The following is a 224022-nucleotide window of genomic DNA, read 5'->3' on the forward strand; positions in this document are numbered from 1 at the left end:
ACTGACCATTGAAGAGCTCCAATATGCTTCCGAGCACACCATTAAGTGCCTGTTTAGCCCAAATATAAATTATATAAATGATTTTTTGGATCACCCATGTTTTTTATTCCTTAAGTGCTGGGGCAGATAAGCAAGGAATTAATGTATTTTCCAACAGACCTGAGTTAATTAAAGGTACAAGGTTATTTTAGGTTTTATTATTCCACATATTTACTTTACTGCATAATTAATGATCTGGCCCTAGATGTGGTGATTTGTAGTTTGTCTGTCTTACTTTCATATAGAAAATGGTGCTGAAGGGGTTTTTATTTTGCTCCTTTGATAGGAGTTGTGTCTTTGAGAATCATAAGGGACTAAAAAGCCAGGCCCACTAGGCACAACTTCAGAGGATGCTGTTTATGTTGTAGTTTAGGTGAAAGGCACCCTTGGCATGGGGTGCAGCCCGCACAACTGCACAGAGAGCCCCAGCTTTAAGGTTTGATGGGGCATGTGCCCCACATTGCTGGCATCGCTTGACTGTTCACCTCCCTCTTCTTATTCTTACCCCTTTCTGTTCTTTCCACAGCATCCAGAATGACCTGTTCAAAGCTTAAGTGAGACCGTGGCATTGTGTAGTTAAAGCCATCCAGTGACATCTTATTATATTGAGAACAAAACCAAAATCTCTCTCCTTGGCTTAGCTTAGGAGCCCTATAGGATCTGCCCTTGGCTTGCAACTCCTACCTTGTCACCTTTCTCTGTCCCTTGCTCCCTGAGCCCAGGCCCCAGTGGCCTCTTTTCTCTTCCTCATTTAGCCAAGCTTGCCCCCCTCCGACCCCCGTTCAGTGGCTTTGCACCTGTTGAGTCCTCTGTGCAGACAGCTCTCCCCCCAGCTCTTCATTCGCCACTTTCTTCCTGTCACTATGGTCTCAGCTTAAATGTCAGCCCCTGGAGAGCTCATCCTTGACCCCAGTTCTGGAGCATACCTGGTCACTCTTCGTATCATCTCTCTGTGTCGTTTTCTGCAGAACTCAGCACTATCTGAGAGCTGATATTTTCTTGTTTCTCTCAATTTACTTCCTTCTGCTCTGTCTGCTCCACTAGAACACAAGCACCATGAGCATTGGGTCATTATCTTTGTTGTTCTTCGCCATATATCTAATGCTTGGTCTGTGGTAAGTGCTCTAGAAATGTTCAGTGAATGCGTGAGCATCTACAGGTAGGCTCGTTGGGGTGGTTCCTGGGCCTGGCCTGCTGATTGACTGGGAGAGGCTGCCTACCAGCCTGAAAACCAACCGGAGCCTGTTGTGCCGGGAAAAGCAAATGGCCTAGAAGTTTAGAGGCCTGAGTTCTAGTTTCTCTCCTTATTGTTGCCATTCACCTCTCTCTCGGGGTCTCGGTTTCCGTCCCGTGAGGGCATTGGACTCGGGGCCCCTGAGGTCACCTTCTGGTAGTCTTTGTGACTCGGGTGCACTGCTCAGCAAGCACACAGTCAGAGGCCAGCCCCTCTGAGGAGCAGAGGTCTTGGGGCAGTCACAACACCTCCATGCTCCACTGGGACTTGACCACCTTGCCACGTGGGGGGACATGCCTGACTCTGTTTGTACCTAAAACTGAGAATAAAATAGAAAGCAATACTTCTTTTTTTAAATGGTTATTTATTTTTGAGAGAGACAGACAGACGGACTGACAGAACATGAGCGGGGGAGGGACAGAGAGAGGGGGAGACTCTGATTCCGAAGCAGGCTCCAGGCTCCATGGGGCTAGAACTCATGAACCATGAGATCATGGCCTGAGCTGAAGTTGGATCCTTAACCAACGGAGCCACCCAGGTGCCCCTAGAAAGCAATACGTTTGGAGGCAATGGGTGGCACTGGGAAAACGGTACAGGCCTTGGACAGGGCTGGATTTGCATCTTGGCTCCTTGATGACCTTGAACATTTTCCTCATTTCCCTGAGCTGTAGAGCAAATAGCTGTAAATAGAAAGGCTTATACCCTGCTTGCAGATTTGCAGCGAGGATTACATGAGGTAATGTAGGTGAAACTGAAGAGAGGCCAGCTCCCTTCCCATTATCTTTAAAAGCTTGAGCGTGTTCACAGGAATGGCTTGGTGCCTGGGTCATGGATGCCCTTCTCACGGAAGCCAGTAGGAGCTGCAGGCTGCAGCAAACGTGTGAGGTGGCTTAGCTTGGTAAAGGAAAACCAAAACAACCCCCCCCCCCCCCCCCCCCCCCCCCCAAAAAAAAAAAAAAAAAAAAAAAAAAAAACCCACCTCATTTGTGAGAAAATCAAAGCGGCTTGTTTACTTTGCACCAGAACTTCTGGAGCAGGAGCCTAGAGACAGGGCTCTGCAGAGCTGGAAAGGAGACGTGTTTATCACTCCTTCCCGGGCAAGCCACATTTGCATTCCTAGAAAGTGTTGATTACAGTGTTCCAAGAAAATGAATTTGCTTGGTGGGCTGGCCTACCGCAGCCCAGACACACACCACTTGCAGTTTTTGTTTGCGCGTGGAGGTAAAGAGCTGTTGTTTGGTGAGCTTCTACTCCGTGCCAGAGACGGGGCTGCTTATCTTACAGGCTCAACCACCTTCTCTCTCCCCTGCTTCCCTCTTTTCTAGAAGGTTGGGACCCTAAACCTCAACTTCCCAGTAGCCTACAGAAGGCCATGCCACACAGTTCTGGCCAGTAATGTGTAAGCGCAAATTTGTTGACGAGGACATCTCTTCCTAAGTAAAAATGACAAAGTTTCACAAAGAGAAGACACTTCATCTCCTTCCCACCTCTCTCTTCCCCTTGCTTGTGCTGTGGATGAGATGCTCGAAGGTGCGGCGGCCATCTTGTAACCGTGAGGCAAAGGGTGAGGATGGAAGCCACCAGGCTGAAGCTAGCCCTTCAGGATTACATTCGTCTCTCATTGGAAACACTGTCAATACGGCAGGACCTTTAAGTCCCAGGAGGAAAGATACAGTGCTGTTAATGAAACTACAACGTGCTTATAAAGCACATCCAGGTTCTCAAGATGTTAATAAGTGAAAGGCAATAACTAAAAAGTAGATCTTAAAATCGATGAGATTTGAACAGGTGTCTGAGCCCTGGCAGATCTGCCTCTAGACTTACTTGAGAACAACAGACTTCTCATTTTTTAAGGCAGGATTGTCAGACTGTCTGCTCCTTCTGGCAAAACATATTCCTGTTGACTCCTCACAGTCGCCTCCTGAGATGGGTATGAATACCTCTACTTGACTAACGAAGAACTTGAGGCACAGAAGGGCGTGGAGCCCAGAATCGCACACATTGGAAGCGAGAGCCCAGAATCGCACACTCAGAGGCCTCCACGTGTGCTGCACTAGGCTCTGCACTTGACCTGTACCGTTGCTTTTCCTGCTGTCTGTGAGGGCTTCGTGGTGCAGCTAAGAGGGATGATGGGCATCTCTGCAGCTATGCTCTTGCCCACCTCCCCTGCTCTGGAGGCCACCGCCCTGCCACTCACCGGGACACGGAATTTGTCCCTGGGAGCGGGGAGCTCAGTGGCCCCTGCCGCAGGTTTCTCCATCGCTGGGGCAATGTGTCTTCTCGTCCTGCTTCTCGCTTTTCTTCTCTCTGTGTCCTTCCCCATCCCCTCTGGAACAAGAGCACAGGACTGGAGAAAGCCCGACGTCCCTGGGGAAGAACAGCATATTCATGCTCTCTGGGGCTCGCTGCTGATTTCCTGGATGCCCACAGGCTTCCAGGGTGCCTGCCAGGAGTCTGCATGTGGTGGAGCAAGAAGTTTGCGGAAGATGACTCTCTGGTCAAGAACCTGTTGCACATCAGCCCGTCAGCTTTCCTTTGCCTTGGAACCCGGCCTTCGAGGACCGCCTCCTGGGGACCAAGGGATGGGGGAATAGGGAGAGCTTAGGGCTCTCATCCAGACCTCCAGATGTCACAGACAGGCGGTGTTTGTGCCTATAGCTTAAGGCAGCATTCCCTCCTAACTCTGAGTTTTGCTTCCTGAAGCAAAAAGGAGGAGAAGCAATGGTTGAGAGGAAGTTAGTGTTAAGTAAGAAAGAACTGGCTTCTCCAGGTCTCTGTTGTCTGGTTGGGGAAAGCCACGGAGAATAATAGGGGCAGATGAAAGGGAGTATCGGTCAAACGAATACATTGCAACAGTAATTTTTAGTGTGTGGTTTAAGGAATCGCTTGCGTTTTTTTTTTTTAGTTTATTGTCAAGTTGGTTTCCATATAGCACCCAGTGCTCATCCCCACAAGTGCCCTCCTCCGTGCCCACCCCCCCTTCCCCTCCCCCCACCCCCATCAGCCCTCAGTTTGTTCTCGGCTTTCAAGGTAAGGAATCACTTGTAATGCCTAAGAAGCACGGTAGGAAGAGAATTTCTCCCTTGGGAATGACTCATGTAAAAGGGCCCCAATGCAGAAGCCGGGTGGCAGGCCCTGTAGCCATCCAGGGGTGGGGAGGAGAGCCATCGGCTCTGCCCAGTGGGCAGCCATTCCTGCTAGCCTTTCCTTGTCTCCTTTCTCTCTAGGGGCTGGAGGAAAGGGGAGAGTGGATGATGGGGTGGGGCTTTGCACCACGTCCTCTGGCTTCCATCGGAGGCAGGAGAGAAGTGGAAAAGTCCCATGGAGCTTTTCTTCTCCAACTTGAGGGAAACACATGCAAATGATCTTCTCCTGAGAAACACCAATTTGGGCAGTGGCCTCCACACCTTCCTCCCCACCCCCAAGGCCTGCTGGCTGGAGAGGTGACCTTGAAAACCCTTGTTTTTGTACAACCAAAACCTCAGTGCAGCTCCACCCTGACCTGGCGCCGCAAACCACCAAGTTCCCATAAGAAAGATTATTAAGGGCCTGTGTACCTCACAGGAAATCTTAAGATTGCAAACATATGTCCAAACTGCTGACTTCGCATAAAGGGATCACATCCCTAAGTCTGTGTTGGGAGGGTGGGGTTTTGTGTGGGAGTGGTGAGGACTTGCTATTTGAACGTGTGCCAGGCTGCATGGAACTTCTGGCCTCAGATGGATTAGGGCTGAAAGAGGTTTCTTCTGTAAATCACCCTTACGGTAATTCTTTCCCATTCTTCTTTCTGCAAGTGAGATTTTCATGCACATTCTTCAGGACCCCATGTGGAATTATTGGCTCTTTCTCTCTTTCTCAACTACGCAGGGCCTCTTCTTGCTTTGTTTCCATACCCACCGCCCTGCAAGGGGCTGGCTTCCTGGGCACCGAATTTGTTGAGTGCCCGCTGGTGCAGTCTTTGAAAATTAAACTTTTTATTTTGAGCTAACTGTAGCTTCCCATGCAGTTGTAGGAATTCATACACAGCGATTCCATACAAGAGTGCCACCAGAGTGTTGACATCGGTACATTAAGAAATTGAACATTGCCATTACAAGATCCCTGATGTTCGGGGCGCCTGGGTGGCTTAGTCGGTTAAGCGTCCGACTTTCGCTTAGGTCATGATCTTGCGGTTCGTGGGTTCGAGCCCCGCGTCGGGCTCTGTGCTGACTGCCAGCTCGGAGCCTGGAGCCTGTTTCAGTCTGTGACTCCCTCTCTCTCTGACCCTCCCCTGCTCATGCTGTCTCTCTCTCTCCTAGAAATAAATAAAACATTAAAAAAAAAACAAAAAAAAAAAACAAGATCCCTGATGTTGCCATTAAAGCCACACCCACATCCCTCTCTCGAGTCGCACCCTTCCCTTCCCCTTGGCAAACGCTAACCTGTTCTTACTTTCTGTGATTTGGTCATTTTCAAGAAAGCTAGGTAAATGGAATCATACAGTGTGTAACCTCTGGGGTTGGATTTTTTTTTTTTTTTTTTTTTTGGTCTTACCTTGCCTAATCTTCTGGAGTTATGTTGTATGTATCCAAGTTGTACCTATTAAGGTTCCTTTCTTGTGTTGCTGAGTAGTATACTATGGTATGGATACCCCACTATCACTTATTGGATGACACCTGGGCTGCTTCCACATTTTGGCTATTGCGAATAAAGCTGCTATGAACAGTTGTGCACAGGTTTTTGTGTGAACATAAATTTTCGTTTCTCTAGGATAAATGCCCAGGACTGCAAATGCTGGGTCATATGGTAGTTGCATATTTAATTTCTTTAAAAAAAAAAACCTGCCAAACTATTTTCCAGAGTGGTTGCACCATTTTTTTAAATTTAAAAAATTTTAAATCCAAGTTAGTTAACATATGGTATAATAATGATTTCGGAAATAGAATTTAGTGATTCATCCTTTATTTATAACACCCAGTGCTCATCCCAACAAGCGTTTTCCATAATGCCCTTTGCCCATTTAGCCCATCCCCCACCTAATGCCCCTCCAGGAACCCTCAGTTTGTTCTCTGTATTTAAGAGTCTCTTATGTTTTGTATCCCTCCTTGTTTTTATATTATTTTTGCTTCTCTTCCCTTATGTTCATGGGTTTTGTATCTTAAATTCCATATGTGAGTGATATTGTATGATATCTGTCTTTCTTGGACTGATTTATTTCGCTTGGGATAATACACTCTAGTTCCAACCACGTTGCAAAAGGCAAAATTTCATTCTTTTTTATTACCAAGTAAAACTCCATTTTATATATATATATATACATATACATACATATATATATATATATATATATATATATATACCACGTCTTCTTTATTCATTCATCAGTCGATGGGCATTTGGGCTCTTTCCACATTCTGGTTATGTTTGTTAGCGCTGCTATAAACATTGGGGTGCATATGCCCCTTCGAATCAGTATTTTTGTATCCTTTGGATAAATACCTAGTAGTGTAATTGTTGGATTGTAGGGTAGTTCTATTTTTATTTTTTTGAGGAACCTCCAAACTGTTTTCCAGAGAGGCTGCACTAGTTTATATTCCCACCAACAACGCAAAAAGGTTCCTCTCTCTCCAGTGCTTGCACCATTTTACCTGTGCACCAGAATTGCATGAATGGCCATTTATCTAATCCTTACCTGCACTGGATGTGGCCACTACTTTTCATTATAGTCATTCTGATAAGTGTGTATGCTATCTTTTATTTTTCTTCCAAAGTTTATTGTCAAGTTGGTTTCCATAACACCCAGTGCTCATCCCAACAAATGTCCTCCTCCATGCCCATCACCCTTTTTCTCCTCTCCGCCACCCCCATCTGCCCTCAGTTTGTTCTCAATAATCATGAGTCTCTTATGGTTTGCCTCCCTCCCTCTCCTTAACTCTTTTTTCCCCTTCTCCTTCCCCATGGTCCTCTGTTAAGTTTCTCCTGATCCACTTATAAGTAAAAACATAAGGTATCTGTCCTTCTCTGCCTGACTTATTTCCCTCAGCATAACACCCTCAAGTTCCATCCATGTTGCTACAAATGGCCAGATTTCATTCTTTTTTCATTGCCATGCAGTATTCCATTATATAGATAAACCACATCTTCTTGATCCATTCGTCAGGTGATAGACACTTAGGCTCTTTCCATGATTTGGCTGCTGTTGAAAGTGCTGCTGTGAACATTGGGGTACATGTGCCCCTATGCATCAGCACTCCTGTATCACTTGGGTAAATTCCTAGCAGTGCTATTGCTGGGTCATAGGGCAGTTCTATTGTTAATTTTTTGAGGAACCTCCACACTGTTTTCCAGAGGGGCTGCACCAGTTTACATTCCCACCAACAGTGTAGGAGGGTGCTTGTTTCTCCACATCCTCGCCACCATCTATAGACTTCTGATTCGTTCATTTTAGCCACTCTGACCAGTATGAGATGGTATCTCAGTGTGGTTTTGATTTGTACTTCCCTGATGACGAGGGATGCTGAGCATCGTTTCATGTGTCTGTTGGCCATCTGGATGTCCTCTTTGGAGAAGTGTCTGTTCATATCTTCTGCCCATTTCTTCACTGGGTTGTTTGTTTTTCGGGTGTGGAGTTTGGTGAGTTCCTTATAGATTCTGGATACTAGCCCTTTATCTGATACGTCATTTGCAACTATCTTTTTCCATTCAATCAGTTGCCTATTAGTTTTATGGATTGTTTCCCTTGCCATGCAAAAGCTTTTTATCTTGATGAGGTCCCAATAGTTCATTTTTGCTCTTGATTCCCTTGCCTTTGGGGATGTGTCAAGTAAGAAATTGCTGCAGTTGAGGTTAAGGAGGTTGTTTCCTGCTTTCTCCTCTAGGATTTTGATGGTTTCCTGTCTCACATTCAGGTCCTTTATCCATTTTGAGTTTATTTTTGTGTATACTGTGAGAAAGTGATCTAGTTTCATTCTCTTGCATGTTGCTGTCCAGTTCTCCCAGCACCATCTGTTAAAGAAGCTGTCTTTTTTCCATTGGATACTCTTTCCCTCTTTGTCAAAGATAAGTCAGCCATACACTTGTGGGTCCAATTCTGGGCTCTCTATTCTATTCCATTGGTCTATGTGTCTGTTTTTGTGCCAATACCATACTGTCTTGATGATTGCAGCTTTGTAGTAGAGGCTAAGTCTGGGATGGTGATGCCTCCCGTTTTAGTTTTCTTCTTCAATATTACTTTGGCTATTTGGGGTCTTTTGTGGTTCCATACAAATTTTAGGATAGTTTGTTCTAGCTTTGAGAAGAATGCTGGTGCAATTTTGATTGGGATTGCATTGAATGTGTAGATTGCTTTGGTAGTAATGACATTTTAAGAATATTTATTCTTCTGATCTATGAGTGTGGAATGTTTTTCCATTTCTTTGTGTCTTCTTCAATTTCCTTCAGAAGTTTTCTATAGTTTTCATCATACAGATCTCTTGTATCCTTGGTTAGGTTTATTCCGAGGTATTTTATGGTTTTTTGTGCAATTGTGAATGGGATCAGTTTCTTGATTTCTCTTTCTGTTGCTTCATTGTTGGTGTATAAAAATGCAACCGATTTCTGTACATTGATTTTGTACCCTGCAACTTGGCTGAATTCTTGGATCAGTTCTAGTAGGCTTCTGGTGGAGTCTGTCGGGTTTTCGATGTACAGTATCATGTCATCTGCGAAGAGTGAAAGTTTGACTTCTTCTTTGCCAATTCTGATGCCTTTTATTTTCTTTTGTTGTCTGATGGCTGATGCTAGGACTTCCAGCACTATGTGAAACAACAGTGGTGAGAGTGGACATCCCTGTCATGTTCCTGATCTCAGGAGGAAAGCTCTCAGTTTTTCCCCATTGAGGATGATGTTACCTGAGGGCTTCTCATAAATGGCTTTTATGATGTTTAAGTAAGTTCCTTCTATCCTGACTTTCTCGACAGTATTTATTAAGAAGGGAAGCTGTACTGTTCAAATGCTTTTTCTGCATCTATTGACAGGATCGTATGGTTTTTATCTTTTCTTTTGTTAATGTGATGTATCACGTTGATTAATTTGTGAATATTGAACCAGCCCTGTAACCCAGGAATGAATCCCGCTTGATCATGGTGGATAATTCTTTTATTGGTCTGTTGCATTTGATTTGCAAGTATCTTGTTGAGGATTTTTGCATCTGTATTCATCAAGCATATTGGCCTGTAGTTCTCTTTTTTTGCTGGGTCTTTGTCTGGCTTGGGAATCAAAGTGACGCTGGCTTCATAGAATGAGTCCAGAAGTTTTCCTTCCATTTCTGTTTTTTGGAATAGCTTGAGAAGAATGGGTATTAACTTTGATTTAAATGTCTGGGAGAATTCCCCAGGGAAGCCATCAGGTCCAGGGCTCTTATTTGTTGGGAGATTTTTGATAACTGATTCAATTTCTTCACTAGTGATGGATCTGTTCAGATTTTCTATCTCTTCCCGTGTGAATTTTGAGTGTGTGTTTAGGAATTTGTCCATTTCTTCTAAGTTGTCTAGTTTGTTGGCATATAATTTTTCATAGTATTCCCTGATAATTGCTTGTATTTCTGAGGGATTGGTTGTAATAAGTCCATTTTCATTCACAATTTTGTCTATTTGGATGCTCTCTCTTTTCTTTTTGAGAAAACTGGCTAGAGGTTTATCAATTTTTTTATTTTTTTCAAAAAACCAACTCTTGGTTTCATTGATGTATTCAACTGTTTTTATGGATTCTATATTGTTTATTTCTGCCTTGATTTTTATTATTTCTCTTCTCCTACTGGGTTTGGGGTGCTCTTGTTCCTCTCCTTCTAGTTCCTTTAGGTGCACTGTTAGATTTTATATTTGTGCTTTTTTTTAAATCTTGAAATAGGCCTGGAGTGCAATGTATTTTCCTCTTAGGACTGCCTTTGCTGCATCCCAAAGTTTGGGTTGTTGTATTTTCATTTTCATTTATTTTCATATACTTAATTTCTTCTCTAATTGCCTGATTGGCCCATTCATTTTTTGGTACGGTGTTCTTTAACCCTCATGTGTTTGGAGGTTTTCCATACTTTTTCCGGTGATTGATTTCAAGTTTCATATCAGTATGATCTGAAAGTGTGCATGGTATGATCTCGATTCTTTTATATTTATTGAGGGCTGCTTTATGACCCAGTATATGATCTATCTTGGAGAATGTGCCATGCACACTTGGGAAGAAAGTGAATTCCATAGACTCAGGATGTACAGTTCTAAATATACCTGTCAAATCCATCTGGTTCAATGTGTCATTCAAGTCCATTGTTTTTTAGTGATTTTCTGTCTAGTTGATCTATCCAGTGCTGTAAATGGAGTATTAAAGTCTTCTAATTCACCTATTCTCCTCTCTGCCTCTTCAGTCTGTGCATTGAGTGCCTCCATTTTATTATGCACCTCATTTATAGCATTTTTTTAATTCATCACAACTATTTTTAAGCTCCATAGTCTTTGTAGCAATAGCTTCTCTGATGTTTTCCATGCTTTTTTCAAGCCCAGTGATTAATTTTATGACTATTGTTCTAAATTCTTATTCAGTTATGTTGCTTATATCTGTTTTGAGCAGTTCTTTAGCTATCACTTCTTCCTGGGATTTCTTTAGAGGAGAGTTCTGTTTCATCATTTTGTCTAGGTTTCTGTCTCTTGTTAATTTTTAAATCTTGTTATGCATTCTGCACCTGTGAGTACTGCTATATTAAAGAAGGCTCATTGACTGTCCAGGGCCTGTCCATTCAGGAAGTGTTCTTTTAATGATGTCTCTTGGTCTTTCTTGTTGAGTCTTTGGCTATTTTATTTCCCTACTCGTAGTGGTATTTGGGACTCTCCACCATGTGTACTTTGGCTTGTTTCTTGAGGTAGGCCTGGAAAGGAAAACAAACAAACACACAGGGAACAAAGGCACACAAACACACAGACAAATCCATCCAACAAACAAGGAAATCGAAAAGGAAAAAGGAAAAGAAAAAGAAAAAAACCCAAAAGACAAAGGACAGTCTAAAAGTATAAAATCAGAATTCCCAGCTACAAATAAAGAGCAGGGTGTATGCAGTGCTGATGGAAGAACATATACAAAGAGATAAATGACAGGGTGGGGAGGAAGTGATATTGGAAGAGAAATGACCAGGCAAAGAGACTAAGAGGCTTAATTCAGAGAGAGAAAGAGGAGAATATGGTAGGAGGTGAGGAAAAAGAAATGAAGATAATGTTACCCAAAGAAACTATATAGTCTGATAACTCCAGAGAGAGAGAGATAGGAAGGTAACGGTGGAGGTGTAGAATATACATGTAGAGAATGGATTAAATGTGACTGTTTAAGCAAACTAATGACCTGAGGGCCCAGTCCAGCAGAGGGGAGGGATATGAATGAAACAAGGGAAAATATATCAGAATAGAAAGAATTGATCTAGAATCAATCAAGACAATGCATCCATGTTGTTCTTGCCTTGGGCTCTGGTAAAAAAAAAAAAAAAAAAAAAGCAGCTCTCTAGAGGGGATGGGCGTGGTTTGGTCTAGGCTGGTTTTAACCTTCACTGTGTCCTGCAGGCCGCTCCCTGAGGTCCTAACTTGGTAGTTGTGGGGAGAAAAATGGCAGCGCCCCAGTCCCTTCTCGAACCAAGCATTGCAAAACACTCTTTTGGGCCCAATCTCCCTGTGCCGGGGGAGTAGTGAAGTTGGGCTGTGCTCTATGTCCCATGTCCCCAGCCCCATCTCGTTTCCAGGTCTTAGTCTGCACACTTTATTGATACCGCCAGAAATGTAACCCCGCAGGCTGGGCCGCTTCCCATCTGGGGATCGAGCAGGGAGAGCAGTGGAGCAGTTTCTCCTGGCACCGCGGCACCCAGAGTCAGCGCCACAGCTAGAAATAGGATCACTCTCTGAATGCCCTGCGGTTAGTGATGGGATATTAGGACCCTCTCTGTCCCGGGCCGAGTTTTTCCTCTTTTCCAGGGACAGTTCTTTTTTTTTTTTTTTTTTTTTTTTAATGTTTTATTTATTTTTGAGAGAGAGAGAGAGAAACAGTGTGAGTAGGGGAGGGTCAGAGAGAGAGAGGGAGACACAGATTCCGAAACAGGTTCCAGGCTCTGAGCTGTCAGCACAGAGCCCGAAGCGGGACTCGAACCCATGAACCGTGAGATCATGACCTGAGCTGAAGTTGGACGCTTAACCACCTGAGCCACCCAGGCGCCCCTCCAGGGACAGTTCTATGAACAGTTTCAGCCGCTCTTCCTCTTCCCCTCCACTCTCCACGGCTCCTTGCAAAGGGGGTTCCCTCCCCTCAATGTCTCCGGATCCTGGCCCATTTTTATCTTCCCCAGTTCACAATCACGCACCTATGAGTTTGTCTTGTTAGTGGACTCTGTCTCTTTTACTCCCAGACTTCTGCAGTTCAATGCCCTATAGCTTCAGGCCTTCTCTGTTTGAGAGATGAGGGCGAGCGAAATGTATAGAGCTTCCTACTTCTCCGTCATCTCGCCTCCTAAGTGTGATGCTATCTTAATGCGACTTCAATCTGCGTCTTCTTAATCACTAGTGATGCTGCGTGCTTTTCCATGTGCTTAATCCTCTTTGCAGAAATGTTTGTTTGCATCTTTTGCGTCTTTCCCAACAGGGCTATTTGTTTTTTACTGTTGAGCTTTGAGAATTCTTATATATGGTAGATACTAGCTCTTTGTCAGATACGCGGTTTGCAAATATTTTCTTCCATTTGGGGGTTGTGTTTTTCATCCTCTTGATGGAGTCTTTTGCAGAACAAAATTTTTAAATCTTGATGAAGTCCAATGTATCAATTTTCCTTTTGAAAATCATGTATTTGGGGTCAAGCCTAAGCACTTTTTTTGTAACTCAAAATCCAAAAGATTTCCTGTGCTTTTTTTCTAAAAGGTTTATAGTTTTACATTTAAGTCTGTAATAGATTTTGAGTTAATTTTTGCATGCTGGGTAGGGCATAGAGCAAGGTATTTTTTTTTTCCTATAAATGTCCAGTGCTCTAGCATCATTTGTTAAAAAGGCGATCTTTCCTCCATTGAACTGCTTTTGTGCATTTGTCAAAAATCACTGGGGTGTACTTGTGCTGGACTATTTCTGTGTTTCCTTTCTGTTCCAGTGATATATACGTCTATCCCTTTCCTAGTACCATACAGTCTTGATTACTCTCACTATTCATTATGATATAATGTCTTGAAATTCAGTAAACTGATCCCTCTCCCTTTATTCTTCCATTTCAAACATTCTAGATTCTTCAACTTCCCATATAAGTTTTAAAATAATCTTGTCTACGTCTATAGAAATCTTGCTGGAGTTATGACTGTAATTGTTTTAAACCTGTATATAAATTTGGGTGTTAATTAACATCTTTACTGTGTTGAGTCTTCCAAACCATGCAAGCAGTGAGTCTCTTCATTTATTTAGATCTTTGCTTTATTTCAATAGTGTTTTATTGCTTTCAGCATGCAAGTCCTGCACATATATATTTTGTTATATTAAAACCCATGTATTTACCATTTTTTGAGTGATTATAGTAGATGGTAATGTATTTTTAATTTTGATGTCTACGTGTTCATTGCTAATATATAGAAATTTAATAGATTTTTGTGTGTTTAATGTGTATCTTCCAACACTGCCCAACACTTTTATTAATTCTAGTAGTTTTTTGTAGATTTTTTGGAATTTTCTACATAGAAAATCCTGTAGTATGCAATAGAGAGAGTTTTAGTTTTTCCTTTCCATTCCGTATGCCTTGTTCCTCCCTTTTAAAAATTTGTGTTAAAATATGCAAAATATACAACTTACTGTCTTAATCACTTTTAAGTCTGTAGTTCAGTGGTATTACATACATTCATACCGTTGTATAGCCACCACCACCGTCCATCCCCAGAATTCTTTTCTTTCTATAAAACTGGAACTCTATTACTATCAAATCATAACTCCCCATTGTCCTGGCAACCACCATTCTACTTTATGATTTTGATTACTTCAAGTACTACATTTATATGGAATCATATAGTATTTTTTTTTGTGATTGTCTTATTTCAGTTAGTATAATATCTTCACTCATGTTGTAGTATCTGAAGATTTTCCTTCCTTTTAAATACTGATACATTTTAATGCAAATAATATTCTACTGTATGTTTATAGCACATTTTGCTTATCTATTCATCTGTTGATGGACACTTGGGTTGCTTCTGCATTTTAGCTATTGCTAATAATGCAGCTATGAACATGGGTGTACAAATATCTCTTTGAGACACTGCTTTTAATTCTTGTGGATTATACCTAGAGATGGAATTGCTATGTCATATGGTAGTTCTATTTTTAATTTTTTGAGGAACCTCCGTATAGTTTTCCACAGAGGCTGCAACATTTTACATTCCCAACAACAGTGCACAGGGTTCCAATTTGTGCACATGCTCGTCAACACTTATTTTTCTGTTTTCTTGATGGCATCCATCCTAATGGGTGTGAGATGCTATCTCATTGTAGTTTTGACTTACATTTCCCTAGTGACTAGTGATGTTAGCATCTTTTCATATGCTTATTGGCCATCTGTGTGTCTTCTTTAGAGAAATGTCTACCCAAGTCTTCAGCTTATTTTTGCCTTCAGTTTCTTTTTGTTGTTAAGTTTTAGGAGTTCTGTATATATTTTGGATATTCACCCCTTGCGAGATGTATGATTTACAAATATTTTCTCCTATTCTGTGGATTATGGTTTCACCATGTGGATAGTATCTTTTGATGCACAAATTTTAAAATTTTTCATGAGGTCCAATTTGTCTATTTTTGTTCTTTTGTTACCTGTGCCTTTGATGTCATATCTGAGAAATCATTGCCAAGTCCATTGTTGTAAAGCTTTGGTCTGATGTTTTCTTCTAAGAGTTTTATCATTTTAGATTTTACATTTAGGTCTTGATCTATTTTGAGTTATTAATTTTTTATATGGTGTGAGGTAAGGGTGAAGCTTCATTCTTTTATTTCCTGTTCTTGAATAGAACTTCCAGTATTATGGTGATAGGAGTGGTGAGAGAGAGCGTCCTTATTCCTGATTTCAGGGAGAAGCATGCAGTGTTTCACAAGTATATTTTGTAGATGATTTTAACAGATTTATGAAGCTTCCCCCTCAATTGCTAAGCATCATTGGAGCCCTCCAGGCAATGCGATAACTTCTTTAAAACTTCCCTGGAGGGTAGTACCACTTTCCATTGAGAAACATCTGTTTAGATCAATCATGATTCACTCTCAGCAGCTAGGTACATTCTTACTTTGTCATATCTCAAGGAAGGAGGAGGACATGGCTGTTGAGTAGATAACCAATAGTGTCAGACATTGGAGGGGAAGAAGCATCTTCAAGTGGAACCGGAAGCATTATAATTGGATCCAAAGGGGCCCTGACATCTCTCTTAGGGCCTCTAAATCTAGTGAGACTTAGGTTTTCTGCTATCAGTTGCCTCCAAGGTAGCAATGGGGTGGGGGGGGGGAGAGACTTATTACCAACTCTGGCCATATGGTGAAAGCCTGCAATGGAGACACTTGTTCTTACATGTGCTTGCTTCTTTTTCTCTTTGGGCTCTTGTTTTAATAGTAAAACATCTTAGACCAGAAGGGACTTTAGAGATCATGAAAATTAATTTATAGATGAAGACACTGAAGCCCAGAATGGGGAACTTGCTCAAGGTGAGCCAGTAAGTGACCAAGCCAGGACCAGGTCAGCTGAGCGCTGCATATGGAGCTCCCAATCACCAGCTTTTCTTTTATTTCTGACCTCTCAGTGATATCTAATATCACTCATAGTAAGTGATATCGCTTACTATGAGACACAGAGTGCTAATTGACAGATCATTTTTTATTTTAATTGCTATAACAACTTTATGAAACAGATACTTTTAGTGCACCCATTTAGTAAGATCAGGAAATTGAGGCTTAGAAAGATTAAGGAAGTTGCCTAGGGCCTGATTCTACATTCAGCATGATTACTACTATACCATACCACTTCCCCAGTAAGATAAGTCTTTGTTGTCTTTTGCTGTCATTTATTCTGGATGGATCAGGAAGACATTCTCCAAAGGCCAGGCAGTTCCTCTTAGGTAGTGCCCACAATGTTGGTGTCTCCCTACCGGTTGGAGGAAATGTAGAGGGAAGATGAATAAATTTATTCTAGTTTTCTGTGACTGAGAAGGGGTAAGAGATGAAAAGCATGATTCAGCCATATTATTTTGCTTTTTCTAAGAAGAAAACTCCTTATTAAAACAACAGTGTAACTATTAGGCTATGTCTTAATTATAACCTAGGGTTTACAATTCTTACGAAAAGATATGATTAGGACAAAATTAAAATATGGCAGTGAGTATAAGTTTTCCCACTCAAGTACTGTTTTCAATTACTCCTTATTTAAGCTTTGGCTTTCTTTACTCTTTTATATTTTCACAGTGATTCCAGGGTTTCCTCTGTAAAGTGATTTTGCCTGTGTAAACCTTCTAGGAACCCAAGCCAGCCATTGGTAGACACATCCCTAAGGAGGCAATTCTCTGGGCAGTTCTATTCTGCCTGTGTTGAGAGTCAGTCATGACTAACCTCTGTATTCTCTTGTCTGCTTGTTCATCCATCCATCCATCCATCCATGCAACTATTCACTTATTCCAGAATTATTTGTTAAATGCCTACTTATAATGACCCTACTATGTTTTACGTGCCACACAGTGTTCAACAAAAAGTTCATGTGGCTTGTCTAGTTTCTTGATTATGTGTTTTTCCCTCCAATAGAGTATAAACCCTTCAAGCAGAGACAAGAGAGAGCCTTATTGCTCTTTCTGTGCCAAGGGCCTAACAGAAGAAGGTATTCAATCAATGCTTGTAGAATCATATTATCTATCCAATAGTGCCTGCCTTCTCTTCTAGCCTTCCTAAACAGATTTGTTTTTTCCTCTTTTATGTTTCATAGGTCATTCAAAAAGCACAGAGAGACAATAATTTCATCGGAGTCTGAAAGAGAATGCTAAGAGAGAAAAATAAGCCAGGCAAGTGTCTGTAGGAATAATCAGAGAGCATCACTATCATGACTGTGGTAATGTGGACTGAGTCATCCCAGCCTCTGAGCAGAGTCTGACTGCTTCGTTATATGTGTAATCTTTATCACCCTTTGGGTGTCTCTTTTCTCTTTGGTATTCCACATATGGATCTGATGTCCCTCCTGCCTTAGAGATGGGGAAACTGAACCCCAGAATGGCCTAGAGGCTTGAGCCGTCTCCTGTGGGATGTCAGGAACTGAGATGTAGGGATAAAACTATCATTTTTAGATTTTTTTAAAAATATTTTTATTTATTTCTAGGAGAGAGAGAGGGAGAGAGACAGCGTGAGCAGGGGAGGGTCAGAGAGAGAGGGAGACACAGACTCTGAAAGAGGCTCCAGGCTCTGAGCTGGCAGTCAACACAGAGCCCGACGCGGGGCTCGAACCCACGAACCGCGAGATCATGACCTAAGCGAAAGTCGGACGCTTAACCAACTAAGCCACTCAGGCGCCCCTCATTTTTAGATTTTTAATAGTTTCAGTCAAATCCAGACATCCTCACTACCATTTTCTATTTACTGATTGTGAGCTCTCATTAACTGCCAAGAACTTTATATGCATTATCCTTTCTCTGAAATTTTTCTTTGGATAAAATTTCAAACCCACAAAAAGTAGTAAGAATGAACAATGAAACATCAAGTTTCACTAATTGCTTTAATTCTTACACCTACTTTCTTATACCTAGTTTCACATTTTTGCTTTATCTCCTCCCTCCTTCCCTCTCCCTCCCTCCTTCTTTCTCTATTTTTGAATCATTTGAGCTACATGCAGACATTGTGACACTTCATTCCTAAATATTCCAACATATATCTTCTCAGAACAAGAACGCTTTTCTACATTACTAAAATAAAATCATTACACTAAGGAAATTTAATATTAAAACAATTCCATTATCTACTATATAGTCATTATTCAAATTTTCTGATTTTCCTAATAGTAGTGCTCCCTCCCTCCCTCCCTTCTCTCCTCCCCTACCTCCATCCTTCCTTCTTTCCAAAACCTGAAAAAGGATCACACATTGCATTTATATTTCATACTTTGGTTTTCTCCTTTAATCTAGAATACTTCCTCAGCCTTTTCCCCCCCTTTCATGCCATTGACAGTTTTGAAGAATCCACGCTAGTTATTTTGCAAAATGTTCCTCAGTTTTGGGTTTGTTTGATGTTTCCTCATGGAAAGATTTGGGGTATATTTTGTTGCCACAAATGATTACATAAGTGATGCTGTGTGCTTCTCAGCAAGTCACATCAGGGGGCATAAAATGTCACTTTGTCTTGTCTTTGGTGATGTTGTGATCACTTGGTTAAGATAGTGTTAGCACGATTTCTATACAGTGGAGATACCATTTTCCTTTGTAATTGATAAGTAATCTGTAGGGTAATACTCTGAGGTTGTGTGACTATCCCCCACCCCTCTTTCACCCAGTGGTTTTAGTATTCATGAATGATAATTGTACGTATCTTTTCAAACTCACATAATAACCTGTGGTAACGCTGTGAGGGAGATACTATTACCCATATTTTTTACAATGAGAAAACTGAGTCTCAGAGAGATAAAGAAACTTGCTCAAGTCCCCGCAGCTAGTTAGGGATGGAGCTGAGCTTTCAACTTGGGTCTGTCTTGGCCTCTTCTGTTACTACTTACTACACTGCACTGTCTGGAGGGAGAGATCTCATCTCTTTTGCTCCAGGCAAGACAAGAAAAAGTGATATTTAAGATTACATAAAACACAATTTGTTTCAACTTGAGTCTCTTCTTTCTTATTCCCTAAGCACTTTTTTTCTTGCTGAAGTCTGATGCCTCTCAATTCACCTTTTGCTATTACCTGAGATGTGGTAAATAAATGATGTTTTTGTCCAATGGTCCCTAGACTATAGGGTTCAGCTTTGGTTGATTCCAGGGTGTCCTGGGCCCTGAATGCTGGCCAGCACCTCTCTGTGATGGATTCAGTTACATATGGCACTGGTCCATTCAGTTGTGAGAAAGATCCCTGCAGAAATCCATAGAGATGATTACAGTGACCTTTTCTCTGGGGTGTTTCCTAAAGGGGGTTTTGTGGGGTCCTGCAGATAGAAGTCGGGAATAAATTTTTCTATCAGCGCCAAGTTTGTGAGTCAAGATTTGGAGTCAAAAATTGTAACATATTCAGACTGGAAGAGATCACCTAGCCCAATTCGTCCTTTGTAGGTGGAGAAATGGAGCCCTCGATTGAAGAGTAGACTGCCCGAGGTCATAGCTAGCAATCCACAGATCCAGGGCTGGAGGGAGGGACTCCATGAATAGTAAGTTACAAAGCTAAGGTTATGTTCTTGCCTCACGCTTGGCCTGGGGCCACCGAACCAACCAGCTTGCCCTTGATCTTTCTGCTGCCCGTTTCCATCTGCTCCCTTCTTGGATTCATTCTTTGGAAGGCATTTGCTCATTCTTTCCTTCCTTCCTTGGTTTGTCCATTCCTAACCAAGGTTTATCATCTGCCTGCTGTGTGCCAGATCCCTGGGCACAGGAGTACAACGCGAAGAGAGACAGCGCCAGCCTCGAAGGAGGTCACAGTTTAGATAAGGGTGAAATACAACTCAACATGCTATTATGCATCAGATTGTTATTATATACTCTATTATGTACTCTAATATACTCTATAATGTAGTACTCTATTATGTACTAGAGTAACACTGCTTATCTGCTGGTCTTGGGACCCAGAAAAGGGAAGGATGCCTTGAAATGATGTTAACATGGGAGAGGGGAGGGGGGAGTTTGCTGGAGAAGGTAGGACCTCCAAGGGAAAGGGAAGAAAGTGTGGGAAGGAATGGAAGGGCAGGGCAGAGCTTGGAAGATGTGTGATTCTGGAAGGCACCTAGAAACACACCCTATCACAGACTCAGCAGTAATTGGGTGGCTGCAACTGCGGCGGCCATCAGAAACCTGCCACCGTTCATTGGCTCAGCTCTGTTCAAAGGTTTAGACAAGAGCTCTGCGGGGCGCCTGGGTGGCTTAGTCGGTTAAGCCTCGGACTTTCGCTTAGGTCATGGTCTCCCGGTTCGTGGGTTCGAGCCTCGCGTCGGGCTCTGTGCTGACTGCCAGCTTAGAGCCTGGAGCCTGTTTCGGAGTCTGTGACTCCCTCTCTCTCTGACCCTCCCCTGCTCACGCTGTCTCTCTCTCCTAGAAATAAATTAAAAAACATTAAAAAAAAAAAAAAAAGCTCTGCTTGGAGTCATCCAGGGCTGCCTAGTGTCTTTGGGCCATTTGTGTTGTAGGCTGGGGGGAGGGAGCTGCGGAAGGGAGGGGTGAGGCCGCTGAGGAGCAGGGACACAGTGGCCCCGAGGGCGCTAATTGCAGCCCCAGCTGCGCCAGATCCTGTGCTCCTCTGCTTGCTGCTCAGTATACTGCATAATGGACACTTAGTTATGGAATCTCAACTAAGCCCGGATCTCAGTCCGCACAAGGGAATAATCACAAGTTGGGAGGAAGGAGTTTGCTGTGCTGATTAGACCAAGGCCTACATAGGCAGGGAAAAAGTTCTGCCTGCTTTTTTTCTGCTCCAGCCGCTGACCAGCTGCATAATTCGGGCCAATTAGGAAACAGCTGCATACCTATCAGCGAGTTGATGTAATGACTTCATATAGCATGGCCTTGGGCGGTGCTGGACCTCTCAGAGCCCTTCTTCTGTTAACAATAGTCAGCAGAAGCAGTGACAATCATGAGGCATTTTACTTTGTAAGGATGCTTTAAATTCTTTACATGGGCTACCTATTTAATCCACAGAGTAACCTAAACAATCAGGTGTTACTAAGGTGCCCGTTTTGCACAGGGAGAAACCAAAGCTCAGAGAGGGTAGGTAACTAGCCAAGGCCACACAGCTAATAAATGGTGCAACTAGGACTGAATCAGGCAGAGTGACTCCTGAGCCCACACCCACACCCGCTCAGCCACATTGATTCTTAGTCTCAGGAAGATGTGCTTCAGGGAGGAGTTCCTGTGCTTGTTACACTGTGGCGTCACATTGTTCATTCACTTTGCTGTTATTCACTAGCCGATGCAGAGAAGGGCTGTTTTGTTCTCCGCTGGGCCCCCAGAGCCTATACTGTCCCTCGCCCACTGGTGAGGTCTAATATATATTTGGGGCTGACTGACTAGCAATGGATTAGAGCCTATTTTATATTTTGCCAATTATACTAGCAGGAAAAGCCAACGAAGACAGGCCTTTCTTAGGATCTGGATTTCTCAGGGTGTGAGCTCTCTGGGCTCTGTGGAGCAGGCTCTGGGGAGATTTACCAGAGTTGTTCTTTTCTTTCTTTTTTTTTCTTTTTTTTTTAATGTTTATATTTTTATTTTTGAGAGAGAAACAGAGCATGAACAGGGGAGGGGCAGAGAGAGAGAAGGAGACACAGAATCTGAAGCAGGCTCCAGGCTCTGAGCTGTCAGCACAGAGCCCAACGTGGGGCTCGAACTCCCCAATCATGAGATCATGATCTGAGCCGAAGTCGGACGCTTAACCAACAGAACCACCCAGGCATCCCAGAGCTGTTCCTTTCTTTGCTCTTGCTCTCATTTCCTGTAGCACCCACTCATGCTTTGATTGATATATTCAGCAGGTATTTAATGCACATATTTATGACATGCCAGATACTGTCCCAGGCAGAGCAATGACTAAGACAGATAAAACCTCCTCCCCACGTGGAACTTGCAATGCAATGGAGCAGACAAATGATAAGCAATAAAGAAGTCACATAACAGCATATGCACAATGGAATGGATGCTCAGGAAGGGGCATATGATGTGTCAGGAAGAGAGGGAGACTTTTAGATAGGTGGACAGTAAAAGCTTCACTAAGAAGATGATGTTTGACAAAATAGTGGAAGGAAGGAGGTGAACCAGGCAAATACTGAAGGAAGGACGTTTCCAGGAGCAAGTGCAAATGTCCTGGGGCAAAGTCTTGCTGGATGTTAGAGGAACGATGGGGAGGTCAGAGGTTAAGGAAACGAGTGAGAGGAAAGTAATGGGAGATAGTTGAAGAAACAACCACAGCCAGGCTGTGCAAGGTTGTCTAGGTCTAAGTAATGACCCTGGCCTTTATTCTGAGTGAGGTGGGAAACCACTGGAGGATTTTGGCAGACAAAGGACATATCTGACTTGCCTGGTATTCCTTAATGTTACCTATATGTATATCTATCTCCCTCTCTATATCCCAAGGTTGGGATCGTGCGTATATTCCTGATGCAGAGCACAGTGCCTGGTATATGGCAGATGTTTCAGTACATTGCTATCAAATAAATAAACACATGAAAACATAAAACAGGATGAAACAACCTAAATCAGGGTGCAAACAGAGGCCCAGGAGAAGGACTGATACATTTTGACTGAGGAAAGAGGGATGTTTTATGGGGCAGGTACCTTTTCATCTAGGTCCGGAAGAATGGGAGGCTTTCCCTAGGTTGAGAGAAAGGAAAAAGTATATTAGGCTGAGCAAGGGACAGGAGCAAAGGTTTGGAGGTGTGAGCATGCCTGGCAAATTGAGAAAGTAGACAAATGATTCTGGAGCACAGGGTGAGAGGAGGCTCATAGAAGGACGGGAGGCCAGAATCGTAGACTTGGGCCAGATCCTGCAAGGAGTTGCATGTCCAGCTAACAAGCTTGGATTTTGGACTGCAAGCAATGGGAAGCCCATGCAGGATTTTACAGGTGTGCATATCCACCTTGGAAGGTGGGATTCAGCCCATTAGGTTTTGGCTATTAACTCAGTCATGGCTCATAGCCAAAGCAGGCAGCAGGCCAAGCCAAGAATGGTGCCGGGGCAGGCAGTACCAACGATGTCGCACTGCAGACTGCGCAGGCTAAAGATGTGGAAATACTGTCACGTGCAGAAGCAAAGAATCCATCTGTGGGGCCCCCTGACATTGCACAGCTGTGTTCCATAGGTGTCTGTGTCCAGCTCAGGACCGGCCATGATTTCATTATGCTGCTTATCCACTTTGTCTTCCCTTATGGAAGATCGATCAGCTACGAGGCTCCTGAGGTTATTTAATTCTTCCCCTGTGCTGGAGAACGCGGTTGGAGTCTACCTGACCTGCTCTGCCCGGTGCATGGTGTGTTGCTCCACTGCTGTCTAGTTCCAAAGTAAGGGGTCAGTCATCTCAATTTAGGCGTTTCTTCTAGAAGGAAGAGCTGAGGCTTCTACTTCTCACCCAGGAGGAGCATGCAAAGCCCCCATCTGATAGGTGAGGCATTGAACTATTCTGACCTCTCACTATTGCGGCACAGGTATAGCTGCTGGTAGGCAAATGGCCTTCTGGGAAGCCCTTTTATTTTTATTTTTTAATTAAAAAATTTTTAATGTTTATTTATTTTTGAGAGAGAGAGACAGAATCTGAAGCAGGCTCCAGGCTCTCAGCTGTTAACACAGAGCCGGACACGGGGCTGGAACTCATGAACTATGAGATGATGACCTGAGCCAAAGTCAGACGCTTAACCAACTGAGCCACCCAGGTGCCCCTGGGAATCCCTTTTAAAATGGAGATGGAAGTCCAGTGGAGTTGAGAGTTGTCAACCATTCCTTTGAGGAAACGGGCTTGTTCCCAAGCTGGAGGCCAAGGCTCCCCCTTCCTGCCCCAACTCTGCACTATCAGGGTGTCCCACTCTGTCACTTTTCACCCCAACTAAGTTTCTCTAGGTTAACTGCAAAGATTCCTTGCTCCCCAGTAACTGATGGTTACCATCAGTAACCATCCTTGGATAGCAAACTTAGGTTTCTAGAACCCACAAACACAGGAGCAAAAGAGCACATAGCTTTCAAGGTTGGGAGTGGGGGAGCTGGGACAGAGGCGAGAATGGTGTGGCTCGGAGAAATCCAGTATCAAACTTTCAGGGAATTTGGCGTGGGGGAATGGAGGGAGAAACTTCTACCAGTTTCTTTTCCATTGCATTGAGTGGAAGAAAATCAGTCATCCTCTGCTGAGAAACAGCTGGTTTGCCGCGTAAAAGGGAGCTGGGCCCCAGAGACGTGATGAACCTGCCATGTGCAGAAAACCCGAGAAGGAGCAGAAATGTATGTGAAATGACAGACTCAGATGAGTCCAATCAGAGTCCAGGTTGCCAGCTGTGGCCTCCTTCTCAGTGCAGTTAGGAGTAACCACTCTCTATCTCGGGGTCACCTGGTAGACCAGCCTCATTATGTACAGCTGGCCTTTCCTTATTAGTCCCTTCCAGGTAACCAGTACACTGAACTCTCATTATGGAGTCAGACTATGATACAGCCGAAGGTGTGCATGTGAGTTGGATCGAGAATGGGTCTCTCACTATACTCCAGGCCCAGAAAAAAAGGATTTTTTGGTTTCTAATCTTCTGTAAGGGTTAATGGAAGACTGTCAAGATCTATTACAGGCTTTTAAAATGCTCGTAACATTCCGACCTAAGAGTTGGACATCTAGGAATGTCTCCAAAGAGATTAGAGATACCACAAATATTTAAAATAAGAATATCTATTATCACAGGACTCTTTATAGTAGTAACAAACCATTAAAAATTGCTATTTCAGAGGTGGCTCTCTCCCCTTCTCTGTCTGCCTTTCCCTGTCTCATGCTTTTCCTCTCTATGAAAATAAATGAACATTAAAACATAAAAATATTAGGGGCGCCTGGGTGGCTTAGTCGGTTAAGTGTCCGACTTTCGCTTAGGTCATGATCTCGCGGTTCGTGGGTTCAAGCCCCGCGTCGGGCTCTGTGCTGACTGCCAGCTCAGAGCCTGGAGCCTGTTTCAATCTGTGACTCCCTCTCTCTCTGACCCTCCCCTGCTCATGCTGTCTCTCTCTCTCTCTCCTAGAAATAAATAAAACATTTAAAAAAATAAATTAAAAAAAATAAAAAATATTAAAAATTGCTATTTCAGAATACTTTCTGACATCAGAACATATTTCCAATTTTTAAAACTTTCAGAAATTATGAAATATTATACATAAAATTACAGCATATAAAATAAATATCTGTATACATTCCAGCCACATTTAACAAATGTTGACATTTTGCCATATTTACTTAAGAACTTTTTAAGAAATAAAAGGTTACAGATATAGTTGAAGTCTCTTAGACTCCTCCTTTCATTACTTCCCCAGATGTGACCCTTTTTCTGAAATTGGTACATACTTTACGATCCAGAAATTATGATTTTACTATATATCTCCATAAAAATATAAAGCATATGTTTTATAATTTATAAAAATTACGATATCCTATAAATCCCATAATGTGCAATTTCACTCACCACAATTGCTAAGATTTACCCATTTTGATAATACAGATGAGATGTTTTTAAAAATTTTTTTATAGTTTATTTATTTTTGAGACATGAGAGACAGAGCATGAGTAGGAGAGGGGCAGGGAGACAGACAGAATCTGAAACAGGCTTCCGGCTCTGAGCTGTTAGCACAGAGCCCGACACCGGGCTCGAACCCACAAATGGTGAGATTGTGACCTGAGCCAAAGTCGGCTGCTTAACTCACTGAGCCACTCAGGCACCCCCAGATAATATGGTTTTTATTCCTTTATGTAGTGTTCCAACTACACAAATATATTTAATCAACTGTTTTCATTGAGTTATATCAGTTCCAAGGGTTATCTCTAAGGGAACATACCCATCTAACTACCCCCCAGGTCAAGAAACAGCGTTGTCTATACCCCAGAAACTCCATGCCCACTTCCAACAACTATGAGCCTTCTTTCCTCTCCAAAAGTAGCCACTCTCATATTTCTATTAACATCATCTGGCGTGTTTTTGAACATTATATAAAAGGAAGCATGGTATTCTACATTCGCTAATCAGTTCGTTTGTTAATTATGTGGTTGGAATCTTCTCTTTTCTTACAGATGTTTTGGGTCTATTATCAGCTATTGAGAGAGATGTATCAAACTCACTGTGAGTGTGGGTTTGTTGTATCTTCTTTTAATTGTCAGTTTTTGCTTTAAATATTTTAAGCTATGTTATCGCATGTATATGGATTTAGAATTGTGGTAGCTTTCTGGTGAATTGACTCCTTTATAATTAAATAAATCTTTACCTAGTGATGTTTTTGCTGTAAAGTCTACTTTCTTTGCTATTAGAATAGCTATCCTACCTTTCATCTGCTTAGTGCTTCCATATCTTTTCCACTGTTTTATTTACTTCCCTTCTGTGTACTCATATTTAAAGAGTACTTGTAAGCAGTAGATAGTTCGATTTTAAAAATCCATTTTTACATCTTTAGTACAATTTTGTTTGCATTAACCTATTTATATTTAGTATTCTGCCCATTTACATGTAAGGAAATTACTGAGATACTTGGGTTCTTATCTACCATTTATTATATTGCTTTCTATTTGACCGACCTGTTTTATATTCCTTTTTTTCTCCTTGTATACTTTTTAAGCAAGTAAATATTGAGTACTTTATTTTTTCCCATCTATTAACTTGGTGGTTATACATTCTTTTACTGTTCGTATAGTAATTATGCTAAAAATGTACATCCTTGACTTACAGTCTAGCAGAAACTATCATTTTCACCACATCCCTAATAATGCTAGACCTTACAGCACTTTATCTTCATTCACTCTTTTACCTTTTATGTCATTGTCTTCATGCATTTTAATTCTATATCTGTTAAACTTCATGTTAATATTATTTTATTTCATAAAGTCAGTATTCATTTATGTTTTCCTACATTTTTACCTTTTCTGGTATTCTTCTTTCCTTTATACATTTTGGTGTTTTCATCTGGAATCATCTTTCTTTTGCTTGAATAAATTCCTTTTAGATTTCTTTTAAGGCAGGCCCAATGGTAACAAATTCTCCATTTTCATTTGTTGACAAATATCTTTATGTTGCCTTCGATTTGAGAACTAGTTTTGGTGTTGTGTAGATTTCTGGGTTAGCAGTTAACTTCATTTAGCACTTTCAGGCTAGCATTCCATTGTTTTGTGGCTTCCATCATCTCTGTAGGAAGTCAGATAGAGATCTTATTGTGCTCCTTTGAAGGTAATGTGTTTAACACTTTTAAGATTTTTCCCTCTTTTGTTTTTAGCAGTGCACCTACGAATGATTTTATTTATAGGATTCAAATATGTTCTTGAACCTGTGAATTGATATCCTTTATCAGTTCTTGGCCATTATCTTTTCAAAAACTATTTCTTCTTTTTCTTTCTTCACGGGACTACACTTTCAGGAATGTTAACTCTTCTGACCATAGCTCCTAGTGGTTTATCCTCCTTTGTACATTTTCCATTTAAAAAAACTATCTTGTTTGGATGTTTTATATTGATGTGTCTTTATGTTCATAATCTCAACCTTCTCTAAACTGCTGTTAAAAAGTCCATTGAGTTCATGTCAGATATTGAGTTCATAACTTCAGATATTATAGTTTTTAGTTCTAGAATTCCTATGTGATTCTATTAAAAAATAGATTCTAGTTCTTAGGTGAAATTCTTTATCCTTTCATTTATTTTTACCATCTTCCCTTCGGTTTCCTTAAAGACACTCATCATATTTATTTTACGTTCTTTGTTGGTTAACTCTGGTATCTGAGTAACTGTAGGTCTGTTTCTCTCATTTGTTTTATTCATGGTTTCTGGTGCTATGTTGCTACTTCTTGGCATGCTTTATAATTTTTTATTGAACTCTGGACTGTTACATATAACACTGTTTAGAGACCCCAGAAGCTGTTACCAATATTAGGAAGAATTCGCCCTTTCTTCTCTTAGGAAAGGGCAGAGTGGGAGCTGATCCACCCAGGGACTGGCCGGATCACCAGTCAAGGCTGTTGCTGTGGTTTGGTAACGCTCTGTCTACCCCTGGTTTGCTCCTGGCCCTGGGGCTTAGACCTCCAAGGTTTCCAACTGAGTCTCTAGAATGTTCACTGGGGCTCTTTTCCCAAATTTTAATCTTTGTCTCTAGTACCATGAAACTGCCAGAAATTCTCTGTCCGGAATTTTAGCCTCCTGCCCTGGGCAGTTATAGAATTTGGCACATGTATCGTGCGTGGCAAAAAATCAGACATATTTTGGGGATGCTCAGGTCTCCAATTTTTGTAACTTAAACTCCATGAGACTTCTGAAGCAGTGACCGGCCACCTGGGAAAAATATTCTCAGCCTTTTCCTGTCCATGGAATTGACAAAGGCCCCTCTAGAAGCAGCAGCTGCAGGTCAGCCACTTCCCTCCCTGGAATCGTATCCTGTGTAGTCCTCACTGGTCCACAGGCTCTATGATGCCTTTAAACAAGAGGTTTGCATTTTATCTGCTTTTCTAATTGCACTCTGTGGGGTGTTGGTCTGCCACAGCTTTCCATCCTACCCGTAGTGAAAATCCTCTAGGCCCCATTACCATATACATGTTTCTGAATGCTACACATTTTGTTTTGAAAAATTATAGAGATAATTTGGGGTTCTGGGTGTTGTTATCTTCCTCCAGAGGGGATGCAGGCTTGCTTCTGGCTGTTAGCTAGTCTGGGGGTAGGTCATTCTGATTCCATCAGAAATTTTGATTCCATCAGAAACTGACATGATTCCATCAGAACATCAGGAGGAGCTGGGCCTCCCTGACCCTTTGCGGTCCTCTCTGAATTTCTGGGGTGTTTACCAAGCCCCCTCTTTCCTAGTGGACTTGGACTACATTCTGGTTATACTTGATCCCACAAGACTGCTGAAAGCTCATTCATTGCACAACCCCTCTGTCACTGCTTTTGCTTACAGACTTGCTATTGTTTTGAGGGAGTAAAGAGGCTCCAAATTCTGGGTTCCTTTCTCCTGATTTCCTTCCTCTTTCAGATGATTGCACACAAAATTTCTCTGCCTTGATCATCATTCACAAGCCTTCACATTTTGTTATATGCTGTCCAGCTTTTCTAGTTCCCAGTGGGAAAGTTGGTCCAAGCCCAACCCAATCAATCAGTAATGAAAATGCAACTCTCAGTGATATATATTTTTTTTAAGTGAAAAAGAAAAGCAATTTGCAAAACAGTATGCGCTGTATGGTGCTAACTTGGTTAAAAATAAAAGTATGTCATTAGGTATGTATATGTATAGAAAGACCAGAGGGATGTAGGTCAAGTCATTAAAGGTGGTTCTCTCCAGATGATTGGTTTATAAATGATTTCATATTGTCTGCTTTTCTGTATGTTCCAAATTTTCTATGATAAATGAGCTCTTTCATATTTTAAAAAATTGCTATTTTAGAGAAAGACAGTAGAAAGACAGCCAGAAAACAGTAGGCAGAGGAAAGAGAGCATTAAAAGAAAAAAATGACACCCCAGAATCATGGAGGAAGGAAGGTGGGGCTCCAGAGAAATTGCACGATAGCATTTTGAAGCTGAGGGAGACTTAGCTCATCTTATTTAAACCCTTTATTGTACAGGTGAGGAAAGTGAGGCCCATGAGGCAGCACGGCCGGCCATCTAGTTGGAGACAGCACTGGTCAGGAGCTGGGTCTGCCCGAGCGGTGCAAACTCTTTCCAGAGGACCTTGTCAAGTAAACATGGGTTGCTTAAGTCCCCACTGCCCGGGACTCCAGCCTGAAAGTTAGGAAGTCAGCCTGGCTCAGCTGGATCTCCTCAGGCAGAGGAATCACTAAGGCTATCAGTGGGAGGCTCTGTTACCTTTCCTTTGGCTTTGGTTTTGTTGGGGAGGGGCTAGCTTCACAGGGGATGGCCCTGTCTACAAGACACATTTCTGAGCTTTGTATTTAGAAGCTTCCTGAATCTTCCCAGATCTCCCTGCCCCACATACTTCTCTGGCTTCTTGTACACCTTCTCTAGACTCCCACAGCCCTATTCTGGCCATTCCATGCTGAGTAGTGGCCTTACTGTCCTCAAAAATATTTGCATCCCCCTTGCTCAGATGGCCCCATACCAAGAGCCTTTTTCCTAGTCCCCCTTTCTTACCCTTATTCCACTTGCCTTTCCAGGTGTAGCTCCTATCATGAACTTCTGCGGCTAGTGGAGCCTGGGCCTCTCATTTGGAAAGGATTCTCTAGAATTTCTTTTGCTAATTGTCAGGTCTCCTTATTGAGACTGTTTCCAGAAGCTTCTGGAAGTTTCTGGAAGGTGGGGACCAATTCTCCAAACCCTGGCATCCCTCCTCGCACAAAAGGCAGTGTCTTGCACGAGGTGGACACTCAGTGAATACTTGTGGAGCAAGGGGTGAGCAGTTTGAAAGAAATGTGTTTGTGAGGCTGGGGCAAATCTAGAAGGAACTGACAAAGAATTTCGATAAGCAGCCAGGAAAGGGGCAGGCAGTACAGAGCTCATTATTGGAGCCTGGAAAAGGCTTTCTGTTGGCTTTTCTTTCTTCCCTTGATTCTGGTGTCGGCTTCAGAAAGACACGAGAGGACCCAGAGTCAAGAGGGAACAGATATTGAAAGGAGAAAAACGAGTTCTACTGTTTGAGGTAAAGATGATTTAAAGAGGAAGCAATGTAATAGAGGTCCAAGTTTGGACAGGTGGGGAGGCCACCTGGAAAGGGATGTGCTCCTGCAGTTTGAGCACAGTTTCTCAGGGGCGGAGTGGGCTGGCCTCCTGACCAAAGAACTGGAATATGAGTCTGGGCAGTGAAGAAACAATGTGAATTTTGGTGTCAAATGATAAGCCAATGTGTTTGGGGCTTCAGGGATATTTCCAGTTCTTTTGCAGAGGGAAACTTACTGAGGGAACTATTATATCATCTGAAGCCAGAATCTCTGTTTTGATGGCTTCCATTAGGTACTTGAGCAGAGGTGTGTAATTGAATGGGGAGTCTAGGAGATTTATAAACCAAGGATGTCTGAGTGAGAGACTTGAAGTTCATAAATTTTGGGGTCTCTTCTTTGGAGCACTGAAGCTTGGTGGGGGAGGGGATTTGTAGTCTATCATATTAGAACTAGCTGACGTAACAATCAAATGTGAGACCGTAGCACAGGAATGGAGCAAGAGAGGGAATCTTGTCTTTACCTTGGCTGGGGGATTTGGACAGATGCTTAGAGGCTAGGCTCAAAGGAGTTAACTTTCAGAAAACTAGTCATGCAACATAAACTAATTCAAAGAATTTCTGGGGATGCAGAAGAGCATTCAGTCCTCATGGTATTTGCAAACAAATGAGGTCCCTGTGGGTTTTGGAAGTAGCTTTTGGAGGTTACCCAAAGGGTTCCATTTTGGCGATATGTTTGGGGAGGGTGAAGGAATAGGCAGTAGGGCAGAATGAACTTTACTTATCATAGAAGTAGCATAATCTAAAGGGGGCTGATGATTTGATCCCAGCTCAAATGATCCAGTGGCTAGTCCAGTGCTACTGCTGATGATGCCAGTGCTCTAGCCGGTGACTAAAATAGCTTGGAATGTCTGCTGAAATCAGCATCCTGCGGAGACCTTCCCCACATCCGGTGGCTTCAAGCTCACAGTGTGCGTGTTCATGTGTAGTGGGTGTTGGGGAAGGTACTGTAATCGTCAAGTTTGACTAGAACTCCCTTGCCCTTCCCTTCCCTGGGTCCTAACTTCCCCTTCCCCCTCCTGCCCATGCTCCTTTTTGTTTAGATGCCCTGCTGGTTTCTCTTTCTGGAGGTGGCTGGTGCAGACCCAGGGAAGCAGTGTCTCTGGTGGCTTTTGTCTTCTCCAGGGGAAGAGTGGGTGGGGCTGGGCTCTTTGCTTGAAGAGGAAAAGGATGAGGGTGTGCTGGGGAAACAGGTGATACAGAAGTGGTGAAGTGGTATGGAAGATGGAGGAGTTAAATGTTAAGGGGTGGGTAGAAAATGTACCAAGATATTTTGAGGGCTAAATTTGTTCTGGAAGTTAAATGCATAGAATGTGATGAATCAGAACAAGAGCCACTTAAGACTTTTAAAGCCGTTGGGTTGCCCAGGCGATACGCAGACGTTTTGTGGATGATTTGTTATTAGCAGTAAACATTTACATAGCACTTCACCTCCTCAAATATTCATCCATAAAACCTGGAGTGTTAGTGATGGCCAGGAAACCAAGAGCCAGGGAGGACAAGTGATTTGCTCAAGGTCACAAAAGTAGTTTGCTGCAGAGCTGACAAGAGAACCCTGGTCTCCATGCATCTCACTGCTACCTGCAAGGGACTTTCACTTTGGTTGGTTTGCCTTTGAACACATGGTGAGGAACATCAAAGCTGAGTGGTACAGCCTTCAGATACAGAACCAGGGAGGTGGGAAGGGGAGTGATCCACAATGACCAACCAAGAGGTTATACTTGACGTTCCAGCTTTAAAACCTCCTGTCTGGACCCCTGGACCCCTGGAGCCTCATGTCTTGCATTTGTCTGCTCATCTACTAGTATCCTCTCTCTTGGAGAATGGCCCCATTGACCACCCAGTTGCCTGAGCAATTTGGGCTTTTCCTTTTGCTCATTCCCCACCCACACTGCGTTTAATCAATCACCAAGACCTTTGATTCCATGTGCTTAATATTTTTTGAATCTACCTATTTCTCTCCATCCCCATCCTGGCCACCTGTCTACCATATCAGCCTACTGATTAGCCCCCTGAACATCCACTATTTTATTCCTTCCTATCCATTCCTCTATTTCCCAAAACTTTTCCAGGTCTGTCTCCTGCTGAAAACTCTGCTAAGGCTCCCAACAGCCTCAGGATAACGCCCAGAAACTTTAATACAAAACCCCTGCTATCTCTCCATCTCCGGAGACTCATCTACTGCTCTGCTTCACTTTCTATCCCAAGTTCCAGAATGAACTTGTGTTCCCTGAGTTTGTCCTGCTGGGGGTATTTTGGCAAGAGAGCCAGGAGGAGACAGACAAAGATCACAGAAAAGGGTAAGGGGAGAGAAAGAAGAAGGCTTAGAACCTGGGTCTGGGCTGTACCAAACCATTCGCCTGCATTGAAATACTGCCTCTTTATGGGATATTCTCAACCTATGGAGCATTGCCGTCAGACTCAAAGGTGGGTAGGATCTATCAAAGCAAGACTGCAAACTCAAAGCCTTCTCCTTCCAGACAGTATGTCCTCATTTGTGAGCAGAGCACAGTCATTCTTAAGAGGCTTGACGTTTCTTATTAAGTGACAGTGAGCTAGTCACTTAAAGTAATGAGGCTGTGAGTCTTGGTTTCTTCCTTTATGAAATGGGGATGACAGCTGTCCTACTGTGTAGATGTCTTTTTTCTTTGGCTGTACAGCATACAAAGTACCTTCTTGTTTTGGGAAATCCTCTACTGTGTGAGCCTTTGTGGGAGGGAAGGTATACCCCCCACTGGGAAAGTGAAAAAGCCATACTCTGTGACCAGCCCTCGGCAGCGAGAGAGAGAGATGCTCCTGACCAGGTGTTTGTACCTTGAGAATAATGTGAAGACTGAGGCACAGCTGAGAATCATTCTGGTAGAGGCAGTGGAGTAGCAATGACACTGACCGTGGAGGTGGCCTTGGAGGGCCCAGAGTAGGCTCTTCATGCAAGGTGAACTTGATGCCTTTCTTCTGTGTCTTCTAGTCAATGCTGGGAGCTGCATGATCTCCTGTCAGTGAATTCCATTCATGTTCACCAGGCCAGTCAATTTCTGTGGATGGAACTGCAGCTTCACTCAAAACCTCACCTACTTTGCTGCATGGCCACGAGAAAGCAGGACTGTGGTTGGGACTTCACAGGAGGTAGAGTTCATCTTAGTTGTTGGGGAAGGTGGTGAGGATCTGGGTCTGAGATAATAGGGTCTACTGCACCCATGCTTTAAAAAAAGCTTGAAGTTACAGTGGTCAAAACCATATTAAATACCAGGCATTTCATTGTGGGGATGAGATATTGTGAATAAGCTTTGTAAAGGACAAGGAACATCTAAGACATTCTCCTCATCTTACCAATAGAGAGCCCTCCCACTCCTCCTCCACGATGTCTTAAATTTAGCTTAAAAACATAATTGTTCAAGAAAGATGGAGAAAGGCATAAGTCCATTTCGGTAGACTGTTAGCATGGAGGAGCAGACATTTGTTTTCTGCACCCAATATCGCAGAATGAAGAGTCCAGTTTTGGCGGCCTCTGGTGTCATTTTCTCTGGCTGGAAGGACTCTCTTATAAGCTGTGACTCCAGGCTTCCTCTGGCTGTGGAAACCTTAGAAGCTGCCTGCTAAGGTCTGGGCTTCACTTGAAGGGAACAAACCGCCCCCCCCCCCCCCCCCCCCCCCCCCCAGTTAGCCTGATCCCCAACCTCCCCTCCACATCCTGCCCAGAGAGGATCCTTGAGCTCACGTCTGTTCATTCCGCTGCTCCTCGGTTCTCAGAAAGCAGGCGCCAGGGCAGTGGGAGGCCAGGCTCTAGGCAATTTTTCACGTCAACTGGTCTGAGCTGGATGTGAAAGATGTGGCGGCTTCATACCCCCGTTGCCCAAAAGCTGCTGTTTCCTCCACTTTGGAAAACACTCCAAAGCTCAAGAGTCTGGCACATGTCCCTGGGGTCAGAGAGGATGTGCTATTGAGCCCCCACCACGGGACCCATCCCCCTTAACTGCCATCTCTGGGAAGGAGGCACTTGGACGCCACAGTGCTTAATTATAGCATTTAATTTTCCCCCTTACATTTGAAAGAGCAAGTTGTCAGGCAGGCTTATGTGAAGGCAGAACCATTACCATCATGAAGAACTAAATGCAATAACGGAGTGGACCCAGACCAAGGCTGCTGCGGAGAGGAGTTTGCATGCTCTCTCTCTGCCTCTGCGGGGAAATACCACCAATTACTGGCCTGTTGCTGGGGTGGGTGCTTACTCAGGGCAATGTGCTGTCCCTCCTTCATGCTTTCTCTTCCAGTTCTGGAGTCTTCGGGTTCTTTAGGGGCCAAGGGTCAGGTGGAGCTATGAGGAGCCAGGGTCTGAGCTGGGGCTCTGGAGTTATGGAGCAGCACACAGCCAGGGGTCGTGGTTTCCTCACCTGTAAAATGAGAGGAGGAGGTTCAATGATTGCCAAGCTCATTTCCAACTAGCTTTTCTTCCGTGGCTCTGTATTTCCCCCAAGCCTTGGTGGTGTCAGAGACTTGGCTGAGAGGTTCAGGGGTTTGGGCCAAAGTCATTGTCTTGCTGATAATCCATTTCAGTGGGTAAAAGCTGCTGTCCCCTGTTGATCACTGGACAAATGTCCCACTGCCTCAGGAGGAATGCCTCCCTGGAACTTCATGGGTTTGTCTTGGTAAGAAACAAGGAAAGCTGGAGGGGCAGGTCCCTGATTGTCCTACCTGGAAATTAACTGGCCACCTACTATTATCTCAAATCAGATTGATGGGAGGATGGGGGCAAAGTCACATTGACCGTGGATCCCAGACACCAGATCATCAAAATGCAAGGCACCAAAGGAAGTCAATTTGATGGCTTAAAAAAAGAAGTAACAGCAGAAATAAAAACCCTATAAGCTGTTCCAAAAACATGTCATTTTAACTGAAGGAGTTTATTTGATTGAATTTAAAGGAAGTTAATATAAAAGTTCATATGTTTCCTTCCAAGCAAAAAGCCAGATGATATGAAGCATGTTGTTGGTGTCAGACAGATAGTAGATGTGAAGGGGAAGGAAGTCATGCCCATATTTGCCTGAGATCTGATAGCTCATTTTTAAAATTCATCCATCCTCTCAAACTGCATTAATCACCTCCACCCCTGACCCTCTACCATCCTTGTAGGTTGGTACCATTCTTTATGTAGGTTGAGAAAAAGCCAAAGAAAAAGCATTGCTTCTGTTGCCCATTTAACACCTGTTGAATGGCCTGTGAATCAGACCATGGACTTGCAGGGAAAGGTGTACCTGTTGAGATTTTCCAGTTTAGTCACCTCTTGTTAATGCTTGTACCTCACGGTCCACCATCCCTGCCAAGAGGCAGTGAGCTGAGGTCTGTCGCCATCTACTTCTGCAAGCAGCCCCTTTTACCTTGGTCAGACAACCTTTCCTTGCAGAGAGTAGGAATCTGCCTCCTTGTCACATCCTTCTAAAGGTCATGGAACACCTTTGTCCATCCAATTGCTCCAGAAGTCACGCTCACTCTTCTTGTCTCATCTGGACATCAGGTTGTATAATACTCCTCATAGGAGCCTCTAAAATCCCTGTCTACCTCACCACCCCATGTTGGTGCCCATTTTTGGCATCTCTCACCAGGACCATGACAGTAGTCTTCTTCCCCCTGGGCTCTGGCCTTCACTGTTACCAGTGGTCCTTGGGCAAGATTGTGGTGGAGAGAGCATGGGTTTTGGAATCAGACAGAGACCTGTGTTTAAATCTGGGCTTTGCCACTTAGCTGGGTAGCCTCAGCCAAGTTAATTTTTCTATGCCTTATTTCTGGATCTATAAAATGAAAATAATATTGATTTCAGATTATTCTTATGGAGTTTGAATGGGATAACATTTTTTAAAATGCCCACTAGGAAGCCATAAGTAACCACCCAAAAAACATCAGGTACTTTTCCCTTACCCTCTTTCTCACACCCTTTTGAAATTTGTCAAGTGGCAGTTTTAAGTCACTTCATTGCATTGGTTGACATTATCTAAACTTTTCCAGTTTGACACCAAAACGAACCATGGGTAATGTACATGAGGCAGGATAGAACATTCATTCATCCTTCTACCCATCCACCCTATATTTCTGGAGCAACTGTGAGAGCTCAGGCACTCTAACATGCATGGAAAAACACTGAAACCAAAGACAAGAAGTTTATAGCCTCGTGGGGCAGGCAATCTAACATAACATCAGAAGTACTGGAAAGTGGTGAGCCCAGATGGTGTCCCAGAGCACAAGGGAAGAGCTCCTAGCCAGGAACTAGGGTGGTACAGGGAAGGTGTCCTGGAGGTGGGGCTGTCTGGCTTTTGAGGGATGATATGAGTCAGAGAGACTTGAGGCCTTTAAGAATAACCAGTCCTGCCTTGTGTGTTATGCCAAGGAATTTAGATTTGATTTTAAAACCAGTGGGTGGCCTTAAACAGAGGACTGACATAGATTTTTGTTCTAGAAATATCCCTTTGCCTGCATGTCAGAGAATGGGTTGGGAGGATGTAAGACTGGACACAGAAGGACAAGTTGGGGAGTCACAGCAATGGTTCAGCTTGACAAGGACAGGGCTCTGATCAAGGCAGTGTCAGAGGCCATGGAGGGAGAGACCAATGTCTGCGAGGCCATGAAGGTGGAATTGCTCATTCTTGGTGACCATTTAAACGTGGGGCTTATGGAAGAGAAAAGACTCAGAAAGACTCCAGAAGGCAGAGGCTTCTGAATCTGGGTGGCAAATGATGTCATTCACCATGGTGAGCAACTTGAGATGTAGGATCAAAGAATCAGAGAGGGGTAAGGCTGAGTGTGGGATTTCAAAGAATCAGTGAGATTTGGGGGACACTTCTATTTAATGGTTGGCAGGGGAGCACGGACTGGAGAGGATTAAAAACCATCAGTGAGTGGTGTCCCAGAGATCAAGGAAAGGTCAAGCTTCAAGAAGTAGAGGTACATAGTATCAAAGGCTGCAGAAAGATTAGGGCTGAAACATGTTAAATGATCATAGTAAGGTCACCAGTGATATTGGCAAAAACCGTTTCCCTGGACAGTCTGAGCCAACGGTTGTGTAGTAAATAGGGGTGAGTGAGTGGGGAAATTTTCAGTCTATTCTACCAAGAAGCTTGACTCTCAGGAGAAAGTTGTGCATGGGGTTGCACACAGGGGAGCTCACTCGGTTGGGGGCAGAGGCAGGAGGCTTGAGTATATCGATGTTCTTGGGGAAGAACCAGAAGAAATTAGAGTGAGCAGTTGGCTGCTGGCTGGCTGCAATGAGGGGGAAGGGGGGGTAAAGAATGCTCATGGCACGTTGTGTGGGCATTAAAGGAGAAGGAATTGTTACATAAGGTCAGAAGAGTCTGAAATGGGCAGAAGAGTTTAAAGAATGGAGTAGCTTCCTTCACAGGCTGTGGTCCCAAGGGACGTGGCATCCTCACGGTTCCAGAGAAGTCTCCCAATTGAAGCAGAACGCCCAGGTTGAAAGGGGCTTTGGACAAAGGCCTAACATAGCTGAGGTGGTAGCAGAGATGACAGCGGTGTTCATGGTAGGCCCCACTACCAGATTAGGCTCCTGTTTTTCCTTTGGTTTCACTTTCCATCTTGAAGAAAGTGAAAGACAGGCCATCATTACTCCAGTTTGTTGAGATGGGTTTTTAAAAATTTTTTTTAATGTTTTTTTTTTTTTTTTTTTATTTCTGAGAGAGAGAGAGAGAGAGAGAGAGAGACAGTGTGAGCAGGGGAGGGTCAGAGAGAGAGGGAGACACAGAATCCGAAGCAGGCTCCAGGCTCTGAGCTGGCTGCCAGTACAGAGCCTGATGTGGGGCTCAAACCCATGAACCATAAGATCGTGACCTGAGCCGAAGTCAGAGGCTTAACCAACTGAGCCCCCCAGGCGCCCCTGTTGAGATGTTTTTGGACTGCGATTGTGTTATCCAACACATTGGCTGAACACAGAGTAAAACCTGCTCTCATGGACCTTACCATCTTGGTGCAGGATCTTTTTGGTGCAGAATGGAAAGACTTTGAAGTAACTGTTCAAACCAATGTATGGTGCAGTCCAGGGGAAAGATGGAAATAAGGTCAGAATGCAGAGGAGATGACATGCATCTGAACCGAATCCTAAGACAATGGGGAACACTTGAGATTCCTGAAAGACTTGGCGGAGGCAAGTAGGAAGGGCTGGAGAGAGGGAAACTGCTCAGGAGATTGTGGGGCTGGGGAGTGGCAATAGGAAAGGTGAGAAAGGCTTTTCTGACAAAGGGTCTGCAGGGCTCAGGCCCTACTTGGCTTTCCATTCTAATGTTTTTTTTTGTTTTTGTTTTTGTTTTGTTTTATTTCTGAGAGAGAGACAGCACGAGCAGGGGAGGGTCAGAGAGAGAGGAGACACAGAATCTGATACGGGCTCCAGGCTCTGAGCTATCAGCACAGAGCCTGACGCGGGGCTCGAACTCACAAACCATGAGATCATTACCTGAGCCAAAGTCAGACGCTTTACCAACTGAGCCACCCGGGCCCCCCTTGGCCTTCCATTCTAAAGGCTCTCATCTGTATTGATTGCTTATATGATTCTAATTGATTTCTAATTCCAAGAAAGAATTCTTATTTTTTTGTTTTGCTTTGTTTAAAGTAATGCAGGCATGAAATAAGGTGGTGAAAGCATGGAAATGGATCAGAAATAGAGCAAGAGCACCAAATCAGCAGATGGAAAGAAACCATTCCACTCCCAGAAGAAATAGTCCAGCAGCACAGATGCTGGCCCCCTGTCCAAACCCAACACGGAGATACTGGAGAAGCCAGGGGGAGGTTAAGTGGGTCCAAGAAATTCTGGGGGAGACATCAGAAAATGGGGGAGATGTCAGTTGGGGGAGAAGTTGGAAATGATGGTTAGAAAGGAGGTAGGTCAGACGCCACCGATAGAAGGGAAGGAGACTTTTCATGAGTCACATTATCTCTCCATTGTTGTCCTGCCTGGATCAGTGCTTTCTGCTTTGCCACAAGGTGTGAAAATGGCACACCCCACCCAGTGCCAGCCAGAAGAGGGAGGCTACCATTAGGACAGAGATATGCCAGATTTCGGCGGGTGTGAAGTTATAAGGTAAAGGTGGTTGTTAAATCCGTCCTGAGAGTGGCCTTCTATCCTCCTCAGTTATGGAGGGGGTGGGCTAGGCAATCAGCCAAGGGAAGAAGCAATTCTTGAAAAGTGCCCAGCTGGGGGATTCCTCTGGGAGAAGAGTCTCCTGGCTGGGTTGGGAAGGAGCAATCTGAGTCCAGACTGTTCTGCTGGAGGCTCTGACCCCTGAGGCAAGGCTTTCCTCCCTCCAGTGTACATGGAGAAACACAAACTAGAACCAGGATCCCACTTCTTCCCTGAATTTTTATCACTTGCCTAAATAGTTAGTTGATAGTCTTAAACAAATACTAACTCCCAGAGAAAATTATCAGATGTCCAAAGAGAGTAATCACTAGAGCAAAAGGTTTAACACACTGGATATACTATGCTAGAATGAGCGGAATTAGTACAGCAAGTGAACACAAAATTAAAATAAACATTTATCTTCAAGGAAATCTAAGAGGATGTTGTAAGTCTGAAGTAGAAACAAGCAGTTAGGAAGAACTGGACAATTTATTTAGAATGCTGGACAATATAGGCACAAATATAAAAACTAATAAATCACCATAAGACATAGCAATGGTGAAAATTAAGAATGTCAAAACTTTCAGAGAGAAAAAAACTACAAAAAACAAGAATCAAATTGACATCCATCTTCTCAATAGGAACACTAGTTTTAAGAAAACAGAATAACATTTTCAAAGTATTAAAAGGAATTTGGAATATAGAGGTCTAGCCATAGCAATCAATACTATAACAATAGAAGGTGCTAACATGGTTGGGTAGATGCTGAGAGGCTGTTCTCTGACCAAAGTGCCATTGAAATTGGAAATTACTAGTAAAGATGTAGCCTAAAAAACTCCCATCTATCTGGAAATAATTCCTATTTAAAGATGAATCCATATAAAAAATACAAAATAATGATGAACAGTAATTAAAGCACTGTGAGTTGAAATCTGAGAGACATAACTAAAGCAATACTTAGAGGAAAATGTGTAGCTTTAAAAAACGCATTTATTACTCAACCAAAAAGACTGAAAACATATGAGTCAAGCATTCAATTCAGGTATTTAGGAAAAAAGCAACAGTTAAAAGGTACAAATAATATAAAAAATAATAAAGTTGAAGACATAAATAAATGAAATAGAGAAGAGTAACAACAAAAATGTTTAACAAATCTAAAGCTCATTCTCTGTAAAGCAATTCTCTGGCAAAAATAACTAAAAATAAATGATATATAAACAAAATGAAGGCTTAGCAAGGGAAAATAACTGCCTAAGCAACTGATTAAAAATATCAAGAGAATATTGTGAATTAGAAAGTCAACATTTAGAAAACCTAAATGAGTTGGGGCCCCTGTGTGGCTCAGTTGGTTAAGCGTCTGACTTCGGCACAGGTCATGATCTTACGGTTCGTGGGTTCAAGCCTTCCATCCGGCTCTGTGCTGCCAGTTCAGAGCCGGGAGCCTGCTTCAGATTCTGTGTCTCCCTCTCTCTCTCTCTGCCCCTCCCCCATCATTCTCTCTCTCTCTCTCTCTCTCTCTCTCTTAAAAATAACATTAAAAAAATAAAATACCTAAATGAATTGGATTTGTGAATTATACACACACACAACATATATATACATATATATAACATGTATATATATACACACACACATACATACATACATGCTTACATTTACATAAGAAATGCCAAATTTGAAATATAGCCACCGAAGAATTGTGAACCATTCCTATCACCTATAAGAAAATAATTCACAGGGGCGCCTGGGTGGCTTAGTTGGTTGAGTGTCCGACTTTCGCTTAGGTCATGATCTCGCGGTTCGTGGGTTTGAGCCCCGCGTCGGGCTCTGTGCTGACTGTCAGCTCAGAGCCTGGAGCCTGTTTCAGAGTCTGTGTCTCCCTCTCTCTGTGACCCTCCCCTGCTCACGCTGTCTCTCTCTCTCTCTCTCTCTCTCTCTCCTAGAAATAAAACATTAAAAAATTAAAAAAAAAAAAGAAAGAATTCACAGCTTTATAGACAAAGAACCAAGAATGTCTCTTATACAAGTTGTTTCAGAAAATTGAACAAAGGAGAACTCGATCTGATTTATTTTTATGATGCTAGTATGTACCCTTGGCTCTGAGGTCAGGTAAGTACAATAAAATTAAAGAAAGTTATGGTCCTATGTCATTTGGAGTTAATTAAACATTAACTCACTCAATCCAAGAATGTATTTAAAAATGATGTATCATTTAAAAATGATAAGTATGTTTATTCCAAAAATGCAAGGATGACTAAAAATCATAAAGGCCCTAAACGGCCATAAAGCTAGAAGTAGAACTTGTTTAATTTGATAAAGGCTATATACCAAGAATTTTCTGCAGACATATATATGAACAGAGAAACTTAATTATTTGGAAATCTGGAACAAAACAAGATGCCTACAAAAACATTGTTACCATTCAGTTTACTACTGGAGATCTTGGCTAATGTGACAATACATGAAAAGTGAATAAAAGGAATAAAGATAGAGACAAAAAGTCATTTGCAGATGTTCTGATAAATTACCTGGGAAACTCAAAAGAATCAAGAGTCAAACCATTAGAACTAATAAGAGATGTCAGCAGAGTTATTGGATATGAGTCCATCTTATAAAAATCAATAGTGTCCTTTTATAACCAACTGGAATATTGGGTAGGAAAAGATATTTTCAGAGGCAACAAAAATTATGAAATACCTAGGAAAGTGTCTAACAAAGAATTTGAAGACAAAAATTTTTAATTTTGTTAAAGATCATTATAAGACTTAGATATCTAGAGAGGTATACCATGTTCATGACTTAATATGAAAATGTAAACTCTCTGCAAATGAATCCATAAATTAAATGAAATTACAGCAAGAATGAAGACAGAATTTGGGGACTAGCTTAACAAATGTTTCTAAAATGTGTGTGAAATAATTGTATATATTATTAAGAAGAATAGTTCAAATTTCTTACTTCTACCACATACAAAAATAAACTAAATGAATTGTAGACTTTATGGATCCATGGGAGGCCAAGGATTGTAGAGCTAAATGTGAAAGGTAAAATTATGGTATTAATATGATGAAAAAATTTTGTGTGTCTGTGTATGTGTGTGACTTAAGGTAGAAAAAGAATTTTAAGCGATACTTAACTAGCACAGATTATAAGGGAAAAACTTGGGGGATGTAACCACATTAAGAGTTTCTGTTCAGTAAATGATACCATAGATGAAGGTGACAGATTGGTGATAGACCTGAAGAAGTTTGCAAGTTTTAAAATGAAAAGGAATCAGAGAACTAACACAAATCAAGAAGGAAATGATAGGAAACTTTTTATTTTTAGAAAATTAAATGAATTCGCAGGAGGCTAACAAATATATGAAGAGATGCCCAACCTCACTAGTGATTAAGGACAAGCAAAACAAAACAAGATACCACTTTCCATCCATCAGATTAGCAACCATTGGGACGTGAGGTACTAACAAGTATTGGAGAGGACATGGGGACTGAGGACTCTCAAGACTGCTGGTAGGAGTGTAAGGCTGAACATCCTGGAGAGCTATCCATTGTCCACGTCCTGGCATGGCTTTGCGAAATTATTCCATAATTTGGAAATCCTACTCTTGGGTATATGACCCAGAGAAACTCATAAATGATTCTAGGAGAAAAGATGAATAAGGATGCCCACTGAGGCATTGTTTATATATCAGAGAGCTATCTAATCAACACATCCTACATGAAGGGAATGGGGAACTAATTAATAAGAGTAATATTATTAGCTTTTTTTTTTTTAGCAGTTACAATATGCCAAGCATATTTCAAAGCTCTTCAGATAAACCAAAAACTCATTTAATCCTCATAATCCGAACATGTAGATGCTCTTAGTATCTCATTTTATATGTTAGGAACCTGAGTCACAGAGCAGTTAGGCAGTTTGCCCAAGATTACACAGCTAGCAAGCGGAAGAGCCAGCAAGTGGAACACCCTGTTGTAGTCAGAAACCAGGAACTAGATTAAGGACGAGATTGTAAAAAAATACAGATATTTCAGTGGGTTCCTATAGGTGGGAGCAAGGATGGGGAGGATGAAAGGAAAAGTGAGGGGTCTTGCACACAACAATGATGACCATCTGTTTTGACATGGAGGGCATGATGAACTCCGTACTTGAGGCCCAGATGTTAAAACTAAGGACAATGTAGCTGAGAAAGAAGGCAGACAGGGAAGTGTCCCAGAGAGGCTCCTACACCAGCCCTACTCATTAGAGCACAAGCAAGAAGAGATAGTAGGGAAATGAAGATTTTGCCAATTACCATTCACTTTGTACTTTACCCACATGTGCAAAATTAAAAGCAGGCCAACGTTCTCTCTGCTATCTTAAAAGTCTTCTGGGCCACCTTTCCTCGCTATTTCTTGGATATACTAATTTTACCTAACCCGAGGCGCCTGGGGGCTTCAGTTAGCTAAGCATCCGACTTCGGCTCACGTCATGATCTCGCGGTTTGTGGGTTCGAGCCCTGTGTTGGGCTTCATGCTGACAGCTCAGAGCCTGGAGCCTGCTTCAGATTCTGTGTCTCCCTCTCTCTCTGACCCTCCCCTGCTCATGCTGTCTCTCTCTCTCTCTCAGAAATAGAACATTAAAAAATTAAAAAATAAAACAAACTAATTTTAACATAACCCTAAGCAACATGAAATTAGGGAATAAAAGCTATTGAAAATGTCTCTATCCATACACACACACACACGCACACACACACCTGGCACTATTTAGTTTCCTACAGTTTCATGGGCATTTTTTCCCTCTCACAGTGGGGGATGGCTGATATATCAAGTTATGAAAGGAGCTTCCCAGAAAATTCAGCTGATGGCAGGAATTGTGTCCAGACACTGATGTGTAGAAGCAGGTGTTCAGGTATGATGAGGTGGTGTGTATAGGGACTGGCTGGGGGTATATGTGGGGGGATCGTGAACATGGATAAATTTCCATCTTTTTTTTTTTTTTTTTTTTTTTTTTATAACTCACATTCCAGCTGAGATTTCTACAGGGGTTGAAGGTTTATATGAAGCCAGGATGAAGAGTCAGGGTTGACCCTTAGGGAAAACACCCCAATTCAGTGCTAGATTGCTGTGGCTGGAGGAATTACTCACTCTTGGGCAGGGCAAAAGTGTCTCAGATAGAGCGTCTTTTTTTTTTTTTTTTCTCACAAGTGTTTATTCATTTTTGAGAGAGAGAGAGCGCGTGAGCATGTGCACGAGTGGGGGAGGGGCAGAAAGAGAAGGAGAGAGAGAGAACCCTAAGCAGGCTCCTAGCTGATAGCACAGAGCCCAACGCAGGGCTCAAACTTACAAACCATGAGATCATGGCCTGAGCTAAAGTCAGATGCTTAACTGATGGAGCCATCCAGGTGCCCTGGTAGAGCATCTACCTACCTCTAAAAAAACAAGTCATGATTTGATGGGGATGGGCAAGATCCAATTGTGCACTGAATTCATCTCAAAGTCCTGGAGAAATACTTGGCTTTTCCTGTCACATACCTCTAGCACATTTGTCTTTGACACTCACTTGCTTTTAAACATCTTAATACGCTTACCACAGGAACATGGGGTAACTTTCAAGTTCATGCCTTTGAAAGGCAAAAGCTCTCCACCTTTTCAATGTTAGCAGCCCCAGGTAAGCCAGGGGCTGACCTACTGTGACAAAATTCTGGTTTCAGCCATAAGAACCCAGGTAGCTGCTTTCTCTTTTTGAGCTGCTATTATCAGAGTACAGGAGATCTCTATTAATAGACTAAAGAGTTCATGCTGCTGGTGATGTTTCTAAAAGAAGGCAGTAGTGCAGCCAACCCAGGCTTAGCTGCCCCATTTTGCATTGAGAAGTTTCCGCTGGGTGCGTGGCCATAATTAGGTTATGGGGCTGCTAATATGATTGTACTGCCCGGAAATGCAAAATCCACGAGTCAATTAAACATCAAGGTGGAGTTCTTTCCAGCTGATCAATTGCAGCTCCTCCCCAACAGTGTTGAGGCCTGGGTGATGGGAGGGATGGATTTGCCAGACAAGGCTGCTCCTTCTCTCCACCAGTGCCCGAGCTGAGACTCCAGGTTCCTGCTCTGGGCAGCCTGCCTCGCTGGTGGGGGTCCAGTGGATGGGGAAGGTTCAACTATCTCAGCTTGATTCAATTCAGCAAACATTTACTCAACTCGTACTGTGTGCTCAAAGTATATAAGAGCAAGGGTCTTCCTTCTTTTAAATTATTATTAAATATTCTTGTTCTAACAATTCAAATGATAAGCTAGAAGGTCACTCTCTTCCCCTCCAACCCTGCCTTCCAGGAGTATCCAATGTTGAACTTGTGTTATATGCTTCTATAAGTTTTCTGTGCTTCTATAAACATGTTCACAGGTGCAGAAATGTCACCAAAAAATGGCACAACATTTTTTCTGCAACTTTCTTGTTTAACCATATAACACAAAGTTTCTAGATTAATATACATATAAACCTAGCTCATTTCTTATCAATAGCTGCATACAATTATGGACTATGGGGATGGCATAATTTCTTTAATTGTTGCTCTTCTGACGTGTATTCAAGTTATTTCTAGCTTTTTGCTCAGGTACCCTTTCTGGGAGTATAGTGTGCCAAAAAAAACAGGGGCTTCAGGAGTAGACAGACCCAGGTTTGAATCTCAGCATTGCCATTTACTGTGTGACCTTATGGACATTCTACAAGCTCCTCCATGCTCTATGTCTTGCACTGAAAAATGGGGATAGCAAACAGCTTGAATGAGATGTGATGATCCACGTGTTGTAAGAAGGGCCTGACACACGTGAGTGTCCAGTTCAGAAGTCTTCCTTTATTTTGGCACATTTCTCACTGCCATAATTAGAAGACGGAGCTCCACACAGTCGGGGACTCTAAGGAGGAAGTCATTGGAGAAATGCAGATCCAGGTGATGCCAACTGTACAGTATCTGCAGATAAAGATGCCGTCTCCTGTGACATGTGGAGCCTCGGGACATCCCTGGGAGGCCCCAGAAAGGAGGTGGGTCTCCTGCCTCTGCTCTATGAGCTGCACACCTTTGAGGGTTCTGTTTCCACAGGTAAGCACATTGTGTTCAGAGAAGTGGAGGGGTCTTATGCAAGGTCCTCATGCAAGGACCCTCTCTGATTTAGTCACGATGCCAGACACTGGGTGCTCTGCCATGCCACTGCCACCACCTGTGTGAATGACTGGAGCCACTGGCAGTTCTCCTTAAGGGCTGTCATTCTTTATCTAGATGGCTTAGCTCTTAGTATAACTTGCAAGTGCCGTTAAGCTAGTCTTGTACCATCAGCTCTACTTGTTGAAGAACTTAGAACACATGGAACCTGGGTGTCAGCCCCCTGCCTCCTACAAATCAGGCCTCAAGGTGGAATATTCACACCCACATTCATAGATTGACTTCCCCAGGCTGCAATATGTTGACATGGTTTTATCTTGAGTCTCTTCATTCCAGGGGTCAGGGGCCAGTCAGATAGTCCCAAAGTCTTTTCGCTATTTCTCTCTGGAGGCTCCAGAGCCACCAGACAAATGCATCTCTGATGGCCTCCTTTAATATCCCAGCAATCCCTGGGTGTTTATGCAGATTAGGCCCCTCCAACAATTTGCACAAGCTTATCTATGTCCTCAGAATTTTCTAGATCAGTAACTCAAATAGTGCTGCGTATACTGGCTTCAGGAGTTGGTTTACAGTGAAATGAGACAAATAACAGAGTGGAGAGTTTTCAGAAAGCTACACGTATTCAAAGGACTGCTCTTTACCCTTTGAGATTGAGGAATTACCTTCTTGGCATTAAAATGTCCTTTTCAAAATGGTGGCCCTTTCTTTCTTGACAAATGGAAACATTTAATTTGCAGTGATATTTTAATTTTTCTCGTTTTGCTGTTCAAGGACTCTGCCCATATTTCCACTGGATGTTAATGTTTTTTATATTGCTTTGTAATTTATTCTACATTTTAAAAACATTAAGCCCTAAAACTATTCACAAAAATATCACAACTTGTCACGTCAGTTTATGTATCATGTTCTCCATGTGTCGTTTACATTTTTATGCACTTCCATGCAATTCTTTTTGCAATTTGGATAATAAGAGCAGTGGAAAAACAAATCCACACTTTATCTCAAATCTGTACAATCTTTTTTCAGTTCAACGTCACTGAAGTCTTAAATTTATTAGTTTCCCCCTAATTGTTTTTATGTCCTGATTTAAAAGATTTAAAAAATAGGTAATCCCACATGGAGTCCCAAACTTTTAGAGTTTTCATTACCTGTAAAATCTGACAGTGGCGAACACTGTTCTAGGCAATTTCTCTCCCTTCCCGCCTCTCCCGGGTACCACTGGCCTCAATGGAATATGCTCATCATTCATGTAAGCTTGAGAGATGTCCCTGACACAGCTGGCGTCAAGGTCTATCATGCTGAGAAAAATGTATTTTCTCATAATTTCCTTAGTTCTCCAACAACCTTTGATTCACCCTTCCAAGCTTACAGCTTGGTGTCTTTCCTGATTGACTTGTTTGCATAAAAGTCCATTGTTAGCCCATGGTTACCATATTCGTTCTCCATTTCCAGTTACAACTTACATTTTTCAGTAGGCTCTCAGTATGCTGTGACTTCCCTTTACTAAGACTCCTGTTACCATTGACTCAAGAGTGATTCACATGCGAAACAAAGATGGGGGTGACTCTCTGGGATCTGACATTAATCTGATAGTGATAAAAATGCCTTCCATATCACCCATGTGGATAAACTTGCTCTCATCTACCCATTTATGGTCATGCATGGAGTTGCTGCTTTAATTTTGAAGCATTCATTGTTTTCAGTGGGAATTAGTGATCTCAAACAGGGCCAGGGACTGAGAGGCCGGCTGTGCCACAAGTGTAATTGAGGCATCTTGGTAGTATTGGGAGAGCACTGGGTGTTTGGTCCAGTAGGCTCTTGTCCTGTGATGTCTGCGTGACCTGGAGCAAGTCATCACTCCTCTGTGCCCCACCTTCCTCTGGAAAACAAATAGGTTGGTCTCTATGTGGAGTGTCCATACAAACCACTGAGGTACAAAATGCAGATACTAGATCTTGTGCTGATACTTAGTCTTTAAAAATTACCTGGATAGCGACGAGTGCTCTATGTCAGACACTCACACATCTAGTATGGTGGATAGAGACTATCCTATGTCAGGCACTCATGTTCCCGGAACTGTACTGAGAGAAGGGGCAGGTTCATTATGCAGAGGTGCTGGGAGGGGCTTCCTCACTGGTGTGTGGGCTCTCACCATACTGTAATGTTTTGCAATCTACCAGGGCTTATTACCATGTATTCGATAGTGTGAACCAAATTAACCCTCATAAAATGGGTGAGTGACTTAAAGATTTCTGTAAAGAAATGTATGGATTAAAGATAACAGTAATTTTGCAAGGGCAACAACAAGAAAAGCAACAGAAGCCACCGTTCTGCACCTGGAACAGTCCATCAGTATCATGAGGAGCTAAAACAACGAAAGATCTAATTGGATCAGGTAAGAAGTTAACTTAAAACCCCCAAATTCTCTAGGCTCTTAGTACATGGACTTTTTCTCACCAGTGATACACTCTGTGTGGCGTATCCATTGTGCCCTTGGGAGTTACCTTTCTAAGCTCGGAAGATCAGTAGAAGCATGGATTGATGTATCAAAAGTTTGATATTTGAGATATTTAAATTGATGTATCTTAAAGTATAATACTAAAATTTTTTCTTTAAAAATGATGTGAATTCTACCACTTTGCTCTCACTAAAAATATAATGAACAGTACTTTAATGAGAATAAAAATTTGCACAATTAACTACATTTAAATATATTGGGAATATCTGTAAAGTTTTATGGCATTTTTTCCAAAAGTCTGTTTTTTGTTTGCTCTGTAATAAACATATTAGTACAGAAGTATATCCATGTGACTTATATATAATGAAATACATATTTTGGGGTGTGCTGTAGTATTTTATTGCTACCCAGTAAAAGAAGAGTCAAGATGTGGATTTGGAGATTGTGGAGAAATCTTCTGACCATGTTGTTTTCCCTAGGATTTCCTTCAGAAGCCAGGTCGCAATTATAGGAAGAAGTGTTTGGGAGATATGTCAAGATCCAACATCCAGTATTAATTTTTAAAAGATCATTCATAATTCATGGAGACCAACAAATAACTTCCACCTTTTTATCATGGTAGACCGTAGAAACATTAACAGAGGGATATAGTCTTTGCTATTTCAAATGCCCCTCATTGCTGAACTGCAGTATATAAATGCTGCATACTTCGTAGGCAGTAGGAGAATGAATCATTAAGTGAGAAGTTACTGCTTATAGTAAGTTTCAGTTATTTTTTTCAGTTATTTCAGTTATTATCAAAATAACAGTATTTTGAGAAACAAAGTGTCTCATGGTCCCCTCCATGTTTTGCGATTTTGACTAGTAAGGTTTTGACTCGTGAACCCCCTGTTTGTCTCCACTGGAAATATGGGATTTGGGCATGAATGGAGGTGAGGAGCTGGAGGAAGAAACTGTGGTGACCAAGAGGGGTTCTGCAGAGAGGGAGAGGAGAGTCTCAGAGGAAACCCCACCCCACGCCCAGAGAACGGGGAGCAATGTTCTCTGTCAGGTGCTCTGCCTGGACTATCAAATCAACTTCTAGAAGCTTCACTTTAACCGCTGTTTCAATGACTCTTTTTCTCAGGTCGGCAGCTTCCTGTCTGGAGGCGATGAGGCTTCTGTCAACTCCCCAAACTCTCAACCCATGAGCAAGAGCTTGTCAGCTCAAGGGGCATAATCTGTCTTTGAGAAGAAGTGCTTCTTTGTAGCTTTTCTTCCAGGTCTTTGAATCACTTTCTGCAGGTCTCCCACTCTCCATCCACACAGCTTGTCACTTGCTCTGAACACCCCTCTCTCTCCAGAGTCATCGTCTGCCTTCACAGATGACCTTCCAAGAAGCTTCATTTCTTCTTCTTGACAAAGTTCAGCCCCTCCATTTACTGTCTCCTGAACATTCTGATCGGCACTTGTAATCAAGGCTTGAAGTTCCCTGTCCTCTTTTTCAGCAAAGCTGGTACAGAATGGAGTTTTCTCCCTGCCCTGGGTGTTTAGGTGCGCACTTGACTCTGCTGCATCAGTCAGTCTCTTCCTGGTCCAAGAGGAGGGGACCAGTCATCTGTATGCTCTTCGCTTCCTGCTCCCAAGTCCTCACTGGCGTCTCCTCTCCAAGGGAAGCCCCCGGCGCTTTTATCTTTAAAGAATGTTTCTGCAGGGACTCACTCCGTCTGCGTTTCCACACAGGTCCTATAGATCACTAAGGAGAGCTCGAGTGTTCTTCAGCTGCCTGTAACAATTTTATGTGTGTTTTAACTTCTTATTCTGATGGATTTAGCTTCTTTCAGAACTCAGAAATTTTTTGCAGAGTCGGACATCCGCCCTTCTTGATCTGAGCATCGAGGCTCCTCTTTTGCCAGCTGGTTTGCTATGAAGTGTGTGACCGGCCAAATCACAGGAGGGGGCGTGCCTGGGACTCCGGGTTTTTCTCATCACGGGGGGAAACTTGAGATCTTTACATTTGGCTAGAACAGGTGCCCAACTGCTAATGATGTGTTCCTGGTCTCTCTGTACAGAAAATCTTTCTGCCTGTAACCAAGAAACACATGGACTCCCAGGGCACCCTCCACTACTGTCGCTGGTCCCCAGAGAGCAGGATATCCTCGTCAGGGACTTCTTTCACGAAGTGCCGCATGTGATGTTTCCAGAGTTTACCCACAGCATGAAGTTCCACCACAGGGCTGCAAGCTGCCATGGAGGGAGTGGCCTGTGGCCTCCAGGGCCAGCTGCACGCCTGTCCAGACCACAGCTGCACCAAGCATGTAGGGTAGAACATGCCGGCACAGAGTGAGGAAGGGAGTGGAGAGGACGAAACAATGAAGGACTCACACATCCTCAACCCTGCCAGGGGCTCCTCTTTCTTCTACTTGAACTTCTTTAGTGGCCCTTGAGGAACCAACCACTGCATCCGCTATACTCGCTGCCCCCTCCACCTGGAAAGACTTTGCTCTCACTGCCCATGTGGCAAGCGCATGTCCATCCATACCACTGGGACTCATCACAGGTGTGTTCCCAGAAGAAAGGCCTGGCACAGAGTGGGTGTTCGGTGCTCCACATGTTTGCAGAGTGAATACGTGAAGGAGGGAAAAAGTCCTCTTTGACCATCCCTCAAGATTCACGCACAAAGCTCTGTTCGTTCACCATAATGTTCCATTTGAAGAGTTTAAAGTTCCTATGGGTGTAAAATATCTGCATAATGTCACGGAAAATATTTAACATGTTTCAACATTGAGTGAACTTAAACCATTGCTCAAAATTCACCCTTTGAACAACACAGAAGACCTCACAATTGTTTGAAAAAATTATCTGATAGGGATTATTTTCTGTAACTACATTTCAGGAAACTTGGAAACAAGTCACAAAAATCAAAGTGAAAACAACTGTGGATATTTTTAAACTTTTTTTTGAGTGAGAAAATCACCACAAAACCCAAACTGCACAATGATTTAGAAAATACTAACAATGAAAACACTTTCTATCAAAACCTGTGGCATAGAGCCAGTATTATGCAAAGAGGAAGATTCATAGCATTTAACGCTTAAACCAAAAGTGTGGACGTGAATTGGACAATTAAGCATCTAGCTAAGAAAGTTAGAAATGGGAGAAACACAAGGAAAGCAGAACAATGTAAATAATATTGAAACAAATGTTTTGGAATTTGGAAAATCTGAAGACTTGATAAAATCATCAAAAAGCTAATTATAGGACACCTATTATTCTTTTTAAAACAAAGAGGGCAGAAATACAAAATTGAAAATTAAAAAAGAAATCCCCAAAGACATAGAGGAAAATGACTTTTCAGAGCCTACCTTCCAGAACACTGTACAGGGAGATGGAGAGACAGGGAGCCGATGGCAGATCTGGCCTATGCTCCTGAGCGACTTTTTTTTTTTTTTAATTTTTTTAATGTTTTATTTATTTTTGAGAGAGAGAGAGAGAGACAGCATGAGCAGGGGAGGGTCAGAGAGAGAGGGAGACACAGAATTCGAAACAGGCTCCAGGCTCTGAGCTAGCTGTTAGCACAGAGCCTGACGTGGGGCTCGAACCCACCAGCCATGAGATCATGACCTGAGCCAAAGTCAGATGCTTAACCGACTGAGCCACCCAGGCGCCCCCTGAGCGACCTTTAGCTCCAGACCTGTTGACCCCCCACGTGAGCAGCCCAGACCCTTCAGCTGTGCCTAGTTGGTTTCCTGGGGAGGGAAGATAGGCAATTCCCACCCAGACCACAAGGCTGGCATCCGGGGCCGGGCCTGGGACAGAGTCTAAGCAAACCAGGCTGGTGTCGCTTCTGAGACGCACTCTTTACTGGAGGATTGGAGGCTTTGCTTTGGCCTCATTTGTAATTTTCTGTGCCTATATCTAAACAGCATACTGACAGCTTTTGGATTTAAAGGCCTCTATAGGTTGAATTATTATGCAGACTGAAGGGAAGTACAGACCTTCCTTCTGGGACCCCACAGGTAGGTCTGTGTGTGTGTGTGTGTGTGTGTGTGTGTGTGTGTGTGAGAGAGATGAATGAATGAATGAGTGGACCAAGGACAAAGCCATTGTTTGATGACTTTGAAGAGGACAAATAACCCTGTGGACTCTGCAGGTGATCCTCTGGGTAGAGCTTAAAAGCCTGGGGAAAAAGCCACAGCTCCAAGAGGCATTCTAGGTCCAAGATAGCATTACATTTTATAAGCTATTAATTCTCAAATTCAGCATGTCCAAAAAAAGACTTCTTAATGACTCCCAGACCTGTTTCACCACACCACCTCCTCCGCCCCACTAACCAGCCCCATCGTATACCTAGAGTTGCTCAAGCTGGAACCCTAGGGGTTATCCTTGATCCCCTTTCTCCCCTCCTGACTCATATTCCATCTACATGAGTCTGGTCAAGACTATTTCCAAAGCGCTTCCCAGATTGACACGGTGCTCTCTCGCTCCACTACTTCCACACAGGTCAAAGCCACCATAAATTCTTGCCCACAGGAAAGTGCGGCAGTAGTCTCTTACATGGGATTCGTGTTTCTGCTCATATTCCCTTTGGGTGTTCTCTGTGGACCATTTGGAGGTGTCTTTCTAAGTGCAGACTGACCCCATCACCCTTAAGATGGAAAGCCTTAAGGCTTTCCAAGGGCTGTCCATCATATCGGTGATGAAGCTCAGATCCCTTTCCCTGGCCTGTAAGGCACCACAGAACTAGGCCCCTGCGCTCCTCTTCAGTGCCAGCCTTTGTCATTCTCCTCACTCACACAGTGTGCTCCAGCCACAATAGCCTTTTTTCCGATCTCCAAGTTTATTCCTACGTTAGAAACCTGAATTAGCATCTTTTCCCATGATGCATGCCCCCCAAATCTTCTTACAACTGAATCTTTTCTCAAGGCATATTTTCAACTTAAACAGATTTTTGAACTCAATTCAACGTGCACCCCCCCCTTCACTCTATCATATCTCCCTGTTACAGTTTCAATATATTGTGTACAGGGTGGTCTAAAAGTCTTCACTCACTTTCATACGTCTATCAACAGTGAGCACTTCATTGTCCTATTCTTTCTCAGCCTAGAACCCGGATAAGGATTTGGGTTAATTTCCTTTCTTATCAGATGTGCTATGGAGCTCTTTTTCCAGCTATCCTAGATCAAGGAAAGTACGGTTCCCAGATGTTGGCAAACATCCCTACCCTGCCTGCAGTACCTTCCTGTACTTCATGTCTCTACACCCGGCCATCTTCCTCCCTTACATCTTCTCCATTCTGGCTCTATCACTTTGCTATTTGTACTGTTTTGGCCTGTGGGCCTCTAAGGGGATGGAGACATGGGGGAGAACACCTGGTTCACATAAATAAACCTGGCAGCCTCAGAGGTAGCCTCACTAGGGCAAAATCCTAGGGCGGCAAGCAGGTTTCCTCCAACATCAGCCACCTTTAGTCTTTTTGCAAAATCCGATTCTCCAGTCATGCTATCAGTTCCCTCTAGACATTTTTTTGTGATCAGTGAATGTTGAGAGAAAGTCTTGGTCAGAGGGGAAATTTAGTGGTCAACTCTCCATGAGTGAGAAGGGAAAGGCATGACAGTTATGCCAGCTGGCACAATTCTGATTGACGGGGCGAAACTGTGCAGCCTGCGGGAACTCACGGGATGGGAGAGGAAGACAAGAAGAAAACCCAGGCAGTTCAGTGGTGGGTTTGCTTTCTTCCCAATGGCAGCAGGGAGGAGGGCCAACATGGTGGGCAGAAGGGATGTCGAAGTTGTCTTGCGCAGGCTCCCTTCTGGTGGTCTCAGCAACGGATCCTGCCCCATAGTGTGGCATTGGAAAGAAAGAAACACATGGTCTTCAAAAGCATGGCCATCGGTGGCTCCCGCTAGTTCCCTTTGGGGAAGGTCCGGGGATAAAGTGGAGGGAGGGCTTTATACCATCGAAAGGAATGGTTGTTGCAAAGGGGTGTTTTTAGTGAAGCAGAACACTAACAGTTATTTGGTGCCTCGGGGTGGAGAAAGTCCTCGTGTGGGTGCTGATCTCCCACTCCTGCTTTGAATCAGATTGGGAGTGTAAGTCATAACGCCAGAGATGCATCCATGTTTTCCCCTGTCTTCTCATTGTCACCACTACTGACACAAAACAAGTATTGAAAGAGGGAAATGCTCACCCCATCTGGTGCCTCGGGGGCAACCCAGCAGCCTCCTTCCCAGTCAGGTTGGGACTAGGTCGGAGTACGGAGCGGCCCTGAGTCGGTGCCATTACCCTGTGCTTTATTATTAGTCACCAAACTCAGGTAAAGTCACTTTGCTGATTTCAGTTGCTAATATAAAAGCTATACCAACTACTCTTCATTAAATGAGTTCATGTTTGTGAAGAGCTTAGTCCAGTACTTGGCACTCAGCTATTATTTAAAAAATAATTGTTCCCATTGCAGCTGTGGTGTTTCCGTGACTGAATGCTGATGGCCTGTATCAACAGATTCTTCTCAGGGTTGCTGGGGGTGGGGACTGGGGGGATCCGGGCTGGGCTGATTGGTTCTGTTTGTTTGCCAGATAGGTTTAACAGGCACAGAGGAGAGGAGGTGAAAAGTGGAGGTAACAGCTGGTGTATACAGATCTTGCCTCTGACCTAACATTCAACACTGATGCCTTCTGCAAATGACATGCTCTCCAGCCCAGTATCTGTCTTTAGCAATGATTTCAGTACCCAGGCATGTGCTATAGGATGCACGCAAGCTGCACTCTTGTCATTGAAGCAGGAACCTACTGGTTTGCAGGGCCAGAGCACACCCCAGGGTGGTGTTTACTGGGGTTGGTGCCCAGCTGGGAGAGCCATCTATCTCTTGGCCCCACCAATGGGGGTCCCATATAATTCCACTTGATTTTAAAACTAAATTGATAAGCCTTCCCTCCAGGCCTGCATCCTGGACCAGGATGGAGCGGGAGCCCAAGTCCCTCCTGGGGACGCACGGCACCCTTCTCACGATGCTCTCCCCCTCAGGCACACTCACTGCCCTCCTGAGCCTTGGCCGGTACATTCATGGAGTCCAAGAGTGATTCTCAACCATTGGCTTACTCACAAGAAGGGTGCAAGCCAAGGTCCCTATAGGGGTGAGCTTCTTTTGAAGGGTGCAAGCCAAGGTCCCTATAGGGGTGAGCTTCTTTTAGTTAGGTTGCCTGCCCTGAACAGGTAGCTTGTGAGGATCCACTCACTCGCTCACGGCTGGTATCCTCACTCCTTTGCTGTTTGCCCCCAGTCTGCTCTAAGAGTCCCGTCTCAACATGCCCCTGGGCCTCCTGCTTCTCTCAATAGCTTCTTTCTCCTGTTTATACAACCACCTCCACCTGCAGATGGATGCAAGCTAGCCCTCCTTCCCATTGCCTTAGCCCCCCTCCCGCCATCCTGACCCCCCATGCTGAGTCTCAGTCCCAAGGCACTGCCTCGGCTGCATGCTGTTCTGGGAAAATGCCCATCCTGATTTAACCCTCATTGGCTGCCCCAACACCAGGCTGCACAGGCCTCCTGAGGGAGTTGCTGGGAGCTGAGGCCCCGGGCTGGGGACTTGAGTAGCCCTCATAATGCAAGGAATATCAGTCAATCAGACTGCTATTGAAAGCGAGAGTCCCAGATGTGTGTAAGGCAGTCTTCTTCTGCAGCCTACCAATGGAAAGGGCAGGCTTTCCCCTGGGGTCCTGGGCAAATGCCAGGGTGTCCTTCGGATTAGTTCAACCTGTGACCAAGGGTCTTGGTAGGAATAGATGGACAGCGATTACTGTTAGACAATGTTTCTTTTCTCTCCTCTCTCCTCTTTTATTTTATGTAACTAGGGAGGGACTCCTCCCACCCCAGTGGGCTTTTAGTACAGCCTACTGGCTCTAGTTTTCCAGAATGGTGTCGATACAGTGTTTCTGAAATAAACATTCAGCCATTTTGACCAGCTTCCTTGGTAGGAAAAACAGTGTCACCTGTGTTTACAAAAACCAACCACAGAAACCCTTTCTGGAAAATGTAGAGTGAATTCCAAGGGGTTCGTGGTAATGAGCTAGAAAGGCTCCTTGTCCATTCCCAGCAGAATGTGTTGACCCACAATAAGCCTCCTGGAAAGCCCTTGTGAGCCAGAGAGAGAAATAGTGTAAAGGCAGAAAAGAGCCTGCACAGGAGGGAAGTGTGTGCAGAGCATTTGATGTTGCAGCAAGATAAAAGAGCAAGGTCTCATTTCTGTTTTCCAAAACAGGTACTTTGTGTCAGTACACCTAAATTACGAACCAGCCTATTGTCTTCCAGAACTAAAGATACTTGGTGTTATCGAGGTTGTTATTTCTTGACTTTAAAATATCTTAATTCTATTGGGAGCGTGAATTTATTCTGTTAGGGGGCATACCTAGTATGTATTTTTTCATTTTCTCTACAACTTTTTCATATCTTCTCCAAATCTGCCATGCTCTTTTATATCTCTGTGCCTTCATTTATGCTGTTCCCATTACCTGGAACACCACCTTCTCCTCAGTGCCCCTCCCAGTCTCAGGAACCAAAGTCCTCATTCTTCAAGATTCAACTCAGACGTGACTTTCTCCAGGGAGACTTCCCTGTCTCCCTAACCTCGCCCAACCCCCTAACCCTAAGGCTCTTCCCCACTGATCTCACATATTCCTTGCGTATATTTCCTTCTTCCTACCCTTATTTTGGTTAAACTTTATGTTAATGTGTCTCTCTTCCCTTCTAGACAGTAAGCTTTTTGGGAACAATGGATGCATTTCAGTCATGGTTGCATTACTCCCGGTGATCACAAGCCCCCCCCCCCACTCGATACTTAAATTGCTATTGTTTACCCCAGTACTGACCTCTTTACTTTGCCTCAGTCTAGATATCTCCCCTTTTTTGAGAAGAAACTACATGTCTGCAGGCGCACCTACCATAAAATGTTCTTATTTTTATGGAGTGGCTAATGCATAGGGTTGCTCAACACATCTAGTCTGTATTAAAAGTTCTTCAAACTTTCTGGTCTCAGAACCCCTTTATTAACTTAAAAATTAGTTAAGACACCAAAGAGTTTTGTTTTTGTGGGTTATTATCTATTGATAGTTACCATACTATAAGTTAAAACTGTAAAATTAAGAGACTTGAATAACTCATTTAAAAATAAGAATAAACCCATTATATGCTAACAAATGTTTTTGAAGTATAAAACTTAAAACAGTGGCATTCTTTCTTTTTTTTTTTTATCTCTAGGAGAGAGCATGAGCAGCGTGAGCAGGGGAGGGTCAGAGAGAGAGGGAGTCACAGACTGAAACAGGCTCCAGGCTCCGAGCTGGCAGTCAGCACAGAGCCGGACGTGGGGCTCGAACCCACGAACCACGAGATCATGCCCTAAGGGAAAGTCGGACGCTTAACCGACTAACCCACCCAGGCGCCCCTATAGTGGCATTATTTCATATCAGTTTCTCAACCTGGGCACTATTGAACTCTCGGGCCAGATCAGTCTTCGTGGTAGGAGGCTGTCCTGTGCATTGTCGATGTTTGGCAGTATCGCTAGCCTCTATCCACTTGAATGTTAGCTTTACTGCCCCCGCCCTACCCCAGTTACGACAACCAGAAGAATTTCCTAATTTCCCCTTTGGGTTGGGGTAGGACAACATTCCCCTGGGTGAGAACCACTGGTTTATATTTCTGCAAATCCTTGTAATGTCTTGACTTATAGCAGACAGTTGGATCCTTATACCTGCTTCAGCATCCAGTCCATTGCAATATGCTGTTTTGGTTGAAGTGTATGGTGAAATTTCCAGATACATAGCTGGAAAAGGGGTAAACATTTTAATAGCTTTTAAAGTAAGCGTGCATAGTCTTCTTTGATTCTGTGCCCAAACTCGGCAAGTGGTGATTTCTTAAAAGTTACTTGTAACAGGGAGTGTCAATCCATGTTAATGAACTTTTCCTACTCTTTTACATTAAAATATATTAGTTTACCTTAAACTTTAATAACTTTCTTTTTTTTTTTAGTGTTTATTTTTGAGAGAGACACAGAGTGTGAACAGGGGAGGTACAGAGAGAGAGGGAGACACAGAATCCTAAGCAGGCTCCAGGCTCTGAGCTGTCAACACAGAGCCTCATGGGGGGCTCGAACGCATGAGCTGTGAGATCATGACCTGAGCTGAAGTCGGACGCTTAACCAACTGAGCTACCCAGGCGCCCCAGTTTACCTTAAACTTTAAATGGATCTCTTACCCAAGTGAGATTTTGTAACATCATACATCAGTTATTTGGGAAACGTTTATGCAGGTCTTTTAAATGTTAACAGGTCTCATTGCACAATACAAAAGAAATTGCATTTGCTAATATTAATATTAATAGCAAAGTTTTAAGTTCTGGGATGCTATCAAGGTCACCATAACAGAAACAAGTTTTCCAAAAGCCTCATTTCCTCTTGAGAGCTCAAATTTTGTCACTGGAAAAAAATACTATTAACTGTCTTCCGAAGTGACGGCTTAGTTATTTGGAGGGGGTGGGGGGGGTGGAAAATGGCTACCAAATACTAAAGTCTACATATTCAGACTATAAATTGTTCTTTCCAACACTAAAATAATGCTTCATGTAAGAGATGGCTAAGTGGGGGAGGGGCAGATAGAGAAAGGGAGACACAGAATTCCAAACAGACTCCAGGCTCTGTCAGCACGGAGCCTGATGCAGGGCTCAAACTCAGGAATGGCGAGCTCATGACCTGAGCTGACACCAGATGCTTCGCCCGCTGAGCCACCCTGGCACTCCAGAAATGACTAGTCCAGGCTGCAACTCAATCACACATGTGCTTTTCCTCAGGACAACCATCTTACTCTGATACACAATTATATTGCTTTAGGTACACTTCCTTCATTGTCACAGAGAATATTTTAAGGGTACTCAGGAGTAGAGCTTTCATTAACTTGTTTAGTGCTTCATCCAGGACACTCCTAAATGAAAGTTGCTTTTTTTTTTTTTTTCCCCTCCAGGCCCCCAGCTGTGAAGGACATGGTGGCTGGCTCTGCCTGGATTGTGCAAAGCTAGCTTACCCACTTTGCCTTTTGCCCCACCAGCACAAGCATCCACATAGTGACAAAGGCAAATAACATCTTAGTTTCATTATGAAAATAATTTTGAGCTCATTGACTCTGAAAGGGTTTTTGGACCCAGGGATGAACAGAACCCATTGCTGGGCTACACCAGTGTTGTTTTACTTTATCAGAAAATGAAACTACTCCAAGAGCCAGTCTTGAGAGAAAAAGAGCTCTGTTTATATGATTAGCTCATGAATTGCCAAGGAAATGGTCATGGGTTCAAGGTTTCAGGCTGTTAGGGCCCTTGGAGGTGGTCTAATATAGCCCTTTTAGTTTCCAGACCAGCACGCTTAGGCCCAGAGAGGGGAAGTAACTCACTGAAGTCCCAGAGCTAGTTGTGACAGAGCCAGACTTAGAATCCAGGTCTCTGATTCCCACTCTGGTGCTCTTTCAGCCACACCCCACTGTCGACAAGCACTCTGTGTGGTGTCTAACACAAACCCACCCGAATAAAGATCCTTCTTCTAGTCGGGGTGAGCAATGTTTCATTACTGTTGGCCTATTTACTGTTGGTTTATGAGTTTGTTTTTGCCCAGCCAACATCCAGGAGGGCGCCTGTTTTCTCCAGTCGCCTGTCCTACAATTATTGTAATTGGCTGCCAGGTATATGCAGGTGCTTAGTTATGCCTTTGTGCTCTAACAGTCAGAACCCTATGGAGTTGGTTAACCAAGAGGCCATGTGGATTTTTCCACCCAATTAGGTCACCTCACAATATGATTACCTAAGGACTCCAGCTTCCACCTGCACCGTGGCTCACTTAAGGGAAGCCTCTGGAACATTTTCCACGGGAACTGCCTTAACTGGGTTGCCGTGATGTTGCTAATTTCCTTGATCCTAGTCATCACTTTGATCTATTGTGCCTCATGGCATTTCATGAGAGAACTGTGGCCATTTTTCTCTGTCTGGCAGTTGGGGAGCAGAGAAGGTAAGATATGTCTTCTCCACATAAATAAGCTGCAGAACACCACGTCAAAATTATTAATGACAGTGAAGTTGAAAACCTCTTCCCATTGACCTGCAATTTTCTTTAAGAAGAAAGTGCTGGGTCTGCTTGGCTTCCAGACAGCTGAGCTGAGGAAATGGTGACCCTTTCATCTTGGTTTCATTCACACACCGCGAAGGGAGTAGAACCTATTGGCAAATTTAAAGAGTCTGAAATAGAACTTGAAAATTATTTTCAGCCATTCTGTCTTTCTTTTTCCCCAACAGATAGATGCGAGAGTTAATGTCCCAAATGGTCTCTCAGAAACTGCCCTGGGCTGGGGTTCCCCTGGGCAAGGTGGCCTGGGGTCACATTTAGCACGTCTGATCCTTCTTTTGGTGACTAAGGGCACACATCTGAGGACTGTAACATGAATGGCAGCCGTGTGGCCTGGAAACTTCACAGACAAGTCCCTCCCATGGTCTCCCAGATCCCTCCAGCTTGGGAATGGGGTCTGCTGTCTTCCAGGTCTCGTCCCAGGACCTCAGCCTCCCTAGGCTGGGGATCATGAGGCAGGCCTCCCAGAATGGTGAAGTCCTGGATTACAAAACTGGCTGATCCTGGGGACCACAAAGGGCAGAGGAGAGTTGGCACCATAGCCTAGGTGGCTTCGAGCAGGTGCTGGTTCCCCTGGAGGCGGCTGTAGCAATACCTAAAGACCTGAAAAGCAAGCATCTCTGGTGGGAGGAGGGAGACCAGAAATGCCGATCACAAGATCATTGAGCAAGTGTCATATATAGGCAGAGTATATATGGCAGAGTATCAGTTCAGCAGAGTCAATAGGCAGAGTATCAGTTCAGCAGTCATTTCAAAGGAAAAACAAAACACCACAACAAGAAACCAACAAAAATTCCATACCTGCCTGTTCAGAGCATATGACTTGATAGGGGATAGAAGTAAAAAATACTCCTGGATGGTATAATATATTAATAAAGTCAAAGAGCATCTCCAAGACTCTGAAGGCCTCATCCCTCAGTGGTTGTTTATGGAGCTCCCACTGGGTAGAGGGCTTGGTGCCAGGTCCTGAAAGTGGTGGTTCATACAGGCCTGCGGGGTATCAGAAGGAGCAGGTAAGGAAGTGTGTTGAAAATATATAGACTCATAGGCAAGTCCTTGCAAAACCCAAGACATTAGGAGGCTACCACTACTGGTGTTGTAAAGAGGGGTAGGACATGGAAAGACCTTGCTTTCCATGGGTAGATCCCAGAGGCTACACTCTTACATGCCAATGTGACCTCAAAGTAGGGTTGGGGGTGATGTGTGAGTGTGAAGACCTAGGGGGCACTGAGTAAAAGGGCATCCTTAGAAGATGAACTCCACCCTTCCATAGACAGGGAGGGCTGCACTGAAACCAGTTCACTCAGAGGCTGTGCCTTATTCTCACAGTCTAGGAGTTGAGCTGGGTGTTGGGGTTTGGCCACTTTGGCTTATCTCCCTGTCTGTCCCCTGTGATTTGAGTCCTGATGTGGCCCAGTGGTTGGTACCCTTGTACTGCTGGCCACGTATTCCATTTTTCAGGCCCAGTGCCTAAGTCTGGGCTTTCAGCACCTGTCCCATGCCTGTGACGGGGTCTAATTCTAGCCTCCAGTGGAGCACTGTCTTGAGTGCTCAACATGTATTGTCTCATGTGTCTGTCACAGAAAATTTAGAACAGGTTCTTTTAGGTATCAAGTAGCAGTGATATACTCAGGCCACCTCGGGTAATGGGGGCTTATTGTAAGGATACATAAGGAAATAAGCCAACTTGGGCAACAATCTAGCTCTTAGACTCGTAGAGAACTGGACCGTGCTGGGCAAACACCAACTCTTAACCATGAGTTTGCTTTCTCTCTGCTTCTAGCCCTTGCCAGCTCTGTCATCTCTTATGACTGAATGCCTGCTGCCCCCAGGGTGCCTTTCGGCTTCTGTTTTGATCTCCTGTCAGTATCTCTAAGCTTCTTTGAACTCCAGATCTTTAGCAAGGCCATCTCATGGGCTGCTGTTAATCTTAAGGTGGCTGCTGTCAGCTCAGGCACTAATCCTATGTCCAAACATTTGTGGTCAGGGTGGTGGTGTCACAGGGTACAAAGCATGGTGACCCATGTGGAAGAACAGGCTGGGTTTTTTTTTTTTTTTTTTTTCACATCTGGATGTGTACTTGAGAGGGAACAGAGGTTTTAAGAAAAGCCTACTCAGTGGCACATGGGAGAGATGAGCTGAGAATGAGGGGCAAAGCCACACGGTGGGTCAAGGGCCCAGTGAGTGGTCAGTTGCTGTCAGAAGTTCTGTCTGACAATGCTAACCAAGTCCTGAGATGTATCCATACCCAAACCTCTCTGCTTGTGTGTTGGAAAGCTTTGTGGATATCTCTGCCATGTTATCAGAGGTCCTCAGAGGTTCCACCAAAAGCTCATAACAGACTCCTAAGATTTGGGGCTGGAAAGGATTGTCAGAGTCTCCAGGTTCAGCAACCTACCCCCTGCCTCACTGTCTCCAGCTCAGGATGCTCAGGCTTCCTGGACTCACATGCCTGCATCAAGTCTCCTCCCCCAACTCTGGTTCCTGATTCAACTAAGGGCTCGCTTACCAAGGCTTCTTGCTCTTGCTTTTCAAGGCCTTATATGGGGAAAGGTAGGAGGTGGCGGGAACCAGATAGAGGCGGGGCTGTCACCACATGGCTCCCTTCAAAGTCAGAATTACTCAGTTCAGAGGGGATTATTTAAAGGTTGATGGGAAATGAATCACCAATCTTAATGAAAGACCACATTCTGTGAAAGCACTGTAGAGGAGGGGTGAGGGGACCTGAAAGGGAGGGAAGCCCACCACAAAAGAAGTCATTCAGGCTAAGCTTTGAGGGAGGGAAGGAGAAGGGGGCAGAGAGGGAAGGGGCCATGGAGAGCTGCCCATTTGGACACTTCTCAAGTGGAAGATTAAGTTCCAGTAAATGGATGGCTCCCAGTCCTTCACAAAAACATTATGATTAACTAGCTCACACTTTGTGACAGGTGGGTAGGAAGTAGAAGATGGAGGTGGGCAAAGGTGCCTCCAAGCGTGTGGAGAGGGAGCATATACAGCAGAGGATGAGGACCCCCAGACAGGGTGGAAGGAGGGGTGAGCTCGTGGAGAGGCGGGGCACTGCCTTCCTTCTGCTTCTGCCCTCCCCCTCCTCCCCAAATTGGATGGACTCTTCTCCTCTGTCCTTGCCATGCTGAACAAAGAAACTACCATTGACTTGGCTACAAGAAGGCTTTCACGCATGCCAGGTGAGGGCTGTGGGGGCGAAAGCTTTAGGTCCAGCACTCCACCATGCCATTCCTTTCTCCTCAGTCATGTCGGAGCCACCGCTTCAATTTACAGAGAGCTGCTAGTGACATAACCCACTCTCTGGGCTCCAGGCTTACTGAGGCCATCCTGGCCCATCGCCTTAACCTCCCACTCGTCCCCTGGCAGTGGCAGGTTGAGGGGAGGGACGGTGGAGTCGAGCCTGCTAAATGGAATAGGGATAAGTCCTCCCACCTCACTTAGTTGCTCCTTGACAAACAGTCAGATAGGTGAGGGGAGGAAGGGGCAGACTGAATTTCCATTTTTGCAGTCAAGAGAACCTTAATCTCCAAGATGTCAAGTGACATGGCTGTTTCCTTCTTACGATGCTGTTGGGGACACAAGCGATGAGACTGGGCTATAAAATGTGGTGAAAAGGAGCCCAGACCTTTGACCACACAGCCCTAGTTTTAAATCCAGTCCTGTTTTGACACATGAAACGATGCTCAGCATCACTACTCATCACGGAAATACAAATCAAAACCACACTGAGATACCACCTCACGCTGGTCAGAGTGGCTAAAATGAACTAGTCAGAGGACTCTAGATGCTGGCGAGGATGTGAAGAAATGGGCACCCTCCTACACTGTTGGTGGGAATGTAAACTGGCACAGTCCCTCTGGAAAACAGTGTGGAGGTTCCTCAAAAAATTAACACTAGAACTCCCCTATGACCCAGCAATAGCACTGCTAGAAATTCACCCAAGGGATACAGGAGTGCTGATGCATAGGGGCACATGTACGCCAACGTTCATAGCAGCACTTTCAACAATAGCCAAATCATGGAAGCCTAAGTGTCCATCAACGGATGAATGGATCAAGAAGATGTGGTTTATCTATACAATGGAATACTACATGGCAATGAGAAAGAAGGAAATCTGGCCATTTGTAGCAACGTGGATGGAAATCGAGGGTGTTATGCTAAGTGAAATAAGTCAGGCAGAGGACAGATACTATATGTTTTCACTCATATATGGAACAGGAGAAACAGAGGACCATGGGGGAGGGGAAGAGGAAAAAATAGTTACAGAGAGGGAGGGAGGCAAACCATAAGAGACTTTTGAATATTGAGAACATACTGAGGGCTGATGGGGGTGGGGGAGGGGAAAAGGGGTGATGGGCATGGAGGAGGGCACTTGTTGATGAGCACTGGTTGTTATATGGAAATCAACTTGACAATAAACTATAAAAAAATAAAGGGGTGTCAGAAGAGCAAAAAAAAAAGATTTTCAAATATAATATGTTCAATGGGAAACAATTAAAACATGAAAACAACCAGTAAATAAAGTTTTATTATTCATTTTTCAGATCATATAATTGTTCTTTAAAATCTCTACACATTCTCGAGATTTTGATGGTTAGATCCTCAGTTTGACTTATGTTGTCAACAGATCCTAAAAGAAAAGTTCTGGGGATTCTGCTTCAAATTCAACAGCAGCTTAAAAGGAAAAGAAAGAACTATATTCTTTATCCAAAATCCTTTTAACTACAAGTTGATTAAAAAAGTTGGGGCCTTTATGAATGTTAAGAAAAATGAAAAACACCTACATACAACTGCAATGTGAAACACAAGATTACTATTAAATATATTTTACTCAGGGTTGCACACTGAAAAAATAAATAAATCCAGTTCTGTCTCTTCCTAGCTATGTGACATAGGGGAAGTTCCTTAACTTCTCTGAGCCTGTTTCCTCATCTGTAAAATGAGGATAATAAGTCCTATACCTCACAGAGGAAATGTGAAAATGTAGCAAGAAAATGTATACTAACTGTTTAGCCCAGCTCCTGCCATCAAGTAGGTGCTCAGAGAATGTTCCTTTCCTTCCTCTTTTGAATCACATTTCCCAATGACCACATCAAAGTATATGCTAGCTAAGCCATTACACCGCACACCACCCCCTCTGAGGGCATGGTGACCTTCCCTTGACTGTCCTTTCTCTGGCTTCACCATCCTCTGTGGCCCAAGCTACAATTTCTGCTGGGATGATGAATTTCTGTCTAATCTAGGGGATGGAGCTGTTAGATGAAATGTTTTAGGCATTTTTCTGGATCAAATACCTCTTTGAAAATCTAATGGAAGCTCTGGATCCCCCTCCCAGGAAAAAATTTAACACCCCCACACATCCACCTATGCCATTTTCTGTAGAGTATCAGAGGACTCCCAGAAATCTCTGAATCCACATGCAAAACTCCAGATGGAAAGTCAGGACATAAAGGCATATATTCAGCAATGTGAGTAATTTGTTGGTTAGCCCAATTGTTTGCCAATTCACAAAATCTTTCCCTTGTGAAATAGCCAGGATGATCCTTCTGAATCCACCCAATGGGGCAGAAATAAAGAGTCAAAGAATGTGAGTGGATGATCAGGAAGGTGACCCCGGAGGGAGAGTTATAGGGCTTAGTGGGCTTGGCATGGAGGAGAGAGAGCAGCGATGATCAAATGACAAGGGACTGAAACATTGATGTTGGCCGCCTTTCTCCCTGACTAAACACTGAATGAGAGAGGGAGAGAAAAAAAGGAATATTATCAGGAAGAATTGAAACCCTCTAGTAGGGAAAGTAGATGAACAACAGAAGTTGTGAGCTTTCCTAACTCGAAGGCTTTAGAAACAAAGGTCAGACGTGTATTTTCTTGGTGCAGCTCAGGTCCTAGCAGTGGTAAGGTTGGGGACTGACCATACCTGTCAGGAAACACTAACATCAGAGAAAGAGAGTGCTGGTGGGATTGTGCCCCCCACCACTTTTAGAGAACAGAGGAGTATTCTCTCTCTCTCTCTCTTTCTTGCAGAGGAGGTGTCTCATAAAGACGACATGCTATTTGTTGTCTTTGTTCCACCAGTATCTGAGTGTACTCTGCAGGGGCCGGCGTCTGAGTGCAGGCCGGCACTCTCAGAGCCATGGGAAGGAGACGCAGGCTATCTGGCTTTGATGGAGCCCAGAGCTGGGCCAGCATGGGGCTGTCAGACTCAGCTTCAGGCTCTGAATTCTGAACTCCTGTTGGGGAGAATGTCCTGATTTTGCTGAGCATATACACCTTTACTATAGTCACCTTGACCTTGAGCTCATCCTTGCTGCATCAAATTTAAAAAAAAAAAATGATTCAAAGCCACACATAGTAGAGAATTTGAAGAGTATAGAACAGCAATACACTAAAGAATAATATAGAAAACCAATACAGAAAAGAAGAAAATAAAAATCACCTGCAATCCCATCACCCAGAATTAAACACTTTCTTATTCACCTTCAGTTTGGACAGGCTTCCTGTTCTTCCTTAAGGAAATGGGCCTCTCTCCTTGTGTGGCAAATAATAAATTCGGTGTCTACTTTAGACTGCATTGGTGGTCTTTGTGGCCATCCTGTGGGTCTCACTCTGCTGATCCCTGTGGTCAGTGGAAAGTTAATCCCTTAGGAGGTCGTAATCTGAGCCCCTCCTCATGTGTGGTCATCACAAGAGGTTTTCCCATGCCTTGTGGACGAAGGTCAAAGCCTGGTTTATTTGCCAGATTGCTCAGAGGGTCTCCACTTGACAATGGTTGGCCTCATTTGGTTGCTACTCACCCACTTGCTTTTCTAGTTAAGGATTTTTCTTAACTTATATGCACATGTGGTACAAATAAGCATGGACATTGATTTTTGTGAAGGTGGGCTGAGGGCTGATGGCAGAGGCAAGCAGTCCAGCTTCCATCTTTCAGTCAGACACCTTCATTCCTTGGGCTGTTCTGGGAACAGTTATTTTGGAAATCAGAGCCTGGTTTGACTCACTAGAACACAAGAACTTCTGGGTTGAGTTATCACATATTTACCATTTGGAGTGAACAGCTCTGAACCTGGACTCTCAGCTGTCTTTCAATGCTTCTCTTGGATGGAATACCTGGGCCTTGTCCCCCTCCTCCCCTTGCTATTCTTCCCCCATGGCTGGGCAAAGCTTTTTTCTACCTACTAGGCATGACCTCAAGCCAACATTGAGAGAGCTCCGATTTCTTGGACCTCAGTGTTAGCCGGGAGGGTAGGTGTGGGGACTATGGTAAGGGCATCCCAGCCAACATAGTTAGCATGCCTTTCCAAGCACTCCACAACAGATCAGGTGTGCTCTCCCCAAAGTCACTTTTCACTGCAAATGCGGTCATGTTTTCTCCTGAGTAATTGGGAGTCAAGGCCTCTTGAACCTTACCTGCAAAGTTATGCAAACAATATGCAAAAGTTTGTGCCAAAAACTGGCAAAGGAAGACCTTTCGCAGGTGAAGTGCAGCTGACACTTAATACCTAGTGGGAGACAGTTTTGGGGGTGGGGGTGCAGGTGAGAGTCCCAAAGCCTAGGAGTGGAGGGGGAGGGGCTTGGTTGGTGTCTACAGCAGTAATGGAAGACCTCAGTCTCCCTTTCCCCTGCCATTCAGCTTAACAGTGGCCAGTGAAGGAGCGGGGAAAGTTGGGGGCTTCCTTTCTCTTTCTCACTATGGTGGGGCCCTCTTGAGAGAGGGGTTGGGGATACAATCAATTGGCATCCCCTTGGTCTATTCCAGGTGCCACATCTGATGCTGAGAAACGTTTGAGAAGGTTTGGCCTCCCATGCCATTACATTTACATGCAACTATACCACTTTTTAGGTTACCTTCCAATTGAAACATTTTTATTGTCCTTCTGGGACATTAAGCTGTATTTTACCTTTCTATGATCCCTCTCTATCATAATCCGTTTAAATCTTAAGCCTTAAAACTTAATGGTACTTCAGTGAGCATCTAGTCCAACACCTTATGCTTTATACATGAGAGGACAAAGCCACTAACAAGTGGCTTACTCCAGTTTACAGACCTAAGCTTAATCTGCCCTTCACCTCTCTGAGTGACATCATTGATTAAGTAGCAGGCTCTTGGCACTGTAGTTGCCATCTGAAATATGCTGGGAGAGCAAAATACTTTTCTTCTAAAGAGTCAAGAGTTACTTTATGAATGAGCACACATCTCTGTCATTCTTAGTTATCCATGTGAGCTTATGGACACCATCAGCTACTGATCATACTTTTCAAAAGATCAGAGAATTGGTCAGACTACTCTTAGGCTTGTAAATAACTTCTGGGATGTCCAAAACTACCTAGTTTTTCTGGTCATTCTACTCTATGCTCATAGACAATGTTATGTCGTTAGAAGTAATGGAGAGGAGGAGAAAGAAGGGAATGGCAGGATGGGGTGGAAGAGTAATAAACATTTATTGAGCACTGACTATATTCCTGACACTATGCTTAGTGCTTGACCCAATATTATCCCCATTTTACAGATTGAGGAAATTGAGGTTTAGAGAGGTTAAGTAATTTGCCCAAAGTCTCACATCTGGTTAGTAAGAGGACCCAGGATTCAAAGCTGGGGCTTCTTGATTTCAGAGCCCAAGCTCATTACCACCATGCTCATGGGGCAATGGTACAGGGAGAGAGCCAGGTTTTCAGGAAACTTAATGGCCATAGCAAAGAGTTATTAGTGCTTTTATATCCTGCTGTTGCTAATTTAATGAATAGCCTTGATGGGATTTTTAGCATCGCAGTGGAAGTGAAGGCAAGAAAGGAGTATGGATATCCACTGTGTTAGCCTTGTTGAGGACTTAATTCTTCTTGCTCACTTTCCTGGGGCTGACCGACTAGAATTCTTCCAACAGGTGTTGGCCTGAAGCAGTTGGGGCTTTACTTCTATGTTGGTAAAGACAGTTTTTGGGCTCAGATAAAAATTCATTTAGCTGTTTATCCATCTATCCAACAGGCATTTATTAAACACCTCCTGTGTCAGTTCTTGAGCCAATAAGTTAGCAAGGTCACTGACACAAAAAACCTAACTCAGATTCAAAGATGCATAATCTAACTTCAACAAAGCCTTTGGTAGATCATCTAGGATAATTTTTACAACTCTTTATCTTGCCAACGTCTCAGCTATTGCTTTGCCAGCAGGAACCTCTGCCATAAAGGAATGGGGGAGATGTTGGGATGCTTAGCACCTGAGCTAAAGTTTTGGGGAAGGATATGGAAGCCAAAGACTAACAAGAGGTTTTGGCGTTATTTGCGAATATACCTTCTCCCTGCTATTCCATTTCCTTGGGCACTTAAGCTAGGCTCATGATGTAAGGGTCAACTGTGCACTTAAAAATCCATCCCAGCATCCTCAGCTCAACCTCAGAACTAACTGCCAGTCACCACTTGCCTGTGCCAACGGAATTAACGGAAGCTGCCAACAGCCCTGCCCTGACCTCATTGGACAGAACTGCTTCCTTAATGGACATGATTTCCTCTTTCTTCTGAGATAGCCTCTCTACTCTCTTAAAGAGGGAAGTCTTCATGTGCAGGCCAAGTTTCAGACAGAGAGACAAGTTGGGCCATTCATTTATTCTCATTAGGAATCTCCTTACACGGTTCAGTACAGGTGTCGTGATTGCTCTTATGAAGAGCTGCTGGCAGGGGTAGAGGGAAGCCGGTTTGAGGGTGTGCAAAGGAATGAAAGTACTTGAGGAGGGCCAGTGGCTCCCTGACTGTAACCAATATCCAAAAAGCACTATAATTTTGGGTTGAATGGGTAGAAGCCAGTTTGTGAAATCACAGAAATGTCTTTGTTAGACCTGGCTAGTCCTTTTCTGAGATCTTGTGACGTAACTGCAGGCAGATGGACGAGGCATGGCAAGCATTAACTGCCACACATGTTGAGGGATCACCCTCCCTACTGGAGGTGGTGAGTGGTGGAAGTCCCTGGAGTGTATATAGAAAGAGTGGAATTAGCAGATGGCCCTAAGATTTGGGGTGTGATTTTTGTAAAATCAGAGACATCCGGGAGGAGGGAGACATTAACCCAAATCCTAACTTGCCCTGAAAGTGAGCATTTCTAGTTTCTGGCTTCAGAGTTAAGGTGATGGTTGAGAGGTGAACAATTTTACAAGTGCAGGTCTGTAGCACATGTTCTTGTCTTGGACTTTTAGAAGACTTCCTCTACACTGAAAAGGTTGTTAGCTAGGTTAGAATATCAAGGAAGGTTATAGTTGCTTTTTCTACATATTGCCAAGAAGCAGGGCTTTCACAAACTCTAGTGGAGGTTTGCTGCAGCACGAAGGAAAAGGCACTGTCTTTTTAAACGTTGGCCCTGCCAAGCTGTGTGCTCCACAGCAGGGCACTTAACATTTTTGGCTGTGCTCTAGAGAGTAACACCTATCTTGCAAGGTGCTTTTAATGATTAAGGAGAAGAATAACCAGGAAAAAAGATATGTAAAGAGCTGTCATCACCTTACAGTGGTGATGGTGACAATTGTTATACTCCTGGGATGTTGGTACACATCCTTGCCTAGAGCAATTGTATGTACAACATAATCCTTCTAGCTTCAGGACTCTCCTAGTAAGGTTAAAGGATACTGATATTACCCAGTGTTTAATAGAACTAGACCCACCACCTGCTGCTTTATCACAGAAGATACGGGGCTAAGGGAGCCTCTGTTAGCAACACTCGAGACCTTGGTTACAAATGAGTGGAATGCGCAAGGGGGAGGGGATCTTTAACAACCTTCGAGAGCAATATGAACGGCAAGTTATTTTTGTTCAGGAACACAAAGCAAACAACATTAGCGGTGGAAGGAATGCAAACCACATCTTGCCTATTTAAAGCAATAAAGGAAAGGAACAAAATTATACAGGCAAAGAGGTTCTTTTGTTTCCCCAGCCATGAATCCTGGTTTAAAAGTGCACACAAACCACAAAGATAGTCGATACCATCTCAACCCCTGGTGCGATGTGTTTCTTATTCTTCAGTGTCCTTCTTTCAGAGAGAAAAGATCCTACAGTAGAGCACTGTCACACTCCCTTCAGCTTGCTTTCTCATTTGAGCTTTATGTTTATATCTGTTGAGAAAACCTAAAGACATGATCTGTTTTCAGTAGTAGTTGATTCTTCCCAGGCTCACGGAGGGGGAGGATAAGTGTAATTCTTTAAAGCACTCACTCATTTACTCAGTATTTATTAAGATCTATCATATTCCAGCCTCTCTCTGCTGAGTAAGGAGGACAAAAATAAACTAGGGACCCTACTCTTAGGGAAGAAAAGACATTAATGCTGGTATGTGTATTTGATTTGCCGAGAGAGAGAACAGATTTTGGATTCAGAAAGAGGAGCAGTTCTTTGTAGTATATCTGATCTGCTGAAGGGAGACTACGTGTTTGCAGAGGAAATAGTGGGCGTGAGCTCTAGAGGTAGAGTTAAACTAGACAGCGGGTGGCCTAGGATAATGGGTTAAGGATTTGTGACTTTATTTTGAAGACATAAGGAGTAACCAAAATTTTTTTGAGCTGAGGAGTAGCACAGTCCTCTGGGTATAAATAGATCCTGAAACTTGGAAATCTCAATTTTGAGAATGAACCTAGAAGATAGCTTCTTCTGCACGGGTGGGTTGGAGGATGCCTTGAAAAGTTTCCATAGGGGCAGCACTTATAGCTTGCACTCCTGTTAAGGGTATATGCGCTGCTTCTCATTCTCCATTTGGCATGAAGAACAGTGCACATGCATGCAGGAGAGTTGAATTCTTTCAAGATAGACTGTCACTTAAGAAATGTAGATGACCTCGCTTCTAACTAAAAAATTATAAGAGAGAAATTCCACATGGCTGAGAGAGAGGAAGTGGCCACCCCAGTCTGGAGATATTTCTTTCTAAGAGGAAGAGCACTGAAGCAGAACATAACACCCTCCAGCAACCAAGAAGGATGAATGCACCTGCCATTGATGAGTGGCAAGGTGTTTGCAGTGCACCAAACTCTGGTGATCTTGGGTCACATCTGGATATTGCCACTAATTTGCTGTGTGACCTTGAACAAGTCACTTTTCTTCTCTGGGCCTGAGTCCCTTATCTATACACTGAGAAGTTAGGCTGGATGGTCTCTAAAATTCCATGAGCTCTGACATTCTGTGGGACTAAGGAAAGCTGCTGGTAGCCCCGGCATGGCAAGTCTGATGATCCCCCAGGTTTTCTTCTGTCTCATTGGTCCTGAGGGAGACAACTCAATAGGATGTACTCAGATCCCTGGCCAGGTCTCACAACCAGAGTTCAAGTTATGGCCTTGCTGTAGGTTAGCAGTGTGAACTTGGGCAAGTCACTTAACCTCTATGAGCCTCTGTTTCCTTTTCTAAAAAAAAAAATAGATAAATTAATGCATCAATGACCTCCAGCCAAAGAGTCTTCTTTTTGGCAATGGAGACAGACTCAAGCTATAGGATATTTATCTTTGACATCCAGATCTTACCCTTTCCTGAGTTTATGCTGATCCAGGATCAAGAGGGTGTCCAGAGAGTGGAGTGCATAGTTGGACTAAGGGTTAGTCTTGTTCTAGTTCTTTTGTTGCAAGGTGAATTACTGGCCCCTGTGACTTGATAATTCCTGCACAGTAGCACTGAAGACCCTGGGCAGAATATATCATTCAATGGCAATCATTACCCACAAAAGATTGATTTGTTCCTTGTGTCAGGTCTTAAAGCCAAGGGGCCTAGATTATAAAACTCAATGAAAACATGTACCAGAATCCACCTGGGTTTGTTTTAGAGAGCCAGGTGGCTTTCTCTTTTACTTAGCCACATGCTGCCCTGCTTTTCCTATAGTATTGACATAGAGATAGCAAGACATTTTTACTGTATTATAAATTTCTCTTTGACTACCTGAGACAAACTCTAGGGCCATATGATTATCCATACAGTGATCCAGCTCTGGCTAATGATGTTTAAACTGATCTGCTGGATTTCTAGAGCAGAATCTGCTATCATTTATGATGTCTGTGTATGGACAGAGACAAGTTTGGACTACCTTTCTCTGTTGTATGAATCCCTGCTGGGGGAACTGTAGCTCTCAGAGTATGCATGATGTACTCTGTGCTTACCTGTTTTGGAGGTTTCTGAGTATACTTCTCAGGGGAACTTGATCCAATGGGAGGGCGGTGATTTGAAGCACCTGAAAGTCTCTAACAGCTATCCTGGATACACAGGGTAAGTTAGTATGTTGGCAGGTGGGTGTAAGCCCAATGTCCACATGAGAAGTAATCCCCTAGTGGGGCACAGACTGTATTGAGAAATAAGCATCTTTTAGCATAACAGCAGCGAGCCAAGTTTTTTGTCCCTCAAAGCGGGGAGATTCCTTGAATGGATTCAGATAGTTCCTGCAAAGCAAGAATAGATTGACTCTTGTAGCTAGAAGAGCCTGATAGTAGTTTCTGTTATCAATGGGCTAGGTTTTCCTGATAGGGTTGTAATAACCTCAGCACAACCATCTTCTTGAAGTGAGGTAAGGTTCAGTTTTTTATAGAGTCAAGTCTGGATTATGCAAGAGAAAGTTAAGAACAAGAGGGACATGTAGAAGGCGATCTAAAGTGCTTAAAGAGGAGTTAATTAAATTTGTAAAAAGAAAATCAGTTAAATTCAGAGCAGCAGCTAAGGTTGGAGAAAACTACAAGAGTTACACTTTTTCTAAAGTAGCAGAAGACCTCAGAGAGTAAAAACTAACGGATGGATTGAAAGGGAGCTAAGAAAAGAGAGGGGTCAAAATACAGTAGAAAGCAGTAGATGAACCAGAACCTCAATGTCCCTTACGTAAACATTTCCCAAAACAGCCATATTTATGACTTTATTTAGTTGAATATAATTTTATATGTATGTATATATATTTTTTATTTTTAAATAAGTTATGGAAACAGCAGAACTTACCTACATCATAAAACCAATGTAGAAACTTGGGAAGTATGAATCATACATAAGAATTTGAACTAAGACCTTGCTCAAAGCAACACATTATGCTGACATATTTGTATATGGTAAATTTTTTAAGGACTCTGAATCAAGCCCAGGACTCTTTATGTTGGAACTAAAACCTTCTTTTGTCATCTCACAAAGGTGGTGAGAGAGAGAGAGAGAGAGAGAGAGGGAAGTATGCTTTTTAGTGTTGACAAAAAGGAACACGATTAAATAACTTCCTGTATAGACATTTTTGACTACTTATCTGGGCTCTAGATAGTGCTAGAACACACACTCAACTGAATGATACTTTTTATCAGCTATCTTTACAATTTCTTTTTTTTTTTTAATGTTTTATTTATTTCTAGGAGAGAGAGAGAGAGACAGCGTGAGCAGGGGAGGGTCAGAGAGAGAGGGAGTCACAGACTGACACAGGCTCCAGGCTCTGAGCTGGCAGTCAGCACAGAGCCCGACGCGGGGCTTAAACCCACGAACCGCGAGATCATGACCTAAGCGAAAGTCGGGCACTTAACCGACTAAGCCACCCAGGCGCCCCTATTTTTACAATTTCTGAAGAGTAGGAAAAATAGAGGGATAGAAATAAAAAAGTTAGAGGGAGCTAGCTTCCAATAAGTATGAAATTATCACTATGAGGCTAATGAGATTCCTTCTGCAAGAAAAGGTAAGAAGGTTAGGTGTAGAAAAATGGATTTTGACATACACACTTGAAAGAGAGTGACATTATACTGTTTTAGACAATAGCTTGGGCCCTTGACATTTTATCAAGCTGTATGATAAAAAGCCAGCACTTAATAATCCCTGAAGTATGGAAACAAAGGAGAAAGTCTGCGTCTCTTACATTAAACATAATGATCTTTCTCTTAGACATGACAAGCTCTTCATGAGGTTTTCTTCACTTTCTGTACCGTATCTGTACCATTTGGTTCATGTCAAAATTCTCCCAAGTGGCCATTGCGATTCCAAATTTTCTCTTATGTTAGAGAAATAAGGAGATGCCTTAACATGTTCAAGAATAAGAAAGCAGTGGGTGTTTGGCCCAAAAAAACTGCCATTTTAGATAAAGATGACCCCAAGAGAAACGGAATAGACTGTAAGGAGATTTTGTGTCTTGGAGCTTTGTCAAAGGCCAAAAGCTGATCACCACCAGTCAGGGGCCAGCCAACCAGCCAAAAGTCCTCCAGCTTCTAGGCAGGAGAGACTATTGTTAATAGTCTCTATTAATAGAGACTATTAACAAAAGCAGTTTCTTGGAACAACACAAAGACCAGATTGGGGAAGAAGCCTTTTTGAAATGGTGACCCAGGGTAAATCCTGTCCCAAAGGATTCTAATCTGAGGAGACCTCCTGAATTCCTCTGCCATGGAGACCAGCTCAAGGATTGACTTCTTGGCCCATGTTGTGCTCTTCCTGTTACTATCTCTCCTTGAAGACAAGCAACACTTAAGACATTAGACAGGCAGATATCAGAGCAGCTGTTGGAAGGCTACTCAACAATTTCACCAAGGAACAGTCCAAAGATGACCAGATAATGAAGTCCTGCAGCATCAAATTTCTAGGAAAACAAAATAAGCTCAAAGTAGAAAAGCCTCAAGGAAACACTGGAATTCTGAGCCTACCTACTTGCTAGGGGTCACATAGTTTCCCAAATAGGCAGAAAGAATACCATAAAGGAGTTAGGGGTCTCCTGGTTCAAGGAAGTGAGCGTTTCTGCTGACTCTCAGTAGAAATGTCATTTCTGCCAATATTCTCCAGTTAAAAACCACCAAGAGCACGCCTCTGGTTGAACAAAGTTGGGTTCATTGACTTGTCACAAGAAGGAAGAATGCACACCAATTAAGAGAGTGTTAGAAAGTACTTATGGGGTTTTGGCTTATGTCTGATGATTTTAGGAGTGTTTAGGAAAGTAAGCCTTTCTCTGAGTTGGCTATTATCAGTAAGGAGGTGTAATGCTATGATTGTGTATCTTGATAATTCTTACCTGGAAGGTGAGAAGAATGGAGCCAGGCTTGAGTTGTGGTTGGTAAAGAAGCAGTAGTCACTTGTGTTATCCAGGATGGGGAGTTGCTTGATATTTGTGATTTGAACAGTGGCCTGCTTTTTCATCTGGCCTTAGAGAAGATTATGAGGTAGTCTTGTTTTTTTGTCTCCCTTAGAGTCACAGGGTGAGACTGTGTCTGATGTTGGTGTTCTGTGGGATTATGTCTAATAGATCACCACGGCCAACTCCCAACAAACTGAGGCCTAGCTGTGGATATCAGACCTGTTCTTAAATGTGGGGGGACACGTTTCTCTTTTTGTACGAAATAATTCTTCAGTACAGCTGAAAGAATCAAAACAGAAAAGAGGTATAAAAGGATTTGTAAAAATGTGCAGCACAATGGGAATGAAGCAAATGATTCATTACCCTTTCCTTATCTGGGAGGCACTAATCCAGAAACCTTGGCCATGGAGAAAATGGCTGGGAAATGGAAAGCAAGCAGGCAACACTTCTGAGCACCTGAAGTAAAAGTGTGCAAATACTTAACGTTTTTTTTTCCTATTTACTCTGTTTTGCACGAATCCTAATGAGCATGTTATCATGTGCACAGAAGGGAGAAGGTGAAAGGAATACTCAGAAGCAGGAATAAAAAGATTAGCAAGTCCTGGCACATGGTTGGGCCTTGAAGACATTATGCTAAAATGAAAGAAGCCAGATGTCAAGGACCACAGAGTGTATGATTCTGTTTCTAGGGACATTTCCAGAATGGGCAAATCCAGAAAGACTGAAGGTAGATTAGTGGTTGCCAGGGAGGCTGGGACAATTGATGGGTATGGGATTCCCTTTTGGGGGTGAGGAAAATGTTTGGAATTAGAGGTAATGGTCTCACAACTTGGCGAATTTACTAAAGCTGCTTTAAGAGGGTAAATTTTAGGGTATCAACTATCTCAATTAAATATGTTTAAAAAACAAAGAGGGTGACGATAAGGCAAGGCACTAAGGAAAACTTGACTCCCAAAGCAAGACCATCACGAGCTGCAAACTCCGTCCACCTCCCGACCCATCGCCTCTGGGTTCTCTTCTGTGCAATCCCGCCCATGCATCCCAACACCCCTGCTGGCCGAGGTGCTGAGGGGTATAAAGGGGACAGAGGCCTGCTCCCTGCACTCTGGACAGAACACTTCTCAGGGCATCAGTGGGCTTTCACATTAATGACTCCCAAGCAAGTCATCATTATTTCCAAAACGCTTAGTTTAAAAACGCCAGAGGAGCGGATCAAACGTAACTTGAAAAAAAAAAATTCTTTCAAAACTGCCAACCTTTTAAAGAAGTCTTAAAACGTCTGGTGTCAAATTTCAGTTAGCTAGAAAGATAATGCGTGTGGAATGGCTCATTTCCCATAGAAGCCAGAGAATGAGATGCCACTGTATCTACGGAAAGGCAAACATGCCCGTATACCTCAACAGCCCAGAATAGTGGGTCAGTCAGAGTGTTTCAAATTCTCCGGTCCCCTCGGGGTCTAGGATGTCATGGTGACTGTGCCAAGTATATTAACTTTTGTGGTTTCTCCCAAAAGATTTGATGTGCCTCTTGCTCGGAAGGCCAAGGGTGCACTGAGCTATGGTGGAGGGAAAGAGGGCTCACGACAGAGGGCTGTGGTCAGGGCGGGGAGCGCTGAGGGGAGAAAGCTCTCCCCTTTCAGCGGCTCTCTGTGGTTTGTTCTCTCTTCTCAGTGTGTGAGACATACATGTGAGCCTCGCCTCCATTGTATGGCTGGGGAAACATTGCCGGTGTAGATGTCTCCAGTGGAGTTTTCTGGGTGGAAGAAATGGGGTAGGTGTGAAGTGAGCACCCATCGCAGGGTGGTTTCGGATGGTAGGAACTATGCATCGTCACCAGTCACTGCTTCTGGCGGACAACTGTACCCAGGGGTGGTTTAAGAGGGAGCCTCAGGGGCAGAGGGAGAGGAGAATGGAAACCCTCCTTCAGCTAAACACAAACCCGGCGAATTTGGACAAGCTCCTTAGCTCTAAATTGCTATTTCCATTCTCAGGCTACTTCAAGGGCCCCAAGCTTCCAATTTGCCACGGGCTTTTGGGACATGGTGCCCGCTCTTGAAAGCAAGCGTTTACGAGTTTTTAAAGGCCTAAGTTCAAACCTGCTACTGGAAAAGTTACATTTAAAGGGAAGACACCTGCTTTAAGTTAGTGGCTTTCCAATGGGGCCACACTTGGTGGAGTCCCGGGGTTGGTGACCGATGTCCTTGTGCGTGTGTGATGGGGTCAGAAGGCACAAAGCTTTCTTCACGGAAAAGCAAGCGGCAGTGATGGTAGTACCTGGGGAGTGTTTTGGCGATTGTGCTGTTAGAGACTGGATAGAGAGCCAAATCTGGGCTGTGCAGTCGGCTGTGCTTTTGGCAGGAACGCGAAGGGCAGGATGGAGTGACAAAAAAAAGCCAGGAGTCTGTGTGGTGACTCACCCATGCTCCCAGCCCTCCCCCATCTATTCCCCTGAATCCGCACAGGTTTAAAGAGCCCGCCTATGAGTCAGGCTCTCTCAGGGTGCACAGAGACCCTCTCAGGTTACTTTAAGTATTGGGGATTTATTGTAAGGATATTTCTGGAAACTGGGAGGCCGCAAAGCCTCAGGGTTCCATAAACACTGAAGGCAGATTGGCTTCTAGGAGCTGGGAACAGGACTCTGGACCTCAGGCAGCTCCAAGGGTCTGATTATCTCATCCTCTCTACAAGGGGGTAAAGTCCCTCCATCCTGGTGCTTGGCTCTCCATTCCTTCGTCTCTTTCTCTAACAACTCTGCTGCTCTGTGCCTACCGCATGTGGTTTCTGCTTCTTCATGGCCTCTGCTTACTTGTGGCTTCTCTCTGTGTCTTTTAGCTTCTAGTCACATGACCAGCTGCCTTTTCTCTTACCTTCAAACCTCTCCAGAGAATTCAATCAGATCATTGTCACCATGGTCCATGTTAGTAGCGACTTTCATGCTAGGCCACCTCCTGGGCCACTGGCCAATAAATGGGCTGTCCTTAAGTCTGATACCTATCCCTGGTCCTGTAAGCAATAGCTGGGGTAACATTATGCCTTTTCTCCTGTGCCGAAGGAGACTGTTGGGTGGTAGGCTGTGTGTGTGTGTGTGTGTGTGTGTGTGTGTGTGTGTGTGTGTGTAGTGGGGGCAGGGCAAGGGTTTGAATGGGGGAGTAGCAGGTCTCTGAAGACTTGGCCTGTCTGAACTTTTGTCCTGGCAATAAAAACTATGGAGCACTTGGGAGGGGGGTGCTTTGAAAAGATTCCAAAGGCCTCTGGGTGTGTGTGGGAGAGACACTGATGCCCACAGCACTGTTTTTCCGATTCAGATCTCTCCATCAGGTTGCTGAGAGTGGTAGGCTTGGAGGGTACTGCCTCATTCCTACTCTGTCTTCCTTTTTTTTGTTTGTTTCTGTAAATTAGAAAAGAAAGGGTGACTAGAAAGGTTTGCAGAGCTCTTTCTGGCTATAGGAGGTGATTTGCAGGTTGTCCTAAGAAATGGGCTCTACTGTGCCCCTGGATAGCAACACCACAGCTCATCTGAAACTTTGCCTTTTATTTACTGATTTAAAACGATTTTCTTAAACATTTATTCATTTTTGAGAGACAGAGAGAGTGCAAGAGGGGAAGGGGAGAGAGAGGGAGACACAGCGTCTGAAGCAGGCTCCAGGCTCTGAGCTGTTAGCACAGAGCTCACTGCGGGGCTCAAACCCACAAACAGTGAGATCATGACCTAAGCCAAATTTGGACACTTAACCAACTGAGCCACCCAGGCACCCTGAAGCTTTGCCTCTTATATACTAAACCTAATGCTTCTAAATCCTGAGGTAGTATTTTGAGCTTAGTAAGTGCTCAAATGTTTGATAAATGAATGAATGTATGTAAATGAAAACATGAATTTGCCATTAGCCCTTCAAGGGGAGACTGACTAAGAGAAAGCTGAGGTTCTGGCTTTGGTAGAACAAAGGCCTAGCTCTGAATCCTGGCTTTGTTACTTGCAAGCTGTGACACAACGGGACAAGTTACTTAACTTCTCTGAGCCTCCCTTTCCTCAACTATAAGGTTAGGATAATGCTCACGTCAAAGTTCTTTGGGAAGTCCAAGTGACTATATACTTCCTAGCACAGGGTCTGACATTGGGTGCTCAAGTGTCCAAGAGCTGGGGGTACTGGGTCCAGCTCAAGGGGCCTGGAGGGTAGAAGCAGGCCATTCACCACATGTGGACATGGATGCACAGGCGCACTGGGAAATCAATGGGCAAGTCCACGTGCCAGCTGCTTGTCTCACCTCCACCTCCCGGGGGATTAGCGAGGCTGCTGTGCTGTGACTCGGGTACCAGTTCTAACAGGGTTAGGCTACAAATCCAGCCTTTGACAACCAGCTAGAGAACACCAGCATCCAATATGAGGGTAATGCCACCAGAAGTGCCAACATCTTGCACGGAGCAAATGAAGACTTAGTCAGAGAACAAGTCTGTGGGGCAGGTTGGGGGCAAAAGCCCAAGAGCCAGGAGGCAGCTGGATCTGAGAACAGGAGGCCCTGGGGTGGGAGGCAGATGCCATGCTGGGAGGGCGGTCTCAGACCGGAGGAGGCCAGGAAGGCCTCTCCTTCGTGTCTATCCCTCACCCATATCAAAGATGCAGCAGCTCCTGGAATCCCAACATGTGCCAGCTCATTGCCACGCAGGTTTTCTAGTCTGAGTCTGTAATGCAATGCACACAGAGGCGGTAGGAAAGGGAGGTTCCAGGCAGGAAAGGCACTAAGTTCCCAGAGCAGCTCCAGCTGTGATGCCTTGCCGGATGTGACTGTTGCCTGTTTATGTTCTGGTAGAGAGACAAGGCTGTTGCAATTGCCAGTGTCCGTCACTCCCAGTCAAAATCACCCTCTTTATCCTCATTACCCAGAACTGCTCTGCTTCTTAATGCTGATATGCTGGGGTCTCTTCCACCCCAGCTTCTGGTCCTGGTGGTTGTCAGCCTTGTGACCTTGAGGCCTCACTGCATCAAGGACTTAGCCTTTCCATTTCCTCTCAAGACCCCCAAGAAGGCCCCTCATGCCATCACTTGCTTCTCCGTGACACATTTGTGCCAACCACTGCTGCGCTGCTTCCATTCCTTGGGCTCATTGTCTGCCCCTGTCTGCCGCTGGAAAAGAGCCGACCTTGACTCAGTGTTGCTGGATGTCTGCTCTGCTCCTAGCTGGCGTGGCACACAGCTGCCGTGTAGCAGGATTCTCGCACAGAGAGTCATGACACCGAGGCTTTTCTTTCCAGGACGCAACTTTTATTCGTGCCCGCTCTGCCCAAAGAACTGAGTGGCCCACATCACGTGGCATAGATTTCTTTAAAAATACATTTTCTATTTCTTTGTCTCCCATACGTGGTAACACACATAAACATAGTCTAATTAAGTTGTCTCAGTTTACAAGGTCATGGAGGGTGTAGGCACCTAGGTGCATATCTAGGTGACCTTGAAGTCTTCTCTTTTTCTCTCTCCTTAGGGAGGGGTCCCTACCACAGCTAAAGGTCACACAGCCTCCTGCATGTAGGCTGGCACGGGATTTCTGATCTGCACTTAGTACCCAATGCTGCTGCCTGCCCAGAACCCTTCCCGGGACCCCAGCCAGCTTTATGTGCGGGCCCACAAAAGCTGTCACAAGCCCTCCTCCCTCCCCCCACCCCCACCCGTCCACCTTAGCTTTCTTTCCTAGCAACTCATCTGTCTCCACCCCAACTCCCAGCAACCTCACTTTGTACTTCAAAGTCAAAATGAAGTTCCATTATGAGGGAAGACCTCACTCACTCTCTGGCCCCTCCAGCTCACTCTTCCTGGGCTTCTCCTCCCGTAACAATGACAATCAGCAATTTGGGATAAAGCTAATACTCACCCACAGCATTGAGTTCCATTCCTTCTCCGACCCTCAGTGAGCTTCTTCCTTGGATGCTCCTCTCATAGCCCTAGGCTTTTCTTCATCTGTCTCCCATTAGCATTGAAACATGCATGTTCCTGGCTCTTTTGATAAAATGACAAAGCCCTCATCCGACCCTAGGTCTCTATGAAACTATGGCCTTGTCGCTGTTTCTCTTTACAGTCAGTGCTCTTGAAAGTGTTGTCTGCATTTATTATCTCTAAGGCTTCCCCTCCCATTCACTTCTCGACCGACTGTCACTGTCTGCTTTCATAGATCACACTTCCACAAGTGCCGTGTGCAACCCCTTCAGCTGGAATCGCTGCTGACCTCTGGATCATAAACCCAATGGACACTACTTCTCAGGTCTCCCGGACCTGAGGTTCCTCAGTGGGCTGCCATTGATTGCTCCACCCCAGAGATACAGTCTTCTGTCTTGACTCTTTGTGGGTTTCCTTCTATCTTTCTAGCGAGTCTTTTTCATTCTCCTTCCTGAGACCCTCTCCCTCTGTTCATCCCACTTAAAGATTAGGGTTTTCCAGAGTTCTATGCCTACCTCTGCAACTCTGGAACATAACTTTTCCTTGGGTGAGCAGATTCTCTTCAAGAATTCAAATGCGATTGTGATGCCGATGACTACCCACTGGATGGAAGGCCCAGCAGGTGTCCCTCCTGAGGACCAGATGGGACAGCCACCTCCCGGAGAGGCATCTCCTCTTGCTCCCCCAAAACAGAATTCCTTCCCTTGCCCCTCCAATCTACTCCTCTCCTCTGCTCCTTTTTGTGATAAATATTATTTCCAATCACCCAACTGGCCAAGTTACCCATTATCTGAGACCCAGCCCTGACCAGTCCCAGTGGGTGCTTTCTCTGCTCCTCCTGCTTGCTTTTGATGGTTCATTCTCTTTTCTACCCTTCCCCACTCCCATCACCAAGTTCAGCTGATTCTACCTTCTTACTCCCTGTGGGGTTCATCTTCTTCATCTCCACTGCACAACTGTCCTCCAGACTCCCATAGTCTCTTGCTGGGATTTATGAGCAGCCTCTCTGCCTGCCTTTTCTGTCTTGGTGTGCAGACCACCCTCCCATCCATTCTCCACACAGCTGCCAGAATGAACTTCCTAAAATGTCAATCTGTTCATGACATCCTCCTGCCTGAAATTCTTCAGGGCTTCCCCAGTGCCTTCAGGATAAAGTCCAAACTCCTTAGCAGGGTGTCCAAGACCCTTCACATCCGGTAGTAATATGAGCATGACTAGTGTTCAGACTTGGACAGACTCAGGATAACTCGGAGAGACTTGGGTTCAAATCCTGACAGCATTTTGGCTATGTGACTTTGACTAAGTTACTTAACCTCTATAAGCCTCCATGTTCATATATATATAATGATGGTGCCTCCATGTTCATATATATATAATGATGGTGCCTCCATGTTCATATATATATAATGATGGTGCCTACTTCAGAGGGTGCTGTGAGGATAAAATGAAGTAATGTATGCATGTCTATGTTTATGTACTTGTCTTTTTATCTCTAATAAGTACCTTGCTCATTAAAGGCATACAGCACATGGAGCCTGGTATTTATTCCCCCTCTCTGCCTGGTGCCTGTCTGCTTTACACCCAATGCCCTCTGATCCTGAGCTCCTGAGCTGCTGTCCTCCCCAGAAGATGCTGTGCTTCCTTTTCACCTCTCCACCCAGTTTATACTGTCTGCAGTTCTGTGCCCGCCTCAGCGCCTTCCTCTCTTTGCTTGAATAACTCGTCATAATCATTAGGATTCCTTGCCGGAAGTTTCTCCTGAGCACACCAAGACTAGCTGCTGGGCCTAGATGTTTCCAAAGCAGTCATTTCAAGCTCTTGTCAAGGCCTGCACCTCATTGTCTTACAGTTACCTTCTCAAATGCTCTTCCCTTTGCAAGGTACCTCCTCCAGGGTAGGGATCATGTCTTACTTATCTTTACATCCCTAGTACCTACATAATACCTCAGGCACACCAGGCTGTTAGTAAACATTTGCTGAATGAACAAACTTAAATATGGAACTCTAGCCAGGTGGTATTCAAGCTCTTACTCTCATTATCGATTTGCTTATAACATGCTCATCCTTGTTTATTTTTGTGTTCCTCTTGGGAGCAGGTGTTGTCAGCCCATCAGATTGTAAGCTCCCTGAGGGCAGGGTCCCCGGCAGCAGGTGCCTGTAGAATTAGCTTATCAGTGACTTTCATCACATATTGCAGACTGCCTGGCCTCTGGGGGAAGGGAACTGTAGTCATGAGTAAACTGGGTTTTCATCTTACTTTGTGCAAATCAAACTTAGTAGTCATGGAGGGTCCTGGGCTGAGGCACTGCAGTGGCACTGGTCATGAAAGGTGGCATTGGGGGTGGGAGACAGGAGAAATTTGAGAGGGGAGGTGTAGCAAAGTCCTGGAAGAAATGCATGGTTTCCTCTTCCGGTTAGCTGGCAGAATTGTGGATATTTGCCCCCAGGGACTATTAAGCAAGGATTGACCTTTGCGGTGAAACTGGTTTTAGTTTTTGTTTCAAAATCTTTTTCCAGGCAACTCCGAATGTCCCTGAATGTCATTTCCCATCAGTTCATGAGTGAACCTGCCTGTTTGTAGTTAGAAAGACCCCTGGGGGTTTCTTCTGCCTGACGGTGTGGGTTGATCTTGCTTGCCAGCCCTTAGCATGGTAGAGTCCTACCATCTCCTGAGTTGTTAGAAATTACCAGAGTATTCATTACTTTTGATCTCTAATAGAAGTGGAGATAGATTGCAAGCAATCTTCAGACACCCCCGTCCCTCTACCCTGTCTGTTGTCCTGCAAGAGCCAGGGCATTATTATTCTCTCTAGCCATACTGGTGGGACAGGCTTGCCTCCCTCACTGCCCTACCCAGCAGTGTGTCAGGCTACTGATTCCTGGGGAGGGGAAGGTGCAGGCATCCACTGAGCTCCCCTCTCCCAGGAGAGCCCAGTGTCCCCAGGACACTCTTGTTTGTTATGCTCACTCTCTTCCACATCCTGTAAGTGTATGATGTACGTGGAGGACAAGGGGCTAAAGACTGATGAATTTTGTGCCTTAGATTCTCCTTTTAGACACACGTTTCCATGTCAGCTTTTAAAGCTGGCTTTCTGATAATCTGCTAAGAAATGGGGTTGGGCTTGGGTTAGGATGAATGTGTTTTGTCTACTAAGAATCTAAGAAATTTTATAGAGGGAAGGCCTCATTTGGGTACCTGGTCTTAAGAGTGACTTTAATAAAAATTCCTTTATCCTCTCTCCCAGCACAACACTGTGAGTTTCTAGAGCAGAGATTCAAATATTTTCTGGCCCTACTGGGAGCCAAGCACCTTGAAAGGAGCTTCAGCTACAAGTGATAGCTGTATAGGTTAGGCAGACATCAACACTTCTTGCTAGGAGTCAGGGTGTTTGTGAATGAGGGAGGTCGAAGCTGCTTTTCCAGAGGCTTCTAAAAAGGACAAACTTTCAGCTGTGTGGAGTGAGAGAAATGAGGACCCCTGTGGGGCAGTGGAGGACTAAAGCAGCTGGTCTACCTGAGGGTGGAAAATTTCTTTGAAGTCTGATTCTCTGCTTGGATTAGGTTCTGCTACTGGCAGGTTTATAAACAGGGAAGCAGGAAGTATCTGTGAGTTGGTTTGCATTTATATAGAAGGTCCACAGGTGCTTGAGGCCCCTTATTAGTACACATATGTTCTCTCTCTTCCTCCCCCATCTCTATTAGGGCAGGAGTTTTGCTCAGTGCTGTGCAGAGAAGTCATGAAGTGAAGCAGATTGAATGGGCTCCTGCCAGAAGCCTTCTCAGGCAGAGGCTTCCACAGCTGGGTCAATCAGAATAGCCAGTTGCGGGATGACTTCCCTGGGGCACTGATGGCAAGCCTCCTATTTTTTCCACTTTCTGTCTGACAAAGCATCTGGGGCTGTTTGCAGGTTTTAGGGTTGTTTGCAGGTTCGGCATAGCATGCAGCTCAATAGGTACTAGGCTTCAAGTCTGTCCGTTTAGCAGATGGTGGAGGTAAGAGGGACCTTCAGGAGCTGGGCCCACAAGGCTTCAGCCTTCGAGAAATCAGGCAAGACTTTTAAGGGAATCAACATCCTGTATTGTCTTTCTTTCCATAAGAGCTTATATTAGTAGGGTGAGCCTAGAGTGTGATTGATTATAGGAGAATCAATTTTCCTTAGAGTAGTGCTGGAAGTGAAGAGAAAGCTAAAGGAAAGGGGGTAGAGACCACTGTGGGGCTGCAGTGCTTTATTTACAAGGTTTCAAAATTATTAGTTCAAAAATTATTTTTTAAAAGCCACTTCCTAATCGTTCTCGAGAATAATGAAAGGCATTGAGACTAAAAATAAAAGAGGAAAGGATCAGTTTTTAGATGCATGCATGGATGCATGAATGCATTCATTTATTCATTCAACTAGCATGCATAAGCATCTTCTGCGTGTTCAGCACGGGGGCAGTCATTGAGAAGGAAGTGAACAGAAGGTGTAACCCTGACGTCTTGGATCTTACAATTGAGAAATCAAGAGGCACGGCCAGGAAATGGTTAAGCATCTGCAGCACAGAAGGAGGAAGTAGCTTGAGTTTCTTTATTCCACTTGGTTTGGACATGGAGTGCCCCTTGTACCTGGCTTTTCCTGCAGCAGATAATCTTATAGCTTTTATGTTCTGAAACATTCTATTCAAACACTTTTGATGGAGGTCTTTAAAAGGATAATCTCTTTTGCCTTATAAAGTAGAATTCACAGAACACAATTTAATCTCTTTGTAATGGTTTGGTTCTAACTTGACCTTTCCTTAAATGTCCCCCCAAATTTTCTAGTTGTTGGTGCTTCTTTCTTCCAAACCAATGGCAGTCATTTCTTGTCAAGTTCTAGCCACTACTGTACCCTAATTGGATGTAACCATTAGAATTGAACATTGACTGGAGAAATAAAAGAACTATTTTTGTTTAATGAGCAAGCTTAACTTTATATTCAACTTAAGGGTAATAAACTTTGGCTTGGTGGTTGGAGTGTTGCATAGACAATGCGATAACTACTCTCCTTACTTTTCTGAGAGTGTTTTTCTTCCCTTAAGCTGTGTTCTGCATAATCACAGTTGTTGGATGTAACTTTTGGCTAAGTAGGACAAAACTCTATAAGATGAGATGTCAAAGTCAGTGACACTGTCCATAATGCTGTGAATGTTTAAATGAAAAAAAAAAAAAAAGAAAGAAAGAAAAAGATTCCCTGTGAGCTGGAAGGCCACAGGAAAGTTTTCATGGAAATAAAACTTAATGAGACCTTAAGGACATGACAGGGCTTTAGTGAGTTGTGAAGAAGTGGCTACATTTTTCAGAAGGGGTAGACTGAACTCTCCAGTGGAGCCTCTTTATGATATAACTCTTCATGAGCTTATATGTGATGTTATGTCATCTACCCTGCCACCCCATGTAGAGATTTATTCTACAGAACCTTGGCTTGGGCCCATCTACATTCTGTAGGAAGCCATGTTGCATTTGCTGGCTGTGAGTGCCTCCTGGATTGTGAGCATGAATTGCAGGATGGAAACTTGTACCATGGCTTTCACTCAGATGACATAAAATGGTGCAGTATCCCTGAGCTTCTATGTGTCCTTCAATGGCAGAGGAGGAACAAGACTGGTTTCATCTCTTCCTTACACTGTCAAAGGCCCATCCTCTTCACTAGAATCCAAATTTTACTAATACTTCTAAAGATTACAAAGTTGCACTCAACATCAGGAGCCACCAATGGTTATTAGCTCATGTGGGCATCTGTTATTAATGAAAAACATTAGGGCCTTTTTTTTCAATTTACCAATCCTTGAAAGATCTGGAATAATAGGTAAAGGCAAGAAAAGCCATGCCAGTAGGCCCTGGTTAAGAGTCTACCATCTGATGCCAAATTCTACACTCACTTAAAATGAGAGAGGGGCGGGTTGAAGGCAATTGTTTAGTCAATTAATCAACAGTTTTTCAAAGGTAGAAAATTTTCAAATAAAACTTACAGTGGAGCATGAGAGTCCATTTACTCAACCAATAACCCTTTATTGAGAACATATCACGTCTCTTTGTTTAAGATGAAGGATTAAGCAAAATTGGCAATCTCACCCTTCCGTCCCAAATTCCCATATGCAATGATAAATATTTCCACAGAAATAACATATATTTTATTTAAAAATGTTTAATGTTTATTTTTGAGAGACAGTGTGTGAGTGGGGGAGGGGCAGAGAGAGATAGGGAGACTCAGAATCTGAAGCAGGCTCCAGACTCTGAGCTGTCAGCACAGAGCCTGATGCAGGGCTCGAACTCACAAGCTGTGAGATCATGGCCTGAGAGGAAATCAACAGCTTAACCGACTGAGACACCCAGGCGCCCAAAATGCCAATATTTTTAAAATACATTCAGCGCTAGAAAACAAGAAAAAACATTTTTGGTAAGTCAGAAACTGAGGAATCCCTGAAGAATGGGAAGTAGTCAAGATCTGATGAAGGAAGCCACAACTCCATATGCTATGTAGGATTCCTAAAAAATGGGGTCCTGGTCTCAAAATAGAAAATATGGGGCAGAAAGAAGCCTATAGTAAATGACAAGGCAAGTAGTTGGGGTTGCCAGGAAGATGATTCCCTCCACACCTCTACATTTGGCCCCTTTCGGACAGTGAGTAATAGAGATCACTTGGTTGTTTCGGTCAGAGAGGCAGAGTAGTGCTCCAGATGGCCAACATAACTCAGGAGAAGGATTTCTACTTCTGTACTCCCTACTGGCTCACTCTACAAACAGTAAGCATCTTCCCTCACATATGTTGGAAAAGCTAAAGTAAAACTTGCCCCATAGTACATCCTATTCTTTCCCTCTATTGACCAAGTTAACATGCATTTTCTGATACAAAAATGAGCATGTATGTAGGATTCACCAAAAATGTATGGAAAACCAATAACATGAAAAAGAAGTGCTGACTACAGTTAAAAAAAGTTCACACCCAAGGAAATGTTAGTAGTCGAAGCAGAATGGGACTTTTCTGGAGATTTTGGAATAAGTACTGCTGATGGGTTGGTAAAAAATCAGCCAAAGACCTTGGAAACTAAAAATGTTCACAAAATTTAAAAACCAACAGATGGGCAGGATCATCAAAGTGGACATAACTGAAGAGTAAATTAGTGAACTGGAAGGTAAAACTGAGGAGTTCTCTTATGCAGCCTAAGAGATCATGAGATTAAAATATGGAAAGAAAAGTTGAGATTTGGTGAGCATATTCAGATATTTTGGTATCTGTCTACAAGAAGTTTCAGAAGTTGAAGAAAATAGAAAAGAAACAATACAATAAAATTTACCAGAAGGTTTAAAATAATCAGTATAAAACATAAGTCTCAAGACTCAAAGATGACAAATGAGAAAATACCTGTAACTGGATACATCACAATAATAAGGTTAAAGGAAAACTATTTAGAAAAAAATAAAAGACAGAGTGGGGTGCCTGTATGGCTCAGTCAGGAGAGTATGTGACTTCTGTACGTGACTTCTGATCTTGAGATCAAAAGCCCCATGTTGGGCATGCAACTTAAAAAAATTTCTTTTTTTAAGAAAGAAGGAAAGATAAGGAAAAAAAAGAAAAGAAAAAAAAAAAAAGAAAAGGAAAAAACTTCCAGGGAAGGAAAAAAATCTAAAATGGAATAAAAAATGGAATGAGAACAACAGCAGACTTCTCAGTAGAAATGCTAGATGCAAAAGGCAGTGGAATTGTATGCACAAAACTGGGGAGGGTGGGGAAGATATTGAACTGGAATTGTATACCCAGGAAAATTATCATTTGATTGTGTATATCACTTCTGACCTAACCAGTTCAAACAGTTTACCATTTACTGGCTCCCTCTATAAAAATCATTACAGGTCATGAAAAATAGAAGTGGGATGGGAATAGGAGCCAAGGACTTACTTTTTGCTAATGGCACATACTCCTGTCTTAGACAAGGGCAGTTTCAGTTAGTTTGCATCTGGTGGAGGAAGAGGGAACGTATCTGTTCTCTTCACAGACAATTGACTAAATAGAAGCAAATGCCCCATCCAGAAGGTATGAGCTGAGCTGCCTGTGTACGTTCACTGTATTAATGGTATTAACGTGCCGATTGGGCAGGCCATGTTGGCAATCTCCTCTCAATCCTGATCCAAGCCCTTGCTTTTGTCTCTGAAGCCTGAAGACCTATGGCTACGGGTTGCCATCATCCCATTAAATGTTTTCTGTCTCTTACTTCTCAAATCCATCCCATTAAGTGTTCAGAGGGGATGAGGTTGGGGAAATGAACTCTCTCCCTAGACTGATGCTCTGGGTCGCAGTAAACATGCCTCTGTGACTTTGTTTGATTGGAAGCAGTACAATGGCAGGCTTAAATCACTCAGAACATCTGGTATACGTCCAGTTGAGCAGAGATAAGCATGGCCTGGGCCTCTGGGAACTTTGCCCAGCTCTCCCCAGTTTGGGACACTGCCAGCTCTCCTGGATGTAAGGGGAAGACCAGTCAGGAAGAAGCCCTGACAACCTTGGGATGGAAACTAAAAACAATTATTGGAGGAGGCTGTAGGTACCAGAAGTCTAAGTGAATCCACAAAATGCTGCTTCAGGAAGCCTCCTGGTGGGCATGAGAGGGGCATATGGGGCTGCCCCACAGGTCAGCAGAATTTGAGCCAAGGCACAACAGATTCTGACTGGGAAGTGGTCTGGATCCTCTCCACAGAGAAGGGTTTGGAAGGTTTTTCAAAAATTCATATGTTATTATAATCCCCACCCCCTCAAATTTATATCCCCTGCATAATTATGTTTAAGAAAAGCAAGTGGGGCTCATGTTCCTGATGTGAGTTTGTGCTTCTCTGGCATCTTCTCCCATTCGATGTTAGGCCTGGCCCTCTCTGGAGCCTAATCCTCTCTCCACCCACATGAGCCTTTGTCTGGTGATTCTCCCTGACTCTCCAGATTGAAGGGAGGCTAAGACGCAGCCATGCTCAATCACTGGTCTTCAGAAGAGCCCTAGGAACTTGGCTAATATATTTTTGTCCTTTTATTATAATCTTAGATTGTACAACTTAGTAGGGGACCCTTGAAATCACATGTCCTGTCCCCTAGCTCCAGGTGGTACTGAATTAAAAACATTTTTTTTTTTTAGTTTATTTACTTTGAGAGTGAGAGAGAGAGCAAGAGCAAGCAGGGGAGGGGCAGAGAGAGAGGGAGAGAGAGAATCCCATGCAGGCCCTGCACTGTCAGCACAGAGCCCAATGCGAGGCTTGAACTCACGAATTGTGAGATTATAACCTGAGCCGAAATCAAGAGTCAGATGCTTAACCGACTGACCCACCCAGGAGCCCTAAGCATGAATTTAAACTATTTTCCTCAGATAACTCTCTTCTCTGCTTAAAAAAAAAAAAACCTTAAAGAAGTAGCTATTTTAGTATCTCTTGGGAAGGCTTTCCTGTGTTTCACTTGCTATTTGCCAAGAAAGGTTAAGTCACTCCCCTGAAGACTCACTGGACTTCAGGACCAGCCTGAGAGTTGTTCTCATTCCTTAAAGAGCTTTGAGTGCACATGACCTCATGCCATCCTTGCCTAGGGAAAAAATTAAAAAAAGATTGCTTGATTCTTGAACCTGCTGTGGAGAGTTTTTATATGTTATATATTAGTGTCAGGTTAGACCCTCAGATGTTTTTATTCATGCTTCAGGCACTATATGCCACTTTAAAGCATCTGAATGGAACCAGAGAAAACTATGATAGCAGGGGCAGAGGGTAAGAAGTGTGATGAGGAAGGTGGTGGAGGAACAGGCAGCTGTTTATGGCTGCCTTGCAAAGAGCCTGGAGTCCCAGTCCACAGATGCATTTCACCAGCCTGCCCTTTCCATGTGCCTGGATAACCCTAGCTGACATGTTTCTCCATAAACTTGCAGCTGGACAGAACTTCCCTGCAAGTCTCCCTTGGACATAATGTTTTAAAACAAACGATTCCTACTAAGATACCATGAGCACTTGAACTCCTCAAGGTGGTATTTAAAACTTGTCTTTTTTTTTTTTTCCAAAGAAAAACAACTATGAATACAGGTAGGGTTGGGTATTTATTCTTAGGGTCTAACTGCCACTTGAAACACAAGCTTTCCTAATACTTTTTCCTGGGGACAGCATCTTTCCACTGAATGCCAGTCACAGTGTTCATAATAATAGCTTGAAAGAGTTGAAAGTGACCCACAAATTCAGCTTGTCCCAACTCCTCACATTACAGAGGAATAGATGAAAACCAGAACTACAAAGAGTTGTGAAGGCAGGGAAAAACCTTAGTCACCCTCTCCTTTTGCTCAGGGGTCTCTGTCTTGACAGCTCTCCACCCCAGGGCCTTCAGCAACTCGTGACAGAACAAGAGCTAGAATTTAGTCTCCTGATTCAAGTTCAGTACTTTATTTCTGTCCCTCCCCACGAGGAATTCCATGCTTTTTCTGCAGCCTGTAGGCCAGGCCACAACTTAGTGACGAGCAGAATGAAATAAGTGTAATGATTTTAAAAAGGGCAGGATGACTTTCCACAAATCCTGTTCTCACCAGTCTGTCACTGCTGCTTGACCTTCCACCATTAGAGATTCATTCTTTTGTAACTTGGAGGTGACATAGACTTCCAGATTCTCCTTTTGCAATGTAAATACCTCTGGGAAGGCACCAACAGCTGATAGCTAATAAACTTCAAGGGCTGTTTCCCCAAGAGCGTTAATTACCAACAGTGTGGTAATATGATGGAGGGGAAGCCGACACAGAGAAATTATGGAATTCATTGAAATTGGAGGACAAAGTTGGGGCTGATGTGATAATGGGTCCCCCCTATTGTAGACATTCCATAAATGCTACTATCTACCCATCCAACTAAATATAGAAGAACATGGCCCGGACACACCGGTGAGAAATTTCCTTGACAAAGCATGAACAAATAAGACAGTGCTGCCCACACCCATCTCCAATAAGAAGATGCTCAGCCTAGTGCTTTCCGTGTAATGGGCATCCCGGCTTGGTTGGAGCCAGGTCCCTGGCCCTCCCCCAAGGCTTCATTTGCAGGAGTTGACTGACCATCGTGGGCACTTCTGTTTATGGCTGAAGAATGGAGGAGTTTGTACTACTATTTTGTGTGTGGAAGACAGAAGAGGAAGAAACTGAGCAACAGAAGGGATGGTGTGTCATTGGCATTCGCCCCTGACACTGGGCTTTGTGCCCTTGCAGAACAATGGAAGAGTTTGGACCAGAAGCAGAAGGGGCTGCTTCTCTAAGAGGCTTGAAGAGACTTGGAGTGCAAGGAGTGGGCTTTGGGGCTCGCTGAGTCAGCTCCTGCTTCTGATGACATCTGGAAGTTGCTGGAAGTGCTGGAAGACTAGCCTTGGTACAGCTATCAGCATCCTCATGAGGGATGTTGTCAACTTGGGCAATGGCAAGGTTCCTAAAAGCAACCTCAAAGTCATTGGACATTGACTAAGGGAAGCCAGAGATGAAAAAGGAAGAGGAAGAGGAGGAGCAGGAAGAGGAGGAAGAGACTCAATGTGAGTACATGTGATGTGGTTCTACAGAGTCTCCTAGAAACCCTTGGGAGGGTCTTTATAAAAGGAAAGGGTGGTAAAGGGATTCCCTGTCAAAAGAGGGGCAAAGAGGGGCGCCTGGGTGGCTTGGCCAGTTAAGCATCTAACTTTGGCTCAGGTCATTATCTCACAGTTCGTGAGTTCGAGCCCTGCGTTGCGCTCTGTGCTGACAGCTGAGCCTGGAACCTGTTTCAGGTTCTGTGTCTCCCTCCCTCTCTCTGCCCCTCGCCTGGATTGCACTCTCTCCCTCTCAAAAGCAAATTAACACTTAAAAATTTAAAAAAAGAGGGGCCAAGAATGGGAAGTTTGGGTAATTGTTATTTAGTGTGAGGAACTGGAGTGGCCTGGTTATACTGGAGTTCCTCTTATATCATTTGAACCCTGCCTGAGATGCCAGTAGACACAAATAACCTCTGATCTAGGGCCAGTGAAAGGAGCCCTTGGCCCTGGTTAGAGAAAAGTCCAGTAGCTCACTGTTGCAATCTCCCTCTTTCTCATCCACCAAGATTTAGGTGATGATTCTATAAGACTGGAAAGTTTGTTCCAAACTCAGTCTGGGAAAGAGCAGTAAGGAAAACAATGTCATGGACTCCATTATTCAACTAGCAGAAAGAAGGAGGAAGCCCAATCTTGTATTAACTAGAGACAAAATGAGGCATAAGGAAGTGGACTTGGTTTGTTCAGAGCCTCTCAGAAGGCATAACCTGAAACTTCCAGGCCTTATGGACCCAGGGTTTATAGATCAGGAGGAAAAAATACAGATATATATTTTTTTTCCAAAAAAAATAAAAATAAATAAAGGCCATCTTTGCAGGTTGGAAAAGAGTGAGAGCATATATATATGAAGTTCTTTTGATATCGTTCTCTCCCTTCTCAATCCACCACCCACCTGCTAAAGTGCTGGATCTTTCCTTCCTTCTTGCAATTAATCCCACATTCATTCAGGATGCATTAACTAAGTCCTAATGTAGTTGTATGGCAGATTTGCCCACTGCATTGGCTGAATTTTCCAGAAGTTAAAAAAAAAAAGCAACATCCCCTATACCTGCAAATAAGGTATGCCACCCAGAATGACACCACTTAGGGCAGTTACTAAGCAGATGTGACAGTAAGAACTGCAGCAAGAATATAGGTTGATAGCTGCCATTTAGATGGAGGTACCCTGTCTAGAGCCATTGCCAGGTTGACAGATACTCTGGCCTCTGGAGGTGGCTTGTACTTGTATACTTTTTTAATACTTGTACTCGTGGCTGAGAGTAACATAGCAGCAGATGCAGTTTTGCTGAGTTAAGTCGGTCACATCCGGCCACATGATGTGACCATCATGCCCATTTATTGAGGTCTACGATGAGCCTGATTCTGGGTCAGTCACTTTACAACAAACCTGAAGTAGGTTTTACCAGGTCCACTTTCTTTCTTTTCTTCTTCTTCCTTTTTTTTTTTTTTTTTTTTTTGCAGATGGGAAATTTACGGCTGGATTGAAAACCAGGTATGTGAGACTCTGAGGTCTGTGCTTCTTCCACTGGTGGAGTCAGAAAGACATGGGCTCTGAGGATTCAATCCCTTACTAGGTGTGTGACTTGAGCAAGCTCTTTAACCTTTCTGAGCTGTCTTTTCCTGATCTATTAAACAGGGATAACAATGCAACTAACATCTAGGGATGGTGTGAGAACTCAGTGGGGGTAGTGTATAGAGTGCCCTCAGCACAGTGCTTAGCCTGGAGTGGACACTTGGCCTGAAGTCACTATTCTGAGGTCACTGGGCTCTTTTTCCCTTTCAGGAGGGCCTAGGAGAAGAACAACATCCACAAGAGATAGCTCGTAGTTTTGCAAGCAGTGTTTCCATCCCAGGAGAGGGAAGCCCTTCCCTCTGGAAAGCCACAGCTGCATTTGAATTAAGTGGTTAGCTGGATGGTCCAAGAAATTGAAGTCTCTCTTCTCTTGCAGTGTGATTTTAAAATGTCACTTAACCTTTATGCATTTTTTTCCTGTGGTATAACTTGAACAATCCATGACCCAGACAGGTATGTTAGGTGTGATAATTGATTTGTTTTCTCCCATAGATGAAGGAGCCACAGAGTGGATTGTTTCTGGCAGAAAGGACGACTGTGGCTGGCTTCTCCAGCAACATACCTGGCTGCTTTCTGGACCATCATCTGTGACCATTATTGTGTACTGTGGGACAGCACATTAATTTGAATATGCTTTGAAACCAAGAATCATGAGACCGGTAGAAATTCTATTTGAGTGTATCTGGATATTTAAAATGAGTCAAAGAAAAGCAATTTTTGGATAATCTGCCAATTTGCATTATTTGGGCATCGATACAGGTCATTGAGACTTGATGAGGTTATGCTGACTACACCCAGGTAGTTTGCGTTGTCAAGAAATTCATTGGTTTACACGCTGAACTCTGTCCTTTGACAAGTGCTGGAGATATGACGTGATGACCATTATAGTGACTGGTTGTGGTCTTCGAGGCTGCTAGAATCAAGCAGTACTGTTAAAAAAAAAAAAAAAAAAAGAACTCCTTTTGACCTCTGGTAATCTCTAATCACGGCCCAGCACTGGAGTGAACATTGTAATGAGTGTTACCTACAAGTATCATTTGTAAGTTCTTGGAATGAGCAGAAATGTAACTTTTTACTCAAGCTCTCTTACAAGTGGGAAGGAGACATTGTTTTACTCTTCAGTCTTTGTTTTGGCCATTAGAGTTGCATTTTGGTTTGAGATGCATGTGACCAGTCTTTGTTGTCATTTGGATGTAGTCAGACTCATAATTTGTGCCACACATAAAATGACAAAGCATAAAAGGGAAGGAGGGCTTGTCTCATGTAAACCCCTATTTTTAAAGAAGAAGAAATGGGCTGAGAGAGGTAAAAGGGGCTTTCTCAAAGCCACCAACCTATTTAATGATGGAGCTGGGACTAGAGCTCCTAGTCTGCTGACCTTTGCAGTGACACTCTTTCTCCACATCACACTGTGTGTCTTTCTCACATAGGTAGACATGGTCTTGTGTGATGAGATGCTGGGAAGGAAACGGACTTTCATTTGAACACTATTTCCTAGGAACTATGCTAGGTGTTTCATCTACATTGGCTCGTTTTATTGTCACAAGCTTTCTGGCAGAGAGATCACCATTAAGCCATTTTCACACAAATGGAGAGGTTAATCTACTGATCTGTAAGCCTACAAAGACCATGCTTTTTCTTCTGGGAAGAGAAGAAAGAGATCAGTGTGGTTAAATGATACAGGAAGGAAACAGATGGAATCAAGCGCAGCTTTGTTTAACTGTCTCCACTCACTGTGCATTTTCAGGTGGGGCTATCTATACCTGAGACGCCAGACATCAGACTTCTAGGGCAGGTCATACTGTGTTATGCTCCAAGTGACATCAGTGTATAACACATCTGGCAGGGAGGCAAGATTGACCATTTCTTATCCATAAAAGTTTTGGAAACACACAGGAACTTTGGAATCTTGGTAGAGAATGTGTCCTCAGAGTTACTTGAATGGAAGCTACTATGCTTCCCTATAACCTCAAGGATCTCCCTGTCCATATCAATAGATACTTTATTTTTGGTAAGACTTATGTGACTATAAACTATTGATTATAGCTATATCTAACCTATTAGAACCAATCCATATAACCCCTGATAGGACCTGACCAACTACTCTTCCTGGAAGAAAATGTGTCATCAGCGTAGGGATATGTCATTTCATCTTCTAGTCTAGCATGCCTAGCACAGTGCTTGGATCATAGTACTTAATGTAAGGGCTAATAGAAGTAAAGGTGTCTTGAATTATTGCACTGGATACACTGAATTGATTCCTAGTTAGCTTTGGAGGACTTAGGAGAGACTTTCCAGAAAAAGGTAACCCTTTATGAAAGATTTGAAAAGGAAGAAAGGAGTGGAGTATACAGTTTCTGGCAAGAAGAAAAAACTAATTTCTGTTGTGATAGCACTTTAGAAGGAAGATTTAAGTGCCTTTATGGTTGTACTACTATCTCCCTCTTTCCACCTCTCTGAAGAAGTGGTTCCATCATAGGCCACTGAGAAAATCTAGATGTCTTTTAAGTCCTCCTTACCCCAAGATAAAGGCAGGTAATGATGGTATTCAGTTTTTTAGAGGCACAAAACATCAAGAATTAAGCTATTAATAAAGAACTACTAAGAAAATACCCCTCAGATATTGTTAGAATAATCAAACCAAATGTCTTCATATCCAGCACAAAACAACAATGCATTAATTTACTCAGATATTACCAGAATGAGAAGGAACATTCTGGTTTTAACAACAAAAGGAAAAAGCAAAAGAAACCTAGACTTTGAAGATATTGGGGACACTCTTGCGAGCTCTTCTTTGGGATGTAGTGTAAGAAATAATTGGGCCTTGGATTAGAGAGAAATAGGACTGTGCAGAATTTTGTACAGGAAAACTGCCCAGGTGTGGAGCTGCCTGGAGGCTCCGCCAGGTAGCTAGCTGGCTGCTGCAGCCTTGGCTGGGCTCCCAGCTGGACCAGAAGACATTCAGAACACTGCTGGGTTAGCTGCCATGAGGTGGTGATGGATCACGGCCGTGGCCTGATTCTTGAGGAGCGTGCCTTAGCCATATGTGAGCCCAGGCCACATGTGAGGTTCTCTTAGAAGGAGGAGGGGGAAACCACAGGACATGTCTTATACACCTTTCATTGCAGTAACCACATTTGAATGAGCCAGAGTCCAGGCTTTCTCAGACAGTTAGAGATTGCATCCTGATTGCAGGGGCACTGGATTTGGGGAAGCAGCAAAGGCAGTGCTGACTACCTCCTGAAGGTGAGATACTACACAGTCTTCACTTCCTGGAGGGCTCAGAAATGAAAGGAGACCATTCTGGAGTTGCAGCATGGAGTGAATGGAACCTCAGAGGCCTTGCTCCACCTAGGGTTTGCAGTTCCACTGCAACAGCTATGCCAAATAATTAGTCTGAACCCTTCCAGTGGCAGGAAACTCACTTCTGTGTGGCATCTCGCAAAGGCAGATAACTTTTCCAATTATAGCCCTTCCCAAGAGTCTTATTCCAACCTTTTCATGCTGGATAAATCATCAGTACATTTTCACGCTCAAGAACTTTGTGGCTCTCAAGAACTTCTGTGTTAGAGATGGAGCTTTCTATACTGTGGGAGGTTCCTATAGTTCTGGGGGGCCCTTTCTATAACATAGAGACCTTCTTTCTCTGTGGGTACTTTCATCTTTTCCACCTATCCTTGTCCAATTGTTCTTAACCATGGCTGCACAACAGAACCAGCTAGAGAATTAAAAAAAATTCTGATGCCCAGGTCTCACTAAATCATACTCTCTGGGTGTTGAAGAAAAGCACTGGTACTTTTTAAAGCTCCTCAGATGATTCCACCTTGCTGCCAAGTTTGAGAACCATGGTCTTGTTCACAGAATCTGGTTAACCTCTTGAAGGTCATGCTATAGAATAAAGCATACTAGATTTGAATCCTGACTTTACCACTTGGGACAGTTTCTGTGTTTTTGTGTTCTCATTTATTTTGTTTTGTTTGTTTTTTAGGGATAATAACAGTACTTTCCCAAAAAGAGTTGTTGGAAGAACTGACATGTAGACTCATTAAGTCTAGATAAATCTCTGGCATGTAGTAAGTCCTCCCTAAAGTTTGACTCAGAACCTTGCACAGGGCCTAGCAAATGTTAACACAACATTTGTGGTCTTCCCAGGAGCCAGGCATTATCCTAAGCACTTTACATGTACTCTTCAATACATTTTGTTGCACTGAAGACATAAGCAAAATGTGTCGTTAAGACATCTTTACCTGGTAGGGCATTTTATTCTAGACTATTTAACCTACATCTTAGTGAACTCCTTGTATGTCTTGTCATCCTGTGTATCTTCTTGCCTCCCATTAAATCCCTTCAAAAGCGCTTCTATGAAAGTTCTATACACTTTCGACGCATTCAAGGTAGCTAAACTGAGAGTTCCTCAATGGTCAGTCCAATACTTTTTGCTGCCTGTTGTCAAGCCTACTAATGAGCTAGGCATCTAACAGAATTCTTTGCAAAATTCTTTTAATATTGTAAAAATTGTGTTGACATACTTATGAAAAAGAGACGGCGAAAGACTGAATTCCTGTAAATAGTGAGGTAGTGGGGATGCCTACTATTTGCTAGACACTGTTCATGCATCATCAGTTCTCACAACCCTAGGATATGAGTGTTCAGGTAATCTTTTGCTGTGTAACAAGACAAGACTTAGTCTTTTAAAGTAACAATTCTTTTGCTTAAATTGGGTGGGAATATAGCAAGAACAACTCTGCTCCAAAGTGGCTCAACAGAGGACTGGACTATACACTTTCAAGACCACTCACTCCAGCCATTATGGAACCACTTTGGTGGCCTATGGTCTCCACTCACAGCCCCAGGCTGGCCCTGCATTGGGGGTTGGAATAGAAAACTCTTGCCAGGAGAATGTAGCTCTCCATCTCAGCCTCTCCACTCCTCATTCTAAAGGGAGCCGTGTCTGTGCTTGGGGAGAAGCCAAGCCAAGCTAAAGATTTCAACAGAGAACGGAGGAAACACACCCACTGAGGTTCTCATAGCAACATAATCACGCACAGGCAGCAGCCTATTTCGGTGGGAGCTTGTCTCCGCTCCCCTCCTCCCTGGTTAGTCACAGAATGGATGCACTGCACAGGCAGAAACAGTGTGGGGTAGGGTGGGGGAAAAGTGTAGAACTGAAAGTCAGGAGGCTGGGGAGCTTCTCTCAGATGTTCCCTCAGCTGGCTGAAGGATCATGGACAAATGGCCTCCTTTCTCTGATCTCAGAGTACTTATTGGTAAAATGAGAGGATTGGACCAAAGAGCCGTGACGATCCTTTCCTTTCTGATTTTCACTGATTGTAATAGTACTGAGACTCTTGGTAGAGGATGAGATGCCTCATAATCTTTTGTTTCTGAGAAAGCTGCTTTGGGAAAATGCAGTTCAAGAGGGTAAAAGTCATTCTTTAGATTCATCTCATTCATTCCCGTAGAGCTTTCTGCATGTGTGAAAGGGAAGGCGGATGACCAGGTAGGTGTTGCCAAAGATTCTGCTTACTCACCCCCAACACTAGTCAAGGTCTGTGGTCTGAGTAAGAAAAAGGTTAAGGAGTTAGTCTCTCCTTATAGTCTCTCTCCCAAACACAACACGCACACACATGCATACATGCCCAATAACTCAAGCCTGTTGCCCATGATCTTTTCACTCTTTTTACTCTCCACTCCTCCTCCTCCTCTCCCTCCTCCACTTAATGCAATGCATCCTCTCTTTCCCCTAGGACCAGGTGATGGAGGCATTTTTAGATTCTGGTCCATTTCTTCAATGGACCCCGAGGTTAGCTGAGGACAACCAGGCGCACATTTCCTGGCTGTCAAAGGTGATAAAACAAATAGGGCATGCATGCAGAACTGATCTCCCTGTGTAACTACACGGATGAAGTGAAGAGAGCCAGGGTGCTCAAGGAGCATCCTTTAGGTCCCTGTCCTTGACTTGTGGGCTGAAAGCTTGAAAGTGCAGCTGTCTTTGAAGGAGTCCAGCCTGAGTGGTCTGTTGCAGAGGGAGAGACAGAGTGCCCCCCATGTTCTATTTCCCACCCGCCTGACAGATGGCCAGTAAGACAGAGAAAAAGAAGCTCTCAAAGTGAAGACGGGAATGCATTGTATAAAAATTCACACCCCCTGCTGCCGCCCAAACTCCCTTAAAAAAGGATCAAGAGAATCCTAATGGGTACGTGACATCCTCCCTCTCTCCCATAAAAGGACTTCAAAATCTGGTGACCATGGGGGAGGGGTGAGGAGGGAGAAGAGAAATGTGTGGGCAGGGGGCTGCTAGGGAAGACTAAGGTAAGGGGAGCAGGACTGCAGGCTCATCCAGTTGACTTTCTCCTATGGTCTCTTCCAAGCCACCTCTGGCTGAACCTTTGGCCCAACCTCTCAACCTGAGAGAAGCTTGGAGTCCCAAGTGCCTGGACAGGGACAGTGGAAGAAAAGGGGAGATGATAGCACACTTAGCCTTAGAGTTGAAGGAGTTAAGGACCCTCCCTCATCCAGACACCCACCCCTTCGCTCCCGAAACCATAATTCGCCAAGGAAGGAACCAAGAACTGACAGAGGATCTGGGGAGTTGGGGGTGGGGTGGGATGGGGGCGAGGTAACGATGGCCCAGTCGTGTCCAGAGCTTGTCCTCGGTGGGAGGACGCACACCGGGGTCTAAGGACCTGCAAGAACCCAGCTCCGGCGCCTGCTTTCATCGAGTCTCCCGCGTGGCCCTGCATCGTCCGCGGAGCCCTTTGCCCGCGCGCAACTTGTCCACAGCGCCTGGGAGTGGAGGCGGCCAAGACCCCCCTGGAGCCTGGAGGAGGCGGCGGGCCCGGGGGCGCTGGGGGCCCTCCGTCTGCGCCCAGCCGCCGCCCGCTCGACCGAACCTCCTACCCCGCCCCCACTCACCCGGCTCAGCCCCTAGGAGAGACGCGCAGGAAGCGTGTTGCTTCGCCCAGCGGATCGGCAGAAGTTGAGAGGAGTTGGTGGCTCTGCCTCCGGCCGGCCGGACTTTGCGAGCAGCCGGGAGAAGAGACGCCGCCGCTGTCGCGGAGCCTTCGGGGCTGCCTCCCTCCAGCTTAGCCCGCAGCGCGGGCGGAGAGGGGCGGGGAGGGGGTCGGGTGCGCGAGAGGAACTTGAAACTGTGTGAAGGAATCCGGAGCAGATGAGAAGGGAGGAAAATAAAACAAAGTGGAGACTGCAGAAAAGACTCAACCGTAGTTGATTGTATCGGCTGACGCTCCAGCAGAGGGGCTGGGTTGGGTTTTTTTTTTTTTTTTTCCTCCCATTCTCTCTCTCTTTTAAAGCTACACCAGCTCTCTCTTTCTCTACTATCTCTGTATCATCAAACCCTTGCTGGCTCTTATGGGCATGAAACACTCCTCCCGCTGCCTGCTCCTAAGGAGGAAAATGGCGGAGAACGCTGCCGAGAACACCGAGGTAAGGAGGCGAGAGAGCCGGGGCTCCCCGCGACCCCGGCAGCCCCTACCCCCCCCCCCCCCCCCCCCCCCGGACCACCGCGCCGCCGCCGCCGCCGCCGCTGCTCAGCACCTCGTGCCAAACTTTCCCCAGCTCCATCCCGCTTGCTTCTGCTGGCCGTGTGTGTGTGTGTGTGTGTGTGTGTGTGTGTGTGTGTGTGTGTGTTGGGGGAAAAGACAGTGCATGTCTCAGGTCCCCTCCCTCTTGAAAATGCAAAAGAGTCGCTCTCACCCCATCTCCCTCTCCTGCCACCCGCTGCTCGCTTCTCTTTCCCCAAGTCCCAAACCCCGGGCAGCAGCGCTCCCCTGCCCTCTCGTCTGGCTTCCATTAGGGGTCCAGCTTTGTGCAAAGCTGGGGTGGATGATCCTGGGGCCAGGTCTGCTCCCTGCAGCGCCTTGACCGTCTCCAGCCGCTGCCTGAGCTTTACCCTTCAAGCTCGAGTCAGTCCCCCAGCTCTCGGTCCCCGCCGCACCGCGGAGAGCTCCGGGCCACGGTGGGGCCAGCCCGAGCGCGTGGTGGGACTCGGGCCCCACCAGCAGACCCTCCCGCCCAGACGTGGGCCGGAGAGCGATCTGCAGTCCTGGGATGCTGGAGCCGCCTCGGGGGCGCTAAACCCGGGGAGGGAGCGCGGGTCGCGGCCGCCTTCAGAACCAGGGACAGCGCCCGCTCCTGGCGCGGCCGAGCTCGCGCGGGGTGGGGGCTGAGCGTCAAGGGCTGCAGGGGAGAGATGGGTCTACAGACACGCGTCCCGCAGAAGCTTTGGGGGAGGCCGCTCTTGCCCCCCGCCTTCGGCAGCCCAATAGCTTGCCCTTCCTCTACTCTCGAGCTGGCCCTGAGCCGCAACGAGCCCTGCTGGGTTTTGCGTCCCAAGACTGGACGCCGTGTTCCCGGGCCTCGCAGTGACCCTGCTGTCGTTACAACTGGACTAGACCGTAGGCTTCAGGCACCTGTAGTCACGAAGGGGATCAGCGTGGGCAGCCCCCTTACCTTCCTGGAGAAACGGTGCGCCGAGGTGGGGGCGGAGTGGGGTATGTGTGTGAAGATCATCCCTTACTCAGTGGCAGGAAAAAGACAGAGAGCAAACTCCCGGGCTCTATTAATAGCCGGGTGTCTGGTGGGGCTGCCGTACATTTCACATATGGTTACCCATATGCAGCGTGAGGCGGGGATGGAGGTGTGGCGCGGGGATTGTCCCTCTGTCTTGATGGAATGCAAAAGGGTGCAGAGACCCTTCCGATCTTCTTCGGTAAGGTCTTAACTGCAGCTAACCCTTACCCCACAGCAATAGGCAGCAAAGCTTTCAAAATCCCCATTCTCTGAGAGATTAGAAGCAGCATGCATCTGGCAATTGTCGATTTCGAAAACCAAACACGCTCAAGGGCTTGAAAACAGTAGGGCATTCAGTAGCTAACGCTGTCTCCTTGAGTTAGGGCAAAGCCAGCATGCCTACTGTCCCCTCGACACTTCCTCTTCTCCACCCGCAAAGGCGCTTAGCCTCACAGCAGAAAGCTAGCCTTCCCAATCCCCTCACACTCCTCCCTCTGATCGCCCACCCGCGGAAAAGGTTCCTAAAAATAGCGCAGAGTCAAGGCTGCACTTCTGCAAAGTGTTGGACCAGTGGGCACATAGCAGTCCCTGCAGCCAGGTGGCTGGAGTGCTGGAAGCAAGAAACAGCTTTCTCCCCTCCCCCCACCCCCCCACCCCGCCTTTCTTGGTTTCTAAAAAAAAAGTTTTCACGGGTCTCTAAGCCCCCGCACCCCGGCTGTTGCACGGGGTCTGAATGCAGACCCCTGCCAGATTCAGCAGTGTGCAGCAGCGGCTGCTGAGCTCCCCACCTTGGCCAGGGTTAAAGGCGTCCAGAGCAGGCAGAGCGGCGCGCGCCAGGCTATTTTTACTTGCTTCCCCCGCGGCTCCGCTCCCCCCCCCCCTTCTCAGCAGTTGCACATGCCAGGTCTGCTCAAGGCATCAATGAAAACAGCAGTAGAGGCGGCTGAGCTCTTGCAAAGAAAAAAAAAATAATAAAACACGTCGCATGCCTGGCACGAAGGTGGGAGGGGGTAAGGAAAGACCCAGCTGGGGCTCCTTGGAGGAGAGGGATTCTGGGGTTCAGTTCTTAGCAACTTCCCTTGAGAAGGGGAGGAATTCAGACTTGGTCAAACGTGCCCAGTGGAGGCATCCAGGCGCGTGACAATCACTTGGTTTTCCTCCAGGAACTGGCTGTTTTTGGAATACACCAGGGCTAGAGCAGTACTTCCAAAAGCGGAGGTATTATGGGTTTGCCTGCATTATGGTGGGGGAGAGAGGCGAGGACACCTGTGCGTGTGTGCGTGTGTGTGCGTGTGTGCGTGTGTGCGCGTGTGCGCGCGCGTGTGTTGATGGTGGCAGTGGTCCTTGTTGGTAGTTCAACGTCTTTATCAAACACTGACCATGTACTAGGAATAATTAGTTACTCCAGATTAAAAGATGAAGGTAACCAGGTCCCTGCCCATAAGAAACTCACAGTCTGGTGGGCAGTAGTGCCCAACAATCCAGATAATTCTGTAGCAATTTTCCTGCCTTCTGTTGGTTTGCAAGCACTTTATCTCTTTTCCTCTTATAATGATTCTGTGAGGTAAGCAAAGGTTGGTATTCATTTCATATCCCCATTTTATAACAGAGGACACTGAGGTTGAGAGGTTAAGCAGTTTCTGAAAGTCACCTGGTCAGCTAGGACAACCTTGGAACACAGGCTGCCCTCATTTCTTTCTTTTTAAAAAAAAAATTTTTTTTAATGTTTATTATTTTAGACAGAGAGAGAGAGAGGAAGGGTAAGAGAGAAAGGGAGACACAGAATGCCAAGCAGGCTCCAAGCTCTGAGCTATCAGCACAGAGCCCAACACAGGGCTTGAACTCACTACCTCAAGATCATGACCTGAGCGTTGAGTGCGTAACCAACTGAACCACCCAGGCACCCCAGACTGCCCCTCACTTCCGATTCACTGCCCTTTGCCCTACACTTGCTACTTCTAAAAAGGCGTCGTGTGTGAATAGGAGTGGGTGAGGAGTGGAGAGGGCAGAGATGCTTTGGAAAGGAGAGAGACCATGTTGGCGGTAGGCAAAGATGGTGGGAGAATGTGTTTTTTCACAAGGTAAAGATAAGGAAAGACATTCGAATTGTTAGACAAGAAGGAAAAAGTGAAGAATAAAGCTACTTATATTGTAAGCAAAGCCTCCCTCAATAAGTGAGGTTCAGAGCTAGGGCAGTGGGAACCCTAAGGTCACAGGCTTAATGGGCAGGGTATGTTCTGGGTGGCCCTCAGAGCACTCTGTAACTACTTTGGCCTCAGTCCCCTTTAACTTGAGCTTATTTCCCTTATGGTGCAGAGTTGGCATAGGCTATAAGGAAACACCCTGACAGTCCCTGGATCGTGGCATACATGAAGTGAGGTCTGTATCATTTACACTTTATCCAGCTCTTTGATAGGCTTCTCCTCCTCAGCTAAACACATCATCACCTCCGCTCCCCACCTATCATTAGAAACTTTGTGATATGGCCTTCTGAGATGTCTGCAAAGCCTTTACTCTGACTATTCCATCCCACTATCTTTTTCGGTTCAGCCTCAGTGCCTGAGGCAGGTAGTCTTTCCTTTTGCCCTCAGTAAGACAGTAGCCTCTCAACTGTTGGTTTTCTTCTCTAATCCAGCCTTATTATCACTGCTCAGTGGGTTTTCAAAAGCACAACTCTGCTCATATTCAGAATCTTACCATATTGCCCTGCTGCATACAGGATACAAGATAAAGTCCAGTTTTCCTAGCATAGGACCCAAAGCCCTTTAATACCTGCCCTATGTAATTCTCTGTACAGACCACTTCCTTTTGAATATTTTTGTGCATATTGGCCCCTCTGCCTGGGCTGCTCTTTCTCCTCCTTCTCTGGAAAAATAATCTTCCTTAACCTGCAAGATTCAACTCAAAGGTCATTTCCTCCAAGCAGTCTTCCCAGATCTGCATTTATCCTCCACTGTCATGGGGAGTGAGTACTCCTTCTTCTTCTGTGTTCTTAACACACGTCTCACTTTTCTTATTACAAGATGATTGGCTTTTTATATGTCTGCTTCTTCAGTTAGATAATGAACTTTTTTTTTGGTATACCCTGTTCTTAACGCTGTGCCTGACACATAGCAGATAATAAATGTTGATGAATTGTTGAATGTGAGCTGATTCATGTGATTATGTACAAGCAAGCTCATGAGCCTTCTGGGTTTTAGCCACTCATGATTTTCTGAAAATTGGGCTTCCTATCTCTCACTTCTCTGCTACACTTACGCTGTTGCGGACCTTTAAATCTCAACATGAATAAAGATTCTGGGAATCAAGTTGCTGCAGCAACTCAAAGCATGGGTACATTTTGGTTATTCATGTACCTATTCAATATTCTGTAATTACTGACTCTTACTATGAGGTGTTCATCTGAATAGCAGAAAAATGGATTAATCACAATGCCCAATTACGAACCATGGGGGGATAATGGACTTTTCTGAGCTGCTCCTTGCTTTACTGATTCTTGGTGAAAGCCTGATGCATTATTTATGGTGATGACTCCCTGATTGGGGTTTTAACACCTCAGAGGAGAGCCCTAAGGGGTGAGAAAAGAGTTTTAGCAAAGGAGTCATTTTGGAGACAGTCTTTTTTTTTTTTTTTTTTTTTTTTTAACGTTCTATTGACTTACTGACCTAGGGAGAGAGAATAATTATGAGTTGGGAAAAATCCTGCAATGGGACACCAGGGTTAGGGTTATGGGGGAAACACAGAGCTGACTTCTGACATGGTGTATGTGGCTAATGGATCCCTCTCCTCAGGAAGTTCCTTTCAGCTAAAGTGTGTGGTCCTATAGCACAGAAGTCAGGGAACTGAGGAGGAAGAGAACAAGAGGAAGCAGGGCCCAGGCCCACTTCTTTGAGGATGGTCTGTATCCACATCTCTTTCTGAAGAGTGTGAAAACTAACCTACCATGTCAGCTCTGGAGCCAGACTTCCTAGCTTAAAATCCAGCTCTGAACTTAGTAGATTGTTCTTATGTTGACCATAACCTCTCTGGGCCTCATCAAATTGTCATGCTAATTAAATGAATTAATTTGTGCAAAGAGTTTAGAGTGTGGCGAGTGCTGGAGAAGTGTTTATGCTGTTATCCTGCTAGCTTGTAGGAGTCTTGCTGAAAAAGGACAAACCGGATGAGCTCTCCCACTTCCTTGCTTCTCCGGCTAAAATGATCCATAGACCAAAACCCACATCGATTTTTCCTCCCTCAGCAAACACTGATTTCAATCCTTAAGAAAGCTCAGGAGAGTTAAGAAGATACCCATATCCTCACCCCCGAACCCCATCCCAGGAAATTTGGCTTTTCAGAGAGTCCTAAATTGGCTTTTGGCTGTCACCGAGGGTGAAACAGAACACTCTTGTCTGCAGTTCAGGATTGGGTTTCATTTCCTCTTCTTTGCTAACTGCAATGCGAAGTGATTATCACATACCAGTGTGGAACACGCAAAAATCTGTAAAAACAGTACTTACACCTTGGAGTCTACTCTGCCAGCAGGGAAAAAGTGGGCAACATGACAACATGTGAACTGCCAAGGTAACTAACTGGAAGCTGGATTGTGTTGTGTGAAATGCAGGCATTATTGTGCCATTGTGAACTGACTTGGGAAAAGCATGGAGAGAACACAGGCAAAAAGTTTCCTCCCAAAGGTCACCCTGTCCCTGCTTCTGCTGCTGAACATACTTATTTCACCCAGGACACAAAGTTGGCTGCTGGATCTCTCACTGAAAAGCTTTAGAGAAGGTGATTTCTCCAAACTTAGATATCTCAGAAGGAAGTTCTTCCTTAACTGGGGCTCAATCTCTTCTGGTGTAATCCAAGTCACCTTTGTTCGTATTATTCTTTTTTTAAAAAAATATGTTTTCAAATTGATTTGCATACAATACCTAGTGCTCATCCCAACAAGTGCTCTCTTCAATTCCCATCACCCACTTCCCCCTCTCCCTCACCCTCCCATCAACCTTTAGTTTGTTCTCAGTCTTTTAAGAGTCTCTTGTGGTTTGCCTCTTTGTTGTATTACTCGAAAAGGAGATAAAAGCTGGCTGGTTTGGGCTGTATTAGGACTGTCTCACCATCTTTACTGACTTTTGTTCCAAGGTATTCCAACCCCTGGTCTCTGATATTCTGACATTAGCCTTCTCATATGAATAACCAGGAGAGGATCGCTGAAGAAGACTTGCCTTTCTGGTGTTATCCTGCCCATTGGATATTTCACACATCAAATGGGTTTTCTGCTTCACTTGTTATTAGAATTCCCTCAAGCATCACAGCTTTCCCCAGATTTGTAATGGGTCACCATATGCAAAGAGCTCTTTCTAAGTGTAATTTTACAGGAGCAAACAGCTTGATGTGCACATTTTCATAAAGTCATAAAATCTGAAAGCTGGATGGAAACACAAATCATTTAAATTAAGAGAGAAAATCTTGCCCAGTATCACAAAGAGCATAAGTGCTGGTGTTGAGACTGTGTTTACTCCTAGGTCAATGCCATTTATATGTTGACATTTATACACTGACATTGGTCCTTTAAACATAGCATCTGATTTATTGTTTTTATATTTTTTGTGTTAATTTTGTAGTATGTCATGATATGTGATATCTAAAAACAGAGTTTCTGTACATAAGATCTAGGTACTATGAATAGTGAGATCTCTGTCTTTTTCACATGACATTTAAAATGCTTTGGCATACATCATCTTGGTCAATGTATGTCACCATAGATTACAAGCATATACACATGCATTATATAATGTATGTCAGATGTACATACATAACATATATGAGTTACATATTATCTCTATTGTACAGATGAAGAAGCCAAAGCACAGACACACAGATATCAGTGTTACTTGCCCAACACCCCACAAATAGTAAGTGGTAGAACTGGGATTCAAACTCTAGTTTTTTAGCCACCAAGACCCGTGCTTTCTCTCCCAGGCTATGAAGGCATCTGAGAGACCATAGTAGAAACTTGAAATTTGAAGAGAAAGAATGGAGAAATCAAAAGGAGATGTGAAGGATGGTGGATTTAGAAGAAATTAAAAACAAGACTTCACCCCTTTCCCCTTTTCATTTTCCAGGCTTTCTTTTCCTGCCTCCACCACCACCTTGCAATCCTCATTTTTCATAGTCCTCAATGCTATGCCCTGTGGGTGGCAGGGACCTGATATGACTTGTGACTGGGACAATCCTCATACCATACCGCCTACTCCTGTATCCTTATCCACCAGCCTGGAGTCCTAGCTGGTGGGCCAGGGGAGAAGCTATTGTTTAACAAAGTATGCCTCTTTAGAAGCCAGGCCCAAGGCCACAGTATTAAACCTGGACTCTTATCTAGCCTCTTCTGGTGGTGAAATGAATAACAAAGACCCCAGAACAAGAACTTTGTTTTTTAAATGCATCTTTGTAGTTTCATCACTTACGTTTATTTTCTAGGACTGCTGTGACAAAGAACTGCAATCTGGCTGGCTTAAAACAACAGAAGTATACCCTCTCACAGTTCCGGAGGTCACAAGTCTGAGATCCAGGTGCTAGCAGGGTCTTGGGGGGAGCTTCTGAAGGTTCCTTCTGAAGGTTTTTAAGGGGAGCTTGTTTATAGCTTCTTCCCTTGCTCCTAGCTGTTGCCAGCTATACTCAATATCCCTTGGGTTGTAGACATATTGCTCCAGTCTCAGCCTTCATCTTCACATGGACTTCTTCCCTGTGTGTGTGTCTGTATTTCTTCTTAAAAGGATACCAGTCATACTGGATTAGACCCCACCCTAATCTAGTACAACCTTATTTGAATTTGGTTACATCTGCAAAGAGCATATTTCCAAATAGGTAATATTCCTAGGCAACAAGGGTTAGAACTTCAGCACGTTGTGGGGGAGGGGTACTTGATTCAACTTGATTCAGCCCACAACATCATCCAACATAGGGTCCACATACAGTAGGTCTGAGTTGAAATGGCTAACAAATGCCTGAATTAATACATAAAAGCCTCAGAGTAGTTGCAAAGTCGATGAAGGTAGTCTTTCTCTTTCAAGTCTCTTTTCTGCCACTCACTCCGTGGTCCACCTTACCCACGGACGTCTCAGTGTCTTTATCAAGGCTTCCTTCCTTGTGCAGTAACAATAATTATAACAAGAGCTGCCGTTTTAATGTCCGTACTGTGTGTTGGACACAGTGTTAGGTGCTTTGTAAGCATCACCATATTTAATTTACACAGTAAGATTACAATGCAACTCTTTCTATTTCTATTTTGCAGTTGAAGAATTGGAAACTTGGAGTGGTTGATTATAGAGCCAGAAAGTAGCCGAGTTGGGGTATTCTCAGAATTGGAATGTGCTCTGCTGTTGACTCAGGCCTCTCTCCTTTTTTTATCCACATCCTCAACCTCAAGCTTATTCTTGTCTTTGCCCTACGCCAGCTCCCACCCACTGAAAGCTTTGGAAATCTGGGAAAGAACTGATACACTCCAAGCATGAGAAAGGGACTATGGCTAATTGAAGGCTGTCAGTCAGTAGCAGGCTCCGTGTATTAGATCCCCTCATCCTTTCAGGAGATTTGCTTTGTTGTTGCCAGAGGAGTTATTTTAGTGGTAGAGTTGTGAGCCCATTACTAGCTTACTTGAGGGGCAATTCTGGAGGGCAGGAGAGATAAGGATTTTCTTTCTTCCTTCCTTTCTTTTTTTTAGGGTTTGTCACTTCTTTTTTTTTTTTTTTATAGTTTATTGTCAAGTTAGTTTACATATAACACCCTGTGCTCATCCCAACAAGTGCCTTCCTCCATGCCCATCACCCCCCTTCCCCGCTCCCTCACCCCTACTCAGCCCTCAGTTTGTTCTCAGCATTCAAGAGTCTCTCATAATTTGCCTCCCTCCCTCTCCCCAACTATTTTTCTCCTTCTTCTCCTGCCTCGTCCTCCGTTAACTTCTTCCTAATCCACCTATATGTGCAAACATATGGTATTTGTCCTTCTCTGGGGATAAGGATTTTCTTGGCACTTTCCAAACAATTAAATCATGTGGGCCGCTGACTTCTTGCCTGAGACAGTTTTGTGTGACAGTAAGTGTGCAGCCCCTGGGACTGGCATGCCTAGGGTCAGATCTCAGCTCATCAACCTGCTGCACAAGTTATCATCATCATCATCCTCTGTGTCTTGGCTCCATCATCTATGATATGGTAATAGCACTTTATCCCATGGAGTTATTATGAGGATTGAATGGGTTATTTCACGTGAAGCACACATCTGGCACATGGTAAATGCGCAAGAAAAATTAGCTGTTATTTGGAATCTGGGTTTATCCAGTGCTGTCCCAAATGGGGAGTGGATGAATAAAGGGCCTTTACCACTGATGTTAGGGAGCCAGTTTCGGCAGAGCTGGAGCACAGTGGCCAAGGGAGAGCATCTTTGATTCAGGTCATTCAGTGATTGAATCACTAATTCATTTTCATGTCAGCCAGCCAGAGACATGAAGACCACTGAAGACAAGGCTCTTGAGCATCCCCTGCCAAGGGGCTACTGGTCCCCAAGTGAAGTGCTTCAATAATAGGAGGGACCCATAGGCTGGCCTACCCCACTCCAAGCTCTAGGAAGCAGGTGTTTGGCAACATCTAAAGAATGAAATGGAGACCTCACTGGGTCCCTACAAATGTGAAAGGAATGGGGGATGGGAGCATCTCAGTCAGGCTTGATTGCAGACCTCCTGAATGAAGGCCCATTGTCACAGACTTCTCTATGCCTTTCACGAGCCTTGCTGCTAGAAAGAGAGCAACTCCTACTTGGTGGTTACTGGATTGATTGATAACTCCCCCACACCCCTGTTCCCACTCAGAGAAACTGAGTCACAGGGGAAGGGAAGAGAGAGGATGGGGATATTTCCCAGGTTCATGTGGCAAATTGGATGTTTAATTACTGTGTTAAACTCTCTGTCCTCTTTGCCATAAATCTAGCAGAATATATTCACTGTGTGTGAGGCCTGACCCGAGGGAGGTACAGCTAAGACTCAACTAGGCTAATGCCACTACAAAGGGAAGGCTATTAGCAAATTCATCAATTAGGCCTCCATTTGTAGCTCAGTTGTGAAAGGTAATCTCTTGTTAGCTGCAGTAAAATACAGTGGTGGCCTTTCTGGAAAAATAGAAGACTGTAATTCCCATGGACGTCTTCAATTCAAGGACTTCATCTCTGACAAGCAGCTATGACAGCTGTTCTCTAAGGAGGCTCAATCAGACAGTCCCACAAAAATGATTACAGCCCATCACAAGTGTAGACAGGATCTTAATTAAGGAATGCTCTCTATTTATGTGCATTTGATCGACTCTTGCCTCCATGTACATAGTAGGACAGTGATGAATGTTTACTGAAGGAATAAAGGAACTAAACCTGTATATCATACATACACCATGCCAACTTCTTTCTGTTAGAATCTTTTCCTACTCCGCCTTCTCCAGAATGAAAGCTGTTTTCCCATGGTGGCCGAGGGAAGCATTTTGGTCTTCTCTTCATCCTTTTGGGATTCTAAAACTCATCCTACAAGTTAGCCATGAGGATTAAATTTGATCATGGAATAAGACATAAAGAAGAATCTCCACAAACGTCTTCTTCTTTTTCCTCCTGTTGTAACTGTTTATTGGGCCAGCGTTTGTTTTGTTTTTAGGAGAAAATCTATAGTTCAAGGTCACTTCTAATGTTCTCTTTGAGTAGACATACATGACCTAATCCAGACTGTAGGGTGTACAGGTGAGTTTATGTGCAAGGATATTTGTGTACACCTAAGCCTGTGGGTCCGTCATGCAGAAGCACATGCTCGTACACTTATGTACTTATCCTACATGGTTTGCAATTTGTAGTAGGAGATATATAAGGGACACATGTAATCACTAGCCTGGAGCTTCTGAGAGCTCAAGCAAGGGTCTGATGAGTCAACACAGAATAATGTGTCCTATGTGGGACCCATGTTGGGGTGAGATCGAGTGTAGGAGTCTGAGGGAGAGTCTTATAGAGACAGATCTGAATTTCAGGGTCAGGAAGATTATGCAGCCCCAACTGATGCACACCATTTATTATGCAACTGGGGCGTTGTTTTCCTCTGGGCTGGGTTCTGAGTCTCCTTCTTCTCCACCTACCCACTCTGTCCAGGCCATCTTATCCCCTCTCTTGGCTTCATTACTATTTTATGTGTTGATGATTCCCAGACTCCAAGCTGTAGCCCAGGTCCGTCCTCTGAGGGCAGACCCACATAGCTGACTGCCTATGGGACATCCCCACTCAGATGGCTCACTGGCTCCTCTGTGAAATAGCGTTTCTTGCCACCAACTTGACTCTCCTCCCACTGATCCTCACCCTGCTTAGTATGAATCCACCAGTCACAAGCCCTGACTCTCCAATCTCCTTTCTCCCCAGCGAGTGATGATTCTACATCCTGCAAGTTTGTTTCTTTGTCCTGAACCTGTCCTCCCCTTTCTGGTCTCACTTTTGTAATCCTCATTCACGGCTCACCACTCCCATCTCTCGCCTGGATCTCTGCAGTAACCTCCTGAGCACTGTTCGCACATCCTCCCTTCCTTGCTCAGACTTGTTATCATTGCAGCATGAATGCATGTTCTAAAGTGGAAATCTGATTATACTTCTCACCTCCTTAATCCCCTTCAGCGACTTTTCCATTTCATTAGGAGAAAGGTCCCCTCCTTACCAGAGCTCATAAGGCTCTGCATGGTCATGCCCTAAGCACTTTTCCACCTTCCTTTCCTTAGTTTCTTTTAAGTCCTTTGCTCCCACACCATCTATACTCAACTGTTTCCCTCCCTTTACTTCCTGTGCACCTACTACTCTCCCTTTAGGTCTCTGCTTAGATATCACCTCTTCTAGGAAGCCTTCCCCTTCTCCAAGTCTGACTTTGTTCTCCCACCCATGTGATCCCCTAGTACCCGTGCATCTTCTGTCATGGCACATATCACACTGTACCTGCTGATTTCCTTATCTGTAAGTCCACCATAAATCTTGTGAGAGTAGGGGCTCTCTCTATGCTATTCACAGTTGAATCCTAGCACCTACCACAGTGCTTAGTACCTATTACAGTTAAAACCATTTGCTCAATGAACAATCATTGCTACATGTACCTTTCCTATATGGAAAATGTTCTATGGATGCTAGTGGTTAAATGGATATCTATATATCCTATCCCTTCCTAATGCACTGGTCTCAACTATGTCAGTTACTTAGGATACCACTAGAGCAAGAAATCCTTCTGATCTGAAGCCAGGCTATAATAAAGCTGTCCCAGTTAGATGTTCACTGCTGATGGACAAAGCCAGAATTGCAGAGAGAAATTTTATAGTCAAGGCAAAATGGGTAAAGGGAAATTTTTGGATAAACAAGGGTATAAGTTTAATACCCTCCTGAACAGGCAAGGTGTAAGTTTCAGAAAGAGTAAGGGTCAGGGTTTTGCCTGAGAAATTGGGAATTACCTGCACTATAGCAGTGGATGCAGCAGAGAGACTATGGAAGCTTCCCTGAAAAACCTTGCTTGAGGCAGAGGAGTTCAGGGGGTTGGATCAGACAATATATTTATTCACAGCATCACTGACTGATGTGAGCAGGAGAGCATGTAGGGGATGTCCCAAAACAAGGGATCTGAACTGCCCTGAGGCTCTGACTCCTAACTGCAGGCTCCTGGCTTTGGGCCCAGCCGCTCTGCAGAGTGGACACGACCCCTGCCTCAAGCTTTGCACAGGTTCCTTTATTCATGGTTATCTCGGTCCAGCACTTCTATTCATTCCTCTGTTTAAAGGTTAAAAATAAGATGCTCCATATTTCAGGATGTGAAGAAAACTAAACCACTGACTTGGGCTGCCAGTACTACAGGGTCCTAGGACTTTGTTCACCAGGCCCAATCTGATGGCTTTTCTTGGAGCCTTCACTGAAAATCTGCTAAGCCCTTGCCCACTTCCTTTTCTTCTTCTAGCTCTGCCTCAGCATCAAAGATCCACAGTCTTAGAGATCTTGATATCCATGCTCCCACCTCTGGAGTGTACCCTGCATGATCTAGTCAAGACAGTGAGGCTCTGTCCTAAGCAGTAAAGAGGAAATGCCTCAACTTTTAATTATTCACTCCAGTTCCTTCAGCCCTTGGCTGATACTACTAGGTAACATAGAAAGAGTTAAAATCCAACAGACAGAACCCATGATCCTGACTCTGTTGCCATCTGCTTTCTATAACTCGCAGCTACCAAATGAAAAATGGATGAGTTGATCCTAATCTACCCTACTTGATAGGGATGCCCCTGAACTAAATGAGACAATGGGCATAAGCCCATTTGGGAAAGGGAGAAGGTATTGCACAAGTCTTAAACTTTGTTGTGATTCACTTGTTATCTCAAGTGCCTTCCAGTGCAGCAGTATGCCAATTTCCCCTTATTGAGTTGTCAGTGGAGTTGGAGACAAGCTCATCGCCATCCTCCACATGGCTTCCCCTTCCAGACATGCCCACGTGTGCTAAATTCGTGCTGTTCGAAATGGGAGATGTTTTCCCCCTCGGTGGCAAATGGCATAGAAAGTGGAGGTTTGGGAAAAGCAAAAAGATGCTGTCAATCTGAGCTTTGGCTTGTTAAGAAGCAGACCTCTTTTAGGGTCCTGACTTGAACAAAGCATATAAGGGTAGGCAGTTTGCAGGCAACTATTTATCTGGGAAAGAGTGACTCTTCCCTCAGAAACCATTGCCTTCACTTTTGCTCTCCACCTGCTGGCTCGGTCTCTTCCATTCTCTCTCACTTCCCAAGCATGGGCTTCTAGGATTCTAAGAGCAATAGCTCTTTCTTTTTCAGGCAGGAGAGACTGTGAAGAGCTTACCATTCAGGTGGCAGGGGGAGACAGCCCCAGCTTCTTGGTTCTGGACTCTGGGGGCCTGAATATTGCAGAGAATCCAGTCTTAGGCAGCAGACTTTAATACCCACTTGACTAGGCAACTGATGGATAACCGTACTTGGTGCCATGGGTCTAACCTGTTCTGAATGTGTACAGGGCTAAAGGGAAAGAAAGAAAAGGGACACTAGGGTGGCTCAGTCAGTTAAGCATCTGACTCTTGGTTTTGGCTTAAGTCATGATCTCACGGTTCATGGGTTCAAGCCCTGTGTCAAGCCCTGTGTTGGGTGTCATGCGGCTGGTGGTATGGAGACTACCTGGGATTCTCTCTCTCTCCCTCTTTCTCTGCCTCTCCCTCGCTCGCACTTGCTCTCTCTTGCACACGTTCTCTCTTTCTCTCAAAATAAATGAATAAACTTAAAAAGGGGGATTATTTGAGCTTCAGATTTCTTAAAGCCATACTTCTTTGTCTTCCCCTGTGTGCAGTGCTGGACCATCATTTCTAAAGCGCTGGGATCTGGCTTCTTTCCCAAATCAGGCCCAAGCCAGGATGCTGTATTCCTCTGGGTACCGTGGCTGGTGCCAGAAGCTGAGCTTCATACTGGAGGCCTGGGGGAGGGATAATCCTATTTTACCCTTCTCTGACATGATCTTACCACCAATGTTGGAGACCCCCATGTTACCCACTATTTTTATGGACTCTCATCACACATGACCAATTAATGACATTAGACACTGTTGGTTATTGTGTTTTTCTTGATAGCCTCTCCTCTTTGGTGTTCTAAGCCCTATATTCTCTTGCCTCTCCCACATCTCTGACTGTTCTATCTCAGTCTCTCCTGTGGATTCTTCTTCCTTTCACCTCTTAGTGAGGCTGTCCCCAGCTTACTGTCCCCGGATGAGCTCATCCTCTTCTACATCTTGTGACATGCAGACCTGGCTGAATTTCCCTTCTTCAATATTCTGCTGGCACTTTAAATTCAACATGACCCAAACTGAGCGAGCTTCTAATCTTCCCTCTGAATGTGTTCGTCTGTGCCTCCCTTTGTATGCCTGTCTCCATAAAGGGCATTGCCATTCTTGCCTTCATTCTAGCCAGAAAATAGGAATCATACTAGAGGTTTCACTTATTCTCACTTCCCCTACCTCAATCCCGGGTAATATATAACAAAATCCTTTTAATTCTACTTCCTTAATTCTACTTTCTTAACATCTCCTTTTCCTTAGCCCACTGCCTTAGATCAGACCTTAATTATCTCTTGTCTGGGCCACTGTAACTGGATTCCCTCTTCCCAGCTTCTGCTTTTGCTCCTTGCCAAGCACAATGCCCGCACACAGAAGAACTCAATAAATGTTGGTTGAATGAATGAATGAATGAGTGAATGAATGAGTGAATGAGTTATGGGGAGAGATTGCCTGCTCAGAGGAACAATGGAAGGCAATTGTTCTGCAGCTGGTAGGCATTGTGAGTTAACATCAAGGATCTCCATTCTCCATCTCATTTGGCCTTGGTGGTGATAGTTGGATTTAAATAATATTAGGATGAGGTCCAAGAGATTCAGGAAACCTGGTGATAGTCCAGGCTCTGCAACCTGCTTGCTATGGGACAGCTCTTTTATGAGGCTTTTTTTGACCCTGAGAGGACTGCAAAACAAGGAATCAGGTTGTCGGTTGCTCCGCATTTATCATGCAGCACTATCTTTTGGGAGGAAGAAGAACAAATATTATGATAGAGAGTGAACCCGGATAGGTGGTTGAAGCCATATGGAAGTATCCTGGGAGTTCCTTATGTGGAGCATTGTTCAATGCCCTCCAGCATCACTCAAATCTTTCAGAAAGCTCTAATGTGGGCTTCCATGTCCTCTTTCTTTTTCTTTCCCTTATGACAGGATAAGCTTGATCTTGGGGATTCTGGAATCTTTTTTTGCAGAGCTCTTACTCCTAAACCAAATTTAGTTTGTCTCTGTTTAACAGATAATTCCTATTTAAGTTTCCCTTGTATTTCAGCTTGAGCAGGGATTTTACATTTAGGTTGAGTAGCTGGCTGGTGACCCCAGTAAGTCCCTTAGGCCATTTGGGTCTGGTTAACACTACCTTACCTGAAGCCAGGGGACAGGGCTTCATCACTCATTGAAGTCCCTTTCAGGCTTCCACCGGTTAATTCTACTTTTCCAATTGCAGGTTTCAGTGAATACACTTATGCTCTATAGTTGCACAGGTTATCTTCTCTTCCCATGATAAACTCCCTGTGATATCTTCTATACTTTGTTGTACCTGGATCTTTTTGGAGCTGGCTACTTGCCTCTTCCAGGCTACTTTCCTCATCAGTGTCAGGGAAGTGGAGCTGGCTACTTGCCTCTTCCAGGCTACTTTCCTCATCAGTGTCAGGGAAGTGCACAGCATCAGTTCTGTTCAAGGGTTCTGGAGATGAAAAACAGTATATGAGTAAAGAGTGCCCCAGAAGTTACTGGTCTCAGGAAAATATTTAGCAGCAACTATTTTAATTCAGTTCACTGCTTCAGCAGATTCATTCCTTACAACATATTATTTTGCAGTAGTTCATTCTGTCCAATTTTAGATAACGAACAATCACAATTATGTCAGGTATTTCTCTAGTGGTTTCCTCTAAGAAGCCTAGGGCAGCTTAGCACATTTTGAAATTCTTTTCCAGGCCCTACATCCTGAAAGACAAAGAGGAATGAGGTGGAAGAAGTGGGCAGGAGTCAGAGTGACTGTCTTTCAGAGAGGGAGGCTCTCAGGAGAGGTTGTTTCATTAAGGTCAGAGAGTTGCCTTCAGGGCCAGAGCCAGGGTCTAGGCACTGCTGGTCCTATAGTGTGCTTATTTTCCAGTCTTTGATAAATTCATCCAGTCTTTTCTGCCTCCTGCAAGGTGGTCTCTTATCCCCTACAGAAAGCCAAAGAGTTCAGTTTTCTCCAAGCTTGGTGCCTAGTGAGCTCAGTGTCAGAGCCTTGGCTAGGTCTCAAACCAGGACCTACTGGCTCACCTTGCCAGGAATGCCAGTGACCAGATTGATGTTGAGGTGTGGCTAGCATTTCAGGCTGCAGGATGTGAACCAAATCTATTAGCTCTTTCGCTGGAGATCACCAATATGAGTTGGATAAGGAGTCACCCTGCTTCAAGGTGGGAGTGTGGACCAAAATTATCTGTAGACCCTTTAATAAGTGTGCTGGTGTCTTACATTTGTTCCTCCAATTTGCTCTCCATACTTCTCCATCCTTCTCTGTGCCCTGAAAGACTGAACTATAATGGACTATATAAACAGGTTCCCTCCAAGCTTCTGGCTGGTTGATTTCTACCAGTGGGGAGCATCAGCAGACCAAAGAAGGGAGAGAAGTGAAGTCAGAGTAATTATTCCTCTAGCTCCTTCCCTATGGGGTCACTGTCGACACTTTCCCAAAACTGAAGCTTTCGTGTAGTCCTTCCTTGTAGCCCTCGCCATCTCTAGGTTCCAGTAACTTCTCTCCTCTTTCCTCCTTATAGCTAGAGGTCATCATAAAGCTCCTGTTACCAGTCATGAGATACTCCCACTGTAGGTTCCACTGAGCTACTTTTACAAACAGAAATGCTCGATGGCATTCACTGCATACTCACTACACTCCAAGAACTTTTCAAAGATCTTTACATGGACTGCTGAATTTAATTCTTAAATACTCTTCAGAGTAGATACTAATAACGTCCTCAATTTACAAAGGAAGGAACTGAGATACAGAAAAGTTTAGTGAATTACCCAGTGTCGACCCTGATTCCAAACATAAACAGTCATACATCAGAACCCAAATTCCCACTGGTTACAAATGTGATCACTGGACCAACCAAATCAGCATCATCAGGGAACTTACTAGAAATGCAAATTCTCAGCTCTGCCTGAGACATACTGAATCAGAGACCTAGGGGTGGGTGTTGCAATCTATTCTTCTGGTGATTCTGATACCCACCCAAGTTTGAGAACCATTGCTCTACACTGAACCTGCACAATGGTACATGTATTTAAACACTCTTCACTTTCTTTGAGTGAAATTCACTCTCTCTGTACCTACTGAGACTTGCGTGGCTGAACTAGCATGGTTGATTCCATTCTCTAACCTATTCTAGGCTGTCTTAAATACCATGCATAGCCCTTGGCTTTGGAAGTTTCTATCTCCTGTATTTTGGTTATACAGATAAGCCAGAAGCTCAGGTTCCCCCCATCCCCACCCTATGGTTGGTTTCTTAGGGCTGTGTACCTATTTGCCTTGCCCTTTTTCTTTCACTGAACTTCTCCTTTCTCCAGACCTCAGCAACCCAATTGTGAACACAATGGTGATAAATAATGGGAAGACATGAGCCAAACTGCTCACAGTTTGTTTCATTTGGTCTCCTAGAGGCCAGCATTTAAAAATCAAAAGATTTCTGGGGTGCCTGGGTAGCTCAGTCAATTAAGCATCTGACATGATCTCCCAGTTTGTGAGATCAAGCCCTATGCTGAGCTCTGTGCTGAGAGCAGAGCTTACTTGGGATTCTCTCTCTCTCCCTTTCTCTCTGCCCCCCACTCAAAATAAATAAATAAACATTTTTTTAAAAAAATCAAGAGATTTTTGATGAGAAGATGACATTATGGGACACTGTCCATCTCTTAGAGAAGGTGCCCATCCTCTACCTGCTATAGTGCCTCTGCTTAGCCATGGTGGTTGTCATCACCTATATTCATGCACTCCACTGGTTCACATCACCAGCTTCGTCCCCGTGGGTATGTCTTTTTTATTCGTGGGCTCCATAGTATTGAATCTAGTCCCTTCTCTTTCTACAGTTGGGAATCCAAGAGATTTACCCAGGGAGGGTAAAGACTAACTCAAGAATGCAAAGTGAGTTATTGGCTGAGACCAGAAATAAGAACTGTTGGATCCAAGTATGACTTTGAATGGAAAATACTTTGGCCAGGGGCTGTCACTACTCATCCTACAGCTCAGAATCTTGACCTTGGAGCATCACTGCCTCTGGTAACTCTGTTAAAATTGGGAGGGGGCTTCCTCTAGGCTTGATTCCATGTTCTTCCAATTTCTAACACAATGACCTTGAACTTACTTGTTTTCTCTGGGCTTCAGTTTCCTTTTCTATAAAATAATAATCATATAGTCTTTCTTCAAAAGATTGTTATGAAGGTCAAGTGAAGTGATAGTTAAAGTTCTTTTGGTATAGTGCCTGGTTGATACTGGTAGCTGTTGTTTTGTTTGTGGTGGTGATGTTGGTCAGGATTGCTACATGCTCACCTGTTTTGGGTGGATTCAGAAAGGTAGGCCTGGTTTGCATGTCAAAGTTGGGCCCCAAGGGAGCTGAGGCCACATATGGGCTCCATTCATCTGGGAAGACACTTAGGAAATGGAAGGGGAAACTGGACTCAGAAATAACTGCCTACAGCCAACTCTGGCAGCATGGAGGCCTTGTGTTCTGTCATTTATTGACATCAGGGACCTGGCAGAAGCCACTTAAACTCTGAGCCTCATTCTCCCTTTGCTGAGCCATTTGTCCATCCATCCATCCATCCATCCATCCATCCATCCATCCATCCATTTAATTAGTCATTCCTTCAACAAGCATTTGCTGAGAACATACTATGTGCCAGCCCAATGTCATGCATTATGATAAGTCCTGGGGATGCAACCGAGTAAGAAACAGTCCTTGCTTTTGAAGAGTTTATGCTTTAGTAGGGAAGTCAGACAGGATACCAGCCATTAGGGGGTTTTGTAAAGACTGAAGGAGAGGTGCCACAGTAACCTCTATAGAAGGGCGCCATTGGGGAAAAAGGACAAGACTTATAATTTAAAATAAGACTTCACCATTTGCTAATAACTGTAATGCAGGACAAAGAGAGGCAAAGGCATGTCCCCTGAAGGCTGCATTCCTTAACATTTCTTTTCTTAAAGTTTATTTATTTTAAGAAAGAGAGAGAGAGAGAGAGAGAGAATTCCAAGCAGGCTCCATGCTGTCAGCACAGAGCTCCACTAGAGGGCTTGATCTCACCAACACTGAGAGAGTGACCTGAGCTGAGATCAAGAGTCTGTCGCTCAATCGACTGAGCCACCCAGGTGCCCCAGAAATCCCGTTGTTCTTAATAAGAGATCTTGAGACCCGCTGATGAGTAACTTTGAAAAACTGTCTTTAGAAAGGAGTTTTGTAAAGCATTGGGGACCTATCATTCTGTTGAGAGTTATCTTTCTCTAACAGATTGCATATTGTGTGACCGATTTCTTCAGGAGGGAGTTTAACACGGTATGGAGGAAGGTAGGGAGACGTGCTGTAGTAATGACATTGAGTCTCTTCGAGACTTATTGGAGTTGCCCAGGTGTGGGTTGGACAAGTTTGTGGCCGTTGATGGGGAGGAACTGGTGATTCTAGACAGGGAAATAGCAGGTACCAAGGTCAAGAGGCCTGGGCGTAATGCATCAGGGGACACAGAGAAGGGCAGTGGGACTGGGGCAGCATTTGAAGAGGAACCTGAGGAGTAGATAGGGCTCAGATTATGGCAGAGAGTAGAGAAATGTAAGTTTTGGTAATAAATTTTGACTTAACCTGGACTCTGGTAGCTCAAGCTTCTGCTTAAGCCTCATGGACAAAGTGTTTGCTAATAGCTAACCCAGTTTTTCTGGGCTCTGGAGTGTTCAGCCTCCTTTGAAATAAAGCAGGCAGAGTGAGCCATTCATATGGGAGGCATCTGAGAGCCAGCATAGAGCGGGGCCAGAGTCAAGTGCAGACAGGTGGCAAAATGGTCCCAGGGGGCTCTGTGAGATGGAGCTGCCTGGTGTGGGGTGAGAGTGGGCCTCCAGGATTGCCTTCTAGTTGCTCCATATGGCTGTTCAGCCCTTTTCTTTGCATAGATCCCCCAAACACCTTGTCAAGGGATTCATTCATTCATTTGATTTATTTATTCATTTATTTGATTATTCATTCATTCATTTATTTGATTATTCATTCATTGAATAATTTAATATTCAATAATTTAATAATTCAATATTCATTGAATATTTATTGAATACTCACTCAGGGTCAGGCACAGTTCTATAAACTGGGATTACAGTAGTACCTGATGGTAGCTACTATAGCTTTCATTGTACGGGGAAGACAGACAAATATAGGAGCTATTATTAGGTACCAATACAAGTTCTGAAGAAAAATAAAGCAGGTAAGGGAGTAGATTGTGATGGAAGGGGTTGTTTGCAGAAAGGGTAGCCTGGAGCGGCCATTCTCCGCAAAGGTGATGTTTGAATAAAAATCTGGATGAGGTGAGAGAGGGAACCATTCAAATATATGGGGGAAACAGATGGTGCAAAGTTCCTAGGTGGGGCATGTTTTGGATGCACAAGCAGAGGAATTAAGTCCAGATTGTTGGAGACTGAATAGCAGGAAGGGCTTTGAGAGGTTGCAGGGCCTTATAGGTATGAAAGGGATGCAAAAGGTTTGGGGATAAAAGTTTAGAGCCCCAAATATTGAGAGAATGGCAGCTGGACTCTGTGCCTTCCCACTTCTCTTTGAACACATGGCTTCCCTTTGCTTCTGCATATTACCTTTCCCAGGCTCCAGGACCCAATAGGTATTCCTTGGGCAAATGGTCTCTGGGTTTTACCTTCTTCCTCTTTCCCATCATTATTTCTTTTTCTTGCTTCAACTTTATGAGTAATAAAGGTGATGTTTTGTTTTGCTCTCTCAATTTCTTTCTTGTTCTTTTTTTTCAAGTTGAAGTGTAGTTGACACACAATGCCACATTAGTTTCAGGTGTACAACATAGTAATCCAACAAGTCTATACATCGTACTATGTTCACAAATGTAGTTACCATATGTCATCATGCATTATTACAAGACTATGATTATATTCCTTTTGCTGTACCTTTCATCCCCATGACTTATTCATTCCATAATTGGAAGCCTCTTATTCCCATGCCCCTTCACCCATTTTGTCTGTTCCCCCACCCTCCTTCCCTCTGTTAACTATCAATTTGTTCTCTGTGTTTATAGGTCTGTTTCTGATTTGTTTGTTTGTTTGTTTCTTCATTTTTTTTTTTATTCCACATATAGGTGAAATCATACAGTATTTGTCTTTCTCTGTTTCTCTGCTGACTTATTTTACGTAAGATAATGCCCTCTAGGCCCATCCACGTTGTCTCAAATGGCAAGATCTCATTCTTTTTTATGGAAGAGCAGTATTCCTTTGTATACCACATTTTCTTTATCCATCCATCTAGGGATGGACAGTTGGGTTGCTTTCATAACTTGGCTATTGTAAGTAATGCTGCAATAAACATAGAGGTACATATATCTGTTCAAATACTGTTTTTGGTTTCTTTGGGTAAATACTTCAGTATTTACCAGTTCAAATACTCCATTACTCAGCAGTGGAATTGGTAGATCTTTTGGTATTTCTCTTTTTAATTTTTAAAGAAGCTTCCATACTATTTTCTACACTAGTTGCTCCAATTTACATCCCCACCAACAACACATGAGGGTTGCCTTTTCTCCACATCCTCTTTAACACTTGTTATTTCTTGTCTTTTTGATATTAGCCATTCTAACAAGTGTAAGGTGGTACCTCATTTTGGTTTTGATTTGCATTTCCCTGATGATTAATGATGCTGAACATCTTTTCATGTGTCTATTGGCCATCTATATATCTTCTTTGGAAAAATGTCTACTCAGGTCCTCTGCTCATTTTAAATGATTATTTGTTGTTTTGTTTTGATGTTGAGTTGTATAAATTCTTTATATATTTTGCATATTAGCCCCTTATTGGATATATCATTTATAAATATATTCTTGTATTCAGTAGATTGCCTTTTTGTTTGTTGATGCTTTCCTTGATCATGCATAAGTTTTTTATTTTGATGTAATCCCAATAGTTTATTTCTGCTTTTGTTTCCTTTGCCTGAGAAGATGTATCTAGTACATTGTTAAGGCTGATCTCAAAGATATTGTTTATGTTTTCTTCTAGGAGTTTTATAATTTCAGGTCTCACATTTAGGTCTTTAATTTATTTTGAGTTTATTTTCATCTATGATGTAAGAAAGTGGTCCAGTTTCATTCTTTTGCAGGTAGCTGACTAGTTTTCCCAGCACCATCTTTGAAGAGACTGTCTTTTCCTCATTGTATATTCTTGCCTCCCCTGTTGTAGATTAATTGATCATATAAGCATGGGTTTATTTCTGGGCTCTTTATTCTGCTCCACTGACATATGTGTCTGTTTTTTTGTGCCAGTACCACACTGTTTTGATTACTGTAACTTTGTCTTTCTTATCAATTAAAATGTACTTTCTTCCTCCTTTCAGAAATGAAGAGACCTGATGAGTGAGTTTACACTAAGGTGTTAATTTGATTATTAAATGCTTATGTTTGTATTAAACACAATAGTGCATAATATAAAACTTACTATATTAACCATTTGCAAGTGTATAGATCAGTAGTATTAAGTAAATTCAAACTGTTGTGCAAACATCAGTCCTATTCATCTCTGGTACTCTTTTCATCTTGCAAAATTGAGTCTATACCCATGAAACAGTAACTCCCCATTCTCCCCTACCCTACCATCCTCTGGCAATCACCATTCTACTTTCTGTGTCTATGATTTTGACTACTCTTTAGTACCCTATATAAGTAGAGTCATACAGTGTTTGTCTTTTTGTGATTGGCTTATTTTTCTTAGCATAAAGTCCTCAAATTCATCCATGTTACAGTAATTGTCAGAATTCCCTTTCTTTTTAAGGCTGAACAAAGTTCCATTTTATGTGTAGATCACATTTTGCTTATTCATTCATTCATTCATTCATTCGTTCGTTCGTTCATTGATGGACTCGGGTTATTTTCATGTTTTCGCTTTATCAATAATGCTTCTATGAATATGGATGTACAAATATGTCTTTAAGACCCTGCTTTCAATCCTTTTGAGTATGTACCTAGAAGTGGAACAGCTGGATCATATGGTAATTCTATTTTTAATTTTTTGAGGAAGTGCCATACTCTTTTCTCTTTTCCATAGTGGCTACATCATTTTACTTCCCACTAACAGTACACAAGGGTTCCAATTTCTTCACATCCTCACCAACACTTATTATTTTCATTTCTTTTTTAAAAAATATTAGCTCTCCTAGGAGCCTGAGTGGCTCAGTTGGTTAAGTGTCCAACTCTTGATTTTTGCTTGGGTCATGATCTCACAGTTTGTGAGTTTGAGTCCTGCATTGGGCTCTATGCTAGCAGTGCAGAGTCTACTTGTTCTCTCTCTCTCTTTCTCTCTCAAAATAAATAAATACACTTTTATTTTTTTTATTTTTTTAATAGTTCATTGTCAAGTTGGTTTCCATATAACACCCAGTGCTCATCCCCACAAATACACTTTTAAATAAATAAAAAAAATTAGCTCTTCTAATGAATACAAAGTTGTATCTCATTGTAGTTTCAATTTCCATTTTATTAATAATTGGTTCTATTGGGTTTTGCTTCATACACTTTGCATATCTTTTATTAGATGAATATGAATTTGAAATTATGTCCTTTTTATGAATTAGTCTTAATCATTATGAAAGTATCCTCTTTTTCCTGATATTATTTGCTCTTATTTCTATTTTGTCTTATATTAATATAGCTACGTTAGCTTTCCTTTCATTAGAATTAACATGGTATGCCTTTTTTATCCTTTTACTTTTTTATGTTCAGAGTAAGTTTCAAATAGGATGGCATATAGGTGTGTTTAAATCTAACAGACAATCTTTGCTTTTTAATTGAGGTGTTTAGACCATTTATATTTGATGTAATTATTGATGCTATTGGATTCAGATCTACCAGCTTGCTATTTGTTTCTATATAGCTTATCTGTTCTTTGTTACCCCCACTCTCATTTTAACCTTTTAACTCATAATACTTGAGTATGATTTTATTTTATACCATTTTGCTGGTTTATTGTTTATAACCTTTTTGTGCTTCTATAAAGTGGCTGCTTTAGAGTTTTTGGTATACATATTTTATTTATCGTAGTCTATCTTCAAGTAATACTATAGCACTTCACATATATTATAAAAATCTTATAAGAGAACACTTAGATTCTTCCCTTCTGGCCTTTGTGCTATTGCTATCATACATTTTATTTCTATGTGTGTTATAAGTACTGCAAGACATGTTTTTAAAAAAATTTTGTGTGTTATAAATACTGCAAGGCTTTTTTTAAACAGTCAATGATCTTTTTAAAAAAATTATTTTATTTAAAAATTTTTAACGTTTATATTTGAGAGTGGGGGAAGGAGAAAGAGGGAGACACAGACACTAAAGCAGGTTCCAGGCTCTGAGGTGTCAGCACAGAGCCCGACAAAGGGCCCAAATCCATGAACATGACCTGAGCTGAATGTTGGACACTTAACGGACTGAGACACCCAGGAGCCACTTCAGTCAATGATCTTTTAAAGACATTTAAAGAATTAAAAAAAAATTTCTTTTATATTCACCCATTTTCAGAGCACTTCATTCTTGGCATAGTTCCAAATTTCTATCTGATACCATCTTCCTTCTGCCCAGAGAATATCCTTTAACATCTCTTATATTGTTGGCCTGAGGATGATGAAATCTTTCAGCTTTTAGAGTCTCAAAAAGTCTTTATGTTGCCTTTATTTTTAAAGATATTTTCCCTGGGTATAGAATTCTAAGTTGATACTTTTTCTTTTTCTTTTCAGTACTTTAAAGATGTTGCTGTTGTGTCTTCTAGGTTGTGTTGTTACTCATAAGTACTTATAAGTTGGCTGTCATTATTTTCTTTGCTCTTTGTATAACATCTCTTTCCCTCTTTCTGGATGCTATTTTCTATTTCTCAGTGGTTTTAAGCAATTTGATTATGATGTGCCTTGGTGTAGTTTTTCTGCCTCATATTTCTTTCCTCAGGGTTTGTTGAGCTTTTGGGATCTGCAAATTTATGGTTTTTATTATTTGGAAAATTTCAGCCATCATTCCAATATTTTTAAAACTATTTTTATGTTTTCCCTTTCTTTGGGTACTACAATCACATATGTGAAGTTGTCCCACAGCTCACTGATGCTCTGTTTAACTTTTTAAAAACTATTATTCCAGTATAATTAACACGGTGTTATATTAGTTTCAAGTGAACATATAATGGTTCAACACTTTCATACATTTCTCAGTGTTCATCAAGATAAGTGTACTCTTTGTCCCCCTCACTTATCCACCCCCCACCTCTGATAACCACCAGTTTGTTCTCTGTATGTAAGACTCTGGATTTTGTTTTTGTTGTTCTCTTTTTCCTTTTGTTTGTTCATTTTTTTTGTTTATTAACCTCCACATACGAGTGAGATCATATGGTATTTGTCTTTCTCTGACTCTCTTATTCCACTCAGCATTACACCCTCCAGCTCCTTCTATGTTGTTGCAAAGATGCATCCATGTTGTGGCAGGATTTCATTCTGTTTAACTTACTTTGAGTCTTTTTTCTTTTCTGTGTTTTATTTTGGGTAGTTTTTATTGCCCTGTGTCAGGTTCACTAATATTTTCTTATGTAATATCTAATTGGCTATTAACCTGATCCAGTTTATTTCATCACATATAATTTTTATGTCTAGAGGTTCAGTTTGGGTTATTTTTCTATCTTTCGTGTCTCTACTTATCAGGTTTAATTTTTCATCTAGTTTCTTGGACATATGAAATAGTTCTAATAACAATTTTAATGACATTGTCTACCAATTCTGTCACTTGTCCTTTCTGGGTTGGTTTATTGTGATTGGTTTTTCTCCTCATTATAGGTAGTTTTTTCTCACTTCTTTGGCAAGTCTGATAATTTTTGACTGAATACCAGACATTATGTAATCCAGACCTTGGGACATTGTTGGATGCTGAGTATTTTTTGATATATTGTATTTCTAGGCTTTGTTCTGGGATATGGTTAAATTCTTTAAACAGTTTAACCCTTTCAGGTCTTGCTTTTAAGCTTTGTTTGGGTGGGGGGATTAAAGCAGTCTTTAGTCTACGGATAATTTCCACCACTAAGGGAAAAATAACCTCTTCTGCATATTCATGAATTATGAAGTTTTCCACTCTGGCTTAGGTGGGCAAGAGGTACTCCTCCCCCTGTGTGAGAACCACAAATCAGTACCTCTGTCTTCTCAGTAATTCCCCCCCCCCCCCCCCCGCATCAGGTAATTTCTTCACATGCATGTTTTGATCCATCTCAGCTGAAGTCTTGAGGGGGATTCTGTCTAGATCACCAAAGCCCCTCACCCCACCCCCAGTCTTCTACCCTCCAATATTTTGCCTTCCAAACTCCCAGTGCCCTGTTGTCTCCAGAGTCCTGCCTCTGTCTCTTCCACTACTACAGATTCCTAGCAGGGTTCCCACTGCCTACACTACAGCTTGGATACTCACACTAGGTCATCATAGGATTCATCTTTTTTGTTTGCCATCTCATGGATATACTTTTTCATTGCCTGATGTTCAGTGTCCTAAAAACTGTTATTTCTTATGTTTTGTCTGGCTTTTTAACTGATCATAGGCATTTCCTGGGAAGGCTTTTAAAAAATCCAGATTACTAGAATCTGTCATTGGCTTATTTGAGGCCACCTTTGGAGGAGTGGCCAAATATATACCAGATGGCTGATATTGTTCTCTTTCTAGCTGGAATGTCAGTATTTTCAGGGAAAACTTGCATCCAAATCTCTGATTAAAGGAGTCAGTTATTTCTGCTAAGGATATGGGTGGAAATACATTTATTTGAAGTAAATGGATTTGCTGGAACTAGATGCAAAGTGTCTGGAGGAGTCCATGGAAACCAGATGAGAATCTAGATGATGTGACCATGGTCTTGATAAACAACTTGTGATTTTCTTTCTGGTGTGTGACTCTGTAGCTCACTTTTCTTCAGCCATCAGCTTAATGGCCAGATGATGAGGCCTGAGGCTCTATGAGGGTCAGCTCTGGGGTTTAGACCAGCTATGCTGTTTGGGTTGAAGCTCTGTCAGCTTCCTTGAGGCACAGTATCATCGCCGTATCATCGCCTGCAGTTCTGGCCCTGAACTACTTGGTGTGAAGAGACTGTTGGGAAAATGTCTAACAAATATGCTTGAATCTGTACTTGAAGCCACTTCTAGTCTATAAAGATGGAATTATGGGTGCTTAGTAAGTTCATTCTATATTTGCAAGATATTTTCTTCTAGAAATCTCAGGAGAGAAGACACTTCTTAATAAAGGCACTTGGAATACCATTGAACCTTCCAAGGAGTATTGAGTATTATTAAGATTCTGATAATTATTTTTCTCAGCTTTATCTTTCTTCCTACCATCTCTCCACCCTTTCAAGGGGGAATGAAAGGTCTCTGATTACACGGTGGGAAGAAGCCTTCTTCACTCCACTTTCATAATATATTTATGAAGGGCAACATTGACCCAGTTGAAGTGTATAAGGATACTGGAACCAACACATCTCTATTGAGCCCTAGCTCTGTGCCAAGTATTAAAGGAGAAATAGTAACACAGCAGATATAGTTACTGGTCTGGGGGAATTTAATTCTTGGTTAGAGAAGCAACACATACAATTGTGAGACCATTTGTCAACAAAATAAGACAAAATGTAACCAGCAGCTTCAGCCAACGGATGCCATATGAGTTCAGAATAGGAGTAGAAGAGACCAGGTGTCAGGGACTGGAAAAAAATGACTGATTTTCCACGATGGCCTTGTTCCTAAAGATAGCAAGTGCATAATACTCGGAAAGCTCCAAGGAAGGGGGGCCAGAACAGAGCCTAGTGAGTAGACAGTGTGGAGGGAGAGGACCAGAGTCAGGCAGGCAGAAGAACAGAATGCTAAGCGTAGCCAAAGCCACTGTGTCTAGTGCCAGAGTAGAACCCAGTGAACAACCAAAAATAGCATAAGGGCATAGATTCAGATTGCCACACTCCCTTACTGCATACTCCCTTACTGCACGTTAGAATTTCCTTTGAATATTTACACATTCAGCATCTTTTAATCATCATAGTAAGTTCATGAAGGAAGCAGGACACATAATTGTTGCCATTTGACAGAAAAGGAAACTGGGAGTTAAGGTTAAATTGCTTTTGCACAATGACCCAAATAGGACAAGAAAGAACCAAGACCAGAACCCACAGATGTACTATCTGTGCAACTTCTGCCTGATGCTCTTTGTCTCCTTAGATGACTTAGCCCGGGCTGGGAACCCACAAACCAGTTTCAGGTCCAACAGGGATGATTTGACCCAAATATGAGACTAAAGCTTAGTCCAACTCTGGGCAAGGTGTGAGGGTGTGAGGAAATTGGCTGTGTCTTTCTGCACATTTGCCTGTACAGGAAAGTGGAAAGCCAAGTGCTTGGTGACCTCTTTCAAGTCAAAGGAGGGAAAAAGGCTCCTGTTACATTGGGGAGGGAAAAAGGAGGAAGAGGAGGGGAAGTCTGCTCTTTAAGCCCATTATGGAGGAAGAGCCAGGAGCCAAGCATCCAATTAACCTGACATCTTTTGCAACCAAAATATCTGAGGATATAAGAAGAGAATTTAATATGTGGAGGCTTGGGAGAAAAGTGACTAATAGCTGGAAAACAGCCCTAGTTTATTTAAAAAATAGGTCAGGCCCAACAAATCCAATAGATTCCTTCCCAGCAGTTACTGATCCAGGAGAAAGAGGGAGTGCCGTGTGGGTGCAATGCCATTTTGACTTGAAGCAGGCGCTGCTGTTGTACCACAAAGAGACAGCCAGGGGGCTGATAGGAAGCACACAGACACAGTGTGCACAGCTGCCAAGGACTGTCCTTTGCATTGAGCCACATCATGACCCTGGCAATGACAGCAAGTTAGGGACTGGCCCAAGGACACCTAGACTCAAGGTGAGAGAGCTTATACCCAATCCCAGCTCTTCTTCTGTGGGAGCTACTGTCTGTCTTCCAGGTGCCCTTGGCCTGGCCCTGACATTGTATGGGGATCAGAGTGTCACAAAGGCTGTGCCAGGCTGGCCTCTGGGGGTTGCGTTAGGGGTCAGAGAGAAATGGAGAAGGCAAGTAGCTGTCCTCAGCTCTGTCTGGACCAGGATTTCATAGGTATCACTGGAGGAACTTGTTAAATGTGCAGCTTATTGTGTTTTACTCCCACCAGCTCTGAGGTCAGACCCCACAAATCCAATAGATTCCTTTCACCCAGTTACTGATCCAGGAGACAGAGGGAGAAAAGCCATTTTGATGACATGGGCCTGGGGTCAGGCCTGAGACCCATCCGAAGGTGGCTGATGCATATTTTAATACAGAAACACTGTCCTAAATCAGAGTCACCCAGATGGTTTCCTTAGAACATTAATTTCTAGGGATGTTTATAGAACTCTTAGAAAAAAAGGATGTCACAGCCATAAATTTGGTAGCAATAGACACCCTAAATCCCTCTTAGAGATTCACAATTCATTTTAGCAAATTAAAGATTTAAACGTATTGCAATTAAGAAGTCTTTTTACACTTCTCATATATACATATATTGAATCATTATGTTGTACCTTAAACTTACACATTGTATATCAGTTATATCTCAATAAAGCTGAAGGAAAAAAGAAAAAAAAAATCTCTTTAGCTTGTTTGTCCAAACTTATTTGACTATGAAACCCCTTTTCTAGGAGTATCTATTCTGTGGAATACAGTGTGGGAAAATGCAGCTCTAGACCAGTGGAGCTCAGACTCTGTAATACATCAGAATCACATGGAGGCTTGTTGGAACAGATTGCTAAACCCTACCATAGAGATTATGATTCAGTGGTTTCTGGTAAGGACTGAGAATCTGCATATCTTGCAAATTCCCAAGAGATGCTACTATGGTGGTCTGGGGACTAGACACTGAAACCCACTGCCCTAGACCCCTCTGTAAGCCCTGGATCACCCAAGGGTGATGCCAGGCCTTCTGGCAACATTCCCCAGCACAAGGTATCCCCCAGTGGGAGAATGGGGACTAATAGTGGGTGGCAAGAACTGAGGAAAGGCAAACCCAGGGAGAGCAGCCTTAGAGGGAACTTGAGTCTAAAGTAATAAAGCATGTGAAGAGGGGCTCTGCCAGTATGCCAGTTACAGTCAGAGACACTGTAAAACAGGAAGGTCCCAGTGGGTGAGAGCAGCTAACACTCTGTGACACCCATCAGTGCCTGGCTTGCCCCGGGCGGGGGTGGGGGTGGGGTCTAGAGAGAGTCTATGCCTTTAAAGAGTAAACTCTAGGGAGGGACATGAAGGTGACTGTTGACAAGTGTACAGACCAAGGCACCCTGGAGGGTGAGAAACTGTGAGCTGGGGCTATGTACTCTAGCCTAGCACTTCCTTCTGGGGAGGCTGACTTTGACATTCGTTCACTGGGACCCATGTGTAGATATGAGGGTGGAACCAGCATTGTCTTTGGCCAAAGACGGACATGAGAACTATATATTTTTGGTGTGACCTTTGGTGTGAATAGGAGAGGTCCACATGCCCGCCAGAGTCCTTGCTTGGCTTGCTGTTACCTGACATCCTACCATTAGAATGTTCTCCTTTCAGTTAAAGCTCTGGTCCCTATCTAAAGGCAGACAGACTTGTTAGAAGAGCTCACTCTAGGCGATTATCTCACAGTCTTGTGAGTAAACATCAGGATCAAGAAAGGATGTGAGGATCTGAGGGTGACCCTGGGACAGGGGCCAGATGTGAGCATGGGCTTGAAGAAGTTGGGAGGGAGACAAAGGCATCTGGGGAGAAAGATGTGGTGAGACCCGGCCAGGAAGTCACCCCGCCTCCCACACTGTCTTCTACCCACTCTGCGGTGACCCACCTTTTGCAGTCGGTCCACAACTCCTCCCCCTCCCCGCCCCATCTTGCCCCCATGGGACTTCAGGCCAGGCAGGCTGCTGCTAAGGACAGACGACTCAGGTTAGAAAAAGCTCTCTTGACATTTGGAAAACAGAGCAGGATTTGGCTCCTCCAGTGGAGCCTCTTGTTCTCAGGAAAATCGTTTTTACAGCTTGGGCTGGTGCCAGTAAGAGCCATTTATAGCCCAATGGGCTTGGGTTAGCTTCAGCTGCCTGGTGCAAAAAGTGCTGGCTTCTCTCTGTCCTCTGCTGCCTAGCTCCCCCCTCCATAACTCCTTCACCTCCACTCTCCTTCCTTACAACCTCTTTATCCTGCTCCCTCCTCACCCCTTTTCTATTTTCTTAGAGATTCTGGTTCTGGTTACCTGTTTGACCCTAGACATATTCCTTTGCCTGTGTGGGCTTCAGACTCTCCTTCTATAAAATAGAGCTTACTGTTTGTTACCTTTTGAATTCAGTTACCTTGGGGAGGTACTTACCTGTGCTTCATGGAGGCATGTTCTTCTTTTTAGTCATTGCCTGTTGGCCTTCTTTCTCCCCCCAGAATTGGGAGTCCATTCTGGGCCAGCTTCGCCACCATTTCTGAGGACAGGGCTCCTAACATTGGCTCAGTTAAGCTTGTGTGTGACTGAACTGAGCTAACCGCAGCATCAGTGTCAAGAGTATCAACTCTGGTGTCCAACGGATGATGGTTCATATCCTGATTCCGTTACTTCCTAGCTCTGGGTTCAGGTAATCGACTGAATGTTTTGAGCATCAGTTTCTTTGTAAATTTCAGTCATTCATTCAGTCATTCATTCATTTAGTTATTATGAGGATTTTAAGATACAGTGTTTGTACAGTGCCTGGTGTACACTGAGCCCTCAATCAATGTTAGGGATCATCGTCATTATCATCACCTATCACCTCCCCTTATTTTCAGATGGAAGTGGAGTTAGGTTAAGAAAGTGGGGGGGGGGATGGAATCTCTCACTGAATCCCTACCTTTGCCTGTGGAAATCTTAGTCACCCTTTGAGGACCAACTCAAGCATCACTTCTTCAAGAAGCTATTCTCCTTTTGATTATACAGCTTTGGTGTTTCCTCCAGCTTTGGTGCTTCCTCAACACTCTATCTATCTATCTATCTATCTATAAAGTTTATTTATTTATTTTGAGAGAGAGAGAAAGGACAAGTCAGGGAGGGGCAGAGAGAGAGAGGGAGAGATAAAATTCTAAGCACTGGCAATGCAGAGCCTGATGCAGGGCTCAAACTCATGAACCATGAGATCATGACATGAGCTGAAGTGAGACGTTTAATCAACTGAGCCACCCAGGTACCCCCAACCCTTTATCTTATCTCAACATTTAGTGGCGCCTGGACCCATTCACCCCAGTAGAATGGGGTGGACTAGGAAGATCAAACTGGGGAGAAAAACTGCCAAAGATGCCCCAGGAATGTCTCAATCCAGGCCTGGAGGCAGATCACAGTGTCTGAAGAGTCCCAATCAGCAGCTGGCACTAAGAGTAGAAGACAAAGTCACAAATCCTGACAGTGACAGGTGACAGATTGGGAAAGCAGTCAGCATTAGGAAACCTTCTGCGAATAGCAGAGCATTGAGCCTAAGGCCCTTGAGAGGAGGTGGGAGAGCAAGGCAGGGCTCGCTGAATGCATCAAGCATCCCACTGTGTCAAGGATAGAGACAGTGATGCAGGAATGGTTACCAGCACCAGACCTCAGGTCAGAGTAGGCAGGGCTAGAGCACAAGTCTCATGCTGTGGGACTAGAGGGGCTAAAATGTCCAGTGGGAAGGAACTTGAGCACAAGGAAAAATTGGAGCTGTGACAGTCACAGCTGCAGGAGACTGAAGTGCTGAAGCTGGGAGTCAGTCTGGCCTCTGTCTCCCACTGTGATTCCCAGCCCTAGTCTGCCCTCTAGGCCAGGATATGCAAATGATTTGAAGTTTGAAGGCTGCCTTCATTCAGAGCCTCTCTTTGGCCTATGAAAGAGTCAGGGCTTCTGACTCCCCAAATGAGCCCAGCATGGTCCCCCAAGGCCCATCCCCTACTTTGCTCAATTCTTTCCAGGACCCTGGAAGGTAGGCAGGTGTGCCAAAGGCTGGATTTTCAGAGCCCCTCCTTTCTTTGTGGTGTAACAAACTTTAATAGCTTCCACAGACACATCTGGATGCCTATACTGGCTCCCATATGCCATATAGGGACCTAGAGGGTTCATATGCATCTCTGTTCTTTCATAAGACCTGCGCAGTGCCTTGTTGCAGCAGATGTTTGGTCAGTATTTATGGGATGTAAAGCAACATCCCCAGCTAGCTGAATGTCTAGGGATCATGGGCCACTGTGGTTTCCCACTCCCAGCCTCCTAGGACGGGGCACACCTATCAGATAATGGGATAGTGCAAGTCCCTTCTGTAAGATACTGAGCTAGACTGACAGACTTTAGGACTAGGGACTAGTCCATGGTCACCTCTTTGTCTTCGTTTGACCTGTGGTTATCAAGGGGAATGTCCCCCCAAATCCATTCATCCCCTTGCCTCATGAATGCAATGAATGGTGCATGGTAGACACTTTGTAGGTTGGCAGCTGAGAAATGAGTCTTAGGAAACTTGTAGTAAAGGGAACCTTGGAATCAGAGCTAAGGAGTGAGGAGGCTCTTATGAACCTGATCATGTATGCTGCCTGCACCAGCTAGGATTTTTTCTCCTCTTAATACCTTTACATAGAGTCAAGATTGGGGTCAGCTTCATACATGGAGCTTTCTTCAGCTTTAAAAGTGACTGCACAGCTTCCTAGGTATGGTGTCCTTCTGGATAAGTGAGGCTAGATAGAGGTCATCTTTGCTTTGATGCCATTGGCTGGTTACTGGAGTGCAATGCTTGGATTGGACAACCTCAGACGAGGGACAGTCACAGAAGTGGCTCCTCCCTAAGCCTCTCTCCCCGGGTCCTCTGGTGCTTCCAAGGTCTTCAGAGAAGGAGGCTTCTGGCTTCTGTCCTTGGCCCAACCTCATTCCCCTCTACTGCCTTCTCTTCTCCCCTACTACTACCCCCATGGGGGCCTCTCCCAAGTGAACCCCATAGCCTTTCTCTGAGCAGATGGTTTCCATGCGGAGTGTTAGCCTCAACTTCTTTCCAAAGGTCTGGGATCATGGTTTTTTTTTGTTTGTTTTTTTGTTTGTTTTTTGCCAATATTATTGCATTTTGCTCTTTTCAAAAGTAGTACGTGTTAATGGCACACATTTTAGAAAGTATAAACAAGCACAATAAAGGAAAGAATTAACTGTTTATAATCCAACACCTTGTCATAATTGCCACTAATTCTGGTGACTTCCTTGAGTCTCTCCTCCTTAACACACAGGCATGAATAAGTTTTAATTTTAAAAATGTGATCACACTGTCTATTCTTCTCCCACTTGTTCCCCTCAGCCCACGGTTTATCGTGTTCACATTTCTCTTATTAACTACTCTTCCACAACATTATAAGCAGCTGTATTGCATTCTGTTGTGTGGATGTACCCACAGTTTACGTAAGCAGTTTTGTTTTGTGGAACCTCTAGGTTGACTCCTATTTTTGTGTTGTCTGCCATGATTCTGATTCTTTCCTTAGGATGAATTCCAAAAAAAGTAATTACTGGGTTTAAAGATTTGTGCCTTTAAAGACTTTTAATGCATTTTTATCAAACTGCCTTCAAAAAATATCCTCTCTAGAACTGTATGAAAGTACCTATTTTTCTGCAGCTCTTACAAATGCAGTGTTTTGGGGCACCTGGGTGGCTCAGTTAATTAAGCCTCTGACTTCAGCTCAGGTCATGAACTCATGGCTCGTGGGTTTGAGTCCCACATCAGGCTCTGTGCTGACAGCTCAGAGCCTGGAGCCTGCTTCAAATTCCATGTCTCCCTCTCTCTCTGCCCCTCCCATGCTCATTCTCTGTCTGTCTCTCTCTCAAAAATAAATAAACATTAAAAAATTTTAAAGAAAAACAAATGCAGTGTTTTAATGGTTTCTGAAGGAGTCAAGATTATTTGGTAATTAAAAATTATAACTTTTTGTTTTAATTTGAAGATACCTGGTTTCCAGAGAGATTGAGGCAGAGAGAGGGAGACAGAATCTCAAGTGGCTCTGTGCCATCAGCACAGAGTCCGATGCAGGGCTTGAACTCACAAACATGAGATCATGACCTACGCCAAAGTCAAGAGTTAGATGCTTAACCAACTGAGCCACTCATGTATCCCTTCTTTTTTTTTTTTTTAATTTTATTTGAGAGAGAAAGGGAGAGAGAGAGAGAGAGAGACAGAGACAGAGACAGAGAGAGACAGAGAATATCAAGCAAGCTCCAAACTCAGCATAGAGCCTGATGTGGGGCTTGATTCCACAACCCTGGGATCATGACCTGAGCTGAAATCAGGAGCTGGACACCCAACTGACTAAGCCACCCAGGCACCCTTTGTGTTTAGTTTCATGTGAATTGACTGGAAGATCTTTTGTCGAATGCTAAATGGGGGATGTTTTCCTTTCTCTTATTGGTTTATAAGAGTTCTCTGCATATAAAGGATATTCGCTTTTGTACATATATATTAAAAATGTACTACTTAGCTTATCACTTGACTTTCCATTTTATTTATGATATTTATTAACTGGAACTATACTACTCTCTACTTGTTTGACATTTTTTCTTATATGACTCAATGATATTTCAAATTTCACAAATCCAAGTGGAAGTACATTATGCCCCCACTTCCCACTTACTCTTCCTTTGACTTGCTCATTCCTGTTAATGTCACCACCATTTTGCTAGTCATCCAGGCTTGAAATGTAGAAGCCATCTTGGGTTCAAACGCTTCTCTTTCCCCCCATATCTTGTCAGCTGCTGACTCCTAGAGATCCTATTTCTGCAATTTCTCTGGCAGGCAGGCCCTCTAATACAACAGTGGCTCAGGTTATCATTATTTCTTGACCCGACTTTGAAAATGGCCTCATAAGTTCATATGCTTCCCAGTCCCCAGTCTGGGGACTTGATTTGTCATTTCTCCACCTTGCCCCTCCTGTATACGGCCACCACATTAATCTTCCTAAAGTAGAGCTCAAACATAGAACTCTCTGGTTACAAACCACCAACAGCTCCCCATTGTCTTGTAGTTAATTACAACCTCTTAGTCTGGCCTTAATTTCCTTTCAGTGGAATCTCCCACTATTTTGGCCAAGTTGCTCCTCAAACAAGCATGCTGTTTTCCCGCCCCTTTACCTTTTTGTTCCAGCCATCCCCTTCTCTCAGAATTCCCTCCCACCATCTCCTCCTACCAAAAAATGCATTCAGAAATCTCCCCACCTACCCCACTGCCAGATATCCCAAGCTCTTGTGATTCTTTGAATTGAAGACTTCTCTCTCTTTGAGCCCTCCACAACAATTTGCTCAAGCTTTTCTTGTAAAGAAAATCCTACTCCATCATCTAGTGGAGCCCTCAAAGGTCTTATATTTCTACCAGAAAGCAGAGTCCTTTGAGGGCACTCTTCCTATATGTCTGTTCCTCCACAGGAGTAACAGACTGCAGTCATGCTCAGTCAGTATTTGTGGGATGAAAAGCAACATCCCCAGCTAGCTGAAGGCCTAGGGATCATGGGCCACTGCTGTTTCCTACCTCACTCCTAGCCTCCTGGGACAGGGCACACCACTCAGCTAATGGGCAGAGTGTGAGTCTCCTTTGCAAGAGGCTGAGCTAGGCTGACAACCTCTGGGACCAAAATCTGGGCCACAGTCACCTCTTTGGCCTCATGATCTGTAGTCATTGAGGTGAAAGCCCACCAGATCCACTCATCCTTTGTCTTTTGGATGCAATGCATGGCGCATGGTTGACCCTTTGTAAATTGGCAGCTGAGAAATGAAATCTTGAAGACCTCATGGAAAGGGAAACTTTGAATCAGAGCTGAATGGCAGCGAAGGGGTGCAGGAGGCTCCTGTGACCCTGACCATGCGTGCTGCCTGGACCAGCTAGGACTTTTTCTCTCTTCAACATATTTAAATAGAGTCAAGATTGGGGTCAGCTTCATGCACAGAGCCTTCTTTAGCTTTAGAGGTGACTCTGCAGCCTGCACGGGAGTATGCAATTGACACAGTCTATTTTTAGCCTCTCAGAGACCGTGACCAACATCCCAAGCTGAGGGTGGGCACACCTGCTGCATTCTAATGAAGCAGCCCCGATTGCCTCTTCCAGCCAGCCGGGATCTCGCCGACCTCAAATCTGATGTTGCTAAACTGGGAAGTCTGCTTATTTCCCAGAGGCTGTAGCCTAGATACACCAGGAAAATGGGACCATCACACTCCCCTGAGCTCACTCCCTTACAGCCCAGGACACGGGGCAGTTGTGGGGCTCTATGAACAGCATGATGAAGAGATGGAGTCACTTGGGTTTTTTGATCTTGCTCTGTCCTAGGGCCTCCCTATTTCCCTTGTTGGGAAGGAGATTAGTAAGCCTGAGCTGATTCAGCTCACAAATGAGAAAACTGAGGCACAAAGCAGGGACATATTTATTTATTTAGTCTGAATAATGATAATAATAATAGAGCTTACTATTGGCCAGGCAGTGTTCTAAATGCTTCACATACATGAACTCATCCAAAGTTCTTGACCACTCTCTCAGATGGGTTTTGTCATGATCTCTATTTTATGGGTAAGGATAAGGAGACTGAGGCTCAGTGATGACAAATGACTTCTAAAGGTCACTATCAGCCACCAAGCAGCAGGGTTGTGTTTCAAAGCCAGGCAGTGTGGCCTTAGGATTTACCATGACACCTGCCTCTCAATATCTATTTTTATTTATTTATTTTTTAAATATTTTTATTTATTTCTAGGAGAGAGAGAGAGAGAGAGAGAGAGAGAGNATTTCTAGGAGAGAGAGAGAGAGAGAGAGAGAGAGAGAGAGAGACAGCGTGAGCAGGGGAGGGTCAGAGAGAGAGGGAGATACAGACTCTGAAATAGGGTCCAGGCTCTGAGCTGGCAGTCAGCACAGAGCCCGATGTGGGCTCGAATCCACGAACCACGAGATCATGACTTAAGCGAAAGTCGGACGCTTAACCGACTAAGCCACCCAGGCGCCCCTCAATATCTATTTTTAATTTTACTAGAGGCAAGATTGGGATCCAGGAGTCCCAGAAGACCAACTACTGGATACTACTGTTTCTCTATTTTTTATTTTCATTTATTTTTTAATCAAGTTAACTTATTTAATTTTTGAGACAGACAGAGGAGGGGGGCAGAGGGGCAGAGAGAGAGGGAGACACAGAATCCCAAGACTTGAACCCAAGACACTGTGAGATCATGGCCTGAGCCAAAATCAAGGGTCGGACATTCAACTGACTGAGCCACCCATGCACCTCACTATTTTTTAAACTTCTGCCCTGCTTTTTCTGTGCTGTACACACCTGGATTCCTACACTCCAGGGAGAGAAGTTTCTTCTCCTGGGATGAATACCCTTCTACAGTCAAGCTGAAATTTTGGGCCCCAAAGCTCCCTGAACTTCTCCTTCTCCCCTTAGCCTATGGAGGAGGAGGGGTTGGCTGGTGATTGGCAGCAGCAGTAGGGTATAGAGCCAGGCTGCATGGTGGGGCTGGGAACACAGAAAGAGCAGTGATTGGTTATGTGCAGGCAGGGGGCCACCATCAGCATGGGAATTCAAGCTCAGAGCAAATTCTGCCAAAGTTTGGAATAAAGTTTACAGAATCCAGGAGGGAAGGCAAGAGGTGTGAGACCCCAGAACCTAAGAGACCTGCATCTGGGGAGCAGAGCAAGTGCTGCCTGCTAGGGGAGAAGCCCAGAGACTCATCTTCTAAGTGTGCAGGTGGGACTCAGTTTAACAAACACTTATTATGTGCTAAGCGTTCTTATAAGCACTTCACAAACACCAACATCCTCAGGATTATTCTAGGAGATGGGGATCATTTTTTTCCCCTTTGAGAGATGGGGAACCCAAGAGACTGAGAGGCTAATAATTTTGTCTAAGTTTGCATAGCTCGGAAGTGGCAGAGCTGTGTTCAAGTTTCAGCAGACTGGCTCTGGAATCTACACTGCAGCCACCACGCTATGTGACGCTATACATCTCGCCCTTTAGTGAGTGTTCGCTATTCACCTATAAAGGGAAGTATTGTCGTCCTCATTTAGCAGATATGGAAACTGAGGCCTGGGCTGGCTTAGGTCGCCTGACTAGTAAGAGATGGAATTGGGTTAAATGGACGTCTTTCTGGCTCCTCAGTAGCATGGTGCCTCTCCATAAACCACAGCCTTCAGTGGGCCTTCCAGAAAGGTCCGTCCACCTCTTAGGCGTGGCTGCTGTTGCAGACTCGAGTCCCTGGGCCCCGGGGGGGTTGGGGGGTGGGTGGGGGAGGGGCTACATCTCAGAGGGCAAGACCTGGTCTCCACTGCTGACACCAGACCCCTTCTCTTCCCTCAGGTGAACAGTGCTCCCCCGCAACCCCCTCAGCCTGTCGCCCCACCCAAGCCTGTGCAGTGTGTCCATCATGTGTCCACACAACCCAGCTGCCCAGGACGGGGCAAGATGTCCAAGCTGCTGAACCCAGAGGAGATGACCTCGAGAGATTATTACTTCGACTCCTACGCCCACTTTGGGATCCACGAGGTAAACTGTGTGGAGCTGGTGGCAGAATGGGGCAGCTCAGCCCTGCTGTTTCTTCACTGTTCTCTGAGGCAGCCTAATGTGTTCATCTGTCTACTGTCCTAAAGTGGGTTTTCCTAGTGGCTCGAGGCTCCTGGCCCTCCCTCCTTCCTGTGAACCTCTCTGGGAGAGGGTCAGGGTCAGGCCCAGAGCAGGTGAGTAGCTGAAAGTGTGTGTCTATGTGTTTCTCGGCCAGAGAGCAAGGGGCGCTTAGGGCTTCTTTGTTTTATGGTGCTCCCACACCTGTGTCTCTTCTTGACCCTAAGCCCAGGTGATCGAGGTGGATGGGATGTCCTTGCTATAGGTCCTGGCTCTAGGAGCTCAGATGCTCTGCAGCTCAAGTCCTGAGGCTGAAAAGACCCTTCGGAGGCCATGATGTCAGTCTTTAGGCAGGCATGAACGTGAACTGTTAGGTCCTAGACCAATGAGCACTCCCAGGAGGAGAAATGCAGCAAGCTTCTTTGGAGACCTGGCCCAGGTCTGTCACCCTGATTGATCCTCGGGAAATTCTTGTGTCTAAATGCTTGCCTTGCACCATAGCAGGGAAGATTTATGTTAGTTGTAGAACAGAGCACAGCTTCCAATCAGAAGCTTCCTGGCTGGAGTCGGGACCCCACCCCCGTCACCTGCAACATTTTCCCAAGCCACTCAGGTTGGAGGGTGCTTATTCATTAACTGGGTGTTTACTCAGTGCCAGGCATTGTTCTAAGCACATTATATGTATCAATTCATTTAATCCTCCTAAAATCCCTATGAAGAAAATATTTCTATTATCCCCTTACAGTATGAAGAAATATTTTACAAGGAAAAAAGCCTTGCTAACTTTGTAAATTCATTTTCAAAATAAGTCTCAAAGTTTCTGTTTCAATCAGCTGCTTCTATAAACCCTCTCTATATCAAAATATCCTTGCCAGACGAGTGTTTAAAAACAATAGCCAGCACTTTTTCCTTTTTTTTGAGGGGGGGTGTTGTTCCGAGATTTTACCTTATTGGCTCATTTATTCCTCAGGTTAACAACCCCTGTGAAGTTGGTATTATTATTTGTCCCCAATTTATTTGTAATTATTTGTTTTTAAACAAGCCAAATCTTTATTATTTAGCATTTGCCCTTTTTGTTTATGTCTTAACTTCCTTTTTTTTTTTTTTAATTTCTAGGAGAGAGAGAGAGACAGCGTGAGCAGGGGAGGGTCAGAGAGAGAGGGAGATACAGACTCCAAAATAGGCTCCAGGCTCTGAGCTGGCAGTTAGCACAGAGCCCGACGCGGGGCTCGAACCCATGAACCGCGAGATCATGACCAAAGCGAAAGTCGGACACTTAACCGACTAAGCCACCCAGGCGCCCCTTAACTTCCTTTTCAAAAAAGGCACATTGTCCTGTATGCCACCCAGCCACCTACTTATGGAAGTAAAACAGTTCATTATAAGGAACTTGAGGAATACAAGATTATTTGTCCCCAGTTTTTACATGAGGATGTAAGACCTTAAGAATCCAGATCAACTTACATTCCTCGCTTCCTTTGCGTACAAGGTCACAAGCTAATAAATGGCAGAGCTAGAAATGAAACCTTCACACTTGGGGCCTTGGGGCTTCATTCTGAACTTCTATGCCATAGAGACTTTAAAACAGGTCCTTTGTTCTTTCTGGAAACTTTGACTTTTTTCCCGCTGGTTCCTTTACAATTCCGTGTGGAGATAGAGAGTGAACAAAGGTCCCTCAATTAATTCTAGACTCAGGGACTTGGCCCATTCACCCCAGGGAGACTCAGAGTTTGGCTTCCTGGGAACTGCTGTCCACATAAAAGTGTTAGGCCTGGGGGCTGCAGGGGAGGAAGACTGAGCCCTGTGTGTGTTCTGGGGGTCCTGGCCCAGGAAGGCCTGGGCAGCTGAGCCACTCTTGGTGGCTCAGATGTCATCTTTGGGCAGATAAGTGAACTGTGTACCTTCCCTGATCCTGGTCCTCATGGTAGAGGGGGTCGGAGTGAGGTGGTGCATTGAGCCCTGTCATAGGCTTGTGAGAGGTTCTGAGAGGCAGAAAAGGGGCATCTTCAAGAGTTCATCTTGTCCCTAATTCATGTGACAAATTCTAACAGATGTGTGCCTATGGGCACCTGTTTCAAGGCAGATTCCTAGGAAGAGATGCTAGTTCCCCAAAATGCCTCCCGTTGGGTTTGCCTGGGACCAAACCTCTGCGCCCACTAGAGACCAGTTAATCATGACATGCACTTCGTGTCTGTCCTTTCCCGTCTTCAGGATCCACTCCCCCAGTGGAGCCTCCTATGACTGACTTCTGGGACACCTCCCTCTGAATGACTGTGTTCTTGCTGGGCTATCTTTGGCTCCTAGGATGTGCTCTCCTGTGCTGTGATTAATCTCTGTAATGCCTTCAGGAATTACTTACCATGCCACTAATCCAGAGCTTGACACACTGTATCATTTGCAACAGTTTGTTGACATGGCTGCTAATCTGATCATCACTCAGGTGATGCCTGGTTAGCACATGGCTGGTCATACCAGAGAGTGTGATCTTCAGTGGGAAAAGACACCAAGGATCATCAGTTAAATACTATACCAGCTTCCCTAGATTTCATGTATTGATAGAAAAACAAAACTTGCACATGGACATGTATAAGCATGGTTCGGACTGAGCTAATAAGCATGGAGGAAATGATCCTCATGTCACACATAACATTTCTTTCCTTAGTAACCTGTCCTGGAATAGTTTTAGCAACACTTTGCATCTGGAAGTACTCCTGATGCTTAGCTCAGCTGATACTATTAGCTTAAATCCCTCCTGCTGCTGCTGCAGGTCATTTCTAGATCTGGCTTCTGGGGAAATGCAGAGGTCTTCAGTGTCAGGGTGGCTACTTAAGCTGCCTTCACCCTTGAGATTTCCCTCCACCCTATTTGGTCTCCAAGATCATCTGGTATTAAAAAAAGGTAGGGGGGGTGGCATGTGGATGGACTCCTAACAAGGGCCTGCTTGTTTCTCATTATCAAGCACCAGGGATCTCCGTTCTGTGCCAGACAGCTCGCAGTGAAGCCTTTGCCTCCTCAGTCTGGACAAGACCCATACCTCACCATCCGGAGCCGAGCTGGCCGTTTGGCAGTCTTCTCCCATCATTAACAAGATGCTCACAGGGGCAGCAGCACTGCCAGCTTGCTGATTAATAGTGATCAGTGAGTGTTTAGGAAACATGGTGCGGGATGGATTGGGTTTGGTTAGTCTGTAAATATGAACAAGAGGTGTCGAGTTTGGGAGAGGGCACTGCTGGGGGCTGGAGAGCACCACAAGAGGTGATTCCGGACACTTCTATTCTTCTATTCCATGTCCCCATCTAGAGATGACTCTGTACTCAGCCTCCAGAAGGAAGACTGTGGCATTCTGTCACAAGGTGTCTCTAAGAGGAATGGAATTGTGAACAGGAGAGGAAGTGACAGACGTGTACCTACTATGGCTTCTGCTCAGAGGGCAGGGAGCCAGGGCCATGACCTCCCAAACCTCAGCTCTGAATTCCCAGCATCGTTGACAGTAGGCCCTGAGCTTTGTTCCTCAGCAGCCAGAAGACTCCCTGCCAGTGGGGCTGTATTCCCAGCCCCCAGCCCTGGTCGCCCATCCCACTCCTGGCCAGCTCTTTTCTTTTGACAATCTCGCTGCAGGTTCTTTTGAAATAGATTCTTCAGGGGCTTATTTCCCAGCAATTAGTCAATGTGCTGTCATGTGTTTAATAGGCAGGGAAGCTGGGAGACAAAGGCATCCACAGCTGGGGGCTGGGAACTGTTTTCAACGAAGAGTGACATGCTCTTGTCTGAAAGGTCTGGAGACTTCTTTGGGCTATTCTCTCCTAGGGATGACTAAAGGAGGGGTGGAGAAAGGGGAGAGAGTTTCTCTTTTGGGGGGGTCAAGCAGGGGAAGCCTTGCTAAGTCACAACTCTTCTCCCAGGACTTGTACCTTTGGACCTAACTCCTGTGGTCTGGAGCCTTAGAGGGAAGAAGGGGTCAAAGAAATGGCAGAAGGCATTGAATCAAAGGCGGGAAGCTGGGAAGCTCCTCTTTAGCAACAACAGAATCTGCGGAAGTACTGGGACAGTCTCTAATTCCAGCAGGGCAAGCACTAAGGACTTCCAACTATGGTCACGATGACAAACCTCTGAAAATGTTGCCATTATTTTGCCTCCATTCCTCAACTGCTGCTCACTCTCAACCGTTTCCTTGCATGGATGAAAATGGTGTTACAAACCGCCAGAGCTAACACTTTTGTAACATTTACTACATTTATTTAATCATCACAACAACCCAACAAAGCAGGTACTGTTATCATTCCACTTTCCAGCTGGGGAAATTGAGACAGGCTAAATGATGTTCTGGGCTAGGGAGCTCAAAAGCTTGGGAGCTATGATTTGAAGAAATAGACATGGATCAATTTCTAAGACTGATAAAAACAACAACAAACCAGCAACCCTCTGTATTGGTTTTCTCAAGCAATAAAACCATCTGAAACAGCCACTGCAATTGGAATCTCCACCCGATTATGTTTATGGTAATCCACAGTCACTCTCCAATATCTGCCTCTGTCTTCCACACAGGCAAACAAGCCACTTAATTGGGGATGTGTGTCTCCTGAATTAGTGACCTGAACTAATGGGTCTCATGGAATTAGTGTCAGTTCATAGGTAGGGTACAATAATCCTCCAAAATTTGTTTATTTTCCTTTCTCCAATGCAGTCACACTGTACTGTGGTAATGGCTGCAGATCCTCTTGGTGAAGACAGAAAGAAAGATTGACAATATCCACTTTTGGCAATGTAACAGGGGGTTTCTTCATGGAACATGGCCTTTCCTTCATTCAAGAGGTTCTGGGATTGTTAACTGGCTCAAGTCTGGGAATCAATTGAGGGGCATGACTCTAGATTTTGGTGATTCAAAACAGACTTCTGTTCACTGGACCTATAATTTTTCTGCTTACACCGATCAAGTAAGAATTGAGTATGCTTCCTATTTATTTATTTTCTAGAGACACTATGATCTCTTTTCTAGAGACCTATGGCCAACACCATTCAGACTGTTATGAATACTGCTTAGGCTCCAAGTCCTTTGTCGTAACCACACCCACCTAACATATGAAGACTAAGTGCTATGGTTTGACCTGGGCCTCCCCAGAATACCAGGTTGATGTTATTCCTGATGCATTTAGGGATTTAAGCTTGATGGTGGCAGTTCCCATTGTAATTTCTGATCTGTAGGAAAGAGCAACCACAAAGGTCTTTGAGGATGCTGGGCTGCCCTTACAAACTTATTTTTCGTAGCTGTGGTGAAAGGTCCGTTCTCTGACTTTGGTGAGTAGGCCTCACATGACAAATATACTCTAACATTTCAATCTTCTAAACCTTTGGATATCTTCGTCTTCAACATATCAAGGAAGCTCTAGCATTTCAAAGTTCACTTAGTGGGGGGTAACCCTGGGTCCATGTTTCAACTACCCAACTAAATCAACTGTTAGGGACATTCTAAGCCCCTCAAGATAAAAACAGTGAATACAAAATCTCTGCTTAGTGAACCTGTATTGATAAACTTGGCCCCATTCAAATTTATCCTGCCATGTTGATCCCACAGCTTTCATACACATCCCCATACATATTCCCCAGAATTCAATTTATATAAATTGGAAATATAATGTAGCTCTTTTGGCGTATCATACCTCCTCATGAGTCACATTTTATACCTCACCCTTTGGGGCTTGCTTAGAGTTGAATCTTGTTATAGGGTTAGCAGCGAAGAGGGCAGGGATAGGTCCTGAGGAGAATCAGCAGTACCTTACAAGCAACTACTTTAAGGTAGGCCAATATGATTCTTCAGGGAGAGGAAAACTAATGCCCTCAGGCAAGGGTAGAAGATGCTTCTATAGTCAAAGAAGATTCTGTAATTTTGGAACTTCGGGTCCCACTTGCATCATGTTGCCTATGTGTTCCAATTCTAATTTTCAGGATCCTGTTCTTACCCAACAGATGCTTCCCTTTAACAAAAGAGGCCTTGCAAGGATGGGAATGCAATTTGTGTTGTAATCAGTTACTTGCAGGATTAGACTTTGGATTTAGGTTTTAGAAATCATGGCCCTGGTGGGGGGCCTGGGTGGCTCAGTCAGTTGAGCATCTGACTCTTGATCTCAGCTCAGGTCTTGATCTCAGGGTCATGAGTTTAAGCTCCGTGCTGGTCATGGAGCCTACTTAAAAAAGAAGAAGAAGAAGAAAAAGAAGAAGAAGAAGAAGAAGAAAAAGAAATAATGTTGGTCCTCTACCTACATGAAATGTTTTTATTTGTGTGTTTATTTTCCCCCAGAGAAGTCATAGAACCTTTCAGGTGCTATACTCAGACCTTGAGCTGAGAATTTAAATCTCTGAAGTTATGTTCTTTCTCTAGGTTTTTTAGAACAGTTAGTAGTAACCAACCAACTAACCCACCCATTATACTCCTCATGTTAACTACAATGTTTTAAGGTAGTAAATACTTGGTCAACCAGAATCTGGTTTCCATAGGTACATTATTAGAGATATGTAAGTAAAATTTAAGTAACTCCTTTGCCATTTCATGCTATTGACCACCAGTGCCCTCCTTATCAATGGCAATAGGGTCATTAGTGCCTTTCTAATCAGTTTCCAGAAAACTCAAAACATATTCAGAGCACACATCCTTATATTCAGAAGATATTCTTGGTATCAAATTCTGCATCAGTCAGAGTTCAACCGTGGAAGTAGATCCAGTAGATCTACTGGATACTGTAGATATGTATCTGTATACATATATGCGTGTGTATATATATACATATATATATATGGCTCGTGTAATTGTGTAAGGCTATTATCTCCATGTCTGAGCTGATGCTGGAGCTTGAAGGCCACAGGGGAGGTATTCAGAAAGGAATATGAATGTAAAATAAGGAGAGATCATGTGTAACTAGAACCAATAAGCACAAGCTTAAACTCTATGAAGATAGACTGAAAGACATGTCAATTCTATTGCCTTTGACCTTGGTGGTGGACATATTCTATAGAGGCTGGGCGTTTTATCATGGAGCTAAACACACACACCTGGCCCAGGAGACAAAGAAACTGAAGAAGGCCCAGCTTCTGCTTCATGCCAACAAAGTGAGTCAACACATCATCATTGACAAGTGCGCACTACAAAATGATTTCTGCCTCCTTTTTACCTTCCAAATCTCATAAGAATCTTCTTTGTGGCCCACTTTAGCTGGTGACATAGAGAATTCTGGAAATGCAGAGTTGCCTGGCCAAGGTGACACATTACAAAACTCTCATACACGTGTGCATAGAGCATCAAAAACATGAAGCAAAATCTATAGAACTAGAGGGAGAAAAATACAAATCCCCAACCATGGTTAAATTATTTTTAACACTTATCTCTTGATTATTGATAGAACAAATAAACACACACAAAATAAGTAAGATGTAGAAATTTGAACAATACAATCAAATAACTTGACCTAATTGGCTTTTGCAGACTAAAGAATACATGCTTCTTTTAATACACTTTGAAACATTCACTAAGATAGATCATATGGCAGGTAATAAACAAATCTTAATACATTACAAAAGGTGAAGTCATGCAGAGTATGTTATTTTGATAATAATGAAATTGGAAACCAAAAACAATAAATTGTCTAGAAAATCTCTAAATATTTGGAAATCAAGCAGCATTGAAAACAGGATCAGAGAAGAACTCAATGATAATGAAAATACAATGGCATGGACTGAATGTGTCCCCTCAGAATTCATATGTTGAAATCTTAACCCCCGACATATTGGTATTAGGAGGTAGGGCCTTTGGGAGGTAAGTAGGTCATGAAAGTGGAGCTCTTATGAATGGGATTAGTGTCCTTAAAACAGGAGACATGACACAAGAGTTCCAATAAGTTAAAGAAGAAGGCAGGAGAGTGAGGTTAGAGTTAGAGAATAAGATATGACAATGGAGGCAGAGGTTACAGTGATGCAGTTGCAGGCTCTGAAGGTGCAAGGAACCATGAACCAAAGAATGCAGGCAGCTTCTAGAAGCTGTCAAAGGCAAGGGGATGGATTCTTTCCTAGATCTTCCAGAAGGAACACTGCCCTGTCAATACCTGACAAGTCCATGAGACCTGTATGAGACTTCTGACTTCCAGACTGTGTGATAACAAATCTGTGTTGTTTTAAATTGCCAAGTTTTTGGTAATTTGTTGCAGCAGCAATAGAAAACTAATACAGTCTCCTAAAAATTCTGCTAAGGTTATTTTTGTTTATTTCCCCTCCATATTTAAATACCTATTTAATCTTAAGTAGTGTTTTAAATCATGTGAGGTTATGGTCCAGTTTTATTTTCTCACAGATAGTTAGGCATTGCAGCATCATTTGTTAGATGATCTATCCTTCTCTCACCAAAATAAATTTATAAGGTATTCTGAAATCCTGAACAAATACAAAGATACAGGAGGGCTTGCTTTTTCACTCTGCTTTCCACCATGTGAGGACACAAGGTAAAGATGATCATCTGCAAACCATGAAGCAGGTTCTCACCAGACAATGGATCTGCTGGCATTTTGATCTTGGACTTTCTAGTCTCCAGAACTGTGAGAAATAAATGTTTGTTTTCTAAGCCACTCAGTCTACGGTATTTTGTTATAGCTAGAAACCGACACATGAAAATTTGTGGGATGTAATTAAAGCAAAACTTAGAGGCAAATTTATAACTTTAAAAGCTTATATTAGAGGAAAAAAGGTACAAAGTCAATGGTCAAAGCTTCCATTTTATGAAGAGAGAAAAAAAACACAAGAAAGTTGAAATAAGCAAATAATAAAGATGAGAGCAGAAATCAATGAAGTAGAAATAAAACAATAGTGAAAATCAACAAAGCTAAAAGTTAGTTTTTGAAAAGACTAATTAAATCAATAAGCCCTATTTAGACTGATCAAGAAAAAGTCAGATGAAATACAAATTATAATATAAATTAAGACAAGGAAATCATAACAGATAATTTAGACATTCAATCAGTAATTTGAATATTATGACAATGTTATACCCACAAATTTGATATCTTAGTTGAAATGGATAAATTCATTGGAAAAACATTTGATCAAAACTGATGTAAGAATGTATGGAAAACTAAAACGGCACTCCAACTATTAAAAAATTTAATCTTCTGGGGAGCCTGGGTGGCTCAGTCAGTTAAGAGTCTGACTCTTGATTTTGGCTCAGGTCATGATCTTGCAGTTCATGAGATTGGACCGCTCATCAGATCTGCACTGAGCTGGGAGCCTGCTTGGGATTCTTTCTCCCTCTCCCTCGCCCCCCCACCCCCCTTCTTCCCTCTGCCCTCCAGACCCCGCACATATGCTTGTGCACATGCGCTCTCTCTCTCTCTCAAAAATAAATAAACATTAAAAAAAATGGAATCTTCTTACAAAAATGACTTTAGGCCTGGATGAGTTTACTGGTGAATTATATATCAAATATTTAAAGAAGAAAAATACCAACCTCACACAAACTTTTTAGAAAATATACGAGGAGAGAATACTTTCTAACTTACGTTTATGACATAATTTAGTCAGCATAACTTATTACCAGAGAAGGTAAGAGAAAATTACAGATTAACATCTCTCATAAATATAGATAGAAAAATCTGCAACAGAATATTAGTAAATAAAACCCAGCAATACTTAAAAAATAATAATACATTATGACAAAATATTGGTTCAACATTTGAAATCAGTCTATGGAGGTCAACATATTATCTGAATAAAGGAGAAAAGTCACACATCATTTTAGTAAATGTAAAAAATCATGTGACAAAATTCAACGCCAATCATGATAAAACCTCTTAGCAAATTATAAATAGAACTTCTTCATCTGAAAAAAAAGACATTTAAAACATTTAAAAAGAAAGTCCATAGCTACCATATTCAGTGACATTTATATATTGTTGGAACAAAGAAAGGATGCCTGCCTTCTATTTTGTTGAATGTTTTACTGCATGGGAGTCCTTGCCAGTGAATAAAACAAAAGGAAAGAACAAAAAATATAAGACATATGGATAAGAAAAAAAGTAAAATTGTCTTCATTCACAAGTGACAAGATTTTTTTTTACAAAGAATCTATGAAAAATCATGCTAGAATTAGTATGTGAAGGGAGAAAGGCTGCAAAATCCAAGGTCATATGTAGAGTGATATAAAACAATCAGAAAATGAAATTTTAGAAAATCATATATATAACCATAAAGTAAAAGTAGTTGAGAATAAAATTTAATGAAAGAAATCCAAGACTTCTCAAATCTATAAAAGATTGCAGAGAGAAATTAAAGAAGACCTAAATAAATGGAAGGATATATCAGTGTTCTTGGATTGTAAAACTCAATATTGCTGTCAATTCTCTCCAAATTCATCTATAGATTCAATGCAATTCCAATCAATTTCAGGAGGCTGTTCTGTGAATTAACAAGCAGATTCTAAAATGTATATGGAGGGGGCACCTGGGTGGCTCAGTCGGTTAAGCGTCTGACTTCGGCTTAGGTCATGATCTCACGGTTCGTGGGTTCGAGCCCCAGCATCTCTGAGCTAGCTAGCTCAGAGCCTGAAGGCTGTTTCGGATTCTGTGTCTCCCTCCCTCTGACCCTCCCCTGCTCATGCTGTCTCTCTCTCTCTCTCTCTCTCAGAAATAAATTTAAAAAATTAAAAAATTAAATGTATATGGAAATGTGTAAGGTCTAAAAAACCCCAGAATAACCTTGTAAAAGAACTAGGACTCATACTACTTTATTTTTTTTAATTAAAAAATTTTAAATGTTTATTTATTTTTGAGAGAGAGACAGAGTGTGAGCAGGGGAGGGGCAGAGAGAGGGAGACACAGAATCTGAGGCAGGCTCCAGTCTCTGAGATGTCAGCACAGAGCCCAACACAGAGCTCGAACTCAGTAACCACAAGATCATGACCTGAGCTGAAGTCAGATGCTTCACTGACTGAGCCAGCCAGGTGACCCACTACTTTATTTCAAAGTTAATATAAAGCTGCAGTAATTGAGTTAGTTTTGAATTGTTGTGTTAGTGGAACAGATTTAAGAATGCACAAATATATAGTTAATTATATAGTTAATTGATCTTTTTTTTTTTTTAATGTTTTATTTATTTCTAGGAGAGAGAGAGAGACAGCGTGAGCAGGGGAGGGTCAGAGAGAGGGAGTCACAGACCGAAACAGGCTCCAGGCTCCGAGCTGGCAGTCAGCACAGAGCCTGACGCGGGGCTCGAACCCACGAACCGCGAGATAATGACCCAAGCGAAAGTCGGACGCTTAACCGACTAAGCCACCCAGGCGCCCCTATAGTTAATTGATCTTTGACAAAGATGGCAAGGTAATTCAATGGAGAAAATGATAGTCTATTCTACAAATGATGCTTACACCATCTATTTTGTATAAAAAATGAACTCACATCCCTAGTTAATACCACACAAAAATTAATTTGACATGAATCAGACCTAAAGGTAAAAGTCATAACTATAAAACTTCTGGAAGAAAACATTGGAGAATATATTTGTGACCTCGGCGTATACGAAGATTAGGCAAGACACAAAGAATTCTAATCATTAAAATTTTTTTAAAAATCTAAAACATTAAAAAATTTAAAAAATAAATAAAGAGGGGTGCCTAGGTGGCTCAGTTGGTGGAGCATCTGACTTCAGCTCAGGTCATGATCTCCTGGTTCATGGGTTAAAGCCCTATGTTGGGCTCTGTGCTGACAGCTCAGAGCCTGGAGCCTGCTTTGGATTGTGTCTCCCTTGCTCTCTGTCCCTCCCCTGCTCATGCTCTGTCTCTCTCTCTCAAAAATAAATAAACATTTAAAAAAATTTTTGAAAAACCCTAAAAAGTTGGCCTTTGTCAAAGCTAAAAACTGCTTTTCAAAAGACGACATTAAGAAAACAAAAAAGCAAATCACAGATTGGAAGAAGATATTCACAATATGTATAACTGAAAAAAGATTTGCTTCCAGAATACATAAATTCCTACAATTCAATAGGAAAAGACAAATAGCTCAAGAAAAAAGTGGACAAAAGACTCAGACACATCATAGAAGATCTATATGAATAGCCAATAAGCACATGAAAGTTTACCTAATCAATGGATATCAGGGAAATTAAAACTACATTGAGATACCAGTTCACATCTACAAGAATGAATAAAATTTTTAAAGGTGATAATACTAAGTTACTGGCATGTGAAGCAGCTTGAGTGCTCATACGTTGCTGGTGGGATCATGAACTGGAGCAACTATTTTGGAAAGCTTTTTGGCACTTTCTTATGAAATTTAGCACCTACCAGCAAACCCACTTCTAGGTATTTATTGAAGGAAAATGAAAATATATCCTCAAAAATACTTATACAGGAAATTTTGTACCAGCCTTATTTGCAATAATCCAAATACTTATCAACAAGTGAATGGATGTCCATATGATGGAAATGCTAGTCAACAAGAACAAGAAAAAAAAAAAAAACCTTGGATATGTGCATTAAAGTAAATGAATCTCAGAAACCTTATGTTGAGCAAAGAAAGCCAGACACAAAAGTGCACATACCATATGATTCAATTTATATGAAGGCAGAATGAAGTTTTAGTGATAGAAGTTGGATGATTGGTCATCTGGATGGGGGTGGGGATTGACTGTCAAGGGGGATCAAGGACTTTCTAAGGGGAGGAAAATGTTCTATATCTTGATTATGGTAGTTGTTACATAGGTATATGTGAGTCAAAACTTTTACACCTAACCATGCATTTAAAATATGTGCTTTTTGGGGAGCCTGGGTAGTTCAGTCAGTTAAGTATCTGACTCTTGGTTTCAGCTCAGGTCATGAACTCATGGTTAGTGAGTTCAAACCCTGTGTCAAGCTCCATGATGCTGGTGCAGATACTGTTTGGTATTCTCTCTCTCTCTCTTTCTCTCTCTCTCTCTGCCCTTCCCAGGCACTCTCTTCCTTCCCAAATAAATAAACTTAAGAAATAAAATAAAATATGTAGTATATGCAAGTTATACTAAAATTACACTATAATCCCAATATTATTGGTTATGAGTTAGAAGTGTTTGCTGATAGCTTGAATGAACAAAGATCCCTGCCTCACCATCATACACAGATTAATCACGTTCTCCTTAGGTTAGAGATAGTTGTAAAGGGTAACCTACTTTCTCTTTTACCACAAAGTACTTAAATAATGATAGATTAAGAAATGTTTTCTGTTCTTAGGAAAAAGCAAACAAAAAAGTATGCAGCCCACACACACAAACCACAAAACACAAACCTCCTTCAATAACCTGTTCAATGACAATTCTTTCACTGTGGCAGAACATGCTGCTTCAGGTTTAACTTAAATCCCTCAATTTGCATTGCACTAATCTCTCCTTTTGTTCTTTGGTAAATGGAAGCCTTCCCAGGGCTGGCCAGGAGTTTCTTCTCTTACAGTACAGAATTGTCTTTCTTGGGTAGAGTTTTAAGGCTGGAGTTGTTTGTAATTGTGCAGGTAGCCTCTGGTCCAGCTGCCTTAACAATACTCTCCTTTGGCTCAGGTTAATGATATCTTTGAGAGTTTCATTTTTAAAGATTTTATCTTTATGTAATGTCTACACCCAAAATGGGGATCGAACCAACTCTGAGATCAAGAGTTGCACACTCTACCGACTGAGCCAGGCATGCTCCCCAAGCATTGAGATTCTTGAAAAATTTGGCATGACAGTCCTGGGGTCCATGACCTTGGTGTACTCCCAGGTGCCTTGAATACATTGACATTGCTTTTCCTTTCCTTCCACACAGGAAATGCTGAAGGATGAGGTGCGGACACTCACCTACCGGAACTCCATGTACCACAACAAGCATGTGTTTAAGGACAAAGTGGTCCTGGATGTTGGGAGTGGTACTGGGATCCTTTCCATGTTTGCTGCCAAAGCAGGGGCCAAGAAGGTTTTTGGGGTGAGCATTCCACTCCCTTCTTCCTGTTGGACTCTGTAGAGACGGCCCTTGCCTTCCACCTTCTCTTACCCTTCCTATAAGTACAAACCCGGGTCCATCCCTTTCTGGGGCCACATTCTTGAAGAAGAGTAGAGAAAAGTGTGACTCTCAGGAGGTGGAGCAAGCTCCCATGGCTCCCTGTCACCCAGGCATTGCTCCTGGCTCCTTGTCCTGACAAATGCTGACATTTACAGAGGATTTTTGACTTTCTGAAAATCATTCTGGTGTTATCATTACCTTAGAGAAATGAGTCCTGCCATAATCTTGCAAAGCAATGCAATGTGATTATACATATAAACTTTGCCTTGAATCTCTGCTCTTCCACTCATGAAATGTGTGACTGTGGGCAATTCACTTCTATACCTAGGTTTCCCCATCTATTAAATAGTCATAATAACAACACCTTGCGCATGGGGTGATTGTGAAGAAGTTGAGTTTAATACATATGTAAAGTGCTTAGAACAGGGCCTGGCATATGACCAATGCTCAGTGTTTAATATTAATATAGTTAGGATAAGGACCCAGAGGATAATAACGAGACAATCTCCTTCCTTTGTTCTATAAAGGGCAAGTTGGTAGGTTTAAATTCTTCTGCTCTGACTGCTGCAGCCCCTCCAGATAGAAAGGAGGCTGACCCCCTGGGAAGCTTCCCAGCCTTCCTCGGGCTGCTGCCACACAGCTGCACACAGCCTGATGACAGGGAGGCTGAGGGTCTGGACCTGCAGAGAAACTGTGAAAAAGAAGAGCTCTGCGTGGCTGGCTGATGTTTCAAAAATGCAGTGGGTCCAAGGCTGGAATATGAAAATTAATCTTGGTCCAAATTAAAGACAGGCTACAGTCAAACTCGCAGCGTGTGCACAAGATAGCTGTTTGCAGAGGCCGGAAGGAGTTGAGCAGTTTTTAGTGGGGCTTTGTGCTCTGTGCGTTTAGCTGGTCATCCTGCAGCCTGTGCTGACAACCCCAGGCACCCAGGTTGACCAGAGACCTTCAAATCCCCTTTCCACCCACACCCACTCGGCCTCAGAGGCTGGCCCCTGAGGCTCTCAGCAGGGACAGCATTCCCCCTTGGCACCTGACTTGGACAGTGCCTGGGCTGCAGAGGGTCTTCTAGAAACCCTGGGCTGTCCTCAAGGCATCCCTGCCACAGACTGGACTGGAAAAGCCATGATGAACTGAACTGAGGCACTCACTGACGAGGTGGGCTCAGGTCAAGTCCTGCCACTCCTCACTTTCCAGTTTTCCTTCACTGGGCTCACCAGGAGGGAGGCTTTCCATCAAGGGACAGACTCCACTTCCTGTGATCACAGAGCCTTGGGGTGGGGCTTGATTCACCTAGCCATCTTCCCGCTTTCTCTCTCAGCCCTGTCTCTGAGGCCTTGCCCTGGTCTGGGGTGCGGGTAGCTGAGGGCCGAGGAGGCAAAGGGCAGAACTGCTCTTCACTGGCTTCCAAGTGGCCAGCAGCTCCAGCTAAGGAGCTGACAGGAGGCATCCAGCCGGAGCCTTCCAGCTGCGGTGACCATCCCAACTGTCCCAATCTGTCTGCCTCCTGATCTCTTGCCATCACAGCTCTTTTATAAACAGCTCCCACATGTAATTGGACCTCTTTCCTGATGGCTCATTTCACAGTCTCTCCTGTTCCAGGCTCCGCCTCTCCCCACTGCTCTTCTCCAGAGAGAGGGAGAGAGGGAAAAGGAGAGAAGTAGAAGGAGGGAGAGGGAGAAAGAAGAACTGGGGGGTAAAAAAACAGGGGGCAGAAGACAGGAAAAGAGAAAGGACTGTGAAGCTGCCCAGGTCCTGGGGCGTGGGAGCTGTCAGTGCTCTCAGTTGTTGACATGCTTTGGCTCATTTAATCCTCACGATGACCAAGTTAAACAGGGGCTGTTTCCTCACTTATGAGGGAACTGAGGCACAGTTAGAGAGTAGCCAAGGCCAGATGTGAATCCAGGCCTCCTGCCTCTAGAACATTCATTCTTCACCGCGAAACCGTGCAATCTCTTGCAGATGGATACCAACGTGGCAAGGAAGGAGAAAGATTTGGAGAGAAATACAGTCCTACAGGAAGTGAGATTGTAGCCCAGGAAAGGACAGAGTGACCCCTTCCCAACCCTGAGGGTGCCCTCATCCTTCCCCAAGGCTTTGACGGAGGCTGTGGGCCACCCCCTCAGTGCTCCTATGCAAGTCCCCTCCCCTTTGGTTTCAGCATTCCGTGGCCATTCCCCGACACGTGCCCAAGGCGGGGACTTGATCTCCGGCTCTTCCCACGAGGTCAGCTCAGCTGATGCTCAGCTAATTTCTCACATACCTTGGCCCTTTACTTAGGAGATTTGGGGAGGCTGGAAAGATTTGTAGATTAAAAGGAATTAACCATCTCAAAGGTGAACACTGAAGAAAGGGTAAGAGTTGACTTGTGTGAGACGTGTGTGGCAGGATGGATCTCAAGACTTGTCCTGAGGCCCTGAGGTGGCATTTTCCTGATGGTCCCTATCCTGAAATCTGCCCAGTTCAGCAGGGAGGTTGGGAGTGAGCAGGTAGAGTACAGCAGCTAAGCGACCTCATGCCATATTCCTCTGGCCAGGAGGAGACCTGCCAAGTACTACTGAATCTTCAAAGTTGGACACCATGTCCTCCATTATGGAGCAGTGACTGGAAGTCCACCTCCTCACAGCAAAGGCAGCCAGATTCAATGCAAGAGCCACTGGCCTGCAAGTTGAGAGGGATGCACTGTAGTTTTCAATCTGCTGCATGAAAAAATAGCTGTATGACTGTGGGCAGGTCACTGTACCCATCTAAGCTCAGCTTCCCCATCGGTTAAATTGGTGTTAGATATGCTGTGATCTGTTTTACACCTTTCTCCTTTGTTCTGTGCCCTTTCTAGATTGAATGCTCCAGTATTTCTGACTACTCAGAGAAGATCATTAAGGCCAATCACTTGGACAACAGTAAGACATACCTCTGTGTGTTTTCCCATGGACAGAGGGGGTGAGGGGGTTTGCACTTTCTTGTTTGGGTGGTATAGACTGATGTAAGAGGGAAGAGTACAGAGCACTTGGCCTTGGGAAGGAGGAGCCTGGTTGAGGTCCTATTAGCAGGACTGTGCCCACGGGCTTCTGAGGTTCCCCATCCCAGCCATGTCAGCCAAGGGCACGTTATTCCCAGCTCAGCTTCCATGGCTTAGCTGCTTGGCCCCAGCTGTAGGCATTCTATTGAGTTTTGCAAAATGGCAGCTATTCCTCCTCTTCTTCCCTCTCTATAACCCCCAGCCCTACCTCTCCCTCTCAGCCAACCAGGGGTGTCCTAGCAGATCCCAGGCTCTGCCTTTGGAGAAATGTGGTCCTCTATTGCCCATGGGCTCTGTTGCTGATAATGCTGTCTTGGCAATTAGGCTGCCCTTGGGAGTGGGACCTTCTCCAAGCTGGCATCTGATTATAAAGAGACGTGCCTTCCCTCCCCCTCCTCCCCTCATTCCTTTCACATGCATTGCAACCTTTCCCAGGCCCTTCTTCTCAGAAACCTAGTTTGAACACACTCACACCAACAAGTGTCCACAATCCAAAGAACTTCTTGCAACTTTTATCAGTCAACTGGATAAGATTTAGCCTTCAGGCCCTGTGCTGAGGTGGGCCAGATCACATAGGGTGTGTAAATTAGGAAAACAAGGTTGACTTTTTTTCCCCTAAGGATGATAGAGGCATTTTGGAGAATTTTATGTAAAGAAAAAGTATTTCCTATGGGATATGGATTAGAATGTGTTATAGGCATCAATAGCATAAGCAGAGACAAATTAGGAGGCTGTTTTCAGTGCTCAGGGGACATGCTGTGGCATGGACCAGGGTGGTGGCAGTGGAGGTGGAGAAAAGTGACCACTTTGGGCTAGAAGCAAGGGGATCTGCTGATGAAATGCATGTGGAAATGATAAAAAAGATAAGAGCAAGGGCTATTTTGTTGCCTTGAATAACTGGGTGGATAGTGGAAGACTTAAAGTAGAGAACTCTTGGGGATGACAAGAGGGAGAAAGAAATCAAAAGTTCTCTTTTGCACATATCAGGTTTGTACATGTCAGTCTACTAGATGGACATCCAGTAGACTTGTTGAGTAAGAGCAACTTTATGAGTTTATACTTCCAGGGAGATCTGGCACATGGGATTTGGGAGTCTTCCACATATGGATGTTATTTTAAGCTACAGTATGATGTCACATAGGCTTAAAGTATGGATGGAAGAAGAAATGGGCCAAAGATAGGGCTCTGGGCCATTTCAACATTTGGAGGCCAGTCAGAGGAGAAAGGGCCAGAAAAAGGCAGAGAAGATACACCCAGTGAGGCTGATGGACATTCAAGACAGAGATGCACCATGAAGCCAAGGGAAGGAGGAAGGGGTGACTATAGGAAATGCTCAGAGATCAAGTAAGGGAAGAACAGAGAGTGACCATTGCATTTGGCCACATGGAGGCCTTTGGGGTTCTAAACAAGAGCAGACTCAATGCTGGGTCAGGGACTGAGGTCCAGTTAGAATAGGAAAAGATTGTGGAGGGTGGGCTGTAAATAAGTCTTCTTGCTGTGCCAGGGAACATGGGAATGGGCCTGGAGTTACAGGTGGATGTGGGCAGTTGTTTTTTAAGGATAAGAGATACAGAAACGTGTGTGCCTGATTCAGTTGTCTAGTAGACAGGCACTTACGGGAAAAAGAAAACTCAGGCGTGAGGCCCTTAAGTTCAGAGCACAGGTATAGGGGTTGGCCTTTCTCTTGGAGTAGGGGCAGTTTAACCACAGAAACAGAGAGTGAGGAGTGGGGCCCCAGACAGGGATCGGCTGGTGGTGGAAAGCCCCCAGTTTGTTGCTTCTGTTTTCTTTTCAAAGAATGAGATGGTCTTTGGCAAAGAAGAGAGGGATGGGAAAGGGCATGGGAAGGGATGGAACGGTCTTTCAGAAGGAGGGAGGGAGGCAAATACGCTGGACTGGACTGTTGGGGATTGCTGGGCAGTGGTCAGCACCTGCTGGAGATGAGTCAACATAGATAATGCAGTAAGCTTGGTCCTTGCATGAGTTTCCCCTTACCATGCTCGGTGGCTTGGGTGTGAGGAGAGGCACCTGGGTGGGGTCTTGGACAGTGGAGTGGGGGCACATAAGTTGGTTTCAATAATGGATCATGGAATTTAAGCTGGGTAAGGTAGGAAGTGAGGAAGGTAGGGGGGGTGGTAGGTGAGTGACAGTGAAAAAGTTTAGTGATATTTGGGAGGCCATGAGCAGATGTCCAGAGGCCTTTATCCAGCTTGAGTAGAGGACATGTTGCTCAGAGCCTCTGACATCTGACTTTGGTGTCCAGTCTCTCCTGGTTCACTCAGGGTAGCCCGCTGTTCTGCACACTCCTCAGAACAGTCCCTGACATGGGCGGAAAAGAAAGAGAGGTGAGCTCTCTACTTGCCTACTAAAGATAGAAAAAGAAAACTGGCCAATTCCTTCTCTGCAAGGGTGCAACAGCCTGACATCCATGTGTTTTCATCTGACATCCCTTTCTCCAACTCTGTGGCACAGGGCAAGAGGTTTCCCCCATTTTATAGATGTGGAAACTGAGGCTAGGAGAGCTAGGATAGAAATTTGGTCTTGGCTCTTGCTCTTGTACTCTCTCCTAAAGTGTGTTTACATTGACATGGAAGCCCCAGGAGGGCTGCCAATCCTGAAAATGAAAATTGAAACCTGTTAGGAGAAGAGGGTGTGTACAAATTGATGTCTGATCAGACGCCCACCCAGTTCCACCCCTGGGCCTCAAGGGGTCTTCAAAGCACATTTAGACCATTCCCTGCCTCTGTACAAGTTCACTTGTGCAGTGATGCCTCCCCTTGGAGGGGGGGTGGGTCCTGCCTTCCCCTCTCCCCTCACTCTTCATCTGTCTCTTGCTGCCAATTCTCTTGGGATCTGGAACGGTAGCCTCCCTGGCTTCCAGAGGGCAGCTGCTTGCAGCCACTGGCAGCAGCGTGTAGAGTGCACCTGAGTGCGAGCAGGGGCGAGTAGCTCCTGATGAGTGCCTTACTCTTGGAGAAGGGCAGTTTGGCTCTGAAAGCTTGCCAGCGAAAAGAAGCCGATAGCTCCTCATCATGCCCTCTAATTCACATCTCGAGAGCTCTCCCTCCCCATCCCTCCTCTGCTTCAGTTTCCTGTAATTTTTAAAATGTTTGTTTATTTTTGAGAGAGACAGAGACAGAGTGTGAGTGGGGGAGGGGCAGAGAGAGAAGGAGACACAGAATGCAACGCAGGCTCCAAGCTCCGAACTGTCAGCACAGAGCCCGATGAGGGCTTGAACCTATGAACCGTGAGATCATGACCTGAGCTTTCGTCGGATGCTTAACCAATTGAGCTACCCAGGTTCCCCCTGTAATTTGTTTTATTTCTGGAACTTCCCTTCCTTTTTCGCTTCTTTCCTTTAACCTTCAAAACATTCTAATATATAGAAAAGGTACAAGTACAACGTTTTTTCCTGAACACGTTGAGAGCAAGTTGTTGACATGATGCCCCATCAGCCCCAAATACATGAATATGTGTGTCATACAAACAGGGACATTTCCCCGCATATCCACACTGTGACCATCAAAATCAGGAGACTAATGTTCTTCCATGATCATTAGCTAGCACTCAGATTCTGCTGTCTGCCACTTGTCAAAATAGCATCCTTCACAGCAAAAGGAATCAGTTTCTTTAAAAAAATTTTTTAATGTTTGTTTATTTTAGAGGGAAAGAAAGAGAGAGAAAGAGAGACAGACAGACAGACAGACAGAATATAAGCAGAGGAAGGGCAGAGAGAACGAGAGACACAGAATCTGAAGCAGGCTCCAGGCTCCAAGCTGTCAGCACAGAGCCTGATGTGGGTCTGGAACCCACGAACTGTGATATCATGTCTTGAGCTGAAGTTAGACACTTAACCCACTGAGCCACCAGGGCGCCCCTAAAAGGACTCAGTCTCAATCCACAGGTTGCATTTAGTTGCCACATCTCTGGTTTCCTTCAGGCTGGAGTGGCCAGATACTCTTCAACTCTTGTTGCCTTGATGCTTCAGGATTTCAGGCCAGAGTCCTGTAGAATGTCCGTCAGTTGGGGGTGCATGATGCTTTCACATGATTGGGTTCAGATTGTGCCTTCTGGCAGGAGCTCAGGGGAGATGCAGCGACTTTCTCCCTGCACAGTCTTGGGGACATGCAGTTTTGATTTGTCCTGTTACCGACAGCATTTGCTTTGATCACTGCTTCTGGTGATGTCTGCCAGGCTTCTCCATGGTCAAGGTGCTCTTTCTCCCTTTGTAATTAGTAATATTTTCTGGGGGAGGCAGTTTGAAACCATGTAAATATTTCATTCCTCATCGTTAATTTCCTATTTTACTCAATAGGTTATATCTATTATTAATAGTACTTATTTTGATACACGAATTGTTCCTAATTTGGTCACGGGAGTGCCTTTCAGCTGGCTTCTGTGTCCTTTTGACATTCCTTCTTCATTTTTTGTGAGCTTTCTTATTCTTCAGCACAAATGTTTCAGGCTCATCTTATGCTTTCTATGGCTTTGTTTTAGAATCCACCATTTCTGGGGCGCCTGGGTGGCTCAGTCGGTTAAGCGTCTGACTTCGGCTCAGGTCATGATCTCACGGTTCATGGGTTTGAGCCCCGCATCGGGCCCTGTGCTGACAGCCAGCTCAGAGCCTGGAGCCTTTTTCAGATTCTGTCTCCCTCTCTCTCTGACCCTCCCCTGCTCATGCTGTCTCTCCCTCTCTCTCAAAAATAAATAAAATTAAAAAAAAAATAGAATCCGCCATTTCTCCAAGGAGTCATGAGTCCATTTACCGGCCAATGGCATTTAGAAACTAGGATCTGGGGCTAAATGTGTTCATTGATTTTAGGGTTCTGAGGCCCCCAGGCTGCTTTAGCAGAAAGAATTAGAGAATGCGTGTGTGTGTGTGTGTGTGTGTGTGTGTGTTGTGTGTACACACACATTTATATAATGTGTACTTCATACTGTCAAGTGTGAGTTCATGGGATACCCCACCTCCCGCTCTAACCAGCACCACAGGCTGCTCTTTCTCCCTTCCCATGTTTGCAATTCCTTTCTCTGACAGTGGAAAACATGGTTCCTACCATTCTTCTTCTTCTTTTTTAAAGATTTATTTAGTTTTGAGAAAAAGGGCATGTAAGCAGAGGAGGGGCAGAGAGAGAGTGGGACAAGGATCTAAAGGGGACTTGGAGCTGACAGGCTGACAGCCCTGATGCGGGGCTTGAACTCATGAATGGTGAGATCATGACCTGAGCTGAAGTCGGCCACCTAACCTACTGAGCCACCCAGGCTCCCCTGGCTCCGTGTTCTGTATATGTTTACTTATTGCATCCATCCCCCCGTATGTACACCATCTCCAATTGTCACCACCTCCTGCCCTAGGCAGACGTGTCTGTCACACCGTGTTGGGATCTGACATTGGCATGGGTACTCTCCCTGCTCAGACTCCAGCTCGCTGAGCCAGGCTGCTTCCTGTGCGGCGGCCCTCTCGGCCCCTTGGACTTCACTCTCCCATCCTAGGCCACCTCTTCACGCCCTGCTTACCACACTCGGGCTCTGATGTGCTGTGTGGGGCCGCTCAAGCTTCGACATCCCATGCTGGACTGTTGTGGCAGCTACCCATACCCGCTTTCTGGGCTACCTGGGCATCTAGCTTGCTCAGCCTTACCTTATGGCTTTAGGATAGAATTGTCCCATGCTCTGTACTTTGATGCCTCACACTTGATTCTGTATTCATGAGCAAAGGCCCAAGAAGGACAAACCCTTATCCCCAAGCAAAGAGCCAACCCCATGCCTCATTTGTACCCCTCACATACAATATACCAAGGAGGAGAGAACTCCAGGCCCAGGGGCCTTTACAAGGCAGAGGTGTTTCTACTGCCTCCTTCCCGGGGCTTAGCAACAGGTGGGTGGAGACGGTAAGACCGCCCAGGGCCCTGTCTGCTGTGCCCGCTCCCTCAGCCTTGGCATGTGTACTGGAAAGAGGGCAGCTTGACTGTACAAATGCTTCCATGGAAATGCTTTTGAAATGTTGCAACAGCCAATTGTGTGGGGCTCAGGAGCGTAGGTGTACAGACATAAATAACAACACAGGACATAAAATACCTGCTACCCAGAATCAATCAATCTCTCTCCCCCTCCACCTCCATACAGCTCATGGGGCTAGATTTATTCTCATGTAGACACACACCCCCACGAAGCCACCTGCAGTGGCCATGCAGCCTTCACACGGCTTCTTCCATACGCATGGCCCACTCATGTGCTCAGAGACGCCTGTGACTTTGACTTCCTCCATTTCCCTGCTGCAGAGCCAAGTGCACTGCTGAGATGCTTAGGAAGGTAGATTTGTTTGTGAAGGTTAACATCGGAGCTCAGGGATGGATAAAACTTTTATAGCTCTAGAAACAAAAAGATTATAACCCATTTACCTCTCGGGAAACTAAAGGGAGAAAGTGTAGCCCTCCTTTCTTGTCTCTTTTCCTGCCTGTGGGCATCCTAAAGCATTAAGTGTCACAGATGAAGGGTACTGACTGCAACGAGACACAGCAGAGTGGCAATGGACAGAGCACGCTCCACAACATAACAGTAGGGACGGCTCTGTCCCGTCACTTGGCTTTCCTGATCCGCTGCCTGCTACCCAGAGAGGAGCTGGGTCCCCCCAGAGCGAGCAGGGCTACTGGTGGATGAGAGACTGTTCACAGAGTGCCCAATGCCAGGCTTCGTGTGTGGTAGGTGCTCAAGCATTAAGTGTAGGTCCTTTTAGGTTTCATGTCCTACACTTTGCTCTTTCTTGGCCACACACACTCTGAGTTTTGGAGACGATGCTTGAATCCCCTGCTGTGGCAGGTTTCCTCCGTGCCCCGTGGTCATGAAACTTTGGGATGATTCCCCTGATGGGGATCCCACCATAAGCCACCTGGGATCTGTGGTTGTGAAGAGCACTTGCTTCTTCAGGAGGGGGTGTCACCTCTCTGCAGCTTTGCTGAGGCTCCCTTCCTTTCCTCTAGGTCATGCAGAGCAGGAGCCCTTTCCCCACATCCCCTGATGATGACACCATCTCAGATCCTACACTCTTTGCTTCGGTTTGAGTCACTGTCTCCCCTCTCACCCTTGACGCCATGCTAAGAAATAAGCCCAACCTGGCGACTGGAGGGACCCAGATGCTGTGCTCCTGACACCACGGCTCCAGCTTCCTTCCATTAGCAATTGCGGAAAATGCCATGTCATCTGGTGCTGAGCTGGAATCAGCGATAGCCTGTCGTCTGTCCGTATCCCTATCTGTTGTCAATCAGAGTTACTGTCCAGCTGGAGCTCTTTACCTAGTCTTGAATCCAAACTGAGAGTCCCACTTTTTATTCATATTAGACTTCCTGTTGGTAGACTTGGTCCTTCCTTACAACTACTAAGACTCTTGAGAGAGCGTGGCTTTTCCAAGGTCATCGTTCTCTGCTTGCTGTTCCCCCATATTTGATGGGTGCCCTGGGGGGAGTATGGAAGCACTTGTAGGCTGGTCTGACTTTGGCTCTTGATCAGCGCCTTTGAATACAGCCAAGCAGCCAGTGGCGAATCCACACGATAACATGGCACATCCATGAGGATGCCATGAAGGCAAGGCCTTGTCAGAGCACTTGTTGGAGGTCCCCACATGGCACACTGCAGGCAGGGGGAGTGAAGAGCACTGACTCTGGAACCAGACTTCCTGATTCACACGTAGTGCTGCTTGATTAACTTGTGATTTGGATACCTTATTTTTTGTGCCTCAGTTTCCCCACCTGTGAAATGGGAACAACTATGGGACCTACCTCATAGGGTCGTTGTGACGATTCCATGTTACCGTACCTAAAACTGTGGCATGCTGAGACAGGCTCCTACAGGTTCCTGAGGACCGGCTGTTAAATTTTCAGTGTATTTGTAGAATGGATTAAGTCATTCTGATGGCTTGGAATTGGCCACAGTGGGAATATTTATACCACAGAAACCAGCAAATGATACAAATCAGGGCTACTTTCCCCTGGAGACCCAGTTGTTAAGTATCTACCAGCACACCACTGTTAAAACACAACAGTATCCCATGGGCAGTAAGCAGCCAAGAAATGTTAGCTATGGTTATTATTATTTCATTTATTAACTTGACTAATAACCCTGTCAAAAGAAGAAATTAGATTAATCATATATAATTGTTTTTAATGAACCTGTACTAGTGACTCCTGGCAATTGCTACTTCCTTTCCTAACTGCTCGTGAAGCAGCCTATTAATAATCTTGGGGCTGGGTTTCACTCCCTCATTCCTTCAGGCATTGTTATGCCACATTCCACACCCTGTACCAGGTGCTGGGAGCCAATGGTGAACCTGGCAGGCAAGCTCTTTGCTCAGGTGAAGCTCACTTATCTCACGGAGAAGACAGACATAAGCTCAAGCAAACAGACATCATGATAGAATTACAAATGGTGAAAGGTCTTAGAAAGAAACATGATGGAGTCACTGAGAAAAGTGGGGTGCCCACTTCTGACTGGGGGTCACAATGGCATGTTGGAACTGGCTCACATGGTTCACACCGCCTTGTGAGAGCTGATCCTGCACTTTTCTTCCCAACTGTGCATGGGTGACATCCAAGTGTGAACAACAGAAATCAGCCATGGTGTAAATATTTACACCACCGACACCACCAAGTGCCCTTTTCCCCCTCCTAGAGCCAGTTTTTGGGCCCTGACCAACACAGCACTGGATGTGAGGAAGCTTCTGGGAGAGGCCACTGAGGCACAGACCTGACTGGTGAAAAAGCCATCTGCTGAGTAGACAGATGCATGTCATGCAGAGGGACCGCTGGTGCCAGCTCCCTGAGATGGGAGATGTTTTGTGCCTGTAAGCTCTAAGTACTGGGTGACAGTGACACTTGGAATGATTTTCAGAGTCCCAGAGCCTAGGAGAGGATTTGCTCCTTTTACATTCACACTGACTCAACCACCCCATGTAGTACCCTGCCTTCCTAATCCCTGCCCTACTTGGCGAAGCCCCCACAATCCTCTGCTTGTGGCCAATGTGTGGGGTAGCTGCCCAGGTTGTACCAAGACAGGGATTGTAAGTGGTGGGTGATAGCTTGGGGTGGGGTAAGACCCAGTATGGTTTTGATTGCCCAAGTATTAGTCCAGCCAGTGCAGGGTCTCTGGGCAGGGAAGGGCTCTGGCCAAAGCTAGCAGGACTTCAGAGCTCTAGCTAAGCAGAATAGGCCCTCGGTCCTCAAGGGAGCCAGAGCAGGCCAGGTCATGAAGCCAGGCAGATTATGTACTAGGGGCAAGGCAGAATCTCAAGCCCTATGTTCTTGGGTGAATGGAAGGTTATGGAAGAAACAGGAGTACCATACTGAAGGTTCTACTATATGGAGGCTGCATAGCACCCATGGCTCTTCTATGCCACTCCAGTTATGGGCTCTGTTTACTGCAGAGTATTTTACAAGTTCCCCCAGATACTGGGGGCAAAGTTATTGGTGTCTGCTTTCTCCCACCACCACTGGTCCAAGAATGGAGCTTGGTCTGACCTCGTAAGAGAGGTTTATCCATGCATCTGGACCTTGGAGAAAACAAGGGTGAGAACCTGAGTCAAGGCTGATACCAGGGAGGTGTATGAGTTCCACCTCCATCATCCGGACCGCTCATGATGGTTCTACCTCTCCTCACCCTGCTAACCAACCTGACTGGCCTTCAGGAGAAGGATGGGTGAATCCTTGGCCTTCTCTGGTTTCTTTTCTCCCATCAAGCAGCTGCTTGGTGTACACGAGGTAGGCAAGTCAAGTATTATATCCACCGGCAGATGAAAGAGGGGGATCTCAGGAAGGATGATGACTTGTACCAGGGTTCCACAACAGGCCTAGCCTTTGGCTCTACCTTTTGATTTCTCTAAACTCCAGTTCTCTCATTTAGGCAGATGGAATAATAAAACCAACCACACAGGTTCCTGTGAGGGTTACAGAGATAATGTAAGTGAAATCACTCTGCAAGCTGCTTTCAAATGCCAGCAAATTTTTACTGTCATAATTAGGACTAGTTTGAGGATCTTTTGTCTTTGAACCAAAATGCCTTTTTTTTTTCAAAATTGCTTATTCATGCATCCATTCATTCATTCAGTAATGATTTTTGAATGTTTGTGAGAAGTCAAGTGCTCTGCTAGGTCTTGGAAATAGGAAGCTGAAATAGACAATTAAGAAGAGGAGATTGTAGCCTGGAGGCAAGTCAGGCCCCCAGAAGGTGTGTGGCAGCTGGCGTGGGTGTCACCAAAATAGGCTTGTGAACGACATGGCAAAGGAGCTGAGGGGCAGCTGGTGTCCATGCTGTGGTGGGAATGGCATCAGAGAGGCTCTACCACCTCAGAGTGTGCCTCGCACTCATAACCCTCATGCCCACTCCTCCGTGACACAGGATCTGCTCTGGGGAACAGAGGAGTCTAAACTGGGGAGACCACTAACTGCAGACCTGTGGGGTCAGCTGACTTTGATGGACATGTGGGACGTCCAAATGAAATAAGGCTGGCCCAATTTGGTTTTTGGTTTAGTTTTAATTTTTAAATTTATTTTTTATTTGACACAGAGGGGGAGAGAGAGAGAGAGAGAGAGAGAGAGAGAGTAAGGTGGGGCAGGGGAGAAGGGCAGAGGGAGACAGAGACAGAGAATCTTAAGCAGGCTCCACTCAGCAGAGGACCCCAAAAGAGGGCTCGATCTCATGACCCTAGGACCATGACCAGAACTGAAACCAAGACTCAGACACTCAACTGCCTGAGCCACTCAGGCATCCAATTATTTTTTTAAAGTCAAACCAGTGACCATGAGTCAGAATGGCTAGATTTCTGTAATGAACACAAGATGAAAAGAAAACAAATCCAAAAAAAGAAAAAAATCTGGATGTCTCATTTGCATACTTGAAATTACAGGGGAAGAATCTCCCAATTTAGAGTTTAGAGTTTATTGCTCCCTGTTGTGCACTTAGTTATGATTAATCATTCCAAAATTCACGAGTCATGGTCCTCTTAATTGAACAAACTTTCCATCATATTTATGAAATAAAACCATAGCTCCTAAGGGTGACCTTAATGCAACCTTGAGTTGACACAAGGTTAGTGATGTGGGAATCAGATTGGGAGCTGGGTTCTACAACCCATAGCTGCTCAGAACATGAGGATCAGTGGCTAAGATCCCCTTGAAAAGCTTGGCATAGGTAGTAGGATGCCTGCCCACGTCTTGGAGCCAACCCACTGCCATGCACTGGCCGATAGCCCTCAGTTAGTTGCCATAAAGCCTGCTGTAAGAGGTAGTATTTTGCAGATTGGGAAACTGGATCTGGGAGTTTAAGTGGTTGCTGGTGGTGACTATAGAAAACAGGAAGAATATCCCTGATGATTCAGCTGGGCAATTATATTTGGGTCCATAGAAACAATGTGGCCTCTTTCTTTAAAAATCAGCCCCAAAGAATTAGTAAAATTCGAGTCAAGCTGGATGTTGAAGGTACAGCTTCTTTATTGGTGTCAGCTACTTCTACCAGTAAACTTCGCACAATGCCTTTTACATGCTCAATATATATTTGAAGAACTAAAACATTTTGGCACTGCAGATCATCTTAGAGACTCTTAGGTTCAGTCCCTCTCCTTTTTCTTCCTCCACTGAGGAAATTGAGGCCCCAAAGGGAAGGAACTGTTTGATCAAGATTTGTTTGTTGTTGGCTAGAACAAAAACCGAAGTTGTCTGCCTCCAGGGCACCAGCAAAGGGTAGCACCTGGGGAAGGCCATGAATGGGGTCTGGAATCCTGTCCACAACCAGACTGAGGGAAAGCCTGCCTTATTACTTTTCCATAGGGCCCATCTACTCACCAAACCAAAGCACGGGCTACATCTGCTCTGAGAAATGTTTAGATGCAGAAGGGTGATGCTAAGTGAACAGAGGCCCAGACTGTTGATTTTTAATAGGGTTAATTGATTCTTTCTGCCTTTCTGTGACCCACTCTCATTCTCTCTCTCTTTCTCTCCCTCTCTGTCTCTCTCTCTCTCATCTGTCTATCTTCCTACCTATCATCTGTTGTACCCATAGTGATCAAGATATAGCAGCTAATGGATAGAGCGCTACTGCAGAGAACAGGGACAGCATTCACTCATGCTGGGGGACACCCAAGGAATATTGGGTACATACCCATCTGTGAGACTAGACTATAAGTTCTTGTCCATCTCTGCTTCTTGCTGTCCTACCAGAGTCCTGTTCATGGAAACATTCTTGGTGAACCATATACTAGGCACCCAGAGTGGAGGCTGTGGGGCACCATAAGCAGAAGAACCATCTTCCTGAGCCACAAGAAGGTCATGATCTAATGTAGGAGATGGAGCATACCTACAGCTCCACAGATACATCCAGACATTAGGGAAGAGCCTTAAAGAAATGTGCAGAGAGAGAAGAAAGGGAAAGTACCTTGAGATCATCACAGTAAGTGAAATAAGTCAGACAGAGAAAGATAAATACTATGTGATTTCACTGGTAAGTGAAATTTAAAAAACAAAACAAACCCCAGACTCACAGATACAGAGAACAGATCGGTGGTTGCCAGAGGTATGGTAGAGGTTGGTGGGGAATGGGTGAAGGGGATTAAGGAGGTACAGACTTCCAGTTCTAAAATAAATAAGTCATGGGAATATAATGTACTACATGAGGAATATAGTCAATAATCTGTATCAACTTTGTATGGTGACAGTAACTACACGTAATGTGGTGATCGGTTCATGATATCTGTATATGATGTCAAATCATGGTGCTGAATGCATGAAATTAGTATCATATGATATGTCAACTATTCTTCAACAACAACATATATTTGCAAAAGTAAGACAAACCAGGCTTTGCACTCAAATAATGAGGCAGGTGGGTCAGGCATGTATTTGTCAGTTCTTTTTCAGAACGAGAAATAAGTTAGGCACTCCATTTGCATTTTCAAAAATCCCTTTGTTACTGTGTGAATCCTCTTGGTTCATCCTGAAGGCTGCTCTTGCTTGAGTTCCTGCTTTTGAGTTGTAGAGTCCCCAGAGAAGCAGAGCTTGGATACCTCCTCCTCCTACCCATTCTGAACCTTTTGGAAGAGACCAGGCCTTCCTTAGGGGTAGGGCTCATGAGTAGCAGCCAGGAAAGCCAGACAAATTGGGACCTTACTCTAGAGTGATCAGGGCCAATATGCTTCTGCCAAGTGTCTGACTCCTTACAGAAGAGGTCTTATCTGAGTAAGCCTTGATTGAATACCAGATATTGAAGATCAAATCATCATTAGGGGCTACTAATGGCCACTCCATCACCTGTGTTATCAATGTGAAGACATGAAACAAAACCAGTGACCTGTGTGCCCTTTGTCATCCAGGAACCTCTAATCCAAATTAATTTTAATGAAGCTCAGATTCAGGACAGATCTGTTCTCTTTGTGTGTATGTATGTGGTTTTTTTTTCCACTCCTGAGTACAAGCTATTGTTCAATTTTCCCAGCAAAGCTCAGGCATGGTGTGATTTTTTCAGAAGATGGTGCAGAAAGAGAATTTCAGAGCATGAATATGTGTATCCTTTCAGAGGAAATGTTCAAATGGAATCAGCCAACCAATACATCACCCTGTCAATTTCACAGCAGCATCTAAGATAATGTTTGCTATGATCTTTACAGTAACAAATGCAAAAAGGGACTCCAAAATTAGGTGTACGACTATGTCAAATGACAAAAAACCCAACTAAGAAGTGTCTCCAGCCACAGAGTGATAGAGGTCTTGGAAGTGACTCATGAGCAGAGGCCACTAAGAGCAGGAAAGTGTTCCCAGCCTTATCCCCTTCACTTCTCTCTTAGCTGGACAGCAAGGTGGGGGAATGTCAGATGATGTCCACCTTCTGTCGAGCCCCAGCTATGAGCCTGGCACTTCACATTTGCTATTTCATCACCTAAGTTCAACTACTGCGTAGTTACTATGTAGATACTACCTTCCCTGCTTATTCTCTGGGGAGTCAGAGCTCAGTTAGGTCAAGTAACCTATGGAAAGTCCTATAGTTACTAATGAGATTAAGATTTAAGCCCCTGACTACAGAGACCATGCTCTTGTCAAGACACCAAGTTGCCTTCCTCATGAACCCACTGGGAGATTAGCCTTGGATGGGAACATATGCAAGAGCAATAGGAATCCTTGCCCTTTGGATTTGAACCATCATGGCAGCCTAAAATGGGATGGAGAGTCATAGCATATCAGACCTGGTCTCTACTTCCACAGTCACTATTGAACCTCTCTAAGCCTCAATTCTTAATGAGAATAATAATAATGTGTTGAATTCATAGAGTTGCTGGGAAGACTACATTATATGGTGCATATCCCAGGCTTGGTACAGGGCCAGACACATAGTGACTGCTCAGTACATTTTAGGAAGAAAACATGCAAATAGTTTGCAGTTCTCTTTGTATAACTAGCTTGGTGAAGGGTGAGGTATGTCATGTCTTAAAGCAGAATCAGAACAGGGATAAAACCTGTAGGTCTGCCCCTGATGTGGGATGCTCATGGTTCCAGGCTAGGGTCCCTGCAAAGTGTGGCCGTGGGGTTCATATTTTCCAGTCATCACCATATTTAAGGGTAAAGTGGAAGAGGTGGAGCTGCCTGTGGAGAAGGTAGACATCATCATCAGCGAGTGGATGGGCTACTGTCTGTTCTATGAGTCAATGCTCAACACGGTGATCTTTGCCAGGGACAAGTGGCTGGTAAGTGTCCTGCATGCTGTCCCCTTGTTGGCTTGCTGGCTATCCTGCTGCTCCACCCTTGGCCGACAGTCTAGGAAGAACATGAGGACTCCAGAGAGAGCTTGAGCTAAAAGGTCACCTCCTCCAGACCCCTCTCTTTAAACCAGATCTGCTTTAGAGGACAGAATGATGGTACCTGGGTCCAACATATCTGTTACATTATTCTGTAGGTCTAACACTGGCCTCTTTGGTCATAGACAGCACCTATTCTCTGTTGTCAAGACAAAAATCTATTCTGATCAACAGGTACTTAGGACTTGTTTGGCTGCCAAAGAGCTGAGCATGCTTATGACCTTGGCTTCTCTAGGCTAAAGGGTTATAATATCCTTTGCTGTTCCTCATGGACTAACCTTTTCCCCACTTCAGTTGTTCTATTAACTCTACCTAGGTCACTCAAATTCTCCCTGTTCCCAAATAAACACTGAGCATTGCCATCCTAACCCTAACCCTGGTCAAGGTGACAGTCTGCTGAATGAGAAATGCTGGCAAGGGGGTGCCTGTCTGGTAACTCTATGTGCAGTTCAAAATGTGATGTCTTTGTCAGGTGAATAGATTACGAGACCCATTTCCCCACAATTCATCAACAGAAACCTGGAGGGCTTATGTTTCCAGACCGGGCAGCATTGTACGTGGTAGCAATTGAAGACAGACAGTACAAGGACTTCAAAATCCACTGTAAGTCACCTTTTAAGTTTTTGTTGGACATTTTGTTTTATATTTGCGGTGGGAGACACTTCATTGGCCCTGAGGTGAACATCTGGTGTCATGAATATAGCTTCCATGCCTATGGAGGAGTTTACCTGAGACTTATTCTGGATTCTTCTCTCTAAATGTTTTCCTCTAGTCCCAAGGGACAGGGCGGGGGGGGGGGGGAGGTTCTACAGAGAGAAAATAAGCAATAGAGCTCGTATAAGATACATATCCTGGAGTGAGAGAAGGAATGCAATGTGAATGAAAAATGAATTGAAGCAGCAGAAGCTGATTTTTGCAGAGAATACCAGGCCAGCTGGCTGGGAGCTTGTAGAGGTTCAGTTATGTCAAAAGTCCACTGCAGGGGTCAGAGACAGCAAATCACTAGCCAGGTCGACCATTCTCAATCCTGGCTCATGCAAGTCAAATTTATCAAAATGATAGTGCTTCTTCTTCACATGAAGTAAAACACGTGTTCTTCTATGAGGTTCTTTTGGGGGAATGGCTGGCGATGGGGGTGGGGAGAGATGGAGACTGTGTGTGCACGTGTGTACAAACATGTATGTGTGTATTTGTCGTGGGTCTCATATCCAAACTTATATTTATTCTGCTTTATCACCCCAAAACTTATTCTCTTGTGGAGAAGAGCCAACAAACGATCTTTTGTTTGCCCACTCCAATCTTTTATCTGGTCTGAAAGAGATGCTTTGTTCTTTTTAATTTAGACGGTAGCATTTCTTGGTGACACAAGCTAGGTCTTCAAGCTTATTCCAAATGTGTTTTCATAAATTAGAAATGGCCACATCTCCTCAACCAGAACTAAACATGACAGAGGAACGAAGAAACCCTCACACTGGCAAGCACGTGCATGATCCAAACCCAAGCATGAGGTAGAAACTCCACACAGCATGATGGAGTCAGAGGACCCGGGATTCCTGCCCCTGCAGCAGCCAAACCCTCCTGGGCAAAACTACCGTGGAAGGGTTCACAGACTGGACACATGATCAGCGCCTTCTGTCCCGAGAGGCGGAGACTCCGTAGTCTGACAGATTATGGCTCCATTGATTCACACAATTACCATCTAAGTATTGCTAGTGCCCAACGACACTTTAGCTGGACTGTGCTATGGAATGTGTATATTTGTGTGTGTATGTTCACACCCTTCTGGAAATATAGCATCAAAGCACAGGTAACATTGGATGATAATATAACATCAGAGCCAGGTTCAGGAGAAGACAGAAATGGGACAGTTCTTTGAAGTTCTATGTTCTCTGCCTCCAGCCTATCTGGTGTCATTTCTAGCATCTGATGAGCAATGAGAGTGAGGATGTCCTAGGTTAGATGATCATGCTTTGAAGTCTGCCAGCCCTGGGTTCAAATCCTACCTGGATAACTGGAAACAAATTCCCTAACCACTTTGGCCTCATAGATAATATTGCCAATCCCATGTACAGCCATGAGGATAAAGTGAAATGATGTATATCAAAGGATGTCACAGTTCTTAGTGGTATATGAGACTTGACTGGACCTAGGCTCTGAACATGTCACTAAGCCCCTTCCTGTTTGTAGCTCTGACAAGCGAGCCTCACTGCCAAGCTTGTTGGCCTCCAGTGGCTCAGAATCTAGGACAGATGTGCTCTCATGGTAGATTGCAGAAACAACTCAACAGTGAACATTGATCAAATGCATGTAAAATAGGACATATTTTGCCCTGGAGCTGCATTATAATGCTGCTTTTGGAGTTCTTGCTGTGTAACTATACTGAGAGTGCTTTGAGGGGAAACTTCAGGTGTATTCTTCATTCTTGTGTGTAAATATTTTTTGAGCCCTGACCCAGGGCACAGTTCTTTAAGGGACTTTCTCATGGTTTAAAAGCAAACATACCCTACCGTCCTCCTTCCCCTGGATTGTGTTTGGGAACCTGTGGCATATGCACACTGTAATGAGCCAGCTGGAGCTGGAGAGGACCCTGGGAAGAGCCCAGGAGGTGCGAGAGGGCAGTTGCTGCCACTCAGGTGCTAGTCCAGGACTGGAGACCGCGCGATTTAATCTCACACTGCCCATTGCAATTTTCATAGCTTCTGGGAAAGGAAAAAAAAAATTTTAATCAACCTTTCTTTTTTCTCATTAAATGTTTGCTCTGGAGTCTTCTATCCAAACTCCGCCCCTCCCCAAAAACCTCAACCCCTTCCCCCAAATAAAAATCATATATACATTTAAAATTTATTTAAAATACTGTGAAGTTTTCCATTAAAAATTTTTTTAATGATCTGTTTTTGTTTTTAGTAAAGGAAGTGAGCCCGCTTAGAAATCTGTTTCAAATAAACAGAGATTTTGGTTACTCTGAGTTCTAAATCAAAAGTAAAACATAAAGGTTGCTGGTTGCTAAGGGAACAATTGTAAGCAAATTTCAGTTGGTTCAAGAACCAGCTAAAAAAGAAGAATCTTAAAGTGGGGCAGGAGAATGAGATAAGCCCAGACCTTTTCATAAAGTAAATTGTTACAAAACAGCTTCCTCTTCTCCTTTCCCCTTCCCTCCTCCCTTCACCTCTCCTCCCTCCTCCCCTCCCCTATCCCCTATTGCCTTGCCTCTCCTTTCTTCTCTCCTTTCCTTTCTCAACCACATGCAACATGGAAACACAAGAATGAGTGAAACACAGAAGTTGCCCTCAGTATGCCCACCAACTGCTATAGAACACATAAAAAGAGAGGTAAATGATTGGCATGCACTAGACTATGTACTAGACTCACAATACATATTTTGTTGAATGAATGAATGAACAAATAAAGGAATGGAAATAAAAAGTAAAGGAATGTGCCAGGTGTAGTGTTTAATCCCAAGAGAGGAGCAACCTTTTTTTTTTTTTTTTTTTTTTTTTAACATTTCTGCTATGGAGGAAATATATAGTATCTTAAAACTGGAGGGAAATGTGGTCAGTTTTCTATTTGGTTTCTCATCCAATACATGAATCTCATGTGAATCTATAACCTTCTGAGAGTCAGAGGTATGGGCACCAGCTTCCTGGCTCATGAGAAGATGAAAAGGAAGGTCTCCTGTGGAGTTAGGGGTGCCTGCAGCTGGTGGAGTGAAAGGCAGGACCGCTTGGACAGCTCAGTTGCTTTCCAGGGGGTTCTCTTCCAACTTCACCCCCAACATCCAGAGCTCTATCCTCTAGCTTTCTCCAGTGTTATACAAGGAGTTGACTCCATTCCTGAGAGACTGAAATGTATGAAAGTCTTCCTTTCTGTCTAGAGGAGAAACTGTAATTAGTACCTGCTGGCACTTGCTCTATTTTGTTATTTCTCTGAGCACATTCTGAGGCATCCCCATTAGCCCTAGCAGAGAAACTCAAATTGTGGGGCCAGGGTGGGGAAGGAGGATGTAGCTACAGCTCTCTCCTATGAAATGTAAAATGTGTTCTCGAGTGCTTCATATTTCATTTCCTGCAACCGCTTTTGAGATTTTTCTCTTTATTTTGATATTCGACAGGTTGACTCTGATGTGTCTACATGAGTTTTTCTTTGTATTTAGTGCACTTGGGATCCTCCAGCATTCTTGGATCCGTGGGCTGATGATTTCATTCATTTAGAAAAAAACTTTCAGTCATTATCTCTGCAAATATTTTTTTCTGCCTGATTTATCTTTCTTTTCTCCTTCAGGGACTCCAATTACACATATGTTAGATACTGTTTGATATTGCCCCATGGATCTTGGGTGCTATTATATTTTTTCTCTTTTATTTTTCTCTTTGTATTTAAGTTTGGGTAATTTTTATTGACCTATTTTGAAGTTTATTCATTATTTCCTCTGATGTATGCATTCTGTTAATAAGCACATTGAAAGAATTCTTCATCTCTGATATGTCATTTTCATTTCTAACATTTCCATTGCCTCATTTTTAGTTTCCATCTCTCCAGTGAATTTCTCCATCTGTTCATGCATGTTTTTCCATTAGTTTCTTTAACATACTTATTATAGGTACTTTAAAGTCTCCGTTGGATAATTCCAATATCCAGCCTGGCTGGTTCTATTGACTGTTATTTTCTTTTGATGATGGGTCATATTTTTTTTCTTTTTTCATTCACCTTGTAATTTTTTCTAAATGCTGAGCATTGTCAGTAAAAGCACGATAGAGACAGATGCACAACATTTATGCCAAGAAAAGAGTATGCCTTTTCCTCTGCCAGGCCATTAAAGTGGGAATTTGAGTCAATCCAGTCTATAATGATAATAGGTCTGGGCTTTGTTGTGGCTTTAGTTACATTCACTACATCACAGGGCAGTTCTTTTCAAGAGTTTGGTTTTTAATCCATTACAAAAGTTCACAGGTCCTTCTGATGTTATTTTTTCAATCTAAATAAGAAAACTATTAACAATATTTCTGGGTAGCCAATGGCCCTCACTCCACATATACTCAGTCAATAGATAAGACAGAATTGCAGTAAAAAACTAATCTGTTTGATTTATTGTTGTCCCATCCCTGATCCACTTATGGTAAAGGAGCTAGTAGGAAATGAACAGTTAGCAGAAAGAAGAGAAAACTAATTTAATGTCCTAATGAACTTTCTCCTGAATAACTGAAGGCAGGGTAGTTTAGCTGGGGAGAAAAATAGTAATTAACCTCTGTAAAGGTAACTAAAACACCGGGCATTGCAAAGCAGTGTAGACATTAAATATCTGAGAATGAATCTCAATTAAAAAAGCATTATATGTGCACCTGTATTGTGCTAGATGCTGGCCTATAGGTGTTGAGAATACAGAAGTAGTCCCATTATTGGGAGTGGTTAGAAAAGGTTTCACAAAAGCATGAGACATTAAGCTCACCATTTCACAACTGCATGGGCCTTTAAAGATCATCTAACACATAGTTTTTCACACTCTGGTTGGAATTACCTATATAGATTTGTAAAATTCCAGCTTCCAGCTTCCTGGATGCCAAATATGGAGATTCTGATTCAGTAGATCTGGTATGGGCCCAGAAATTTGTATTTTTAAAAGTGTACCATATGATTCTGGAGCATGGAAGCACTGAACCAAACTCCTCACTTTTACAGGCAAGCCCAGAGAAAGGAATTGATCTGTCCATGGTCACATAGCTGATATGGTGGCAAAGCCAGAGCTCAAGCCACATAATGAAAACAACCACTAAGTATCTGCTGCTTTCTATATGCCAGACACTGTCTTATGCACTTTACATATATTATCACATTTAAACCTCATAACAGCCCAATAGAGTTGTTGTAATAATATAATAATCTCTATTTTTAAAAAAACCCAACTCATTGAGAGGTAAGTTTTTGCTGAGATTACACAGCAAATAAATGGCAGAGCCTCAGTTTGGACTCTGAAGCCCAGTCCTTTACCATTATGCACATAGACTTGGATATTTGCCCAACAGTTGCCCTGAGCCTCAACTTAAAGCAGAGCTGAGAGAGGGAAGGAGCAGGAACATGGCAGCAGGTCCCTTAGGAAGTATTTTACATGAAGGCAGCATGTTTAGTGCACATGTTTTGTCTGGAGAGAAGACAGATAGCTATTTCCAGACTCTAGAAGGGGGTCTTCTCTGAAACATGTCCCCATTGCCAACCAAGCAGCTTCCTTCTCCAAAAGTAAATTTCAACTGGGAATTTGGCACCAACTTCAGGTGACTTAATGGTATATGACTGGCATCTTATCCGTAAGCCAGAATGTCACAATCCGTAAGCCAGAACGTCACAAGGGCTTATCTTCTGGGAGATGGTTATTTTCTCTGCCTTTTCTCCCTGAGGAAAGTCTTTTGTGTGCCTCAGAAAAGGGTCAAAGGGGCATAGCTTTCATCGACCGTTCCCACCTCCTTCCTCACACACCTCCTTTCCTAAATGTACAGAAACACAGCTCCTTAAGGCACCATTTGTTTGATGCACATTTTAAAAGGAAATTTAATCCCATAAGATTTTAGAAAAAAGCATCTTTACTTCAATGCATTTCTAGACCCATTTGAATAAACAGACAAATGAGATTCAGCTGCTCAGTAACTAAAGCCTGTGCTTAGGCCACCCTCTGCACTACAAGGAAAGGAAATTGCATTTCCGGTTGCTGTCACAACAGGGTCATTGCAGCTGAAGAGTCAGGGGACAAGTTGGGGTGAGCCCTAGCTCCACAATCTCTCTGATGTGTGATCCTGGCCCAGATACTGTGGGTGGGCCAGATGCCAAATTCTCCCAGCCTATTTCCTTGACTATTAGATAGAAGTATCCCCTTGAGGTTGCTGAGTATATTAAATGAAGAGTCTAGGGGTGCCTGGGTGAGTCAGTTAAGTGTCTGACTCTTGATTTTGGCTCAGGTCATGATCTCATGGATCATGAGATGGAACCCCATGTCTGGCTCTGCACTGACAATGCAGAACCTGGTTGAGATTTCTTTCTCTCCCCTCTCTCTCTACGCCTCTCCCTGCTTGCACTCTCTCTCTCTCAAAATAAATAAATAAACATAAAAAACAATGAAGAGTCTAGCCTGGGCTAGGTGGCCAATCAATGGTAGCAATGATTATCACCAATTAGGAATGGTCTTAGGTCATCAGATGTGCATTCATTTACTTACCAGCCCTGCACCCTACATCTTTCTCCCTCTCAAAGCACCTTATGAGCAGCTACAAGGGGCCAACGAGCACCACTGGGATGGTTGTGCACCACTTGGGGGTTATTTCTTATGGGATGGATTCTTAGTGAGTGCATCATAGCATAGGAGAAAGGCAAAGACTCTCATGGACCCCTCTCTTTCATTTTGCAGTTGAGAAAACTGAGGTTCAGAGAGATTAGGGAATTAGCCCAAGGGCCTGGTCAGTAAGTGGTGGTGCTGGGATTCAAACTAGTCTATACCACTTTAAGAGCCCATGTTTCTCTCTGCTTTGTTAAACGATCAGTGGGTGAGGTCAGGAGAAGGGAGAAAGATGGGTCTTCTAAGTGTGCAGAACAGCTTGAACAAAGGCACCAGGATAGAAACGTGGATGGCAGATAAAAGTTTGTAGGAAACTCTCTTGGCTGAAAGAGAGGGACAGGAAAGTAGATACAGGAAGAGTCAGACAATTTGGATTCTAGTCTACAGTAGCTTTCTGTAACATTCTAGCTGTGTGAACTTAGAGAAGTTTTTCAGCCTCTCTGAGCTTTAGTTTTCCTAACCATCAGCTGGGATCTGTACATACTGCCAAGCTCTCCGCCCAGATGAGCAATTCCTCTATTCTGATGTAGGGGAATATGAGTTGCCCCTTGCTCTCTTGGGCATTCTGTATTCTAATATTCAGGAGGGCTGGGAAGACTTCTGGGGGTCCTGCAGCTGGCCCTCATGTCTCACTCTGTTTTCACAGGGTGGGAGAATGTCTATGGATTTGATATGACCTGTATCCGGGATGTTGCCATGAAGGAGCCCCTGGTGGACATCGTGGACCCAAAGCAAGTGGTGACCAATGCCTGTTTAATAAAGGTCTGCAGACTCATTCTGCTTGGGCCAGAGCGTGCTGGGAACCCAGCTGTGCCACTCTGGAAAGCCGTGGGCCTTGAGTAAAGGCAATCACAACTCCTACACAGCCCCTGCCTGGTGAGGCAAGGTCACCTTGGCCAGAGTCTCTGGCATCCCAAGGTGACCACAAGTCACAAGAAGGTGCTAACACTAAGCAGAGCCACAGAGAGAGCCCCTGGACTCCATGGTGGCACAGCTGAGGGAAAGGAGTCAGTTCAATTCCCTTCATGGTGCAAAGGGAAGGGTGTGGGAGAGGGGGCATCATAGGAGATGCAGGAGGGTATGCTCAGGTTTGGGGAAGCTACTCCATTCACAGGTGGATGGCCCTCTTAGGAAAGAAATCCAATACCTGAATCTGCTGTGTAATCTTCATTATACTCGCACCTCTAAGTCCACATGTGACCCAGCCAGCCAGAGCTACTCAAACCCCTTCCTGAGTGGTCTTGTTTGTACAGGCTATAACAGCTTTTTTTTTTTTTTTTTTTTTTTTTTTTACAAGGCTTTTTTCAGTGCATGTGATGAGCAGCTGGTCAGCATCCTTGGGACACTGATCCTTAATGCATCCTTATTATTAAATATTCAAACATATCAAATTTGATAGAGTAAAATCAAAAGCTCCCCTTGACCTCTCCTCCCTCTCAACCCCACACTCTTCTTGGAGGTAATACTATTTACACATTGGATTGACCTTTCCATCCCTTTTCTAAGTATTTGCATTTATACATGCTAATATATTATGTTGAGCCATATAACGACTGATATTTATTTTTTTTTAAATCTAGAAAGACATCACTTTCATATGGTTGAAGTTAACTTTTTGATTTAAAAATCTGGGTTCATTCTGTAAGTATTCACTGGCGCATGTAGCCCTCCTCTTGCTAAAACATACTTGCCTGCTCTGGTCTTCTCTGTGTCACTTCTTGTCTGGGAGTGCTGGTCTGGAGACCTGCAGTATTTTCAATGGATAAAGGGGAAGAGTCTAGGGCTATTGGGGATGAGGAGAGGTTTCTGAAGTTCTCATGTAAACCGCTGCTTTGCCCAGGGGAGAACTGTCCTTTGTCCGTGGGCACAATCTTCCTAAGAAGAACCATTACTCTTGGTCCATAGTGTCATTGCAGCATTTAGAAGGGACCTCCGAGGACAAATAAAACTAGATGAGCCTACACAGATGAGTCTGAGATGTTGCTTCCCTCTTGTAACATCCTGCCTAAGAGGTGTGGCTGGGAGTCTAAGTCTTGGGCTCTCTGTTGATGGTGTTCTCACTAATTCTTAATTTGGTCCGTTCCAAGTCCAGGCAGGCCTGATTACAAGCAAACGTGTTCTTGTAGTTATTTCCTACCAGCCCCTCTGCCTAAAGTGCACCCCCAAATAATCCCACCCATAGCACAAAACACTTCTGTAAACATTGTAGAATAGATAGAAATCTCCTGGTGCAACTGAATTTGCCCAAATGACATATAACCATTAGGCACCTGCATGTAATGGCTTCAGTTTGAAGATACAATGCCTTCACTATGCTTGGGCCCCAGGTTGCTTTCTGCCTTTGGTGGGGTGGGCGTGGCCACTGTGTTTCTGTAGGTCCCACTGCAGGTCACAAGCACATGATGGACCAGCCTGCTTCAGCCTCACCCCCTTTCAAGGCCACTCTGCCCTCCCACTGCCTTCTCCCCTCTCTTAGCAAGGCTCTTTCCCCTGGTTCTACCTGAGTGCAGCCAGGGGCAAAGCAACCAAACTCAGTGAGGGCGTCACACACACACTCCTGTAAACTCCTTGTGGCTATGAGTATGTGTCCAACCTGGAGCTCTGTGCTGAAGTCCTGCCCCATCCCTGTACGGTAACCTTCCGTCCTCTCTTCTCTGAGAAAGATAAGGGTTTTCTGTGTTTTCTTCTGCAACCAGGAGAGCCCCTCTGTCAGCTTTCTTGCTAATGTGCTAAGCAACATTTTGCCAAGCCTGTTGGGAAAACACTTGCCCTTCTTCACACACTTAATTGCTGTTTTCATCGCTATTAACGTTGCAGAGTATGACACTTTATTATAATTAAGACTCTGTTTTGACCAGACTTCTGCTCTGAGACATCCATTTGTAACATTATTTAGTGGTGGGGATAATGGTGGCCAGGGGCCCTTCTCAGTAGTTGGTGCCTATGGAGCCTTCATGGGGGTTGCCAGAGGCCAAGTCAGGGGGTCTCCCTAGGGTGTCAGAGATGCTGCTGCAGCAGAAAGACAGAAACCTTCCAGCACAGGGCTCTGGGCTCTAGGAAGCCAGGGTAACTGTGTTTGACTCTGTGGGCTTTGGGTCTGACAGGAGGGTGGACCTGAGCCCAGAGGGGCCTTTGTGCTTCCAAAGCCCAGCTGCCGCTGGTCACCTTCACAGATGGCCTGGCTCCCATTCCAAAAGACCAACTGCCTTGTTGTCGCCATTTTAATGTATAGCTTTATTACTTCGGTCTTGAAGGCTTTTGTTCCTTCAGAAGCCCCTATTAAGATGCAAATATCTGTAGGACTTAGCAAATGCTGTGGGCTAACACAGAAGTTGATAAGCTGACAGTTTATACATGTCCGAGAGCAGGACCCTTATGGAGGTGGAATTCCTGATCCATGAGGGTGGTGTGTGTGTGTGTGTGTGTGTGGCCTGAAAGTGGTGAAGAGAGAGAGTTGACAGAAGAAAGGAGCCTGGTCCAGATGTGTCACAGAGCCGACTATCCAGGTCTCACTGTGTTCAGGCCAAAAGGTTTGGATATTTTTAGATAAGCCATAAAGAGCCATGGCAGGTTTTGGATTCAGGGAGCAGCACGGTCTGAATGGATCTGCGAGATTAATTAGTGCGTTCATTTGGAGGAGAGGTCTGGGGTGGGGGTTGGGGGAGGTAGGCAGGAACACAGCAGAGCAGGGAGACTTGTAAGAAGACAGAGAGGCATCAGGTGATAAGTTACACAGCAAGGGCACACAGACCAATAATAGGCAGCCTCTGCCCTGGCTCCAGTGTGGTGGTGGGGGGCAGGCTGCTGAGATGAGCTAGAAGTACAGTGGGAAGGCCAGGCTAGGCTGGAGCAGGGGACCAAGAGAGAAAGCTAACAAGGACCTTGGAAAGAGCCTGGAGCCTGACTGTCTGGCCCTGGCTAAGAAGGAGATGGTAGTCCGTGAGTACAGGCACTGTGAGCATGGTGGACTGTGCTGACAGTTAACCACGTCCCACTCTGAGTTGTTGAGCTGGAAGGAACTGTGGACATGTGACCAGAAGGCTAATAAATATCATGAAGACTAACAAGTGCTGGGTTTCAAAAGGAGCAATGGCCCAAGCTTAACAGGATGACATATGATGGAGGACCCTACACTTGGTTCCCAGGACAAAAGGAGAAAAGAACATGAGCAGGATGTGGTGGGGGGAGGGAGCTTGGCCAACAGAGTGAAGTCTGAGCCAGCAGTGTGCTTTTTGAGATCAGAGGCTGCTAGAAGTATGCCCCAAACAAGAAGGGTGACAGAGTCAGAAATCATGACTTATGCAAAGAGAATGAAAATGCAGACAATTTATGTTGGAGAAGAAAAGTTTTGGTGAGGGGGCCCATGTGAGCCAGAACAGACATTTGGTTTATTCCACGGGTGGAAGTTACAGAGACTGGTGTGTGCTCTCCTTACTCATTTAGAAGAGGGATCTGTTCATTGGAGATGTCAGGAAATGGAACAAGCCACCATCATCCATGATGGTGTCCAAGCAGGCACCAGAGGGCCACTTCCCAGGGATGCTACCAAAGGGACTCTTGCATTGAGTGAAGGGAGACTGGCTTTCTAATCCCATCACATTCTACATGCCTGATCCAGGGCTTCCCATCCCATTAATTTTTGTTCCCCATCCTTGGTTCTAGAAGCACAGCAAAACTGATGAGGTGACATCACCAAGGAGCTCCCCATTCCCCTAAATCTGCAATTCCACCCTCTTCCCAGCTAATAGGTCAGAACTTCAGCTTCTCTCAGAGATTGTGATGGCTGCACATCCCAGACCACAATAAGGCTCTTATCTGACCTATTCCCTTGACCACACCTCTTCCTCTGTCCACCCCCATGGAGGCAGGACTCCTCTTTCAAGACCCTGCTTTGCATCTGCCTTTCCTTTATCCTAGAGATATGTAGAGATAAAAGCCATTTCTGCTACACCACTTTGTGTCTTCCCTGCTTTGGTTTCCCCAGCCTCAGACCCCTCTCCTAATTATCCCCAACATATTCTATCATCTGGGTCCCAGGAGAGCCCCTTGGAATCAGTCCAGGCACACAGATATCTGTCTGGCTCTTACAGAGTCTTCAGGACAGAGGTCCTTGCTACACAACCCTGACAATGGGAAGCTTCCTTAGACTTCACTGAAAGCTGTCTGGATGCCTCTAGGGCCCTTGGAAAGTTGGCCCTGTCTCATCGGAGCCAGAAAACAGCAGGTTAGCATCCTTCACAGAGAAAAGAACAGCACACTGCAAACTGTCTTTCATTATACTTGCTCCCCACGCAACATTGATTTTCAGCCACTTCCTAACTGAAATTGTGAGAATTATTAGTTCTTTGTGTTCTCCATTCCCCAGCCAGACCTGAAAAATACTTACCTCTTATTGCTCTCTTTTCTTTCTTTTTTCCTTCTTCTCCCTCCCCCTCTCTCCTTCTTCCTTCCTTTCCTTCCTTCCTTCTTTCCCTCCTTGTTCCCTCCCTCCTCCTCCCTCCCTCCCTCCCTCCCTCCCTCCCTCCCTCCTTCCTTCCTTCCTTCCTTCCTTCCTTCCTTCCTTCCTTCCTTCCTTCCTTCCTTCCAGGCTTGGTGTAGATGGTCAGCAGAGTTTTCCTTGGTTTAGTCTGTGACTGTGGGTAGGCTCAGGTTCTCACTCTTGAGATAATACTTGGTGCCTCCCATTGCTAGGAACTTGAATATAAAAAAACTGGGAAATGACTAATCTGGTTCACCCATATCACTGGGAGGGTTTGATAAAGCACAGATTGCTGTTTTGATCCCATAGGTTTGAGATGCCCTCCCCACCCCACCCACACAGAATTTGCCCCAGGTGATGCTAATGCCCATCATCTGGGACCACACTAGATGAGAACCACTAGATGAGCAGAGCAATGCTGAGGTAGACTGCTCTGAGGCTGTTCAGACTGGGTTCAGGAATGCTCTATCTCATTAATCCTCTCTCCTCTCCACCCTCTACCCCATAAGCCCCATCCCCAGGAGATTTACCTTCCTAATTCTGTTGCCCTCACATTCTGACTCAAATGTGTTTGCACCATTGCCTGAGCATACCCCACCCTAGAAAAGATGGAGGAGGTCATTAGGAGGGTGGTGGGTGGGCCTGGGGAACCACCCCAAGAGTAAACGTCACCCCCAGACCAATGGTCTTTCATGGGAATGAAGCTGCTGACCAGGACCCAGACCTGGTGGAGGTGCTAAGTGTCCGGCATTTTCTTTTCTCTGGGCCACAGGAAGTGGACATTTACACGGTGAAGACGGAAGAGCTGTCATTCACATCTGCCTTCTGCCTGCAGATACAGCGAAATGACTACATCCACGCCCTGGTCACCTATTTTAATATTGAATTTACCAAGTGCCACAAGAAAATGGGCTTTTCCACAGGTGAGCCTTTTGTTGGCACTCCATACCCTCCCCACCCTCCATGTTGAGGCTTTGTGGGAGTGACCAGGGCTGGCCTGACTTGGGGAAGGACTAGGGGTATTAGCCAGGCACCCTTGCTGAGCATCTTAAAAGCCTTCTCCAGCACTTTCCCACACTTTTGGCTGCCAAAGGAGAAGGTAAATGAAAGTGTGTATTGCATGATCAGAGCTGAGAGTATGTGTTGCGTAGGGAGAGGCGGGGGAAGCCCTATTTCAGGGGCACATTTATTCATTGAACAATTGCTGGGCATATTCTGTATGAGGGGGTAAGGATACAGAGTGGAGTAAGATTTCCCCATCTTCACTGCCATGCCCTACTACGGGATTCAATGGATATCTCTGTAGGCTTCAGACTATGTCTCTCTGTCTCTTCCACCCAATCCATCCTTCATAAGTTCCTGACACTGTTCCCCAAAGACCACCTGAGCTCCCCTCCCAGCCCCTCTTCAGAGGTGACTCATTGCCAGCAGCAGAAGCCCACATATTTTAGCCTGGTAAGTGGGGGGTTCCACACTACCTGGGCCCCGCCCACTTCTTCCACCTCATTTCTCGCTGCCCCTCCTTTGCTTTGCCTTCCTCCCCTGTCCCAACACAGCACTGCACACACAGCCCAGTCACACTAAGCACCTCGCAGTCCCCTGAACTTAGCAAGGCTTCTTAAGTCTCTAGGCTATTGCCTTTGCACATGCCAGCCCCTTGTCCATTCAAGTGCGCCACAGGGACAAGAAGGCCTTTTGTCAGAGCCTCCTGTCAGCTTCTTTCTCCCTTTAGTAGTCACTAGGGCTGCCGTAACAAAGTATGACAGGCTGGTGGTTTAAACTACAGAAATCTACTTCTCACGGTTCTGAAAGATCGTGTCAGCAGGTTTAGTTTCTCCTGAGGCTCTCTCTTTGGCTTGCAGGGGGGCTTCTTCTCTCTGTATCCTCACCTGGCCTTTCCTCTATGTGTGCACTCCTGGCATCTCTCTGGTGTCCTAAGAGATTAGGACATTTATGTGTTGGTAAGAGGAGACTCTAAAAGGACACGAGCCAGATTGGATTAGGGCCCACCCAAAGGCCTTATTGAAAAGACTTCTTTAAAGACTCTCTGTCCAAATACTGTCATATTCTGAGGTACAGGAGACTTAGGGTCTCAAAACATGAATTTCAGGGAACACAATTCAGCCTGAAACACCTCCCTCATCCCGACCCCTCAGCTGGCCAATCCCAGCACAGGCCTCATCTCTCAGCCCCTCCTTCACTCCTGGTCAAAGTTAGGAGTCCTTTTTGGGGCTCTTTAATATCCTGTGCTTATGTTTGCCATGGCAATGTAAGAAAAGGGTATAAGTCAAGGGAAAAGTCCTCTTCTCATTCCAGCCCAGTCCTATGCCCCAGAGGCATATGTTACCCCCTTTTAAAAAACTTTTTATTCGAAATACTTCTCATATAAAGTTGCCAAAATAGTACATAGAGTTCTATGAACCCTTTACCCAGCTCCCTCCACTGTGGTATCACATCCAAACCACACCTTTCTTAAAATACAGGTTGGCTCATACCAAACACATGGCCCTCTGCTACCTTGTCTTTATATAACAATAAACATTAGAGGGTACCTAGTCAGTTAAGCATCCAACTAATGATCTTAGCTCTGGTCTTGCTCTCAAGGTCATGAGTTCAACCCCCATGTTGGGCCACTCTGCTGGGCTTGAAGCCTACTTAAAAATAAAACAAACAAACAAACAAACAAACAGTATACTTTGGAGACACTTCCACAGCATCATTGACATAGCTACTTTATTTTTGTTGTTGTTGTTTTTGAAACACAGGATTTCAATGTCAGATGTAGCTTATTCAACATTTTCACTCTTTGTTTGCAATTCTCAGTCTCCCCATGGGCTTGAGTCACATCTTATGAATCTCTGTACTCCTGGCTACTAGAGCAGTGTTTGGTTTGTAATAGGGTCTAAACAGATAGCTGTTAAGTGAGTATATGAAGATCTGAATCCTGCTCTTGGGAACATGTTCCTATTGGCCATGAATGTGAAGCCCTCCTGGAAAGCAGGAGCATGTCGTCAGGGGTGAGCCAGCATGCATGTGGCAAGCGTGGGTGAGCTCTACCAGAGTCCAAGGACATGATTCTTCACTTCCTGAAGCCTTGGTGACAATGATCAATCCTCTTTGACCTATGGATAGAGACAGCAAGAGGCTTATCTAACTCCTCCCAGAAGGGTTTTTTCCCAGAACTGGTGTCTCCTGACCACCAAGATCATGATCTTCTGGTCTCCATCATCTGGGCCAGTGCTGGTGCACCCTGTCCTGGGGGAAAACAGAGACCCCCCTCAACCTTGGTCATTTTTAGTTGTTCCTTTCTTACAGTGGTGGCAGGTGAGATTGTCTTCCTGGTAGTCAGGGACAGCTAGGAGGAGAAAGGGAGGTCTTACCTGGACCTTGAAGGATGAGTAAGACTCAGCCTCACAGTGGTGGGGTGTGGCAGCAGTGGGAGGGTGGAGCAGGAGCCTGGTTAAGGACCATGGCTGTGATTGGAATCCAGATGGAGCTATAGAGGCTGGCCCTGCCTCGGCCATTTCCAGGATGATGCTTCTGCCAGGGCCTGCCCTGCTGCAGATGATGAGAAAGGGTGGCAGAGGCACTCCGGAAAACACTGTGTGTTTATAAAGCCTAGGATCTAGCCAATGGCTCTCAGCTGGGGGTTTCTCTTCTCTGAGTTTATTTCCATTCCTTGAGGTCAAGCAGACAGGCTGCTGCACCCCTGCCCAGAGATGGCTCTCTGGCTCTGTGGTGGCAGGGACAACATTCCTGATGCTGCCACAGGAAGGAGTCCTGGTTAATCTTAAGTTTAGAATCAAAGGACTCAGCCCATGGCTGCCTGAGGGATGGTGAGAATTTTCTTTCAGTATTAAAGTCTCTAACCCATTGGAGCAGTTTCTTCCCATTCTATGGTCATACCCCCACTGTAGCTCTCCACAAGCCTCTTGAGAAACAATGAGGACTATGTTTCAGAGGCTCAAAGACCATGGGTCTAGATCAAGGTCTGAGCTCACTTGTCTTTTTTTTTTTAAGATTTTTTTTTTAAGTAACCTCTACATCCACTGTGGTGCTCAAACTCACAACCCCAAGATCAAGACTCACATGCTCTTGATCTGAGCCAGCCAGGAGCCCCTTATCTGTCTTTTTGCAGCTATAATTACTGCAAGAGGAGTGTTATATCACCTCCTCTTTGCACAGAACCCCAGAAACGTATGTCTGAAAGGTCATGCAGAGGTCCTGCACTGCCTGTTTCCATGCCTTGGTGCGGAGGTTCTCAACGTGTGGTTCATGGCCGGCAGCACCAGCATCACCTGCGAACCTGTTAGAAATGCAAATTGTCAAGACTTGTCCCAGATCTTCTGAATCAGAAACTCTGGGGCGGGGCCCAGAAACCTGTGTCTTTCAGAGCCTTCCAGGTGACTGTGATGCACAAATTAGTTTGAGAACCACTGCCCCTGTGCTAGGCTGCCTGAACAAAATGACTGTGAATTTGGTCAATGTTGATGCTTTTCTGGAAAGGTAACTCCGTCTCCTCACCATAGGATACCCTCTTTTCTCATCAAGGCCTTTGCCTTCTGGCTGACATAGGTCCTTCTCACAGCAGCATTCCCATATAGATAGAGATCGGGATGGGGGGCATAATTTGTTTCAATGCTTCCTCAGCCACCTGGGGAATGTACACATGGGGTTTTGCTTCCAGCAGATAGCAAACATCTTTACCACGTAGTGTGGGCTTATCAGTGGGCTTTTCCAACCCTCTATACTTTGAACATCTAGAAGAGTATTTACTTTTTGTTTTCAAGGACCTCAGACGCACAGAATTGGATTAATCCTAATGCTTGGCTTGTGACATCCTTGGGTCAGGAACAGTTCAGTTTTTGCTTGTTTATTTATTAAAATAATGAACACCTGTGAACTCACCACTACCTCAATAACTGGAACATAAATAAAATATTAACTAGCACAGAGTAGTAACTAGGAAGAAATATATTATTGTTCTTAGAATATAAATACATTAGTTAAATCAAGAAATAAACTATTACTAATTAGAATATAAATATTAAATAGAGTACATTATTAATAAATATAATGATATTATTTATAATTAATAAGTAAATTGATTCACAGTAACATAATTAATCCTTGTGCAGTCATCACCTATCTAAATGGATGCTCCATGCCAGCCCATCACCTCCCCCCATATTGCCTCTAGATGCACATTATTCTGAATTTTGTGTTCTTTATCCCCTTTCAATTTTAAAAAAGTTTTATCACATCTATGTGTATGTCTGCACCGCGTATTGTTTGGGCTCAGCTATTTTTGAACTGCATGTAGTGTGTAGCCTGACATATGTGCCCCCTTCCCATCGACCGACCACCAGCTGAGTTCTCTATCTCAGCCCAGCCATAGCTGGCTCTGCAGGGGAGGCAGCGGGGGGGCGGGGGGGGCACTCGCAAGCACATCACATATTGTGCCGCTTGAGAAACAATCCCTGTTAATGGCTCTGGCGTCTCCTCTCTGCAGCATCAGGCAGAAGCTGTTGAAAATGGGCACAGGAGCACAGGGTTCCAGGCTGTGCCAGCCAGTGCGTGCAGCTGCCCTGGCCCTTGGACACATCCTCAGTGGGGGGGGGGGGGGGGGGGGGGAACCCTTGGGGCTACTGGAGTGCATGGAGGGACAGCGGCTTGAGTAGAACCAGACCTGGGGTAGAGTCTTAGCCTTTCCAGGAGTCAGCCAGGTAGGGTGGCCAGGCATAGGAGATGGGCCTTGAGTAAGTTACTTTCTGGGCCTCAGACTCATTATGAGATGATGCAGTTGGACCTAGATGCCTAGCAGCCCCTTCCCTCTTTGCCATCTGGTGATAGCGAGTCATTGCCTCAGGTCAAAGAAGCTTCTTGGTGCATAGACTTTCATTCAAAAAGCCTCTGACCCCCCAGGAAATATAATTACAAATTTATAGCTAGAAAGTTTTAAATTTCAGACAAAGCTACCAGCCACGTAGCCATTGCAAAGTGAAACAGGAAGCAGGATTCCACTTCCTTTCCAAAAACACGGGGAAAATCTTCTTGTGAAGGCCCTTGCCATTTGTTCCCACAGCCCCCTGAGCTCCACATCCCCATCCTTGGTCACAAGGATGACCTCGCAGCCTGAGTGTCTTCTCATTAGGATGCTGGATGTGAGGTGGAGACAAGGCTGTATAGGTTGCTGTTTTCCAAATTTAGGACCATATCTGGGACCTAATAGGCATCCTGAATTGATGTTTATTGAATGAAGGAATGCATACATGAATAAATGCTTATATACCTGGAATGTTGGGGGCAGTCCTGGAATATAGAGCAAAAGCTGTCCATAATCCACAACCCAGAGAGACTGTGAAGGGGAAGGAGAAAAGGGGAGGTTGGCGTGTGTGGTAAGGATATTAAGAGTATAAAGATATCTTCATAATAGGGAAAACTGAAAGACAATTACATGATCTAGAAGGTTATAGTTGGGGCAGGGGAGGGAGGGAAGGACTTATTTACTGATGAGAATTCTAGATGTCATCCACAGCCCTGTGTTGGTTGCTCACCCTTGCACCTAGCACCTTTCTGGATACCTCCCCAGGGTATTCTAGACCACTAGAGTGAGGCAGCACATCTTTGAAGGCCAGAGCCATAGATTATGGATAAATAAAATGATATGCCACTTCCCATAATGATTATAACCACATAATACAATGGCTTATCAATACTCTCACGTGGGCTTAATGTGTCATGGTAGGGAGACCATATTTATCTTTCAATTAAGGACACTTCTGATAGTGAAAGGGAAAGCTATTAATAGTTATCCCAGGAAGACAAGTAAACTGGAACTGTCTTGGGCACAGCAGGAGATTTGGTCATATTCTTTCCCCCTTCTCATCCCATCTAACTCTCAAAGTACTTGGGGAGATGGATATCATGCCCCACATTCTGCAGATGTAGCAAATGAGCCCCAGATGCAAACACATGGCAACCTAGAGCCAAGAAACTGGGCTTGTTGTTGCCTAATTAAATGTCCTTTCTACTCTTGCCCACCCAAGAGATGTTATTAGATGCAAAAGAGTGGGTTTGTACAGTGATTTCAACCATGCTCTGTGTCTACAGCACCTGAGGGGAGATTTTTATGTCTTGGCAAGTCTATTCCCTTCACATCCCCCAAAATGACTGAATTCAAGTCTCTAGGAATAGAGTCAAGACATCTGAATTTTAATCAGTTTCTCCTGGACAGCTCAATGGATAATTAGTATTGTGAAAACTGGTCTAGATGATTCGTCCACAGCTGATGGACCCATCATGGAAAAAAAATGTTTGGGAAGGCTCTCAAGCTTTTTATGTTGTCAAGGGTGAAAAAAACACCCGCTTGCCTCCAAACCAAGGCTGGTGTATTTTTTGGACTACTATCAGACGCATCTAAGTTTGATGGCTGCCACACCTGAGCCAGTGAATCTCTGGGATTCTCTTAAGGCATCTGATTAGGTGACAGAATCCCCTTGCCTGAAGGTCTTTAAGAATAGGAGAGACACCTGTCTGAGCTGGTGTAGGAGGAAGTGGGGGTGAGAGTTCTGTCAGTCATACACTGCCATTCTCTGCACACACAAGAGACTATCTTTTGAAAATTTATTTAGATGTAGTTGGCAGGGAAGGGTCTGGGACGGGGTGGGCTTTGTCTGTCGACAGCAATATGCTTTAGAGGCCATGAAGGCTGGATATGTTTGGGTATCTAGGATCTAAAAGCCATAGACTGCAAGTATATGATCCTCCTTCAAGCCTTTCCAAATGCTCAGGCTGCTTTTCCCTGACATGACCTTGAGTTTGCACTGATTTCCAAAATGCATACATTGAAGGCTACCCAAGTCTTTAACCAGACCATTGACATTTGATCAAGCCAGTTCATTGAAAAGGGCAAAAAAAAAAAAAAAAAAAAAAAAAAAAAAAAAAAAAAAAAAAAAAAAAAAAAAAAAAAAAAAAAAAAAAAGACTCTTCATCACCTTTTAAATAGATCTTGGAGTTTGTAAGACCTTAGAGGTGATCTGATCAGACTCAGCCCATGATAAATCTCCAGTCAGTGGTTGTTGTAGGAACACCTCAAAGCTGGATCTCAGGTGGCTCAGGTGATTGCAGAACAGCCCTAATTTTTCCTGGTGAATTAAAAATCTGCCTTCTAGTAACTCCCAAGGATTAACCTGTGTTCTGCCTCCAATGCCATATATAAGGCCATATATGTCTTTCCATGTGACAGCTTTTGAAGTATTTGAAAAGCTCTTACTATTATGCTCCCCAAGTCTTCTCATTTTTAGCTCTGGTCCCAAGCAAAGAGGAAATCGGTATTAATGAGACCTACATCAGGTGGAGGAAGGTAAGATCCTGAAGGGCCAAGAGGATCTTACTACAATGGGCTCTTCTACTGTCTATAGTTTTCAAAGTCTCCAACGTAATTGAACATCTATGGGTACCTTGAAGCATAACAAAGTGTCTACTATTTAGGTTTTTACCATCATTCATTTATTCAGCAGTTACAGATCTACCAAGTATGGTGGTAGGCACTGAGTACATAACAGTGAACAAGTCTGGCATGGCACCTGCCCTCATGGAAATTATACCCTTGTGAAGGAAGCACACAGCTGAAAAAAGACAAAGGCATTTATGCTGCAGTATGATAGGCACTGTGGTAACCTACGCTCAGGGAGGGCAGCCATGCCAGGCTTTCCAGAGGAAGTGACCTTGAAGGATGAGGAAAGGAGAGACTGATGAACTGAGGGGAAGGGTATCCCAAAGATAGTTGCTACTGAGGAAGATGGCCCATAAGCAGGACCCCTTTTCTGGCTGCAGAGCATGTAGTGTGCTGAGAGAGGATGGATGGGATTTAATGGCAAATAGTGGGGAGGCACCAGTATTGGTGTGCCTTTGGATCATGCAGGAGCAGTGAGCTGTGGACCAGTGCTGGGGCTGTAGGACGAGAAATATCTCTCACTTCTTTTTGATCCAGTTAGAAGGATGCAGCTGAAACCCCACAATGGGTGTGGGCCAAGGGGACCAGGTTCGGTTCTAGGGCAGAGAAGTGGCAGGGAAGTCTAGGCGTAGGATTGGGGTGTTGGTGGGGCACTGGTTTAGTTACGGAATTTGCACACCTGATGTCATTTAAAGGGAAACAGGATGGCTTATTCTACCAATCTCCCTCTTAGGCTGTCTGAATGTCTTCACACTGTTGAACTAATTAAAAACAGTAGCCTTTTGAGATTCTTTTGTGTTAATGAGTTTCCTCAACGAGAGGGTATTCATCCCACCCCTTGGAAGGAACTTGTAATATCTGCTCCTTTCTCTTCTGATTCCCAGCTAAGATCAGCAGCCCAGAGGAGATGGGAATTTGATGGAAGGAGGAGCCCTTCCTGGGGCTGAGTGGAATTTCTGGGGCTTGGAGGCAGGCCCCAAGGGCTGGGAGCCTTGACCCTGAATAAGTGCTGGGAGTTGGTTCAGTGAATCCCAGAAGAAGCCCCACAACTTATAGGCAAGGTCTCAGCCTCAGTCCTTCTGGAGACATCTTCTCTGACTCTTCCTTCCCACCTCCGTTTTCATCTCCCCTCAGCCCCTGATGCCCCCTATACCCACTGGAAGCAGACTGTCTTCTACTTGGAAGATTACCTCACTGTCCGGAGGGGGGAAGAAATCTATGGGACCATATCTATGAAGCCAAATGCCAAAAATGTGGTAAGTGCTAAGGCAGTTTCTGTCTGGGCCAAGGTCAGAGGGAAGAAGGGACCCATGTAGCTGGCTCTCTGGAGCTCCCAGGACTCCCTCATCCAGGTGCCCTGAGTGCCTTGTGCACAACCAGACACGGTACTGGGGGAGGGGCAGTAGAAAGCCGGCTTTGAATCTGACTATGTATAACTGAAGGCCTCCAACCACGGCCCCTTGAAACTCAAGGGTGATAGATTTTCTCAAGGCCCCGCTCTGGACTTTCAGCCTTGAGTTCAGCCTCCAGTTCTGCATCCAAGGGGCTTTGGGCACGGAGGCTGTTGCCATGGGTTTCAGCTCATTTTGGACAAGCCAAGCCAGGAAATAACAGCTTCTGGTGGCCTGGAAGATGTTTGGTTTGCATTTCTTCAGCGCGCCTGGTGGGTCGGGGATCATGTGATTCTTTCTGAGCAACTGCGGGTGCAAAGGTGTGTATTAAAAGCGTCTAGAAAATGCTTTCAGGGTTGTGCCACAGAAGACTCAACCACCCCACTCTGTTTTCTCTCGGGATGAAATCAGAGGGAACATTTCTATATTATAACAGGAAGGCTTTAGGTTAGAAATCAAAGAACTTCCTGTGTGGATAATGAGGCACCAGAATAGATTCTCGAGGGCTGTTCGTGGGAACCCCTTAGCTAGAAAACCTTAGACACGGTAGTTACCCATCCAGCCCTCTGCCTGCGGGAGGGGGTTGTGCTTGCCTTTGCTACCACACTAATGCTGGGACCCTTTGCTCTTCCTTTGTAGCGAGACCTCGATTTCACGGTAGATTTGGATTTTAAGGGACAGCTGTGTGAAACATCTGTATCTAATGACTACAAAATGCGTTAGCATATGTGGGAAGCTGCAGAGAGCTAGCGAGAAGAGAAACTCTTACCTTGATCTGCGGCTCTGTAACAAGGAACACCGTTTGCAGGACTACACACTCCAAAACCAGAGTTTTTAAATTCTGCCTTGAAGATTGGTGAACACACCAGGGCTCCCGTGGGCCTTGCCACTGGACAGAGAGCCTCCAGCTCCTCAGCTCTGCTCTGGGAGCCCTTCACAGAGGTTCTGTTGTCGCCAACAAAGAGCAATCTCCAGTGCTGCGTCTGGGGCCCCCGAGGATGGAAAAGTATACATGTATACCCATTTGTCCTCCTTAACTGTGAATCTCTGGAACTTCCAAGTTTTGCATGCTGCAGGCATCTAGGACAGATTGCTTCACTAGAACCTGGAGACATAGTGTCTTTGATAGCATAAGCCAGATTACCTGTCTGTGCGGTGGTGTGTGGGTGCGTGTGCGTGTGCGGCATATACATTAGTTTATTTACCCACAACACCTGTATATGCATGCATATACAACCACGTGGGTATATTTCTGTGTTCATTCAGGGTGTGTGTGTGTGTGTGTGTATTTGTGTGTGTGTGTGTGTAAGTGTGTGTGTGTGTGTGTGTGTGCGTGTGAGTAGAATATATATTACTCTCAGAGGAGATTCTGTTGCTTTCAAATAGGAATTTGTTTTGTGATTAGTTCTCCCCATTCCCCATCCCTTACAGATGTTAAGCAGCTATGAAACGTTCTTTGTACTAGCTCTGGTCTCCTTTTGACTAGACTGTGGCTCTGAACCCTGAGCATAGTACCACGCACTCTGTTGGCGCTCAATAAATGCACATGAGAGCGAAGCCATGGCCTGTGTTCTTGGTGCTCTGGAAGGGGAGGGCTTGGGAGGAGGTTAGAGGACACACTGGAATGGAAGATCAAAGGAGCGACAGATGCTGCTCCCAGCTCCCAGAAGGTAGCTCCTTGGTAGAAGCAGTCAGGACTGGTCCAATAGCATGTCCCCTGCAAACTCTCACGGGGTGGGAAGAGGGACTTAGTGGTGAAATTGAGGCAGGGGAGGACCGGAACTAACCAAGAATGCTCTAGAATGCTCTGGGCTACGTGTAGCCTGGAGGAAGGCCAAGCTCAGGAATAGGAAAATCTAGGGTGTGCATCCCACTGGGAGGGCCTGGAGAAAGCAGGAGATGGTGGTCCTAGGTCCCTGGGGAGAGTCTGTGTCAGGGTCTTAGCAAAAGGCCAGGGTGCTGGGAGTTTGCTGCACCACACAGCGGCTCGTCCCTGGTCCCTCACTCCTGGCTAGTGTCTGGCCTGGTCTGCCACCCTCTACACCGACGAGCTCACCCACCTTGAATGGAGCCTTCTCACTGAGCGCAGGTGAAAAACATGTGGGTCCTAGGATGGTGCGCCAGGTTCCCAAGGCAGCTCCTGTCCCCAGCTAGTAAATGTCTAGCCTCCTAGACATTGCTTTGGGCCTGCCACCTCTCAGATTTTAGACTCTGGTTCCATCATGAAGAGGGCACAACCAGAGGAGAGATTTCTGTGGCTGGGAATAATCACTGGAGGAAGACAGGGGCCTCACCTGTGGGAAGGGCCCCAGGCCAAGCTGCCTTAAAGATTTAATTGCCAAGGAGCCTGAGGGCCTGCCTCTTTGCTGTGTGGGAAGGAACAGGGTGAGGCTCCTGAGCCATGGGGCTCTAAGCTGGCCTCTGCCTTCAATACACCCTGAACCTTGGGCAAGTCACGTCACTTTCCTGAGCCTCAGTCTTATTACCGCTGATCTGAACCAGATGAATGTTTTCCACGCTGTGTCCTCAGGAGCCCTGGGAGGTGCCAGGATCAAGGTGGGCAGAACTCTGAGTTCCCCTGTCTCCAGATAAAAAAAGCAAACAAACAATTCTTCCCTGGCCTGTTTTTACTTTCCTTGGAAAAAGGATTCTACTTGTTCCTCCGTCAAGAGAGAGGCAAACCATGAGAGACTCTTGAATGCTGACAAAAACTGAGGACTGATGGATGTGGGGGGGAGGGGGGGAGGGGCATGGAGGAGGACACTTGTGGGGATGAGCACTGGGTGTTATGTGGAAACTAATTTGACAATAAACTATTTGTAAAAAAAAAAAAAAGAGAGAGAAATAAAAGAAAGAAAAAGGATTCTACTACTAAAAAAATAAAAATAAAATAAAGAAATAAAAAGGAACCAAGACCCAAAGCAAACACCTCTGAAAATGACCTATCTAGGTGACCCTAGAGTCCTCCTGACCCTAATATTCTGAGGTCAGTGGTATCTTGAACCCTCTCACTTTCCTTCTCTCCTGCTGCTAGTTCTGGGCATTTTCACCTAAAGTTGCCCCAGAGCAGCATTTGGGTCTGGCTGGGTGCCCACCCCTTGACCCAGAACCCCATTTTCACTCATCTGCATCTTTATGTTATCTCTTGTTCCCATCAGTCCTGAAATATTCTCTCTGGAGCCATCATCACTGAGAAAAGGGGAGCAGGCTCTGTGGGCAGATATGGGGCCTTTGCCTGAGTTTTAAAAGGGGCCTCCTGAAGGCACACACACAGCTCTGTGGAGACTCTGCTTGGCAGGCAATGTGGATTTCGGTCCCTACTTGCCCCTGGTCTGGTGATTTGTACAGTGCAGACACTGTACAATGGGACACAGAGGACCCGAGAAAATCTGTGCTGAGTTGGAGCCCATGTTGGTTTCCCTCTAGCTCGTAAAAGGCTGTCCTGCGTTTCGATTCTCAGCCAATCATACTTTCCATTAGAGACCTGTAGGTAAAACTTCTAGCCTCGGTCCAAGTGCGGTAACCAAATCTCTGTAGGATGGAAACACAATGTACTTTGCCAGGCGCGGTGAAGCATTTGGATGTGGTTTGGTTTCTGGTTATTCTTTAGCGTCTGAGACAGGTAATCTCACCTGTGTCATCTCCTCTGGGGGAGATGTGCTGGAAAGGAAGAAGGGCCGTTTAGAGGTGGAGCTGACCAGGCCTGAGGTTGGGAGGAGGCAGAGGAGGCCTGGGCTTGGCTGTGGGTGGGGTGTTCTGGTGCTGGCAGTGCCCTTGAAAATGATCAGTGACTCCAGCAGTAATGGCCCTACCCTTTCATAACCCCGTGGCGTCTGTATACTTGTTGGCTTCCCCAGAGTCCTGGGAGTTTGGCTCAGGGGTACCCCTACCTGTTCTGTGGTGAAGACCCCCTGAGGCCCCAGAAGGAGGAGTGGAGTTGTAGGAGAGCTAGGCTGTGACCTCAGTCCTGCCCAGTGGTCCCTCTGCTGCCCATGCTGATCCCTTTGAACCCAGGCCTGGAGGCCTCTCCTTGTACAGCGAACATAAGTCACAGGTTAGGAGTCTGTCCTTGGCCTAGTGGCCAGTGTGATCATGGAGGGATCTCCTATCCTTTTCTTTAAAATTTAATTTTAAACTTAACGAATGAATGGATGAATTTTTAAGTAACACCCAACTTTGTAAACATACAGTGCCTTCCATCCCCATGTCTTAGCCAAGGACAGAAAAGGACAATCTCAAGAAGGCAGCGGTGACTGTATTAGGAGAGGGAAGGGGGTTGAAGAAGGACATGGGGGTGGGGGCACCCCCAGAGGGCAGTTGATGGAAACTCATTAGTGGGTTTTCACAGTGGTAGCAACTGGGGAACCCCTACATTCTGCCTTTCTTTGGGCAGAGAGCCCAGCCAACTTCGTGGAGGATTCGATCCATGGTCAATGGGACAGAATCCTACAGTGCCAGGAACCAACTAAGATGATGACCCCTGAGGAACTCCAAGCAGTTGGGGCCTGCAGGCACCCCTACATCCCTGGCAGACAGGGGAGGACTGGGCTGAGCAGAGGCCCAGAGGTCTTTTGGGCCTCTCTGACCACCAGAGGAGAAGAAAGTCACCCCTGCAGCCTGCTCCGGCCCTGGGTCTTCAGCCCTTGCCCTGCCCTTGCCTGTGTCTGCCCTTGGGCTGCAGGGGTGAAGCCAGCGGGGAAGCATGAAGGAGCTCTTCCACAGCAGCCCCTTTCTCCTGCCCACGAGAATGCTCTAGGGGGACTTGTAATTTCCCTCTGATTCAGTGGAAAATAAGCAATATCTGCTTGGAGCACGTTCTGCATAGAAGTGGGTGTGTGAGATGAGGTCTCGGCACGACAATAGAGACGCTATAAAGATGACTTCACTTACGAAACCTGTTCTGTCCCTGACTTTGCTTTTCTTTTTTCTTTTTTTCTTTTTTTCTTTTTTGAGACTGTACAAAACCTATTAGTGCCTTTCACTCCTGTCTCTCTTCTTCCTTTCTTTGTCTTTGGGGGAAACTTCTCCCTTCCATTCCCAGTCTACTTCTCCCCAGACCCACAGCCCTGGGGCCTCATTGCTGGTCCTATTTGAGGCTCTACCTGAGTCACTCAGAGAGCCATTGCATGCATGGTCCCTCTTTCCCATTAGTGCAGAGGCTCCAAGGACAGGAACCTGCCTCTCTCTGCTCATCCCCTTGAACAGCATGGGGGTGCAGGTGGGAGGAGACAGGATGACCAGCTGACCAGTTTGACTTCACGGAATGTGGTCAGGAACCATTCTAGGACTATCAGGCTCCTGTCCCTTCTATCTGTGCCCCTGGGAAGATGTTGACATTCTTGTTACTCTCATAAAAGCCACCCATGGAGGCTGTCTCCCTTTGCTGGGCCCCTCTCTGCTCCTCTGTCTCTATAGCCTTCCTCCCCTCTTGGCATTACAGCTGGCACCCCACCTTGAGGCCCAGCCTGAATCCAGACCTCTATAACAAAATGAAATTAAGCGACATCTCAGCCCATTGATGTCACCGGTCCTGGAACAGTCACAGGCTACGAGCCCTTGGATCAGTCACAGGTTAGGAGTGTGTGCTTGGCCTAGTGGCCAGTGTGATCATGGAGGGATCTCCTATTCTTTTATTTAAAATTTAATTTTAAATTTAATTTAAAAAGAAATTAATTTTTAATTAACACCCAACTTTGTTACCATATAGTGCAATAATGATTTCAGGAGTAGGTTCCAGTGATTCATCCCTGACATATAGCACCCACTGCTCATCCCAACAAGTGTCCTCCTTAATGCCCCTTGTCCATTTAGCCCACCCCCCACTCACAGTTTGTTCTCTTATGCTTTGTCCCCCTCCATGTTTTTATATTATTTTTGCTTCCTTTCCCTTATGTTCATCTGCTTTACATCTTAACTGCCACATATGAGTGAAGTCATAAGATCTTTGTCTTTCTCTGACTAATTTCGCTTAGCGTAATACCTCTAGTTCCATCCACATAGTTGCAAATGGCAAGATTTTATTATTTTTGATTGCCAAGTAATACTCCATTGTATAATATATAACATGTCTTCTTTATCCATTCATCTATCGATGGACTTTTGGGCTCTTACCATACTTTGGCTATTATCGATAGCACTGCTATAAGCATTGGGGTGCATGTGCCCCTTCGAAACAGCACACCTATGTATCCCTTGGATATATACCTAGTAGTGCAATGGCTGGGTCATAGGGTAGTTCTATTTTTAACTTTTTTTGAGGAACCTCCATACTGTTTTCCAGAGTGGCTGCGCCAGTTTGCATTCCCACCAACAGTGCAAAAGAGATCCTCTTTCTCTGCATCCTCACCAACAATGAGTGATCTCCTACCCTTAATCTTTGGGTATCACATGCTACGGGAGCTCTGTCTGTTCTTGTACCCCACCCCACCCTTGCCACTACACAGAGGTCCCCCAGCCTGGATTCTGGAAACTTCTTCCTGAAGACAGATTTTATTTGGTTGCTGCCTTGAGTCTTGCATAGCACCTCGTTGCATACCTGGTTTCTGACTGCATCCCTAGCTGTGTGGCAGTCTAGCTTGTCTGAGACCCTTGGAACTGTTGGGATAAAACTACTTGAGGATGGGTGATCTCACATCTGTCTAGCCACAATGAGTGCACCTGGCTCCACATCTAGAGCCTCTCAGGCTGCGTTGATCCCATCCCTTTGGAAGCAACTAGCTCATATTCAGCTAAGGCTCAGACACAACATGTTGAATGATCAGAAGTTTGACTAATGAACATTTATTGGCTACTTAATGAGCCCTGAGCTAGGTAATGGCATGTAGCAGAGTCACAGGCACCGTCCCTGCCCTCATGGCCCACACTGCCTGGTTGCCAGTCTCTGGGCAGGCTGGGCTCACTCTTGCCCCAACACTGAGAAACGAGGTCCCTCAGCCATCCTCCATAACCAGGCAGTCCTACTCCATCCCACAGCCGTAGTGTGAACCCAGCTCGGTGATGCAAGCTGTATCAGGGTGAGTGGGGAGGATTTTGCCTCCTTAGTGTCCTTTGGTTATTTAGCCTTTGAAACAGAAGGAAAATATGCCTGAATTGCCTAGCTATCTGTGAATGCCACAGGAAGACCCAGCTTGTCATTTTCAGAGAATGACAGCACTCAAGGAGGCCCAGAACCCTTCCTGATCCTAACCATAGGTCATTTCTCACAGTAGAAGTGAAAAGGGTCTTTACCAAGTACTAGGCTGTAGCTAGCACCTCACCCTCAAGGGCAGCCAGAGCAAACTGGCAGAGGAAACTGGGGCACTTGATCCAGGCCCTGTTGTCCCTACCTCCAAAGGCAAGCATCAGTCACTGGACAACTCTGCCACATGCCTTGGGGATTGGAACCAAAGACCGAGGCAAACCCCAGTGGGGCTGCATACTCACTATGTGACTTTGGGCAAGTTACCGCACATCCACAAGACCCTTTAGAGATGAAAGGAGATAAATATAAAGCATGTTTGGAAGCTGTGAAGCACAATAGCAATTCTGGGTATAATTTTTATTTTAATAATATTTCTGTTCTGCATTCCAGCTCTGTTACTAAGAAGCACACCTGGATGCCAGTGCCTGAGACTATGCACCTCTGAAGGTGCTGGAGGGCAGCAGGCTTTGTCATCAGAGCCACAGTCAGTGGCTGGCAAGGCCCCAGGGCTGCAGGCCTTAGCGAGCTTGGGGACAGCATCATAGGTAACACACATGTAGAGTTTTTGCCAAAAGCCTTGGGCAGAAGTGGCCTGCTTGTTGGCTCCTGTTCATTAGCTCTTTAAAGTCCTCACAAGTGGCTTGCAGAGATCTTTTTTTAAATGTTTATTTACTTTGAGAGGGAGAGACAGAGAAAGAGAGAGAGTTGAGGAGGAGCAGAGAGAGAGGGAGAAAGAGAGAATCCCACACTGCCTCCTCGCTGCCAGCATCAAGCCTGACATGGGGTTCAATCTCATGAACCGTGAGATCATGACCTGAACTGAAGTCAAGAGTTGGATGCTTAACTGACTGAGCCACCCAGGTGCACCACTTGCAAAGGTCTCAAAGTCCATCTCCCATCCCTCCAGCAGGCAGTGACTGACACCACCAGATATGTGTCCTTCCATTAGAATTAAAAGATCCTCAGTTATTGGGATGCCACAACACCACCTGGGCACTCTGGGTAGGGCCTCATCTTCTGCCTCACTCCACCTGTATCTCCAAACACTTCCCAGTGGTCTTGCCAAAGGACTTCCCAGTGACCTTGAGACTGAGCCTTGGCTCTCATAGAGAAGATCAGTAGTAATCCAAAATGTTCACTGTAGTCTGGAAGCCAACACATGCTGCTTTTCCCAGGAGAATTTTCCTCTAGTCATATTTGGTTTTGATTAATAATGTACTGAGTTTGTGTACTTAGAGCACTTATTTTCTTTGATGGCTAGAGTTAGTGGCTTGGAAGAACATTCTGGGCCTGGCAAGAGGGATGAGGTGGGGACCAGGCTGGGAACCTCATCTTGACTGCAGTAGCAACCACATAATGCTTAAATGAGAGTTGCTTGGCTACATCTAATAGGAAATAACCAGCCACCTCCCCACTGTCATAAATTGTCATTAATATGACCAAGGCATAGCCACTGTGGCACTGTGAGCCAGAAGGCATTTAGAAGAACAGAACAATAGGGATCCTCCTCTGAGCCCAGGCCAAGGACTGAGTCTCCTGAGAGAATATCTGTGCAGGGAGGAAGGAGCAAAACCCAGAGATGCAGGAATTTTCTGTTGTATACACAGCCGCATGGTCTAGGATTATCATGTTACCATAAAACATGGAAGATCTATTTGGGGGCAGGAGGGAGATACACTCATCACGTGTTATCTGGGGTGGGGCATGATTTTCAGATCAAGCATGGGTGCACTTTCATCTGTTCCATGACAGCTCCAGTTCTAGTCCTGGCTGGAACCAGAAGAGCTGAGTAGTCTTTCCTAACTTCTTCCATTCCAGAGATATTTCTTGAGTCCCTCCCAGGAGCACAGGAGTGAACAAAATGGATATGTCTGCCCTCCTGGAATTTACAGGCTGCTCAAGGAGCAGAGCCTAAGAAAGAATGATAAAGATAAAAGAGAAAAGGCAGAGGTCAGAATGGGAGAAGATATTTGCAAACAACATATCAGATAAAGGGTTAGTATCCAAAATCCATAAAGAACTTATCAAACTCAACACCCCAAAAACAAATAATCCAGTGAAGAAATGGGCAAAAGACATGAATAGACACTTTTCCAAAGAAGACATCTAGATGGTGAACAGACACTTGAAAAGATGCTCAACATCACTCATCATCAGGGAAATACAAATCAAAACCACAGTGGGATACCACCTCACACCCGTCAGAATGGCTAACATTAACAACTCAAGCAACAACAGATGTTGGCGAGGATGCCGAGAAAGAGAATCTCTTTTGCAATGCCAGTGGGAATGAAAACTGGTGAAGCCACTCTGGAAAACAGCATGGAGGTTCCTCAAAAAATAAAAAATAGAACTACCCTATGACCCAGCAATTGCACTACTAGGTATTTATCCAAGAGATGCAGGTATGTTGTTTCGAAGGGGCACATGCACCCCAATGTTTATAGCAGCACTATCAACAATAGCCAAAGTATGGAAAGAGCCTGAATATCCATCAATGGATGAATGGATTAAAAAAATGTGGTACACACACACACACACACACACACACACACACACACATTGGAGTATTACTCGGCAATCAAAAAGAATGAAATCTTGCCGTTTGCAACTACGTGGATGGAACTAGAGGGTGTTATGCTAAGCGAAATTAGTCAGAGAAAGACACATAGTTTGTTGCTCACTAACTTGGATGTAAATTTTAAAAAAGTAATTAAATAAAGAAGTTAAAAAAGAAAAGCCAGAGGCTGAGGGAATAAGATACTGCTAGGAGATCAAGAAAGCTTCTCTGAAAATATGACCTTAAATAGGAACTTGCAGGGACTCCTGGATGGCTCAGTCAGTTGAGCATCCAACTCTTGATTTCAGCTCAGGTCATGATCTCACAGTTTCTGAGATCATGCTGACAGCACAGAGCCTGCCTGAGATTCTTTCTCTCCATCTCCCTCTGTCCCTCCCCCAAATCATGCATACTCTCTCTCTCTCAAAATAAATAAATAAACATAAAAAAACTAAACAGGAACTTGCAGAAGCGGAGAGGCATGACATGGGAGGTAGAGATGGGGAGGCATCTGGTACAACGCGGCAGGAGCCAGCCCAAAGATATCCAGAGAGTCTGGGACATTTGAAAAAGAAGAGCAGAGAAAAGCAAAGGCTAGAGGCAGGGGAGAGCAGTGAGAAGGTAAAGCCAGGGCTCACAGTCAAGAGCCTTGGGAGCCGCTGTGTCAGGGAGACCTTTGCCTTCGGCACTGAGAAGGTACCGAAGGGTTTCATCAAGAAAGTGACAGGACGAGATTTGCACACCATTCATGTTTGCAATCTAATAACTCAAGCTGGCAGTCCTTTCCCCTGGAATCTAGTAATAGACTTGCTCCGTTGCCTATTTCAGAAAATCACAGATGACCCCAGAAAAGGTCAATGTAATGTGGGCAGAGCCTCCAGAAACCACGAGAGGAGGGCGGAGATTAAGGCTTCTGTGGGTTGCTGCTGTGAAAAATGGCTTAAGTACGAATTACTTCATTGTAGGACTGCCTTGTTCACCAATCGTGGATCCACGAAGGGGCTATTTGTGCAACTCTGAGATCATTTGCATTATCCTTTCTGGTGTCATGTCATGCTGTTCTTCCCACAAGGACGGCTTCCCCTCAGCTCAGAGGATGTAATTGTCTGGGAGGCAAGAGGTGGTTGGTAGGGCCTGTATGAGGCTGGATCTGCCTCTCAGGATTGTTCTGCTCTCTTCGAGCCCCAGGTAGCTGTTTCCAGGGGAGCATAATGCTCGGCATCGCTTTCAACTCACAGATGTATTCTTGAAGCATCTTTCAGAGGCTTCTGGGTCATAACGGGTTTCTGATATTATGACAATTGCTTTCTGGCCACGGTTGGTTAGCTCAGTTGGATACAGCATTGTGCTTGAAGCCAAAGAGGAGGCTTCACAGATTCACCAGTCAGTTTCATGGTCATGGATGATGTCTTGAATGCCAGCCAGCCTTGGAGATAAACAGACCTGGGGTTGAAGCCTGACTCCTGCAGCCAGTGGCTATGAGACCTGCAGGGAGTTACTGAAAGTCTTTGTTCCTGTATGAATTTTTCCTCCATTAAATGGGGATTTCTCCCCAGGGTTGTTGCAAGTGTTGGGTGAGGTAGTCTGAGATGGCATGCTGACTCCCCCCACATGGCATGTGGCATGCAGCAGCTGCTTATAAATGATAGCTCTCTGTTCTTGGAACCCAGGGCCCCAGATGATAACATGCAGGTGACTCTGGGCCCTCTTAAGGAGAAAGGGAGAAACAGCTCCATGTAGGGTCTCTGCCCACAGTAGGTGGGAATGCTTGTTTTGTGGGGCCAAAGAGAAAAGGTACATGATTCTGTTGCTTGGAAACAATTCTGAAGGTGATTTTGCAAATGCCTGGATTAGAGAAGCCATGGGAGGTCAGAGCAGGACCAGGGCTCGGGGAACCTGAGGTCATTAAACGTGACTCGGAGCCAAGGCCGCCGGCTGCATGGTGTACGGTTGGATGGGGGCTCATACCGCCCGTGGTGCCCTGAGGACCTGCAGTCACCTGGGAGCAGAGGAACGTGAGCCATGCTGGCATGTGGACTCTGACACTAGGACCTCAGTTCTCCCTCTCCTGCCTGCGTAACTTCAAGCAAGGCAGCTAGCTTCTCTCTGCCTCAGTTTCCCTGACCTGTAAACTGGCGGTAGTATCTTCCTCAGAGGAAGGTGGTCAGGATTAGATGACAACCATGCCTGGGACATGGTGAACATTGTGTCTGTTCGCTATGATTGCTCTGAGTACAGGCTATGGCTTATGCCAGGCTTTGAGGGCCTCTAGGACTCAGACACATGGGCCGCTGGGCTTCCTGCATCTCTGGGCAGCTCTCTGTGCCCACACCTACTATGCTGCGTTACCCCTATCTGTTTTTGTGTCTGCTTCCCCTGCCCAGAGACTACAGTCTCCCGGACGGAAGGTTCTACAGCTCACTTATGTTTGTCTTTCTGTGTTGAATACAGCTCCATGGCCCACCAGAGACATCCAATAAATATTCGCCGAAGGAGCGGACGCTGACTTGCTCGCATGCCGTTCCTGTTGGTTGCCGGCACACCTGTAGCTCCTGCTCTCAGAACGTTCCGGGTGGCTCCTTGTAGGCCTCAGGCTTCTCCTCTGTGAAATGAAGGTACTCCCTTGGAGTGATCTCCAGCCACTGCCCCCCATCCTCCCTGATGGCCAGCCCCGGAGGATCTGAGATTCTCTCATTCTGCAGCTCGGCATTGCTTATTTGTGACTCTGGCTGGGCTCAGAGTTTTCCAGGAAAACTTGACTTTTTAGTGGGAGACAGGAGAATGGCTGCCTGGCTTTGTGAGGGGTTCAGGGTCAGAGTGAGAAGTAAAGGCTCAAGGAGGAAATGAAAGTCCTGCCAGGACTGCAGAAATATGCCACAGAGGCTTTGCCAGTGAGCAGCCATAGAAGATGGGAGGGTAGGCCCGGATGTGGGGCTTCTCCTGCCGCTTGACTGCACTTTATTAGTCTGTGACTCTCCCGAGACGGGACTATCTCTTGGAAAATCATTTTAATAACCGAAAGGAAATGGAGATAGGGATACTGGCTGCTTGCTGACCAGGGCTAGGTGACTCTCATCCAGGCAGGGACTTCATTTGGCTCTGCTAATATTGCCTATTGATTATCTCTGATTAGATTCCCTTTCATGCATCACTCTCCAGAATGTCTCCAAACAAGGGGGCCTGTGGACAGGAGGGATTCTGAGCAAAAGGAGGAGATGGGGGGAGGTGGGCTGCACAGATGTACAGGATCCAGGGGGGCCTGACATTGACAAGCAGTAGATGGAAACTGAGCGCAAACAATGTGATTGCATCTAAGCACAGTGATTCTGGCCCCAGTCTTAAGGGTTCAGGGGCTGGACAAGTCCCAGTTCTATTGCTCACCAGCCTTGCTCTGGAGGAGGTGCTCATGTTCACCGAGTCTCCAGTTCTGCAGAGGGAAGATGACCCACAGAGGGTGTCGTGGAAGCAACTTGTAAACTCTGAAGTGTTGTCTACTCATGGGTTCTCTGTTGCTTCTGCCCAATTCACAAACCGCAGCAATAGCTTTGACTATTTACGTACAGAGAGGAAATCTGGGCCTGGACAGCTCCAGGTAGTGGAGGATACAATATCTAATTTTATTTGGCTTGAGGTTTGTGGGATATAATTCTTAGGCCCCCAACTCATTCGGAGAAAGCACCTTTTCTAAACCTCAGTGGATTTAATGGGAAAAAAAGCAGTGGTTGAGATGTAATGACTTACCTCTTAGGAATTGATGCTGGCTGGCTGGGTCCAGGGACACAGAGTGGGTGCCGCAGGACCAGTCAAGAGGGTCCTTGGCTACACACAGCACAGAAATCAAATGCAAGTCGGCAGGAAGTGAGAGCAGAGTTAACTGAAGATACAGAGAGAGTGCAGATGCAGACAGAGCATCTGGGAGACTCACAAAAGAAAAGGAGAGAGTCTTGTCTTTGCTTGGGGGCTGGGGTTTTTAGTGAGGAGTATGATCTGGTGCACGTGTCCTCTCAGGCATCCAGGAACCCGTTAGAAGGAGGATAAGAGTCCATAAGTTTCTCATTCCTTGGAGTCAGGGGGTCTTGGTGGGACGATGTGTAGTGCCCACGGTCTGGAATGTGCACATGATGGCTTCGTGGGCTCATTCTCACCTGGTCCTTCCTTGGATATTATCTGTTGTGCTGATGACTTCTAGAGAAATCATTAACCCCTTGTCTCTACAAGGAGGACACACACTGTTCACACTCAAGGCATGTAGAAAGTGGGGGTGCAGGTCCTAGTGAGAATAGAAGCAGCAAAAGGGGCGAAAAGCACATTTGTATGGAGTCCTTCAGTTTCCCCGTCTCTGAATGAGAAGTACTGGCCAGCCGGGAAACCCACTGGGCTGGGGGAAGGCAGAGAGAGAAGGCCAAGGCTTACGATGTGGCTTGGCTCGCAGGCAAACGTGGGTCATGTTGAAAGTTGAGGCCGGTGGGTGATGAGGCTCTTTCTCCTTCCCCACTACCCCCTGGGCCTCTCGGCGTGGGGTCCTGGAGCCAGGGTGGTCAGTCCTCATCTGTCTCCCTGTCCTCGGCTCACCCCCATCCTCCCCTTCCTCTCTCTCCAGCACAGGTGCAGACCTGACCCCGTCACCTCCCTGTTCAAAACCTTCCAATGAGAGACTCTTGAATGCTGACAAAAACTGAGAACTGATGGATGTAGGGGGGAGGGGAGATGGGCATGGAGGAGGGCACTCGTGGGGATGAGCACTGGGTGTTATGTGGAAACTAATTTGACAATAAACTATTTGTAAAAAAAAAAAAAAACAAACCACACACACACACACACACACACAAAAACCAAAACCCTCCTGGTTCGTCACCTACGGGATGGCATTAAACTCTGGTCCAGGCAGGCTCTCCAGGTTTGGCCTCATCTGCTTACAACCCCCCGCCCCCCGATTCATTCTCCATAACTTCCAGCACTGGCCCATGAGCCTTGCTGGTGGCACCGTTGGGTCCCCAAACCCGCTCTCTCCCCCACCGCCCTTCTCTCCATTGCTGTTCCCCACCAGGACTGCCCTCCTCTGTCTTTGCCTGAGGGCGCCCCCTTTCCTCCCTGCTCTCAGAGCGCCATTCAATCCTTTGTTAAAAGCCACCTCCCCTCCCCCACCAGGGACAGCTTAGTCTCACTAGTGTCCACTTCCCAAGGCATCCCACACAGTCCCTCTCATTTCCAGCCTCTTTGCCAGGAAAGCTCCTCCACTCACTTTGAGCTCCTTGATTTTTTTTCCCTCCATTTTTATGTTCCAAGGGCATAGTGTCTTGTGAGGCACCATGAACATTAGTCAAACTTTCATGGAAAGTAGTTCAAGCCATCAGTGGTGGGATTACTGGGGAGGAAGTGGGGATGAAATTGGAATGGGTAGAGTGTGCACTTCCATCATTGGGGTGTGTGTGTGCATGTGTGTGAGATACATGCATGAGTGTGTGATGTCTGAGTGTATGGTGTGTGTGGTATATGTGGTATGGTGTGTGTTTGGTGAATGCATGTATGTGAGTATGAGAGTGTGGTGTATGTGTGTGTTGTGTCTGTGTGTGAGTGTGTGGTGTGTTTTTATGTGCACGTGTAAGTATTTGTGTGTGTGGTACATATGTGAGTGTGTGGTGTGTGTGTGTGTGGTGCGTCTGAGTGTGTGTCTGAGTGTATGATATATTTTTATGTGCACGTGTGTGGTGTGTGTGGGGGGGACATGTGTTAGTGTGTGGTGTCTGAGTGTGTGGCATCTGTGTGGTATATGAATTTGCGTATGTGAGTGTGTGTGGTATGTGTGATGTGTCTGAGTGTGTGTGTGTGGCATGTGTGGTACATGTGTGAGTGTGTGGTATCTGAATGTGTGGTGTGTATGTATGGAGTGTGTAAGTATGTGTGTGATGTGTGTGCACATGGTGTGTAAGTATATGGTGTGTCTGGTGAGTGCGTGTATGTGAGTGTCTGTGTGGTGTGTAAGTGTGTGGTCTGTGTGTATGGTTCTGTGTGTGTGTAAGTGTGTGTGAGGTGTGTGTGTGTGCTCTCTAATCACAGATGATCCGATGTGGCGTCTGAGTCCCCGCTGTCCCTCCTGCACGCAGAGCATCAGAACACAGCTGTTCTCTAAGGCCTGCTGGTTGACGGCCTGAGGAATACCAGGGGCCTCAGAACCTGTCAGGCCACCGGATGGGCTGCTGCATGGCCACAGGCAAGTCCTTGAAATCCTCTTAAAGACTCCAGCCAGAGGGAACAGCCTGGGCAAAGGCACAGAGGCGCACGGAAGCAGATCGCAAGTCAAGAAAATGTACACACAAGCAGAAGATTTTTCCATTCCGCTATTTTTACTGCTAATATTGGTAATATTAAACAAAATTTAAAAGCTCTCTTTGGGCGCCTGGGTGTCTCAGTTGGATAACCGTCTGACTTTGGCTTAAGATCATGATCTCACAGTTTGTGAATTTGAGCCCTGTGGTGGGCTCTGTGCTGACAGCTCAGAGCCTAGAGCCTGCTTCAGATTCTGTGTCTCCGTCTCTCTCTGCCCCTCCCCCACTCGCACTCTTTCTCTCTCAAAAATAAATAAACATTTTAAAACATTTTAAAAGCTCTCAACTTCTACTTAAATTCTGGTGTGTTGGGGGGAATGAGGATTGGTATGATTCTAAAAAAACAATAAAAGAAAACAAGCAGAATAGAATAAATACCAATAAATAAACTAGTAAAGATAAAGGAAAACTGCTGAGGTGACTCCCGCGGCACCCAAGGCTGGGAACCGTAGGCCTCAGCCATCACCTCCACTGGTGACATGGGCCAGGCAGCGGAGCACTTCCGGGTGAGGCGGCTGTCCTGGAAGCCTGGCCCCCGGATGAGGACATGCATGGGCCCACTTATCAAGTCTCAAAGAGAGGACACCCAAGGCTTACAGGACATGACTTAAATTGTAGCTGGAGAAAATGGGGCTGGGTCAAGTGATGTGGGCCAAGGCCTCAGAGAGGGTCTGTACCTAGGGACAGACCGGGAACCCCTGCTGTGACCGGAGCCTAAGAACCCCTCACAAGTGGGTTACCAGGAGTGGTGGGGCTCCGGGGCTAGCAAATGGCCTGCCTGGAAAACTGAACACATCCGCTTGGGAAGGCTGGCCGTGGACTGCCAGGGCAGTGGGCCGGGACCCAGCATCGCTGCTCATTGACCTCTGAACCCCACAAGTCACCCCTCCTGCCTGGGCCACAGCCTCCTCATCTGTGATGGGAGCCCACCCTGAATTCAGGCTGGAGCTGCATTTGCACACAACAGGGCAGAAGACCCCCACTGGCCACACTGGGTGGCCTTACCTGTGTCCCACAGAGTTGAGCAGGGAACCTAGATCCTGGGGTTCCCAGCCACTGCTCAGGCTGAAGACTGCCACGCCATCTAGAGAAGGGGAGCGATGAGGAGTGGGGGGGAGGGCGGAGGGGGTAGATGGGCCTCGTGAATGAAAACTGCTTTGGGAGGGGGCAGGAGAGAGTGGGAGGAAGGGAAGAGGGTGGGGTGGGCACAGAGGGAGGAAAATGCAGCCTCATCTGCTTGTTTGTGTTTCTTGTATTTAAGATGCTGACTTCTAGCATATTTTTAAATCCATCAGACATGAAAGGCTGATTTAAATAGACCCGCAGTGTGAAGCTGGTAATTTCACTTGCTACAATAGAGGAACTGGCAAGCCGCTGGCAAAGACGCAGCACCTCTCCCCACACCAGGCAAGCTGCAGAAGCATGGTGGGACTCTCAGGCCAGGTGCTTTCTACTCCCGGGCATGGGGAGTGGGCTGCGGGAGGGGTGCTGGATAGGGAGCTGGAAAGAGAAAAGGGGAAAGGGAAGGAGAAGTGGGGCAGATGTGGGCCAGGGGAGAAAGTGGAGAAGGGTGAGTGGGAAGATGAACAAGAGAAATGGACTGGCTCAGCATTCTCCTGGTTAGACTCCCCGGCACACCTTGTACTATAAACTTCTGCTTCAGTCCCAGTTCAAAACAATCCCAGGGGCGCCTGGGTGGCTTAGTCGGTAAGCGTCCGACTTTCGCTTAGGTCATGATCTCGCGGTTCGTGGGTTCAGGCTCTGCGTCGGGCTCTGTGCTGACTGCCAGCTGAGAGCCTGGAGCCTGTTTCAGTCTGTGACTCCCTCTCTCTCTGACCCTCCCCTGCTCATGCTGTCTCTCTCTCTCTCTCTCTCTCCTAGAAATAAAAACAAAAAAACAAAACAAAAACAAAAACAAAAAAAACCAATCCCAGACTCTCAGCATTGGGCGGGTCAAAGTAGAGGCATTCTCAAGAGCCAAATGTTCAACATCTGCTTGAATACCTCTAGTATCAGGGAGCTCACTACCTGGTGAAGCAGCCTATTCCATTGTCGGGCAGTGCTCATGAGGACACGCTTTTTTACGATAGGTCACATTATCTATTCTCTGTGCTGACTGGTTCTAATCTGGCCCTGTCGAGTCACTCAGAGCCAAGGGTAACACGCAAGTCAACCTTTCATCATGGAACATAGTATTTGGGTCCTCTCCGACTCCAGTACTTCTATGCTAGTTCTTAGTCTTCTTACCATAAATGATTACAGCATAAATCTTCCTAAACTGAAGCATTTCTGGATGCTAATAAGTGTATTTCTCACTGTAGTTAATGCAACAGAATTTCAGGAATAATAAAAGACTTTTGCCATTCATTTTCTGTGTCATTCAACACACCCTTACTGAGGCCACACTCTGAGACCAGGCTAGGCCCTCCTGTTGGCATATAAGTTATGGAGGTCCTGTCCCTAGGAGCTTATCTACAAGGAATGGAGACAAACTCCTAAAGAGAAGGGTGTGCAGGGGCAGAAGTGCGAGGAGCCTTGAGGGCCCTCCCCAGCAGAGTCCAGGGTGGGGTGGGGCTGGGTGGAGCCCTGAAGGGAAGAGGACCCTGAGATTATGGTCATGGCATTTAAAAACATTCTTTAATGTTTATTTATGTTTGAGAGAGAGAGAGACACAGAGTGTGAGCAGGGGAGGGTCAGAGAGAGAGAGGGGGACACAGAATCTGAAGCAGGCTCTAGGCTCTGAGCTGTCAGCACAGAGCCTGATGCAGGGCTCAAACCCAGGAACTGTGAGATCATGACCTGAGCTGAATGTCAGCCACTCAACCAACTGAGCCACCCAGGTGCCCATGGTCATGGCATTTTAATGGAATGTCGGTGTACACCTGTAGGTTTCTAGGTGTTTCTTCCCCTTTAGTACACTGAAGCATCAAGGGTGTTAAGTATGCTAAGCTTGTCTTCCTTCCTTGCTCTCTCATCTCTGATATAATCTGAGACAAACACTGAGTATCTTAGACCCTCGGTTGTTGGGCATTGAAGAGAGTCAATCCTTCATTTATTCATGCAACATAAATGTGTGAAAGTGTTTTATGAAAAAAAATTATATTGTGGTAAAATACACAAAACATAAAATTTTAACCATTTACAAATGTACAAGTCAGTGACATTGAATACAGTCACAATATTGTGTGCAACTGTCACTCCCCTCCAACTCCAGAGCTTTTTACTGCCTAAAGTGAAAGTGTCTTACAGACCATATATTTAAAGGTGGTTCAATCAGGAGTACAGTATCTGAAGTCTTGACCTGGCAACAAACCTAGTGTCTATTATGTAATAAAAACATTGAATAAGACCAGAACCCTACCAATGAGGACCTTGTAGGCTGGATGCTGGGCCCCCGTCCCACTTCTAAGCCAAATGGAAAAATAACAAAACATTCTTAGACAGAAGTCTGTACCTTGAAGGAATGCAAGTTTTCCTTATTCTACTTTCCTTATTCTATTTCCTCATTCTACTAAGAGCCCAGGGAAATAAGAGTTGCTCAAATCTGAGGCCCTGGCTTCTCCTGGTTACCAAGAAGTGTGGGACTTTCTTTCTTATTTTGTTTTGTTTCGGACTCTTGCACAGGGAGATAGACGATGATGTAATAACTAACATTTGTCTAGAGCCTTTCAGTTGACTAAACCCTTTCCCCAGAGTTCTCATTTGACCTTCATGCTAGCAGACAGTAGGACAGAGAACACTACAGATATGGCAGCTGGGGCTCAGAGCACCAAGGAGTTCCAGGTTTTGCCTAAGGACACACAACTTATGTGTGGGTTCTTATTCTGAGCAGATCTTCAGCGGTTAGAGAAAACATTTGGAAGAGGCACAGCCTGGGTTAAGATGGCCGGTTCAATGCCAGGAAGGAAGAGAACCAGGCAGAGAAGCATTTTTTATGCACAGAAACATGGAGCCCAAGTCAAATTGAGTTGTTGAGCTGCCTGAGGGGAATGGATTGCTACTAGCAACAGCTGGGGTGGCTGCAGGGTGGTGAGATGGGATGCTTTGATGGGCATCACACTGTCTTAAATGCAATTGAATCACAGCAGCTGGAATGCTTCTCAGCACTCTGTTTTAAGAGCCAGAAGCAGCAGCTCATTTGAACCAGCAAGGCAACCCCATGGGTCTACCAGACCCCAAGGACCCAGTCATCCAGCCTCTGAGAACTAGGGCTCCAGCAGAGTGGCTCACCAAGTGGTGGGCCTTGTTCTTGAGAAATGATGCTCTGTTCTCAACTGCTCCTATATGGCAAACACTGTTTGCCAGACACTGTGCCAAGCATGAGGCAGAGATTAATGCTCCCACTTTGGAGAGCTCAGTCCAGTGCATTTCACTCAATAGAGCCCTGTGGGTAGTATGTATAAATAAGTACAACACAGTATCATTACAGAATGGCCTGGGGAAGCCTATGGACTGGATGTTAAATCACACCCTGACACTCTGTCCTTGACCTGATGCTACACATGCTCAATGAATTCTAGTTCCACAGTCAGGTTACTCAAATTCATTTTGAGACTCCTTGAGCTCTACATGTTTCAATTCCAACTTAAAAAAAAATCCCATCCCCTCTGTCCATGTTCTTTGGGCATTTTTCCTTAGTAATGCAGTGTTTTTATGGGTAGTATTTACTTTTATAGGTCAGTTGGATCCAGTCATAATTCATTATGATGGCACAGACCTCCTTGGCCTCCTCATTTGCTGGGAGTCTCCTAGCGTTATGTCAAGAGTCTACTAGTACCACTTCTGAATCAAAGCCAAAGTGCTGATGAAGTTCCAGCCCTGAGAGAGGGTCAGTTCTTGGACTTGACTCAGTCCTACGCCAGAATGATAAACAACACAGCCTCGCCAATGCTTCTCAGCTTCTACATTGATTTCAGGTTCTTTGCCAAGCACCATATGGTTTCCCAACCCCCACCATTTCCAGGAAGGTTCTTCCTAAGTAGGGCACTTCACTGAAACTGGCTCCATTGAATTGTGTGAAAGCTGGAGCTATGATGTTCTTTGTTACTGCGGATAATTAACATAGTTATTAATAGAAATATTAATAAAGTTAGGAAGTGGGGGAGGTTTAGAAAGATCCTACATCCTGGCAACCATCATCATCCCTACCCCTTACCTCTGCATAGACACACACACACACACACACACACACACACACACCAGATAAGAAGGGAAGAAATAACTAATAAAGTAAAATACTATAGATTTTTGACTAAACTTGGCTGGGATTTGTGTAGCAAATTTCTTTTCCCCAAATAATGGGAGGAGAGGTGACAGTGCTCCTAAGCCCAGTCACCAAGAAGTTCCTTAAATCTTTGTTTCTGTACATTTATGTTCTGTGATTTCATTATTTTGAAATAATTAAACACTTTTGATCTGTAGTTTCCATCCACCTATCCCTTCTGAGTGAAGCTTTATGGAATGTCTGGATTCCTGTCAGGAAAGAGAACACTGCCTGAGGATTTCTGGCCTCCCTTCACTTCCTCCAGGAGCAGGACACTTCCTTGGGCAGCTCATCTCCAGCAGGATATGCAGAAGCTCAAGGTGGAGAAGACAGTTTTCAGATCTGAAAGACTTTTGACTTTCATATCCCTCCTCCAATCCTGAAGTCAGGAAAGACTTTAGGGAGGGGGTTTAGAGGTGGAGCTAAGGAATGAGGCAAGTTATGGCTATATTGTGTGAAGTGTGAGGAAGGAAGCAATGACTGCCAAGCAGAACTTGATTTGTGCACAGTGTAGGTGGCCACTTATGTGAGGTCTCTGAAATTTTAAACAAGTTACTTAAATATGTTCAAAGACCTCAAGTAAACCATGTCTAAAGAACTAAAGGAAAGCATGCAAACAAAACCCCACCAACTAGAGAGAATCAATAAAGACACAAAAATTATTAAAGGGACTAAATAGAAATCCTGAAGCTGAAAAGTACAATAGAAGCAGGAAATTCACTAGAGGGTCCCAATAGCATATTTGAGCAGGCAGAACAAAGAATCAGTGAACTTGAATATATGGCAAGTGCGATTATGCAGTCTGAAGAACCCAAAAAATGGTGAAAAAAAATGAACAAAACCTCAGAAACCTGTGGGACACCATCGAGCTTGCCAACAGATGCATTACAGGAGTTCTAGAAGGAAAGGAGAGGGGGGAAAGGACATAAAGAATACTTAAGGAAATAGTGACCAAAATCTCCCCATATTTGATGAAAGCCAACCAAGATGCTTCAGAAACTCCAAGTAGGATAAACTCAAAGACACGTACAGCTAGACACATCAAAATCAAATTGTTTAAAGCCAAACAATTAAGAATTTTGAAAGCAGAAAAACAGAAGAAATTCTTCACATACAAAAGAGCCTCAATAAGATTAACAGCCAATTTCTCAACAGAAACAATGGAGGCTAGAAACTAGGAATGGTATATTTAAAGTTGCAAAAGGGAAAAAACCCTGTCAACCAGAAGTTCAATATCTGATAAAACTATCCTTCAAAACTGAAGGATAAATCAACATTTTCATGTAAACAAAACTGAGACGGATTTTTCCTACAAGAAATATTGGTGAGGTGAAAAGACTCTGGATAGTAACTTGAATCAACATGAAGAAAAAAAGAGCACTGGTAAAAGTAATTATGTAATTATATACAGAAAATGGTATGAATGTATTTTTTGTTTATAACTCCTTTTAAAATCTGATTTAAAAGAGAACTGCATAAATCAAAAACAATAAATTTATATTGATGGGAACAAAATGTATAAAGATATAATTTGTGACAGTAACAACATACAGGAGGAGGGAATGGAACTATAGAGGAACAAAGTTTTGTGTAATATTGAAATTAATTTGGTATTAATGCAAACTAGATTGCTCTAAATTGAGATATTAATGGTTACTTACAGGGCAGTCACCAAGAAAATAAGTTAAAATATATATAGTGAATGAAATGATAATTAAAATAGTACACTAGAAATTAACTATTTAACACAAAAGAAAGCAGTAATGGAGAAACGGAGGAACAAAAAGAATATAAAATATAGAAAAGAAATAGCAAAATGGTAGACACTAAATCTTACTTTACCTATTATATTAAATGTAAACATAGCAAACTCTCCAGTTAAAGGGCAGAGATTGGAAGAATAGATTAAAAAAAAAAAAACATGATCAAGGGGCATCTGGGTGGCTCAGTTGGTTGAACAGCTGGCTCTTCATTTTGGCTCAGGTCATGATCCCAGGATCATGGGATCGAGCCCCGTGTGTCCCTCTCTTCCTCTGCTTCTCTCCCCCAGTGCATGTGCTCTCTCCCTTTCTAAAATAAAAAACAAAAACAAAAACAATCCCCCCCCCAAACCACAATCCAACTATATGCTGTCTACAAGAGATTTAATTTAGATTTAAAAGCGTAGTCAGAAAATGAGAGCTGGTATGTCTATACTAATATCAGACAAAATAGACTTTAAGTCAAAAATTGTTACTAAAGGCAAGAAGGACACCTTATAATGACAAAGGTCAAGTCAAAAAGAAGATGTAACAATTATAAACATACAGGAACCTAGAAATAGGTTGAAGCAAACTGTGTTAGGAGAAGGCAGTCCTATCCTAAATCTTTGACCCCCATATCCACTAGGAATTTATTCCCTTGAGCTAAAGCTTTGCCTCTTTTATAGTTTTTTTGTTAAAAAAAAAATATATATATATATAGCCCTTAAACCATCAATTGCATTAATACTTTAGCTGAAATTGGTTTAAGATCCTTTAGAGCATTGACTGCTAGTGGCAGAGATAAAAGGTTGAGCTATTTTTGATGGAACATGCAGGTATGGCCTTGAGTGGGCCCCAGGTGGGGAGAGTAGGGAAAAGGGGAGTCCAAGATTGGGTGGAAGTATTAAGAACAGAGGAAAAGTACAGGATGCGGAGAGGTGGAAAAAAGCTAGTGCATCATAGAGGATAGTGTACCAAAGAGACTGTCAGGAAAGAAAAATGCTAAATAAGCAGCAAAATAACTGGGGCTTTGGTTTGGTGCTGCGGCTCTTGGTTTGGCAACTTGGGGCTGAGGGCAGCAGCAGATGCCAGAAGCAGCACAAGGCGTCAGAACAGGGGAGAAAATGTGGCGCCGAGGATTGTGATGAGCACAGATCATTCTTAGATAAACATCCTGGCACCAGGTCTGAGCTGCTGTCTGAATCCTGGAGAACCATAGGCAGGGAAGCAGAGCGGACCGTGGGCTAAAACCAGACCACGGACACTGGTAAGATATGGGTGCTGATTGCAAAGCCAGGAAACCCACAGGAACAAAGGAGAGCAGGGCCAAGAGGCAATGCGGCAAACAAGCTCATAAGCCAGGCGAATGAGCTGGGCAATTGGAGGTAGTATTTGTGAAAGCACCCACTTATGGGTAGATGCTTAGTGTTAGCTGGTTCTAAATCTGAAATGAGGGCAAGGCTAATGGTGGTCTGGGCAGTGGTCTGGGAAGTGACTCAGTGTTGACAACAATAATGGCCCATACTTGTTAGTGCCTGTTATGTGCTGGGCACTGTGCTAAGCATTTCACATTCATTGCCTCATTTAATACTTAAAATGTCCGTAGGAGGTAGACATTGAAACCTCTAACCTACAGCTAAACATGAAACCTGTTCAGGAGACTTCCTCAAGACCATTATAGCAATGTAAATGGGATGGAGCCAGAGGTTTCCCTGACAGCACTCTGCCAGGCCCTGGGACAGGCTCACAGC

At 44.5% G+C, this 224022-nt stretch overlaps 1 protein-coding gene and 2 long non-coding RNA genes across 4 annotated transcripts; 2 read left to right on the top strand and 1 right to left on the bottom strand.

Moving 5' to 3' along the window:
• Positions 1–34827: 34827 nt before the first annotated feature.
• LOC120234475 lies at positions 34828–103963 on the bottom strand. The gene is made up of 2 exons (XR_005529104.1): positions 103657–103963; positions 34828–35205 (listed from the first exon to the last, which is right to left on the bottom strand). It is a non-coding gene; the product is annotated as an uncharacterized LOC120234475 (long non-coding RNA).
• Positions 93048–97900, top strand: LOC120234474. The gene is made up of 3 exons (XR_005529103.1): positions 93048–95135; positions 96630–96742; positions 97234–97900. It is a non-coding gene; the product is annotated as an uncharacterized LOC120234474 (long non-coding RNA).
• Positions 103964–104047: 84 nt separating the features above from the next.
• On the top strand, positions 104048–200462 carry PRMT8 (protein arginine methyltransferase 8). Of its 2 annotated transcripts, none has more exons than XM_039236347.1 (10): positions 104048–104187; positions 144422–144607; positions 158478–158633; positions 161548–161611; positions 176304–176446; positions 177073–177160; positions 184519–184634; positions 190124–190274; positions 198944–199065; positions 199840–200462. In XM_039236347.1, exons 1-10 carry the CDS (start codon positions 104113–104115, stop codon positions 199921–199923), a joined length of 1185 nt encoding a protein of 394 aa, XP_039092278.1. In that variant the 5' UTR covers positions 104048–104112; the 3' UTR covers positions 199924–200462. The 2 variants fall into 2 exon arrangements, with proteins under 2 accessions (XP_039092278.1, XP_039092279.1); XM_039236348.1 differs by having other exon boundaries at positions 190187–190274.
• The last annotated feature ends 23560 nt before the right edge of the window (positions 200463–224022 follow it).

The sequence above is a fragment of the Hyaena hyaena genome, unplaced genomic scaffold (assembly GCF_003009895.1).
Source record: "Hyaena hyaena isolate Hyena2069 unplaced genomic scaffold, ASM300989v1 scaffold_108, whole genome shotgun sequence".
Lineage (NCBI taxonomy): Eukaryota > Metazoa > Chordata > Mammalia > Carnivora > Hyaenidae > Hyaena > Hyaena hyaena.

Excerpts from the sequence above, each read along its gene's own strand:
- PRMT8 (XM_039236347.1), top strand. The coding sequence starts at position 104,113 with ATGGGCATGAAACACTCCTCCCGCTGCCTGCTCCTAAGGAGGAAAATG. Across the intron at positions 176,447-177,072 it reads TTGCCAGGGACAAGTGGCTG|AAACCTGGAGGGCTTATGTT; the intron begins GTAAGTGTCCTG and ends ATTCATCAACAG. Across the intron at positions 199,066-199,839 it reads AGCCAAATGCCAAAAATGTG|CGAGACCTCGATTTCACGGT; the intron begins GTAAGTGCTAAG and ends CTTCCTTTGTAG.